The following is a 236,436-nucleotide window of genomic DNA, read 5'->3' as shown; positions in this document are numbered from 1 at the left end:
AAGTTAAGGCAGGTCAGAAAATTTTTATGGAACAAGAAAGTATGTCAGAGGAAGATAGGAAACATATAAGTAAAAGAAAGAAAAGGGGCGAAAAAGAGAGAAAAGGAAAAGGGAGGAAAGGAAATTTCAAAGGGAAAAGGAAATAATGAGAAAGGAAAGGAAATAGCAAAAGGATATCCCTCATTAAAAGACTTAACAATAAGTTCAGCAAGTTCTGACTCCAGTGACTCAGAGCTTGATAAAGATGAGGAAGCTGACCTAGAAGAAGAGGCAGCTCGGTATGAGAGGGATAGGTACGAAAAAAGGGAGGTCGGTTGGCAAAGGAGTAAAGTGCCAACTGCTCCACCTCTTAATCCTGAGTATACAGTAAAAAAGGAATCCACAAAAGCTGGCAAACAAGGTACCTCATTGTGCCCAGAGGTTTGGAAGGAAGCTGAACTGACTTTCCCTGTATTCTTAGATGGCCAGGGACAACGGTATCATGAGCCAATAGATTTTAAAACTATTAAGCAGCTGGCTGAGTCAGTCCGTACCTATGGGGTGAGTGCAGCTTTTGTAGTTGCACAGGTCGAGGTGCTTGCTAGATATTGCCTCACCCCGGGGGACTGGAATAATATTGCTCGGGCTTGTTTGTCATCCGGACAGTGTTTAGATTGGAAGTCCTTGTCCTATGAATATGCAAACAGTCAGGCAGCAGCAAATTTAGCCACAGGACAAGATCCTCAGAGACATTGGAATGCAGACATGCTTCTAGGTTTAGGACGTTTTGCTTTAGATCAAACAAATTATCCTGAAGCAGTCTATGCTCAAACAAATGAGGTAGCTACCAAAGCATGGAAGGCATTGCCGAACAAAGGTGCAGTCTCAGGCAATCTTACGAAAATCTTGCAGGGTCCCACAGAATCATTTTCAGACTTTGCAGCACACCTCATTGAAGCAGCCACTAGAATTTTTGGAGATCCTGATATAGCTATGCCTTTAGTAAAACAGCTAGTGTATGAGCAATGCACTAAGGAGTGTAGAGCAGCTATTACACCCTATAAACATAAAGGTTTAGAAGTTTGGATGAAGGTTTGCAGAGAACTAGGGGGCCCGTTAACCAATGCAGGCCTGGCGGCAGCTGTGGTACAATTGGGTAGATCTAATAATGATACTTGTTATAAATGTGGCCAGAGAGGACATTTTAGAAGACAATGCCCCGAAAATGAGAAAAGGACTCCATTAGATAAACCTAGACAGCCAGGAATATGCCATAAATGTAGAAAAGGAAAACATTGGGCTAATGAGTGCAGATCAGTAAAGGACATAGAAGGCCGACAATTACAAGCAGGATATACTAAGGACATAGAAGGCCGACCATTACAAGCAAGATATAATGGCACTAGGCCAAAAAACGGACAGCGGGGCCCACGTCCCCAGGGCCCTCAAATATATGGGGCTCTTCAGAAAGACCAGACGAGACTTTGGCCGTCTCTCCGTCATCCGAGAGACCACGGAGAGCCACTACTGGCTCCGCAGGATTGGACCTCCATTCCACCACCAGAGTCGTATTAACCCCACAGATGGGGGTACAACCCATAGATACAGATTTTAAAGGCCCCCTTCCCAAAGATACTGTAGGACTATTGGATACTGTAGGACTATTGCTTGGCCGTTCATCTTCTGCTTTAAAAGGATTACAAATTACCCCTGGAGTGATTGATCCAGATTATACGGGGGTTGTGAAAATCTTAGTGGCCTCCCCCAGTGGTATTTCAGCTATCTTTCCAGGAGACAGAATTGCTAAATTATTACTATTGCCAAGTTTGCATAAACATTTTCCAGCAAATAATAAAATAAGAGGAGAGAGTGGACTAGGTTCTACAGGTTCTCGGTTCACTTTCTTATCAATAGAATTAGGAGATCGCCCCATGTTAACTTTGGAGGTTGAAAGACGATCCTTTCTGGGGTTGCTAGACACAGGTGCAGATCGCAGTATTGTCTCCACTCATGATTGGCTGCCAAAATGGCCTTTGCAAACATCATCTCAAAGCCTCCATGGTCTAGGTTATAAGACTGCTCCCCTTATAAGTGCTAAGGAATTAACTTGGAAACATGAGGAAGGTAAGTCAGGGAAATTTTTTCCTTATGTTGTGGATATTCCTGTGACCCTATGGGGTAGAGATGTCTTAACCCAAATGGATCTTATATTAACTAATGAGTATTCCCCACAGGCCCGAGAAATTATGTCTAATATGGGCTACATCCCAGGAAAAGGGTTAGGAAAGTCATTACAAGGCAGGACTAGGTTAGTGCCCACAAAGTTCAAACAAGAGAGAAAGGGATTGGATTTTTCCTAGGGGCCGTTGAGGGTGGTATACCCATTACTTGGAAAACAGAGGAGCCTGTATGGATTCCTCAATGGCCTCTTTCCTCTGAAAAATTAGTAGCTGCCAGAGAATTAGTAGAGGAACAATTGAAATTAGGACATATTCAACCTTCCCAGTCACCTTGGAATACACCCATATTCGTGATTAAGAAAAAATCAGGCAAATGGAGGCTCCTGCAGGATCTTCGAGCCATTAATAATCAAATGCAGATTATGGGCCCCATACAGAAGGGTCTGCCCCTACTTTCTAGTTTGCCCAAAGAGTGGCCTATTATAATCATTGATATTAAAGATTGTTTTTTCTCTATTCCCCTTGCATTGTGTGATAGTGAGCGCTTTGCCTTTACTCTTCCTTCTGTAAATAATGAAGAGCCTGATAAACGGTATCAATGGATAGTTTTACCTCAAGGGATGGCAAACAGTCCTACTATGTGTCAACTTTTTGTAGGAGAAGCTCTACAACCTGTCCGTGATGCATTCCCAAAGTTAAGGATAGTACATTATGTAGATGATGTCCTTCTTGCCTCAAAGAATAAAGAAAGTTTAGATGACGCCTATATTAAGCTAGTAAAAGAATTAGAAATGAAACAATTATTTATAGCTCCTGATAAAGTTCAAAAGGGAAATTTAGGAGAGTTCTTGGGTGCTCGAATTACTCCACATTTTATTACACCTCAAAAGATAGAATTACGTAAAGATCATTTAAAAACATTAAATGATTTTCAGAAATTGCTAGGTGATATAAATTGGATTCGTCCATATATGAAGCTATCAAATTTTGAATTAATCCCTCTTTTTGATATATTGAAGGGCGATCCACAGCTTTCGTCACCTCGTGCTCTCACCCCTGAGGCCCGAGTAGCATTAGAAAAGGTAGAAAGGTGTTTAGAAAAGGCCAAACTGTATAGATGGAAAGAGGGAGAGGACATCCTCTTAGGCATTTTGAAGACATTCCGTCAACCAACAGGAGTGTTGTGGCAGTCAGGTCCTCTATTGTGGATTTATCCTCATGTATCTCCCAATAAAACCCTTGAATATTATCCCATTGCTGTAGCTCAATTAGCGATTTTGGGCATTAAATCGTGTATTCAACATTTTGGAGCACCCCCTCAGAAAATCATTACACCTTATAATGCTAATCAAATACAGATTCTAAGTTCTTTGATAGATGATTGGGCTCTATTACGCTGTAGTTTTGATGGGGAATTAGGTAATCATTATCCCAAAGATCCTTTGCTACAATTTTTTAGTGAACATCCAGTGATTTTCCCAAATTCACAGCATCTAAACCCATATCAGGTGCATTGGATATTTATACAGATGGTTCTAAAACAGGTGTTGGTGCCTATGTAGTTAATTCTCAAAAACCCGTTCTTTTTCAATACAATCCTGGCACCCCACAACTTAATGTAAAATTGTGTTGGAAGTATTCAAAGCTTTTAAGGAATCTTTTAATCTAGTCTCTGATTCGGCTTATGTAGTAAATGCAGTGCATGCATTAGAAATTGCAGACCCATTAGACCTACCAGCCCTGTGTGCACCATCTTATTAGAGTTACAAAAATTGATTTGGAAAAGAACACATAAATTCTTTATTCAACATATATGAGCTCACTCTACCTTACCAGGGCCTATGGCAGAAAGAAATGCCTTAGTGGATGCTAGCACTCACATGGAATTTATTTTTCATGCCACCCCACTGGAGCTTGCAAAAGATTTTCATCGATTGTATCATGTTCCTGCTGCTACACTTAAGCAGAAATTTGATATCTCTCGAGCCTCAGCATGAGATGTGGTGTTACAATGTCCACAGTGTGTACAATTTCACCACCCTCCTCATGTTGGTATTAACGCTCGAAGATTGCTTCCTCTAAAACTGTGGCAAATGGATGTTACTCATGTCTCAGCATTTGGAACATTAAAATATGTTCATGTTTCAATTGACACCTGTTCAGGTGTCATTTTCGCCTCCCCCATGTCCGGTGAGAAATCCTGCAATGTGGTTGGCCATTGCCTAGAAGCCTGGGCAGCTTGGGGAAGGCCAGATAGTTTAAAAACTGATAATGGCCCCGCATATACATCAAAATCATTCCAAACCTTTTGCAAAATAATGCAGGTTAGTCACTCTACTGGCCTTCCCTACAATCCACAGGGCCAAGGCATTGTGGAAAGAGCACATCGAACCTTAAAAGAACTCTTACAAAAACAAAAAGGGGGAATCGCCCATGGCCAGCCACCCAAAGAACAATTATCTTTAGCTCTCTTTACTTTAAATTTTTTAATTCTGGACGAACATGGTCGTTCGGCTGCAGATAGGCATGCCATGACCTCGCCTATCCTTAAACAGGATGTCAAATGGAAAGATGTCCTAACTGGAAAATGGTATGGCCCAGATCCCGTTATTTCGAGATCCAGGGGAGCTGTTTGTGTTTTTCCACAAAGTCAAGAACACCCGATTTGGGTACCAGAGAGGCTGACGCGAAAATTACTCCCCCAGACAGAGATATAGATTGTAATAGTTCCGGAAGGACATGTTTGTTAGCAGAATGTTGGCAGGGTATATTGCTATGGTTGTGAAATTTCTCACCTTTGTGCCTATAGTAGATTTTGAAATGTTTGCCACCTATGCCCATTAGGTGCCCTTTGTATAAAGTTGTATAAGCTAATTTCTCTCAGTCTCTTGAACAGATTCACCTCTTATCTGAGTAGGAAGTTGGTCGGCTAAAGCGGAGCAGTTGTCCAGAAAGCTGCTCCTCCAGATTGCCAAACTCAACAGCACTCGACTTGACCCTCTCACTTTGGGGGACTTCACCTCCTGGATCACCAATGGCCTTCTCATAGTTTAAGTAGTGGGCAGGAATTTTGGCCTGGGGAGCAGTGGTCCCCCTGGGTTGTGTCTTTTGTGTCTGGCAAACGAGAGCACGCTCAGTATAAGGCAGTGGTGTACCAAGCATTGATGGCAATTAAAGAGGTCATCTCCCCTGAAGTTTAGTTCCTCTTTTGTAGAGTTCACCCTAGGTCATTTAGCAGTTACTGTCACACAGCACTGCGGTATCCAGAGACGGGCAACTTTCCTTATGCACAGACCAACCTAAGACACGGGGCCCAGTGGCGATAGGGTAATCCTAGGACGGGTAAGGCTGTGACATGAAAGGATCGACCTAAGACAGGAGCCATAGCCGATGGACAGACTTGCACAGACCTAGTCCAGCATCATATTATTAAACAAAAAAGGGGGAGATGTAGGCAGCTGCACGCCCAAAAGATGGCGCTGACCTCTGGTACACCAGCGCCGTAAACAACATCATTGCGCAGGCACCAGCCTGAATCTGGCGCCAACCCCTCCCGAGCGGGTGTTACATATCAAAGGGGCCGACAGACTGACAAATCCCAGGAGGACATGTAGCTCTCCCCAGTGCTGGGGTGTAGATGGGCGGTCCTCCCGGGGGTTACGGGAGTTCCTGAGTAGCATGGAAGTGTTAAGGAATGAATTTATGAAATTCCTAGGCAAATGGATGGATCTGGAGGGCATCATTCTGAGTGAGGTAACATATTCACAAAGGAACTCACACAATATGTACTCACTGATAAGTGGATATTAGCCCAAAAACTTAGAATACCCAAGATATAAGATACAATTTGTTAAACGCATGAAACTCAAGAAGAACGAAGACCAAAGTGTGGACACTGTGCCCCTTCTTGGAATTGGGAACAAAACACCCATGGAAAGAGTTACAGAGATAAAGTTTGGAGCTATGAAGAAAGGATGGACCATCTCAAGACTGCCATATCCAGGGATCCATCCCATAATCAGCTTCCAAACACTGACACCATTGCATACACTAGCAAGATTTTGCTGAAAGGTCCCATATATAGCTGTCTCTTGTGAGACAATGCCGGGGCCTAGCAAACACAGAAGTGGATACTCACAGTCAGCTATTGGATGGGTCACAGGGCTCCCAATGGAGGAGCTAGAGAAAGTACCCAAGGAGCTAAAGGGAACTGCAACACCATAGGTGGATCATTATTATGAACTAACCAGTACCCCAGAGCTCTTGTCTCTAGCTGAATTTGTATCAAAAGATGGCCTAGTAGGCCATCACTGGAAAGAGAGGCCCATTGGACTTGCCAACTTTATATGCCCCAGTACAGGGGAATGCCAGGGCCAAGGGGTGGGGGTGGGTGGGTGGGGGACTTAGGGGGGGGAGTGTATTGGGGACTTTTTGGATAGCATTGGAAATGTAATTGAGGAAATTACCTAATAAAAAAAATTAATTAAAAAAAATAAATTGGCAGCCAAACTTTGTAATATGATAGTAATGCTTCTAATATTGATTCTAAAGATGATAAATTGTTTTGAAGTTGGGTTTTGCTTTCCCAAAGTTGTAGTTATGGTCTAATATTGCAAAAGAAACTTAGTAATTCTAAAATCTGTCTTCATGGCAGGAGGAACTAAGCTCAGAGCAGCCTCTGCAGGATTTGTGTGACTTTCTTTTGTCTTGCAAAGTTGCCTAAGGAAGTTCTCCTTGCCTCTCCTTGCCTGTCCTTGCCTGTCCTTGCCTCTCCTTGCCTCTCCCTTGCCTCTCCTTGCCTCTCCTTGCCTCTCCTTGCCTCTCCTTGCCTCTGGGGGAATTTTCTTTTAGCTAAAAGAGCACCTTTGCAGATCTAGCCAGATGCTGTTTTAATAAAGTTCAAATTCAAAGTGTATAAAGGGTCAATCAGACTGTAAAATTTAAAAAGGCATTACAATCTGGATTGCCTACTTTTTATATAGTTATTATAGATCTAAAAGTTTGTTTTTTCCTTTGCATCTTAATAATTGTAAAGGATTTGCTTCTAGTAAGTTTGTAATCACTGGAAAATTTTGCCTCTAGGAATGGCTAAATATAGGTCGACATTATGTAAGAAATTTTTATCATTTCTGCTTCTATACGAGAAGCTAAGAGTTTGAATCTTTTAGTGTATCTTGTTTTCTAAGTGGAAAGTATTTTATTAGCTAATGCCTCTCAAGGGAAGTTTACTTTAATTCTTTGCTCTCACACAAGAAGCTTTTAAGTTCTGGGGAGTGGCTGTTGCTCCAGAAAACATTCAGAGGCCATATCTTTTTATTACTTAGGGTTTTAGTTTACTACTGAAGGCTTTGCAGAAAATAAAGAAAACTTTTATCATTTTTATCAATTATAATCAATAGTACTTAAATATTAGCTGCCTGTTTTAGTTAATGGTTATTAAATGTGCCCACAGCAATTCTTCAGCAGGCTGCATTGTGACTAAGGGTGTGAAAACCTTAGCTGTCATTAAGCTGATCCTAAGTAGAGCTGCTTTATTCTTACGGTAAACATTTATCTGGTTCCTGTAAATCTTTTGAAGTCATTCCTTTGTTTCCTGTCAGGTAACTTCTAGGTACTTTGCCTGCTGTGACTTCCTACCCCCTTTATTTTCTGTATTCTTTGGCAAGAGAAAACATTATTCTTATTTTCCTGGCCAGCAGGCTTCTGACTGCGGGGGGGGGGGGGGGGGGGGGTATTGGGGCCTTTGGGCACACAGCTTTCCCTGAGTGTGGTGATGCGGGAGGCCACGAGATAGCAGGCAGTTTTGTAGTGAACTCAGGGGAAGGCCTTGCTCATCATTGCCCCCCATGAGCCTCAGCCTGTCCCTGCCAGGGTAGCCATATTTTTCCCGCTAAGACTCAGGGTGCTCTGCCACCCTTGCTTAGATTTCCTAGCCTACAACAGATTGGGCCACCTTCGGCCTCTTCCACCTGAGAAGAATGCTAAGGTGGCGGTGGCCTTGGCGGTGGCAGTGGCAGTGTCAGCTAGCGGAAGGTGGAGCCAATAAAGTCATGCACCGACTCTGCTTCAGAGATGCAGGCACAGTAGCAGGTCAAAATCCAGAGTCCTTTTCAGAGTGGTTCCGCAAGCCATGGTGGCCGTCAGCAAAGACTCAGCTCAGGTGAGGCTGAGAATGATGGGGGCAAACGCCCCCCCCCAGGGGCCCAGTGGTGTGGGACCCAGGGTGGCGGAGCCGTGACAAGGCAGGTGGGCGGGGCCGAGGTGGCTTGGTTTCAGCATCCTATTAAAACTACTGTGATGCTAATAAAGAATTATAGGCTATATTCGTGTTTTTTGGAATACCTATAACAAAAATTGTGTCTTAGGAACCTGACAAAGTGTCTGTTCCTTGTTCCAAACAGCAATTAATTTGGTTACTAGAGAATATTAATAACTGATCTATTGCATACCATCATTTTAAATAAAATTGACAATAAATACCCCAAAGATAAGCTAAAATATTGTTTTAAATGCATGCTATTATATCTTCTATAAATTCATGCATGCATGCATCCCAATTATTGTGTTTAAAAACAACCCTTCTATGGGAAATAAGTTGAAGTGAATTAGATCACATGTATTCTTTTGAGTTTCCTCCTGTTTCAGCACAGATAATTGTGTGCTGTGGATGGTGTTTAAAAAGCTGAACAATCAAACCTTAATTTGTATATTATTAGTCAATATTATATCTCAGAGCTCACAATTGCTTAAGATTGTTCGTCCCTCGGATGCTATTAATTCTCAAATTTGCAATTACGCATATACAACTCATAAGAAAAAATGCTGTCCTTTTAAGAAGGCTGTTTTTGGACATTTAATGAATTGTTGTAGATTGCTTGGACATCTTAAAGCAATGCCATGCTGGATTTATATCTCATGCAGTCTATAGGTCCTACATATAAGATAGATTGTATATATAATCTCGTTCTTTATATATTCAAAACAGTTATGGTTTAAGATAATATTTTAGTATTCTTGGAAATTGTGCATGTCAAATTCTTTGCTCTTAGTGTCCTCAGTTACTACTTGTTTCCACATAATACTGTTAAATCTTGAGGACTTATACTTAATAAATTGCTGCAAATAAATGCTCCTATTTCTGATTTAATAAATAAATAAATAAATCATACACATGTGACTATTAATAACTGTTCAAGCTTTCTAGTTACAACCGCTCTTTAAGAAAATCAATTGAAAGTGCAATTAGTCACTGCCCATGTTACATTAATACTGACTATAACAGTCAAGTATTTGAGCTGTTTTGTCAACATATTATTAATACTCAAGGACAAGGTACTGTGGAACTTTAAAACTCTAGATTTTTAAAAGACAAAGAAGGGGGAAAATATATCCCCATGCATATTATTTAATGTATCCCCATGCATATTACTTAAATCATACTTTTATTTTAGAATTTTGAAATTTAGATGTCAAAGAATTTTAATAAATGCCTTATAGTATCTTAAAAGGATCTACTTATTGGCATATGGCTTGATCCTGAACAGCTACTTTATTAGGAAAGGAAAAGACATAGGTTCTCTCCACAGAATGCTGCAGAAGCATGATGGCAAATTCATGTGACAATCTGGCAGGTGAGTTGGCTCAGTGCCCTGACTGTAGTGACAAGGAAGCTGAATTGGGTACATGTTTTCAACCCATCCTTGCTTGCCAGTTTTCCAGTTTGGAAAAGTGAAGCTGCCTTGCTTCAAGCTTTTTAACTTTATGGTAAAAAGAACATCAGAGACTGTGTATTCTGACTTAAAAAGATTAGTCATATAATAGAGTTATAATGATTCTTCTATTTTCTTCAACGTGACCAGTTATTCTAACTCAATCTTAGACTGGTCAAGTAATAATTGCAATATTAGAGATTCCTATTGAAGATAGCTAAAAATCTTAATTACCTAGCAAAGTTAATTTGGAGCACAGCGTCCACTTCCAGAGAATCTCTGGCCTTTCTATTAGTTCTCAAAGCCAGCTCCCCCACACAGGGAGGCCAGAGCCTAAGCTTGATCGTTGCTAAATTGCAACTGAATGGAGTACCTGGTCTTCACCAAAGAAGCTTTTATAGTAATGCTTTTCACTGCCCCACCTTTATTTTTTAAGCAGGCCAGTGTACGCCCTTCAGCCTGACTGCGGCAGGTGTACAGCTTTACCTCCAACAGCGCAGGTCGCAGTTATTAATCTCCATCAAGAAGCATTCTAAGTACATATTGTGGCTTTGGTCTGAATTGGGAGTATGGTGTGCTATGAGGACCGGTTAGTCAAAGACAGGCAACCAGTTTACAGAATCATACCAATCTAAGACAGGGGTACATGCCAACAGGTAGTGGATGTTAATAATACACCACAGAGCCATGTGGTGTAAAATGAAAACAAACAAGCTGCATGTACTCTCCTATGACAGATAAGGATGTTTCGAGAAGATCTGAGATCCTAAGGCAGACACAGCCACCAGCCTCCATAACTCCATAACAACTTCATAACTCCAAAACTCCCAGGCAAGACTATAGAGCATAAATAAATTTTATGCCTCATTCCAGTTTTTTTTAATATTATTATTTAAAGGGGGGAGGAAATATACCCTTCTTCAGCCTAGGCAGGCCGGTTCAGACCATTCTCCACTGAGGCAGGACCACCTGCTGTGCTGCTTCTCATCCCTCTCCTTTGATGTGACACTGCCTGCCACCTGCCTGAGGACTAACCAGTTCTCCAAGATTTTCCAGAGATATCAGCAAACTGTGAATTTGGAGTTTCTGCTAGAAGGCTGTTCTGACAACATCACAAGAAACTTGGTGTGACTGGGGACGGGCTTTCCTCTTTATAAAGTGCAGACTATTGTTAAACACTTGAGCCTTGATCAGAATCCTGTCTTGGTTCCATCTCTCTCTCACCTCTGCCTAGTTTCCCTTTCTTTCAGCTCCAGGTTGCCTCCCAGGCTCAAACCCAGACAGCAGAACCGCAGGCCAGCCCCAACAAATACAGGGGTGAAGAGACTTGATGGAAGGAGAAAGGTGATTGTCCAGGACCTCTTTCCACTTCAAGGTAGCAAAGTCTCAAAGATCTGTGGTGCCATTCAGCTAGAAACCACAACTCTACCTTGCCAGGGGTGCCTCTAATTATGAGTTACTGGAGGCATGGAGAGTTGGAAAAGACTTAGGAAGGAGACCTTGAATATAGAAAAGTGGATATTCTCAACTATGACAGATGGCTAGTGTAGGGAAGGCCTGTCCAGCCACTACAGAGTTTCATGTCTTTTGATATAACCCTTTATTTCTCCTCTGTTTATAGGCTCCAGGACCTAGGTATGAATGGGGGGGCTTTGGTACCTGGAATCCGAGACGTGCTAGCAATGGCCAGAACAACCTTAGTACAAAGCTTCTTCCAGGTCTCTGAATCCAGAGACAATGACTTTGTAACCTGCGAAGCCTCTGGTAAGATCTAGATCCTTGCTTTACTCTTGAATCTGCATTATCAGCCTCCTTAGACCCCTAATCCTACTGAGACTGTGCTTCCCAGGTTTTTCTGTCATTTTAAACTTAATTATGAAAATTCTGACATGTGTTGGCTCATTTTGTCAACTTGTAACACAATCTAGAGTTATCTGAAAGGTGGAAATCTCAATTAAGAAAATGATTGCATAAGATGCACCCATAGACCATTTTCTTTATTTTTTTACACTAATTTATTTATTCACTTTACATCCCAATCTCAGCCTCAGCTCCTCATAGTCCTCCCTCCCTGGCTCACATGGCCCCTTAGCCCACTCCCCACTCCCTTGTCCTATCAGATGGGGGAGTTCGCTCAACAGGAACCAACCCATCCTGGCACCTCAAGTCACTGCATGACTAGATATATATTCTTCCACTGAGGTCAGACAGGACAGCCCAGTTAGGAGAGCCAGATCCACAAGTAGGGAGCAGAGTCATGGTAAGCCAGCAGTCCCGTTGTTGGTGCATCTGTATGAAGACCAAGATGTACATCTGTGCAGGGAGGCTAGAGCCAGTACTTGTATGCTCTTTGGTTGGTGGTTCAGTCTCTGGATGCCCCCAAGGGTCCAGGTTAATTGACTTTGCTGGTCTTTATGTAGAGTCCATATCCCCTCCAGGTACCTCAATCCTTCCCCCAACTCTTCCACAAGACCCTGAGATGGTCTTGAATCTCCATTATCAGCCTCCTTAGGCTGTGAGTCTTTGGGTGGAACTTCTCAGAGGACAGTTATGTTAGACTCCTGCCTGAAAGTATAGCAGAGTATCATTAAGAGTGTTAGGGATTAGCTCTTGCCCATGGGATGGTTCTCAAGTTGGTCCAGTCATTGGTTGGCCATTCCCTCTGTCTCTGTGACATCTTTATCCCTGAACTTTTTGTAGACAGGATAAATTTTAGGTGAAAGGATTTGTGGGTAGGTTGTGGTTCTTATCCCTCCAGTAGGAGTCCTGCCTACCTATGAAATAGCCACTTAGGCTCCCTATGCTCCAATGTTAGGAGTCTCAGCTAGTGTCACCCTCATAAACTTCCTGGAACCTCCTCCACCCCAGGTCTCTGGAAGCTCCTAGAGATGCCTGCCCCACATCATGCTATCCCATCTACCTCTGTTTTCTGTTCACTCTCCCAGCCCTCATTCCCACCCTGATCCCTCCATCCATCCACCACCAATCACAATTTTGTTTCCCCTTCTGAGTGAGATTGAAGCATCCTCTCTTGGGCCCACCTTGTTACTTGGCTTCTTAGGGTCTGTGGATTATAGTATCTGTATCCTGTACTTTATGGCTAGTGTCCACGGATAAGTGAGTATATGTCATGCATGTCCTTTTGAGTCTGGGTTACCTTACTGAGCATGATATCTTCTAGTTCCATCCATCTGCCTACAAATTTTAAGATGTCCTTGTTTCTAATAACTGAGTAGTATTCCATGATGATAATAAACCACATTTTCTTTTTCCATTCTTTGGTTGAAGGGCATCTGAGTTGTTTCTAGTTTCTAACTGTAACAAATAAAAAGCATCTATGGATACAGTTCAGCTAGTGTCCTTGCCGGATGGTGGAGCATCATTTCAGTATTTACCCAGAAGTGATACAGCCGGATATTTAGGTAGAACTATTCTGAGAAACTGCCAAGTTGATTTCCACAATAGCTATTTGCACTCCCACTAGCAGTGGAAGAGTGTGTTCCCCTTTCTTCTCATCATTGCTAGCATGTGGTGTCTCTTGAGTTTTGGATTTTAGCCTTTCTGATGGGTATAAGATGGAATCTCAGAGTTGTTTGATTTGCATTTCCCTGATGATGAAGGTCATCAATCATTTCTTTAAGTGTTTCTTAGCCATCCAAGATACCTCTGTTAAGAATTCTGTTTAAGTGGCCGGGCATGGTGGCACACACCTTTAATCCCAGCACTTGTGTGGCAGAGCCAGGCGGGTTTCTGAGTTCGAGGCCAGCCTGGTCTGCAAAGTGAGTTCCAGGACAGCCAGGTCTACACACAGAAACCCTGTTTCGAAAAATCAAAAAAGGAAAAAAAAAAAAAAGGAATTCTGTTTAGATCTGTACTCCAATTTTTTATTTGGGTTATTAGGTTGATGTCTAACTTCCTAGGTTCCATATATATTTTAGATATTTTAAAACTCTCAGATGTAGATTTGGTGAGATTTTTTCCTATTGTGATACTTTTCAATTTCATGAGGTCCCATTTATGAAATGTTGATTGTAGTGCCTGAGCCATTGGTATTCTGTTCAGGAAATTGGCTCCTCAACCAATGTACCCAAAGCTATTCTCCACTTTCCTCTATTATATTTATCTTATCTGATTTTATGTTGAGGTCTTTGAGCCACCTGGACATGAATTTTATTCAGAGCAATAAACATGGATCTATTTGCATTCTTCTACATGCAGACATCCAGGTAGACCAGCAATACTTGTTGAATATACTTTCCTTTTCTCCATTGGATGGTCTTGGCTTCTTTGTCAAAAATTAAATGTCAATAGTTGTGAGGGTTTATTTCAGGGACTTTGATTCTTTTGATCAACCTGTCAGTTTCTATACAAAATATCATGGAGTTTTTTTTTTTTTTATCTCTATTGCTCTGTAGTACAGCTTGAAATTAGGGATGGTGATACCCCCAGATATATTTTATTATACAGGATTGTTTTAGGTATCCTGGGTTTTTTGTTTTTCCATATGAAGTTGCTAATTGCTTTTTCAAGGTCTGTAAAGAATTTTGTTAGAATATTTATGGGAATTTCATTGAATTTGTGGACTGCTTTTGGTAAGATGATCATTTTATTATGTTAATTCTATGGATCTATGAGAATGGGAGATCTTTCCAACTTCTGATGTCTTCAATTTCTTTCTACAGAGACTTGAAGTTCTTGTCATACATGCCTTTCAATTGTTTAGTTACAGTTACATCAAAGACGGCAGTGAACTTCTGCTGTAGGGCACAGAGGGAATAATCTCTGTCTCTGGGAGAGTTTTCCTCCCACCTGATGCAGTTCTTAGGCTGAGGCAAATCTGCCTGATTATTAAATCTAAACCCTTTTATTTCTCTCACCTAAAAAGCAGCTCCTGGAAGCTGCGGCCGACTTCCTATTACGTTCCTAGATCCTGATATCACTGCTGCACGTAAGCGAATCCAGTGCGCGGGTTTAGTGCTGTTTCAGCTTAGCCCATACCACACCTTAGCAACCTTTTGCCTGTTGCTTCTCCGGTACGAATTTTCTTTAATTCTTTTCTTCTTCCATGGAGCTTCAAACCAGCAGTGTTTCTTCCAGTGTCCTCTGCCTTACCCAGGCCCTGCATGGATGTCAAATTGTTGAGGCCGGCCTGCGGCTCTCATGTATGGGTTCGAGCCTGGGAGACAACCTGGAGCTGAAAGAAAGGGAAACTAGGCGGATGTGTGAGAGAGAGATGGAACCAAGACAAGATTCTGATCAGGGCTCAAATGTTTAATAATAGTCTGCATTTATAAAGAGGGAAGCCAGTCCCCAGTCACACCAAGTTTACTGTGATGTTGCAGACCAGCCTTTTAGCAGAAACTTGCCAAATTCACAGTTTGCTGATATCTCAGGAAAATCTTGGAGAAAAGGTTAGGCCTCAGGCAGGTGGCAGGCAGTGTCACATCAAAGGAGAGGGATGAGAAGCAGCACAGCAGGTGGTCCCGCCTCAGTGGTGAATGGTCTGAACCAGCCTGCCTAGAATGAAGAAGGGTACACTGTACTGAGTGTTATTGAGTCTTGCATGGTGAGGTTTCTCCACTCTCACCTTTCAGCCTTACTTCCCCACTCTGACTCTTGATGCCATTTATATATTCTTTGACATGATTAGTACCACCAACCTCATGGTACTTCATGACCTTAGTCTTGGCTATTTTAACGTCAATGTGACACAAGCTAAAGTCATCTGAGAGGAGTGTGCCTCAGTGGAGAAATTGCCTCTACAAGACCAGGCTGGAGGCAAGCTTACAGGTCATTTTCTTAATTAGTGATTGATGTGAGAGGGCTCAGCCTATTGTGTGTGGGGCCATCCATAGACTCATGATCCTGTATTCTATAAGAAAGTGGGCTGTATAAGCCATTCAGGAGCAGTAAGCAGAAGACCTCTATGGCCTCTGCATCAGTGTTGCCCCCAGGTTCCTTCGCTGTTTGAGTTCCTGTTTGGCTTCTCTCAACGGTCTGTGATTAAGGATATGGAAGCCAAATAAACCCTATCCTTCCCAAGTTCTGTATGGTGTTTCATCACAGCAATAGTAACCCTAAGTAAGAACCCCTCCATGGGGACTTTCCATGTCCTGATGGTTTCCTTGGATGCCAGATTCCTTCCCACCTTGGGATTTGTACCTCAGACTACTGTTCTATCTTGTTAACATTGTCCTTCCAAACCACACCCCTCACCATCCGCCCCCCTGCATCCATCGCTCTTTTCTCAATATCTCCTGACAACTCTACAAGGTTTTGATACAGCAATTCTTTATCCTGGTAAACTGGAGGCTCAGAATGTCTGCAGCTGTTTCTGTTTCTCTGTGCACTCTCCCTAACCCCTTTCAAAGCTTTTGAAGTTCCTGAAGCCTCTGGGTGTGCTGTACTTACTGGTGCAAAAATGGAGGGTTTTGACTAGTAATAGCGCCTCCTCCTTTTCCTCTTCTTCTTTCTTTTTATGGGTGCATAAGACTCTTCGTCATCCGAAGATGTTGGTGGCGCTAAAAATAATAGATCGACCGCTGGAAATAGAGTAGAAATAGGTTCAAAATAGGAAATAAGTTGTGGCACAAAGCTCTGGGACCCTGTTGGGTATTTCTTGCAAGGATCAAGTTGACCTTACTAGGTGAGTGACTTCAAACACATGCCCTACCTTTCTTATATCAACATTGTCTGGGAAAAAATTCTATTGGTTTTTATTTTGTTGGTTGCAACTTTTGGACGTTCCCTTTGGGTCTCCTCTTACATCAGAAACAAAGCTTTTCTTGCTGTCTGTGCTGTGACCAGCAACCGTGTCCCCACTCTGTTCAGCTCCCCTGCTTTCCCCAGTGGGGCAAATACAACCCTTCCCCACAGTTCCACAAGGGAAGCCATGAACCAGATGATCTGGTAAGATTCAACTATATCTTACTGGGCATGTCCCTAAGCAATGTCCCATTGTATACACTTCCCAATGAAATTTTTATGGGATTCAAGTGAGGCCAAATTTCAAGGGAAGAGTACAACTGAATAAACTTAGGCACAAAATGGGAAGGAATGCAGGGAACCACATATTAGATGGTTAGGTCACATCTGGTGGCCAGTGCAACCCAGTTGGCAGAATCAGTAACAAGGTAGAAGGGTTTTATGGGTTACTAGGCACCAAGTACAGAGTCACCATTTTACTCAGGAAATAGGGAAGAGGGTGGGCAAGGCTGTGGATAAGAGACAGAATTAGGGTGTTCAGACAATGTGGCCTATGAGGTGGGCTCCTGCATCTCTGTGGACACAGGAATCAGAAAGAGGAGTCCTCCTTGAGTTTACACAAGGCAGAATCAATGCATCCAAAGTAGAATACAGGACAGTATGTCAGACAGACAAACATCCATCCATCCATCCATCCATCCATCCATACATACATACATACTTCTCAATAAAGGAAAACCTGAGCCCACTGCAGGGGTTTCACAGAAGACTTTGGGGAATATACTCTCCATTGATTCATACTCTAGACAAGAGAAGACAGGTGAGAAATATACTAAGCATGAAGTACACAAAAGTCCCAGAGAGCTCAGAGGAAAGTTGTGACACACAGGAAGACAAAGCAAGGAGATCTGATGAGACAAGGCAGGAAAATGAGGTTCAGACTCAGGTAGGAGGACAAAGCCAGAAAGGACACTGGAAAGAAAATACAAGTGGCCATGCCTTTTAAATCCTGGGAACATATGTGCACACTCTGAACTAGGGATATCTGAAGAGGAGGTCATAGATGGACCAGAGTTCTAGATTCACTGTCAAGTACTAGGCCAGAGTTTCCAATGCAGGTGTCAACATGTTCTGTGACCCATTCACCCTACAGGTCAGTTTAGTGTGAAAACACAAGCTGGAAATGAGCTCACATATATCCTTCCCTCTATGCTTTTCCCCTTCTGATACCTTCCCCATATGACAGTATAGACTGAGAATGCAGTTACCTACCAGGAGCAACACTGTTCGACACTTTTCTGAACTCCCACTCCTGTACCTCCATCGCTTCTGCAAGAAAATAAACAGAGTGGCTCACTCACTTCTGCCTGCAGAAGATATAGCCACATTGGTTCACACCAGATTAGCTTCAACTTTCCACTGGCTCCTTGACTCATCATGTTAGAGAGGGTGCTGCAGTGAGGCCAGACCACTCACTCTGCCATCCACCCATAGAGTGCCCTTTATAGAGAGACTTAACAGGCAAGAGAGGACCATAGAGGTGCTGTGATAAATCCTGCAGGACCAGCTGGAAGAGGATTTCCTTCTTCGGCATTATTGGGCCCACACTTCATGACCTTTGTATTCAGGTTCATATCAGTGACTATAGAGAGTTGTACTCCACTGATAGTTCTATCCTAAATCAACAATCAGAAGTGAACGCCAGATGTCAAACAAGCAGTGCACAAGGAGATCTCCTAATTACAGTCAAAGGATTGGAGCTTTGGCAACATCAGAGGCAGGGAGAATGCTTTAATTTTTAAATTTATTTCAGCTGTATTGCCTGCATATGAGTGCCTGTGTACCATATGCATGCAGTGCAAATCAAGACCAGAGGAGGGCATCAGATACACTGGAACTGGATTTATGGATGGATGTAAGAAGCAATGTGGGGTGCTGAGATTAGAATCTCAGTCCTCTGGTAGAGCAGTCACTGCTCTTGCTTAAAAAGCTATTCCCCCAACTCCCCTGCCTCATCTTTAATTGCCAGTGGGGTTTGCTGTTCTTTGCTTCTATACATTACCATTACAGCTGGAAGGAGAATCAAACAAACCTACATCTCACTGATGCCTTTCCCACTGCCTCAGCCTGGCAAACAGAATGTACAACCCGACTGCTTCATGAGCCCCTTTCCTGTTGATCTCCACAGGGCATTCTCTTACTTACCAGGAAAATTCTCTGTACTATCCACAGCGTTTTGTTCCTTTTCCATATCCGTCTCTCCCACCTCGGCTATACCTGAAGAAAATCAGAACAGAGTGTGCCACATGAAGTCACACTGGCTTGAAATTAAGCCCAGTTCTGCTTGGGATTTTCCATGGAGCGTCTATGGCAGAACCAGTATCTCTCATTTAATTTTCAGCCCTTCTTCCCAAAAGGGACCTGGAGTGAGGTTTCTCAGAAATGAAACCCTAAGATATTTCCTGAACAAGGGAGGGATTTCAGATACTTACAACTCCCTATCAGGGTGGAAGCCATCTGCAATCATAAAAAAGAAAGTATTGTCAGGATTGGCTCATATTATATATGTTACAATGGCCTGGCTTTCTCTGGATGATTTAGAGAACAATAGACATATATCGTATGGTGCTGCAAATGACACAGGTAAAGATGGAAAGAGTCTTTCCAACAGTGAACTTTCCAGCCCATTTATACTGCAGGCACAAATCCTTGATAGATCATGAAAAGTCATTTTTGAGGGAACTGCCTCTGTGGTTCAATTTTACTGAATATGGTGATGGCAATCACACCAGAGAGCTGGAGATCCACTGGTAAAACAGACAAATAAACAAACAATTCTCTGAATTCCACAGAGAAAACCAATTTTCAAAAAGCAACACAATTGGAATACAATTAGACCTGCATTTCTATAGAAGACGAACAAAGGCATTCTTACGGTTTGTCTTGATTCTGGAACACGGATACCATGTGGGAAATCTAGGATAAAACAGAGTATCTGTCAGGTTGTTAATAACTAGTGATTATAAAAGCCTCAGGGAACATTCTCAATTTGCACATGAGTATATGGAGATAGCTTGGACTGCTTTGAGTCCATTCTCCACTGTAGAAGGATGTTCAAAAGAGGGGGAAAACCAGAACAAAAAGATACCTAGGATCCTTGTTCCTTAACTAAAACCCCTTTAAACAATACAAAAGAAATCCAGCTGATCCACACTTTGTGTTATTTCCATGTAAGTTTTCAGAGCTGATTAGTTGGTGTTTTAAAACCAAACAGGAGACCCATACATACATACATTTTACACACACACACACACACACACACACACACACACACGCACACGCACACGCACACGCACACGCACACGCACATGCACACACGAATGGTGTTCAGAAGATATGAATTCTGGAGGCAGTATGAGGATGGTAAGAAAGATAAAAAAGAAATAGGACATGATTTAATTTTAAAAAAAGTTTTAAAGCTCAGTGTGTGTAATTGTTTACACAAGATCTGTGCCACTAGCAGGTGGTTTTCAGAATTGCCCAGGGCTTTTCAACTAAAGCTTTCCTTGGTGATTGGCAAGCAAGTTTGGAAAATCTTATTTCTCACAGTGCTATTATCAAGTGTACTATAGTACTTCAGTAATTTTATTTTTATGTTTCAAGTCAGCTTCTAAAACAAGTCCAAAACCTACTGATATAGCCACCTTAGGGTCCTTCATGATTGCTTTTAACTTCAAAGGACTGTGTAAAAAGACCAGACACAGCAGGGAGTCTTCGGACTTTTCACATGAATGCTTTCAAGCATCTGTGGCAACATCTTAGTTTACATATGCAGTTAACTGGACAACAGACACAACTCTTCATGGATGGGCAGCACCTCTGAACTACATGCTGCACTCTCAGCCATGATGCTATTGTCTTCAGGTCTTCTTAAATGAAGGAAGCAAGGGCATTCCACAGCATGAACAGACTCATGTTTTCACTTTCTCTCTGTATACAATTTTGAGAGCCAGGAATTCTTAGGTTGTTTTCTGAAGCAAGGATGATAACAATATCCAGGCACAAATGCCAAGGAGAACAATGAGATAATAAACTATAAATTTCAATTAAAGTGTGAACTATGTCTCCCATAAACCATAACACCACACAGAATCTCATACACTCAAAATCACAAACCACTGAAGCACACAACCCCCAGCATTCTCTGTGTACACAGTCTCACGGAAACCTATGCAGAAACTTGACTATAAAAGTATATCTAGAAGAACCTTAAAAAAACAAAACAAAACAAAACAAAAACCCAAAAAACAACATGTTGACTTGCTTCCAGAAATAACAAGTTGGTTGGCCCATCAAAGAGAAGCCAGTAAGAGATGCCAGACCTATCTTAGCAGTTACATTTTCTTTCTCAGCAAGAGTTAAATAATACTTACAGCTTTGGTATTCTTCCCAGGACCCCTGAAATTACAGAAAAAAAAAAGACATTATGAGGACCACTCCATGTGACTTGTAGGCACATGTCTTTATTTCTCTTCCTTGGTACTGAAAAGGCATGGTTCTGCCAACATTAATAGATGGCAGAAGAGATAAGATATATCTGTGACAAACCCACATCTTTTCGTGAATGATGCATCTTTAAGTCCCGTTCAGTCATCAACTGCAAAGTAGTCAATTCAAGAAAGTACATCATTTCCAAGACGGATGGGTGCTAGCATCCATCCTGGACCTGACTGTGCCATTCAGAAAAGCTCTTTCCCCATAAGGCTTTTATTGGTAAGGGACTATGCTATCATTCCAGAAAACAGAGCATAGTATGCATAACAATGCTACCATATTTTGAGAGCCAAACTCAAATGAAATAGGAAATTCAGACAGCAACATTTCTATTTTAGTCAAAGAAAAGTCACCTTACCTCATCATGGTATTCGAACTCTTCTTTTCTACAAAATATTTCTTTAATGTCAGGTGCACTCTGACTTTCTAGGAAGACAGAATAACTGTTAACCGCTGGTGGCTTTGGGCCATGGCTTGCTTAGAGAACACTGCTTAACTTATACAACAGGATGTCTGCGCTGTAAAGGCTAGATTGAGTGGCTACTGGAGCATCCTCAGTGATTGCACTGAGTCAGTGAAGAGCAAGGAAGAGAAGGAAAATGGAACACTTGCACTATGATGAGAGCAAAAGATGACAGCAAGAAAGTCTTCCAATGTTTCAAGTCTCTTACTCATATCAATCACTTTTAGACCAGAGCATTGGTCTTCTAAGACCAAGAAATATGAGTTTAAACTTATGCTAGGTTGCATCTAGTACGAACTCTCGAGGATAATCTCTCAAGGATCAGATAATCCAGGGCACCCAATGGAATATGGCTTATAGAGTAGCAGCGGTGAACATAGAAAGTAAAGACTATGAAAATGTCTCCCCTCTGCAGTACATCTGTGTACCCCAGAATGCTGTCAACCATTGAGGCTCACAGCAAACCAGAAGGTGAGTACTCAAGTACAATGAACTACATGGCATTTAACCTTCAGTGGTGTCATGCTCCACTCCTCAGCTCAGTGCATGGACTACAAAGGGACAGTCATATAATCATGGAAAGGACTGCCTCAGAAATTGTGTTGGAGCAGGACCGAGGTGGGGTTATTACATAACTTTTCTCTGGAACAGACATTATTTTTAGAGTGGACCAATAGAGCTACATAATTTCTGTCCTTGGACAAGAAAAGAATTTTCCCAAGTAATCTGCTGCTGAAAGTATGGACTGACAATGTTTTTCTGGTGGTTTCTCAGAGGCAAACATTCCATAGAATGAAATCACAATGAAATGAATATTGTAGATGATCTACATGCTTCCCACATTCTTCTGACAATCTAAAACCCACACTCATGGAGGACAATGTACATACACACACATACACACCCACGCACACATGCACACATGCACATACACACACACACACACACACACACACAATGAGAGAGAGAGAGAGAGAGAGAGAGAGAGAGAGAGAGAGAGAGAGAGAGAGACTCTTCTAAGTACAACCAAGACATGAAGCTTTATGTCTTTCCCATTGATATTGAAGCTCTGTTCAGATAGGAAGGTAGTGCTTAGAATTCTATATTCTCTGGTGTATTGAAGCTACCCCCCAACAGAGCAACAGAGTTCCAGAACGAAGTCTATGATACCCTTGTTACTATACAGTTAAAACTTATTCGAAAACCCTGGACACACTTCGTGAAATAGCATAATTATTCTAAATTAATTCAGAAAGTCACTAAAAAAGTAAGATTTCAAACAATAATTTCAAAGTAGACAAAAACCATTCATTTTATAGCAATGTCTTGTTTACAAAAGATGTGTGGAAAGGCTAAATCAAAAATTATAAGTTTAAATGTACACAAAAATGTTCATAGAAAAGAGTATACTTTTGAGTTACTCTATACAGGGAATAGAGTATCTCAGAAGCCATATAAGCAACCAAGTGCTAGGAGCTGGAGAGATGACTCAGAGGTTACGAACAACTGTTGCTTTTGCAGGTTAGCTGGTTTTGAGTCCCAGAATCCTGATGGTGGCTCATGTTCATCTGCAACTTTAGTTCTAGAGGATCTGACCTGTCCTCTGAGCCCTGTCTGCACAAGGCACTCACAAGGTGCATACACATAAACATAGGTAGGCAAAGGATTTATAAACCAAAGAAAACTAAAGCTAAAATATGTTTAAAGTCCAGTGTCTGTGAGTCCATGTGTACGTGGGCATGTAAGTATCCTCAGCTTGTGGCATATCCATGCCTTTGAGTGAGTACCTGCCTAGGCCCATTTTCCTGGAGACCACAAGAGAGTATCCACTAGTCTGCTGTGTTGTTCACTTCTCTGATTTCTTCCCTTCAGCAGGGTCTCTCACTGAAGCTCAAGTTACGCTGGCAGAGATGTGCTCTTGTCCCTACCACAGACAGTGCTATGTTTATAAGCACAGACATATACGTCTGGTCTTTCTATGTGTGTCTTATTGATTCAGACTCAGGTCCCATTGCTTTCATATCAAATGTTCTTCTTTCAGAACATTATCTGCATACAGAATGATGGTGTCATATTTCTAATGTCAAACACCACATATCCAGGGTGTTTGTAAATAGAGAAATATTTTGATTTTTAACATTCTACATACATTTTATGGAATTAAAAAATGAATCATTATCCATTTTATTTATTTATAATAAACATGTTTCTGGATGCTATAGTATTTCTAGGACATCTAGTATACTTTTGAGTTCTTTGGATTAGTTTTTGTTTTTCTTTTCTTACTGTCCTTTCAAGGCAGGATTTTTCTGTGTAGCTGTCCTGGAACTTGGTCTGTAAACCAGGCTGGCCTTGGACTCAGAGATACACCTGCATCTGCCTCCCAAGTGCAGTGTGTGCCACTACACCGGGCCATTCTACTCTCCTCTTCTCTTCTCTTCTCTTCTCTTCTCTTCTCTTCTCTTCTCTTCTCTTCTCTTCTCTTCTCTTCTCTTCTCTTCTCTTCTCTTCTCCTCTTCTCTTCTCTTCTCTTCTCTTCCTCTCTCTCTCTCACTCCCCCCTCTCCTTTCTCTATCTCTGCCTCTGTCCCTGTCTCTCTGTCTCTCTCCAGATGCTAAGGAAGTCAAAGATCCCATGTATTGCCAGGCACAGAGCTCAGAGTTAAGGTGGTACTGATCAGGAGGAAGATGTTAGAGAAGGACAAGAGAAAGAGGTTATAAGGTATTAGGAGAGTGAAGAGGGTGGGCTGAAGGAGAGGCCTGGGTCTTTATGGAGCACACTGCTTAGAAGCAGGAGCCCCCGAGATTACAGTGAAGACAGAATCTATTCAAATTACACAGATGACCAAAGCTAGCAGTACCCAATGAGAATGCAGGAGAACCAGGTATACCTCCTTAAACCTACTGAAGATGTTTGGAGGAAACAGACTTCTTATTCTAAGAGTGAAATATACAAGTACACTAAAGCATAGAAGATAGACAGGCAATGTCCAGATAGATCCTAGGAGGGCTGAAATCATGTTCCTAAGCCCTAGTACATGGATACTACTAGTTCATGGGAACTATCAAGTCCACCCTCCTCATCTTATACATTGATCTCAGAATGCATGAAAAAAAATGCCCAATGCTGGGCCAAGTCAAGGTTCTTCCCCACCCACTAGATCAGTGGTTATAAGACAGGGCCAGCTCTCTAATCTCCATTGTCTTAGTCATGTTACATGCCAGTTAGTGCAGGATGAGGAGAAGAGACTACAAATGAACTAAAAATCACACATTTGACCTCTGTTTCCCAGGCCAAGCTCAAAAGTCTTTCTGCCACTTTAGCCCTGCCATTCTCTGGGTGCCCTTGAAACAGGTCTAAACATTGACCTGTGGCTATAACGTGACACCACTTTGGGCTCCTCTCTCTTTATAGATGCTCCACATTCTCAAGCTAAGGCGCAAAATAAACCTTTCATCTCTAGGTTGTTTTTCTCAAAGTATTTTTTAAAGGGGGTGGAAAATAATTTAGGTATCATCTCCATAGACAGCTACTGCTCATCCTTATGCCTCCGAAAGAGGAAAATCAGAGAAACTTTCCGTTTTCCTTGTCCTTACGATTTCTTTTCCACTCTCTCATTCTCTCAAACACAGAGTGTAACATGACCACTGCTGGGACGCTCTCTCACTCAATCTGACCACCAAGGATTTTTATATAATTCACCTTTACTCTTCAGAGCTAATCCACATGGATCACTCACACGTGGGGGCAAGCAGTACCGAGAGTTGCTCACCTCGTCCTGCCTACATCAGGTGAAGCACACTGGCTTATCCAACATGTGCCTCGGCTTTCCTCTAGTTCATGTTATTCAATGAGAGCTGAAGTGAGCTTTAGGTACATTTGTACATTTTAGGGTTGCATTTCTACTGATGAGATAGATACATTAGCATTTTCACGTATAAAAATGTGCTAAATCTGTTCAGTTTTACATAAGGTACACAGGATATTCAACTACTACAGATAACTGAAGCAAATCCTCAGTATTTACAGTACCTGTTTTAATAGTTGGTTGGGTTTCTTTGGATGTACCTTTATGGGCTGAAGGTTTCTCCGGAGCCTGGGAGGGACTTGAGTCCTTCCTATAAATTTTTCTAAAGAATGAAGAAACTGGGAACACATTCACAACAGGGAGAGTTAGGTTAGCTTTATGGCAGCAAAACAGAAAATTAATCATGCTTCTGTGTTTATAAAAATGACCTCATTCCCTGTTTCCAGTTAATCATCAGCGTCAGGATGGCGCTTCAGGAAGGTCACTGCATTTTGTGACTAAGCACTACACAGACACCTTAGGCAATATCTACACTTGTGTGGCTATGACAATACAGCAAGAGCAGCAGGACTTGAGTGTGTTATGGGCATGGAACAAGATGGGAGCCATATCCATCTGAGAAACACAAGTATGCAACGTTGCTTGTATAATTGTTCTTTTCTCCATGCTTTCTCTCAAACAATGTAAGTTTCAGAAGGATTTCCCATGAGGATTTCAGGTTTCAAAGATAACTCTACATGGTAAACCATAAGGAAATGCTCATGTATAGCAGAAATGCTCTTTGTTTGTTAAATATCAGATGTTTGTCAGAAATGAGGTTTGTTAAATACCAGAGGAATTAAGCTAGACTCTGGTGACTGAATTCAGAGTGAGTATTCCACTGGATCCAGGTCGGGGAACATGACTGTTGTTGAGTTTTCATTTTCTACTTAATCATGGCATTTATAAGTCATGGAGAACATATGGTATTGCATTAAGAGAGCTGGGAAATATAGAATATTGTACAACATCTTATTTTTCATCCTTAGCTACTATACTATATTCTTTTCATTGGGATCAAATTCTGACAGAAGCAGCTTGAGAGAGAGAGAGAGAGAGAGAGAGAGAGAGAGAGAGAGAGAGAGAGAGAGAGAGATGGTCTCTACCTTTCAATCACTGACTCAAAATTGGAGTTTTATCCAAAAGGAGTGGAGAACCCTGGCTTAGTACAAATATGTGGCATTCCTTCTACTTCTTCTGCCTATCACATGCCTGGCAGTGAATGATTTGGATCAACAGGAATTATAGATTCTTGTATATTTCTCAGAAATACTTAGACTCCAAATTATTTTAAATCAAGTTGTCACATGAGATGTTTTGGCAAAAACAAAATTTCTCTTCTATTGACTAAACCTTGATGTCTGCAACATGACAAGGCATGAAAGGTGAACTGGCATTTGGATGACATGTATGCATGTTGCTTTCTAGATGACAAACATCCTCAGCCACTACATGAACAACCCAGATAAAGTGAAGCTGGAAGGACAGTGTGGGACATGAAGTGGTACATTAAGTTTATGCCATACCTTCTCTATTCTGACTCTTCAAATTCCAGTTTCTAAAACCTCCTTTTCCAGGGAGCATTTGCCTCAAGCCCACTCTTTATATGTACATTTTTAAGTTCCAGAATGCCTTTGATACAAGATTAGGCTTAAAATACCAATGTATAAAAGGATGAGTTTGAATTTATGATTCTCTTTACTCTAGTTCAGCAGATCTGGGTTCACACAGTGTGCCCCCATGGGCACATATTATAGTCCGTGGGATCAAAACTAGGACCTTTCACATACAAGGAATACACTAAAACAACTGGACTATACATCCTGCTCACTTTAGCTCTCTATGACAAATTCTTTTCAAGTCAAAGGCCTGACTGTGAAGGTACTTTAACACATCCAGCATCCCAGCCAAACGCTGCCTATATAAGTCAGAGTTGCCTACATAACTCAGAGTTGCCTATAATGTTGCACTGAGTGCTCAGACTTAACAGGCAGCATGAAGACTGACCACCAGTGATAGAAGTAATATTGGAACTCAAAATTGAGCTTACATTTAAAGAAGTATATATAACAAAAGACTTATCCAGAACTGCCCAATAACCAAGGGCTGACTGGAGTTCTTAGTAGACATTGCCCATAAATTGTCCATGACATTGCTCTTTGAGATCGTGGTAATGTTGTCTAGTCTGTTAAGCCTTTTCACCAGTTCTAACTGTGATGAGACATTTCTATTGTAAGTCCAGTTATCAAACACACTCATTCTATTTATTTTAATGTAGTGTCTTCCTACACGCAAACTCTCTGATCTGATCAAGCATGTGGACTTTCTCATCTTCTATACTTGTGAATGTCTTCAGGGAGATAAAGAGCACTGCCCAGTCTTCTGCTGACTGTTGGTGCTTCTCAGTGCATGGGATCTCACTAGGTGGGGTTACTGGAGACAGATGCTAGGAAGCTGGAACACTCGCACAGGGATTGCTGAACCCTTAATGAAGTATTCCTTAAGCTCTATGGCTACAGAGGCTGATGAATTACCTCTACACTTTGGGTTATGATTCTCCTGAGAACTGCACAAAGAAATAAATCTGCTGCCCATCGGTATGGCGAGGTTAAAACACATTTTTGTAGGTAAAATGTGTATCTTCCTTTTTGAATTGACACATTTGTCACTGGGACGTGGATTGTGTAACGGGGATAACTGTCTTGGGGAAAAACCTATGCAGTCACTGCCTGGTGCACAACACCCACCCCCCTCCTAAACTAAAGGCATTAGAGTTGAAAGCAGTTACTATAGACACAGGGCCGTGACTGGGTACTTCAGGTATCACTTTCCCCCCTTTTAACTCCCAATTTTCACTCCCACTAGAAATCTTATATCACTGTAGTGTACCAGACAAAAGACAGCTAGTATTTCTACAATTCTTATCTAAAATGTGTCCTGAGAAAGAAATTCCATAATACATACATTTAAATCGTTTGGATTCCACCTGTAATTAAAAGGAAAGAAAACACTTTGAGGCTCATGACAAAACATGCTAAGTTTTGTCTGCATAGTTCTTTGGTTTACACTTGTGACACAGCACAGTGTAAAGTACATAGGAAAAAGACATAAAAAGGGCTTGCATGATACTTTATGTGATGATGTCACAGAAAAGCCAGGCTATGCACTTAGTGGCAGAAACTATTATGTTGCACACTTATGTTGACTCGAGGTAAGATCAGACCACCTTTGGTTGGCAGACCAACTTAATAATCCCTTTTGTGAGATTAATTCCTCTATGGGGGCTCCAATTAGTTGCAATGAATGATCATGTTTTAAATGTATTACACCCTCAGCATTCAAATATCCATTGCATGAAGCTTCCCACTACATAGTTTTGGGGAATGACTCAAACTCATTCTAGATGACAGACTCAAGAAACAAGCAGGAGCAGACCCTTAAGGACACATTCTTATAGATGGTATGCTTGATAACTTTTGAATAAATATTATATACCATTTGTCTAATGAGGAACTTTTTATTCAGATAAAAAGGTTTCTGTCCACAAACTATGTTTCCCAACACTGGAAGTTTTATGCTCTATTCAGGCAGGAACAAGCTCATACAACTCTCTGTCTTCTTCTTCCCTAAGCTAAAGATCACCAAAGTAACTTTTCTATCTTATAGAAAAGAAAGGGCTTCTTACCTTTGTCACGAACTCTGATATATGGTCTTCGCTAACTGGTGAAGCTGCAGTGACATTCTCTGCTAAGAGGAGGGGGACAGACATTGACAGTCAGCTCATTGTACTACTTACTACTACTACTTAGGCAGCATCTTTGCTTGGTGAGGATAAAAGTACAAGGACTTAGCACATGTGACTAGACCTAATGAACAGGATGGCTGGGCTGCTGCTGAACTGCTTTCCCTTGAAGGTAAATTAAAGTAAAGAAAGACATGGAGAGGTATTAGTAACAGAACTGTTCCATTTCCAGAGAGGAGGGACCCAAATCAGCATAAAATAACGGGTCTTTGCTGTGTAAGATGAAACACAAGTCTTCACATGTATTCCATTTGGAGGGACCACTGTGCCTCAGTTTGCCTGTTGAGGTCAGAGGACAAACTGTGGGTTCCTAAATCTGTACATGGAAAAGCTAACCCCTACATGTCAAAATGCTCAGGAAACATTTTGGAAGATGAGTGGAATGATTCTAAGAGATGGCGGGATAGGATAGATGCTGCTAGATAGTGTCTTCTAGACATGAAAGGGATGATAAACACATGAGATCCCATACAGTCGTTCAAACAGGGCCTGCATCATGCCAGCATCTATTGACTGACCACCTTGGATCAAGAACTATGGCTAATCAGTGATGAGAGAGAGAGAGAGAGAGAGACAGAGAGAGAGAGAGAGAGAGAGAGAGAGAGAATATGGAATATGAATCAGTTTTCTCTAGGGGTGAACCCCCCTCATAGCTTGATTTCAAATTAGCAGCACTAAACATGTATACTTAAGAGCAACATTAAATAAACTAAAGTGTTTATGTAGCAATAATATTTATCATAGAAGAGGTCATATATTTGAAGGGGAACTTGGGATATGTTGGACTGGGGAGGGGGGGTAGAATTATATAAATAAAGTAGTCGCATTAAATTCTCTAAGTGTAAATTAAAACAATCTTGCTTTTCCATGTCTCCCCACTTCCTTCCTTCAATCAAGGTGTAGATGCTGGACCCAGAATTTCCCATTTTTGGCCCTGACTCTGCTGGGGTAACAGGTGTGTACAGAAGTGTCCCACCCTTTGTCTGTGTGTGTGTGTGTGTGTGTGTGTGTGTGTGTGTGTGTGTGTGTGCTGGGGATTCAAACTAGTAGTTCACAGCTAGTGTTCACAGCAAGTGTTCTTACCCATGGGGCCATGTGCACAGTCTGTAGTTTTCTGTACACAACTATTTTAAAGTGGAGGCTTGTATTACAAGAAATTATCCCTCAAAGTAAAGAATGATACAATCTTGGAAAGTGTGACTAAAAAGAGGTAAATTGTAATAATTTGTCATATATGGTGCACATTTTATAGAAGTAGATGGCAAAATTGATAATCTATATGTCATTTATGCGTTTATAAATATGCAGTTTTCTGGCCTTTATAACATTTCTTCTTTGTGATGTATATATCTGCAACCACCCCACCCCGTTTTTGGAAAGTTGTAATGTGACTCTGCCACAAACTTCCATTTACATAACTTCCCTATGTAAATGATCTGTAAGCTTATATTACACTGAAAAATAAAATATTACTTCCTTACGGTGTTTCCTTCTTGGTATTTTATAACAACTGCAAAAATTATTTAGATAGGGCACAACACAATGGAAATGTACTGCTATTCACTGAACTTGAAATCCTGGGTGTTTGGTAGTATCACAGTAGTCTGGGGGAAACTGTGTACAAGCAACACAATGGCAAGTAAAGCAGAGCACCCCAGGCACCATGAGCAGTGTGCACCGGTAAGTGGAAAAGCACACGAACCTCTCCTTTCCCCATCCTTACAGATATTGTCCCCACACTCTCATCTCCAAACACAGGTATAACCTGACCATTTCTGGGATCTTTGCCACTTGATTAAGATGAGGCATTCTGGTACCTGGTTTGACTTTAACCCTCAATCATGGGTCACTGGACATATACCAGGTCACTCTTTAGAAAGATCTGCTACAATCAATTTACATCACTCTCATAGGAAAGAAAGCACTAGAGGGCAGTTTACCAAATCCTGTCTCTACAGGGGAATTCCTCCCGACTCAGGGAAGATGTGCTTCAGCTTTGCACTGTTTCATGCTATTGAATGAGAGACCCAAAACTGAATGCATTTTGAAATTCTGTGGTTGTATTTCAATCAAAGATATAGATATATGGCATTGTTTCCATGGGAAAAATAGCCTTAAACTTTTCTATAAATTGACACATGAGATAAAAAAGTTATCAACCACTATAGACAATTACAATTCCCACAGTACCTTTATCATTCTTTACATTTGTTTTAGGTGACGGAATATTGCAGACTTGTGGTCCACAAACCTCTAGAGGACCCATAGCTTGCTTCTCTTCAACTCTTTTTAATAGTGCAGAAACTAGGAATACATGAAAAAGAGGAAGTTTTGTCACCTTTTGGTAGAAAACTCAAGCAAACTAACAACTACTGAGTATTTGTGCCTTTGATCTGACTGCTTGTTCCAGGTGCAGTCATCAGAGTGAGATTGGTGCTTCAGGAGGATCACTGCATGTCATGTACAAGGAGTTAGGCATTGAATGGACATCACAGGAATCCCAGATAAAGCCTAAATATAGATGGATATGAAAACACAGAAGGAAGAGCCACACGACTGAGCATGCTGTCATGAGTGTCCTGCCCAATGGGTATAACTCTAACCCTTCTGAGAGCCACAAGCACACAGCCACACTCATGCAATGCCTTCAGCCACCAACTCTTCACTACAACACAAAGACTTCCTCCTTAGGTGGTTGAGAAGGACTTCCCATGAGACTCACTAGGCTAGAACAGATCAATCTCTTTAGTGTATACTGTAGGAAAAGCACAGGCATTGCTGGAGTGCCCTGTGATGTCTGTGACATGTCAGAAGACCTCAGCTGCATAGGAGTAACTGTACCTGGAGTCAGGAATGCATTTATTCCAGAACATTGTACAACACTTGTTTACTCTTCATTCTTATCGACTAAATGTCATGGGCAATGTATGTTATTCCCTTAGTGGAATGTAGAGTGGTAACAAGCTGTGAGACCCTCTGACTTTTCACCCAAGCTTACAATGATAGCTGCATTCATGCATCAGTGACCACCTTCCCTGACAGATACAACTGAAGGTACACATAGTCTACCTTTCAACTCAAAAGAAGTTGTGGGATTCCTGGATCAGTAAACAGGGCCTTCCCCCACCATCCTCACACTGTCAACTGGCTCTCAGAAACTGAGTCTGATCACTGAGGAACAGAATCCCACTGATGACTCAGACACCAAGTCAATGCAACCCAGTTCTCACATGAAGCTGTGCAAAGAAAAAGGGGGAGCTTCTTTTTATCTGGTCACATCTAGATATACCCTCAACTGGAAGAGACTGGAAAGGCAGCTTGTTGTCATTGTAGGTTGCAAATGTCCCCTCATGCAGTGTTGGGCTCCCATTGTCAGAATCTGTGGTCTGCCTAGAAGTGTGTGGGCTTTTCCTACCTCTCATGCTTGTGGATGTATGTCTGTGGGCAGATGGAGAGCAATGCCCTGGCTCTGCCCTCTGAGGTAGTCATGGCAGAGTCTGGGCTCTCTGTGATTTGGACCTACTGAAGGAAGATGCTGGGAATATGTACTATAGGCATCACGAAGTCCTTGTTCCACAAAGTGTCTGTTGATCTGCATGGAGAGCCTCATCATTCACCTCACAGAGTAACACCATAAAGAAATGAATGCACCACATGTCATGAACTTTCAATTCGTGTTTTGTAGGTTAAATGTGTATCCTATTATGGTAATTCAATAGATTCTCACTAGAGATTGGAGTGGATAATCTGGATGACTATCTTGGACAAAAACAGATTTAGATGCAACCTGATATACACCATTGTAAACTAACTACAGAGATCCTAGATGGATCCAGTGAATCTACACAAATGGCTTTAGCCTAATTTTTTTTTTTTTAACTTAGGAAACTACCATTTTTAAAACCAAAATCCAAGTTGTTCTCATGAGGTAACTTAGATCATAGTGTTGCATTCACATATAAGTTTACCCAAACTTGACACAATTTGTTTCTAAAATATGTCTTAAGAGACTTGGCAATACATACTGCGTCTGCGGTTTTTATTTTCCACCTGAAATTTAAAGGAGAGAAAAAGAGTATGCAGTGCAGGTCATGCCAGTTTCTGTTTGCATGGGTCTTTGAAAAGTATATCAACATGTTCTTAATGCCAATCAACATAGGTAAGTATCTTTAAATGAAAGATTATGTATTAGTATATTCTGTGATGGTATCACAGAAGACCAGAATTTCTTAGTTGTGCCACTTCCCACTTTTCCTATTTCAAAGGCCATATTAACTACCACTAACTGTTTGTCCTCTGCCCAGTGTTCTGAAAGTCACACTGCAACATGCTTGAGCAGCTTTAGAAGTCAGCTGTGGAATTAATCCCTTCTGTAATATGGTCTCAATTATTTATAATAATAATGCTTGTGGTAAGTCTTACCACTTAGCATCCCCACCTGGACATATGAAGCTTCCTCCACACTGACTTTTGTGGGACATACTGCATATAAGTCAAGGGAACCTGACATGCTTGTCAACTTCTACATGAAATTTATACATTTCCCAAAAGAGGAACATTTTTCTCCAAAGTAAAAAGTCCCATCATACAGACTGTGACACTTGACACTGGGTGCTTTGGTGCTCTTTGTTTAGCTCAAGATCGGGACCAGGCTACTACAATCCCACTTTTCCCTTGCTTAAGCTAAGTCTCTCAAGACCCAAGAAAACCCTGCTCAATGTTGTTCTTAAAATGGGCTTTTGACTGAAGAATAAGATCACTAAAGTAACATTTCTCTCTTAAAGAAAGGCCTTCTTACCGACTCCATAGTCTCTGATGTATTTTTGGGGGCATCTTGTGCATGTATATTGTCAGTATTCTCCAGTATGTCTAAGAGGACAGAAAGTGACAGTCAGCTCATGGAACTGCTTACAACTTACACAGCATCCTTGCTTGCTGTGGGGAAAAGTGTGGGCAAATGCAGGTGATTAGACCTAATGAGCAAGTTGCTTGGGTTGCTGCTAGCTTGTCTTCCCTTGAAGGCACATTAAAGAAAGACCTAGAGAGATATGAGTAACAGAAATGCTACATTTCAAGTCGGGGGAACCCAAAGTAACATAATAATCCATCTTTGATTGTGTATTATTCAATTACGTTTTCACACATATTTTGTTTGGTGGGACACTTTTGCATTTCAGAGAACAACTTGTAGATCCCTTTCTCTTCATTTGTCATATATGTTCTGGAGATTTCAATTTCAGGTCATTGGGCATGGTGGAGGCATCCATTTTCTTGGAAAGGATGACTCTTCTTCCTAAGTGTAGCCTAGGATACTCACAGTACCCTGGGCATCTCTGACCATCCATTCAGACCATGTAGATTCAGAGACAGGGGGAGTCTACAGACTTGGGCTGTCCTTTTAGCTCTCATCTAGAACCCTTACCCCATCTCACTTCTCAGTTTTAGATCCAAGTAGTAGCCAGATCCATTTGCTTTTTGAACTAGTCTGAAACAGAATTGTTACCACATGTCTCTGTATCCACAAATTCCTCAAGATCCATGTATAAGTTGGATCTGCTATTTCTCTTGGTAAATCTGACTCTATTCCCTTTGTCCCTGCTGCCTTCCCCTCAGACTCAGGCCAGGGATAGCGATGGTATATGCATTCTGACTTACTGAAGCTAAGCCAGAGCCTTCACCCAAGTGTATAAAAATAGAAAAACTAAAAGTATCCCTATTGTAAGGTGATGTTTCATGTAAGTATAGATTTCAAAAATCCCAACAGAAATATTATCAATAAAGTGCTAGAATTATAAATTCAACTTTAAAAATCAGAACACTTTCTCTATACCAATACAAAGCAAGCTGAAAGAGAGATCAAGGAAACATTCATATTCATGGTAGCCTCCAAAATTAAATATTTAGAAGTAAATTTAAAATGGGAAGTCAAAGATCTCTACAGCGAAAACGTTATAGCCCTGAAGGATACACTAGAAAGTGGAATCCCCATTATGCTCTTGGATTGGTAGAATTAACAATGATCATCCTACCAAAGAAATTCCAATAGTCAATGCAATGAAATTCAAAATTCATGTGACATTCTTCACAAAAATACAAAAGTCCTAAAATCTCATGTGGAAGCACAAAAAGATCCAGAGTAGCCAAAGCAATCCTGTGCAAGTGACCATGTTGGAGCGATTAACATCAAAGATATTATCCTATATTGCACTTTTAGTAACAAAGATAGCATAGTCATGGAACAAAATAGATATGTATATCAATAACACAGACAACTCATGCACACAATTAAAACTTTTCATATTTGGTCATTATTCTAACTAAACATATCCAGCATCTACAACTAATGGTGAGGGGAAAGCAGAGAAAGTGGGGAAAGCACAAGTTCAGTCATGAAATTAGAGCTTTGTCTATTACTCTGCCCCAAATCAACTCTAAATGGATCAAAGGCCTAAAAGTGAAAGCTTAAAAGCTGGAACAGTCAAACAAACACAGAGGCAGCAGCACCCAAAGGCTTTCTGAATACGACTTCATTTACTCAGTAATTAAGGCCGAAATGGACAAATATAACGTATAAAACAACAAAAAGGGCTGTATAACAACAACAAAAATCAACCCTGAAGATGAAAATTGAAGAGAAAGTCTTTGCCCGCTGCATCTCTGACACAGCATTCATATCCAGAATATCTAAAAAAACTATAAAAAGAAAGGGCTTAGTATAAAAATGATCTAATGAAAAGATATGACAAAGATGATAAGGCCATGAAATCTCAACTGTATAGTTGCTTAAACAGGACCAGCATCAAGACCAACTCTATTGATATGCCACTGTATAGCAAGAGCTACAGGTAATCAGTGTTTAGAGAGAATCAGTTTTCTCCAGGAGTGGGCCCCTCACAGATTTTCTAATTCCAAACTAACTGCACTAAACACACACACACACACACACACACACACACACACACATCTAAGAGTAACATTAAATGGATTTATCCTTATGTAACAACAGTTATAAACGAAGAGGTAATATATTTGAAGGGAGAATATGGGATGAGTTGGACTGGAGAGAAGGAGGAATAGAATGATGTAAAGTGGACCCAGCATACTCAGCACCAGTGTGTTCTTCTACTTTGTCCCTTTTGTACTTTCTTACCTGGACTATAGCTCTGAATGCATCCCTGGAGACCTGCAGCCACCTGGGACAACCAGGCTAAATCCTCATGCATGAATTCCCTGACCACTGGGTTCCCCCGCAAGCTCATCAGCCATAAGGTCTGCCCCATCCGCTCTGTGATCCATAGACCTATTCATATCCCTACCTGCAATCTCCGAGGCTTGTAGCCATCAGGAACCATAAGTTCTGACTATATCCCTGTAGGCCCGCTGTCACTCAGACAATCAGAGGCTTGATGCCATCAGAGATGACCAGCTCTGTCAACGTCCTAGGAGGCCTAGTGCCATCTCGGCCAACCAGCTCTATCTGCTACCCCAGAAGCCTAATGGCGTCAGGATCTATTAGGCCTAACAAAACAAAGGATAACAAAACTAAAGGTCAGCTTAAGAACAACAACAACAACAACAACAAAAATAAACATAAAACAAACATGAACCAACAGCAACAAAAAAACCAAAAACCATACAGGAGAGATGGCTCAGTGGTGAAGAGTACTGACTGCTCTTCTGAAGGTCCTGAGTTCAAATACCAGCAACCACATGGTGGCTCACAATCATGAACAATAAGATCTGACACCCTCTTCTGCAGTGTCTGAAGACAGTTGCTGTGTACCTACAAATAATAAATAAATAAATCTTTAAACAAAACAAAACAAAACAAAACAAAAAGAAACAAAACACAACAAAACAAAACAGGGCAATATGGCACCACTAAAACCCTACAATGCTACTAAGTAAGCTATGAATATCCTAACACACTTGTAACACAAGAAAAATCTAATCCAATGAAGATGGTAGAGGAAGAGAAAGTGGGGAGAAGCCTCGAAGATGTTGGCACAGGGGAAAAATTCCTGAATAGAACAGCAATGGCTTGTGCTGTAAGATCAAGAATTGACAAATGGGACCTCATGAAACTGCAAAGCTTCTGTAAGACAAAAGACACCGTCAATAAGACAAAAAGGCCACCAACAGATTGGGAAAGGATCTTTACCTATCCTAAATCAGACAGAGGACTAATATCCAATATCTATAAAGAACTCAAGAAGGTGGACTCCAGAAAATCAAATAACCCCATTAAAAAATGGGGCTCAGAGCTAAACAAAGAATTCTCACCTGAGGAATACCGAATGGCAGAGAAGCACCTGAAAAAATGTTCAACATCCTTAATCATCAGGGAAATGCAAATCAAAACAACCCTGAGATTCCACCTCACACCAGTCAGAATGGCTAAGATGAAAAATTCAGGTGACAGCAGATGCTGGCGAGGATGTGGAGAAAGAGGAACACTCCTCCGTTGTTGGTGAGATTGCAAGCTTGTACAACTACTCTAGGAATCAGTCTGGCAGTTTCTCAGAAAATTGGACATGGTACTACCAGAGGATCCTGCAATACCACTCCTGGGCATATATCCAAAAGATGTTCCAACTAGTAAGAAAGAAACATGCTCCACTTTGTTCATAGCAGCCTTATTTATAATAGTCAGAAGCTGGAAAGAACCCAGATGCCCCTCAACAGAGGAATGGATACAAAAAATGTGGTACATTTACACAATGGAGAACTACTCAGCTATTAAAAAGAATGAATTTATGAAATTCCTAGGCAAATGGTTGGACCTGGAGGGCATTATCCTGAGTGAGGTAACCCAATCAAAAAAGAACTCAAATGATATGTACTCACTGATAAATGGATATTAGCCCAGAAACTTAGAATACCCAAGATATAAGTTATAATTTGCAAAACACGTGAAACTCAAGAAGAACAAAACCAAGTATGGACAATTTGCCCCTTCTTAGAATTGGGAACAAAACACCCATGGAAGGAGTTACAGAGACAAAGTTTGGAGCTGAGACAAAAGGATGGACCATCTAGAGACTGCCATATCCAGGGATCCATCCCATAATCAGCCTCCAAAAGCTGACACCATTGCATACACTAGCAAGATTGTGCTGATAGGACCCTGATATAGTGGTCTCTAGTGAGACTATGCCGGGGAATAGCAAACACATAAGTGGAAGCTCACAGTCAGCTATTGGATGGATCACAGGACCCCAATGGAGGAGCTAGAGTTCAAAGCCAGCCTGGTCTACAAAGTGAGTTCCAGGACAGCCAGGGCTATACTGAGAAACCCTGTCTCGAAACAAACAAACAAACAAACAAACAAACAAAAACAAAAACACACAAAAAAAGAAATAAAAAAGAAAAAAATCAATTTAAAATTTTATTTATTTATTTTATTGGTTATTTTATTAATTTACCCCTACCCAGCTTCTATAGGGGAGCTCCCCTATCCATCCACACACTCCTGCCTCAGCAGCCTAGCATTCCCCTATGATGGGGCATCAAGCCTCCATAGGACCAAAGGCCTCCTCTCACATTGATGCCAGATAAGGCAATCCTCTGCTACGTGTGCAGCTGGAGACATGGGTCCCTCCATGTGTACTCTTTGGTTGGTGGTTTAGTCCCTGGGAGATTTGGGGGGGTCTGGTTGGCTAATATTGTTGTTCTGCCTATAGAGTTGCAAACCACTTCAGCTCCTTCAGTTTGTCCCCTAACTCCTCCACTGGGGTCTCTGTGGTCAGTCTGTTGGTTGGCTGCATGCATCAACATCTGTATTGGTCAGGCTTTGGAAGAGCCTCTCAGGAGACAGCTATATCATGCTCCAGTAAAGCACAATATTTCATCACACATTTTACATTTTATGGAAGTACACTGAAAAATGGGTGAACTATCTGTGTTCTGAGTGCTTATGAACATACAGTATTCTGTGATTATGACATTTCTGATTTGTAAAGTATATTTGAAAGCCTTTTTTAAAAAATATTTTTATTACATATTTTCCTCAATTACATTTCCAATGCTATCCCAAAAGTCCCCCATAGCGCCCCCCACTTCCCTACCCACCCATTCCCATTCTTTTGGCCCTGGCATTCCCCTATATTGGGGCATATAAAGTTTGCAAGTCCAATGGGCCTCTATTTGAAAGCCTTTTAAATGATACAATTCAAAATATGAACAGAAGCCTTTTTGCAAGGACATGTGACTTTTCCTAGATAAAGCTCAAAGGTAGACAAATCTTAGAGGGTTCTGCCTTTCTATGCAAGATGAAGTCACATACAAAAAGTGTGTACATGAAAGGCTCCACAGGGTCAAGTTAGGAGCAGACATTGCACTAATTGGTGTCAAAGGCTCAGGTGATTCAAAAGGGTCCAAATAGATGACCACAGATCCGTGACTTATCTTTGTTCCTCTCCATAGTTTGGGAAATCGTTTTTCAGGCTTCTTTGACATTTTTGTTTATTTAGATGTTCTCTTATTGTGTTCTATCACACTGTTTATAAAACATCTAACTGATTTTAGACTCAATTCCTCCCTCTTGTTTCTCATATTCGAGTGCCTCAGGTGTTCCACAGCAGCCTTACACTTCTGTCTACCAGGAAATGCAATGAGTCAAGTGACCTATTAAGATTCAACCATCTTTCTGGGCATGTACTCTCCAAGATGTTTTCTGTTCTGTCCTCTTCCCTTTTGGTAGTTTTCTGACTCTGATGAAATTATTAAGGAAGAGAAAAATGTGGAAAAAAAGACCAGGCACAGGGGAACTCAACATGGTGACTCCTTTGAGCCACGTTTCATTGTTACCAGGTAGAAACAATATCCATACTTTCATACGTTTCTAAGGACAGGGTCTAGAGACAAGGTGGCACCCAGAGGAAGGGACTAGAGAAAGGAGATGGATGATTATGGGGTAGATGCTAGGGACACTTTGCTCAGAAATAAGAGCTCTCAAGTTTATTGTGAGGAGACACAATGCATTAACACCAGAGAGACTGCCTATAAAGAGGAGCTACGCCTAGTTGTACAATAATGGAATGCAGGAAAATCAGACACACTTGTGAAGACAAAGGCCTTGAACCTAGTGAAGAGGGAAGACACTGGAAAAAACCACACTCCTCAAGTTATAAATTCATGTCCCTTCAAAGGGAAGCAGGCCAGATGATCACATTAGAAGATCACAAATATGGCCAACACAGAGGACAGATGCAGCCTATAGTAAGATGGGTTCCAGAGGAGGTGAACCCCATTGCTCATGGAATATGGACAGTTCTTTAAGGGAATTCCTTAAGCTACCCTCTGCATCTAGGAGCCTGAACCAAATATTCATTTAAAAAGAGCCAATGCTGGGGCCAGAGAGCAGGTCTCTCCTCACTTGATAGATTAGAGACTCAGATATGTTGAATACTTCAATCATCTCAAATGGCAGTCCAGGTTGAGGAGCATATGTTGGAAATGAGCACATCTTAACACTAGGTCTCACTTAACAGGACATTGCAGATATAGTACTTCTGTCAGTGTAAACAGCCATTTTGGCAATCTAACAACTATACTATGTTGGTACCACATGAAGCGAGAGTTAGCAGTGAACAGAAGATCATATATGGGCTGCTATAAGTCCTGAAGGATGACAGGAAGAGGCACTGGGTCTACACTGCCAGATTATTACCTACAGAATTCTGTGAGTGCAGGTAAAAAACATTGTCCCCCATCAGATAGACTGCCTCTATCCAGGTTATATACACACAATATATCACGGACATTGTCGTGGTTAATCTCAGCTCTCAAATAGATGATATTCAGATACTGGACATGAAAGTGTTAGATTATAGCATTTAGTCTAGCTGAGGTGGGAAGCCAAATAAACTGTGTGACATTATTACTTAGGAAAGAATCAAGACTATATAAAAGGAAGAAAGTGAGCTGAAAACAGGCATTCATTATTTTGGTTTTTTTGTTTCTTTCTCTTGGACTGGGTTGTACTGTGACTCTGTCATAAATATCAGTGTCTGGGTATAGCTTTACCCTGTTTATGGTCTATAAGATTAAATTTCATTGAAAAACAAAGCCATTCCTCTTTAGGTTGTTTTATATACAGTATCTTGCTACAACTGGGAAAAATAGGTGAGGCAGACATTAAAGTGTAGCTATTGTAAGCAAAAGCTTGGATGTTAGGCAGTGACACTGGCTGAAAAGAGCAAGTGTCTTGGGAAAAACCATATTCAAATAACAAAATGCACTTCCTGACCTCAAAAGCAGCCATTTCCCTTCCCTTTACTGATATCTTTCCCACATTCTTACTCTCTTCAAGTCCAATGTGTAACATGACCATTCCTAGGATCCTAGCCACTCACATCACACCAGAAATTCTGGTACTTCACTTGAAATCTACCCTTAATCATGAGATATTCAAGAATTACTACATCAAGGAACTGAGAAAGTATGAGAGGGTGGTTCACAAATTCCTGTCTATACCACGGGACGCCCCAATGACTCACATAAGGTAAGCCTCAGCTTCAGACTGGTTCATGCCATTGAATTAGAGTGCGAGGTGACATTAAATGCATTTAAAATTCTGGGGATATATTTACACTTAATATTACATATATATTTATATATACACTTATATATGATACATATATAAATGAACATTATTCATTTGTGTATATATTCATGTGTAAATATAGTATTAACTTATCTATAGATTTACATGTTAAACAAAATAATTTTTAGCTACTAAATATATTTGGACAAAATTATAAAATTCCCACAGTACCTTTTGCTTTTATTTCAGTTGTTCTTGTAGATGTAGCCTTAGAGACTGAAGGTCTCTGCGTGTCCTGAGGGACTACAGTTGTCTTATGACAAATTCCTCTTAAGATAGAAAAAACTGAGAATGCAGTTATAATAGGGAATCATGTCAGCTTCGTGGCAGAAAACTCAAGCAAACTAACGACAACTGAGTATTTGTGCCTTTGATCTGACTGCTTGCTCCTGGTGCAGTCATCAGAGTTAGACTGGTGTTTCAGGAGGATCACTGCATGTTATGTACAAGGAGTTAGGCATTGAATGGACATTACAGGAATCCCAGATAAAGCCTAAATATAGATGGATATGAAAACACAGAAGGAAGAGCCACACGAATGAGCATGCTGTGTGAGTGTGCTATCCCATGGGCATCACTCTAACCCTTCTTAGAGCCACAAGCACACAGCCACACTCATGCATTGCCTTCAGCCACCAACTCTTCACTACAACACAAAGACTTCCTCCTTAGTTGGTTGAGAAGGACTTCCCATGAGACTCACTAGGCTAGAACAGATCAATCTCTTTAGTGTATACTGTAGGAAAAGCACAGGCATTGCTGGAGTGCCCTGTGATGTCTGTGACATGCCAGAACCTCAGCTGCATAGGAGTAACTGTACCTGGAGTCAGGAATGCATTTATTCCAGAACATTGTACAACACTTGTTTACTCTTTACTGTTATCGACTACATCTCATGGGCAATGTATGGTATTGCCTTAGTTGGATGTAGAGAGGTAACAAGCTATGAGACCCTCTGACTTTTCACCCAAGCTCACAATGATAGCTGCATTCATGCATCAGTGACCATCTTCTCTGACAGATACAACTGAAGGTACACATGTTCTACCTTTCTACCCAAAAGACGTTGTGGGATTCCTGGATCACTAAACAGGGCCTTCCCCCACCATCCTCACACTGTCAACTAGCTATCAGAAACTGAAACTGATCACTGAGGAACAGAATTGGGAGGGTACCAAAGCCTGCAGAGTCCCACTGATGACTCAGACTCCAAGTCAGTGCAACCCAGTTCTCACATGAAGCTGTGCAAAAAAAAAAGGAGAGCTTCTTTTTATCTGGTCACACCTAGATAAACCCTCAACTGGAAGAGACTGGAAAGGCAGCTTGGTGTCAATGTAGCTGACAAATGTCCCCTCATGCAGTGTTGGGCTCCAATTGTCAGAATCTGTGGTCTGCCTAGAAGTGTGTGAGCTTTTCTACCTCTCACGATTGTGGATGTATGTCTGCAGGCCTTGGTCAGCAATGCCCTGGCTCTGCCCACTGAGGTAGTCATGGCAGAGTCTGGGCTCTCTGTAATTTGGACCTACTGAAGGAAGATGCTGGAAATATGTAATATAGGCATCACTAAGTCCTTGTTCCACAAAGTGTCTGTTGATCTGCGTAGAGAGCCTCATCGTTCACCTCACAGAGTAACACCATAAAGAAATGAATGCACCACATGTCATGAACTTTCAACTCATATTTTTAGGTTAAACTCTATACTCTAACTTGTTACTTCAATACTTTGTCAATGGAGATTGAACAGTGTAATTACGGTACTTATCTTGAGGGAAAACAGATTTAGACACTGCCTGGTATATCACATCTTAAACAACTTAGAGATATCATACTTAAATCCAGTTAGGGTAGACATACACCTCCAGATTTTCTTTTAAGTTAAGGTAATACTTAAGAAAAAAATGAACACTAACAAACAAACAAAACAAACAAAGAAATCAAACAAACAATTGAATACAAGTTCTTCCTAGTAGGTGAGCTAGAGCACCACTGTACACTTGACAAAAGGATATCCGGTGTTTATGCAATTCCTTTCTAAAATGTATCTTAAGAGATTCTATAATACATACTGTGTCTACGGTTTTTAGTCTCCTCCTGAAATTTAAAGGAAACAGTATGAGGCAAAGGCCATGCTGAATTCTATTTGCATGGGTCTTTGGAATGCATGTCAACATGGTACGATGTCAAGGAAAATGGGCAAAAGTCCTATATATTAGTATGTTTTATGATGGTGTCACAGAACAGCTGGGGCTTATAGATTGTGGCACTTCCCACCACTTTTGTTGGTTTGAAGGCCAGAGTAAACAACCAGTTTGGTCTCTTCTGAGTATTTCCTAAGCCACACTGCAGCATGCATAAGCACCTTTATAACCTGATTGTGAGATTAACCCTTTCTACACCAGGGCCTGCCTCAATGGTTTACACCAATACTCATGTCTTAGCACTCCACACCCATACACTGGAAACTTCCCTCACAGTGATCTCTGAGGAACACACAGAGACTTCATTCAAATTATAGGAACCAGAAGCAGTTGTCAACTTCTGAGTTAAAATTGTACATTGATGTAAAGAGGAACTTCTATCTCCAGGAGAAATGGCTCCCTCATACAAACTGTGCTAAAAGACACTGCAGGCTTCTATGTTCAGTTGTATTAGGAATAAGCTGGTACAATTCCATTTCCTGTTCTTCCTAAGCAAACCCTTTAATACCCATGATACACATTTCTTTTGTTAATCAACATAATTATAACATACGGGGATAGTGAAAGCCTTCTATATTAGATGGGGAAAAGGTCATCTTACCTTCACCATCCCTACTGGTGTCTCTTCCTGTCCCCTTGTTGAAGGTACAGTTTCAGCTTTTTCAGGTAACACTGAAAGGAGAGGAAGTAACTGTCAATTTGTGGTTCTGTTTTTAATTACCCTAAGAGACTTTGCTTGATGTGTATAGATGTCTATGAGGCTGGTATGTGTGGCTCAGTCGAATTATTAGGCAGAGGTTGCTTGCTGCTCATTTCAGAACTGTGAATTATATTGTTGAAAACAAAGTGTTGCAAAGAGAAGCACGGAGGACCAATGAGGAGCAGAGCATTTGGATTTCTTGACAACAAAATCTGATTCAATGAGGAAGAAGGATCTCATTGTGTTAAGAATAAAGAAATCTTTCAAAATGTGCATTGCATTTTTCTGGTTATAGGAGCCATGGTTGTGCCTCTGTGCACATGGCATTTAGAGGAGATCTTCAGGGTCTGGTGTCTCTGTCCACCATGTGAGTTCTGAGGACTAACTGCAGGTAGAGCAAAATGAACTTCATGTCTCAAATTCAGGGATATCACTGCACAGGGCTCCGAATAAGAAAAGAAGTCCTTATCTTTGGGGGAGGGGCGTTTTGAGACAGGTTTTCTCTGTGTAGCCTTGGCACTTTGTGTTGCACCTCACTCTTGTAGAGTCAGCTTGCCGCAGACTCAGAGATCCAGTCCTGCCTCCTGAGTGCTGAGAGTCAAGGTGTGCACCCTCACTGCTCAGCTTGGGAACATAATCTTTTCAATAGGCATAGTGCACTCACCTCATCACACAGTGTGCTGCTTCACAAAGACACATGATTTCAAGAATACAGTACATGTGTACTGTCCCTGCACCTCCCGCTTCCTTCTCACATCCCACTTCTCATTTGTCCTCCTTATTGACCAAGGAAACCTTTACTTTGTTCATATACACATGTAACTTTATTTTTACATAAAAACCCTAGACCTTCAAATGAAACAAAAGGACCTTGTCCTTGTCTTTATCAATGTAAGACATTTAATATGACAATTATATGCACTTAGATCTATTTCCTGAAAATGACATAATCCCATATTCCTCAATGGTTTATGTGGTGTCTGAATTTAAGGTGTCTATTGCTGTGACAAAGCACTATGATCATAAACAACTTGTGGAGGGAAGAGGTTATCTCAGGATACAACTCTCTCTTTACACTCAGTTCCTGAGGTAAGTCAGGATAGGAAGTAAACAGAGCAAGACCCTGGAACCAGGAGCAGACACAAAGATTATGAAGGAGTGCTGTTTACTGGCTTGCTCACTGTAGCTCACTCAGCCTGCTTCTTTTAGCACCCAGAACCACCAACTTAGATTTGGCACTGCCCACAGTGATCTGGGTTCTCTCACATCAATCATCCATGAAGTAAATGCACCACGGGCTTGCCTACAAGTTAATCTGGTGGAATTGTTGTCTGAATGAACATTCCCTCTTCCCAACTCACTCTGGCTGTGACAAGTTTAAAAAAAAAAAACTATCCAGAACACTTAGCTTTAGAGGGAAGGGGATTCCCCACACCGCATTGTAACTTTTGAAGTTATAATATAGTTACATTTTTCTCTTCTCTTTGGGAACAGATATTTAAATTAAGCAAAATACCAGTAACCTGAAAATTCAAGATGCTAGGAATGCAACCTTTAATGAAATAAACATTTTACATAGAATATCTGATGTCTTTTTTTTTAAAATAAAGTTAGGCCTCTTTATCATCTCTATAGAAAATGATGTCACATCTCACTGTGGATACAGAAATCGAGTGGAGGGCTCTTTTTTTTTTTTAATTTTTTTACACCTTTTCCTCAATTAAAAACCTTTTCTGTGAATACTTCTGCAAATACTAGGCTTTTTGTTGTCTGGCAGCCTGATTTATCAAGTGAAGGGTTAAATATAGTAACTGAAACAAAACATATATTATAAGCAGGGAACTATATGAGAAAGCTACAATTGATTACAACTTTTGGGATTAGAATCCCATGGATGTTACAATATGTTTGAAATTCTTGACCTTATTACAACAGAAATGAACATTGGTTATGAGATTGTTATAATTGTATATAATGAACTTAACATAAACTTGTCATGTGTGTGTGTGTGTGTGTGTGTGTATGTGCCTGTCAAGTGGAACAATAAGACATAAAGGTTAGAAGAGGGCATGGAATAACGTGACCTATCAATCCCCTTTCTTTAAAACAGGCTCTCTCACAGCATCTGGAGCTAGGCTGACAGGCAGCAAACATCAGAAATGCCTCTGCTGGCGCGGGACCTGAGACTGCATTAGTTAGGGAAGCAGAAACCGGCCTGAGTAGGGCCACAGGCCTCATCTGGCCAGATCAGCGCCGGGGTAGCTGGAGCGCAGGGTTGCCTGACACCCGCCAGCTACCCACGACCCCCGCCGCAGGATTTTGGGACTGCTGGTGAGTGGAACACAGCTTCTGCTCCAGTCCAATCACGCGGGACCTGAGACTGCCCTGGTTGGGGAGAGAGAAATCCGGCCTACATAGGGCCACAAGCCTCTTCCGGTCAGAAAAGCACCAGGGCAGCTGGGGCGCAGGGTCGGCTGACACTCGCCAGCTACCCACAACACCCGCCACAGGATCTTAAGACTTCTGGTGAGTGGAGCACAGCTTCGGCTCCAATCCAATTGCGCGCGGGACCTGAGACTGCATTAGTTAGGGAAGCAGAAACCGGCCTGAGTAGGACCACAGGCCTCTTCTTGCTGGACCAGCACCAGGGTACCGTCAGCTACCCACGACCCCCGCCGCAAGATTTAGAGACTGCTGGTGAGTGGAACACAGCTTCTGCTCCAATCTTTAAACAGTGACAACGATAACAACTAACCCCAGAGATTACCAGATGGCGAAAGGTAAACGTAATAATCTTACTAACAGAAACCAAGACCACTCACCATCATCAGAACCCAGCACCCCCACTTCGCCCAGTCCAGGGCACCCCAACACACCGGAAAAGCTAGACACGGATCTAAAAGCATATCTCATGATGATGGTAGAGGACTTCAAGAAGGACTTTAATAACACACTTAAAGAAATGCAGGAGAACACTGCTAAACAGGCAGAAGACACTAAAGAGGAAGCACAAAAATCCCTTAAAGAATTGCAGGAGAACACTGCTAAAGAGTTACAAATCCTTAAAGAAAAACAGGATAACATAATCAAACAGGTAGAAGTCCTTACAGAAAAACAGGAAAACACATCCAAACAGATGATGGAAATGAACAAAACCATACTAGACCTAAAAAGGGAAGTAGACACAATAAAGAAAACCCAAAATGAGGCAACACTGGAGATAGAAACCCTAGGAAAGAAATCTGGAACCATAGATACCAGCATCAGCAACAGAATACAAGAGATGGAAGAGAGAATCTCAGGTGCAGAAGATTCCATAGAGAACATCGGCACAACAATCAAGGAAAATGTAAAATGCAAAAAGATCCTAACTCAAAACATCCAAGAAATACAGGACACAATGAGAAGACCAAACCTACGGATAATAGGAGTGGATGAGAATGAAGATTTTCAACTCAAAGGACCAGCAAACATCTTCAACAAAATTATAGAAGAAAACTTCCCAAATCTAAAGAAAGAGATGCCCATGAACATGCAAGAAGCCTACAGAACTCCAAATAGACTGGACCAGAAAAGAAATACCTCCCGACACATAATAATCAGAACAACAAATGCTCTAAATAAAGATAGAATACTAAAAGCAGTAAGACAAAAAGGCCAAGTAACATATAGAGGCAAGCCTATCAGAATTACACCAGATTTTTCACCAGAGACTATGAAAGCCAGAAGATCCTGGACGGATGTTATACAGACACTAAAAGAACACAAATTCCAGCCCAGGCTACTATACCCAGCCAAACTCTCAATTAACATAGATGGAGAAACCAAAGTATTCCACGACAAAACCAAACTCACACATTATCTCTCCACGAATCCAGCCCTTCAAAGGATAATAACAGAAAAAAACCAATACAAGGACAGGAACCACGCCCTAGAAACAACAAGAAGGTAATCCCTCAACAAACCTAAAAGAAGACAGCCACAAGAACAGAATGCCAACTTTAACAACAAAAATAACAGGAAACAACAATTACTTTTCCTTAATATCTCTTAATATCAATGGACTCAACTCCCCGATAAAAAGACATAGACTAACAAACTGGCTACACAAACAAGACCCAACATTTTGCTGCTTACAGGAAACTCATCTCAGAGAAAAGGATAGACACTACCTCAGAATGAAAGGCTGGAAAACAATTTTCCAAGCAAATGGCATGAAGAAACAAGCTGGAGTAGCCATTCTAATATCTGATAAGATTGACTTCCAACCCAAAGTCATTAAAAAAGACAGGGAGGGACACTTCATACTCATCAAAGGTAAAATCCTCCAAGAGGAACTATCAATCCTGAATATCTATGCTCCAAATACAAAGGCAGCCACATTCATTAAAGAAACTTTAGTAAATCTCAAAGCACACATTGCACCTCATACAATAATAGTGGGAGACTTCAACACACCACTTTCACCAATGGACAGATCATGGAAACAGAAACTAAACAGGGACACAGAGAAACTAAGAGAAATTATGAATCAAATGGATCTGGCAGATATCTACAGAACATTCTATCCTAAAACAAAAGGATATACCTTCTTCTCAGCACCTCATGGTACCTTCTCCAAAATTGACCACATAATTGGTCACAAAACAGGCCTCAACAGATACAAAAATATTGAAATTGTCCCATGCATCCTATCAGATCACCATGGACTAAGGCTGATCTTCAATAACAAAATAAACAATAGAAAGCCAACCTTCACGTGGAAACTGAACAACAGTCTTCTCAATGATACCTTGGTCAAGGAAGGAATAAAGAAAGAAATTAAGGACTTTTTAGAGTTCAATGAAAATGAAGCCACAACATACCCAAACTTATGGGACGCAATGAAAGCATTTCTAAGAGGAAAACTCATAGCTCTGAGTGCCTCCAAAAGGAAACTAGAGAGAGCACACATTAGCAGCTTGACAACACACCTAAAAGCACTAGAACAAAAGGAAGCAAATTCACCCAAGAGGAGTAGACGGCAGGAAATAATCAAACTCAGGGGTGAAATCAACCAAGTGGAAACAAGAAAAACTATTCAAAGAATCAACCAATCAAGGAGCTGGTTCTTTGAGAAAATCAACAAGATAGATAAACCCTTAGCCAGACTCACTAGAGGGCACAGGGAAAGCATCCTAATTAACAAAATCAGAAATGAAAAAGGAGACATAACAACAGATCCTGAAGACATCCAAAACACCATCAGATCCTTCTACCAAAGGCTATATTCAACAAAACTAGAGAACCTGGATGAAATGGAGAAGTTCCTAGACAGATACCAGGTACCAAAGTTGAATCAAGATCAGGTTAATGATCTAAACAGCCCTATATCCCCCAAAGAAATAGAAGCAGTCATTAATAGTCTCCCAACTAAAAGAAGCACAGGACCAGATGGGTTTAGTGCAGAGTTCTATCAGACCTTCAAAGAAGATCTAATCCCAGTTCTTCACAAACTATTCCACAAAACAGAAACAGAAGGTACTCTACCCAACTCATTCTATGAAGCCACAATTACTCTGATACCTAAACCACAAAAAGACCCAACAAAGATAGAAAACTTCAGACCAATATCCCTTATGAATATTGATGCAAAAATCCTCAATAAAGTTCTTGCTAACCGAATCCAAGAACACATCAAAACAATCATCCATCCTGACCAAGTAGGTTTCATCCCAGGGATGCAGGGATGGTTCAATATACGGAAATCCATCAACCTAATCCAGTATATAAACAAACTCAAAGACAAAAACCACATGGTCATCTCGTTAGATGCAGAAAAAGCATTTGACAAGATCCAACACCCATTCATGATAAAAGTCTTGGAAAGATCAGGAATTCAAGGCCCATACCTAAACATGATAAAAGCAATCTACAGCAAACCAGTAGCCAACATCAAAGTAAATAGTGAGAAGCTTGAAGCAATCCCTCTAAAATCAGGGACTACACAAGGCTGACCACTTTCTCCATACCTATTCAACATTGTACTTGAAGTCCTAGCCAGAGCAATTCGACAACAAAAGGAGATCAAAGGGATACAAATTGGAAAAGATGAAGTCAAAATATCACTTTTTGCAGATGATATGATAGTATATATAAGTGACCCTAAAAATTCCACCAGAGAACTCCTAAGCCTGATAAACAGCTTCGGTGAAGTAGCTGGATATAAAATTAACTCAAACAAATCAATGGCCTTTCTCTACACAAAGAATAAACAGGCTGAGAAAGAAATTAGGGAAACAACACCCTTCTCAATAGTCACAAATAATATAAAATATCTTGGCATGACTCTAACTAAGGAAGTGAAAGATCTGTATAATAAAAACTTCAAGTCTCTGAAGAAAGAAATTATAGAAGATCTCAGAAGATGGAAAGATCTCCCATGCTCATGGATTGGCAGGATCAACATTGTAAAAATGGCTATCTTGCCAAAAGCAATCTACAGATTCAATGCAATCCCCATCAAAATTCCAAATCAATTCTTCAACGAATTAGAAAGTGCAATCTGCAAATTCATCTGGAATAACAAAAAACCTAGGATAGCAAAAACTCTTCTCAAGGATAAAAGAACCTCTGGTGGAATCACCATGCCGGACCTAAAGCTCTACTACAGAGCAATAGTGATAAAAACTGCATGGTACTGGTATAGTGACAGACAAATAGACCAATGGAATAGAATTGAAGACCCAGAAATGAACCCACACACCTATGGTCACTTGATCTTCGACAAGGGAGCTAAAAACATCCAGTGGAAGAAAGACAGCATTTTCAACAAATGGTGCTGGCACAACTGGTTGTTAACATGTAGAAGAATGCGAATCGATCCATTCCTATCTCCTTGTACTAAGGTCAAGTCTAAGTGGATCAAGGAACTTCACATAAAACCAGAGACACTGAAACTTATAGAGGAGAAAGTGGGGAAAAGCCTTGAAGATATGGGCACAGGGGAAAAATTCCTGAATAGAACAGTAATGGCTTGTGCTGTAAGATCGAGAATTGACAAGTGGGACCTCATGAAACTACAAAGCTTCTGCAAGGCTAAAGACACCATCAATAAGACAAAAAAACCACCAACAGATTGGGAAAGGATCTTCACCTATCCTAAATCAGATAAGGGACTAATATCCAATATATATAAAGAACTCAAGAAGGTGGACTCCAGAAAGTCAAATAACCCCATTAAAAAATGGGGCTCAGAACTGAACAAAGAATTCTCACCTGAGGAATACCGAATGGCAGAGAAGCACCTGAAAAAATGTTCAACATCCTTAATCATCAGGGAAATGCAAATTAAAACAACCCTGAGATTCCACCTCACACCAGTCAGAATGGCTAAGATCAAAAATTCAGGTGACAGCAGATGCTGGCGAGGATGTGGAGAAAGAGGAACACTCCTCCATTGTTGGTGGGATTGCAAGCTTGTACAACCACTCTGGAAATCAGTCTGGCGGTTCCTCAGAAAATTGGACATAGTACTACCGGAGGATCCAGCAATACCTCTCCTGGGCATATATCCAGAAGATGTCCCAACCGGTAAAAAGGACACATGCTCCACTATGTTCATAGCAGCCCTATTTATAAAAGCCAGAAGCTGGAAAGAACCCAGATGTCCCTCAACAGAGGAATGGATACAGAAATTATGGTACATTTACACAATGGAGTACTACTCAGCTATTAAAAAGAATGAATTTATGAAATTCCTAGCCAAATGGATGGACCTGGAGGGCATCATCTTGAGTGAAGCAACACAATCACAAAAGAACTCACACAATATTTATTCATTGATAAGTGGATATTAGCCCAAAACTTAGGATACCCAAGATATAAGATACAATTTGATAAACGCATGAAACTCAAGAAGAATGAAGACCAAAATGTGGACAATATACCCCTTCTTAGAATTGGGAACAAAACACCCATGGAAGGAGTTACAGAGACAAAGTTTGGAGCTGTGATGAAAGGATGGACCATCTAGAGACTGCCGTATCCAGGGATCCATCCCATAATCAGCTTCTAAACGCTGACACCATTGCATACACTAGCAAGATTTTGCTGAAAGGACCCAAATATAGCTGTCTCTTGTGAAACTATGCCGGGGCCTAGCAAACACAGGAGTGGATGCTCACAGTCAGCTATTGGATGTATCACAGGGCTCCCAATGGAGAAGCTAGAGAAAGTTCCCAAGGAGCTGAAGGGATCTACAACACTATAATTGGAACAACATGATGAACTAACCAGTACCCCGGAGCTCTTGTCTCTAGCTGCATATGTATCGAAAGATGGCCTAGTCGGCCATCACTGGAAAGAGAGGCCCATTGGACTTGCAAACTTTATATGCCCCAATATAGGGGAATGCCAGGGCCAAAAGAATGGGAATGGGTGGGTAGGGAAGTGGGGGGCGCTATGGGGGACTTTTGGGATAGCATTGGAAATGTAATTGAGGAAAATATGTAATAAAAATATTAAAAATCAAAAAAAAAAAGAAATGCCTCTGCCTAGTCCCCCAGCAGTTTAGGATTACAAATATGAATAGCTCTGACCAGCTTTTTTATGTGTGTGAGGAGTTTCCAACTGAGCTCTCCTGCTTTCCCAGCAATTGCTCTTCCCCACAGAGCCCTTAACTTACCCTGAAGCTAATCTTATAAAGCTATTAGAAAGGGTGTGCTGATTTTGCTTGCAAATCTTTTAAATGGAATCACTATATATGGCTTGTAAATATGTAAATGATAGTTTAATATTTTGATGATACTGTGTATAAATTTTGTGGAAATAAAATGTAAGATATAAATTACAATTTATATATGCACATTTATCTTCAGTTTATATTGTTCCTAGGCCATGCAGTACACATATAAGCTTTGTAGAGTTGACAAAAATTTCAAAAGAAAGTCCAAATATAACACATTTAAATGGGGATTTTTCCCCCACAAGGTCAATGTGAAGAACATATACTTTAATTTGACTTCATTTACAGCAGGCTAGAATGGCGGATATATCTCAGTGGGATTTCTGTCCTCCCATGGAAAAGAGGGGTTTTGTACATGAGATGCTGCCTTGACCACAGTTACTGGTGGAGACAGAGTGAAGCACTGAAACAAATTTGGGACCAGATACTGCTCCAATTTGGTTCAAAGCACTGGCGATTTCAATAAGGACTAATGTGCCTGCCCCCTGTCAGTCACTCCCTGGCCTTCTTCCTTACTATCCATATAGTTTGGAACAACTTTTTCTGGGTTTCTTTTTCTTCTAATGTGTATAGTCTTGCTCTGTGTATGAGACTTCTGGATGGCATATTGAGCTCAACTCTGTCTTTGCTGTTGACAATAGCCGTACCATAACTAATCACCAGGATCCCCTTAGCTTTGTCCACCAGATAAGGGATAAATTGGTAAGAGGTGAAAGCCTTTATTTCTGGGTATACTGTCCCTAAGAAGGTTTCTATCCTCTATTTTCTTCGTGGTCTCATCTGCCCAGTGAGTTTGGTGAGAAAGACGTAACACAGAAAGAAAAGATCTCTCCGTGTGAGGGTGTGGGCATGCCAGAGGGTTAAGCTATATTCTATGGACAATGTATTCTTTTATGCAGTATCAAGAACAAGGTAATTTGTGGGAAGACACCTCCAAGACTCTATGGATAGTCTAGTACAGATTGTAGAACCACTATGGCACTTGGAACATGGAGAAGCATCTGTAGAAGGATAAAGGCAAGGAACTGTATGGAGGACAATTGAGGTGTATGAGGTTAGAGGGGAGGGGGCATGGGGCTCTGTAGGACCTACTACATACAAGCAGGAGGCCCTGTGTTTGCAGTGACTAACACAGTGCATTAACCCTACTAATACTGCCTATCCCAGTGGAGCCAAACACACCTAAATGATGAGAGGATGCAGGAGAAGCTGACATACTTGTGATGAGCAAAGGCCTTGAGCATAATGAAGAAGCTTCAGGGAAGACACTTGCAGAAAACAAATTTCTGAGATTATGAACTTATTCCCCTAAAAATGGCAAGATGGGTAAGCCTGCAACAAGGGAAAGACACAAATATTGACAGCATGGAGGACAGACACAGCCCTATTACCAGAGAGGTGCTAAGAGAACTGATGTCCAAACACCTATGCTATGGTTCATTAGTCTTGGGAATAGGTGTAATTTACTAGAACTCCAAAGCCCATGTTCTGAATCTTGGAGGCAAGAGTTGTCCATCTGAATGACAGCTCATCAGCTGTCAACTAATGAGATCTGAGTCCTCCAGGCATGGCCTTGGGGTTTATTTTGATTAGATTAACTCAGGTTGGGAAGACCTGTTTCCTATAGGTACAATCATTTTCTTGGATGGAATCCTGGGCCATATAAGAGGAAGAAAAGTCAACAAAGGACATTCACTCATTTTCCTTTGCCTCTAAGGTTTGGCTGCAATATCACTCTCCCTTATTTTCTGCATCCATCTGCTACTTCCTAATTATGGGCTCCAAACTCAATTTTCATGGCAAAGTCAACTTTCTGTTGCTAAAGATGTGTCTTAACTAGGGGTTCTATTGCTATGAAGGGACACCACAACCATGGCAACTCTTATAAGCAAAACACGTCATTGGGGCTGGCTTACACAGTGGGTTTTTTTTTTTTTTTTTAAGAGTACTTTATCACTACTTCTGGGAAAGTCAGCCCAACAAAATTTCCAAGGAGAGTTATAATAAAGTATTGGAGAGATCAGGAATTCAAGGCCCATACCTAAGCATAATAAAAGCAATTTACTGCAAACCAACAGCCAATATCAAATTAAATGGAGACATATTTAAAGCAATCCCACTGAAATCGGGGACAAGACAAGGATGCCCACTCTCCCTATATCTATTCAATATAGTACTCAAAGTGTTAGCTAGAACAATAAGACAACAAAAAGATCAAGGGGATACAAATTGGCAAAGAAGAAATAAAGGTATCACTATTTGCAGATGATATGATATGATATATAAGGGATCCCAAATACTCTACCAGAGAAATTCTCCAGCTGATAAACAGCTTCAGCAAAGTGGCCAGATATAAAATTAACTCAAATAAATCAGTAGCCTTCCTTTATACAAATAATAAACAGGCTGAGAAAGAAATTAGGGAAACAAGTCCCTTCACAATAGCCACAAATAATATAAAATATTTTGGGGTAACTCTAACGAAGCAAGTGAAAGACCTGTATGACAATAACTTCAAGTCTCTCAAGAAAGAAATTGAAAAAGATCTCAGAAAATGGAGAGATCTCCCAAGCTCATAGATTGGCAGGATTAACATAGTAGAAATGGCCATCCCACCAAAGTCAATCTATAAGTTCAATGCAGTCCCCATCAAAATCCCAACACAATTCTTCAAAGACATGGAAAGAGCAATTCTCAAATTCATCTGGATAGGCAAAAAAAAAAAAAAAAAAAAGAATAATGAAAACAAATCTTAACAATAAAAGAACAGCTGGTAGAATCACCATCCCTGACCTCAAGCTTTACTACAGAGCAAAAGTGATAAAAACTGCATAGTATTGGTACAGAGACAAACATGTTGATCAATGGAATAGAATTGAAGACCCAGAAATAAAACCACACACTTACAGACACTTGATCTTTGACAAAGAAGCCAAAAATATACAATGGAAAAAAGAAAGCATCTTCAATAAATGGTTCTGGTTTAACTGTCTGTCTGTCTGTCTGTCTGTCTAAAAATGAAAATAGACCCATGCACAAAGCTCAAGTCCAGGTGGATCAAGGACCTCAAAATAAAACCAGATATACTGTATCTAATAGAACAGAAAGTGGGAAAGACCCTTGAACTCTTGGAATAGGGGGAAATTTCATAAACAGAACTCCAATGGCTCATGATCTAAGATTAAGAATTGATAAATAGCAAGATGACCCCTGTTGTTAAATTAGGCAAGGCTGAAAGAAGCTGAGGAGAAGGGTGATCCTGTAGGAGGATGAGCAGTCTTAATTAATCTGGACTCCTGAGATCTCTCAAACCCTGGACCACCAAACAGACAGCATACTCCAGCTGATATGAGGCCACCAACACACATACATACAATAGAGGACTTCCGGGTCTGTGTTCATTCAGAGATGATATACCTAACCCTCAAGAGGCTGGAGACCCCATGGAGTTTAGAGATCGGGTGGAGTGGGAGTGGGGACATCCACATGGAGGCACAGGGGTGGGGTGGGGAGGAAGTATGGGATGTGGAACAGTCGGAGGGTGGACAGGGAATAAACTATGGAGTGTAAAAATAATTAATTAAAAAAAAACCAAACTAACAAGAGTCCCACACTTGGGTGTTAGGCATGGCAGAGGAAGGAAGGTCTAAGTGTTCCAGGAAATACAGCCTCTAAATAACAGAGCCAGAAGCACAGCGCACTCAACCTTGCCACTGTTAACTAATATACATTTCAAAGAGAAAATGCCCAGAAACTTCACATATTTCTCTGTCCTTAATGATCTTTCCCACTCCCTTTGTCTCCCAAACACAAGTTGTAAGGTGACTACTCCTAGGGCTGTCCCTCAGTGGACCTGACGAGGAATGCCTTTATCTAATTCAAAATTCATCCTCATTCTTGAGGCTTTCCACATCTGTGTCATCCATGCCTGGAACAGACTGGCTGACATGCAGCTCAGTCATTCACATCTACTGCAGGAGAAGCCAGGAGTAGTCGTACAAGGTAAGTCTCAGCTTTCCTCTGGTTTGCCATTAGTTAATGAAAAGCAAAGATGACAGTTAACTGCATCTTTAAATTCCGTGTTTGTATTTCTACTGATGAGCTAGATAAATTAACAATATTCACATATTAAAAACTACAGCAAAACTTTTACAAAGAGTTATGTAATTAAACAGAAGTCGTGAATTCCCACAGTACCTTTTGTTGTAACGGGTGCTGTTTTTTTGGAGGTGCCAGGGAGGACTTCAGGTCTTCTCAGTTTAATGGGGGCCACAACTCGCCTTCGAGAAAATTTCTTTAAGATTGCAGAAACTGGGAATACATTCATAGGAAGAGTTATGCCAGCTTCATGGTGAACAAACAGAGGAAACTGAGAAGAATTGAGTGTACATTTGATCATATTTCTCTTTAGGTAAGTCACTGTAATTAGAATGGCGCTGCAGGAAGATCACTGAATTTAGTGTACAATGTACTGTACATCACATAACTATGTAGATAAAGTCTACTATGTACCACATGATGTTGTAGGTAAAGTCTAAACTAATTCAGGTGCATCAACAGAGAAAGAGGCACAACCTGATTACATGTTGTTGGTATAGTGCTGGATAGGCAGCATTCAAATCCCATTTAGAGCATCACAACACAGAGACATACATTCCTGCATTCCCTCTGTGATCACATCGTTGTGCCAGTAAACTTGAAGTTTCATAAAGACCCACAGGAACCTTTCTGGTGTACAAGATAAGCATATAGTGCTAAATCACAGTGAAAAGCACACGACTGCACATGTGCTCTGTGGTGGTGTGGAAGGTGAGGATAGTCCCACTAGACAGCAAGGATGAATCCTGAGCAGGAAGTGACTGACTTATGACAGTGCCAGTGGCTGTTTGCTGGAAGTGACTGTGACATCCACAGTGCCAGTGGCTGTGTGCTTTACAAATTTTTGCCTATCCAGATTATTTGACAGCTTATGCAGAATACATTATATCACTGTAGTTTGGAAGGTAAGGAGAATACATCTCCTCTGGTTTTTCAATGCCTGGGCACTGTGTAAGTTTTAGCCATGATGCTCTGGCCATACTCCCTGACAGAAATAAACAAAGAAATAGATACTCTGCCTTTGATTTCTGACTCAAGATATGAATTTCCAAGTTGTAGAAAGGCTCTGAACCAGCAAATAAAATAGATCCTTTCTCCAGTGTCTTCTGCCTGTCAGGTTCCTCTCAGCCAGTGACCATCAAATACCCACACCAAGAGGCAATTTATGCTTGCATGTCTTCTGTGATGCCTCAGACTCCAAGTCATTCTAAATCAAGTTGTCACGTGAAGGTTGGACAAAGAAAGCTGGTCAAACTTGTATAAACGCTCAACATGAGTTGACATGAGATGTGTACGTGGCTACACAAGGAATGAATGTCCATTGGGTCTGCTTATTGTTTCTTCAACAAATTTTTAATAAAATATTTTCTTAATGGAGAACTCCATAAAATCTATTTTGTTCCTATTTATTCCCACCCTACATCCCAACTCCTCCTGGTTCCATTTCTATCTCTCCACTCCTTACCTACTTCAAGTCCTTTTCATTTTATTTTAATAACCTACCAATTTCAGTTAGTGCAAATCATATATTCATGGGCATGTGTCTATCCAGGAATTTGATCATCCAACCAAGGGGAAGATTAGTTTCTACAAACTCTCCTTCCATCAAGAGACCTTTTGGGGCCATGTTGTTGTTGTTGTTATCATTAGACATTGCTATTGATGATGATGACAACGATGATGAAGAAAAAGGCCTCTAGGCTAGGCAGGCTTAAAATTCATTATGAAAAAAGGAAGATGGAGGCACTGCTGATGTGACTGCTATGTCACACGTGTGTCACTGGGTGGCAGAGAAGAGAGAAGCTATGTCTATACTCAGTGTTTTGACTTATGAACATGTGAATGATTAGTAGTCTAACATTCACTGAAAACGTGAGCCTGAGACAAGCATCCTTCTAGTGCCAGCACCACTGCTCAGGCCCAGACAGAACTCCCTGTGGGACTGTGGGCCTGGGCTGGTGTGAGCCCGAGATAGATGACCTTCAAATTGGCCACTCAGGCAGCTGGGCAAGAACAAGCTGGTGATGAGCACCAGACCAGTGCCATGAAGCCTGGACAGGGAGCTAATCTCAGTGCCATTACACACAAGTGGGACATACACTCTAGGGACCACTCATGAAATGATCCCAGACAGTGGCACTGGGCACCACTAAGAGAGCTAGTTAGTAGTGGAGAAGTGGAAGAGAACGAGAAACAGAAGGATGAGTGCACAATGAAAAGAGGCTGAACCAGAGACTTGATGGTAGTGAGGATCAGCCTGATGTGAGTAGTCAGAGATGCTACCTGGGAACATGGTGGGGTCCTGGTCCATGCTGCCACCTTGGACCTGCAGTATCAGGGATCTGTTACCACCAAAAGCCAGGCAAATGTCTCTGGTGTGGGTCACTGCCCGGGGACATGTTGATGGCTGAAGACTGTGAACCACTGCTGCGGACAGGAGCATTAGAGAGCTGGCTCTACTCATCTCCTATATAGTGGTGTGGATGAGGGAGAGATACCCTTCCTCCCTCTCCCTCCTTACCATCTATGGCAGGTGGGAGAGCTGGCCCTGGGGTCATGAAAGCAGAAGATCTATCCCTGCCCCTACATTTGCTGCAGCACTTGGGAGAGCAGATCATGTACCTTGCCTGGACAGTACAGTAGAGCTGGCCCTGCATGAGGGGCTTGCACGTAAGACAGCCTGGAACGTGTGAATGCAGGAGAGCCAGCCCTGCTCTCTTGTCTGATGGACTGTGGTGTAGAAAGAGGAGAGATGCCACCCTCCCCCCTCTCTGCTCCTCTGCCATCTATAGCAGGTGGGAAAGATGCCCAAACCCCGGGTCATGACAGTGGGAGAACTGACCATGTCCCTCACTAACTGCAACACTTGGGAGAGGGGGTTTTGTACCTTGCCTGGGCAACAGAATAGAGCTAGCTCTGGTTGCAGGGTTTTCTGGTGAGCTGTCCCTGGGTGTGGGAGAGTGAGAGAGCTGGGAGGCTGAACAGATTAGTGACCTGCCAGGCCTTCAGGATTTTTAATTGGCTCAACCCAACATCTAACCCATCAATGACCTTCTGAGGTGTGTGAAAGGTCTGGCACTATACATAGAAAACATCAGGATCTCCATGACACTTGGCAACAATAGATTATCCCAGAGGATACCCAGTATGTTCCAGTACTGGAACCTCAGATAGAGTATCAGAAGCCAGGAGCATGTATCAGATCAACAAGCCATTACAATGATTATTTTAAGCAAAGAAGTATAGACAAATGGTATACTGTGGGACACACTGACACCCTACAACTCCCACAATATTTTTTCTTTGTTGGGTGTTAGAGCACGAGTGGAGGGAAGGTACAAGGGGAGGAGGAGATAAGTAAGATTTGGGTGTATGATGTGAAGTTCATAAAGAACCAATAACAAAATTGAGAGAGAGAGAAAAAGAGAGAGAGAGAGAGAGAGAGAGAGAGAGAGAGAGAGAGAACCTTGAACTTAACTTCCCTACATCCAAAACTCTAAACCAAGGATTGCAAATTGTGCCATCATGGATTCATTATATGTAATATTTGGGATGAATCTCAGGGGTTTGGATATGATAGGTATGAACTAAGCCAATGAAGCTACCTGTTCTAACCCATAATAGATCCTCTTAACCCATCACCTTACTGGTGAAAGCGTGAGCAAGCAGACATACGAACGTGGACAAGAGGATATCTGGTGACACTCTTCTCTGATGACTATGTAAACCCATGGAGAGGAAAATAGAAAAGGAAACATGGAATTTAACTACCCATGACAAAGTATCATTGATGTTCAGAGTCTAGTTCTCCTTTAAATGTATATCGCTGGATGCTCATATAGGACCTTCACAAAGTCAAGGAAGACAATATTGTGGCTTGAAGGGGAGAGGTTCAGAAGCTCTTCTCATACCTAGTTAAGAACTTATTGATAGTTTATGGCTTTTGTCTGAGAGGGGGCAGTTTTAATTAAAGATATTGCCCCTGAAGGTCAACGCATGTGTCAATGGATGCCCCTATACATGTTTAGCATAAATTGGTCTAGAAAGGTTTTTTAAGGATATGCATTTATGAAAAATTGAAAAGGGAGAGCGAGTATGTGTAGAGAGTTATAAGGGATAAATATGATAAAACATATTGCATTTTCTTATCAAAATTAATGAAATTATATTAACAATCAAATACAAAATAAAAAATGAAATGTATTGCTGGAATAATGATCCAGCATAGATCAAGCAAATGAAGACTGAAGTTCTTAGTGGACACTGCTCCTAAACTGTGTGGCTCTTTGTGCCTATTCTGATGTTATCTAGTCTGCTAAAGCATTTCTCCAGAGCTTACTGGAGTGAGCCACGACTATGAGAATCCCACTTGGGACATAGCCACCCCCACTTTTCCATGTATAGCATTTAATTTCCAGGCTCTGTCACCTGAAAAGCAGCGTGTGTTTTTCTACATTTCAGAGCTGTGCCTGTTGGCTGTCTGCTGAGTGACACACTACCATGGGCTTCTGACCTCTGCAGCAGCCAGGGTAGAGTTTCAAAGCCCTATCAATTTGTCTTATGGCAAGGCAGATGCCAGAAGATGGAACTTTTCTTGATGGGATAATAAGTGTCTCTTGAGATGTATAGCTAAGCAGTCTCAGAATCATCTCTGAACTCTGGTTTATTCATCTATGACGGAATACAAGCCCATAGTCTGGCCTTGCATGGCCCTGATGAAGTTTGAGCACAGTCTTGTAGCTAAGCTGTATTATAATTTCTTTATTTATAAATTTTTGACTAGAAAGTGGTCTGGATAATTGGGGTCTTTTTCTTGGGAAAAAAGATGTAGACATGCCTTGGTGAACAAAGTCCCCTTTTAAAATAAAGGAATCACTATTGAACACAGAAACCACAGACACATGGCCATTATTTATGACTTAGAATGCTGCTTCCTTTAAAAAAACACAACAACAACAACAACATCATCAGTAAGCAGCTTAGATCACAGTTTTCCATCACACAAAAGACAAAGTATTACACAATTACCATCTAAAATGTGTTTTAGAGAGTGATTCCATAATACATACCACATCTTCGTTTTTTCGATGTTATCTGCAATTGAAAATGGAATATTTTAAAGCTTAGATCCTGTTAAGTAGTGCCTGCTAAAATCTTTGGTCTTTCCATTGATAATTTCTAGTTGCAGTCAATATAGAAAGGTGCAGTCAAGTGGAGATTATGTTAATGGATCCATTATTTAGTGATGTAACAGAAGAGCTGGAGCTCTGTACTTCTTGGAAAAGACCTTTCACATGTTTTTTTCATGCTTCGAAGGCAGAGTCTGGCCTCTATGGAAAATTCCCTAAACTATATCGCATACCATCTGTGAAAACTTGTATTTTCCATTAAGAAGTTTTCTCTTTCTGTGACCTATGTTAGAAATAATTTAAGTGTATGCTCCAGGGTTTGATGTGTTGAAAGAAAGCTCCATGTGCCCAGGATGTGCATATTAAGTGCTCAGCCAGTGAGATCTTTAAAACTTGAGAAGCTTTAAAAAGTCATATACCTGATCAGTGTCAGGATTCAATTGTGATACCCACTGAACCATAAGGGGACCATTAAAGTAAGTTTTCTAGATGAGAGAAAGGAAAGGCCTTCTTACCTCCGACATTTTCACTGGTCCTTTCCCCTTGTCCACTGGCAAAGTTGCACCATCAGAACATTCATCTACCACTAGGGGACAAGAAGTGAACAGTACTGCTTATTGTTTACACTGGGCTTTACTTGATGTGGGTAAAAGTGTAGGAATTTAGTTCATGTTACTAAACCTGATGAACAATATGGTTCTGCTGCTGCTGGACTGTTTGCTCATACGGCGAGTTAAACAGAGGGAAGACCTAAAGACAAACGAGGATGCAGCTGTCCATGTGGAAAAGGTCGTATTCAGATGCCATACTAAGACTTAACAGCTTTTCCTGTCATATTGTATCTGAGAAGGGTTCTGTTCAGTTCTCTCCCAGTGATCTTGTCAGTCTCATGAGCTTTGTGAGGGAGAGACATTTAGTGAATACAAAAAGACCTAGTTATCCCAGGGCTGAGGATGGGGACATGGCTGGGGTTAGGCCACACTGTCTGGACAGTGTGTTCTAGTACACAGCATCAACAATAAGGTAACAGGAAACTGGATCACAGGACAACATGGCAATTACCAAAGAGAAGAAAGTGGCTAGAGAAGGATGGGGCCAAGAAGTAATAAGAGGAAAGACTGAAAAGGGAGGGAGGTAGAAGCAGAATCCTGTGTCTCAGACACACATGGTTCACAATCTGTTGATAGACAATGTTCATTAAGCCGATAAGCATTACTGAAATTTGGTACCAAACCAATCTGCATACTGAGAGAATCCAGGAGAAGCACATATCCTGAGGGGGTTAGGCTATAAGCCTACTGAAAAACTATAGTGAACCCATTTTGAGGAAAAAGACTTCTTAGATTATCACCACATGTACGCATGGGTCAGACCATGCCAAGAGGGAGACACTCAAGAAGTGACAGCACACAGACAGGCACATCCTGTGGTCAGATAGGGGCCTGGAGAGCTGAATCCCAGGAGTCAATGTCCTTTATTTTGAGGGACATAGGTAGTAATGTAAGGGAACTCTTGAATCCACCCTGTGCATCTTGGAGGATGAACCTAGAATACCTCAGAAAGCAACAAAGATGGGTCAGAATACAGATATTTTCTCTCCCATGAAGTCGCAGGCTCCAAGATAGATGTCTACCTCTAACTTCCTTTGACTCAATCACTTAGTATGCTAGTCAAATTAAGGAGTATACGCTGTTCCAAGCTAAAGATATACATACCAAGAAGACACTACTCTGATAAAAACAAGGGACTACGGGGACAGAATTTGCTTTTTTTTGCATCATTAGGACCATAGTAGAAGTGGTCATTAGTGTGCACAGAACGCTATCCACCAGCAGAGAGATTGGCTCTACCATAGAATAAAACCACAAAATGACCATAAATGTTTGTGGGCACTTGTGACCATTAATCTCACTATTCAAGCTGACAAGATCCAGATACCCAAACACCTCTACAGGACGTTATCTTGAGGTGATAAACTGAGGTAGCAAACTGTGCCATTGTTAGTGTCACTGTTCTCTGGGCTGAGAGATCCATGACTGTCCAAGAAGGTGAGCTGGACATGAACACGCTGTTTCTTTCCTCCTGTTACACTGAATCTCTGCCTGAAACTCCTGCAACTATGGTTCTCAGCAAGTATGCACTCCATACTCAATCTACTGTGCCGAAACAGACATTCCTTTTTACTACCAACTGGGAAAGTGCCTTTGGCACAGCTTCCATGGAGAGCTACTAACCACAGTGGCAGCCAGGCTTGGCCATTTGGCAAGAACTGACATAGACTGAAAGACTGCCTTCAAATGATAGAGCCAGAAGCCAAGAATACACAACCTGACAGGGATCACCTTGATGCCATTGAAAGAAAAGAAACCCTTCTATTCCTCCTGCCATTTCCCTGTTTCTACTGTTCTTTCCCATTTCCTTAAGCCTCCCAAGCACAGGGTGTAACACATCACTCCAGGGACCCACGGCCAAGGGGTCAGACTAGAAATGCTGTGATCTAATTCCAAGTCTGTCTTCATTCTTGACAATTTTGATAATCACAGGGTCACTCTTGAGACTGTTGAGATTAAATCCATCTAGATTTCAGGTTTCTGTGAACAGGTAACAGAGAGGGTGGCTCAACTGTTCCTGTCTGCAGCAGTTGAAGTGACAGTGACACAGACAGGACTGAGCTCATTTTTCCTCTCTTTCTCATTACTTAATGAGAACAAACAGTGTGTCTTATATCCATTTTTAAATTCTGTGGTTGAATCTCAACTAATGAAATATGCAAATTAACAATATGTACATAGAAAAGTACTAATATATTCACAGTTTTACATGTATCATAACAGTATGCTCTATAACTATGAAACATGATTCAGTCTTTCATTTCCACTGTACCTTCTAGGTCGTCTTGTGGTTTGCCTTCACAATGTTTATTTATAAAGTCACATTCCTGAGCATCAACTGGGAGAAGACTGCCGCTCCGGCGCTTATTTCTCAGAAACATAAACCCTGGGAATGCATTCACAGAGACAATGATGTCAGCTTCATTGTAGAAAAACAGAGGAAATCAGCAATGGTTTTGTGTTTGTATGTTCCATGTCATGACCATTCTTCAAGCACCATCATCAGACCTACAGTGGTATTTTGGGAAGATCACAGAGTGCATTATACACACCAGCATGCATTACACTGATGGTGTAGGTAAGTCAAAACTTCATGTCAGTGTGACAATGTACAGAGAAGAGAACCAGTGCTCTCTTATGTTAGTGCTGTACGTGGTAAACAGAATCCATATCACTCTTAGGGCAATATAAACAAAGTGAAATTTATATGCTCATTCACTCCTGTGTGGTTTTCACTAGGATGTTTAATATTTGACTCCCTATGAGGCTTCATTGCAAAATATATGAGTGCAAAGTACATATGCACTATAATATGTATATATATAATATAGAATATAATTTATATAGTATATTTTGTTCATATATATAAGGAAATTTATATAGTATATTTTATTTATCTTTAGTGTAATTTATGCTCTCTCTCATTTCTGAGTTGTGTTCACTATGATGTTATACATAGTTATACATCCTATGACAATTCTCAGTTAAAAGGATATGCATATGCAAGTATATATTGATTTGTGGTGTCTGTTAAATGATAGAAGAGCCAGCTACATATGAATAAATCTAGGTAGTATGAGGTTCCAGCTGGTTACTGGTACACAAGTGTACACACACACACACACACACACACACACACACACACACACACACTCACACACAATTATACAAGCTAGCCCTCAAGGAAAAAACACTGCTATATGACAGAAGAATGAGTTGCATATGAGTACATCTAGGTAGGGTGAGGTTTTAATTGGTTACTCATTTACAAGTGTGTATCTACAGACACTCTAGAATAAGCCAGCCCTCAAAGAAGCACTTATATTATAAAATTGTCTTGTGGTGTCTGTTAAATGAAAGAAGAGTCATCTAAATATGAATGAATCTAGGTAGGGTGAGGTTTCAGTTACTTACAAATGGAAATAGAGAATGTATCTTTTTTCATGTAAGGTAAATATATTTATTTCTATCTAGCTTTCCATACATTTGTATACTTTATACATATTCCATGTGGGACAGTACAGAAAATTGTTAAAAGAGTTTGATACTCATTTTGTATATTATGAAGCAAGGAAGGATTAAGCTTTGATGACTCAAGTCTTGTGATTCCAATTCTTTTTTTTTAATGTATTTATCTTCCCTGTTTACCTAAGAAGCTATAGGAGGGCCCTAGCTTAGTAGAAATATGTGGTCGTCCTCTAAGAACCTCAACCTGACTGGTGCCTCTCAGTGAGTGATTTGTTGATCAGGTGACCACATTGAGATATTTTCTAAAACCTGCTCAGTTTCAATGTTACTCAAGACCAAGTTGTCACATGATGGTTGGGATGAATAGAAACTTCCTTTCAATTAGCCAAACCTGGACATGTCCTCAACATGAACTGACACAAACAGCAGCCTTGTGCATTGGTAATATAATAGGTGATGTGTGTTCATTCACTTTGTAGGTGACATCTTCATTGCCCATCTATGTGGCCTTTCTTAGTTTCTGCTTAGATATTGGTACTGACTCCAGTGCAGTGAGACTGCACCATTCCTGGTCATGCCTCCCTCACCAGTCTGACCTTCTCTGTTTTCTAATTTTTTGGGGGAGAAAGGTGTCTATTCTAGTATAGCATGTAATTCAGTCTACAGAAAAGAATGTTCTTGAACTTGTGTTTCTCTTTCCTTCACTTTACTAGGATAAGTATTAATAGAATTGAGCCATCTTGGGCAGGTTTTATACAGAATTAGGATACAAACTTTGGGTCCTGACATGTTAAATAGGTCCTGAGACAACTGGGCTGAAGCTCCAGTCCATATTAGTACGATAGCTCCTTTTAATCAAACCACAGCATACCAAAGTACTGAAACTGTAGTTGCATTATGCAGAAAACACTTGAAATAATATTGAGTTTCATGCTTCACTGCCAAAAATATGTATCTACTCAGTATTAACACTCAGAATGTGGAGACTGACTATCACTCAGAGATAAAACTCTTGGAGCATAGAGTGTACCTGACTGTTAAAGGTATATTCCCTTTGGGTGTGGTAGTGTAATCCCTTAATAAGTACCAGCACTCAATAGGCAAAGGCAGGTGGAGCTGTATGAGATGTGGGCCAGAAACTTACACACACACACACACACACACACACACACACACACCACACCACACCTGCCTCATGAACTAAAGTTTCCTACATTCCCTAAAGAATGAGTTAGCATGATCAATCTCTAGGTGGTGACTAGAGTTTTATTTGACCATGTGCCTAAAATGGTTTGTACTTTGTCCATGCTAATAAGGTCTATCCCTTAAGCCTTTCTCTTGACCTTATTAGAATGAACCATGGGAAACTCAGTTGGGACACATCTGCACTACATTTCTGTTCTCATGCACTGTGTTTCATTTTTAGGCCCTGTCACCTGAAAATAAGTATGTGTGCTTCTATACCTTTCAAAACTGACTGTCTGCTGCCTGGTAAATGACACAGTCTAAGACTTCTCCTCACTATAGCAGTCAGGATAGTACTTGAGATCTTTATAAATTTGATATCTTGCAGGAAAATCCTAAAAGTAGTAACTCTTTCATAGGGATTATTGTACCTTGATGAGCTCAATGACCACAGATATCTCCATAAGTTTTTTTCTTCTCCTTTTTTGTAAAAACATTCTCTCTCTGTCTCTGTCTCTGTCTCTGTCTCTGTCTCTCTCTCTTACACACACACACACACACACACACACAGGAACCAAAATTTTAATTATCAGTTACCATCTTAGATCACAGTGTTGCATCAGACAAAACACAACTACTGTTTACAACAATTCTTATTTTAGTAATTCCACAATACGTACTATGTCTGCTTCTTTTAGAAGCGACCTGCAATTGAGAAGGAAAAATACATTATATTCCACGATCATGCAGGGTAATATATGCAAATGGTTTTGATATATGTGTTGTAATTGCAGTAAGGATGAAAAATCACAGTCAAGTGATGACTATATTAATGGATACATTATTTGTGGTTGCCATAAATTATATAGAGCGTTGTACTTGTGACAAAACCTGTATCTTTCATACTTTTTCTGATTCATAGGTAGATCAAACAAACATGTCTGGCCTCTAGAGGGTCCCAAAACCTATATCACATATGAAAACTTGTATTTTCAGTAATCCATATTCTATTTCTACTGCCCAGGGTTTAGAGCTAACTTGAGTACATGACCCGACGTTTGGTGCATAAGAAACTTATGGTATCTAGCGTGTGGGTGGAGAGTGCTCAGTTCATGTATTCTTTCAAACATGAGGAGTAGGATAAACTGGAGAAACCCACTTGAAAGTGATTAGCCTCATAATTCAGGACATAACATTGCAGCACATTGTGATGTATTGAACTAAGACCAAGTTGGTACAGTTCCTCCATTCCATCCTCTTCCTAAGTAAATGCTCTCATACCTATGATGCTTCTGGCTAGTGTCATGACTCAAATGTGATACCCACTGAAACAAAAGGGAACCACTGAGATGACCTTTCTACCTTACAGGAAGGAAAGTCCATCTTACCTTAACCCTCCGCAGTGGTGACTTTTCCTCGTCCTCTTCTGAAGTTGTAGCGTCACCACATTTAGCTGACAGTAGGGGAACACAGAGTAACTGTCAGCTCATGGCACTGCTTATTTACTTGATGTGGGTAAAAGTGAGTGGACTTAGTATATGTAACTAAATAGAGGAAACGAGGTGGTTGGGATAAAGCTGGACTGTTTTCTCGGAAGGTAAGTAGAGGCAAAGAAAGGATTTGGGGAGAAATTGTTGGGAACAAGCAAAAGAAACGTGCCCCAAGCACTGTCATTTTTTTCAGAAGATAATGATTTTTCTATACCACAACACCCATTTTTAATCCTTTGTACTCCAAAACGCAAGGGCTGTTTCTAACTACAGAGTAACAAGTGGATTTGATTGGTTATACTGTAAAACCTATATTCTGTATCAGTTTACATAAGGAAAGCCTTTATCCCTAAATCCTTATTGGTAGAAAAGGTAACAATAACTAAACACAGAAGCTCTTCATTTGCAACCTCAAATACTCTGATATTCTGGCTTTGGGGTCACAGTTCAACTCACAAGTCTGTTCTGTGTCCCTGATCAATGTATAGCAGCTTGATTACAAAAAGTATTTGTCATCAGCCATTGACCTGGTTTTTGAGTTGTGATGGATCTAAGCAGACCCTATAGTAAAATGAGGAACAGAATTTGCTCTCTAGGAAATGATAATCTAAAGCAACTTAAAAGCATCTGTTACATAATGTAACAATGAAATAAATCTTTCAAAAGCTTTTTTTAATATTTCTTATATTTGGGAGGCTCAGTAACTGTCTGTCCATCCAGCAGAGGTGAACCTTTTGTACCCAGTTCTTTCAGTAAACCATATAGGTTCTGGGCTCAAATTCCTGTCTTCAGTCTTTACAGCAAGTACCTTACTGGTCCCACAAAACAAATCTTATGATAAAAATCAGAGATAACAGTTACTGAGATGACTTTTGAGCACAGGATAATCACTATTCCCTCTTCAGCCTCTGCTGGCCACCAGCAGTCCTTTACCTTTGTTCATAGAGTAAACGTCTAACCCAGATGGCGTACGGACACTGCCTTTCCTGGCATGCTTTCCTTGAGAAAGGTTCTTTTCTGTTCTCTTCCAGTGCTCTTGTCAGTCTCATGAGCTTTGTGAAGAAGAAACATTTAGAGAATAGGGAAAGACCTAAAATATACCTCGGGCCAAGACTGGAGACATGGCTAGGAGTTAGGCCACACTGTGTGGACAAATTTTGCAGCATCAGCAATAATGCAACAGTGGAAAAGGATCACAGATGCTTCCATGGTTGGCAGACATATAGACCAGAGTCAACATGGCAACCAGGAAAAATGAGAAGTGGCTGGAGAAGGATGAGGTAAGAGGTAATAAGAGGGAAGTCCGAAAAGGTGGGACTAGAAGCTGAATCCTGTATCTCTGACTCAGGGTTCAGAAGCAGATAGGCAATATGCAGATACAGTCTATAAAAGAAGGCCAAAACCAACTGTGAAATGGGAGAATACAAAAAAAGTAAACATACTTCTGAGGAGCCTAGGATGTGAACCTACAAAAAAAGTTATAGTGAAACTACTAAGAGGACAGACATCCCTTAGATTTTAATCTCATCTCCCCAGAAAAGATGGGACAGGTCAGACCATGTTAAGAATGAAAGACTTGAGTAGTGACAGCAGAGAGGAAAGAAATATCCTATGGCAAGACGGGTTCCTGAAGAAATGATCTGCAAGAGTCAGCATCTTTTATCCTGAGGGACATGGGCAGTATGTTAGGAGAACACTTAAACCCAGCCTCTGCATCTTGGAGGCGAAACCAAGGATGCCACTTGAAACCCTAAGAACAGGCCAGTTGTATACCTTTTCTCCTGCATTAAGTCAAAGGGTCCTAGATGAATGTCGGCCTCTAATCTCCCTTGACTCAGTCACTTTATATGCTAGTCAAATTGAGGAGTTTAGGCTGCTACAAGCTAAAGACATACATTAGGTCTTTGTCAGGGCACTGCTAGTGTTTCAGGGAGGTTATGGCAGAGAACATTATTAGCTATTTGGCAGTCTAATTTGTAGCTGTCCTTTAAAGTGGGGCTAAATGGTCACATGGGTACCATGAATGAATTACTACTACAAAAAAAATACCCAAAAGACCACAGGAACAGGATCTAAATCCTACATCTTCGGGATCACAATGAAGGTCTTTATCTATAGGTCATTTGAGTGCACAGGAGAGGATTATATCTCACCATCAATACTGGTTTACCCTAAGCTAAAAACCCAAAGAGACCTTAAGAGTTTGTATGTGGTGACATTTTATCTTAGTTGGATCTTATCTGAATCTTCTCTCAGTTGGATAAGATGGAGATCTCCTGGTTATGCCTGTGGAACTTTATCTTGTGGTGATAAACTGAGGCAGCAAACTGGGCCACTGTTAGTGCCACCATTCTTCGGGCTGAGATCCATGACTGTCCAAGAAGGTGAGCTGGATATGAGCACTCTGTTTCTTTCCTCCTGTTACACTGAATCTCTGCCTGAAACTCCTGCAACTATGGTTCTCAGCAAGTATGCACTCCATACTCAATCTACTGTGCTGAAACAGACATTCCTTTTTACTACCAACTGGGAAAGTGCCTTTGGCACAGCTTCCATGGAGAGCTATTAACCACAGGGGCAGCCAGGCTCGGTCATTTGGCAAGAACTGACATAGGCTGAAAAGTGCTAAGTGTGAAAGACTGCCTTCAAATCACAGAGCCAGAAGCCAAGAATACACAACCTGGCAGTGGTCACCTTGATGCCATTGAAAGAAAAAGTATCCCACAGAAACCTCCTACCCTTCCTGCCATTTCCCTGTTTCTACTGGTCTTTCCCATTCTGTTAAGCCTCCCAAGCATAGGGTGTAACAAATCACTCCAGGGACCCACTGCCAAGGGGTCAGACCAGAAATGCTGTGATCCAATTCCTAGTCTATCTTCATTCTTGACACTTTTGATAATCACAGGGTCACTCTTGAGATGGGTGACATTCAATCCATCCACATTTCAGGTGTCTGTGAACAGGTAATAGAGAGGGTGGCTCAACTGTTCCTGTCTGCAGCAGATGAAGTGACAGTGACACAGACAGGACTGAGCTCATTTTTCCTCTCTCCTTACATAATGAGAACAAGTGGCACATTTGAAATCCGTTTTTAAATTCTGTGGTTGAATTTAACCTAGTGAAGTATGCAAATTAACATCATGTACAGAAGAAAATGTATCTAAGCTGGTCATCTTTGTTTTTCTTGTATCATACCTTATGATCTACAACAACTAGATATAATGTAATAAAATTATTCTATTTCCTCTGTACCTTTTGTTTCATTTTGTTGTTTTTGTATAGATGATGACGTTGGGGCTTGATGTTCTTCAGCCTCCATGGGAACAACAGGATCTTGGTGATGGATATTTCTTATGATTCTAAATACTTGGAATGCATCAACAACAAAGACAAGTTATGTTAGCTTCATGGCAAAAACAAACAAACATACAATCAGTAACCAAACCGAAAACCCAGCAAAAACCCATTAATGAGTTTATGTTTTTACGTTCTGTCTCGTGACCATTCCTCAGGCACCATCATCAGAGTTACAGTGGAGCTTTTGAAAGATCACTCAGTCACTGTGCAAACCAGCATGCATTACACTGATGGTTAGGTAAGTCATAACTTCATGTCAGTGTGACAATGTACAGAGAAAAGCACCAGGTCTCTGTTATGTTTACTACAATGCTATATATTTGATACCGTATTAATCTTAGTTCAAAACAAAATTGTATATGGATATACAATTACACATACACACACACACAAACACACACACACAGGGCTAGCCCTCAAGGAAAAGCACATAGAATTGCTTTGTAGTGTCTATTAAATGACAGAAGACTTATCTACATATGAATGCATCTAGGGAGCATGAGGTTTCAGTTGGTTTCACATGGGCAACAGAGAACTTATTTAATGTCCCTATTTACCTAAGAAGCTATATGTGGTCTTTCTCTAAGAACTTCAACCTGACTGGTGCCTCTCAGTGAGTGATTTGTTGATCAGATGAACCCATTGAGATATTTTTCTAAAAACTGCTCACTTTCAAAGTTACTCAAGACCAAGTTGTCACATGATGGTTAGGCTGAATAGAAATTTCCTTTCAGTTAGCCAAGCCTGGACATGTCCTCAACATGAACTGACAAGAACAGCAGCCTGGGGCATTGGTAATATAATAGGCAGTGTGTGTTCACATCACGTTGTAGGTGACATCCTCAGTGCACATCTGTATGGCCTTTCTTAGTTTCTGCTTAGATATTGGTACTGACTCCAGGGCAGTGAGAGGGCACCATACCTGGTCATGCCTCTGTCACCAGTCTGACCTTCTCTGTTTTTTTTATTTTTTTTTTCCGGAAAGGTGTCTATTCTAGTCTAGCATGTAATTCACTCTACAGAAAAGAATGAACTTGAACTTGTGTTTCTCCTTCCTTCACTTCCCTAGGATAAGTATTAATAGGATGAAGCTATCCTGAGAACATTTTATATAGAACTAGGATACAGACTTTGGGTCCTGGACATTCTAAGCATGTTCTGACACTGACACAACTGGGCTAGTTCATATTCTCACACTAGTTTCCCTTAATCAAACCACAGTGTAGCAAAGTGCTAACACTATAGATAAACTATGCAGAAAACACTTGAAATAATGATATTGAGTCATGTGTTTCGCTGCTGAATATATCTTCTCAGTATTCACACTTAAAATGTGGAGACTGACCAGTACTGAGAGGAAAGTCTCTTGGAGCATAGAATGTACCTCAACTTCTGTATGTGTATTCCATGGAAGTGATAGTTTACTCCTGTAGTCAGCGGCAGATGGAACTATGTGAGTTCCAGGCCATAAAAAGAGAGAGAGAGAGAGAGAGAGAGAGAGAGAGAGAGAGAGAGAGAGAGTTTCAGGAGAGTCATGGATACACAGTAACCCTTCTCAAAAAGAGAAACAAACAAAGAAACAAATAAAACCAAAACAAAATAGCCTATATATTTGTTTAAAAATTAGATAGCAAAGATCAGTACCTAGGTGGTGACCAGAGTTCTTAGTGAATACTTTGCCTTAGCTGTTTTGTTCTTTGTGTTCATGCTAAATATTGTCAATCCTTTTAAGCTTTTCACCAGGTTTTACTAGAAGGAACCAAGCAAGTCTAGCACGACCTCAGTTCATATACATATAGCCAATTTCAATGTAGCACAGAATCAGTAATCTGCATAAAAAATGGGCTTTTCTTTCATCCTTGTTAATGTCTGTAGGCAGGTGAATTACACTGCCCAGGTCTTCTGAGCACTGTGGTAGTCACAGCAGTCTTTGGGATTCCTGTAGCTTTGAGTTATTACAGGCTGATGCTAGAAAACTGGAAATTCTTCACTGTTTTTATTTTGTATGCCCTCTGTTGTGTTAAATCTAATGCTGCACTGCATATCTAAAGATCTCTGTCACTTACTCTGAATCTTGGTTTATTCATCTGCCTAGAAAAATGCAAATCAAGCTACCAAATGTGACTGTGGCAAACTTTAAACACATAAGTAAATTGTCTATTCTGATTTTTTTCCAAAACTTTTACCCTGTAAATTGAGTTGAATAACTTGGATATCTGTGTAGATATGATAGGTTTAGATGCAGCCTCGTGCACAAAACACCAAACTAAAGAGATCACAGCTGGAAGCAACAGCTGTACACACAGGACTACAATTTCTCACTGAAGGCATCACTTTTTTTTTATAACAAACATCTGATCTTTCAATCAATACAAGCTGATTTGCTCACTGTGGTACAACCAGACAAAAGACAACCAGTATTAACACAATTCATATCTAACACATGTCTTCAGCGACTTCAGGATACATACTGTTCCGGCGTTTTCTGGAGCCCACCTGTAACATACAGGAAAGAAAACGCTTAAGAGACTTAGATGATGCTGAATCCTGTTTGTACAACTCTTTGGTCCACCTCTTGACAGGACATAATTGTACCAAGTCTGGCGAGCTAATCTAATCTCTTACTAATCTACTGACTCTTACTGCCTATTAGAGACTCAGGGGAAATGTTCCCTATTAGTATATTACGTGATACTGACACAGAATACCTCAAGATGCCTACTTTGTGACAAAAACTAGAGTGTTTCCCATATTTACTGACTAAATGCCACATCAGGAAACCTTATCCATTGGCTTCTACTGAAGGATAGCTGAGTTACATTACAATATGGTGAAGCTAACACCTATTTAGTGATACTAACCCCTTTTGTGAAGCACTCCAATAATTTGCATGCATCCTTATGTCTTAAGTTCTTGGCACCTGAACATGCCATGCTAGAACATTAGATGCTTCCCCTACATCCATCTTGGGGGAGCATAATCAGATTCAACCTAAACCACAGGTGCCATAAAAAGAGTAAATGCTCATATAAACATTGAAGTCTACATGAATGATATGCCTGCCACCTTCTGAGTGAAATTTACATACTGGTATCGAAGGCAGAATATTATTGTCCAGAAGACAGTCTGCCCTGCCTCAAAGTCACTACCTGATACAGTTCTATTAAATCACCGATCTGATATAATTACATTTCCTTTTCTTCCTAAATAAAATATTTAATACATGAAACATTTAATCAACTTTACTTTTTCAAGTGTGCTATAGACATAAACACATGCGGGAACCATTAAAGTAATTTTCTCTTATATAAAGGAAGAGGGCATCTTACAGTCAGTGAGGATTTTGTACGAGGATGGTCATCAGTTGAGAAGGGTGTGTCAGTACATTCTTGAGGTAAAACTAGAGGGACAGAAAGGAACTGTCAGCTCATGGCACCATTTATTTACACAAGCAATTCTGACATCGATAAAAGTGTACTGAATCAGTACATGTGATTAGATTTACTTAGGCTACTACTGGGCTGTCTTTCTTAATGGTGAGTATAGGCAAAGATTAGAAAACTAAAAAAGTTTTTTTTTCCCTTTTGCTTTTTTGAGGATGGAAATATAAAGCAACATAAGAGTCTATGTTTTAATCTGTAACTACCTAGCGCATGCATTCAGATTGGGAGGGAGCACATCTGAGGGCAACTGTTGGTATCTAGTTTCTGCCTTCCATGATTTGGGGCTCTGGGGTTAGAATCAGAATATCAAGTGCAATGACAAGCACCTATACTATCAAGACATCTCATTCTCCTCATTAAAATAAATGTCACGATGAAACCACATATGATCATCATTCCTTTAAGCATTGTGAAGCCCAAAAGGACTGAAGAATCTCTTCATCACATCTCACAAGCATATTTCAACCTCCATCAGTTGACACATTCTAATTCTGCATTCATCAGGAAGAACACAGAATTTGAGCTTTTTAACACATACATTTTACTGGGGAAGTGAACTTAGTATAAGGGACATGATGTAACTATATTGATCCATTCATCCTTTGACATTCACTGATTTACTGACTCCTGGAAAACAATAATAAGTACCCTGTGCTTTGTTTCTCCTTTTGTGCTCCTGTGCTTTGTAGCATCCAGATGAAAAAGAACAGTGATAAGGAAGAGGAGTGTCTGGATCCTGCTGGCCTTTCAAGTCCTTTAACTCAGCTCCATGTGAGAGATGCTCCAAGGGTAAAGGGGCTCTAAAAACCGGGTAGATATTCTGAGTACTTATGTGTCCCTCTCCCAGGGTGTGTGGCTCCCAAGGTCTCTGCACTTTTGAGGGTAACATTCTTATTTCCACCAGATGTCAATTAAAGATCTCCCTATTTGTAGTTGGCTTTAGGCCAGGTGTGAGGATAAGGATCCCAGTCCTAAGCATCTGTGAGCTGAGAAGAAGTGCTGGTACTTCCTTGCAATGACTAGGCTGAAATGTGACTGATGTAGCAGTATCTGTCCTGTGATAAAGTGACCGTGGATTTGATGTCATAAAGTAGATAATGCCCAGGACTTCTGCAGAATTGAGACACCCTGACATGTCACTGGAAACCTACCATCTTGGTTAATTAGCTTTTCACAAATATGAACCTCCTTATATTTAGGTTTTGCCCAATTCATCAACAAAGCCATAGCTCTCTGAAGGAGTGTCAGGATAAATAAACCACATCACATGTGAAAACAGCAGTAAGAGTTAATACAGCTTTTCAGCACCATGTTTCTACACGCACAGAAGAACCATTACCTCTGCATACTATTCTTTTTGTTCACCATATAGGAACACTATGCTCACGGATTACTGTAAATAGTTACTGACTCTCTAGTTAGTTCACCAGTCTAATTCATCTGATTCTCTACTTCATTTGTTGAAATAGTGATCAGTCATTCAGAACAAAATAATCAACTTATTGGGTGATACCTCACTCCAAAGAGATGTGGGTCACAATGTTACCTATTTGTGACGTCTACAATTCAGGATAAATCATAAATTATGGATTTAAATTATTCAATAGGAGTAGGTACACACTCTAAACCGTCACATATGTAGAAAAGACATACCTACATTTTAGTGAATAAATACACCTAGTAAGAAAATGACAGGTAATATTTGTTAAAAATGAAATAGGCACACATTGTAGTGGGAGATTTATCTTATAATTTATCCCCACCACTGTGAAGCCAATCCAATTTTCTGAGGGTAATAATTTCAAAACAGAGAACCTTAGTTATTTCTCGGTATGTTTATGATATAGTGTTACAGTATTTATATGCAGGAATGTCTATGAAGCACAATCTTGAGGGAGGAAATACAGACATATATAGACACATATGTACATACAAACACATTAAACTCTAAGGTCAAAATATTTTGTAGACTAAAATATAATATATAATAAAACATAATTCTAGAGCCAGGCGTGGTGGCACATACCTTTAGTCCCAGCACTCGGTAGGCTGAGGCAGGCGTATATCTGAATTTGATGCCAGCCTGGTCTACAAAGTGAGTTCCAGGATAGGCAGTGCTACACAGAGAAACCCTGTCTCAAAAATTACATAAAATAAAACATAATTCTAATAATACAGCAGTTATAAGAATTTACACAAAATATTTTGAGAAATATTAACCAGTCTAGTTGAAGCAAAAGCACTAATTGGCTAGTAATATCATACCTTTGGTACCACAACAGTTTCCCATTATACTCAGATTCGAACACTACTATCGCTCTGTAGTTATAGTCGTGTTGTACTATGAGGAAATCTCAAAGTATACTGGCACTCAGCACTCAGGCCTGAACATAACTAGGTACGGGTCAGCCATAAGTCACAGAGTCTGCATAGTGAACTCATAATCATACCATGACACCCAACATCTGCTACTTAGGCAAGTCTGCTCATACAAGTTCAGGACTACAGTGTGGGTTATTATAAATACCAATGTTCTTGAGCTAAGAACGATCAACTACAAAGTTATTTTTCTCTCATCTGCTTACATGGTTCTAAAGAACCCTGTTTAAATGCCTACTTCACAAAGGTCTTTTCCGATCTCTTTCTCACACATCAAAATGTGAGCTGTCAGCTACTGCTCCAGTGCCATTTTTGCCTGGCTGCTGCCTTGCTACCTTATATGATGGCCATGGATTCTAACTCCCTGAAACTTTAAACTCTAAGTTAAATATTTTCTTTAACAAGTTGACATGGTCATGGTGTTTTATCACAAAAAAATAGAAAACTAACTAAGACAGCCCCTAACCATGTTTGTCTATCTGTCCTTAATAGTTCAATGAAAGACATAATTAATGTAAAAAATTAAATGGAGGTTTTTATCCCACTTTTGATCATTTACCTCCCAAATAAAGACACAAAACTTTTTATAAACCTCAAAAGCACTAGAGCTGGGCAGATATTCACCCTTTATGTGAGTCAGTCTTTCCAGTCAATGACCCTCAGGGACAACTTGCCATGTTTCTCATGGCCCACTCCTTTTCAAATGTCTGGCCCTCATTGCCATGTTCTCACTTTCCACCTACCCCTTGCATCTTCTTCCTTCCTCTTCTCTTTTCTCTCCTGGTATTCTCAGCCTCAGACCCTGAGCCCTGCACCTGAAGCCTTGCCTTCCTCTCTTCTGCCCAGCTACAAGCTGTCAACATGTTTATTTAACCAAAGCTTTAAATTAAGGAGCAAGTTTACATAGAAAACTTGGTATATGTGATGATTTCCTCATGACCAAGGATCTCCTCATTGCGGGCAGCCAGATCTTGGGGATCAGCATTTATCACTACAATGCATAGCAACAGACCAAACATCAACATACAATTAATACTGAAAAGCAGAATAGAAAGATTAATACATTCTTTTTAAAATTTTTTTATTCTTTTATTTTTTTAGCTTCAACCAAACTGGACAGGTTTCCAAGAAGGTTGCCCGGGCTTCTCTTCTTTATTCCCACTGAGCACCACAAGATGGCACCCTATGAAAGCCTGTTGATGTTGGATGTGGTAGTACCTTGGGAAGAGGAACAAAGGTCTATTGACTCCTCCACCAAGACCATCCTCAGAATCCTATGAGGTTTAGTTTTTAACAAAGTCAAGAAGTATCTAGAGCTGGGCAGTGCTGGTCAAGTCATTTCCTCCTTTTGAGAATCAACCTCTCCTGAAAAGTGTTATGATAGATTGTACATTTCTTGCCAGAAAATTAGTCCTCCTTCTGGTTTGCACAAAGGTTCTAGCTTGTTCCTTCTCCCGGCATGAGATTCTTGGCATCCTCTGGCTAAGCTGTTCAGTGCCAAAGGGAGTAACCCAAGCATCTCTTCATAATATTTCACACATGCCAGGATGGTTAGAGAAGTAGATGCTTTGCGCACTTGGAACCATTGCCGTGAGCCCTTACACTTCCTCCTTCCTCTATAGTTTCCAGGGGTGGCAGAATAGAATAGTCACAATGAAATGATAGAATTTACCACTCATCATTAATTCTTCACATATAAACTAAGATCTGCAAGTGAAACTCAGTTCTAAGGATAGAAATGTCCCCTCAGTGGGAGGCTTGGCTAAGTGTTTAGGACTTCTGCTTTATGTCCAACCCCTGCTCCTTAAAAATATGTGATACCTAAAATGGCATGAGAAATGAGAGGTGGGAAGAAAGGGTTCTGGAAACCCCCAAAGATTTAATAATGGTAGGGACATATGGCTATTAAATCTACCTACACCTGGGGTTGGTGCCTAAGATGACAAAGGAAGGGGATTTCCTTTGGAAGTTACCCTTGACTAGATAGATTAATGCCTCCCAAAGGTTTTATGGATAACTGTACTGACAAGAGTAAAAGTATTCTCAATAAAACTACTTATTTTCTTCCCTTTGAAGAAAGTCCTAAAGCAGAAGTCCTAAACACTTAGCCAAGCCTCCCACTGAGGGGACATTTCTATCCTTATTCTATCCCATTAAAATAATGGTTCCCTATAAATTGGAATTTTCTCTGGAATATCATGGCAGGGATAAAGAAATGGCTGAGGCCCTTATTCTAGCCAGAGGGGTATGCTATTTTCTGAGACTTCACTCTCCATCTCATTTTTACAAGCCCAAGCTTTGGATGAGTGTTTCATCTCCACAGATAGAAGTTATCAACTTTCCTTTTTGCCTCTCATTTCTCTCTTGACCAGCCACATCTTCCTGAGCAGAATTTTAGAAATAGGTGGATATGAAACCTTCAGACTGAATTTAAAGGAGAATGTAAAGGAAATGGGAGCATAAGGATTTAATAATATAGTAAATTCTTGGGACAAGTATTAGACTGTGGTGAATCTACAGGTGGGTACAAATCAAGGGGGGATTATTTCTTTTTTAAACATTAGATGAATTATGAAATATTTTGCTAATGAAGACGTCTCAGCAGTGAGGCTTAAAAAGAAAGGATTTTTTTGTCTTATGTTGTGAGGAATAAGAAGGAATTCTAACTTCTGGTGAGTGGAAAACAGCTTCTGCTCCAATCCAATTGCACGCGGGACCAGAGACTGCATTAGTTAGGGAAGCAGAAAAACGGCCTGAGTAGGACCACAGGCCTCTTCCGGCTGGACCAGCACCGGGGTACCGCCAGCTTCCCACGACCCCTGCCGCAGGATTTTGAGACTGCTGGTGAGTGGAACACAGCTTCTGCTCCAATCTTTAAACAGTGACAACGATAACAACTAACCCCAGAGATTACCAGATGGCGAAAGGTAAACGTAATAATCTTACTAACAGAAACCAAGACCACTCACCATCATCAAAACCCAGCACCCCCACTTCGCCCAGTCCAGGGCACCCCAACACACCGGAAAAGCTAGACACGGATTTAAAAGCATATCTCATGATGATGGTAGAGGACATCAAGAAGGACTTTAATAACTCACTTAAAGAATTACAGGAGAACATGGCTAAAGAGTTACAAGTCCTTAAAGAAAAACAGGATAACACAATCAAACAGGTAGAAGTCCTTAAAGAAAAACAGGATAACACAATCAAACAGGTAGAAGTCCTTAAAGAAAAACAGGAAAACACATCCAAACAGATGATGGAAATGAACAAAACCATACTAGACCTAAAAAGGGAAGTAGACACAATAAAGAAAACCCAAAATGAGGCAACACTGGAGATAGAAACCCTAGGAAAGAAATCTGGAACCATAGATACCAGCATCAGCAACAGAATACAAGAGATGGAAGAGAGAATCTCAGGTGCAGAAGATTCCATAGAGAACATCGGCACAACAATCAAGGAAAATGTAAAATGCAAAAAGATCCTAACTCAAAACATCCAAGAAATACAGGACACAATGAGAAGACCAAACCTACGGATAATAGGAGTGGATGAGAATGAAGATTTTCAACTCAAAGGACCAGCAAACATCTTCAACAAAATTATAGAAGAAAACTTCCCAAATCTAAAGAAAGAGATGCCCATGAACATACAAGAAGCCTACAGAACTCCAAATAGACTGGACCAGAAAAGAAATACCTCCCGACACATAATAATCAGAACAACAAATGCTCTAAATAAAGATAGAATACTAAAAGCAGTAAGAGAAAAAGGCCAAGTAACATATAAAGGCAAGCCTATCAGAAATACACCAGATTTTTCACCAGAGACTATGAAAGCCAGAAGATCCTGGACGGATGTTATACAGACACTAAAAGAACACAAATTCCAGCCCAGGCTACTATACCCAGCCAAACTCTCAATTAACATAGATGGAGAAACCAAAGTATTCCACGACAAAACCAAATTCACACATTATCTCTCCACGAATCCAGCCCTTCAAAGGATAATAACAGAAAAAAAACCAATACAAGGACAGGAACCACGCCCTAGAAACAAAAAGAAGGTAATCCCTCAACAAACCTAAAAGAAGACAGCCACAAGAACAGAATGCCAACTTTAACAACAAAAATAACAGGAAACAACAATTACTTTTCCTTAATATCTCTTAATATCAATGGACTCAACTCCCCGATAAAAAGACATAGACTAACAAACTGGCTACACAAACAAGACCCAACATTTTGCTGCTTACAGGAAACTCATCTCAGAGAAAAAGATAGACACTACCTCAGAATGAAAGGCTGGAAAACAAATTTCCAAGCAAATGGTATGAAGAAACAAGCTGGAGTAGCCATTCTAATATCTGATAAGATTGACTTCCAACCCAAAGTCATTAAAAAAGACAGGGAGGGACACTTCATACTCATCAAAGGTAAAATCCTCCAAGAGGAACTATCAATCCTGAATATCTATGCTCCAAATACAAAGGCAGCCTCATTCATTAAAGAAACTTTAGTAAATCTCAAAGCACACATTGCACCTCATACAATAATAGTGGGAGACTTCAACACACCACTTTCACCAATGGACAGATCATGGAAACAGAAACTAAACAGGGACACAGAGAAACTAAGAGAAATTATGAATCAAATGGATCTGGCAGATATCTACAGAACATTCTATCCTAAAACAAAAGGATATACCTTCTTCTCAGCACCTCATGGCACCTTCTCCAAAATTGACCACATAATTGGTCACAAAACAGGCCTCAACAGATACAAAAATATTGAAATTGTCCCATGCATCCTATCAGATCACCATGGATTAAAGCTGATCTTCAATAACAAAATAAATAATAGAAAGCCAACCTTCACGTGGAAACTGAACAACACTCTTCTCAATGATACCTTGGTCAAGGAAGGAATAAAGAAAGAAATTAAGGACTTTTTAGAGTTCAATGAAAATGAAGCCACAACATACCCAACCTTATGGGATGCAATGAAAGCATTTTTAAGAGGAAAACTCATAGCTCTGAGTGCCTCCAAAAGGAAACTAGAGAGAACACACATTAGCAGCTTGACAACACACCTAAAAGCACTAGAACAAAAGGAAGCAAATTCACCCAAGAGGAGTAGACGGCAGGAAATATTCAAACTCAGGGGTGAAATCAACCAAGTGGAAACAAGAAAAACTATTCAAAGAATCAACCAATTAAGGAGCTGGTTCTTTGAGAAAATCAACAAGATAGATAAACCCTTAGCCAGACTCACTAGAGGGCACAGGGAAAGCATCTTAATTAACAAAATCAGAAATGAAAAAGGAGACATAACAACAGATCCTGAAGACATCCAAAACACCATCAGATCCTTCTACCAAAGGCTATACTCAACAAAACTGGAGAACCTGGATGAAATGGAGAAGTTCCTAGACAGATACCAGGTACCAAAGTTGAATCAAGATCAGGTTAATGATCTAAACAGCCCTATATCCCCCAAAGAAATAGAAGCAGTCATTAATAGTCTCCCAACTAAAAAAAGCCCAGGACCAGATGGGTTTAGTGCAGAGTTCTATCAGACCTTCAAAGAAGATCTAATCCCAGTTCTTCACAAACTATTCCACAAAATAGAAACAGAAGGTACTCTACACAACTCCTTCTATGAAGCCGCAATTACTCTGATACCTAAACCACAAAAAGACCCAACAAAGATAGAAAACTTCAGACCAATATCCCTTATGAATATTGATGCAAAAATCCTCAATAAAGTTCTTGCTAACCGAATCCAAGAACACATCAAAACAATCATCCATCCCGACCAAGTAGGTTTCATCCCAGGGATGCAGGGAAGGTTCAATATATGAAAATCCATCAACGTAATCCAGTATATAAACAAACTCAAAGACAAAAACCACATGGTCATCTCGTTAGATGCGGAAATAGCATTTGACAAGATCCAACACCCATTCATGATAAAAGTCTTGGAAAGATCAGGAATTCAAGGCCCATACCTAAACATGATAAAAGCAATCTACAGCAAACCAGTAGCCAACATCAAAGTAAATGGTCAGAAGCTTGAAGCAATCCCTCTAAAATCAGGGACTAGACAAGGCTGTCCACTTTCTCCATACCTATTCAACATTGTACTTGAAGTCCTAGCCAGAGCAATTCGACAACAAAAGGAGATCAAAGGGATACAAATTGGAAAAGATGAAGTCAAAATATCACTTTTTGCAGATGATATGATAGTATATATAAGTGACCCTAAAAATTCCACCAGAGAACTCCTAAGCCTGATAAACAGCTTCGGTGAAGTAGCTGGATATAAAATTAACTCAAACAAATCAATGGCCTTTCTCTACACAAAGAATAAACAGGCTGAGAAAGAAATTAGGGAAACAACACCCTTTTCAATAGTCACAAATAATATAAAATATCTTGGCATGACTCTAACTAAGGAAGTGAAAGATCTGTATAATAAAAACTTCAAGTCTCTGAAGAAAGAAATTATAGAAGATCTCAGAAGATGGAAAGATCTCCCATGCTCATGGATTGGCAGGATCAACATTGTAAAAATGGCTATCTTGCCAAAAGCAATCTACAGATTCAATGCAATCCCCATCAAAATTCCAAATCAATTCTTCAACGAATTAGAAAGTGCAATCTGCAAATTCATCTGGAATAACAAAAAACCTAGGATAGCAAAAACTCTTCTCAAGGATAAAAGAACCTCTGGTGGAATCACCATGCCGGACCTAAAGCTCTACTACAGAGCAATTGTGATAAAAACTGCATGGTACTGGTATAGTGACAGACAAATAGACCAATGGAATAGAATTGAAGACCCAGAAATGAACCCACACACCTACGGTCACTTGATCTTCGACAAGGGAGCTAAAAACATCCAGTGGAAGAAAGACAGCATTTTCAACAAATGGTGCTGGCACAACTGGTTGTTAACATGTAGAAGAATGCGAATTGATCCATTCCTATCTCCTTGTACTAAGGTCAAGTCTAAGTGGATCAAGGAACTTCACATAAAACCAGAGACACTGAAACTTATAGAGGAGAAAGTGGGGAAAAGCCTTGAAGATATGGGCACAGGGGAAAAATTCCTGAATAGAACAGTAATGGCTTGTGCTGTAAGACCGAGAATTGACAAGTGGGACCTCATGAAACTACAAAGCTTCTGCAAGGCTAAAGACACCATCAATAAGACAAAAAAACCACCAACAGATTAGGAAAGGATCCTCACCTATCCTAAATCAGATAAGGGACTAATATCCAATATATATAAAGAACTCAAGAAGGTGGACTCCAGAAAGTCAAATAACCCCATTAAAAATGGGGCTCAGAACTGAACAAAGAATTCTCACCTGAGGAATACTGAATGGCAGAGAAACACCTGAAAAAATGTTCAACATCCTTAATCATCAGGGAAATGCAAATCAAAACAACCCTGAGATTCCACCTCACACCAGTCAGAATGGCTAAGATCAAAAATTCAGGTGACAGCAGATGCTGGCGAGGATGTGGAGAAAGAGGAACACTCCTCCATTGTTGGTGGGATTGCAAGCTTGTACAACCACTCTGGAAATGAGTCTGGCGGTTCCTCATAAAATTGGACATAGTACTACCGGAGGATCCAGCAATACCTCTCCTGGGCATATATCCAGAAGATGTCCCAACCGGTAAAAAGGACACATGCTCCACTATGTTCATAGCAGCCCTATTTATAATAGCCAGAAGCTGGAAAGAACCCAGATGTCCCTCAACAGAGGAATGGATACAGAAATTATGGTACATTTACACAATGGAGTACTACTCAGCTATTAAAAAGAATGAATTTATGAAATTCCTAGCCAAATGGATGGACCTGGAGGGCATCATCTTGAGTAAAGTAACACAATCACAAAAGAACTCACACAATATGTATTCACTGATAAGTGGATATTAGCCCAAAACTTAGGATACCCAAGATATAAGATACAATTTGCTAAACGCATGAAACTCAAGAAGAATGAAGACCAAAGTGTGGACACTGTGCCCCTTCTTAGAATTGGGAACAAAACACCCAGGGAAGGAGTTACAGAGACAAAGTTCGTAGCTGTGATGAAAGGATGGACCATTTAGAGACTGCCGTATCCAGGGATCCATCCCATAATCAGCTTCTAAACGCTGACACCATTGCATACACTAGCAAGATTTTGCTGAAAGGACCCAAATATAGCTGTCTCTTGTGAGACGATGCCGGGGCCTAGCAAACACAGGAGTGGATGTTCACAGTCAGCTATTGGATGTATCACAGGGCTCCCAATGGAGAAGCTAGAGAAAGTACCCAAGGAGCTAAAGGGATCTGCAACCCTATTGTTGGAACAACATGATGTACTAACCAGAACCCCGGAGCTCTTGTCTCTAGCTGCATATGTATCGAAAGATGGCCTAGTCGGCCATCAATGGAAAGAGAGGCCCATTGGACTTGCAAACTTTATATGCCCCAATATAGGGGAATGCCAGGGCCAAAAGAATGGGAATGGGTGGGTAGGGAAGTGGGGGGCGCTATGGGGGACTTTTGGGATAGCATTGGAAATGTAATTGAGGAAAATATGTAATAAAAATATTTAAAAAAAAAGAAGGAATTCTAAGGGAAGTAATACCCAGGCCATACAGAATTGCAATTCAAGGTGCAGTTTGGTTTATCCACCAACAGAAGAGAGCAGGGGGATTGGATGGAGAAAACACTGTCAACTTAGCCAGCATGTTGCACCTCTCATCGCGATGTTCCACAAGGAGCAGTGGTTTCTTCACTGTTGTTCCATCTTTCAGGACTTTCCTCAGTGGAGCCAAAGCTTATTCCTCCAATAGCACCCAATATGAATCTGTTATATTTGATTTGATGTGGTTATTCAGCAGTGACAAAAGAATTTACTGGAAGGACTCTGAGAATTAAAGGGGATACAAATAGGAAGGAAAAAAAGGCAGATTACTAGATTCAAGGATTCCACCAGCTAAGTACAAACATTCTCAGCAGAGTAGCAGGATATAAAAATCACCAGACAAAAAAGCATCTTTTCTCTATATCAGTTGTAAACTCAGTGGAAACAAAGTTGGGGGAAATCCCACTCATTATAGAGTTTTTAAATTGTTGTGAATAAAGTTTGGAGCTGAGACAGAAGGAAGGATCATCCATAGACTGCCTCACCCAGAGATCCATACCATAATAATGTTAGCAGACACTAACACTATTGCATATACAAGCAAGAATTTGCTGACCAGACCCTGTTACAGCTGTCTCTTGTGAGGCTATGCCAGTGCCTGTCAAATACAAAAGTGGATTCTCACAGTCATCTACTGGATGGAACCCAGGGCCCCCAATGGAGGAGCTAGAGAAAGTACCCAAGGAACTGAAGTTGGTAGCAGGAGCGGGGAGCAGGGTGGGGGGAGTGTATAGGGGACTTTTGGGATAGAATTTGAAATGTAAATGAAGAAAATATCTAATAAAAAATTGTTTAAAAAATTGTTGTGAATGAGCTTACCCATGGAGGTAAAAGATCTCTACAATGAAAATGTAAGAAACTGATAAAAGAAATTGAGGAATACACGAGAAGATAGAACTACCTCTTATACATAAATAGGCAGAATATTGTGTATATTGCTATGTAACTGAAAGCAATCTACATATTTAAAGTAATCCTCATCAAAATGGCAATGACATTCCTCACAGAACAAGAAAAGGAAATCTACATCGCTATATGACCTGATTAGAGGTTTTTAAAATCTTGTTTGTGTATTTATTAGATAATTTCTTTGTTTAAATGTCAAATGTTATCACCTTTCCTGGTCTTGTTCACCAACCCACCCACTCCTGCTTCCTGGACCTGGCAGTCCCTTACTGAGGCACAGAGCACACAGGACCAAGGGCCTCTCCTCCCATTGAAGACCGACTAGGCTATCCTCTGCTACATATGTGGCTGGAGCCATGGGTCCCTCCATGTGTACTCTTTGGTTGGTGGTTTAGTTCCTGGGATCTCTGCGGGGGACTGGTTGGTTCATATTGTTGTTCCTCCTATGGGGCTGCAAACCCCTTCAGCTCTATGGGTCCTTTCTCTAGCTCCTCCATTGGGGACACTGTGCTCAGTCTACTGGTTGGCTGAGAGCATCTACCTCTGTATTTGTCAGGTACTGGCAGAGCCTCTCAGGACACAGCTCCTGTCAGCAAGCACTTATTAGCATCCACAATATTGTCTGGGTTTGGTGACTGGATGTGAGATGAATCTCCAGGTGGGGCAGTCTCTGGATGGCCTTTCCTTTAGTGTCTGCTCACAATTTGTCTCTGTATCTCTTCCCATGGGTATAAGGAAAGGAATTTTTTTATGGTAAGAAAAGGAAATCTTAAGCCTCATATGGAAGCACAATGCTCTTAATAACTTATGCAGTCCTTAGTAGAGACAACAGTGTGGGATGTGACACATATTCCAACTCAAATTGTATTACATAGTTATTGTAAAAACAAAACAAAACAAAACAATACAGGATGGTACTGTAACAAAGCCTGTTAGGCTAGAATAGATGACTCAGAAATAAAGCCATTTAGTTACAGTCATCTTGTTTTGGAAAAAGCTGTCCAAAATATAAATTGGAGACAAAACAGTCTCTTTTACAAATAGTTCTGGGGAAATGATTTACATATAAAAGAACACAACTAGATTTCTATTTCTCACCCTCCACAAGAATCAATTCAAATCAACTAAAGACATTGAAGTCTTTGACCAGGAACTTTGCAATTGTTAGAAGAAAATCTAAGTAAAGCACTTGAAGATAAAGGCACAGGCAAGCATTTTCAGAAACAGACTCTAATACAACAAGAAATAGTTCTAAAAATTGACAAATGAGAGATTGCATGAATTGAAAAAATCAAGAGACATCTACTGAATGAGAAATCCCTCCTATAAGACAGGTCATTAATATCTAGGATATATAAGGACCTGAAAAAATGAAACACATAAAAAACAGAGCACTCCAATAAGTAAATGGGACAGCAAGCTGAATGGGCCATTCCCAGTGAAGAAATACAACAGGATAATGAGTAATTGGGAAAGTGTTCAGTATCATCAGGGAGACACAAAAACAGTTTTGGAATTCCATTTCATCCTTGTCAGAATGGCTATGATCAAAAAACCAAAGGAGAACAAATACAAGAGAGGATGTGGGGAACCCTTATTCATTGCTGGCAGGAAAGCAAACCCGTGCAGCCACTATGGAAATAAGTATGGAGACTCCTCAGAAATCAATTAGCAAGACCATATCAACCTCCTATGTAACTCTTACATATATATTTGAAGGAAGTTAAGTCAACATAGCACAGAAATACCTACATGTCATGTTTATTGTTACAATACTTATACTTGACTAAAAAAGATCTAGCCTAGATCTCCATCAACAATAAAATGGATAAAGTAAACATGATACATAGCCAGAATGTTATGAACCTGTAAATAAGAAGTGGAATTATGACATTTGTTATGGAAATAGATGCAACTGAAATCATTATGTGTAGTGGAATAACTTGAACTTAGAAAGTCAGATGCCATACTTTTCTTTTCATATGTATTCATTATCTGGGAGTAGCAGAGATATTAGCATATATATATATATATATATATATATATATATATATATATATATATAGTAGGGAAACTCTACCTTACTAGAAGTATGAAAGACCCCCCCTCTCTCCCTCCATCTCTCTCTCTCTCTCTCTCTCTCTCTCTCTCTCTCTGTCACACACACACACACACACACATACACACACCTTGTACATAGCTCCTATGCAGGTTGTCAAATCTTCCCTTTTACAGCTGGGAGATTATGTTGTCAACATGATAGAAGAATTGTTTGAGATCATTTTAAAGCAATCTCAATATTGTATTCCAGCTAAAAGAAATCATGTACTCTGCTAATGGTAAACAGTGCTATCTGGTGAGCCCCTAGACACAGGCATGGCAAAATGGTAACTTTTCTTTTTTTTCACAGTGCCACTGGCAAATCTGCTCTGATGATTTAGTTTACTTTGAATGGCTCATTTTGAAGAAAACATACAGCCCCATGTCTATGTCAATGGTCAGGGGGTCCAGTAGGAAGGGGAAATGGATACTTTACATGTTTTCCTTCTTCCTTTTCTAAAAGGGAAACTACCAAACTGATAAAAAAAATTAAAAAAAACATACAACCTCTGGTTGCATTACATTGGAACCATGCAAGGAAATACTATGAGAATTTCAGAGCCAGATGTGGTACAGGAGCACAGCACAGATATGAAGAGCACTAACTCCAATTAAAACCGGGCTGGCTTCATTTCAGGGTTCAGTGCTTTTATCCATGTGAATGAAACAACTTTGGTAACTTCTCTATACTTTGTTTCCTCCTCAGTAAAAATAAGCCATACTGAAGCCTATCTACTAGGGTTGGCACAAGGATCACATATGTTACTCACACACAAAGGATCCAGAGCAATTCCTACAAATGAGCACTCAGTACAACTTTAATACTATTGTTATTACTAATAAATGCTAACATTAATACTAACACTAATACTAATGCTGCCTAACTCGCACTTAGCAAATGTAAGTACATTTAGACTCCAAAACTTGTGTGGTCCACTTGAGTTAGAAATTAGTCAGCATAGACCTCAGCTGCACTAAGGGAAAAAACATGAGATTATTATCTGTAATGGGATGGATAATCTCACTCCTTCCATCCCTCTCTTCATTTTTCCAGTCCTTCTTCTTCTTCCCTCTCCTCCTCCTCTGTTCTTTCCTTGTCTTACATAGTCCCTTCAGTTTCAACCTGTCATCTCTGTTTTTCTTAATCTTCTATATTTACTATTATTCTCTCCAGTCTCCTCTACCAGTTTGAAGTGCATGGTTGAACTCATAATGTCTGGTAGAAGTTTAATATGATTTTCCCCTATTGTCAGCATTTGAGAGGAAAAGAGAGTTCTTAAAGCTACTGGGAAATATTTTAATAGCTGGGTGTCTGTAGTCTCAGCTACTCAAAGGGAAAGACTAGAGGAACATTGCCTGAGCACAGGGTCATTTCAAGACCAAGTGTGGGTAAGACCTATCACAAAAACTAAGAATGCATCTAAGATGAAACTCAGGGTCTCACCCTTTAGTTTGATTCAAGTGTCTTTCCTACTTCCATACTCTTCAATGAAACACTTTTTCTGTGTCTTTTATGGAATAAAGAAGAGTTCTTGGTCATTAGCTCCACAGAGGTGAGGGGCTACACTTTTATACACAACACTGTATCCTTCCTGCTCAGCATAGGCCCCATTGTACAGAAAGTACCTGGCACATAGTTATTGCTCTCAAGAACTGACATAGAAATCTGAGACTTGAACTCTGAATTTTCCTACTTATTAGAGGCATATCCTAAGGAAAATTATCTAGGAAGTACTCCAAATTAAGACTTCCTATGTAATGTGTATAACATAATATAGCATGATGTAATAATATAGTATAAACTCAATAAAATGAAGACAATAATACCTGTACTAAAAGAACTAGAATACTTTCTCATCAAAGTAGTTTGTGACTGTATTGCCCGCGCTTTTGTTCCCCCTGGTAAGAACACGCTCAGGGCAACCGGAATCTTCTGCGGCACAAGCTTTATTGCTTACCCCTTCAGGAGCCAGTGGAGAAGAGAGCCAGAGAGAGAGAGAGAGAGAGAGAGAGAGAGAGAGAGAGATTCCCCGAATGGCGGAAACCCGTCCCTTTTATGGAGGACTGTCCTCCGCCTCGGACGTGTCGCTCCCTGATTGGCTGCAGCCCATCGGCCGGAGTTGTCGTCAGGGGGAAGGCAGAGCACATGGGGTGGGAAACTACCCCGGCGCATGCACAGATGGTTTGATTACACGGGTGCCAGTGCCATCAGCGCCATCTTGTAATGGCGAATGTGAGGGCGGCTCCTTACATGACTGTATAAATAGAATTGTTAAGTATGGGACCACATGGGAAGTCCCAAGAAGTTTAAATATAATTTTTAAAACTACCCTAGGTACAAACAGAAATCCCTTTTAGAAGTAGGAGATAGCAAATTGGTCCCTTGCAAGTAAGCAGAATACTAAGAGTGTAAGAGTTAAGCTAAGAGGTCCTATTCCCTTTTCCTTCCCTCCCTCCCCTCCCATTTTCTTTCTTCTTGCTTTAAATAATAGTGTTGTTAGTTAGTGACAAAGTGAATGGGCAGAGTGAATATACAGAGGTGTACAGATGACTGATTAACCATCCATCTCAGTAAAGGTATTTCTAACGGTATCCGTAGTCAGGACCTGTGGCTGCTAAGCACATGCTCCACCATTGACCTCTAGCCCCAGATCACCAAAAACAGCTCTAGAATGAATTATCTCTAGAGAAGTGATTGTATATCTGCTTATATCTTTCAAAAAATCCAGAGGTTTTAAATTTTTTTGATTATTGGTGTACTATGTGCCAGTCTGCTTTGTAAGGCTATAATATCTCACACAGTAAATTATAAGAGAAAAAAAAAAGAAATTATTTAGGGAGTCTTCGACTGCAGGCATCCAAGGGCACCAGCATTGATGGGCTGCATCTGTTAAGAGCCTTCTTGCTGAAATATGGGAGAAGTACCCAGGAAATGAGGTAGGAAGAAAAGGAAGGGATGGGGGAGGAAAGATACAGGGCTGACCACACCTTTCCTAACAAAATCATTCTTCAGTTAATAGACTTGATTTGGCTATGGAGGGGGTACTCCCACGACCAAAGTATCTCTTAAAGATTCCAACTCAATATTATCAAACTAGCAATTAAGACTCAACATGAGCTTTCGAAGGGAGTTAAACCACAGCAGCTTAGTGTATTATTTTATGCTTTATGTTTTCTCTAAACCAGAGGAGCCCAATTTAACAAATTATCACTATTCCAAGAAATAATCAGACCTGGGCATTTCTTGCTTATTACTACATTACTATTGTAACAATAAATCCTTATTTGTATATGTATTTTTATATAATAATATTGCTAAAGAAAATAGTTTTAGAAAAACCTATTTGAACAATATTTTTACCTCAATGTATTAAAATACAAAATCTCTTATTTGCTTTTAATTTAAAAGGTTTCCCCATATACTTAATGATTTAAGCTTCAGTGAAATTCTCTTTCAACTATTAAGTCCTGATTACTTTTTTTACATTTGAATGAATAAACTGTTTCCTGATAAATCATTTTTTCCTGGCTTGCAGTTCTTTTTATTATCTATCATCTATCTATCTATCTATCTATCTATCTATCTATCTATCTATCTATCTATCTATCTACCTATGTACATATAGTTATATATTTCAACTATTTTTATCTTCATTTAGCTTTTTCTTTTCCTTTACCTTAGAAGTTGAACATATTTAACAAGTTAGCACATTAAATGCCCAATGATTAGCTGTCCTGTTAATAGATCATGTTAGAGGTTACCACTTTATCTATTGGCTACAAGAATATGAATATTCCTGGAAAGGGAACAAGAAAAGTCTAAATACCCGAGACTGTGGGAAATTTGTGAGAAAGTAAGGTTAGGAGAAGAGGAAACGGGAGAATGAGAAACATGACATGACATGACATCATGTGTGCCACAGCTGACCCTGAGCACAGCACGCAGACACTTTCTTGGTCAATTATTCACATGGGAAATTCCCCTGACTGGTGATGATTCTCCTGGTTTGCTGATGATTCCACAACTATTAATTTCAAGATCTTCAGAGATTTCCAGAGTCCTCTGACTTTCAAGGAGCTGCATCTGATTCACTGTTTCTGTATTAGTCCCATTACAGTATAGATATTTGGGGATCTTTTAATCTGGGAGCTTACAAGATGCAGAGCAATTTTTTTTTTGCTAGATAAACCTAAAAAATATCAGGGTGGTGATGCAGAGAATGTGCAAGAACAGTCTGGGGATAAAGCTCAGTTGGGAGAGTACTTGCTTACCATGCACAAGGTCCTAGTGTCTATCACTGCCTGAATCCAGCACAATGGGACATGGCTGTAATCCCAGAGCTAGGAGGTAGAGACAGAAGATTCAAACGTCGAAGGTCATTTCTTGCTACTTGGTGAGTTCTAGGATGGACTGGGCTACATATGATCCTGTCTCAAAACGACAAAAATAAATAAGTGTTTGTAGTCTTTCTCCTTTTTGTTTTCAAATATAGGGAATGAAAAAGGAGTATAATATTTGCATCCCAGACTCCATCCTGGCAAAGAATTATGTTATCTTTTTTAAATTTGTGGCACAGTTAGCTTTGTATCCCAGGCTGGCTCAGAATTCACTGTGTGGTCAAGACTTGCTTACAGCAATCCCCGTCTGTCTCACAAATACCCAAATCACAGTATGCTACCACACAATGAGTTCTGTTAACTTAGGTAACTTTGCCTCCCTGAGCCTCAGTGTACTCATTAGATAAAGTAGGAATTAGTATAAGGTGGAAGTAATTTCCAACCAACATAGAATTATAGATTTTAAGTTCTAAAAATGTTTTTACAATGTGCTACAATTTATTGGTATATATATGTGTGTGTTTGTGTGTGTGTGTGTGTTGTAAGGCTTGAATTATTTCTACCAGCTCCGGTTTTCCTAGTTAAAAGAAAAAGGGTAGTCTCAAAAGTAATTATAGTGGAAATAATTAACATTTTTAAAGTCTCAATACATTGGTTTACTTTGGATTTACTATGCGTCTTTATAATTCTCAGGGAAATACAGTTTATAGAAATAAATATGAATATAAATATATTTTCAGTGAAAAGCAATTTAAAGATAAAGACAAAAAAAAAAAGAGAGAAAATTCCTTTCCCTAGAGCTTATAGCCAATGAGCACCAGAAACAAAGCTACTTTGAGTGAAGAAGAAATACCACTCTTTGGACTTTGAATATCTGATAGGCAAAACAGAATATAACATCTCAAACATGATTTCATACTGTCTACACACTGAAAGAATATTCAAATACTTAATATATGTTCAGTTTCATATTGTTTTCAAATTATTACCTTTTTTCTTTTTCTCTTCTGGTGGTTTGAATCAGAATGGTCCCCATGGGCTCATATTTGAATGCTTAGATATCAGGGAGTGGCAGTATTCAAAAGGATTAGAAGGATTAAGAGATGTGGCTTTGTTGGAGGAAGTGTGTCAGAAGGGGTGGGCTTGAAGGTTTCCCAAAAGTCCAGGCCAATTCCAAAATCTGTGTCTGTCTGTCTGTCTCTGTTTCTGCCTATGGATCAGATCAGGATATGGCTCTTAGCAGCCTGTGTGCCACCATGCATCATGCCATGATGATAATGGACTAACCTCTGAGACCCAAAGCAAGCCCCCAATTAATTGCTTCCTTTCATAAGAGCTGCCTTGGTCATGGTGTCTCTACGGCAAAAGAAGATTGAATAAGATATTTCTCAATATGTGGCTACAAAACAAAAGAAGTAAAATTAGCATATGTAGCTGAAACTATATTTCTATTGGGCAGTGTTTCTAAAGGTTTCTAAAGGAGTGTAGCCTTGGAGTAGAGAACATGTTGAAAATGTAATGATTACAGGTAGTGAGAGCAGAGAGATTATCCCACCGATTTTTAAATGTTCAATTTGTTCTCATAGGAAGACGGCTTCTTCAAAAAGTCTGAACCCAAATCTGGCTGGCTGACTTTTCTGCAGATGACAAGACAGATCTGGGAAATGCTTTCTCCTCAAGCAACACTACTGACCAGAGAGAACCTTGACTCCCACGAGAATGGTTATCAGCACTTGGCATTTCCATTTACACACATGAAACTTGACTTTCCAGAGTTGCAGATATTTTGGTTCAACTTTAATGAATAAATTACTAATATTTGTTTCTGTACATGTTTCATGATTTCAGTTTTGAGTCTGTCACTCAATACAAGGGACAGGTATTGAAGGAAGGACAGATGATGACCTGGAAGGGTCCTTTTTGTACCTCTACCATGAGGTAGAGACTTTTCCATAAGGGTGTGCTCATTATCTAAAAGGCTGGGTTACTAAGCTAAACCTTACAGAGGCTAAAATCTTCTTCCTACCTTTTCCTAGCTTTTTACAGTTTCTTATTGATGCCCTCTCCTGAATCTTTACTCTTTGGCCTTTAATTTGGGGTTCATGGATAGGACAGTCAGATAAGCAATGTTGGGGCTAAAAGGAAGGCCTCAAGTCATAGTCCTCTCTGACCTTCTCTTGCCTTCTTTCTCTCTCCAATCCACATTTTCTCCCATGGCAAGACGCAAAAAGTAGAATTCATTTTCCCCAAGTCAAGTCATAGTCAACAATCAGGTTATATGTCATCAGTCTGCCTTTCTAATAGTCAAGAAGGGATCACTGTTCTTTCTGCTCCTATAGCAAGAAATTGGAGAGGTTTGAACAAAAGCAGCTAAATGAAGGAATATCAAGCCATTATTAAACTCGATTTGTTCGTGTGAGTCAGAGAGAGAGAGACAGAGACAGAGAGAGAGACAGAGAGACAGAGAAAAACACACAGAGAAAGCTATCTTTTGTTAAGACCCTGTTCCCATTTTTAGATCAAATTTGATGGCAATATATATAAATCCTCTATTTTCGTCTAGATCACTTGCATTATGTTTCCCTTGAGATTACTGGTAGCTCCTGTGAAGAAAGATCCCCTCTTTCTAAGGCCAGGTATATCTTTACAAGGAATCTCAATTATGAACAGTACCTTGGAGGTGATTCCTCACTGAAGGGAAGAAGACACCGGCAAGTCAGTAATGAACTTAACTTCTGGTCTTTCTGTCTCCACATCATCAGGGCTAGGATTACAGATATGTTATTGCCACATTCAGTTTGTGTGGTGCTGGAGGTCGAGCCTCCAGGCTTTGTACATAGCAATGCCACCATATCCTAAATAGCATGGTCTTCTATTTTATTGCCACCTTTAAAGTGGAGAAGTGGGAAGGAATAAGCAAGAAGACCAGGTAGGAAGTTAATTAGAATCTTACTGAGGTGAGTCAGACCCAGTAATGACTTTTGAGCTCTGATGCCCACAGTGAGTCAGTCACTTGTTAGAAATGTTCCACAACACCCCGAAACAGTGCCACCAGATAGGGGACCAAATGTTCAGACACGAGACTGTAGTTGGGGGAATTTCACCTTCAAACCTTGAAACTGTGTGTTTCAAGACACACTTCTCACGGTGTAGCTCAGCAGGATCCTATCAGCACAGTCTTCCTGCCTCAGTCTTCTGAGTGCTGAGAGGAGAGGTGTGTGCCACCAAGGTCAAGATATTTTATGCAAGATTTCTTTGCTTTTGTTTTGAGTCAGAGTCTCAAATCAGGAGCCTGGCTTGCTATAAAAGGACTGTTTGGCCTCCAGGGGCTCCCTCTGACCCTTTCTGCTTTCTCTCTGAGGACCTTGCCTCTGGCCTCTCTGTCTCCCCCCTCCTTCACCCCCCCCACACCCCCATGATTCCTGGCCAGCTTCTTCTCTTTTTCCTCTCTTTCTTCTCTTTCTTTCCTCTCTTTCCTCTCTTTCCTCTTTGCTCTCTTTTCTCTCTTCTCTCTTCTCTCCTCCTCCTCCTCCTCCTCCTCCTCCTCCTCGTTCTTCTCTCTCTCTCTCTCTCTCTCTCTCTCTCTCTCTCTCTCTCTCTCTCTCTCTCTCTCTCTCTCCTTCTCAACCCTTTCTTTCCATTCCCAAAAGCTTCATTTTATACTACACCTGTTTTATGGCTGGTATCTGGAGGGGGTGTCTCAGCATGGGCACTACACTGCATTTTACAAAATATATCATTACCTGTGATAGAATGTGCAGATTTATGACCCTAGAGAGCTTTACACACTAAGATCACACGCAGTTATAGGTACAAATATATCCTCGAAGAAAATGTACATATGTAACTCATATACTTTTATTAAACTATCATTTTTGCAGCCCTGGTGATCAAAAGCCTTGTACATACTTTACCCCTGGGTTATGCTGCTAGACTACCTATTTATTGATGAAGGGATGTGTCTGTGTAGGGAGCCACATGTAATTGTCATGGGTATCCAAAAAGGCTCTGCCTTCAGAATTTAACAGCAACAATTTAACATGTACACGTATTTATTATTATTAGTAGTAGTAGTAGTAGTAGTAGTAGTAGTAGTGCTGGTGATAAAACCCAGGGCTATATCCATGCTAAGTTCTATTTATTCCTGCTAATTAATAGTTGGTGAATTCATTGATTTATGGTGGTGATTCTCAAACATTATTATGGGTAGGGATCACCTGAGGACAATGTTAAGATAACCATTTGGACTCTCTAGGTCTGAGGATGGCTCAGGATTCTCCATGTCTCACATGTTTTCAGTCAAAACTGATTCATACACCACACTCATGTTCAACTATTGGTGAATGGATATTACATTGTCACACTGACATGGTCTATAAGCATAAGGACGCAATCCCAGATGTAAGTGAAACCAGCGTTTTTTTACTGTTCATGATAAGATTCTATTCATCTATATTCTCTCTCCTCCACTTTGCTTTGTCTACAGGCACTTAGATCTTACGGAACTGAACTACATAACCTTAACACGGTGCCAGAGATCCGAACTCAGCTCTCTCGTGCTGGTGTACTTGGTCTTTTTACCGACTAAACTATCTCCGCAGCTCTGAAAAATTAACTCTCAAAAATCAGTCCTCGGGTACTTCACGGTAACATGGGGTGGTGTTATAAATCTGAGTCAGTGCTTCTCAAATCTACTTACTTTATTCTCTGCTCCATTCTCAGTCAAACGTCCTGTTAGAGAAAGGCATTATCTGTCTCTGAACAGCAGATTCCAACAGCAGCAACAGCCGTTAAATACTTCTATAATAAGCAACAGTCTGACTGAGGCCTGAGCTCTCCAGAGAGGGAACATCCATCTCCAGGAAGAGCTTGTGCCATATGTTCTAAAAGCGACCCCAAAATCTATCAGTAAGGAGCCAACTGACTGAAAAGGAGAGGAAGGCACTTGGTGGTAAAGGACAATATTTTATCCGTTGACCAGGAGGAACCAAGAGTCTACCGGTATGATGTATATGCATGTCTGGCTTGCTTTGCCCTTCTGAAGCTTCTCGAGCCCTGTACTCCACAATTAGATGAATATTGAGTCCTGCAGTATAGTTGACAGCCTTTGTTAGACCCTCTGCAGAAGCATGGCGACCTTTTGTGGTCTGTGAGAGAGGGCAAGCATACTGGGCCACGTGCACAATCCCCAGCTATCAAGCATGAAGGGTCAAGGATGCTTCAGCGTGCTGTTATCTGCTACCACAGGACGGGAGTCTCTCATATGCCTAAGTGGCCTGTGCACCTCTGCAGGTTTACAGAGGCAGGGGATTTGGAGTCCTGCTCCTGGAGCTCCGACCTATGGACCCCTTGTGGGCGAGGGTGATGGGCGTGGCCGGGGCGGTGCTTGCCAGGAAATGGCGGTGGTCAAAGTAAACAGTGCCAAGCGAGGCCTGGGGGCGGAGCTGAAGCAGCGCTTGAGGGCCTGGAGCGCGGAGGAAAGGCTGCGCCAGTCTCACCTCCTCAGGCAGAAGGTGGGAGAAGACTGCCGGAAGTTAACCTCTGGGGAGGGCGGGCTCGCGTGTCTGCGCATGCGCACCTCCACGGGGCGCATGCGCATTGTTAGGGGCGCGCGCTCCGCTGGCAGGGGCGGCTCTGGCTGGCCAGGGAGCTTCTGAGGGAGCTGAGCTTCCAGGCAGGTTGGCTCTTTCAAACAGAGCTATTTTGTTATTTCCAGGAAAGGCATTGTAGCCATTAGGAACTGTAGAGACTGTCGAATCACTCTCTGGTTTAATTGAAATCCATTCGCGTGTGTTGAACACCTAGTAAACCATTTTTTTTTAATGTGTTGGGTAATAGAGATGACAAACATGATTGTCGCCCCTAAGGGATCGGAGGATCTAGCAGAGGAAAGAGACAAATGGAACCATTGTAGGGCTGGGGCTATGGCTCAGTGATACAACTGTTCAAAAATACGCTGTATTTAATTTGTCCATACTTAGAACATACATTGAATTTGTGTCTGTTTTTCTAGGAGTTTTAAATCGCCTGTACCTTTATTTTGGCAAAACTCGACTGTGAGTTTTATCTATGGGGAGGTAACTGCTCATGCTGTGACTTGCTGCGTTCACTGCACAGCATTACACCTTGGGTTGCTGCTTCCGAGTTGGGGTTGTTTCTGGGACTTATTTTCTTGTTTTGTCTCTTTTCTTACTTCGTTTTCCTCAGCTTCCTTAAGAGTATATCCTCAACGGAATTATTTTAAAGAAAATACCTATATGATTGGCACTATTTGTAGTTGAAATGTATTGGTGTTTTGCTTGCACGTATGTAAGTCTATTATGTGTGTGTGCCTGATGTCTTAGGTTAGAAGTGGGCACCAGATCCTTTGGAACTAGACAGAGTTCAGGAAGGATGTAAGTCCCTATGTGGGTGCTAGAAATCGAACCCAGGTTGTCTGCAAGAGCAACAAGTGATCTTAAACTGCTGAGCCATCTCTCTAGCCACAATTTTTAAATATATTGTATATTAAAATATCTTCAACTCCAATTTGGTCCATATTAGTCAAAATTTAATTATCTTATTGCCATTCTGCTCAATACCTATGGGTTCCAATCTAGAGACCAATGTTTTTATTTATGCATTATATCTTGTGATTTAGTTATTTTTCTATTGCTATGAAGAGACACCATAACCATAGCAACTTATAAAAGGAAACATTTCATTTGGGCTCGCTTACAGGTTCAGAAGGCTGCTCTGTGATCATCTTGGTGGGAAGCATGGAGGCAGGCAGGCAGGCATGGTGCTGAGCACTTACATCTTATCCACAAGGTGGAGGTAGTGAGAGTCCTGGGCCTGTCTTAGGCTGTGGGCTTTTGGAACCTCAAAGCTCACTTTGATGGTTTCTGTGACTACAGAGGTGAGAAGAATGTCTTCAACATGAAGCTAGAAGGAATTCTGGCTCAACATGACTTGGTAGCTGGTGTTGGTTCAGACTTCTAGAGTCTTACACTTATTTTAGGCATATTTAAACACATCGCATTTTGGGAGAAAGTCTCCTCATTATAATTAACTTCATTCAAATTCAAAAGAGTTTGTAAATAATTATGGCTTAAGCCATACAAGGGACAAATGTAGAGATGAATTCTATAGATTGACTCCATGTGACAAGTTAAGGTCTCGGTGTAGTCTCTGTCATACAGATAGTGCTAAGGTCACCAGGTTATTAACCACCTCTGCTCTCATTTGTAAAGTACACATGACATCTCCCATAAGGATGGGCTCTACTGACTGAGAAGCAATGCTCAAGAGAGAGGTGTGGTTTGGCCATACAGACAGTTCAGAGGTCACCAGGCTATTAACTAAATTCATTCCCTGCCTTCTGGATGTAAAACAGGTTATATATCTTTCCCTTTGAAGAAACAAATGTGTGAACCTATCATGTTCATTCTCAGTCAAACTGTTACATCTTGATGACTGGTTTTCCTTTGTATCTTTCAGAAATTCTTTTTAATTAGTTAATAAAAACTCCAGATTAATCTTTTGTGTCTCTTAACTACTTTTCTTATTTATTTCTTAATCTTTCTCCCTCATAGGGCCTCCTAGATTGTTTTCATTTGGGCAATCACAGTTTTAATGTCTAATGAGTAATCCTTAGGTCTCTTACTGATTCCTTTTCCTAGCAGTCTATTAATGTTTTATAGATTCAGTTATTGTTTTCAGTTTGTCTGTAAAGACTAATTAGAATTTAAAACATCATCTCCATCTTTTGAATTACCTGTTTGCACTAAATCATTTTTCCATTCTATTTTTTATGTTTAAAAAATCCTTCTATTTTGAATTTTGTTTGGTTTTTCAAAATAGTTGAAAATCATTGATTGGCTATGCATATTTCTGTCTTGTGGGGGTAGTGAGCCTCAACTGAGGATCTTGTACATCATAATGGATGAAACCCCTGGCCCTAGGCATTCATAAATATGCATTTATGAATGAAAGTGTGTTAGCTACAAGCTTTCCTCTGTTTTTGCAGATAATGTTTGGAATTCTAAGGGAAGAATGGAATCTGCCCACCTCCTGTGTCCATGTTTTAGTGCTGCTGTGTCTATAAATACTGGCTCATCTTCCCTCTGTCTTATAGGAATTATTATCTTCATCCTCCCTTCCTAACAGATAGCATGTAAATGGACTTGAGGAAGAAAGGCAAATGCATGTGCATAGTCTCACACTGAATTTTAGCTGTGTGTCTTATTGCTTATTTAGCTCTTGTTTTTCTACACTCTGCTGTAAAGAGACTAAGAAAAATGCTTTCTTATATAGTAAGCAGTGTCAAAAGCCTCAGACCTGCCCCAAATCCGGGTTTCCATTTGCTTCATTTATGCCAACAGCTTCTGACAGCTTCGCAGGGTGGACTTCCTTCCCTGGGCTCGCTTTGCTATGCTTTGCTTAACTTCTCTCTTCCCTTGGTATTAGATGTAACTTTGCTTTCTTCCCTTCAATCTTTCTGTCAGCTATATTTGTAAGCTGCCCTTGCGTTATCCTTCTTTCCTTAGCATGAAGGACAGGGGGGAACAGAAAAGGAGTGGACACAGAAAGGGAGTAAGGGGCCGACTTGTGAGTCTGGGTAAGTGCTTAGGACTTCATGAGCACAGCTTAGCTCCCACTGTCTGATGAGCGATTCCACTAAATGTGGATTCTTGCACTAGGAGCCCTTTGCCCCCATTTTGATGAACTCTGTGAGCACCTAATTGAATGGAATGGCACTGGTTGAGCTAAGAAACCGTTACCAGCGTGTCCTCTGTGGGAGCTTGAGGATGGATTCAGAACCGCCCTTTAGGATGCATAGGCAGTGACTGACTCAGGACTCACCATATAGACTGAAGTGTTGATGTGTGTCCCTACAGGTGTAGCAAAGATTCTGCAGAGCTCAGTAAGGTTAGGTCTCAGTGGGACTTAAATGGGGGAAATCAATGGGAGAAATGTCCAATGATCCAAGGACTGGAAATTTTATGAGATCCAAATTTCATACAAAAAAATAACCCCCAAACCCTCCAGTAAGTCCCTGAGATGTACTGTCGGGAACCGGAAACTGGGTTCTTATCTGGGATCTGAAGATAGACAGCTTTTCATTCCATGACTTCTTAAGGAAGTTCCATAGGATCAAGAATAGGCATAGTGGAGAGATAAAGGAGTCAAGTGTGCAAATCTTGAGTCTTGAAATAAAAGCCAGGTATCAGGATGCAGTGTCAGATCACTGCGTCACTCCTCAAAGAAGGCCGAGACAGAAGGGAGAAATTGGTAAGAGAAGTTACTAGTTTACAAAGAATACAGTCTTAAAAATTGAAATTGCCATCATTTCCCACTTAGGTGATTGTCCACAGTCAGTATCAAAATTCCAAAAGAATTTCCATCTTTCTGAGCATGCAAGATGAAGTTGAGACAGAAGAAATTATCAAGGACATTTTCAAACAAGGCAAAATCTGCTTCATCCCTCGGTACCAATTCCAGAGCAATCACATGGACATGGTGAGATTAACGTCACCTGAAGAAATCGCTTTACTTCCCAAGACATCTTGGAATATTCATCAGCCTGGTAAGGGAGATGTTCAGGAGGAGGCCTTATCCACTGGTAAGGTGTCTTTTCTCACATCCAAACACTTACCTTGGTGCATCCTCTTTCATCTGATCTCGGAAATTAGAATGGTCATACTTGGCTAGCTTGGGAGAACTGATATCTTTGTATGTTTTGATGTTTTCACTGGATTTGTTTTTCTTCTTATAAAAATCTTTTCTCCCTCACCCCTTTTGTGTATTTTGTGAGACAGGGTATCACTCTGTAGGCGAGGCTGGTTTCAAACTCTCAAAGTCCTACCTCCCCAGTGCTGCGCTCATGGGCATACACCACTTCTCCAGCTTCTACCAGATATCTTTATCAATTTTTTGGTCGATTTCCTGTATGTGTAGGAAGCTAAGGCCCAGTGCCTGAAAGGACTCACCGTGTAGCTGGGAAGGCAGAAATTTTATGTTAATAAAAGTATCTCAACTTGTACTCTACGTTAAATATAAGAGTCAAATAAAAAAAGACATTCAATCAGTTCAGGGGTTGGTCTTGCAAATGTGCACCCCCAGCATGGATTTCTTCATCATCAACCTCTTATCTCCACCCATACCATGTTTGTGCAGCAGTTGTGGCCTTTGCTCCTGTGATATAACACAAGTTGCAGTGGAGTAGAGTATGAGGCATTAGATTCTTTCAGCTGTGGTATGAGGCAGCGAACCCTCCCCCCACCCCAAGCCCCCAACCTGCACTGTTGTTTGCAGAAATGTCTGCTGAGCAGGCACACTTTCTGTTATCTCTTCACATCGCACTCAGTGCGCGGTTTTCCTTGCATCAGCAGTTTAGAAAGTGGCAAGTTTAGTGCTAAATCCTAAATCAAGCCTCACAGTGTTGGGGCAAGCCAGTGGGAGCGCAGATCATCTCTGCTGCAGCCTTTGCTGTCTACTGGTCTTCCTGGTTTGCCTTTGGTATCTCACCTTAGAAAAAGGTGAACTTGTAGCCAGAGTTGCAGTTACAGTTTCTCAAGCAAAAATTTCCTGTAAGGTATTCTTGTCTTAGGTTTACAGGATACTAAACCAGCTGGTAAGTGATAATAGAGGGGCTGTCTCTTTACTGAATTTATCCTTAAAGTGAGGGCTGCTTAGACAGTTTGATTAGCTGGGAGTTTTTCCATTGAGAATGTATAATCTGGTTCAACCACTAACAACTTGGCATAAGCACAAGGGGATAACATTGGTCCAGAAACTGAAGACTACACAGACAAGGCAGCTTCAGTGTCTCTGGATTAGTGTCCTTAGAAGTCAATCTGTCTTTGTTGAGACTCTTTTTGTGTCTACGTTACTTTTGTGTTCACTGTGGCTCATGGCAGCTTGGACCCTTCGAGCTAGAATTCCCAGCAGAAAAGAGCAAGTCTGGTTTTCTAATAGTCCCAATAAAATTCTGGTCCTAACTCTAATTGCCTGAAGTGGTCATCCCTGAGTTAATCACTATGGAGAGACACAAAATTAGTTTATTGACTCAAGCCTGCGTTGTATATAACCGTTCCTGACTGGTTTTCTGTTGTTGGGGAAAAGGACCTTTAGCTACCTTTTCAGCCTTCCTCAACCACTGTTGCTTTCTTTACTAGGACTGTGTGGTTCCTGTAGAATTATAGCAGACAGTAGGCATGGGTTTATCAAGATCTCTCACAATGTCTTTATACATATATTTAATGAAAACTTTATTATAGAGAACTTGCAAATAAGAATACCACAGAGTCATGATATGTATGAGAACAGGCCAAAGAAAATTAAATTGTGTCACAAATTTGAAAGTGGTTTTTTTCCCCCTTTGGTTGAGACGGGATCTCAGCACAAAGCCCAGGCTAGTCTTAATCTCACAATCCATATGTCTCAGCCTCGAAGGCTTATAGACCTACATAACCATCTGGCTGGTAAATATTTATTAAGCACTTAGTTCAGTGGTTCTCAATCTTCCTAATGCTGTGTGACCCTTTAATACAGTTCCTCATGTTGTGGTGACCCATAAAATTATTTTGTTTCTACTACTTCATAACTGTAATTTGGCTACTGCCATGAATTCTAGCATGATATCTAATATGCAGGATATCTGTTAGGGAACCCATGTAGAAGGGTCATTTACCCCCACAGGGATGGAGAAGTCACTGAGTGTCTGTGAGAAGTGTGATGGAGACCTGCTTCCCACTGGGGTAGAGTTAACTAGCTGTGGTTCTCATAGAGGTGGGCTTCTACTAGCACAATGGAAGCCCTCTCCTATGAGTTGTCCTGCATTAAACATCAAGATGTTCCACCATTCCTTGATTTCACATCCATAAATTTATTCTTTTATATATTTGCTTGTAGCTAGCATGTACCCATAAAATTATCCTTGCCTCTCTTTATTAACCATCCAATTATCAGGTATTACTGGCTATTTCTTTGCTATATATTTGTGTGCATTGCATGTGTGTAGTCTATGTATGTGTGTGCACAGCTGTATGTAGAAGCCAAAGGAGGATGTTGGGTGCCCTGCTCTATCACCCTCTACCTTATGGCTTTGAACAAGGGTCTCTCACTGAGTCCAGAGCTAGGCTGGCAGTGACAAAGCCCCAATGTATCCTTCTCTTTGTTCCACATTATAATGCTGGGTTACATACACAACTGCACCTGGATGAACCTCATGCTTAAGCAGCAATTCAGATATTTCCCCAATCCCGCTTTGTACAATTTTTATCACCTGCTTCTGATCCCAGTGACCTTTTATCCCCAGTTGACTGGTCACACTGACTATTCCCCTAGAATGACTTTCAAACTTGTTTCCTGATCATATTGGTTTCCCTCAGATGCCTTTTTATACAGCTCACACATCTGTTAGGTTTTTTTCCTGGATACTGTAATGATCTCTGTCTCTGGCCAACAGTACTCAGTAATGATCTGTTGTGGACAAAAGCTGGGACTTTGGCTAACTCTAAAGTCCAGGCCATTGAATGAGCCACTGTTTCCCCTTGCTTTCTGCTCCTCCCCAGTGTGGTTCCTCTCCTTCTCCCACAGTGCTCAGCTGGAAGATAGCATTTCATCGATGTTGTCGCTGAGGGAATCAGGACTGATCTCTATAGTTTTCCTCCATTCTAACTATGACCTCTGTTCCTGAGCTCTTGTGAAGTCCAGATATCTCACCTGGAGGTGGAGCTCATGAAGCCTACCCATAGGCTATTGCCGAGATTCGGTGAGATGATGTCAGTGCTCTGTGAAGGTACCCTTGCTTCTGTGCCTTCTATTTTGCTAGAGTTGTGTTATAATGTACACAGCCTTCTGTGAAAACGAGGCTTGCTGTTTTCTAGGCTAGAATGTGTCATGCGTTTCTTCAGGCTAGGTAATCTCGGTTCAATTCCTTACGAATTTGGCAAATGACTAAAAAGCTGAAAGTCCCCAAGAGTTCCGTTTTGTAGTGAGAGCAAAGTCGGATGATATACAGTTAAATACTACACAGTGTGTTGTCAGAAGGTATCAGCGAATGCTGCCATCATCACTGAGTACTGAATATTTTCCCTGGCTGCTCCCAACACCCTAGTTTTTTCTTCTGTGATTCTTAAATCCTTGGCACTTAGCATTATTCCCCATGTTTTAGTAATTCTCCTTCGGAGAATATTTCTTTTTGTTCTAATAGACTTAGTCTCTATAGGGGCCAAGATTTTAGTCTAAGATACTGTATCCCTGGTACCTTCTATCATTTGGTTTATAGTATGTGTAGTCATCCAAGCAGGAAGGAAGACAGGCTAAGGAGAGAGACCAGGTGCCTTTTCCTTCAGTTATCAGATTATCGAAGCAAAAATCTCACGCCAAGAGATGGAAAAAGCTGAAGGCTGGTGCCACCCAGGGGAGGAATTTGTCTCCCACGGAGAGATTTCACACAATTCTGATACCTTTCCAGACAACCTGGCAGGAGAAACTGGAGTGGGAACAGTGATGGACAGTGACCACCCAGGGAGTGGGACTGCTTATTTACATACAACCCTTGCCTGCTATTTTTCACAGTGCCTGCCTGCTATTGAAATGTAAACCTTGGGGCTGGCAAGATGGCTCAGTAGGTAAAGGTTCCTCTTCACCAAGCTGAGGACTTGAGTTTGATCCTGGAACCCAAATGGTAGGAGAAAACAGACTCCAGCAACTTGACTTCTGATTTCCTACATGTTTGGTAACATGTGATTCCTTCCCCAGTAACTTACAGAATAACCAACCAAATGAGTAAATAGAGGCATCCTCAAAGAGTAAACATCGTGGCCAGACCAGCAGAGTTTTGGCTGGGGTGGCATTCATTGAACCTCTTTATTGATTCCTCCTTCTAATGTGGCCACATTGGATTAATCTCCTCTCTCTGCCTTGTACTATTGTCTGTTTAATTTGCCTTTTGAGGGCAGTGGCTGAGCCTGGCTTGTTTTACTTGCTAGGGCCTAGGCTCTGACCCTAATAACTTTGGCAACATGTTGATTCATACTGGAAAGTTCTCAAAGTAAATCTGAATTTATTATAAGTTCAGACAATACTAATATAGATGAATACATGATCAGTCCTTTATACATGAAGAAAACCTGAATCTAAAACCTTACAAACAATACATGGGAATTTTTTTTAAAGATTTATTTATTTATTATATGTAAGTACACTGTAGCTGTCCTCAGATACCCCAGAATAGGGCATTAGATTTTGTTACAGATGGTTGTGAGCCACCATGTTGTTGCTGGGATTTGAACTCGGGACCTTCAGAAGAGCAATCGGCGCTCTTAACCACTGAGCCATTATTTTATAGATGCTGTGATTTTTTTTGTTTATGTAAAATGTCAACATTATCTCTGGCTTTGGTCAGGGCCTTCCTGCATGATGGTCCTGGAATTTTCCTTCTCTCAGGGCTGGTTTGGGAAAGTCATTAAGAGAATCATGGGATGCTGCCTGGCTGCTGATGTTGCCACACTTGCAGTGGAGACTGAGGATTGGCTTGGAGGCCTTGTGTACTTGTGATGGGTATTGTGTTAAAGGTTGGTAAGAAGCAGAAATTGTAGTTTTGTTAATGGAGTATTTAGGATCAAAAGATTGGGTTCTAGAAGCACAACAAGCCAGGCTTGCCCCCTCCCCCCCATCCCCAGTTCCTTCATGTGAAAAGCAGAAAAGAGGTTCCTCACTGACTGGCACCAGGCTTTAACCTTTCCCTCCTTGCAGCATGATATTACTAGGAAATTCTACTTCCCTGTCAGTAAGTGCTTCTGTATCCTAATAGCCACTGGATGATCACAACTGTCTCGCTTTAGACTATGTCACTCCTCCCAGACGGCAGATCTTGACCTACTGCACCATGGTTCTTTCTGTGCCCTAGGGTACATTGAGATCGTTGTTATGCCTCAGGCCAGATGAAATTAATACTTCTGCTATATCTCCTCTTTTGTAGGCTGAAAAAATGTGTTAATTATTAGACTGAAAGCCAGGGATGTCCATAATCCTGGGGACCAGGCCATACTGTCTCAGCTACTTGCAGAAACTCTCTTAATGCCCCTGTTGATTTTTAAATTCTGTCTAAAAGAAGTTAGTGTTTTCTTTTTGTTTTTGTTTTGTTTTTTTGTTCGTTTGTTTTTTGAGACAGGGTTTCTCTGTGTAGCCCTGGCTGTCCTGAAACTCACTCTGTAGACCAGGCTGGCCTTGATCTCAGAAATCCACCTGCCTCTGCCTCCCGAGTGCTGTTTCTTAAAGAATGCAATATAGCTTATAATATAGCTCAGTCAGATCTGTGTTTACTAAATTCCAATAAAATACAGCGAGTTTGCTTCTGTATGAGTCCCTCTCCCTTTTGTATCATATAAATTATGTCTCTCTATACTATGCATCCAACAGTACAGTATGATTATTGCTTTAAATATTTATATGTTTTAGGAAAGAGTTAAGAGAGGAAAGGAAGCTAGGTTGATGGGACATGCCTGCAACTGCCTGCTTTTCTAGCATTCTGGAAACTACGGCAGGAGGATCCTCGTGAGTTTGTGGCCAGCCTGAGTTACATAGTGAGACTATATGTCTCCTCTAAAACAACACACACACAAAAATTCTTTTTTTTTTTTTGAATACGTAGATGAAGAAAAAGAAAGGCTAAGGTGGACAGATTTAGGATTTCATGTTTATATTTTTCTAACTTTTAGATACTTTTCAGTTTCTTTTTTTTTTTTTCATTTTATTTACTTTAGTGAGTTGTTTTGTTTTTTAAGGTGGAGTCTCTTATAGTCCATGCTGGCCTGGAATTACCAAGTAGCTGAAGATGGCCTTGACCTTGTGAGCTCCTGATTCTTTATTTCTGATCCTAGCAAGAACTTTGATTTTAGGTATCTACAACTATTCCTTGTTTATGCTATACTGGAGATCGAACTCAGGTCTTCAAGGCATGCTAGGCAAGCCCTTGTCTAACTGGATCCCAGCTCAATACTTTCTTTTAAAAAAGGATATTATTTGTTGTCATAAAGTACTAACCATATATGATGTTTATTGAATGATCTCGTCTTGTAGACTCACAGTTAGGTTTTATTCCTAACATAGTATAATAGGAAAGTAACCTTGTCCAGTGATGCTAACTCTAAAGAACTTTGAAACATCTGTGCTTTGTTCAGTAGATTTATTTTCTTAACTTCCTGCAGTGGTCAGTGTGCTGACAGGCTAAGGATGCAGAGGGCCAGGGGTCCAGTGAGTAGGTGGGATGGGGAGTATCGGTGTTGACAAGGGTGATTGGTTGAGGAGGAAAGGGCTGCTCAGGGACTGGCTGGGTGAAATATTTAGGCTCTGAACACTCAGAGCTAGGGCCAGGGAGATATAAAAACTTCTTCTGTGGACAGAGATGTGGAAGGGCACAGAGGGAATTCCAGTGCTTCTTCCCCTCCCCAGAGACCTTCGTTTCCCTTTCCATCCCTCTCTCCTACTATCTGCCTTCCCTGTGTCTCCCCCAACTTTTTCCTTCATCTCCTTATTGTCTACCCTTTTCCTACTCTGTTTTAATCATGCAAGCAGTCAGTATTGTTGCCCTTGTTTAGCTTGCTATTAGACTGTAATATCTTTCTGATTCCTTATTCTTTTATTTTCATTCCTCCCTGTCTATTAGTACAAATGTAAAAATAGTTAATATTTTAATATAAAATGTTTTGGACTCATTGTTATGTCTTTTATCTTAATGGTATTAAATGCTTCATTGATCCAAGCATTATTTAAAGTTATTAACTGTTATTAAACATCCTAACCATTTTCTTATCTGTTGCCCTCGGGAAGAAGTTCCCAACCTGTGGGTCAAGACTTCTTTGGGGATTAAATGACTCTTTCACAGGGGCCACCTAAGAACACTGGAAAACACAGATATTTACATTATAATTCATAACAGTAGCAAAATTACAGTTATGAAGTTGCAACAAAAATAATTTTATGACTATGGGTCATCACAACATGAGCAAATGTATTAAAGGGTCACAACATTAAGAAGGTTGAACACATACTTTAGAACTTTTGATATTTATTAAAACTTTCTTTGTAGGGTAATGTATGTGATTATTACAGTTTTGTTGGTAATGACATTTCATTCTAACAGGAACAGAAATCTTGTGGAATCCAGTTTGAAGGAGGGGGCTTATTTATTACTTATTTTTATTCAATGGGAATAGAATTTCAGTGGCATGTGATTGTTGACATTGGCCTCTCAGTTTAAGAGGAGAGTGTGGGCTACCGTTTTCTTGGCATTTCTTTTCTACTTGTGAAATGGCTTCTGCAGATCCTGCCATCACATTTGGATAAGCAAGAAGGGAAATGGAGCTGATGGCAGTGGTTGAATGTTAGCTGTCCCTACTGCAAGAAACTTCTGGAAACTCTTACCTCTCATTGGCTGTAATGGTAACAAAACCTATATATATATATAAGGGAAATCTGGAATTTTCCTTTACTTATTTATATCTATGCAGATTATAGAGTGGTTCTGGGCCAGTGTGGAGTGGGTCAGTTCCTGTTAGAGTTCTGTAGACTTGCAAAATACTCTGTGGGTTTTTTTGTGTTTTGTTTGTTTGCTTGCTTGTTGTCTAAGGGACAAAGTAAGCTCTGTTGATGTATATTCAGATGAATTTCCTTCCTGGGCTTGTAAATGACATCACCTAATCCGGCAGCAGCCACAGGAGGAAGAAGACAAAGCTCTGTTCTGGCTCCGTCTGTGGCTTCCTTCTCAGGGGATCTCCCCTCCACTGAAGTCAGGATGCTTGACTTCATCGATGAAAATAGCAATAGGATGAACAACTCGAAACAGAGTTGGAATTTATTAAGAAAAAATTTAATATACATTTAAACACTAGTACTGAAAGAGTGGGGTGGAGTGGGAGAAGAGGAGAGGGAGACAGAGACAGATTTGCTTTGGACAAAGACAGTGTATGCCCAGGATAGCCATGGGCATCCCAATGGAGAGTTGCCCCTAAATGACTCAGCATAGCTGTGTGAACATTCTGGTGTATTTGAAATTTACATTTTTCTGGGTCTGGAGAACTGGCTTGGCAGTTAAGAGAAGGTAATATTATTGTAGAAGATCTGAGCTCAGTTTCCAGTATCTGACTGCATCAGGCAGCTCTGGCTCCAGAGGATCTGACTCCCTCTTCTGGCCTACCTGGGCATCTGTGCTCATGTGCACATGCCTACACATAACTAAAATTAATAAAATAAAATTTTACATTCTCAGTTTTTAAAGAGTTTTGAAGAGTTAGTAAGAATGTTTTGGTATATTTGTTCTTCTGTCAGAAACTTTTTTATTTTTATTGTAAAGATTAGGTATATCGAGTAGGATTACTGGATAATAATATAGAAACAAGTAGAAAGAGTCAACAGAATTCTTAGCATAGTATCTTCCATGTGCCCATGTGCCTCTCACCTTATTCTGCACACTTCCTTTAGTGTATTGTTAAGTGATTTTAGCCAGCGTACACTTGTTATTACTAAAGGTGGGGTTTCCTTCTTATAGAGTGTGTATATACTTCTTTTGTAGTGTATACACACACAAACACACACACACACACACACAAACACACACACACACACAAACACACACACATATTCAGGGAGAGAGAGAAAAACAGAGAGAGAGAGTGAGACAGAGAGAGAATGTTAGTTTTGTTTGTTTTTGTTTTTGTTTTTCTTTTTCCTAGATAGCTCTGATTAGTTTGCAAGTCACCATTCTTTTTACCCTAGGCTCCCCAGAGCTGTGATTAAACACATGCTAACATAGCTGATTACTCCATTATATTATAAAGTGTTTTTCCCCTATTGTATAGAGAAACATACCAGCATAGTCGTAAGTTTTTAAATAGAATCAGGAATCTCTGAAAGAATTTCAGAATTATACAACATTTCTTAAATTTCATGAAAACAAACATTGAAGCTCTGGTTTGTTGGTTTTTGTTTTTGTTTTTGTTTTACTGTTTAATTCATTTTTATTATTTTTATTAGATATTTTCTTTATATACATTTCAAATGCTATCCCGAAAGTTCCCTATACCCCCCCTTGCTCCCCTAGCCACCCACTCCTTCTTCTTTGCCCTGCCATGACCCTGTACTGGGCATATAAAGTTTGCAAGACCAATGGGCCTCTCTTCCCTGTGATGGCTGACTAGGCCATCTTCTGCTACATATGCAGCTAGAGATATGAGCTCTGGGGGTACTGGTTAGTTCAAATTGTTGTTCCACCTATAGAGTTGCAGACCCCTTCAGCTCCTTGGGTGTTTTCTTTAGCTTCTCCATAGGGGCCCTGTGTTCCATCTTATAGATGGCTGTGAACATCCACTTCTGTATTTGCCAGGCACTGGCAGAGCCTCATACGAGACAGCTATAACAGGTCCCTTCAGCAAAATCTTTCTGGCATATGCAATAGCGTCTGGGTTTGGTGGCTGATTCTATAAGATGGAACACTCTGCCAGAGCCCCAGTTCTTCTCTTCCTCTCCTATAGTAGTTGTTTCTCTTTATTATTGTAAAGAAGCATGTAGTATAAAGTCCACATTTACCTTTCTAAAACACCCAGTCCATCAGTGCTAAGTACATTCTGTTGTGCAACAACACTCTTAAGATTTCCATTTGGGGACCTGAAACTGTGCAGTGAGAGATGACACCCTTGCCCCAGCCCCGAGGCAACCACAGTTCTTCCTTCCTTTCTGCACTTGATGTTAGCCAAAAGACTGAGAAGTGATCTTTCCTTTCTGAATTTGACTGCTTTACATATGCATAAGTGGGGTTGTGCAGAACTTACCTTTCTTTGGTTCTCTGCTTATTTCTTGATTATGTCACACAGAAAGAGTTAACCTTAAAGTTCTAAGAATCTTTAACTTAGATTTGAAATACATCTGAGAAATTGAAGTTTTTTCTTTCTCTCTTTTTCTCTCCCTTTCTTTCTTTCCCTCTTTCTCTCTTTCTATCCTTCCCTTACTCCCTCCCTCCCTTCCTTTCCTCTTTCTTTCCTTTTTTTTTTTTTAAGGTTACATACATAACCAGAGGAGACTCAAGATAGAGAAAAAGCATAAGAAAATCTTTCACTTCTTCCCACTTTTATTTTCCTGTTTGGACAATAAAATACATGACTACCATTCATTTGACTATGAATGGTAGTGAGTCTCCCTCAAACTCAGTGCCAAAATAACACAAAGGAATGCCATTTGGATTAAGATAATACCATTTCTGAACTTTTTTTTCCTGAAAATAATTTGATCTCCCCCTAACTTAATATTTTTTTAAATCTTCTAAGATAGGATGAACTGAAGGACTGATTTTTCTCTGTTTTTAAACCCTAAGGGAGATGCCCAAGGCAAGGGCTGGCACTCTTCACTGTGAAAGAGCAGGTAGTAAGGATCTGGGGCTTAGTGGCTGATACGCATGTTCAGGGACTGGCTATTCCATTTTAGTGGCTAAAGTGTGGCTGGGTTCCAGTGGCTATGGGTTGTAAACCAGTGTAGTTGAAGAATCTGAGGAGATGGCTGTGGAGATGCCTCAGTGGGAAAGAGTGCTTGCTTCCCAAGCCTGAGGTCCCAAGTATAACCTCCCAGCACCCAAGCAAAAAGCCAGGGATGCCATTCCAGTGCTGTGGGAATGTGGAGACCAAAGGATCCCTCGTCTTTACTCTACCTCAGAAGAATCAAGCAGAGAGTGAGAGAACATTAGATGTCCTTCTCGGGCATACCCATAGGCACACAAAATGTGCCTGAAGGGGTGAATACGCATGCACATTACATACATACATACATACATACATACATACATACATACATATGTATATGCATTTACTAAAAGAAAATAGCTGTACTCTGTTTTTGCCCCACACCCACACAGAATTGGTTCACCTCTTCCCACTTTGGCTCTTGCAACCAGCTTTGTATCTTTCATACATAGTTACGATTGCTGTTCATAGGGATAGCAGAGATGGTCATGCTTTCTAATCAAATAATGTTGGATTATTGTTACTTGTTATCTTAATATCTATATCATATTTTCAGATAAAGTGTTAGCCAAGATATAATTACATTTTTAAGTGCTTAAGAAAATAACGTGCTTTGAAGGTTGTCTCCTGAAGACTAGAATTTTAGAGCATTAATACACACATATATATTACATGCATGCACACTATACATACATACATACATGCATACATACATACATATGTATGTATACATATGTATGTATACATATGTATACATACATACACACACACAGAGACATTTACTAAAAGGAAATAGCTGTGTTCTGTTTTGTGTTAACTTTCCTTGGGAAGGTGTGAAACAGCAATAACTTAACCCAGATGTAGCCCTAACAACAAATCCACCCTCGACCAACATGGTAAACCATGAGTTTGTTTATAGGAACGTGGGTAAGGGGTTACTTTCAGAAGAGTGGGTAGCCCCCAAACGCAACAGCTGCATCACTGCGCAGTCCTACCCCACCACAGATGATGGTGTGCAGACTCTGTCACAGAGTTCCACTTTCAGTTAACCTCCTCTCTTGTTATATACTGCAGCATCTCCTAAGATCACTCACAGCCGATTTGTGGGAAGGAGTAATGGCCAGAATCCCAGATGAGGATCCTGTAGTCTTCCTTCTACTCCTTCTATGAGGGAAGGGGGGAATAGCTCTGTTACAATTACTGTAAATTTGCTTTCATTATATATTTGTTCTTATTTTGCTACCATGGTTATGGGCCAAAGTCATCTCTACTCCATTACACCATTGGGACAGTCATTTTTGTCCAGATAAAACTAACAAAAAGGTCAGTATTGTATGATGATAAAGATGAGACATAAAGTAAAAACTAAAAACAACCCATCTCCATGCCCAGAACTAACTACTCACCATGTTCAAACTAAGACTCACCATGTTCAAACATTGCTGGATCTGTTTGTTAGCATCTACTGGACTCAGTCTTTTTCACTTAACAATTGCTACAAGCCCGTAAAAGGTGGCACATTACAGACTAAAGGGTGAGCTGGAGGGTTAACACTTTGTACTTTACTGCAGTGCCCCTACTCCTGCCCAGCAGCCCTTCCAGCTGCCATCCTGCTGGCACCATAGACATACTCTTTCTACTCCCACGCCCTAAGATGTTGGATGGCCAGTGTTCCCTAGCAGTTACTACTTACAAGCTGCCAGTCCTTTTACTGGCCCCTTTATTGAGTTTCTTTTTGCAGTTTGTGTGCCATCTGTGCACATGGTGGCCCAAGCCTGACTAGTATAGGTACTGTATTCCATATGACTGAGCTTGCTTCCATGGCAGATTTAGTATATATTCTTTGTCTGCCTTATCCTCCAGCAAGAGGCTCTCATCCTTCCCAGCCCTGGAGTCTCCACATCACTGGCTATATGACTTTGTCAAATTACATTCTGTCTTTGAATCTTGATTTTCCCATTTGGAGAAAGCAGATGATAATGTGTCTTGTGGGGTGTGTGTTGCAGGTGATGTAAGGATGTGTCTATGAAGGGGGCAGTATAACTAACAGTGAGCATCAAGTATCAGTGGCATTGGTCCTGATTTTCTTATAGACACTTCTCAGAGGATCCTCTGTAGAAGGAAAGGTGCTTTGTAGCCACAAGGAGTAACATCTTTCTAGAGCCACCATTTCAGAGAGCCTGCATGGCTCATGCTCTGCTCCTGGCTGGAGCATCTCTTGTAGATGGCTCCTGTGTGTACATTTCTATCAGACAGCAGGTGGTGGTAGAGAGTTAGGCTTGCTCTTGAATGGGGTTTGTGCAAAAGAAAAGTCTAAATAACTCTGTAAAGTTGGTATTTGTCCCATCTTAAGAAGAGGCTGGGTTTCAAGGAGAGCTTCAGTTGCTTAGAAGTTTCTAACAACTCTTGGTTGATGTGGGGTTTACACCCAGTGATCTGTGTGGAGGCCAGGGCACTTGACTGGTTGCGAGTCTTCTAGGCTCTTGCCTTCACACAGAAGGTTGATATTTAAGTGAATTTCACATTCCTGCCTCTGTGTACCATGTGATAAAAAGTCACAAGTAGTAATGTGAAGGTGTACTGTCCCCTTTTCACACAGGCCCTTCTATTCTCGTTATTCATCTCAGAGGCTGTCACTTTTCTATGTATTCTTCCTGGGGCAGCCTCACAGGAAGGTACAGGCATTACAGAGAGAAGGGTGACTGTTTTCACAGGCCATCTTAGTTTGACTTTTGGCCTTGGGAATTTTTAAGCTGCTATGCTAGGGTAGAAGCTATTGTGCAGAAACACTCAGCACTTATACCATATGCACTTCTAGTTTCTTCTGTGTTTCAGCTCTGCCCAGAAGAACCTAAATCCTCGTCTCCATTGACTGTAGAAGAAGGTTAGGGCACAGAGAGACATCAGGGTTTACATGAGAGAAGTGATTTGGCAGAAACACAGAAATTCTTCCCCTGTAAGGGACATATAACAGACAAACACACAAAAGTGGGTGAAGGCAGGTGCTCGCTGGCCTTAAGTCATGGTCTCCATCTCTACCACTAAACATATATGGCCCTGATCTAATTATTTCTTCAGGGATGCAAAACCCTGCAAATCTCAGTGGGTACTCTCTGGATCCCAATCCATGTCTGTAACTACTTACCTCGTTTAAACACAGTGTTTATGGGATTAAATAAAGCCTTGCATTCATAATGTACTTAGGCTTTCATGGAAGGCATAGATAGACTCTCATGCTGTGATCCACATGGTATTAGCAGAATGTCCCCTTATACCCAGGAGTACATTTTACCTGGTGTTGTATGGTTGGGCTACTGCCCTGGTGATGAATATTGATTCTGTATTTTAATACAAGCTTTGGTGCCCATGTCAAAGCAAGAATGTTAACAATGCCAAAGTGAGCAATCAGGTGCCATCCTGTCTTCAGATGTATATGATTCTACACTAAGATTCCCAAAGGCTGGTACATGTTGAGACAGAGTGAAAATGCCTTTGTGGTGTAAATATTTTTAATTACCTGCTTTCATTAGGTGATTTAGTTGATTAGTTCTTTCTGGGTTATGGGTTTCTCTTTTTTCTTAATTTTTATTACATTTGTGTGTGTGTGTGTGTGTGTGTGTGTGTGTGTGTGTGTTGTATGGAGTCAGAGGACAATTTTGGGGAGAGTCAGTTTTCTCTACCATGTGGCTTGATGGCAAGCACCTAAACCATCTTGCTAGACCAGAATATTTTTTTTCAAAACCATTTATACCTGAAATCAGAAGTGGACTGTGTCTTATTGCAACCCATAATTGGTTTTGTTTATTATCTCATGTGTGTTTCATTGTTTTCCCCTTGAGGAGCAAGCATTATATGTCAGTCTGCTCAACAACAGCCAGTATGAGTTCAAAGTATTGGTTTCTGAGTTTATCACAAGAGCTGTCATGAGGTACTGGCACTGTGTTTTGTTTGGGATTTCCAATTCTTTGTGTCCTGAAAGCATGGTTGATGGACATGTCTGAGTCTCTGCAGTCACTTGTATGACTTCAAGAGTAGGCATACAGCCGTTAAGTTGACATTTCATGTTACTACGTTAGGGACACTTTCCATCATAATGTGTTTGTTTTTAGGTGAAGGTGGTTTTGATTGACGTTTCATACTTGATAAGTGATAGTGCTAAGATTTCAACCTGGTAGCCAGTCTAGAGGCCTGCACAGCCCATCTCTCAGAAAAATGGTGGGGACGGAGTGAAGTTCTTCTACAAAAAGCCTCACTTGCATTAAGAATTCTACAAAGTTTAGAGTTTATGTGATTATGGAGAGTTGGTATGCTGCAGATTTATAACTAAATTATTGCCCAGTGAAATCCTTTTGTAACAATGTATTAACAAACTACTAGCTTGCACCAACCCAAAGGCTAGGAGTGCCCCCAGATACCACCTGAAGCCTATTACTAATTCCCCAGTTTTTCTGTCACTGAAATATTTTAGAAAGAGCTGAGCTATAAGGAATCCTAGAAGAAAGGAAGGAAGGATTCCCACTGCTTATTGGACTCCAGGGCAAGAGCTGCTTACTGCATCGTGATTTGACAAAAGAACTGCATGGCAGCTTAAGTAAGGCTTGTTATATGACCATTGCTATATCAGATGAGGTGGCCTTGGGATTGGAACACAGATACCCAGGCAGACAGTCACAAGTGGGCTTGTGAGACATGGATCCATTGATGTAACTGATGTCACAGGAATACAAGGGAAATGATGTGGAGGGTAATGCCCCAGAGACTAGGGGAGGTTTTGCATAGACAAGGAAAGACATCTTGGATGTTATCATTAAAGGTGATATACTTACTCAATGCACTTTTTGGATATTTTTCTTTTCTTTTGCTTGCTTGCTTCCTTCCTTCCTTCCTTCCTTCCTTCCTTTCTTTCTTTTGTAATTGTTGATGGTTTTTGAGACAGGCTCTCATGTAACCCTGGATGGCCTTGAACTCTATGGAGCCAATGATGACTTTGCATTCCTGATTCTCCTGCTAAAATTACAGGCTGGAATTCCATATATGGTTTACCATGTCTGTTTTCAGGCAGTGCTGAAGATTAAACATAGGAGTTTTCACAGTGGGTAAACATTCTGTACCTGAGCTCTATTCCCAGTCCTGTTAAGTGCTTTTGAACAAGGGAGAGCCAGGAAGAAGCCTGCATTTTAGGAAGTGGAATAATCAGCTGAACTTTCTGGAGGAATGGTACAATCAGAACCACAAGATGAGAATCCTGGCCCTAGAGCAGAGGGGTGACTGCACTAAGTCATATTTTCGAATCTCCTAAAGGAGAGTGTATTGAAGATGTGATCAAGAAATGCAAAATAAAGAGAATTAAAGGGAGGAGAAGAATGCTAAGAATGGTGCCTGTTGAACCCAGAGCAGGGGCTGTGTGTATTTCTTGGGCTCCATCACTTATTATCAGGGTCAGGGCAGAGATGGTCCAGTGGCTGATCAGGCTCCATAGTGGAGACCTCTGTCCCTGGAGTCTGTGTTCAGGGTGTTGTCAGAGACATCGCTGTTATCATACTGAAAATGATGTTCCCAAGGGTGAGCTAGATCTTCAGAACTAAGGTGAATATAAGCATGCATAAAGTCCCCTTTTATCTTCTCTAAAAGCCTATTTCCTAGGGTTCCTTTTGCTGGTGAAGAGTCCACAGCTCTGCTTGCTCCGATCTTGTGTGTGTCCCTACAGCTCTGCTTGCTCCCATCCTGTGTGTGTCCCTACAGCTCTGCTTGCTCCCATCACATGTTTGTCCCTTACTGTAACAGTTATCTTCTTGCCACCTCTAAGGGATGTTGTTCTTACCCTGTTCACCTTTGACCTCTGTTCTTATTTCAGAAACTCCTTCTATATCACATGACAGGATGGCAACTGTAGCCTCTGGATCAAGTCTGGTCCTCTACCTATTCCTGTAAATAAGCATAGCTAGTTATTCATGTATATATTATTGCTTATGGCTGCTTTCACAGTACAAAACTGACCTATGGTTCACAGTGTCTCATAGCATAAATTATTTGTCCTTGGCTCTTTATAGAAAAAAAATTCAACACACCTAACTCTGGCTCTTCACCTACACTTTCCTTGCTCTCTCTTTGGCTGAAGCCTGAGGCAGGAGGAATACATGCATCAGTCAGTTCTAAGGGAAGACTGAAGTAAGAAGCTCTGCTCAATTTCACTGGGAGTTCTAGAGGAACTTCATTCCTTTCTCCATCAGTTCAAAAATAGTGCCTCATATTTCTTAATTCAAAGAGAACGTCTCATAATAAATGCAATTATCTTGGACTGTACATAGCAGTGGAGCTCATAAGCATGATCTGATTTAATGTTTGTGACAGCAGGTGAACAAGCAGATTTGCAGGTGGTAATGTGGAAAGCACAGACTGGAAGGCTACTCACCCTGATCCCACAGCTAGGAAATAGCATGGGCCTTGCCCCTTACCAGCTGCCTTCAGAGGAGGCTGCTCTTTCAGAGCAATACCAAGTAATGGGAAGAAGAAAGACTGTAAACAAATGTAGGGTATAAGGCTGGTGCAGTTTTCCAAAGGATAGCTTTGCAGTTTTGAATGCAAGAGAATTGTGGAACTACACCTTCCCCAGCAAGAACAAATAAACAATAAAGTGTGGCTGTGCAGAAGAACTGACTGACACGGAGAGACCTCTGCCTGAAGGCCTTGTTGCCATCCTGATGAGTGGAGCTAGTTAGCTCTCCTTGTTACATTTCATTCCAGCCAGGCTTGGGAGACAAGAGTGGAAGGATTAACTGAAATCAGGATTATGTTGGGCACTATGCTAATGTCTTCTGTTAATGAGCCATTGCTGATTGTAAATCATGTAGGAAGAATATGGGTGAAGAAGGAAGGCTTTTCTGTTCTTCCTACTGAATTTTGCTTTTGTGGTTCATTAGGGTGTGTCTAGGGCCATGCTCTAGTCTATGTGGCATGGGAAGCTTGTTGAGCCCATACCTGATTTACTTGTCCCACTGATTTCTTCACTGGGGAAAGGTGACATTCAGAAGTACTGTTACGGAAATGTCAAGAGTCCCAGATAGGTAAGTAGGTAGGGTAGATAAGGTTGTGCATGTGTATATGTGTGTGTGTGTGTGTGTGTGTGTGTGTGTGTGTGTGTGCTCACACATGTATCAGGCAGTACAAGAGGAGAAAAGGGAAGAAAAGATGGGGGCAAGCCACAGAAAGAACTTCAGGGATAACAGCAGATGGGTGAAGCCAGTAAGGAATGCAGTATACATCAGAAAAGCACTAAGATTCAAACAGCAGAAGTGGGAACATACTAGAAAGGACTTTCTAAGTCCTAAGTACGGGAACTGGGGCCACAGTCAAGTGCACAAATAGTAGAAGGGATTTGGGTGGAAGCAGTTCTATAGGCAGGGACTCAAAGGCCAGCATCCCAGGTAGAATGCCAGGACCTCTGCAGGGCAGTTTCAGGTCCCTGAGTTACCCAATGGCCCAAAGGCCATTCTCACTTCTGCTTAATAGCTATAGAGTTTCATGTTTAACTAGTGGCCATGCGAGGATAGACTTACTCATAATGTCACTTCTTTAATCCAAATATATTTACCTTAAAGTTATTGAAGTTGGAGGTGCCATGCCAGGATTGATCTGTCTGAAGATAATGTATTCATCTTTCAGGGTTTCTGTGCTCTAGCAGTCTATTAAAATTCAAGCATGAAGGATGGCTTGGAAAAATATATGGCCTGCAAGGAAAATTGCTGGCCAGTCGAGTGGACAGAGACATATACACTCAGCTCTACAAGACAGACTCTAGGGAGAAGCAGCCCAAGCCCAGGGAGGAGCAGGAGCAGCAGCAAACTTGATCCCAGCGTGAGGGCTGAGAATGGCTTTCCTTGACTCTTTCTCTCCTCTGCTCTCTTCCTCCACCAGCAGGAATGTGATGGCTCCAGAATTCTGCCTTTTTTTCTGTATGAGTTGGCGCTGGTAAATATCCCGGCTGTTCTGTTGCCGTACGTTTTGTTGCTTTGCTTGTATAGTTTATTTTTTATTATGTTAACTAGTAACCCATATGAGATGTTACCTCTTAAAATTTTAGGTCTAGAGTATACTTATTTTTGCCATAAACACAGTGTCATAACAGACCGCTGGAACTTTTCCATCTTGCTTGGATGAGATGCTGACTTATCAAATAGTATATTCCCCTGCTCCCTGACAAATAGCATTCTACTTCCTGTTTATAAAGGTTTTCCTCTTCTAGATACCTAATATGAGCGGAGTTATACAGTGTGTGTGTTTATATGATTTTATTTCCATCTAGCACAGTGTCTTCTTGGTTCATCCCTGTCCACTATTACAAAATTGTCTTCAATTTTGTGGCAGATTAATACATTACCATATGCATGTGCCATGGTTTTGGTTATTTGTTTGTTTTGATCAGTTGTTACTCTGGTGGACATTTCAGCTGTTCTACATTTGGGCTATTGGGTACACTTCAACATGAAGATGGAAGTGTAAAGATCTGCTGAGATCCTGATTTCAGTGCTTTTGGATAAACACCTAGGAGTAAGGTTTCTAGATCTTATGGTAGTTCTACTTTTAATTTATTGAGAACTCCATGTACCATTGTCCTTGCATTTGTTCTTCCACTGCTGGAGAAAAGTGCACACCTGTCATCTCTTATTCCTTGCCACAGTCTTTCTGCCCCATATGAGACTGCCGCTTGCCCCTTCCCTGCTCACTATCCTGCTACCCTTCTTTTGGCTTCCAGGACGTAACTTGACTCTTGACACATTCTTAAAAAGCCCATGTCAAGTCAAAATACGCCATGACCAGGACTTCTCACCCAGCTAAATTTACTTATTCTCTACTGGAGTCTCTAGAGCCTTTGCTTCTGTAGCTTTGGGACAATTGATAGAGATGTCATCTTAGCCTGATGTTACATGTTATTTTAACTGAACTGTCAGCTCTGAAGGCAAGGACTCTGTGTCCTCTCTGAAGATTTTACAAAACACCTATTCACATGTGGAGAGGCAGAAATCATAGTACATATGTGTGTTACAGTTTAGAAGACAGGAACTTTAAGTTAGTAGCTCTGGAAAGGTAAAGAAGACCCTTGGCAGCAAGGTCCAAATGCACAGGACACTGTCCAATACTATAGAGATAAATTAATGGGACAGGGATAGAAAGGAAAGATCAATGACATCGCCTTCTTATTTTTTTAAACAAGCTGGTCTTGGAATAGACAGGCAGGCTTAGTGGGTTGGGTATGACTGCACCTGAGCTCTTCAGTGTGGGATGTCAGCAGGCAAGGTGAACATGTACATGGCAGGAACAGGAAATGGGGTTCACCTCCTAGGAAGTCATCAGCTGCTTGATGCCAGCACTACTCTATCAGAACATCCTACTTCTAGCATCCTGAGCTAAGAGTCCTTGGCTTCCAGCCATGGTCTGCCATGCTAGCAGTGCCATCAGTGTGCTTAGCCCACACCGAAGCTTTAAGTCTGAGCCTTCCCTTGCCTGTCAGTGGGAGGGAATGGAAGAGGAGTGGGCCTTGTGGATTGCATGATACTCTTAACAGCTGTGGTATAGCTCCATCCTTTCTGTCTTCCCTGGCCTTCTCACATCTCTCCATCTGTCATGATCCCACGGTACTGGCTCCCAAACCAGAAAGGTGTGGAGAATCAGCTACATGCTACAGTTAAAGGAAGGTCTGAGGTCTGCCCACAGAGAGTCCTCTCACTGATGTGGACAAGGCTAGGAACCTGCCATTTCTATAGAGGCACACCAAAGGACTGCAGAAGGATGGATGCAGGACTAACAACATTGCTGAAGAATTATTTCCTTTGTCTAACTTGTTTTTATTTTTTCATTATTTCACAAGGATTATATCCTCTTTTTAAAAATGGGATAATGATTGATGTTAATAGAAATAACATGCTATCCTGAAGCAGTCTTGTAGTAACCATTGATACTCCAAGTACATTTCTGTTTTCCACACGTGGACATGACCTCATCTTCCTTCCTGGCCTCGGGTTTGACAAAGATGGCAACTGGCTGGGGCAGGGTAAGTGATACTATGACACCTACCTGAAGTGCTGCATACAGCATCAGGAAGTGAAGCCCTACACCATGGCTTTAGCTTTTAAAGAGCAGATCTGTCCCCAGATCCCAGTGGATGAGCATGACATGAAGGTAGATGAAGTCCTTTATGAAAATTCCCCAGCATCTTAAGTTACAACACGGTGGCTACACTTACTGCTCTGTCCATTCCTAGGCAAATGGATGGACCTGGAGGGCATCATCCTGAGTGAAGTAACCCAATCACAAAAGAACTCACACAATATGTACTCACTGATAAGTGGATATTAGCCCAGAAACTTAGAATACCCAAGATATAAGATACAATTTGCAAAACACATGAAACTCAAGAAGAACAAAGACCAAAGTGTGGACACTTTGCCCCTTCTTAGAATTGGGAACAAAACACCCATGGAAGGAGTTACAGAGACAAAGTTTTGAGCTGAGATGAAAGGATGGACCATCTAGAGACTGCCATATCTGGGGATCCATCCCATAATTAGCTTCTAAAGGCTGATACCATTGCATACACTAGCAAGATTTTGCTGAAAGGACTAAGATATAGCTGTCTCTTTTGAGACTATGCCAGGGCCTAGCAAACACAGAAGTGGATGCTCACAGTCAGCTATTGGATGGATCACAGGGCCCCCAATGGAGGAGCTAGAGAAAGTAACCAAGGAGCTAAAGGGATCTGCATTCCTATAGGTGGAACAACAATATGAACTAACCAGTACCCCTCCCCCCCGGAGCTTGTGTCTCTAGCTACATATGAATCAGAAGATGGCCTAGTAGGCCATCAGTGGAAAGAATGGCCCATTGGTCCTGCAAACTTTATATGCCTCAGTACAGGGGAACGCCAGGGCAAAGAAGTGGGAGTGGGTGGGTGGGGGAGTGGGTGGGGGAGTTTGTGAGGGACTTTTATGATATCATTGGAAATGTAAATGAAATAAATACCCAATTTTAAAAAATAAATAAATTCAATGGATGAATATGAAAAAAAAAAAGACTACTGAATTGTTCTGAAGATCTGGGTTGATGTGCCCATGGAAGCTCACTGCAGAATAAATGCACTGCTGTATTGCCTAAATATTTGCTGTCCTTCAAATCTGGCATGAGATGAGATGAACCTCGTTTCCAATATATATGTGTATATGTGTATATATTGGAATCTATATACTAATTAGAGCCAGTCGACTGTAGAGATTACTTATCAGTGCTTTTTATTATTGCTTATTACTTATCTCCTCAAGCTCTCTTCCGTGCTTGTAAGAACTACACACATAAAACATCCCCTGCCTGCTTAACAGCCTTTACTGCACTTCTGTTGATAACAAAATAAGGCCCAAAGGGTGTTTTCCAACCAGGTTGCAATTATCACACCATCAACTCTAGACCAGTAAGACCAGCTACATTCACATTTAGTATGCTTGGTAAGAACTCTAAGAACTCAATTTTCTATAATAGAATAGGAATAGAACAAAAGAGAGATCAAAGAGGCACCGCAATATTCCAGAAAGTGAATAGTAACTTTATTGGTATGAGGTTCATATGGGAATCAGGATAAAATGTGAATTGTCTCAGGTGTGACCTGAAAGTCTGCATCTTGAACAAGATCCCAAATGCTGCTGCACAGTTGGTTTGCATCTGAGTAGCAAGATCCAAACCCAAATGGTAGTTTAAATTTAAGTAAGCGCTGTGTGGTGGTGGCACACGCCTTTAATCCCAGCACTTGGGAGGCAGGGGCAGGTGGATTTCTGAGTTCAAGGCCAGCCTGGTCTACAGGCTGAGTTCCAGGACAGCCAGGGCTACACAGAGAAACCCTGTCTTCAAAAACCAAAATTTATGTAATCAATATACGAGAAGCCCCAGCTAACATCAAAACAAATGGAGAGAAACTTAAAGTAATTCCACTAAAATTAGGCACAAGACGAGGCTGTTCACTCTCCCAATGTCTTCAATATACTCCTTGAAGCCCCAGGTAGAGAAATAAGACAACTAAAACAGATCAAGAGAATACAAATTGGTAAAGAAGTCAAAGAATTGCTAATTGTAGATGATATGATAGTATACATAAATGACTCCAAAAATTCTACCAGGGAACTCCTATAGCTGATAAACACCTTGAGCAAAGTGGCAGGATGCAACTAAAATGTTCAGGAGCTCTCCTTTGTACAAATAAAAGAAAACAAGTTAAGAAAGAAATCAAAGAAACAACACTTTTTAATAGCCACAAATAATATAAAATGTTTTGGTGTAGCTCTAACTAACCAAGTAAAAGACCTTTATGACAAGATACTGGTGAGCAAGAGGAACAAGGGAAACATTCTTCCATTGCTAGTAGGAGTTCAAACATATGCAACCATTCTAGAAATCAAGTTGGAGGTTTCTCAGAAGACTGGGATTAGTTCTACCTCAAGACCCAGCTATACTGTCACTCCTGGACATATATTCACACGGTGCTCCCCTATCCAACAAGGGCATTTGCTGAACTATGTTCATAACAGCTTTATTTGAAATAACCAGAAACTGGACACAACCTAGATGTTTCTCAACTAAAATTGGATACAGAAAATGGGGCATATCTACACAATGGAATACTACTCAGCTGTTAAAAACAAAGACATCGTGAATTTCTCATGCAAGTGGATAGAACTACCATCATGCTCAGTGAGGTAACCCAGACTCAAAAGGACATGCATGTTATGTACTCAGTTATAAGTGGATATTAGCCACAACTACAGGATAGCCGTGTACTAAACACAGACCCTAAGAAGCTAAATAACAAGGAAGGCATGAAGGGGGATCTTTGAATTTCATTCAGAAGGCAGATAAAATAATCAGTGGAGGTGGATGGAAGGAGGGAACTGTGTGGGAGTGGGGATATGGAGGGGAGCAGGGTGTAGGATTAGGTGTAGGCAGAGCCAAGAAAGTGATGGCTGAGAAAGTGAGCAGAAATAGGTAGTAAGATGTCCATTTCTGGCACCAGTCAAGGAGGCATGGGCAGCACTTTCACCAGAAGTGGTGTTCTCAGAGGATAGCCGGGATCTCTAGAAGAGTTAGTTACCGTGGGAGCTGACTAGGTGTCAGAAGAGAATCTACTAGTCCCAGAGCCTAGCTGGATCAAGCTTGCATTTTTAAAATTAGGTGCAACAGTACATCTCAAGGAGGTGTCAGAGACCAGAGATGTGGTTTGGGGGAGGCTCCAGGAAGTCTATGAAGGTGACCCTAGTTGAGACTCCTAGCAGTGGAGCATAGGGAGTCTGAAGTGGCTACCTCCTGTAGCCAGATTGGACTCCCAGTGAAGCGATAAAGACACCAATCTATCCACAAAATATTCAACCTAACATTTGTTCTACCAACAAGAAATACAGGGACAAAGATGGAGCAGAGACTGAAGGAATATCCAACCAATAACTGGAACAACTTGAGACCCTCCCCATAGGCAAACACCAGTCCCTGAAACTATTTTTTTTATAATTTTCCTTGCTTACATTTCCAATGCTATCCCAAAAGTCCCCCATACCCACCCACCCCACTCCCCTACCCACCCACTCCCCCTTTTTTGCCCTGGCGTTCCCCTGTACTGGGGCATGTAAAGTGTGCAAGTCCAATGGGCCTCTCTTTCCAGTGATGGCCGACTAGGCCATCTTTTGATGCATATGCAGCTAGAGACAAGAGCTCCGGGGTACTGGTTAGTTCATATTGTTGTTCCACCTATAGGGTTGCAGTTCCCTTTAGCTCCTTGGGTATTTTCTCTAGCTCCTCCATTAGGGGCCCTGTGATCCATCCAATAGCTGACTGTGAGCATCCACTTCTGTGTTCGCTAGGCCCCAGCATAGTCTCACAAGAGACATCTATATCTGGGTCCTTTCGGCAAAATCTTGCTATCCCTGACACTATTAACGATACTTTGTAATATTTGTAGACAGGACTCTAGCAAATCTGTTCTCTGAGAGGCTCTACCAAGCAGCTGACTAAAGCAGAGATCCATAGCCAAATATTAGACAGAGCTCAGGAAGTCTTGTGGGAACGATCTTGGAAAGTTGGGGAAAGAATTGAGAGACCCAGAGGGGATACAGACTCGACAAGAAAACCAACAGAGTCAACTAACCTGGACACATGGGGGGTCCCCAAGACTGAACCACCAACCAAAGAGCAAGCTCAGGCTTGACTTAGGACCCTGCACATATATAGCATATGTGCAACTTTGTCTCCATGTGACCACCCCAAGAATTGGATTGAGGGTTGTCCCTGACTGTTGCCTGATGTGGATCCTGTTCTCCTAACTGGTCTACGTTGGTTGGCCTCAGTGGGAGAGGATATACCTAGTCCTGCAGTGACTTGATGTGCCAGGGTGGGTTGGTACAGCAAAGGGTGGGGGAACTCTCCTTTCTCAGAGTAGAAGGGGGGTTTGCAGAGAGGAGCTGTATGAAGGGAGGACTGGTAGCAGGGTTTCTGTGATCAGGATGTGAAGTGATTAAATGGATTAATGGGACAAAGATAATCATATTCAATTCTCAACATATTAAAAAAGTAAATTAAAACACCGCTTGCTCTTTTGCTTCTCTTGCACTTAGCCTTCAATCAAGGTCTCGTCACTGAAGCTGGACCAAGGTTTGGAGGCAACTAGACGCACATTCTCCTTTCTCTAAAACTACCTATGCTGGGATATGCATGCACATGACTATTCCTGGTATTTTGATGTCCCCTAGGGTTCCAAAACAAATTACTAATGAGTGTACAGCAAATGTTTCCCCATGCTGAGCCTCTGTGCACCTTGTAGCTTACTTTGCACAACCATTTCAGGTGAACATTCGTGTTCCTTTACATTATTGCTTAAATTGAGAACATGACAGGTTTCACAACTGTGAATAAAAAGGAATAAAATCAATTTAAACTTTTATTTATTTATTTTATTGATTATTTTATTTATTTAACCCTAACCCATGCTTCTATGAGGTTGCTCCCCCATCCACCCACCCATTCCTGCCTCAGCAGCCTAGAATTCCCCTATGCTGGGGCATCAAGCCTCCACAGGACCAAGGGCCTCCTCTCACATTGATGCCAGATAAGGCAATCCTGTGCGACATGTGCAGCTGGAGACATAGGTCCCTCCATGTATTCTCTTTGGTTGGAGATTTGGGGGGTCTGGTTGGCTAATAGTGTTGTTCTGCCTATGGAGTTGCAAACCACTTCAGCTCCTTCAGTCTGTCCCCTAACTCCTCAACTGTGGTCTCTGTGCTCAGTCTGTTGGTTGGCTGCATGCATCAACATCTGTATTGGCCAGGCTCTGGAAGAGCCTCTCAGGAGACAGCTATATCATGCTCCAGTAAAACACAATATTTCATCACAGGTTTTACATTTTATGGAAGTACATTGCAAAAGGGGTGATATACCTGTGTTTTGAGTGTTTATAAACATACAGTATTCTGAACATTATGGCATTTCTGATTTGTAAAGTATATTTGAAAGCCTTTTAAATGTTACAATTCAAAATATGAACAGAGGTCTTTTTTGCAAGGACATGTGACTTTTTCTAGATAAGGCTCAAAGGTAGACAAATCTTAGAGGGTTCTGCCTTTCTGTGCAAGATGAAGTCACATACAAAAAGTGTGTACATGGAAGGGTCCACGGGGTCAAGTTAGGAGCAGACATTGCACTAATTGGTGTCAAAGGCTCAGGTGATTCAAAAGGGTCCAAATAGATGAGCACAGATCCGTGACGTATCTTTGTTACTCTCCATAGTTTGGGGAATCGTTTTTCAGGCTTCTTTGACATTTTTGTTTATTTAGATGTTCTCTTATTGTGTTTCTATTACACTGTTTATAAAACATCTAACTGATTTTAGACTCAATTCCTCCCTCTTGTTTCTCATATTCGAGTGCCTCAGGTGTTCCACAGCAGCCTTACACTTCTGTCTACCAGGAAATGCAATGAGTCAAGTGACCTATTAAGATTCAACCATCTTTCTGGGCATGTACTCTCCAAGATGTTTTCTGTTCTGTCCTCTTCCCTTTTGGTAGTTTTCTGACTCTGATGAAATTATTAAGGAAGAGAAAAATGTGGAAAAAAAGACCAGGCACAGGGAAACTCAACATGGTGACTCCTTTGAGCCACGTTTCATTGTTACCAGGTAGAAACAATATCCATACTTTGATACGTTTCTAAGGACAGGGTCTAGAGACAAGGTGGCACCCAGAGGAAGGGACTAGAGAAAGGAGATGGATGATTATGGGGTAGATGCTAGGGATACTTTGCTCAGAAATAAGAGCTCTCAAGTTTATTGTGAGGAGACACAATGCATTAACACCAGAGAGACTGCCTATAAAGAGGAGCTACGCCTAGTTGTACAATGATGGAATGCAGAAAAATCAGACACATTTGTGAAGACAAAGGCCTTGAACCTAGTGAAGAGGGAAGACACTGGAAAAAACCACACTCCTCAAGTTATAAATTCATGTCCCTTCAAAGGGAAGCAGGCCAGATGATCACATTAGAAGACCACAAATATGGCCAACACAGAGGACAGATGCAGCCTATAGTAAGATGGGTTCCAGAGGAGGTGAACCCCATTGCTCATGGAATATGGACAGTTCTTTAAGGGAATTCCTTAAGCTACCCTCTGCATCTAGGAGCCTGAACCAAATATTCATTTAAAAAGAGCCAATGCTGGGGCCAGAGAGCAGGTCTCTCCTCACTTGATAGATTAGAGACTCAGATATGTTGAATACTTCAATCATCCCAAATGGCAGTCCAGGTTGAGGAGCATATGTTGGAAATGAGCACATCTTAACACTAGGCCTTTACTTAAGAGGACATTGCAGATATAGTACGTCTGGCAATCTAACAACTCTACTATGTTGGTACCACACGAAGCAAGAGTTAGCAGTGAACAGAAGATCATATATGGGCTGCTATAATTCCTGAAGGATGACAGGAAGGGGCTCTGTTCCTCCAGTATCACTGGGGGGTCTACACTGCTAGATTATTACCTACAGGATTCTGTGAGTACAGGGAAAAGCATTGTCCCTCATCAGACAGACTGCCTCTCTCCAGGTTATACACAAACTGAAGACAATTTACAAACATTGTCCGGGTGAATTTCAGCTGTCATATGATATTCAGATACTAGACGTGAAAGTATTAGATTATAGCATTTAGTTTAGCTGAGCTGGGACGCCAAATAAACTGTGTGACATTATTGCTTAGGAAAGAATCAAGACTATATAAAAAGAAGAAAGTAAGCTGAAAACAGGCATTCATTTTTCTGTTTTTTTGTTTGTTTTGGACTGGGTTGTAGTGTGACTCTGTCACAAATATCTGTCTCTGTGTATAGCTTTACCCTGTTTATGGTCTATAAGCTTAAATTTCATTGAAAAAGCCATTCCTTCTTTAGTATGTTTTGTTTACAATATAATGCCACAACTGGGAAAAATAGGTGAGGCAGACATTAAAGTGTAGCTACTGTAAGCAAAAGTTTGGACATTAGGCAGTGTCACTGGCTGAAAAGAGCAAGTGTCTTGGGAAAGACCATAGTCAAATGACAAAGTGCACTTCCTGACCTTCAAAGCTGCCATCTCCCTTACCGTTTCTGATATCTATTCCATGTTCTTACTCTCTTCAAGTCCAATGTGTAATATGACAATTCCTAGGATTCTAGCTACTCATATCAGACCTGAATTTCTGGTTATCCACTTGACTTCTACCCTCAATCATGAGATATTCAAGAATTACTACATCAAGGAACTGAGAGAGAAAGTATGAGAGGGTGGTTCACCCATTCCTGTCTATACCAGGGGACGCCCCAATGTCTCACATAAGATAAGCCTCAGCTTCAGACTGGTTCATGCCATTGAATTAGAGTGCAAGGTGACATTAAATGACCTTAAAATTCTGGGGTTATATTTACACTGAAGTTGTTATATATATTTATATACACACACATATATATGATACATATATGAATGAACATTATTCATTTGTATATATATTCATGTGTAAATATAGTATTAACTTATCTATAGATTTACATGCTAAACAAAATAATTTTTAGCTACTATACATATTTGGACAAAATTATAGAATTCCCACAGTACCTTTTGTTTTTATTTCAGTTGTTTTTGTAGATGTAGCCTTAGAGACTGAGTGTATTTGCGTGTCCTGAGGGACTAAAGTTGTCTTATGACAAATTCCTCTTAAGATAGAAAAAACTGAGAATGCAGTTATAATAGGGAATCATGTCAGCTTCTTGGCAGAAAACTCAAGCAAACTAACGACAACTGAGTATTTGTGCCTTTGATCTGACTGCTTGCTCCAGGTGCAGTCATCAGAGTGAGACTGGTGCTTCAGGAGGATAACTGCATGTCATGTACAAGGAGTTAGGCATTGAATGGACATCACAGGAATCCCAGATAAAGCCTAAATATAGATGGATATGAAAACACAGAAGGAAGAGCCACACGACTGAGCATGCTGTGTGAGTGTGCTATCCAATGGGCATCACTCTAACTCTTCTTAGAGCCACAAGCACACAGTGACACCATGCATTGCCTTCAGCCACCAACTCTTCACTACAACACAAAGACTTCCTCCTTAGTTGGTTGAGAAGGACTTCCCATGAGACTCACTAGGCTAGAACAGATCAATCTCCTTAGTGTATACTGTAGGAAAAGCACAGGCATTACTGGGGAACCCAGAGGTCAGGGAATTCATGCATGAAGATTTCACCTGGTTGTCCCATGTGGCTGCAGGCCTCCAGGGATGCAGTCAGAGCTATAGTCCAGGTAAGAAAGTACAAAAGGGACAAAGTGGAACTTGCTGTTGCTGAGTTTGCTGGGTCCATTTTACATCATTCTATTCCTCCTTCTCCCCAGCCCAACTCATCCCATATTCTCCCTTCAAATATATTACCTCTTCTTTTATAACTGTTGTTACATAAGGATAAATCCATTTAATGTTGCTCTTAGATGTGTGTGTGTGTGTGTGTGTGTGTGTGTGTGTGTGTAGTGCTGTTAGTTTGGAATTAGATCATCTGTGAGGGGCCCACTCCTGGAGAAAACTGATCTCTCTAAACATTGATTACCTGTAGCTCTTGTTATACAGTGGCATATCAATAGAGGTGGTCTTGATGCTGGTCCTGTTTAAGCAACTATACAGTTGAGATTTCATGGCCTTATCATCTTTGTCATATCTTTTCATTAGATCATTTTTATACTAAGCCCTTTCTTTTTATAGTTTTTTGGATATTCTGGATATGAATGCTGTGTCAGAGATGCATCGGGCAAAGACTTTCTCTTCTATTTTCATCTTCAGGGTTGATTTTTGTTGTTGTTATACCGCCCTTTTTGTTGTTTTATACGTTATATTTGTCCATTTCGGCCTTAATTACTGAGTAAATGAAGTCGTATTCAGAAAGCCTTTGGGTGCTGCTGCCTCTGTGTTTGTTTGACTGTTCCAGCTTTTAAGCTTCCACTTTTAGGCCTTTGATCCATTTAGAGTTGATTTGGGGCAGAGTAATAGACAAAGCTCTAATTTCATGACTGAACTTGTGCTTTCCCCACTTTCCCTGCTTTCCCCTCACCATTAGTTGTAGATGCTGGATATGTTTAGTTAGAATAATGACCAAGTATGAAAAGTTTTAATTGTGTGCATGAGTTGTCTGTGTTATTGATATACATATCTATTTTGTGCCATGACTATGCTATCTTTGTTACTAAAACTGCAATATATCATAATATCTGGGATGTTAATCGCTCCAACATGGTCACTTGCACAGGATTGCTTTGGCTACTCTGGATCTTTTTGTGCTTCCACATGAGATTTTAGGACTTTTGTATTTTTGTGAAGAATGTCACATGAATTTTGAATTTCATTGCATTGACTATTGGAGTTATTTTGTTAGGATTATCCTTGTTAATTCTACCAATCAAATAGAATAATGGGGATTCCAGTTTCTAGTGTCTCCTTCAGGGATATAAAGTTTTTGCTGTAGAGATTTTTCATTTCCCTTTTTAAATTTACTTCTAAATATTTAACTTTGGAGGATACCATGAATACGAATGTTTCCTTGATCTCTTTTTCAGCTTGCTTTGTATTGGTATATAGAAAGGTTTCAGTTTTTTAAGTTGAATTTGTATTCTAACATTTACTGAAAATGTTGCTTATTTCTGTTGGGGTGTTGGAAATCTATACTTACATAAAACATCACCTTACAATAGGGATACTTTTAGTTTTTCTATTTTTATACACTTGGGTGAAGGCTCTGGCTTAGCTTCAGTAAGTCAGAATGCATATACCATCGCTATCCCTGGCCTGAGTCTGAGGGGAAGGCAGCAGGGACAAAGGGAATAGAGTCAGATTTACCAAGAGAAATAGCAGATCCAACTTATACATGGATCTTGAGGAATTTGTGGATACAGAGACATGTGGTAACAATTCTGTTTCAGACTAGTTCAAAAAGCAAATGGATCTGGCTACTACTTGGATCTAAAACTGAGAAGTGAGATGGGGTAAGGGTTCTAGATGAGAGCTAAAAGGACAGCCCAAGTCTGTAGACTCCCCCTGTCTCTGACTCTACATGGTCTGAATGGATGGTCAGAGATGCCCAGGGTACTGTGAGTATCCTAGGCTACACTTAGGAAGAAGAGTCATCCTTTCCAAGAAAATGGATGCCTCCACCATGCCCAATGACCTGAAATTGAAATCTCCAGAACATATATGACAAATGAAGAGATAGGGATCTACAAGTTGTTCTCTGAAATGCAAAAGTGTCCCACCAAACAAAATATGTGTGAAAACGTAATTGAATAATACACAATCAAAGATGGATTATTATGTTACTTTGGGTTCCCCCGACTTGAAATGTAGCATTTCTGTTACTCATATCTCTCTAGGTCTTTCTTTAATGTGCCTTCAAGGGAAGACAAGCTAGCAGCAACCCAAGCAACTTGCTCATTAGGTCTAATCACCTGCATTTGCCCACACTTTTCCCCACAGCAAGCAAGGATGCTGTGTAAGTTGTAAGCAGTTCCATGAGCTGACTAAATTAGGCTAAAGCCATTTGTGTAGACATATTGGATCCATCTATGATCTCTGTAGTTAGTTTGGAATGGTGTATAACAGGTTGCATCTAAACCTGTTTTTGTCCAAGATAGTCATCCAGATTATCCACTCCAATCTCTAGTGAGAAGCTATTGAATTACCATAATAGGATACACATTTTACCTACAAAATATGAGTTGAAAGTTCACCACATGTTGTGCATTATTATTTATGGTTTATTATTATCTCTAGTGAAGAATAAACCAGGGCACAGCGTTTGGATTCTATCCCTACACCTTTGCTGTAAACTATTTCAAAAGTGTACAGATTTTTTTTTAATGCTGTCCTCATCCTAGCTCAGGCAAATTCCTCCAGCAACCTAAGACGTAATATATCCTCAACTTGACAAGTCACACGATTTTCAAAGAGCCACCGGTATTCTTACTAATTTATCGATGCAATATCTTCTAAAACCTTAGGTCAATAGAATTGCTATTCAAAGTGTAAAGTCTGTAAAGCCGCAGCCTATTATTTATGGCAGGCTTGGCGATGCAAATTTGAGATCAATTTGAACTATAGTAGGAGTATAAGGCTAGCCTGGGGTACAGCTAGGAGACCGAGTCCAAAAAGGAAAACGCACCCCAACCAGGATGTGCTGAACCAGAAACTAGGCATGCGCGGCCCATACATTCTTCAAGTGATTATAAACTTTCTTTCCTTTCAAAGATGGGAGTTCCATGCACCACAGGCTGGCCTGGAATTCACTAAGGTCCTACCCCTCCACCTTTCAGAGGCAAAGGTTGAGCACCTCCTCCAGGCACGCCCATTTCGGTCTCAGACATGGCGGTCAGCTGGACAGGGCGGGCCACGGCCGGCTTTCCAGCCTCCCTTCCTAGGCCTGCCGCGTCGCGCGTCCTCAGCTCGGGGCTCCGGTTAGCGGGCCACGCGCGATGGGGCCCCGCAGCCCTGCGGCCGCGTTGCTGGTGCTGCTGTGTGTCGGGTGCGCGCCGACCCCCGGGCGCGGGCAGTACGAGCGCTACAGCTTCCGCAGCTTCCCGCGGGACGAGCTGATGCCGCTGGAGTCGGCCTACCGCCACGCGCTCGACCAGTACAGCGGCGAGCACTGGGCCGAGAGCGTGGGCTACCTGGAGGTGAGCCTGCGGCTGCACCGTCTGCTGCGCGACAGCGAGGCCTTCTGCCACCGCAACTGCAGTGTGGCCACGCCCACACCCGCACCCGCAGGCCCCGCCAGCCACACCGAACTGCGCCTCTTTGGCAGCGTGCTGCGCCGCGCGCAATGCCTCAAGCGCTGCAAGCAGGGCCTGCCCGCCTTCCGCCAATCGCAGCCCAGCCGCTCGGTGCTGGCGGACTTTCAGCAGCGCGAGCCCTACAAGTTTCTGCAGTTCGCCTACTTCAAGGTAAGGGCGCTCGCCCCACCCCGAACCCCGCCCCGCGAAACCACGCCCACTCCACCGAGCCGCTCCCAGTCTAGCTCAGGTCGCAGCCCCTGAGCCCCGCCCACCGAACCCCTTCTGGCTGAATTAAGATCCCTGGCCCTTAAATCCAGCCTAGCTGACCCCAGCTCCCAAACCACTTCTGCCCTATCCTAATCCCCGCAGCAAGCCTGCAGTCCAATTGAGCCCCGCCCACCCAGACACTGCCCATCATATCTCTTCTGTGGCCAAGACCATGCCCCTCTGCACAATGACCTTCCCTCACTATTTGTCCTACTGAACAGGGTCCAATCTTGCCCCACCCACCCTTGTGAGCACCCACCCGCAGCATCCCATATTGGGCCTCCCCTGGGCCACTTCTCTAGGTCTAGCCCCACCAAGCCCAAGGCTCAACCTGCCACTCAATCTCGAGCATCATTCCTGTATCCTTTGATTTTTTTTTTCTCATTTATATTTATATGTGCGTGCATGCTGTGTAATCTGTATGCCTGTGTCTGTGTGTATACCATGTCATACGTGTGTGGATGCCTATGGAGGCCAGAAGAGGGCAGCAGATCCCTTTGGAGCTGAAATTAAAGCTGATTGTGAGCCACCCAGTGTAACCTGAGTACAGGGAACAGAGAGAACTTTGGGTCCTCTGCAAGAGCAGGAAGTGCCCTTATCCACTGAGCTATGGCTCCAGTCCCCTTCACCCAGGTTCTGCCACACAGCTCTGCTAAAGCTCTCCAAATCCTGCCCTTCCTCCTTCATCTTGAGCATGAAAATGGTTTCCTCTCACTCTCTCTTTTTTTCCTCATGTAACCTGGGCTGGCTTCAGACCTGCTATATAGTGGAGGCTGATGTGAATTCTTTATCCTCCTGCCTGCATACCTCCTGCATGCCCCACCCCTCCCAGCTCCTGTGAAAATTGTTTGCAGCCTATGCTGAGGTAGCAAATATGCCCCAGGGCCCCAGCAGAGTAGCTGGAACTGGAAGGAGGGCTTTGTAAATCTTTGGGGACAGACTCCTCTGCTCAGGGAAGTGTGTGCAGATCCCAGGCTCATCTCTGCTCCCTCTCTCTGTCTCTCTCTCTGTTTCTCTCTGTCTCTCTCTCTCTGTCATCTAGAATTTAAGACAGATCATTTACTGACTCCTCTTTATGGCTGCTTAAATTCTGCCTGTGATTGCTTGCTAAAAATAGCCACAAATTGCAGCTCCTGCCCTCTAAGTCCTTGCTCTGGGAGGTTTGAATTCCCAGTTGCTGGACAGAAGAGTGTCAGCTTGTTGGGCCTTAATGGGGCTGAGGCAGAGAGAGAACTCTCAAAACCCAATTTCTACTTTTCTGGTTAAGAAAAAAAAATTTTTTGCTTTTATTAATTTAATCAATGTGTGGGCACACAGTGTGCACTAGTGAAGGTCAGAGGACAGTTTGTGAAGTCTGTTGTCTCCTAGCATTTGGGCTCCAGACATAGATCTTAGCTTGGTGGCAAGCACTTTTCTGGCACTGAGCCATCTTGCTGGCCCTCCTCTTCCTCAGTGCTCTTCCTCTGTGCCTCGAACAAGTCTCAGGTCATTGGCTGCCTGCAAAGCCTTCCCTTCTCTCCAACTGCCAGCTCAGGCTTTCCCCACAAGTCCCACCAGCCAGAGGCCACCTCTCCGGGCATCAGCCTTGACACCTGCCCTCTCCAGCCTCCCTGCCTTGCCACATGAAAGCCACCATTGTATCCAGATGACTTGGCTCAAGTTTAGGGACATTCTGGGACAGATTGACGCCTCTTTAATACCTCGTTCTCAAGAATTTGATGTGGATCACATGCTTATCTCTGTCTGTCTGTCTGTCTTTCTGTCTGTCTCTCACTCTGTGTGGGTGTGTGGTGTGTATATGTGTCTCTCTCTTTAAACCTAGTCACCATCCCTGTCTTAGAGCGCTCCTTTGGGAAGGCTGAAGGGGGCCTTGGATGCGTGAGTGATTGAGGCTCTTCTGACTGCCAGATTGTGCCAGGATTCTGTCAAAATGAGGGGTCTCAGGCTGCCATCCTCTCGGGGGGGGCTGGTGCATCACACCTGTCTGCCTGTGTTGGTTACTTCTCTCCTTACTGTGACCCAGTGCCCAGAGCTAACTTAAGGAAGGAAGAAGGCTCACAGTTTGCAGGTACCGTCGGTCATGGAGAGCAGGTCAAGGCAGCTGGAGCATGGGGTGGCTGGTCACAGTGCACCCCAGCCCCACACTCCCAGTCAGGAAGCAGAGAGAGATGGATGCTGGTGCTCAGTTAGATTTCTCTTTGTTAAGCAGTCTGGGAAGCCAGCGGGCAGAGAATCCCGACTGAAACTTTAGATAATTCCTCTCACGTATGCTGAGTGACTTGTGTCCTGGGTGGTTCTGCATCTAGACTCCATCAAGTCGGGAATGGGGATTTATTATCACACTGCTTTGTAAGGTCCCCCACCCCCAGCACGCCTGTCCTGTTTGAGATTGTCTGTGTTCCTGCTATTTCTAGTCAGGTGGCCAGCGCTAAATCCAGGGTCATGGCCCCTGAAGCTCCTACAGCAGCAACATGGGTGAACTGACTGTCACCAGCCTGCTTCCTGGAAACAGTGCCCGCTGATAGAAGATGCTCCACAACTATCTGTGGGGGAGATGAGTCAGAGGGACCAGAGTCCCTGAGAATGGAGGCAGAGGGTCCTGAGAGAGTTCTGCAAGCATTAATGTGTTGGCCAAGGTCCCGCCAGAAAAGATAACATGAGGAAGATTTATTAAGACAGTTGTTTATAGAAGCGTGCAGGGGTACACACGGGATCTTCTAATCCCTAGCACTAGGGCCACTCAGGGGTACCCAGCCCTTGGCCAGAAGGGGCAGAGGAGTAAGTTGGCAGGAGTGACCACATGGAGCAGGCCATCTTGACAGGATTTGTGACCTTCAGTTTGGGAATAGTCAGGGGTTGCTGTAGGACCATAGCCTCCTTTTAGCTCCCCACTGGGCTCTTCATGGCTAACCCCTGAGCCAGCCAGAGGGCCTGGGGTTTGCTGGAAACACCACCCTCCTGGGGCTTAGATGGTGCAGGCAGTGAGGGCAGGCAGGAAAGGCACTCGGGGCTGACCCAGGTCTTGAGAGGCCTTGAAAAGTCATTGCTCTCGTAACTGGAAATGTCATCTAAGTAAAGAGAGAATCAAAGGGCTCCGTGAAGAGGCTGGTGCCCTAGTTCAGCTGGTAGAGTAATTGCCTGGCATGCAGCAGGCTTTGGGCCCCATCAGTGCATAAGACTGGCTCTATTCACGCATGCCTGTGATCCCAACACTTGGGGAGATGAAGGCAGGAGGGTCAGAGATTCAAGGTCACTATCGGCCTTGAGGCTAGCCCAAGCTACGCAACAGTGGGTTAGCAAAAGAAGGAAGGAGAGGGAGGGAAGGAAGGGAGAGAGGGAGAGAAGTTGCTGAAATGAAATTCCAGTTACAAAGCTCAGTGTCTGACTGGAAACTGTGCACTTAGGCCAATGACCTCCCGAAGGCCATCGCTGCGGCTCACACCTATCTCCTGAAGCATCCGGATGACGAGATGATGAAGAGAAACATGGAGTATTATAAGAGCTTGCCTGGAGCCGAGGACCACATTAAAGACTTGGAAACCAAGTCGTACGAGGTACACCACTCTGGCTTTACCCTACAGTTGGTGTGGGACTCTGGGAGCAACTGATGCCTTTTTTTTTTTTTTTTAGTTATATTCTACTTAGTGTATGTGTGCGTGTGTGTGTGTGTGTGTGTGTGTGTGTGTGTGTAGGTGTGACATACCCCTTTTGTGGCAGCCAGAGGACAATTTGTAGTTCTCCTTTGTGACGGTGTGGGTCTAGGGGATTGGATTCACGTTGTCATGCTTGGTGGCAGGTGCTCTCACCCACTGAGCTATCATCCTGGCCAATGTGCTGACATCTAAAGGATGTTGTGATGTTTTCAGTGATATTTGCTGAATTATGACAATAGGAAATGGGGGAAACAAAATTTCCATGAAGGAAAGTCAGCAAATTGGGCATGGTGACTTTTGCCTGTAATCTCAGCACTTGGGAGGCCCGAGGCATTGATGATCGCCGCGGGTTCAAAGCCAGGCTGGGCCACATGCACCTCCAAGCCCTTTTAGCTAACTGTTGATGAACTATATACAATTCAGCAATCTGTGACAACTTCATGTGTCATGTGATACAAGGAGCGTGGTGAGGAATTATGTTATCACCCAGCCTGAGTGACACATTTCTTCCTGTCCCTCTGCAGTGAGGCCACTGCCACCCCGGGCCCCTGACTCAGGGAGTCACTTTTTCTCTCATCTGAATTTGATTTTATTGTCAAATACCTGCTCTATTTGGAGTTGAACTGAAGAGGAAATGTGGTCATTTGGGCTGGGGGGTGTAGCTCAGTGGTAGAGGGTTTGCATACCTGCACAGCGCCCTGGGTTCATTCCCCAGCATTGTATAAAACTGGGCATGATGGTGCATACCCGTGAGTCCAGCACACAGCAATTCAGCTGGTAAGAGGGCTTAGAGGGTTGATGGGTTTTGCTGCCTAACCTGAGGAGTGTCTTGAGTTTGTAGGAGGGATCTGTCTCCTCTAAGACACCATCTGAGCTCTACAAGTCTACATGTGCGGCTCATGCCTGTGTGCACACACAAGTGCTCACGTGCGCGCGTGTGCATACACACACACACACACACACACACACACACACACACACACGAATGTAAAAGCAAAAGTCCAGAAAGGAGGTCAAGCTCAACTTTGGCTACACAGAGAATCTGAGGTCAGCTTGGGCTATCCTGAGACTCTGGTTTAAAAAAAAAAGTGTGTCTGTTGTGAACATTGTAGGCCAATCCAGATCCACAGGCAGCCGCTTGGTTTGCGGCTAGTCAAGGGTCATCCAGGAGCGAGGAAGCACCGCTTGGGCAGAGTCGTGGTTCTTTTGGGGAGACAAGCATGTCTCGGGTTTGCCAGGACGGGGCGTCACCGCATCTTCTTGCTCTGCAGAGCCTGTTTGTCCGTGCGGTGCGGGCCTACAACGGGGAGAACTGGAGAACGTCCATTTCCGACATGGAGCTCGCCCTTCCTGACTTTCTCAAGGCCTTCTATGAGTGCCTGGCTGCCTGCGAGGGGTCGAGGGAGATCAAGGACTTCAAGGACTTCTACCTGTCCATAGCAGGTCAGTGGTAGGCGGGGCCTATGCGCCCAAGGCTTGGATTGGCTTCTAAGGACCTCTCCCACCACCCCCCCTTTTTTTAAGAAAGGAAAGAAACATTTTTCTTGTTGACAGGATCTCACTGAATAGACCAGGCTGGCCTGCCTGTGTAGACCAGGCTGGTCTCAAACTCACAGAAATTCCCCTGCCTGCTGGGTGCTGGGATTAAAGGCATGGGCTACACCCAGTTTAGATTTGGGTTTGATAAGGTGGACTTCTTGTGCCTTGTGGTCTTGCTTACTTTTTTCTTTATTGGTATCTGAATGGAATAGTTCCTCTCTCTTGTTTCCTATCCCTGATGGTTCCACTGTGATTTAAATCTACTGAATCTTTTGTTTCTAGCATTCCTGCCTCTCCAACTCTATGTCCTTGTCACTCATCCATCTTGCTGCCTTTCTGCCAACTTTCTTTCTCTCTGTCCTTTTTCTTGAGACAGGTTCTCGGTGTAGCCTGGCTGCCACAGACTCACTCTGTAGACCAGGCTGGCCCTGGACACAGAGATCCGCCTGCCTCTGCCTCCCGAGGCTTGGGACCACTCCTCTGCTTGCTAACTTTCTCATCAACACCTGATTTACTTTCTCCGCCCTGTTCACTCGCTGGCTTGCCTCTTCAGTTGCTGGCCATTTTTAGGAAGATGTGTCTGAATGCTTTGTTCAGCATTTTAACTGTCCTGTTAGCTTGGAATCATAAGTTGGGAGTCAGAGTCTCTTGGGGGCTTCTCGCCCAGCCTTGCTTTCCCCTGTTCTTTGTGTCATGCTCTCTGTCACTCCATTTGGGTTTCTTCTCAGAGAGCGCCCTGAACCTTAAGGCTCAGTATCCATTACTACATGCAGAGGAGAAAGCAAACTGCCTGCTTTATTGTGTCCAATGCTGGTCTTTTCTCTAAACTTTAAACAAAATTCTACATTTTTTTAAAAAAAAATCGATTTATTTATTTTGTATATGTGAATACACTGTTGCTGTCTTCAGATCCCATTACTGATGGTTGTGAGCCACCATGTGGTTGCTGGGAATTGAACTCAGGACCTCTGGAAGAGCAGTCAGTGCTCTTAACCATTGAGCCATCTCTCCAGCCCTACAATGTTTTTCTAATTATTTATTTTCCATTTACTTATTTGTGTATACATTCATGTCTGTGTGTGTGTGTGTGTATGTATGTGTGTCTCTGTGTGTGTGTATGTATGTGTGTGTGTGTGTATGTGTGTGTGTATGTATTGTGTGTGTGTGTGTGTGTGTGTGTGTGTGTGTAGGTCAGAGGACGCCTTGTGGGAATCAGTTTCTTCTTTCCACCACGTAGGCATCAGACTCAGGAGCTCAGGTTTGCCTGCGAGCACCTTTACCCACGTTGAGCTACTTTTTTCATTTATTTATTTGTTTATTTATTTTGTGTGTGCATGCGCTTGTGCACATGTGCCATGGTGTGGTATGCGTGTAGAGGTCAGAGGACAACTTACAGGGCCGGTTCTCTCTTTGCCACGTGGGTCCCAGGGACCAAACTCAGGCCATCCAGTCTTGGGCAGGTGCTCTTACCCAGCGAACCATCTTACTGACCTGTAAACCCAGTGTTTTGTTTTGTTTTTTAAATTTTAATAAAGTAAATTATTTTTTAAAAATTTTATTTATTTATTTTATGTATATGAGTACACTGTAGCTGTCTTCAGACACAACAGAAGAGGGCATCTGATCCCATTACAAATGGTTGTGAGCCACCATGTGGTTGCTGGGAATTGAACTCAGGACCTCAGGAAGAGCAGTCAGTGGTCTTAACCGCTGAGCCATCCATCTCTCCAGCTCCCAACCCAGTTCTAAAGAAAGGCCCCTGGCTGCCACTACCATCAGAACAGCACGCCACTGGTGCCACCAACAGTGCTTCTAAGACATTTAAGCCAATTGCTGTGTAAATAGTTGTCCTTTGGGCTGAGCATGGTGGAGTTCACCTTTAATCTCAGCAGTAGGATTCTGTGACTTCCAGGACAATTGGAGCTACATAATGAGACCTTTTCTCAAACAGCAACAACAAAAACAAGATTTCCTTCCTTGGTTTCTGACAGTTACATTGGGAGGGTCCGGTTTTGGCCGGAACAACTAGAAGTGGCTTTAGAATGTCCCACGCAGACATGTGTGATAGCTGATATTCTCTTGTCAGAGGTGCTGTTCATTTTATTTTATGTTTTCATGGCAATGCTGGGGGTTGAACCTAGGGCCTCACATACGCTTCATAAATGTTTCACCACAGTTAAGGCTCCGTCCCTGCCCGGTGCTGATAATTTGTAAGCATTTAGTTAAAGGGTTTTCTGCTTCTGCTGCGTCAGGATTCATCTATCGACTCACGAGTTAGATGTTAACAGGGGGACCCTGAGGACATCACGGTCCCTGCGTGCGTTCCTCAGTTCCAGCGTCACCCTAGAGAAGTCTTGCTGATATCATGTCCTTTTTTCTATAAAAGTCACTTGTACATAAGTATCCCCCCGATTTTACATTCTCTTCTGGTTTTCGTTTTCCCCATTTCGCATATCCAAATTCACAATAGGACTTATGTTACCTGGGCTTGGGGGCGTAGCTCCGTGGATAAAGTGCCTACCTGGTCCTGGGTTCAGTTTCCAGCTCTACACTGCCTGGTCATGTGGTGCACCCCTGTTACCCCAGCCCTTGGCATCACAGGGTAGAGTCAGGAGGATGAGGAGGTTGGGTCATCCTCGGCTACACAGGAGTTCAAAGACAGCCTGAGCTACATGAGATGATGGCTCAACTTTGTTTTCTACCAACTTGACAATTAAATTTGTTGTTATTTTTGTGGTGCTGAGGATCAAACCCAGGGCCTAATGTATGTCAGGCAAGCCCTCTCCCATTGAGCTAGACCTCTAACCTTCAGTTTAAATTGTTTGAAAAAATGACAGTATTTATGACATCTTAGCAGTGTAAGATGGCTAGTCATATTAATTTATATTAATATTTTTTGGTCATAAAACATTTTAAATTATATTTTTATTTATTTTGTGTGTATATGGTGGTGGTAGTGGGGTGGGTAGTGCCATGGCTCACTTGTAGCCGGAGGAAAACTTGTGGATATTGGTTCTCTTTGTCTATGATGTGGGTTCTGAGTGTTGATTCATGCTACAGAAAACCCTTCCTGTACACTGTATGCTTGCTGAAGATGCCAGTGACCAGGCCACATGTCTGGTGCTTATAGAAGGCAAAAGAACGTGATGGATCCCCTGAAACTGGAGTTACAGTTGTGAGTCACTCTGTGGTGCTGGGATCTGAACCTGGGACCTCTAGAAGAACAGCTGGTGTTCACCAGGGAGCCATCCCTGCAGCCATGAGCTCTTTATTTTAAATGTCGCATTTCCCCCTTTACCTCCATGTGTGTGGAAGGCAGGACTAGAGTGAAGACGAGGCTGAGGCTGAATTGGTGATGCTTAGAGTGTACTAGGCCTTGGTTTTCATTGAGAGAGAGAATGAGAGAGGGTGAGAGAGGGGGGTGACAGAGAGAGAGAAAGAGAGAGAGACAGACAGAGAGAGAAGGAGGGAGAGAGACAGAGACAGAGACAGAAAGGGGAAGGTAGGGAGAGAGGGATTGAGGAGGGACACAGAGAGACAGGCAGACCGACTGTTCTAAGAATTTATATCTGTTTTTCAGATCACTATGTGGAAGTTCTGGAGTGTAAGATTCAGTGTGAGGACACCCTCACCCCAGTCATAGGAGGCTATCCTGTGGAGAAATTTGTGGCGACCATGTACCACTATTTACAGTTTGCGTATTACAAGTGTAAGTAACCCTGTGCAGAATATCCCTGCTTAGCTGTGGCGGCTGAGAAGGCCACCAAGGTCACACATGTGCTATGCACGAAGAGGCCTCTTCTGATTCAAGCAGAGACCCTGAGCTCTGAGCCCGGCTGCTGACCTTGAACTCTGGGTTTTGCCTGCTGTTCTCTGGGAGATTTTTCGCTTTCCAGGGTTGGAGATAAATAGTGTAGGTAAAACTTAGCCCCTTCCCCAGCCATACAGGCTGTGTGCAGGAAGAGCCTTAAACTTGTCATCATAAAAAACAGCCGCTAGGTGGCACCATTGAATCATCTTCGACCTGGTCAGTCCTGCCAGAGTTTTGTTAAATAAGGGTCTCTGTTTTGTAGATTAGAAGTGGCTCTGGAAGGTACCAGGATAAATACCTTGTCTCACTTTTTCTTTGCCTGACTCCCCTGCCCCCCAAGACAAATGCCACCCTGCAGAACGCCCATGCTGTGGTGATGTAGGGGGTCCAGTTCTAAACAGGGTGGCTGGTGCAGGAAACCCGTTCGCAGGGGATGGCAAAACTAGGTCACCTTTGACTCTTCCAGTCCTGAGGGCCTGTCATGATTTATCTTGTTGGTTTCTGTGGGGTGGAGTCTTTTATTTATGTTGTTTGCTTGTTTATGTATTTAGAAACTCAGTCTCATGTAGCCAAGGCTAGCCTCAAACTTACTATATATGACCTTAATTATTGATCTCCCTGCCTCCTCCTCCCAAACTCTGGGACTGTGTCAGCACTATTTTATTATTAACATATATTATTTATATTTTTTATATATTTTAAATTAGTTATTATTAACACACACATATTAAATTATGTATGGTTTATGAAGAACTAGGGATTGAATCCAGGACTCCTTGTATGTTAAGCAAGCACTCTACCAACTGAGCCACATCCCCAGCCTTTGTTTCTGTCTTCCAAGTTTGATTCACTTAGAGGAGGGCCTGCCCTCTCTGGGAATTGTGGTCCTAGCCAGATGGGACCCAGGAGCTGCAGCCTCCAGCAGGAAGCCTGTGGCTAAGGAGCCTCTGTCCTCCTCAGGCCCAGTGTAGCCCAGGCCTTGAGTCCCATCAACTCCTGTGACTTGCCCTGACTGTCTGAAGCCAGCAGAATGAACACAGCCTGAGGGTGATCTGTGCTCTCTACTGTCCTTCAGGCTGTCCTGGGACCTAGGCTGTGCCCTGCCCACTTTCTGAGGTCTTTGACAGGAGGAAGGTCAAGCTTCCATGCGGAGTGACAGTCAGGAGCTGCAGGGCATGGCTCTCACCTGCCTGGCCTCTTCTCTCTGGTTGCAGTGAATGATCTGAAGAACGCAGCCCCATGTGCCGTCAGCTACCTGCTCTTTGACCAGAGTGACAGGATCATGCAACAGAACCTGGTGTACTATCAGTACCACCGGGACAAGTGGGGCCTCTCGGACGAGCACTTCCAGCCCAGACCCGTGAGTGTCCGCTCTGGGTCCTGCTCACTCACTAGTCCCCCTTCCCGCACTGGGTCCTGCTCACTTGTCCCCCTTCCCGCACTGGTCCCTGCTTACTCATCCCTCTTCCTCACCTGCAGGAGGCTGGTTTCACCCTTCAGAGAGAATCAGCTCTGAAATGAAGGAACTCCACTGTTTCTGGTTACTGTTAGTCCCCCTGCCCCTCCCGAGTCAGGCCCTGACTCTGTAGCCCTGACTGACCCAGAAGTCACTGAGTAGACTAGGCTGGCCTTGAACTCAGAGAGACACCCCTCACCTGGCTTCTGCCTCTTGCATGCTGGGTTCACAGGCATATGCCATCACACACTGCTTAATTTTTTTCTTATATTTTGACTTATTTGCCGTGTGTATGTACTTGGGCCTGCACGTGCAGCAGCCTGCAGTGGAGGCAGAGGATGACGTGTGAATCAACTCTCTCCTACCATGTGGGTCCCAGGGATTGAACTCAAGTGGTCAGGCTTGATAGCAAGCACCTTTATGCAAGGAGCCATTCTCCAGGCCCGAGGCGTTTTAACTCCTTGTTCGAGTCCATGTATGTTTCTTCCCCCTTCCCTTTCTCCCTCTTGCTCTGGTTCTGCTCTCTCCAGCTCGTTCATTCCAGCCCATAGGTTTTTGGGTTTTTTTAAAATTTGTTTCTCATTACAGATGGTTGTGAGCCACCATGTGGTTGCTGGGATTTGAACTCATGACCTCGAGAAGAGCAGTCAGTGCTCTTAACCTCTGAGCCATCTCTCCAGCCCCTGGTCTGTGTATTTACTTATGCATTTATTGTTGCAAAAATAGGGTTGGACTTCACATGCTGGTTTTGTAACTTACTTTGTGTCCCCAGCCCCCCTTTTCATGGCGTTAGAAGCCAAGAGCTGCTTACAAGCTATGGCAAGCACTCCATCACCTTCAGCCCTTGGTCTTTAGAGATAGGGTTTTGCTATCTAGCTCAGGCTGGTCTCAAAGTTGCAATCCTGCTGCCTCTGCCTCCCAAGGGCTGGGGCTATAGACTTTTATGAATGAAATATCACTTAATTCTTTCGATAAATAGATAAATGTGAGGCTTTATACCTACTATTGGGGCTAATTATATGTGACTTTCAAAACCTCTTTGCCGCTGTTGGGTATGGCGGCATGTGACTATTACTCTAGCACCCTGGATGTAGAGGCGAGAGGATTATTATTAGGTTTGGGGCTAGCCTGGGCTACAAAGCAATACCTTGTCCCAATAAAGCAGAAACAAATATATTTTTTTCTATTCAAGTTTTTGTATGCTGTCCTAGGATTTCATAAATTAATCTTCCATATCTCAGTCCCTTGCTAAAGCACACATGCACACACTTCCTCAGTTGCTATGGTTTTTGTTTGTTTGTTTATGCTATGAGAATGAAACCCATGACTCATGTTCATTGGTCACATGCTCTGACACTAACCTACATTTCCAGTTTTTTTATTTTATTTTTTTATTTTTGACAGCATCTCATGTAGTCCAGGCTAGCCTTGAACTTCTCCTGCTTCCACCTTCCAAGGTCCAGGATTTCAGGCATGCACCACCACACTTGGCTTAGGCTGTGTTGGAGATGGGTCCCGGGGTTTCGAGCACGCCAAGCAAGCATGGTACCAACTGAGCTTTAGCCCAGAATACGCCCTCCCCGCCCCCCTCAAGGACCATGTTAGCATTTATATATCATAGAATCTGCCTTCGTATCTGCATACTTCAGTGGCTGTTGGGTATGTTCACACTCACACAGTCTTTCCTAGTGCATGCTTGTTAACCCTTTCAGGCCTTGAATGAAATCCAGTACCCTGTGCTGCTTGCTGTTGACTCACATGAGAAGTCTGGTCACCCGACAGTACTCTCTGTGTCTGAACAGGAAGCAGTTCAGTTCTTTAATGTGACGACGCTCCAGAAGGAACTGTACGACTTCGCTCAGGAACACCTAATGGATGAAGATGTGGTAAGCTCTCACGCTCTGCACAGTGTGTGTGAGAGAAAACATGACTTGGGTCTCTGCTAGAGTCACCTCAAGGCTGGGTCCCCCCTCCAATGGGAAACAGAAGCGGCCCTTGTGGACACAGCTGCTGTTGGGGTTTTAATGGAAGCCAGTGTTCTGGTGTGGAAAAGCACAGATCTGGAAGCCCAGGCTGGACTGATGCTTCTCCTATGGGGAAAATGTGTTTGGAGTATGCATTAGATTGAGAGAGAGAGAGAGAGAGAGAGAGAGAGAGAGAGAGAGAGAGAGAGAGAGAGAGAGAGAGAGAGAGAGAGAGATTGAGAACGGGGTGGATTGGGGGGTGCTTGTCCCAGGACAGCCCTGTGCAGTCAGTCTCTGCTTCCCCCTTTTTGTGGGTTCCAGGGATTGAATTCAGGCCACCAGACTTACAGGGCAACCACTTTACCCACTGACCCCTCCACCATGTTTTTACAGTGGAGTCTCTTACAGAAACTAGAGTTTATTTATTCGGCTAGACTGACTGCAGCGAGCTCTCAGGAGCCTCCTTTCTCTGTCCTCTTCCCCAGGGTTGAGGTGACAGGTGTGTGCTACTGTGCTTTGGTGCTGTGCGCACACACACACACATACACACACACACACACACAGGTCCTCAAGCTTGAGTGCCAGACACTTTCCCATGGACCTGTCTCCCCAGCTCCCCTCCCCCCCTTTTTTTGGAGATAAGATCTTGGCTTGTAGCCCAGGTTAGCCTTACCTGCCCTCTTTCCTGCTCCAAGGCTAAAGCAATAGAATGCTAGGTGTGTCTCACCATGCCCTTTCTTTGGTTTGATTTATATTTTTATTTGGTTATTTGTTTGTTGTTTTCTTATTTGTGTGGGGAAGGGGCTATAGTACCACCACGGAGGTCAGAAGACAGCTTGCAGGAGTTGGTCCTTTCCTTCTACCTTGTGGGTGGCAGGGCTTGAACTCAGGTCATTTGGCTCCATAGCAAACTCCTTCACCAACTGAGCCCCTCTCAAAGGTCCCCACACTGCCATTTTTGAGAAGTGTAGTGAATTTTATTCGTTCTTCATTTTGAAGACACTTATAAATCCCATCCCGTTTTCCTACCAGGTTATTATAATTTTATGGGTGTAAACTATATCCTTGCTTCCAGGAGCGCATTCTCCTCTGCAAGCTGGTTTTCTGACTCGATCTCCCTTAGCCAACCTTAGCCCTTTTTGTTTGTATGTTTGATGTGTTTTGTCATTTAGACACTGTCTCATGTAGCACAGGCTGGCCTCCAGCTTGCACTGTAGCTGAACTGAAGTTCTGGCCATCGTGCTGGGACCTTTCAAGTGTAGCATTACAAACACGCACCACCACACCAGGTTTATTCTGATGGCGGGAGTCAGTTTAGGACTTGGCGTATGCTTGTCACGTGCCCCTACCTACTGTATGGTAGATTCATCTTCAGGGCCAGCTCCTTTCCTGACCCGTCCTGCATGAAGCCAAGCCACGGGAAAGCCATCGGTAGAAAACCCTTCTTATTTACTTAGAGAGATGAGATTTGAAGGAACTGGGAAATACTTTGGTTTTTTTTTTGGTTTTGGTTTTGGGTTTTTTGTTTTTTTGAGACAGGGTCTCTCTGTGTAGCCCTGGCTGTCCTGGAACTCACTTTGTAGACCAGGCAGGCCTCGAACTCAGAAATCCGCCTGCCTCTGCCTCCTGAGTGCTGGGATTAAAGGCGTGCACCACCACACCCGGCAGGAAATGCTTTGTAAGAAAGCTGGGGGCACTCAATGTGTTTGGAGGCATACGGAATCTGGGAGCTCTAACCCATTGCATCCTGGGGGAGCCCAGAGGATGAGAAGTTCTGAAAGACACTGGGCCAGAGCGGAGGCGCTAAGCCGCACCTCCCAACAGCTCTGCTCCACCTCTGACTCTTCTTATGGCTCTGAGTAAGACATGGTCAGGGAAGTGTTTACCATGCCGGTCCACATGGCCACTAAGGAAGAAAGTGACAGCCTTTTATGAAATAGGAGCAAACGTAACTGTGAACACCACTGGGTATGAAAGTTCTGTGCAAGTGAGAAAGTGGGGCCTCGGGGTATACTTCAGTGGTATAGCATTTACCTGACATGCACAAAGCCCTGGGTTCAATCCCCAGGGCTGCGAAACTAATGAGTTAATAAGGGATGCATAGGCCTGCACCTTAGGTTGTGGTCTCACTGAAGAGAGTCCCAGGGATGCTGCTGTCAGAGCTGGTCCCCAACATAGCAACATTCCTACATGGCTGTGGTGGCTTGGGAAGTGTGGGGGGCTGCTCATGGTGGAGAGCATTTCTGAGGCAGAACCAAGGGGCCAGGAGGAAGATGGAGAGGGGCCCAGTGCAGAGAACCCTGCGGAGCCCTTCAGGGTGGTAGTTAGACCACCTACGTGACACTGGTCATCTGTGAGGTGGCAGGCTGCTTGACGCTGTGGTCACATGGGGTAGGAGATAAGGCTCCATTTTCAGGGAGAGAAACAACAGCTCCTCTGGGTTCTAAGCCAGTGGGGGAACTTGCATGGGCCTGAGCAGACAGCCATTGGTGGCCTCTGGGAAACTCTCTTCCTGTCTCTTCTGCCTCTCATGCCCTGTGGCCTCCCTAACTGAGGTGTCTGCCATCTCTTACAGGGAGAGGTTGTGGAGTATGTGGACGACTTGTTGGAGATGGAAGAGTCTGCCTAGTCCACAGGGGCTAAGGAACCTCTGTTCCGCGTTCCTCTTTCTTCAAGTGCCTGGGTTGTTGATACCTCACAGCCTCTCTTCTTAAAGTAAGAAGGAAGCCACCATCTTTCCCTACCAAGGTCAAGCCTGACTTCCCCTGTTCACACTCAGTATTCACGCTTGTCTTCATGGTTACATGTCTTCATGTCTGTCTTTCCCTTCACACATGTGTTCCCTTCATCTAGTCTGCCCTCCTCACGGTCACGTTCGTCTCCCCTCTGATCCCATGTGTCTCCTCCATGTTCAGAAAGACAGTCTTCTGTGGTCTGCTTTCTCATCCCTGAAGAAAAATCAGTATTATTTTTTAAGTAAGAAAAACACTAAAGGATGATAAATATATTTGGAGAATTTCTTTGGTCTCTCCGTCCTTCCAGACGTTCCTCTCCTTTATGCCACTCGTTAAGGACAAAAGGTGGCAGAAGATAAAGGCTGAGTTCAGGGCCTCAGGGTCACCTTCACTTGCTTCGCTCGGCCTGACCTGAGCCCCTCCTTGCTCACAACACCCGAAGGTGGCCTCTGCTCAGTTCCTTGGAGTCCTCAGAATACACCAGGGGTTACAATGTCATTTAATTCAAACAGTACCCAGTTATAAGTCTCAGGGTTAGAAATGATACAGGCCAGTGGTGGATTTAGCTTTCTTTATTCTCCTAAGGACTGTGGGGCTCCTGTTCCACATTAGGCATTTGACTGACAGCAGAGGTCCCATGCAGAGTCACCAAAGGAAAAGCTGCTCCTGTTAGTTCCTGGTCTGGGAGCTGCAACAGAATATGTGACACAAGCGACTGAGGAAGGGTTTGTCTGACTCTCAGTAAGAGGGCAGACTCCACCATGAGATGAAGTCAGCGGGAGGTCACAGTGGAGGCATGGGATCAGGGAGGTGGGAGGTCACGGTGGTGGGAGGTCACAGTGGGTGGGGGAGAGGTCACGGTGGTGGAGGTTGGGGGGGAGAGGTCACAGGCGGGGCGGAGTTCACGGTGGTGGGATGTCACAGTGAGGGTGGGAGGTCACGGAGATGGGAGGTCACCATGGTGAGAAGTGGTGCAGGGTGGGTTTGGGAGGGGAGGTCATGGTGGCAGGAGTCACAGCAGCTTAAGTTCATGGTGGAGGGAGGTCGCAGCCACTGGAGCATCTATCTGTAGGCAGGAAGTAGAATGCTGGTGATAGGCTCACTTCCTCTCTTTTCCCTCTGGGATCCAGCCTCTAGACAGGCCTAGCTGCATTTACCATGGGCTTTCCCAACTCAGGTAAGGTAACCTAGCAACTCTGTCTCAGGCCTGGAGTCTCGAGTCTTGGGTGATTCTGGGTGTTGACCTTTGATGTTAGCCACTGCCCTGTCCTCACAGCTTGGAGTCTGCAAGAAGAGGGATGCTCATGTGTTTGTAGAACCTCGGTGTCCTAGGTGGAGGATGCTGACTGGAGAACAAGGAAACAGGGAGGAGCAGGGGTTGGAATGAGGTTGACTGTTGCGATTGGGTTGACTGATAAGGTGAGATTGGCCTTGGGACATCAAGTCTCAGGGTGTAGCGATTGTCGATCTAGGACGCTGCAGGGAGACCTGTAGGAGAGGCATGGACCCGGGCAGGACCTAGGAGGGAAGGCTGGGCAGGCATGTGGGCCGGAGACAGATGCCCGACAGTCTGTGGAAAAGCCTTTGGGTTGTGCTGAAGGGTGCCAGCATTCGGGTTGCACGGTGGCATGTCTGCAGGCCCCACAGTGGTCATTCACTGCCCTGCCACAGGAAACCTGAGCAGAGGGTGTTGGGGGTAGGCTGCTGCAGGGTCTCCCAGAGCAATGGCTGTATCCATCCTAAGTGGTTAGATTATATGTGGATTTTGAAAGCGCCATCCCGGGAGTTGATAATGGGGCGTGCATGTTGAACGTAAGAAGAGAAAGCTCAAAGACAGCAGCAGAGTGTGGGCCTGAACGATAGGAAGAATGACGCTCTCATTTACCAACATCGGTGAGAGGCTAATACTGTCAGCGAAACGGGGTTTAGAATGGCCCAGGAGACAATCCTCTAGGCATGCCCGTGAGGGAAGGAGTTTCGATGGGTAAACGGAGGTAGAAAGACCCACCCTAACTGTGCTTGGCCCCTCTCCTGGGCTGGGGCCCAGGACTGAAAAACGAGAAAGTGAGCTGGGCACGGGTGTTCATCTCTCTGCTCCCGAGGCGACTGAATGTGACCAGCTGGTACCTCGCCCCGCTTCTTCCCACAGTGGAATGTCTTCCTGAACCGTACCCTGAAATAAACCCTTCTTCCCTAAACTGCTTCTTGTCAGTATTTGGTCACAGCCACAGGGAAGTGACTAATGGCACCAGTGGGCGGGGAAGGGATCTGGCACAGAGCTAGTTAGTGGCCTGAGGTTGGTCTGAGAAGCTCAGGATGCAGATAAAATTTGGAATCCTCAGAGGGCAGAGCCTGAGGTGGGGATCCAAGTATACACTGTTTTCTTCTTCACCTACTGGCTGGACTGGGGCGTGGCCGGGGCAGGAAGGAGGCTGGGCTGGGGCGTGGCCGGGGCAGGAAGGAGGATGGGCTGGGGCGTGGCCGGGGCAGGAAGGAGGCTGGGCTGGGGCGTGGTCGGGCTGAGGCTAGCTGCTTCCCCAGAATTCCAGAGAATGTCCTAGCTCCTGAATTTGCCTTAAGGCCCTTGTCTTCAGAGTTAGGGTAAATAATATGGTTACTGTTTGAGTTGGGGCCTTTAAAAGTTGGGTACCCAATTCAGCAGTGTGTTCCAGTATGTTCGAGGCTGACGATGCCGTGGTTTGAAATGCTACAGTTTGTTTAATCAGCAACAGCTTGGTCTGTCCTTTTGAAAAAACAAAAAACAAAACAAACACAAGATTTCTTTAAAGCAGTGTAAGTTTATGGGAATTTCCATGTCTGCGCTGAGATGGTCTATTTATCCTTTGTCGTACCCCTCCCCCCCACGCCCCCACCCCCACCCCCCACCCCCCCACCCCCGCCCAGCATGGAGCAAGGGCTATCTGTGAGTGACCCCATCACAGTGGCCCATCTGATCAACTCTAGGAAATTCCAGAAGTTTGAATGTCACACCCTAAGGGCTATCTATCACTTGTAGCCACTCAGGCTCAACCTATAATCTGGTTTTGTATTTTGAGATCTGGAGCCTCGATTTATAGCCTGGTCTGGTCTTGAACTCAAGATAATCCTCCTGTTTCCGTCTCCCAAGTGCTGGGATGATGGGTGTGAACCCCATACCAGCCTTAGACTTGACTTCCAGAGAGGAGAGATACCAAGGAAAAGTTAGTGTGCACACATGCATGTGAGGTTGACCAACAGCCTACCAGGTTCAAGATTACCTCTTGTTGTTTTGACACGGGGTCTCACTATGTAGCCCTGCCTAGTTTAGAACTTCCTACTTAGACCAGGCTGGCCTCAAAGCCACCCAGATCCACGTGCCCTGTCTGCTGAGTGCAGGGATTAAAGGGGTGAGCCAACACACAGTTTCTTTTTTCTTCTTCTTCTTTTCGTTCAAGCTGAAGATGACCTTGAACCCCTGATCCTCCTGCCTTTGATCTCTCCAGTGCTGGGGTTGCAGGTATGAGCCATCACCCTTGAAGTAAAGGGAACCTTGGGATGCACAGCAGGCAAGGGGTGTGTGTGTGCATGCATGCAGTATTGGGGATTGAACCAAGGGCCTTGGGCATGCTAAGCATACACTGAACTCATAAGCTCTGTCCCCAGCCCAGAGCACTGGGTTCAGTACCTGAGTATCTGTCTGAGTTCAAGGCATTCTAGTGGCCACTAACTGGGGCTCCAGTCACTTTGGGAATCCAGGAGAGCTGCTGGGAACATTACCCACAAAGCCTGCCCTAGGAAGGAAACGGTGCTCTTAGGAGCCCTTATTAAGGGAATGTTAAGTACAAAAAAATTTTATTGAATGCAACCCAGTGGCAAACAGAAAAAGATCTGTTCGATTGTCAGTGGGCAAGGGCTTATTATAGCCACTGGGGGAATGAACGGTGGCGGGTTTCTGCCAACTTTTATGGAAATAACTATTTTTTTTTAAGTTTTAAATGTGAGCTGCAAACCAAAGCTACTTCAGTTTTTTTTTTTAAATCAATACTTAAACTGTGGGGAGAAGATGGATTGGTGCCAGAGAAAACATTCTCACTTAATAGTGTTTGAACATGGATGGCAGCACAGTTGGTAGCGAGGCTGTGAGAAGGAACCATAACTAATCGTTCATCGCAGCTGTCTGAGCTCTTGATCATCTGCCATCCCCCAAACAGCGACTTCTTTTTTCTGGTGACTCCAGACTTGAATGACCTAGTGTGGGGAGTAGAAGCTATGTACACGGGGTGGGGTAGGGATAACCTTAAGTGAGCCCCAGTCAGAAGGTTTATGTATTGCCCTTCCTGTCTGCAGCCAGGGGCAGCACCAGTCCCCGGCTGCCTTGGTAGCATGTTCCTGCAAGAACAGACACCAGGGTAGCTCAGGCTTGCATGAGCTGACCAACTAATACCCACTCAGGGCAGTGTGGGCTGACCCACTCATACCCACTCACTCAGGGCAGTGTGGGCTGACCCACTCATATCCACTCAGGGCAGCGTGGGCTGACCCACTCAAATCCAGCCAGGCAGCAATGCTGTGAGGGTGCTTTTTGGTTTTTGTGCAAGTGCTTTTGAAAAATCTCTCAGTAACAGGTCAACAGCTCTCTCCTAGTGCCTCAAAGCATCTGCCACAGATTCCTGGCTTGGGTCATGGGTGGCTTTGGTTCAGTGCCTTCTTGGAGCTAGTATGCAAGATATCAGTGCCTCAGTTTACAAGGTGAAGGTAGCCATAAGTTGTGGTGGTTCATGCCTGCAAGCAGGAGCCTGAGCAAGGAAGATCACGAGTTCAAGGCCAACACAGGGGGTTCTAGGCCAGGCTGGGCTAAATAGCAGGATTGTATCTTAGAAGCAAAAGGAACAGAGGGAGGACTGGGAAGCAGTTCGGCTGGCACGGTGCTTGGCGTGCAAACACCGGGACCTGAGTTTGATGCCAGCGGCGTGTGAGAGGCAAACAGATGTAGTGGTGTGTGGTTATACTCCCGGCACCGGGAAGGTGGGAACAGGCATGTTTGTGGGATTCATTGGCCGGCCGGCTGGCCTCCCTAGATCCCAGAGAAAGACGTTGTCTCAAGTACCACAGCTCCTGAGGGATGGCACTTAAGGCTGACCTCTACCAGTACAAGTATGTACACACAAAGGAAAGGGATTAGTAAATATGGCTGGTAAATGCAAAATAGAGTTTTGTTTCCCACAGTAACGGTGAGCAGCAGCCGGAAATGGTATTTCTGGCCCTGCCTATCCCTTGAGTTAGGGCTGTATGTTCAGTCTCTGTCTTGGATTAAATTAGAACTTGGAAAATAGTTGGGAAAGGAACCTTTTTTTTTTCTTGAAGGTAGTTTAAGTGTTTTATTTTGGTTATTTCCCACTGTTTCTCCTCCATTCACTGAGCTCAGGGGTCGGAGCCACACCCAGTCATTCCAGGATGCTACTGCAATGGACTCTGCTCTCTCAAGTCCTGAGACTTCTGACATTCACTTTCTAAGGCAGAATCCTCACAGCAAGACCCCTGGGTCCCTCCCTCCCAAAGCTGAGTTGGCTTCTGGACTTCTGGGCTGGCTGGGATTGGGGGAAGCCTAGGAGACTTCTAAAGGAGATCCAGGGCCCCAGAAGGAAAAACATTTCCAGTAGATTTCAAAGAAGGACCCAGAGCATTTTTGGGTGTGAGTTCTGATGGCAGCTGCTGCATGCATGTCACTAAAAGGCAGGGGAGGGGACAGGAATGAAAAGGAGCCAGCAGAAAGAACAAGGAGCTAGCCAGTCTGAAACAAGGGACACTTGGCAAGGTGGTACATGGCCATATTGCCAGCACACTGGGAGGCCATCCAGGAGGGCTGCAGTCTGAGCTAGCCTTGGGCTATTTGGCAAGCCAAATCAACTGAAGGGAGCAAAACCCAACTAAAACAAGACAAAAACAATTATAAGGAAGTCTACAAGGAATTCTAAACCCTTCCCTACATCTGCTAGGGCGACTGTGGTTCTGTGCACAGTGTTGGCATGTTTTGTACCATCGGAACCATCCTGGAAGCCGTAGAAGGAAGCCAAATTGAAAATGGTATGTACTTTAAAAGATGGGTTGTGGAATCCAGTTTGCAAGTGTTTTACTGGTAAATTTGGGGGTCTGCATTCACGGACTCTTGGTCTCTCTTCTCTTGTTATGTCCTTGCCTGTTTTGGTATTATCGTAATACTGGTTTCTAGAATGAGTTTGGCGATATTCCTTCCATTTCTAGCTCATGCAACAGTTTGAGGAGGCATTCATTCAGCCTATCTATCTATCTATCTATCTATCTATCTATCTATCTATCTATTTATTGAGACGGGTTTCTTTGCATAGTCTGTTTGTTGTTTGTTTGTTTGTTTGTTTATTGAGACAGGGTTTCTCTGTGTAGCTCTGGCTGTCCTGGGACTCTCTTTGTAGACCAGGCTGGGTTTGAATTCACAGGGATCCATCTGCCTCTGCCTCCCGAGTGCTGGATCAAAGGTGTGTGATCACCAACAATCATGTTAGTTTCTTCTTCAAGGTTTGGTAGACTTCAGAGGTGAGTCTGTCTGGCCCTGGGTTTTCTTTCCTGGGAGACATTTTACTACAGCTCTTTTCTCCTTGCTCAATATAGATCAATCTTGTCTGAATCCTTTTATTTAACTTTGGTTGATCACGTATGTCCAGGAACTTATTCACGTCCTCTTGATCTCTCAGCACTTTGGAATATAGATTTCCAGAGGATCCCCAATAATCCCCTGGATTTGGCTGAGAGCTGTCATAGTCTCCTGGTTCCATCTCTTGATTTTATTAGTTTGGGGGTTCATCTTAGTTAGGGTTTTACTGCTCTGAACAGACATGACCAAGGCAACTCTTTTTTTTTTTTTTTTTTTTGGTTTTTCGAGACAGGGTTTCTCTGTATAGCCCTGGCTGTCCTGGAACTCACTTTGTAGACCAGGCTGGCCTCGAACTCAGAAATCCGCCTGCCTCTGCCTCCCAAGTGCTGGGATTAAAGGCGTGCGCCACCACGCCCGGCTAAGGCAACTCTTATAAAGGACAACATTTAACTGAGACTGACTTATAGGTTCAGAGGTTCAGTCCATTATCACCAAGGTGGGTGGTAGCATGGCAGCATCCAGGCAGGCATGGTACAGGAGGAGCTGAGAGTTCTACATCTTCATCTGAAGGCTGCTAGCAGAATACTGTCCTCCAGGGAGTTAGGACAAGGCTATTAAAGCCCACACTCACAGTGACACACTTACTCCAACAAGGCCACACCTACTCTAACAGGGTCACACCTCCTAATAGTGCCACTCCCTGGACCAAGCATACACAAACCATCACAGGGTTCCTCTTTATTTTGACAACTTTTGCTTAGGATTTGTGGAACTCATTTATGTTCTGCAATAACCAGCCAGGTGGTAGTGGCCTCAACAAAAACAAAAAACAAAACAAAACTAAAAACAAAAAAAAAACCCACAAATAAACAAACAACAAGAAAAAACCCAAACCACCACCACCAACAAAGAAATAGCCAACTCTTGGGTTCTTTATATCCGTCTTCTGGCTCTGTCTCATGGGTTTCTGCCCTGGGCTTTACTATGTCTATCTACTGATTTGGAGTTTGGCTTAGTCATTAACAAAGTACTGAGGTGCAGGGGCCTGGAAAGGTGGCTCAGAGGTTAAGAGTGCTGCCTGCTCTTCCAGAGAACCTGAGTTCAAGTCCCAACACCCACATAGCAGCTCACCCCTGTATGTAATTCCAGTTCTAAGGTATCTCATACAGACATACCTGCAGGCAAAACACCAAAGCACATAAAACAGAAATAAGTAAAAATTTAAAAATATTGAGATACATTATTAAATTATTTGGGACTTATTTTATTTTGAAAAAATATTTTTTACTCTTATTTATGTGTGGGGGGTCCATGATGAGGCCACAGGGGGTCTTGGGTTGTGAGGGGCCAGTGTGGGTGCTGGCAAGCAAATTCCTGTCCTCCGCAGGTGCAGTGAGTGCTTTCAGTAGCTAAGCGCTTCTTTAGTTCCTCTTTAATTTAAAAAAAATATTTAAAAAGAATTATGTTACTTTTATATGTCTATGAGTTCTGCCTGTATGTATATCTGTACAGGTCATAGCATGGTGTCAGACCCCCTAGAATTGGAGTTTCAGAAGGTTGTCAGTGGCTGGGCATGCTGGGAACAGAACCTGTGCCCTCGGAAAAGGCAGCTAGTGCTCTTAACCGCTAAGATAGCGCTGCAGCTGTGATTAAAAGGCATTTTTCTATAGGTTTATTTATATGTGACTGTTTTGCTTGCAGTCTGTGAGCCACATGCGTGCCTGTTACGGAGGTCAGAAGAGGGTGTAGGACCCCCTGTGAGCTGCCTCGTGGTGCAGGGAATAAAACCTGTGTCTCCACGAACAAGTCTTCTTAACTGCTTTGGGCCGTCTCTCTAGCCCCCAGCCCTGACTTATTTTTTAATAGAATCATTCGTAGTTGTAAACATTTTTTCTTTGCCGTAACCAAAAATAGAGCTTTTACTATCATATGCATTCAGTTTATGTCTCCCTTTCCTCGGTGACCTATTATTAGTCATTCAAGTGTGCTGTTCAACCCCTATGCTTGAATAATCCCTTTTGCTACTTTTGTTTATTTGTTTTGTTTTGTTCCCCTGTGGTTGCATAAGCTATAAGAATGGTTAGTATCATTACAGTTCCTGTGTTTGGACTTACTTGGTGGCCTGGGAGTGTTTGAGTGTCAGGTAAAGTCATACATCTGGATTCCTGCAGCACGTGGGCAGGCCTGTGTGAGGGGGACAGGAGGGACTGAGCAAGGATGTGTTCTCAGCTTGACAAGGGGCGGCTGGATCTCATGGGACCTGGAGCATGAGTTACACAAGATGGTTCCCATTTCCGCGAGGGAGGCGGCCCTGTTTGATCTCCTTGGCACTGGCCCAGTGAGGGAGTAGGCGGGTCTCGCTATCAGTGAGGGTACACCAGGTACTTTACTAGTGTTTCAGCATCTGAGAGATCTTCACTTGCCCGGTGTCTCTGCAACACAGGAGACTTGAGTGTCTCAGTCTCTTGGTGCCTGGAGGTATCAGGGGATGTTGGGATGTTACTAAAGGAGATGACATTGATGCTGATAGTTTCTGTTTGAGTACATTATCCCTCCCAGCTAGACGGTGGCTGCTGCTGCTTCTTCTTCTTCTTCTTCTTCTTCTTCTTCTTCTTCTTCTTCTTCTTCTTCTTCTTCTTCTTCTTCTTCTTCTTCTTCTTCTTCTTCTCCTCCTCCTCCTCCTCCTTCTCCTTCCTTCTTCTTCCTTCTTCTTCCTTCTTCCTTCTTCTTCCTTCTTCTTCCTTCTTCCTCCTCCTCCTCCTTCTTCTCCTCCTCCTTCTCTTCTTCTTCTTCTTCCTTCCTTCCTTCCTTCCTTCCTTCCTTCCTTCCTTCCTCCTCCTCCCCTTCCTCCTCCTCCTCCCCCTCCTCCTCCTCCTCCTCCTCCTCCTCCTTCTTCTTCTTCTTCTTCTTCTTCTTCTTTTCTTCTTCTTCTTCTTCTCCTTCTCCTCCTCCTCCTCCTCTTCCTCCTCCTTTCTTTCTCTCTCTCTCCCTCTCTCCCTCTCCCTGTCTCCCTGTCTCCTTCTCCCCCTCTCCCCCTCTCCCCTTCTCCCTCTCTCCCTCTCCCCCTCTCTCCCTCTCCCCCCTCCCCCCTCTCCCTCTCTCCTCCTCTCCCTCTCTCCATTCCTATGGTACCTATGGTATAGACTATCTGGGCTCTTCTTGTTGCCAACAGGACACAGGTGCTAAAGACTGCAGAGAGAGGTCTTTATCCCCAACTGCTCCAGGTCCTAGCTGGACCATGGTTGCATCTTACCCCAGGCCAGAGCTCCCCAATTGCTGAGGCTGTCACCAAGTACCCTGCCAGCTCCCTACCAACGTTGGTCCTTCTGTCAGCTTGCAAATCTGCAGAGCTCTGTCTAGCCCTCCTTAATTATTCCTTTGAAAGTCTAACTGCTGAGAGGAGGGATCACTGGGTGCCATCTTTCAGACCTGATCATGCACACTCATTACTAGGGCACCATGCTCCCTGCAGGTTCTGGCTTAGCAGAGCTGGAGAAGGCCCAAATTCTATACTTCTAGCATGTTCTCCAGATTCCTTTATGATTGGCATGAGGAGGATGGAAGGAGGAGAGAAGGGGGTGGGGGAGAGAGCTCTGTACCCCTCCCCCACACACACAAATCCTGCAGCAGGAGGTTAAGGAAGCTGAGGTCAGGGTTAGAGAGAACCACAGTGTACGCAACAAGCACTAAGATATTGTCTTCAGGATTACTAATGAATACTTTTTTAAAAGTCCTAGTGGTGCAGGGGAGGTGGCTGGGGGTGTGTGTGAGATGCTTAGTATGAGACCTGGGGTTGACCCCCAGAACTCATATCAGGCCAGGCACAGGAGTGGACATCTGTAACCCGAGTGCTCCGACAGAGAGATATGTGTCAGAGGCAGGAGAGCTAGCCTGGTGTATGCAGGCATGACAACAGGACACCCTGTGGCAGAAAACGTGGAAGGTGAGGATCAACGCCTGAGGTTGCCCTCTGACCACCCCCACACAGTCACAGATACACACACAGCACATGTGTGCACTCACAAGTTTAAGAAGAGGTCCAGTAATGTAGAAATTCAATACATTTATCAAGTGTTGGGGGAAATAACTTTATTTTAGATATATCAGAAGCTTTGTATTAATGAAAACCCCCTCCTCTCCATTTTCATAAGCATTACCATTCTGAAAGCTTTTGCAATGACAGCTTAGGTTCCTGGTGAGCCAGTGACCGTGTATGCCCTTCTGACGAGCACTCTCATGCTCTTCCATATTAATTAAGATGACAGCAAATTGGTAAAATGTATGAGCTAGTGCACTGCACTGACTTTACAGTCCGAGTCTACAGAAGGATGCATCGACACGTGTTAATAATTTATAATAAACTTATTAAGACATTTGTATTAATACCATCTACTTACGTGTTGGTATAAATTCAGTGTCCTGGGTTTAATTAGTTACTTACACCATCCCTGCATAGAGACAAAGGTTATTTTACATAACTAGTCATAAAAATAGAAATGCTATCTCACAAGAGATTCAAATCTGATTTAAAATTGTACAGTCTCTGTGTTTACTCCGTCGAGTTCTTCTTTGGCTACATACAGAAAGCATCTTCTTTCTTCCCTCTCTCTTCCCTCTGGAGCAGACGTGTCCTCTCTGGTCCCCTTGGGCCTTCATGTGACCCAGTTACGGTCCATGGGATTTTGTATTGTATTATACTGTTCCATAGCTATTGACAATAACCTGTTGCTTTCTAAAACATGAATCGGGCAGGTGACAGCACAGAAAATATATTGTGAGATCTTTTTTCTTCCTTTGGTAAAAGACCATCACCAACTTTTTTGTTTTAGGGTTAGGGTTATACCACACCCAGTGATTGAACCCCAGGACCTGATACCTGCTAGACTGTCCACCTGTGTTTCAACTGTAAAACTACCAACAAAAATGTGGGTCAGGATTTCTGGTGCCATACAAAAACAGACACTCCCGTGGTGCCTCAGAAAAAAATGGGCTGGCCCTGTCATTTTCACACCTTCAAGAATGTAATTCAGATAGAAACCCATAGTGTGCTTACTTCTGAGCTAACACCCTGGAGACAGCCAGAGGTGACACTTTACATGATGCTGTGGGATGCCGAGCTCAAGCGAGACAGGGCGTGGGCAGTTCTCACCTCCCTGTCTCCCTCCAGGCCTTCCTGGGTTCCAAGATCACCACAAATGACAGAGGCCAACGAACATCAATGCCCATCAGAACTACCTGAAGACTGAGCTCAGGGCTGGCCCAGCCACGTCTTCCACAACTCCCCAGGTGATGTGTCCCTGGTCAGAGGACCATCTGTCTAGAAACACTGTTGAGACGCCACTCAGTGGTCACTATGGTAAGCAATGGCTGGGATGGATCAGCCCAGGGCCATCATATTCATGTTTATTCGCTCTCCACCAAGCAGGACCCATATTTGATAAAGCAGTCTTTGGGCTTCTTCAAACGTTTCCCCGCTTCTATATCATTCCTTCTTCCTGGAGTTCAGAGAAACAGTTAATCCTGAGAGAAGAAACCAAGAACTGGGTTTCACTGCCAGCCCTGGAGTGTGGAGTTTGTGATTCTCTCTCTAAAGACAAAACGAAAGGTGATTTTTAAAAGAGCTACACCCCAACCTTCTATTGGAATGGGGTCAATGCAGAGGTCTGGGATTCGGGCAATGAATTCCAGGGCAGCTGATGAGGAGACCTTGACACGTGTGATGACGTCACCAACCCTTTAGGCACCCCCAGAGATACTTCACGGCATATAGAAGAAATATTTGAACTCTAGAGGGTGAAGCCTTTTCGCCTCAGATCCCCGGAATTATCAGTGTGATCAGTCACAGTTAATCTTCCTCCGAGCCGCTCTGTGAGAGCCCGTGCTGACAGAGGCTAGACCTTCTCCATCTCAATCTGCTGGTGGTAGTGTCTAGCCTGCCGCTGTCCAACGTTCAGCTTGTATACAGAGCTCTTGTGCTGGCACCGACGGTAGCCCCACACGGCTCCCGCGACTACTAGGAGTAGCAGTAGACACAGGACGGTGACCACGGTGGCGATCACCGGGCCTTTCCTGAAGCTGGGACACTCATCCCCTACACACGGTGCTGAGGTTGGAAGAAACTTCTCCTCACTTGCACCAGGCCCAGGGCCCTCCTGTCCTAAGAAGTCCTCAGACAGCAGATATGGGAAGCTATCCTGAACCTCAGGGGCTGTCACCTCTGCTGGAGGCTGGGTGGCCTCCACATCAGTCGAGGGCGTGCGTTTATGTGTCGGCTGGAGGGTTGTCGTTACTGTCTCTTGGGTGGAGCTGACCAGTTCATAGGGTGAGGTGACCATGGGTGACAGCTGTGTGGTGACTCTCCGGGGTATGGTTGATTGAGAATTGGTCGAATCAACATCCCTGGTATGGGAACTCTCAGTCTCAGACACATTGATGGGTCCTGGAACCAGAGCTTCTACGTCGAGCATTTGAGATGGACTGATCGAGCTGTGCATCACAGATTCACTAGGTGTGACGGTGACATTCTCGGGCTCCTTAACTTTTCCAATAGGCTGATCAGGAGTCATGAGGCCACTTTCATCCGGTCCCACTGACCCATCCCCCTTGTCCTCATCATCCTCCTGCCCAGCCTCTCCCTTCCTCCAAGCCCCATCTGTCACAGGGTAGCCATCTAACCAGGAATCGTCGCTGCTGCTCACCCCTGGGTCCTCTGCCTTGCTGTCATTCCTATCCACAAATGGCTCTGAGGGGCTGTAGGTGGTGGCATAGACCAGCCTCGTTTCAGACTCCTCTGGAGCCGGTTTCTCTTCACTGTAATTGTCTCTGGCATTGAGTGGCTCTTTGGTCTCATCTCCCTCATCCTTTCCCAGCTCTGGCTTGTGGAAAGTCTCGGCCGGAAACCAGAGGGAGTACTTCCGGTGTAGGCGGGATCGTGGCCAGTCAGTGCGCACACTGCTCCCAGCGCCTGGTGAGCCTGTGGTTGGCACAAAAGCTTTTTCCTGGGCTATGTTTTCTTTAGAGACAGAAGTGAAAACCAGACGATCTTGTTTTGGTGTCTCGTCAGAGGCGTCTTCCTGAGCCTTTTCCTTTTCTCCCTCTGCCCGGGAGTCTTCCATGAGTTCCCTGAATGACACGGATCTGTCATCAGGGAAATTTTCTTCATAGTCAATGTGGGCCTCGGCCTCATCTGGGGGGAAAGAGGAGAAACTTCATTAGATCTAAAGACATGGAGTCAGTGTGAAAAACCCGAAGGGGAGCAGACCATGGAGACTGGAAGAGAATTAACAACTGCTGTCACTTGGGAATCATAGTCACCCCTGAAGAATGTACACTCAGACTTTATAACTAAAACAAGAGCTTGAAATATTTGAAAAACCAAGCATATGTCTATATACTAGAAAACAACTTTTTCCACCAACCAAGCAACATACATGAGCTGGTCTGAGGCCCCGACACATATACCGCAGAGGACTTCGTGGTCTAGCTTTGGTGGGAAAAGATGCGCGGAACCCTTGAGAGACTTGAGGCCCCAGGGAGTGGGGAGGCCTGGGGCGTGGGACGGGGCGGGGGCGGGGGCATCCTCTTGGAGATGGGGGGAGGAGGAATGGGATGAGGAACTGTGGGAGAGCGGACCAGGAGGAGGGTAACAACTGGACTGTAAAAAAGTAAGGTAATAATAATTTTAAAAAGAATAAAGGGAGATTATAAGATACAGGAAATCAAAAACTTCCTCTCATGAGTCATCACCCACACTGGGGTGGGATTTATGGTGGTGCAGCTGGTCTTACATCATTCATGTTCCTATAAATGACTCCAATAAACTCCAATTAAAAAAAGAAAAGCAAACAACTTTTTAAAAAAGATTTTCAGAAAACTAACAGTTTTAAGGCTACCACTTAGAATAGCATACAAAAAAAAAATGAGGTACGATAGTGCATGCCAGTAATTCCAACAATTGATAATGAGGCAGGAGGGCTGTGAGTTTAAGTCTAAGCCATGTAGTGAGACCCTGTCTCAAAAGTGGAGGGTCAGGGAGCAGGGGATGTAGCTCGGCTGGGAGAGTGCTTGCTAGCATGCATAGCCTAGTTCACTGTGACAAATACTGTGACCTTGGTCAGCTCACACTTAAAGGTCACAATCCATCATTTTGGGAAATCATGTCAGGAACCTGGAGGCAGGGGCTGAAGGAGAGACCATGGAGGAACGCTGCCTCGCAGCGAGCTCTCAGGCCATGCTCAGCCAGCTCCCCCGTCTCCATCTCCCTGACTCCAGCTCCTGAGACAGGGTATCACTGTGCAGCCTCGGCTGACCTAGAACTCACTATGTAGACCAGGCTTGCCTCAAACTCATATTTACCTACCCCTGTCTTCTGAGATCAGCTAACTTTCTTACACAGTACAAAGCCGTGGTGTGCTGGGCTCTCCCAGACAGCTACCAATCAAGACAGCGACCCACAGGCCAACCTGCAAGGCAATTCCATCTTACCAGGTGATTGCAGCCAAGTACAAACAGCAACCGGTACAGTGTACAAGACAATGGGTTTGAGCCCAGCGCCACGTCAGGCAGACGTGCACACCCATTATCCCAACACTCAAGAGGCAGAGGCAGGAGGATCAGAAACTCAAGGTCATCCTAAGCTACATAAAGAGTTCTAGGCCAGTCTGGAATATATGGAACTCTGTCTCTCCACACACACATACTATAAATAAAATGTAAAAATATTGAATAAATAAAATAAAAAATGGGTCAGAGCCGTATATGTCTAACCTCATCAATGGGAGCTGGGGACAGGGAGATTCCCCAAGACTTGCTGGCCAGCTAGACTAAAAAAAAAAAAAAAAAAAAAAATAGAGGACTCCAGATTCAGGGAGAGACTCTGCCTCAAACAAAACAAAACAAAAAGGTGGAAGGAGGCAGGAGATGGAGTCACCTTCAAGCATGAGGATATAAGTTCAAATCCCCAGAGCCTACAGGTGGGTATCATAAGCCTGTGATGTTCCAGTGCTCCTACAAAGGGAGAGACAGACAGGAGACTCCCCAGAAGCTCAAAGACCAGCAAGCCTCATGTATTGTTGTAGGAAAATAATGAGACATGAAAGGCAGGGACCATGGTCCAAGGATGTCATGTCATTCTGGGTCCTGCTGTGGTCCAACTCCTTTACTCAGTAAACTTCACTGAGGTTGACCAGTTGTCCTGAAATCAACAAGTTGGTTTTACCCTGCTGAATAAAATGCTGGGTTTTATTTCTAAACTGTACTTTAAAACACAACACACAAGATCAGATGACAAAACCTTTCTGTAAATGTTACGAGAAACAGATCAGTTGTCTTGGATCCAGGTAGAGATATTCAAAGGTGTCGGGTGAAGTCTTGGGCCAGGAATTAAGACGTTAGGTTTTCCAGTATTGGCATTTACTGATGTACCACGATGGAAAGATTACTGATGGACATATTCTCTGCTCTTCCTTTTGTCTTTTTTTTTTTAAGGCAGGGTAGCTCTGGTTGGAACTCTGTAGTCCAGGCTGGCCTTAAACTCTGAGATCTACTTGTTTCTGACTCCCTATGGTCCCTCAGGGTGGTCTTAAACTTAGCAAGTGGCTGAGGCTGACCTTAAACTTCTCTCCAGAGCCTCTTAACCTCCCCCCTTCCTTGTGTGCTGAGGCTACGTCACTAGACACCTGGGCCAGCTCTAAATTGTTTATGCATGCGTGTGTATCATGTGTATACTGCTCACAGAAGCCAGAAGAGGGCATCAGATCCTTTGGAACTGGAGTTAGAGGTGGGCGTGAGCGTCCATGTAAGTCCTGGGAATTGAACCTGGGTCCTCTGGAAGAGCAGTCAGTGCTCTTAACCACTGAGTTCCCTGATTATGGATTAAGCAGTAGGGATTGGGTGAGAGGATGGTTTACTATACAGAAAAAGCTACAACACTGGCCATGGGTTGCTCGAAGAAGGAATCCAGACATTGAATCTCTAAGGTAGGATAAGAAGACCTACCACAGGTATTTGAAAAATACTTGATTTTTTTTTTAAGAGACAGGGTCTTGCTATGTTGCCCAGGCTACTCTATAATTCATAGTCTCCTAAATTGCTGGGATTACAGATACTCATCCTCATGTCTGGCTCACAGAGGCATCTTTGAAGGAATAAAAGAGTAAATTGTTCTGGCATGGGGAAGGAGGAGAGTCTGAAGTAGCTCGCACCCTAACTGCTCTCCAAAGCAGCTTCATAACCACTCAGAATAGAAGACCTATTTCCCGAAGCACAGCCCCCAAACACAAGGGGGCGCTGGCCCTCTGCCAACTGATGAGGAACGAATGGCTTGTCCCAAGTCCTCTGAAAAGACACCATTGTTGAGTGTGTGCGCGCGCACACACACACATACACACACAGAGTCACAGACACACTCACAATGCACACAGGCACACACACATACAGAGTCACAGGCACACTCACACAGGCGCACGTGCGCGCGCACGCCCACACACACACACACACACACACACACACACACATTGTGTCAGTTTCATAGAGTGCCCAGGAGACCACTTCTGGCAGATTCTTCAGAAAAAAAGCAAGATCAAATCTTATTGCAAAGAAGATTCACAATGCCATGGGTTACTTTATTCTATGTCTCTTACATTTCAAACCTGGGACAAATGGCTGAGATGCCTGTTTAACATATCAAAGCAGACCTGGCTGCCAGCTTCTCCCTGCACCTGTTACAGGGTCCTCCTGGCTGGCATACCCACCCTCTACCTTGAACTCTCCAGGACAGGGAGCTGGGCTGTTCTTCCCTAGGTAGTCCAACCATTTTAGTTAATTGCCCTCTGCATCTTTGGGCTTCCTGGATGCTGCACCTGGCTCCCCTCTCTCTGTTCTTCCTTCCCCTCACTCCTCTCCTCACATGGCTCTGTTCATATCCACTCTGGACTCTCCCAGCTATCCCTGCTTCTGGCTATTCTTTCCCACATAATCTACAATAAACCTCCTCCACCATACCGAGGGGGCAGTCATGTTCTTTTTCTTTGATTTCTTTTTTCATTTAGTGTCCAATTTGCTTTTAATATAATAATAATAATAATAATGATGATGATAAGGTGAGCAGATGGCTCAGCAGGTCAGATTCTTGCTGTCAAACCTGATGTCTTGAGTTCTACCTCTGGGGTCCACATGGTGGAAGTGGCTGCCACAGTGGTCCCCTGACTTCCACCCATATGCTGTGGTGCACATACACATGTGGTACACACACAGGTAAAAAGTAGATGTCTCTAAAGGCTGTGAGCAGCATCAGTCTGGATGAATATGAATGTAAATATTGAGAAGGCATCTCAGCACCAGAGCAATCAACTAAACAATACTAAGTTCACTCTCATGGCCCCGAGGGTTTTTCTGTTGATTTTGTGTTTTGAGGCAGGATTTTTCTATGTAGCCCTGGCTGGCCTGAACCTCATTATGTAGATCAGGCTGGCCTTAAACTCAGAGATCCACCTGCCTCTGCCTCCATAGCTCTGGGATCAAAGTCATGAGCCATTACACCCAGGCAGAAGCCAGTTTTTATAAAGCTTTATTTGGTCTGAAGTTTATGAGCCAGTGCGTGGAAAAACCACTGTTCAACTCCTTCTTCTATGTGACTTATCCTGCATTCTTTTGGTTTTTTTATGTTTTTTTCAAGACAGGGTTTCTCTGTGTAGCCCAGGCTTTTCTGGAACTCACCCTGTAGAAGGCTGGCCTTGAATTCATGTATCTGCCTGCCTCTGCCTCCCCAGTGCTGGGATTAAAGGTGTGCACCACCATATCTGGCTTATCCTATATATTTTTTTATATTTATTTATTCATTTTATGTATTTGAGTACACAATCACTGCCTTCAGACATACCAGAAGAGGTCACTGGATCTCATAACATGGTGTGCCACCATGTGGTTGCTGGGAACTCATGACCTCTGGAAGAGAAGTCAGTGCTCTTTGCTGAGCCATCTCTCCAGCCCTTATCCTATATTCTTAAGTATGTTGTAAAGTGAAGTCGCATCGTCGTGAGGGACAGGAGATTAACCATGATTGAACTGACACTCTCCAGAGTAGGAGACACTGGTCCTCATTCTAGCTGCCTGGAAGCCAGTCTTCTGCTAGCAGCCTTCAGGTGAAGATGGAGAACTCTTGGCTCCTCCTGCACCATGCCTGCCTGGATGCTGCCATGTTCCCGCCTTGGTGATAATGGACTGAATCTCCGAACCTGTAAGCCAGGCCCAATTAAATGTTGTTCTTACAAGAGTTGCCTTGGTCATGGTGGCTGTTCACAGCAGTAAAACCCTAACTAAGACACTCAAACACATTTAAAAAAAAAAAAAGGTAGATAGCACATGAGGAATGTCACCCTAACTTGTCCTCTGGTCCCCAAGCACACACGTCTCCATCCATGCACAAATATACATGCATACACAGAGAAGCACAGAAGACCAGGTAACTACTGCGCTGGCTTACTTAGCCTGGAGGATATGGTGCTGGCATCTCTCACCCTCCTTCTCTCCCTCATCAGAACCCCCACCCTCAGCTCCAGGAGCCACCTTGTATACACATCTGCAGTACTGCTGGGGAGGTGGTCAGGGGCTGATGTCCAGAAGCATCCAGTGCTCCAGGGTTCTCCTGCTGCCACCACCCTCCATCCTTGTCACGTTTTTGGGAAACCTACACCTAGGTTCTCTTTGCCCTCCTTACACAGCCTTTAAAAATAGTCATTAAAAAAAAAAAAGACATGCAGACATGCCAGAAATAACCAGTGGCTCAATGAACCTCTGAACAAATATGGTCATATTGACGAGGGAATTCTAAATTCAGCTTTGGGCTCATGTTTGAGTCAAGGAGGAGAATGAAGCCCAAAAGGAAGAGGAAAACAGAGACTGAAGTTGATTTAAGAAACCAAAAGAACGCTGTCCGAAGTAAGAGCGGGGGTGGGATGGGGGGGGTGACTCAAGGAGAAGACAGTTTGGGAGCGAGCTTCTGACCCTGCCTGCTAGGAGTTTTGAGGTTCCTGGCAGAGGTACCCCTATTCAATGATGACACAGAAATGTCACAGGCCTCCTTTAAACCCAAGCTCTGTGAGTTTTCCTCCTATCTATGTGACACAAGCAAGTCAAGAAAGCTTTGTGGGTCCCAATTTTCCCCTCTGCACACTGGAGCTAGCCATTAGTGTATTCACACTTACAATGAGGTGAAATATGTAAAATGCCCTTTGTGGAAAGGTGCAGGGGCAAGTTGGGGTGATGGCGTTGTTCTGATTTTGAATATTTTTATTTTATGTTTGTGAATGTTTTGTCTGTGTGGATGGAGTTAGACAGTTGTGAGCTTCCATGTCGGTGCTGGGAATTGAACCAGGGTCCTCCAGGATCCCGTGCTGTTAACCATCGAGCCACAGCTCCAATCTTAGTGTTCTGGTTTGTGATGTGAGTGTGATAGTGTGTTCACACATATGTCCACCTGGGATAACGCAGATAATTTTATATTTTAAATGGGTGGCTTGTTGTAGTAAGTGAAGCTTTAAACAAAGGTTTAGAAAGAAACCATCACAAACCCCAGTGCAGAGATGGCCTGGAACAGATATTTGCTTGGTAAGAGCTATTCACTCCCTGCCTTGCAGAGGGAGTGTCTTGTGGCTATGGCTGATCAGACCAGAGGAATTAAAAAGAAAGGCAAGAGAGAGCCAGACATGGTGGCAGACATTTGGAACCCCGGAACGTGAGAGGTGCAGGCTGGAGTGTCTGGAGTGCAAGGACTTCCTCAGCTGCCTAATGAGTTCGAGGCCAGTTTGTGCAACAGGAGAGATTATCCCCCAAACAAGCAAAAGCTCTTGGGAAACATGACAGAGAAAAGTCAAGCTTGTTCATGGGTAATAGTTCCTGCTGCCAGGCCTGGGGAGTCCTACAAGCCACTCCTGCAAGCCGTCCTCTGACCTCCACAGTGTACCATGGCACCCACACTCACACAAAATCAACAAGTAATATGCAGTAAGTGCAAAAAACAAGCTTAAACAAAGGAAATAAATACACAAAATAAATGAATGAATAAATAAATACACATAGATACACACACCTACATGGGTACACACACGGATACACACACCTATACACACACATACCTGTACACACACACCTGTACACACACACACATACCTGAACATACACACCTGTACACACACACACACACACTTAATCAAACCATTTACTAGTCACTGGGTGCCTCATGGAGCCCGGGGAAGCAGAGGATGAGGGGGTAGCAGGGAAGCCAGAACACTGGCATTTGTGGAGGATGTGCACAGAAGTGCACAGTGGATTTAGTGACTGTAGAAATCAAGGAAGTGAAAGCTGAGAAACACGCTCACAGGAGATGTTGCTGTGACTCTTGTATTCCGTGGGTTTGGTGAGTGGGGACAGACCAGGCCAGGGGTAACAAAGGGGGTAAGGATGGGACCAGAGGGCACATCCTTCCCACTCCCAGACCCCCACACTCACAGACATCCTCCTGCCTCTGCCTCCTGAGTTCTGACATTAAAGATGTGTACCCCCATTGATATATTTTAATCTCCATGAAAACCAGAGAAGACAGAACAGTGGCCCTGGCAAGCAGAGAAGGCTGTCCAAGGAGTGGCAAGGGCTGGTTTTGCTTAGTTGATTAAAAAAATTAATTCATTAATTTTCTGTGTATGAGGGGATGGTGACAGCACTTGAGTAGAGGTCAGAGGACATGTGGGTGTCAGTTCTGGCCTTCTACCATGTGTATTATGGGGATTGAACTCGGGTCCTCAGGCTTGGTGGTTTTACCCCAAGAGCCATCTCATCAGCCCTAAGTCTTTAAGCCCTGGCTGTCCTGGAACTCACTCTGTAGACCAGGCTGGCCTTGCACTCAGAAATCCTCCTGTCTCTGCCTCCTGAGTGCTGGGATTAAAGGTGTGCACCACCACTGCCTGGCCAGCCCTAAGTCTTCTTTGCCCCCCCCCCCCCTTTCTCTTCTTCCTCTTGCTCTGGCCCCACTCACTCTGGGCCCTGCTGTCTTGTCATTTAAAAAACAAATTGATTGTTTAAGATATTTAAATGACAGAAGGGTTTGAGGAGAGCTGAGGACAGAACACTTCTCTCAGCATTCCAGAGTCTTCATTTGCTGTCCTAAAAGAAAGAACACTATTTACCTCCTAGACTTAGCTTAGGGGTTCCTAGGGGAAGGGGGGAGGGTCCTACAAGCCCTGACCACCACACTAACTGGTCTGCTGTGTTCTCCCTCAGTTGCTGGGGTTTTGTAGCATTGGCTTTAGAGGCCCGGTCTGGATCTAGCTCTGCAGTCTTCCATTCTCCTGTCCAAATCCACACATGTTGGTTTCCGTTCCTGGGTTGGCAGCTTTGTCTGGCGTGCCTCTCTGCTGTGCTCAGTATCTAGTTATAACCGGTCGTTGCTCTAATTACAGAAAACCCTCGATGCTCTGCTCTGTAAGCACGGGTACCACAGATCTCCTTGCTGTGTCTGGTTCTGACGGTGCCAAACCCATATCCTTCTTTGGGTCATTTTTCTTGCCACTGGCACAGTGAGACTGGTCCCCACCCTGGTCACACAAACCTCCGGTTGACTCCTAAAGTGTTTCTGTGGTTCTCATGGCTCACAGCCCCTCGTCTCTCCATTCTTGCTTTGTGTCCTCTGTTGTCACCTATCCTTAGGATGGAGGGGTCCTGTGGCCCCCGCCCCTGGCTCCAGAAGACGACATACATCCTGTGTGGCCAGAGCGGGAAAGGATGGTCATGGCAAGAAAGGCTGAAGCAGAAAACCTGGGAACTAAAACCTGTAGCCCTCACCTCCATGGCAAGCGCTAAGACTCCAAAAGGTCACTGGAAACTTCTGCCCCAAGTTCCATATGTGTGTTGAGTTTTTGTTTTAAGACTGAGGTCTACAGAGTGAGTTCCAGGACAGCCAGGGCTACACAGAGAAACCATCTCAAAAAAAAAAAAAAAAAAAAAAAAAAAAGACTTTTTCTTGTAGCCCAGACTGGCCTCTAACTTGCTGGGTAGCAGAGGTGACCTTGAAGTGACCTTGAAGATGAAGCCTCCTGTTTCCATCTCCCAAGTGCTGGGGTGGGCGGTGTATGCTACCATGCACAGTTTCTATCTCATGTTGCCCAGGCTAGCCCAGAATTTACCAAGCAGCCTAAGAACAGCCTTGGACTCCCGCCTGCAGAGACCATGGGTGTGTGTCACCACACATAGTTGGTGTGGCCCTGAGGAGCTAACCCATGGCCTCACATGTGCTTGGAAAGCACAACACTGCCAGTTGAGTGACACCCCAGTCTTACTTTGTATCTTTTCATGTGACTCAGGCTGGCCTTGAACTTGCTATTCAGTTCAGGATGCCTTCACCTCCTGCTCTTGTCCCCAGCTCCCAAGGGCTGGGGTTACAGGCATGTGTCACCATGACCTTGGTGAAGGATTTCTGCAGACACCACACACACACACACACACACACACACACACACACGCTTCTTACTAGGACACAGATACCGTACATGCTAAGTCTTCAGCGTAAGGAAAACAGTAGCCTTCTGTCCACCCAGCCAAGTGTAGAAACCAGAATCCTCTCTGACTCCTCGCTGCAGTGAGAAAATAAACACCTTCCAGAACACACAAAACCTGCATTTAGTTCTCCTCCTCCTCCTCCTCCCTGGGCCAGTAAACCACCCATTTGGTAGATGGGTGTGGCTCGCTGGAAGGTGCGACTTCAGCGCCTCTGGAAAATATTAAGAGTCTGGGTGAGGATGGGCGCCAGACGGTTGATACAGCAGCACCTGTCTGCTTCTGTAATATTAGTTACTGGGAACTAACAAGGAGAAGAGAGCGGCCCTAGGCACATCTGTCATCATTTCACAGGCAACTTTCAAATCTATGCTAACAACTATTGCATTTATAATGGGAATCGATTTTATTTCACTTCATTTATTTTTATGTACTTATCTATCTAATATCTATCTATCTATCTAATACCAAAAGTTTGTAATCGCTCATAGAATTTGCAGGTGGTCTATGGCTAAACCACCCTCTGAAAAGTTATAAAATAAATGTAAAGAATAACAAAAGCAACACTCATCAAAGCATGCTCTGCATTGAGACGAGATTTAGCCACACGCTGGGACAGAATCCTTATTTTTAACAGTTCTGTTTAAGGGTTGGGGTGTAGCTCACTTGGTAGGGTTCTTGCTTAGCATTCATGAGGCCCTGGGTCCTAGCCCCAGACCTGGATAAACTCCTGTCTTTCAATTCTTTAGCTGTCAGAGAAAGAACCTGATCAAGCCCGTTGACTGAACCAAGACTGTGTCTCAGGAAAAAAAGAAATTAAGGGCTGAGCATGGCGGTACACACCTTTAAACCCAGCACTCTGGAGGCAGATGGATCCCTGTGAGGTTGAGGCCAGCCTGGTCTACATAATGAGTTCCAGGACAGCCAGGGCTACCCAGAGAAACCCTGCCAGCTCTTCCCCCCTCCAAAAAGAAAAGAAAGAGAGAGAGAGAGAGAGAGAGAGAGAGAGAGAGAGAGAGAGAGAGAGAAAGAAAGAAAGAAAGAAAGAAAGAAAGAAAGAAAGAAAGAAAGAAAGAAAGAAAGAAAGAAAGAAAGCAAAGAAAGCAAAGAAAGCAAAGAAAGCAAAGAAAGCAAAAGGAACCAGGGCCAGGAAATGGCTCAGTGGGGAAAGTGCTCACGGCATTGAGGTCAGAGTCGGAGCCCAGCACCCAGAAGGTGGAGGGAAAGAGCGCTACATGCTGTCCCGTGACTTCCACTTACATGCCACGGCGTGTATGCACTCCATGTGTACACATTAATAATAATGAAAAAGTAGACAAAACAAAAATATGGCTTTAATGTGTGTGTATTTGTGTTGCTAGAGACCAAACATGGAGCCTCACACATGACAGACAAGCACTTTATAAATGAGCATTACCTGCCAAGCTGGGAAAAATATAACATATTAATAATCATAAATGTCCCATAAGAAAAGTGATGGTATGTAAGTAAATGTCTTCCTTCCTTCCCTCCTTCCTCCTTCCTTCCTTCTTTTACTCCTTCCTTTCTTTCTTCCTTTCTGTTAGCTTGTTTTTGTTTGAGACAGGATTTCCTTGAGTAGCCCAGGCTGTCCTGGAACCCTCTCTGTATATAGACCAGGCTGGCCTCAAACTCAGAGATCCGCCTGGCTCGGCCTCTCAAATGCTGAGACTAAAGGAGTGCGCCACCCTGCTTGACTGTAAATGACCATTTCTAAGCAGTTAGAAACCCTGACCAATCATTTCTGCCGACAGACGATCAACATACGGAAAGTTTAATGCTTGACTGACACGTCATGACTGCACTACCATTCATGAAATGAACATTTGGGCTGAATTCACAGATGGCAGTCCTGAAGGCTGTGGAACATGAGCTACCTGACACTTCTGGCAGGAGGGTGTGAGGGTTGAGGTCGATCCGGCTTCACGGGGTCCATAATTATAGAAGAGACAACCCTCCAGTCTTGTCTGTGAGAGAGTCTCCAGCTTAGGTAAACTGGGGTGGGGAGACCCACACTGAATGTGGGAGGTGCCACTCTGCAGACTGGAGAAGGCGAGCTGAGCACTCTGCTGCTTCCTGGCTGTGCCTGTCACTGATGCTTCTGTTTCTGACACTGCACCTTCGGCACAGAGACGGACTGTGTCCCTTTAAAGCCCGTAGTCCCCATAGAACCATGGTCACCACCTACTCCCTTAGGGTGCTCCTTGTCAGAGATTTGGTCACAGTAATGAGAAAACTAAACACCAGAGGGTCAGCTGATCAGCCTGGTCTACAAAACACCCGGGGAGCAACCCCTAGCACTGCGCAGGCACATTGCATGGCAGAGTTCCGCTCATAGGAGCCAGTGACCAGACACAGCCTGAGAACCCAGTGGCACAGATGACAGGCAGCTAGCTCATGGGTACAGTTCCTGACAGCCACAAAATGAAAACAAGCCAAATGTCCCCTCTGGCAGCCTGGCATACAGGGCTGTATCACACTATGGATTGTCATTAACAGCAGAGACATACAACAGACAAAACTTAGACGATGTGGATGGGATTGCAGGGTCCAAAAAGTGTTCTAGTCACCGTCATGATCTACAGGACATCTGAGGACAAACTGTCCTAAATACAATACTGTAGCGGGGCTGAGGAGATGTCTCAATGGCTACAGTGCTTCCTGTACTGGGTGAGGACCAGAGTTTGACTCCCCAGAAATGCCTGTGAATGCTGACATGGTATGACAGTATGTCTCTAATTTAATTTATGATCCAGAAGGTGGAGATAGAGCAAGCTGGCTAGCAAGACTATCTCTGCTTATATTGGCAAGCTCTGGGTTGACAGATACGCATGCAGTCAAAGCACCCATAACACATAAAATAATATAATACAAATTATTTCAAAAGTAACTCAGACCCAGGCACTGGTGGTGCACACCTTTAGTCCCAGCACTTGGGAGGCAGAGGCAGGTGGCTCTCTGAGTTTGAGGCCAGCCTGGTCTACAGAATGAGTTCCAAGACAGCCTGGGCTAAACAGAGAAACCTTGTCTTAAAAAAACAACAACAAAACAAACAAATAACAACAACAACAATAATAAACGAAAAAGAAAGAAAAGAAAAAAACACTTTAGCTTAAGATCAAGTCTCTCCTCAGAGAAGAGAGAGTGCTTGTTAACCTTTCACCTCCAGCAGGCAGATGAAGAGGGCGGTTGTTCTCACACCACATGTGCAATGCCCCAAGCACGTATACTCCCAGGCTTTCGATGCCTGCAGGTGGAAAGAGGTGGAATGGCCGCTGTCTACGTGCCCTGTGTGAGCTGCAGGTAGACAAGTGGCACTTACCTTTCCCGCAGGCTTGCACCAGTCCGTACCACTCCCCACAGCTGTTGCACAGCAAGGTGAAGGCCGTTTCCCGATGGCCTGTGACGGACCCTGGTGCACACAGGTACAGCAGCTCATCCCCCATCTCCAAGCCAGTGCGACCCTGGAGGATGGTGTGTGGGAATGACGGTGGGTCTCCACACGGTCTCTCTGAGGAGAAGCAGCAACAGTCAGAGTCTCCAAAGTGTAATGGTTAATCTCCCTTGTCAGCCTAACAGAACTAGGATCCACAATGGAAATGTATCTCTGTGCCCGTCTATACGGGATATATGTGGGGCTTCCTAGACTGGGTTAACTGAGGTTGAAGGACCTTAATGTAGGGTCACATTTCATGAGCTCTGGTCCAGGACTACACACAAAGGAGAATTTAGTGGGGCATCGTGGTGCATACCTTTAATCCCAGCACTAGGGAGGCAGAAGCAGGAGAATCTCTGTGAGTGTGAGGCAAGTCTGGTCTGCATAGCAAGTTCCAAGATAGTCAGGAGTATAGGAGAGAGAAAAGGACAGAGACAGAGATAGAGAAAGACAGACAGAGACATAGAGACTCGGAGAGATACAGAGAGACACACAGACACAGAGATAGAGAGAGACCGAGAGACACAGACAGAGGGAGAGCTGACTGGGGGATGCAGGAGCCTCCAGCCATCTTCACCATGTATGGACTGCACCCTCAGACTGTGAGCCAAAAGAAAGCCACCCTTCCCCAAGCTGCTGTCGCCAGTATTCCACCCCAGCATCAGGCCGAGTTCGGATACACAAGTGATACAGAACATTTCCAGCCTACGAGAAAAAAACCTTGCAGAGTGAACCCACCTACCCCGACACCTTGTCCCGAATGTCACCTATACCCAAATCAGGATCCCAGGAACAAGTTCTCTAGCTCGTTGCCTGGCAGAATGCCTGACACGGAGGAGGCACCAAAAAAAAAAAAAAAAAGCCTATTAAGTGACTCATCATGGTACCGAGTTATAGTTTGTATTTTAAAATTGCCAGACACTGAGACCCCTCTGCGGTCTCCTTGGTGACTCACACGTACAAGCCTCGCACAGGTCCTTTGGCCTTGTTTGGATGAAGGAATCAGTGTGTGGTCAAGAGACCTACCTACATGCAGAAGTGCTCGTTAGATGTATGCTCACATAAATACATTTATAGCATCTATCTGATAGCTAATGGAAACATGGCCACAAGTGCAGCCATGTAAATACATGTAAAATACATACAGATGGAAATATTCACTCTATACATATATAAATGCACATACACAAAGCTCCATATATGCAAGAGTTGGAATGATAAAAAATGGAACATATGCAGGATGAAATTTTAATTTGTTTATTTTTTCATGTGTGCGTGTGGTGCGCATGCATGTTTGCATGCACATGTGTGCATTTAGGACATTCGCCCCTCTCTCCCATCTTACTCACCGAGGCAGAGGTTCTCAGGCAGATCGATTGCTCTCCCTTCTGGCTATCTCACTACCTAGCTCGCTCTGGCGACTCCCTGTCTCTGCCTTCTGAGGCTGGGACTGAAGGCATGCCACTACGTCCACCCAGGAGGCCACCATGTCCACTTGGCAGGCCACCATGTCCACCCAGCATTTATGTAGATCCTGGGGATTTGAATGCTGGCCCTCATGCTTAAATGCCTTAGCAAGCAGCCAAGGCATTTCCCACAAAAGAAATTTTATGTAGCCATAGAGGAAAGAGTGCCATGACATTTTCATGATGGCGGGCACAACTGGAAGTCATCACGCTAAGCAAAAGAAACCAGGCCCCGAAAGACAAATCCCACTTGTCTTTGTGTCATATGTGGAGCTGAGATTCAAAATGACATAAAATGCATATAAAACATCTGCTTATTTCTTCAAAGATTGAAATTACATATATTTGTTTCATGTGTCTACACATGTGCATGCGAGTGGGCACTTATCACAGAGCATGAGTGGAAACCAGAGGAGTTTGGGGCAGAGTATTTCTCCTTCTGCCCTGTGGGTCCCAGGGATCAAACTCAGGTTGTCAAACTTGGTGGCAAACTCCTTTACCTGCTGAGCCCTCTCACTGACCCAACATCTGTATAATTTAACCCAAATGGGATTCAATTGTGCCTATTTCTGAGAACTCTGTTTTGGTTTGGTTTGGTTTGGTTTGGTTTGGTTTGGTTTGGTTTAGTTTAGTTTTAGCTAACTCTATATCTGTGGAAAAGTATTTTAGATTTGCACAAAATTGAAATGAAGATACACTGAATTCCTATATACCTACTTCCCTCCCACCTCAGGCTGTGTCCTCCCTCAGCAATGCCCCATATAGTTACATTCCTAACACAGAAACATCACCCCCACCCCCGGCAAAGTCTATACGATGTCCCTCACAGTCAGCTCTTGGAACTGTACATCCTATGGGTTTGGACAATTGCTACAAGGCATGTGTCCTCTGTCACAGTATCCTAAAGAGCACTTTCTGGTCTTAAAAGGCCTCTTTGATGTACTTCCTTCCTCCCCAACATGGGCAACCGCTGGATCATGTGACTAGAGTAACAACATGGGGTCTCAGAGGTGACTCAGTAGATAAATAAGAACCTGAGTTCAAGTCTTACAAACTCACTTACAAAAGCTGGGTGGGGTGGCTCATTCTTGCAATCCCAGCTCTGGGGAGACAGAGACAGATAGACACCCAGGATGGGGGATGGGGCTCCCTGGCCAGCAAGCCAGCTTAGCTTACTTGGTGAGTTCCAGAAAAAAAGGAGAGTCCCTGAGCCAAAAACAATGTCAGTAACACCTGAGGTTATCTCCTGGTCTTCCAGCACACACAAAACTGCACATATAACTCCCACCACCATCATACACAAACAACATCAATTTAGTAAGATTGTCGAACTGTCTTTCAAGGTAGCAGAGCCATTTTTCATTGCTAACAGGAATGTTGTAGTTAATGCTCTTGCATGGATTTGAAGGTGCCAGAGTTTTGGATTTTGGCTATTTTGATAGAAATGAAGTTGTGATGGTCATTTTTTGTCAGCTTGACACAAGCTAGACTCTCCTGGGAAGAGTCTCATTGAGGAATTGCCTCCACTGTGGTGACTGTCTGAATTAAGTTAATTGGTGTGGGAAGACCCAGCCCACTGTGGGTGGTATCATTCCCTAGGCAGCGGCTTCTGAACTGTATAAGAAAGTGAGATGCACACAGAAGAGCAAGTGAGCGGGTGGGCTGTATGCATTCACTCTCTCTCTGCTCCTAAGTATGGGTGTGGTCACTCGCTGTTTGAAGTCCCTGTGTTCATAGACTGTAATCTGATACTGTGAGCTAAAACAACCCCTTTTCTCCCCAATTTGCTTTTTCATCAGGGTATACATCACAGCAACGGAACTTAAGACAGACCAGTGATGGTCTGTGTTCTCATGTGCAATTCCCTAAGGACACACAACATTGAACATCTCTTCCTACACTTGCTTGCTGCCTGTCTATTTCTTTGGTGAGGTATTTGCTCAGTTCTTTTGTCCATTTTTAAAACAGAGTACTTTTTAGTTACTGCTGAGCTTTGAGAGTTCTTTGTCTGCTTCCCATGGCAATCCTTGTCTCCCGCAGACCTGTCCGTTTCTCGTTTGTTGGTACTCACTAGCTCACCTTTCTCGTGCTCAATGTCTCCACGCTTATACATTCAGGACTCTCTTGCCTAGGAATGGTGCCACGCAAAGTGGGCAGTGTCTTCCCACATCAATTAATTTAAGACAACTTCTACAGCCATGACTACAGCCAGCCCAATGTTAATAATCCCTCATTGACTCCCTTCGCAAGCAATTCTAGGTTCTGTCAAATTGATGAAGTCAACTCTATACACATCATAATTTGTATTCTGCAACTTTGCTATGATCAATTTCAAGACACTTCTGTCAATTGTTTTAGGTTTGGGGGTTGGAGAGATGGCTCAGTGCATAGGAGCACTTGGCCAAAAGTCTGGTGACCTGGAATCTAGCCCCAGAACTCACACAGTAGAAGGAGAGAACCAAGTCTCACAAGTCATCCTCTGAGCTCCTATGTACCAGAGCATGTGCATGCCTGATTACCCACTAAGCAAATGAATAAAAAAAGGTTATAATATTGTTTGGAGTTTTCCACCTATACAGTTATTTTATCTGTAGACAAAGACAACTTTAGCTTTTCTTTACTGCTCTGTCCACCTTTTATTTTATTTTATTTAAAAAGATTGATTTTTATCATTTTTAACTGTGTTTACTTGTGTGTGTGTGTGTGTGTACAAGCATGCTGTCTATATGCGAATGTGTGGGCCCATGTGCTCATGTATGCACATACACAGTTCAGAGCAGGATACCAAGTGTCCTCCTCTCTGACTCTCCACCCGGTAGCTTTAAGATATGGTTTCTTACTAAACCTGAAGTTTAGTAGGCTGCTTGGTCATAAAGTTCCCAGGATCCCCCAACCCCAACCTTGTCTCCATCCCTGGTTCTGGGGCCATAGGCGTGTACAGCATTTGCCTTGTATGATGGGGATCTGAACCCAGGTCTTCTTACTTGCGGAGTAAGTGTACCTATCCACTAAGCCATCTTCCCAATTCCTGTAAATTTGGGGTGGGGTGGAGCACTACATAGCCCAGTCTGACCTCAAATTTGTGATTCCCCTGCCTCTGCCTCTCTGGAGTGGGAGGTTCCAAGCATGCCACCACACGTGGCTTGTGTAATTCTTTTATAGCTTGTTAGATTGGATTTGCTAATGTTTTCTTGTCTGTGTTCATGAGATAAATTGGTCTGTAGTCCTCTTTTCTTGGAATGCCTTGTCTGGTTTTGGTTTGGAGGTAATAATGGCCTCATGGAATGAATTAGGAAGTATTCCTTCTGCTTTTAAGTTCTGGAAAATTTCATAGAGAATCAGCATAATTTCTTCCTTAAATGCCCAGGCCCATCTGTGCCTGATGCTCTCTGTCCCAGAGTTATTATTTATTTTGTTCTTTAACAGAGAGAGACTAATTGAGATCGCTCCTGTCTTAACAGGGTTACTAGACTGTTCTTTCAATGGACTGATTTATTTCATCTAGGTTTCAAAGCTGAAGGTGCAGCTACTTAGATCTTTTAAATATATATATATATATATATAATCACATGTATTTATGTGTCTGGGTTTGGGTTTGTGCATATGAGTGCAGAGAATGGGAAAGGGCACCAGAAGCCCTAGGGCTGGAGTTACGGCTGGTTGGACCCACCCAGCCTGTGCGCTGGGGAACCAAACTGTCTGCTAGACTCGTGGGCCACCTGATACAGGTGCTGAGATCTGAAACTAGGTCCTCTGCCAAAGCAGCAGCTGGCTCACCTGCTGAGCCATTGCTCCAGCCCTAGTTATATACTCATATTATGTTTACAATTCTTTTAATATCCATGAGATCTGTAGTGGCTCTCCTTTTCCTCTCCCCCTGTCCCCAGGAGCAGGGGAAGTCTCACTGTGCATCTCTGGCTGACTTGAAACTTATTATGTATGTGTACTGGCTAGTTTTGTGTCAACTTGACACAGCTGGAGTTATCACAGAGAAAGGAGCTTGAGTTGAGGAAATGCCTCCATGAGATACAACTGTAAGGCATTTTCTCAATTAGTGATCAAGGGGGAAAGGCCCCTTGTGGGTGGGACCATCTCTGGGCTGGTAGTCTTGGTTCTATAAGAGAGCAGGCTGAGCAAGCCAGGGGAAGCAAGCTAGTAAAGAACATTCCTCCATGGCCTCTGCATCAGCTCCTGCTTCCTGACCTGCTTGAGTTCCAGTTCTGACTTCCTTGGTGATGAACAGCAGTATGGAATTGTAAGCTGGATAAACCCTTTCCTCCCCAACTTGCTTCTTGGTCATGATGTTTGTGCAGGAATAGAAACCCTGACTAAGACAGTATGCAAGGCTGCCCTTGAACTCATAGAGACCTCCCTGCCTCTGTCTCCTGAGTGCTGGCATTAAAGACAAGTGCCTCCACACCCAGGTGGTTTTTCATTTCTTTCAAAAAATATTTTTTTATTATCTGTGTATGAATGTGTGTGTGTGCATGTGTGTGTAGGTGTGAGTGCCCACGGAGCCCAAAAAAGAATGTCAGCACCCCTGGATCTGGAGTTAAGAGAGTCGTGAACCACCCAATGTAATGTGGACACTGGGAATCCGAAGCCGGTCCTCTACAAGAGTAGTAAGTGCTTGGCACTCTGTGTGTGTGTGTGTGTGTGTGTGTGTGTGTGTGTGTGTGTGTGCGTGTGTGCATGTGTCCATGTGGACAAGGGTATTGGCCTCACAGTCCTGATTAGATTTTACTGTCAAATTGACTCAACCTAGAGCCATCTGGGAAGAGGGAACCTCAATTACTGTGATCAGTCAGGTCTGTGGATGCCCACTCTGGGCGGTACCATCTCTACGCAGGTGGATTAGGCTATATAAGAAAGCTAGCTAAGCCAGAGCCAGTGAGTGAGCCAGTAATCAGCCTTCCTCCGCGGTTTCTGCTTCAGTTCTTGCTTGAGCTTCTGCCCTGACTTCCCTCAATGATGGCCTGTGACCTGGAAGTGTAAGCAAAATAATCCCTTTCCTCCTCGAGTTGCTTTTGGTCTGGGTGCTTTATTTCCCATCCAAGTACTAACCAGGCCCGACTCTGCTTAGCTTCTGAAATCAGATGACATCGGGTGTGTTCAGGGTGGTACGACCATAGACAGAGCACTTTGTCTCAATAGAAAAGTCCAGGACCTATGTTACTCTTGGCTTCTCAACTTGCTTTCTTTTCTATTCTGTTTGTTTGTTTGTCTGAGTTATAGGGAACTGAACCAGGGCCTCACACTGGTGAGGCAAGCAGCCTACCACCGAGCTAAGCACCCAGCTCTCTCTTAGCTTAACATGGGTCTCCATGTGGGGAGCAAGCTCGGGGGCTTGTGCTCACCTACATTCTACCTCCAGCGAGTAGAACAATCACGAGATGCTCAAAACCCACATTCTAGACAAGAGCTGGTCAATGGCTTCCCATCTCCTCTTTAAAAATCCAATACAGTTTTCCTCCCCCGCAGATAACTCTTCTCAATGTCTCCAGTCTTATCTCAGATTGTCCCTCCTGCTTGGGACAGTTCTCAAATGCACCAAGATCTCCCTTGCTACTGTTCAACATGGCTACCCAGCTCGGAGTCTTCTAAACCAGTGGTCCTCAAGCTATGGGTCAGGACCCCTTTAGAGATGAATGACCCTTTTACTGGGGTTGCCTAAGGCCATCAGAAAGTGGAGATGTTTGCACTACAATTTATAAAAGTAGCAAAACTACAGTTATGAAAACTAGAGCAAACGAAAATCATTTTATGGTTGGGGTCACCACAGCGTGGGGTATTAAAGGGTCACAGCGTTAGGAAGGTTGATGGCCACTGCACCACCCACAAAGGCCAGAAGACTAGAAAATCCACAGCAGACAAGGAACAGTGCACACACAGAGAGAAGGAGCCCTTGACGTGGTAAAGAGGAAGAGTGGGGAAGACTCACCTCTATTTCCTTTGCTTCTGGGACATGGAGTCACTAGACTATCTTTGAGCCTAAATCTGAACACAGAACACTCAAAATGTTGAAGGAGCACAGTCCTGACCACATCCTCTAAAATACCCACATAGTTAGAGGTTAAAAGATAGGCTGAGCCGGGGCTAGAGAGATGCCTCAGTCGGGGAAATTTCCCAAAGCCATTCCTGAGGCAGGGGGACTCCTCCAAGGCAGACCTGAGAACTGGTTCCTTTCAGAAATTCCCATCTGTCTTGTCTTGGGGACAGCGAGGATCCAGCTCTTCTTGAAGGCATAACAAAACTGCCCATCCCTGCCTGTCTTTATGGGAAGCAAAGGTGACTGTCATGTAAGGGGTGACAACGCCTGCAAGAAAGGAACATTGAGGCCAGCTCTGTCTCAGGAGCAGAGACAGCAGCAAAGTGTTGGCTTGGAGTGTGGCAGACAGAGTGGAAGGGAAGCCTGACGCCTCCAAGTCCCAGGCTGCCCACCCAACGGAGAAGCTCCCAAAGGAGAGGCGGTGCGTGGGGGGGAAGAGGGGACACGGGTACAACGATGGGAGAGGGAGGATGGGAACGGGACGACCCAAATGGAAGAGGCGTATTTCATCAGCATCCCGTCAGTTAAAAATAACTGCACTTATTAGTCAAAGTGAGATCACCACAGGACTGGAAATTCACTGTCTGAAACAAAAACACCCGAAGGAAAAAGCCGCATCTACACATCGGGGGATGAGCTCGGCTTTAAAGAAGTGTGGGAGGGGCTGCGCGCATGCAAGCCAGGCCCCATCTTCTCTCTGGGCATTTTAGCAGATGCCTGTCTGCCAGTCTTGAAGTAAGCACCCTTCATTTTCCTGGCCTTGCCAGAAGGGCGCAGCACCAGTGACTCGGCCATGATGCTCACCCAGAGAGAGGGTAGAAGGAGGGTATGCTGTGGGGCATCCAATTGAGCCTCACCCATGCTAAGTAGGACCGCAAATCCTCCGAGCTGAGCCTCCACCCCCTTGGGTCCTCTCCGCTGAGCCTTATTAACTGCATGTGCTAAGAAACCTCAGGAGAGCTCACCCAGCAGCACTTGACAGTATGGAGGAATCCCTCTGGCCAGCCAGTGCTTGCTTTGGCCAAGGAGGTGTTCCTTCCCTCTGTAACCTATGTCAACGCGGTAGTCCCCACAAGGGAAGAACAGCCTCTCCATCGCCAAGCTTGGAGGACTGTGAGGAATGGCTTACACGGTCCATCTAAGGCAGGACCGCAGGACAGGTTACGATGGGAGATAGCAGCATTCCTCAGCAGACACTCTGAGGTTGGGTGGGCTTTCTACCCTGTCAGTCAAGCACCTGAGAGTAACACCTATAAAGTGACCACTAGGCTTGACTTGAGTGGAGTCGTTTCTTGTCCTGTCATTGGGGTCCTCTCTGAGGTGAGATGTCTCTTCACATTAAACTAGGAGAAACTCACTGCATGGGACACACACACACACACACACACACACAACCGTTTGTAAATTCTCCTCACCTGCATTTGAGAGGAGGCTGTAGAAACGGTACCCTTTAACCCTAAGAGACTTTGCCCTGCATTTCCTACGAGCAGTGATGCTCTTCTACCACAGCAGCAGTAATGATCAAAATCAGGGCATTCCGACATTGGTGCCATGCTGCTCAGTTCACAAGCCGCATTCAAATACCATCAGATAGAGTTGTTTTATTTCTATCTAGTCCAGGATACAATCCAAGATTGCCTTTCATTACCAAGTCTCTTTTCCTATTTTAAACTAGGACAGTTGCTTAGGCTGCCTTTGTTTTTTCAACTCTCTGCTTTGTAATTTATTTTAGTGATTGTGTGTGTGTGTGTGTGTGTGTGTATGTGTGTGTGGTGCCTTGTGTATAGTGTTGTGTGTGTAGGTGTGTGTAGTGTCTGTGTGTGTGTGTATGTGTGTGTGGTGCCTTGTGTATAGTGTTGTGTGTGTAGGTGTGTGTAGTGTCTGTGTGTGATAGGATGTCTGTATGTGTGATGTATATGTGTATGTAGTGTCTATTTGTACTGTATATGTAGTGTTGTGTGTGTGGGTATCTGTGTGTGTCTCTGGGTATCCGTGTGCGCACAGGTGTGCATGCCCACACACACTTGTGTGGAGGCCTAAGGAGGATGCCAGGTGCCCCACTCCATCACCGCTGGCCTTACCCTCTCCAGGTTTCATTTTCCTTTGAACCTGAATCTCACCATTGCAGCTCCCTAGGAGCAAGGCTGCCTCCAAACCACAAGCAGGCTGTAGATTTATAAATGAGTCTAGCTAGGATTGGTATAGGAGTCACAAAAAATTGTAGGGCTACCAAGTTGTCATTCTAAGTCACTCTGCTCTGGAGTGGCACTTAACGTCATAAAAGCTACAGAGGACCTGACTCCTTGAGCTCACAAGAGGAACCAGGTTCTGTTCTGTTTCCCTCAGGGGTCAGCACTGCCAATGTCTGGGATCCAAACAGCCATTTGAATTCATTTATAGAATGAATTTAGATAGATAGATAGATAGATAGATAGATAGATAGATAGATAGATAGAGGGGGAGACACAGACAGATCTTGCTCGCTCTAGATATTTGTAAAAACAAGGCTACATCTCTTGGTTCTTTGGTTGGACCGATGGAGAGATGGTTCTGATGGCTTTCCATAGAACCTAGCCAATGGAGACCCTTTCGTAGAAAGAGAGCTCACACTGGAAGACAGGCTGGCCACTGGTGAATGTGCGGCAAGCATCTGCTAGCACTCATGTTTACTGATTTTCTGCCGTCTTTCATGGACGAGGTGATTTGCTGCTTCCAGAAGCAGCCCAAGGATTTGTGCTTTTAACAATGTGGTCTGGTGTCTCTAATGCTGGGAGGAATCTGGGGCTGGGCAGATGGCTCAGTGGTAAGAACACTTGCTGGTGACTTTGATACCCAGGATCCACATGGCAGAAGACAGGAACTCTGAATTGCACGAGCCCTGACGTGCACACACACACTCACACACAGAGTGACACATGTGTCCCCAGATGTGTACACATACAAGCAAATAAAAAACATTTTAAGAGAAGTCTGGGAAGCCATGAGTTTGAAAAGGTACCTCCCAACCTAGATGGCATATAAAACTCACCAGGGAGGTTTTCTGAAGCTCAGTGCTGGGGCCTGGGAGCTCACCCTTGTATCCCACACTTGGGAGGTGGAGGCAGGAGGATCAGATGTCCCTCTTGGCTACATGGTCATTTCTAGTCTAGCCTGCACTAGACTCGACCCTGTCTCAAAACAAACACCCTCAGTGCCCAGAGCATGCAGATTAATCCTGCAGGACCAGCACCCACGTGCCAGTATTTGAAAAACTTCTCAGTGAGGAGCCAGGCAAAACTTGTTTCTGAGACCAACTAGTAAGTCTGGCATTTTCTCCATCACATGAACAGTCCCATTCAGCAGCACGTGTCTCTGATAATGAAGACCTACCCACCACAGTACCCTAACAGCACCCACAGCACCCACAGCACCCACAGCACACCACAGCACACACAGCACATCACAGAACCCCACAGCACACCACAGCACACACAGCACCCACAGCACCCACAGCACACCACAGCACACACAGCACATCACAGAACCCCACAGCACATCACAGCACATCACAGAACCCCACAGCACACCACAGCACACACAGCACATCACAGAACCCCACAGCACACCACAGCACACCACAGCACACACAGCACACCACAGCACACACAGCACACCACAGCACACACAGCACACCACAGCACACACAGCACACCACAGCACACCACAGCACACACAGCACACCACAGCACACACAGCACACCACAGCACACCACAGCACACCACAGCACACACAGCACACCACAGCACACCACAGCACACACAGCACACCACAGCACATCACAGCACCCACAGCACACACAGCACACCACAGCACAGCACACACAGCACACACAGCACACACAGCACACACAGCACACACAGCACACACAGCACACCACAGCACATCACAGAACCCCACAGCACATCACAGCACATCACAGAACCCCACAGCACACACAGCACACACAGCACACACAGCACACACAGCACACCACAGCACACCACAGCACATCACAGAACCCCACAGCACACACAGCACACCACAGCACACCACAGCACATCACAGCACCCACAGCACACACAGCACACACAGCACACACAGCACACACAGCACACCACAGCACACCAGAGCACACACAGCACACCACAGCACACCACAGCACATCACAGCACCCACAGCACACACAGCACACACAGCACACACAGCACACACAGCACACCACAGCACACCACAGCACACCACAGCACACACAGCACACCACAGCACACCACAGCACATCACAGCACCCACAGCACACACAGCACACCACAGCACAGCACACACAGCACACACAGCACACACAGCACACACAGCACACACAGCACAGCACAGCACACACAGCACACCACAGCACACCACAGCACATCACAGCACACACAGCACACACAGCACACACAGCACACCACAGCACACCACAGCACACACAGCACACCACAGCACACACAGCACACACAGCACACCACAGCACACCACAGCACACCACAGCACACACAGCACACCACAGCACATCACAGCACACACAGCACACACAGCACACCACAGCACAGCACACACAGCACACACAGCACACACAGCACACCACAGCACATCACAGCACATCACAGAACCGCACAGCACATCACAGCACACACAGCACACACAGCACACACAGCACACCACAGCACATCACAGCACACCACAGCACACACAGCACACCACAGCACACACAGCACACACAGCACACCACAGCACACACAGCACACACAGCACACAGCACACACAGCACACACAGCACACCACAGCACATCACAGCACACCACAGCACACACAGCACACCACAGCACACACAGCACACCACAGCACATCACAGCACACACAGCACACACAGCACACCACAGCACATCACAGCACATCACAGCATATCACAGCACATCACAGCACACACAGCACACACAGCACACACAGCACACACAGCACACACAGCACACCACAGCACATCACAGCACCCACAGCACACACAGCACACCACAGCACACACAGCACACCACAGCACACACAGCACACCACAGCACACCACAGCACACACAGCACACACAGCACACACAGCACACTACAGCACACACAGCACACACAGCACACACAGCACACCACAGCACATCACAGCACCCACAGCACACACAGCACACACAGCACACCACAGCACACACAGCACACCACAGCACACACAGCACACCACAGCACACCACAGCACACACAGCACACACAGCACACACAGCACACTACAGCACACACAGCACACACAGCACACACAGCACACCACAGCACATCACAGCACATCACAGCATATCACAGAACCCCACAGCACACCACAGCACACACAGCACACACAGCACACACAGCACACACAGCACACACAGCACACACAGCACACACAGCACACCACAGCACACACAGCACACCACAGCACATCACAGCACATCACAGCACACCACAGCACACACAGCACACCACAGCACACACAGCACACACAGCACACACAGCACACACAGCACACTACAGCACACACAGCACACACAGCACACACAGCACACACAGCACACTACAGCACACACAGCACACACAGCACACACAGCACACACAGCACACCACAGCACACACAGCACACCACAGCACACACAGCACACCACAGCACATCACAGCACATCACAGAACCCCACAGCACACCACAGCACACACAGCACACACAGCACACACAGCACACACAGCACACACAGCACACACAGCACACACAGCACACCACAGCACACACAGCACACCACAGCACATCACAGCACATCACAGCACACCACAGCACACACAGCACACCACAGCACATCACAGCACATCACAGAACCCCACAGCACACCACAGCACACACAGCACACACAGCACACACAGCACACACAGCACACACAGCACACACAGCACACACAGCACACCACAGCACACACAGCACACGACAGCACATCACAGCACATCACAGCACACCACAGCACACACAGCACACCACAGCACATCACAGCACATCACAGCACACACAGCACACACAGCACACACAGCACACACAGCACATCACAGCACACCACAGCACACACAGCACACACAGAACACACAGCACACCACAGCACACACAGCACACCACAGCACACACAGCACAGCACACACAGCACACCACAGCACACACAGCACACCACAGCACACCACAGCACACACAGCACACCACAGCACACACAGCACACCACAGCACACCACAGCACACACAGCACACCACAGCACACCACAGCACACCACAGCACACCACAGCACACACAGCACACTACAGCACATCACAGAACCCCACAGCACACCACAGCACACCACAGCACACCACAGCACACCACAGCACACCACAGCACACCACAGCACACACAGCACACCACAGCACACCACAGCACACCACAGCACACACAGCACACCACAGCACATCACAGCACACCACAGCACACACAGCACACCACAGCACACCACAGCACACCACAGCACACCACAGCACACCACAGCACCCACAGCACACCACAGCACACCACAGTACACCACAGCACCCACAGCACACACAGCACACACAGCACACACAGCACACCACAGCACACACAGCACAGCACACACAGCACACCACAGCACACACAGCACACCACAGCACACACAGCACACACAGCACACCACAGCACACACAGCACACACAGCACACCACAGCACACCACAGCACACACAGCACACCACAGCACACCACAGCACAGCACACACAGCACACCACAGCACACACAGCACACCACAGCACACCACAGCACACACAGCACACCACAGCACATCACAGCACACCACAGCACACACAGCACAGCACACACAGCACACCACAGCACACACAGCACACCACAGCACACCACAGCACACACAGCACACACAGCACACCACAGCACACACAGCACACACAGCACACCACAGCACACACAGCACACCACAGCACACCACAGCACACACAGCACATCACAGAACCCCACAGCACATCACAGCACATCACAGAACCCCACAGCACACCACAGCACACACAGCACATCACAGAACCCCACAGCACACCACAGCACACCACAGCACACACAGCACACCACAGCACACACAGCACACCACAGCACACACAGCACACCACAGCACACACAGCACACCACAGCACACCACAGCACACACAGCACACCACAGCACACACAGCACACCACAGCACACCACAGCACAGCACACACAGCACACACAGCACACACAGCACACACAGCACACCACAGCACATCACAGAACCCCACAGCACATCACAGCACATCACAGAACCCCACAGCACACACAGCACACACAGCACACACAGCACACACAGCACACCACAGCACACCACAGCACATCACAGAACCCCACAGCACACACAGCACACCACAGCACACCACAGCACATCACAGCACCCACAGCACACACAGCACACACAGCACACACAGCACACCACAGCACACCACAGCACACACAGCACACCACAGCACACCACAGCACATCACAGCACCCACAGCACACACAGCACACACAGCACACACAGCACACACAGCACACCACAGCACACCACAGCACATCACAGCACACCACAGCACACACAGCACACCACAGCACACCACAGCACACACAGCACCCACAGCACACACAGCACACACAGCACACCACAGCACACACAGCACCCACAGCACACACAGCACACCACAGCACAGCACACACAGCACACACAGCACACACAGCACAGCACAGCACACACAGCACACCACAGCACACCACAGCACATCACAGCACACACAGCACACACAGCACACACAGCACACCACAGCACATCACAGCACATCACAGCACACCACAGCACACACAGCACACCACAGCACACACAGCACACACAGCACACACAGCACACACAGCACACTACAGCACACACAGCACACACAGCACACACAGCACACACAGCACACTACAGCACACACAGCACACACAGCACACACAGCACACCACAGCACACACAGCACACCACAGCACACACAGCACACCACAGCACATCACAGCACATCACAGAACCCCACAGCACACCACAGCACACACAGCACACACAGCACATCACAGCACACACAGCACACACAGCACACCACAGCACACACAGCACACACAGCACACACAGCACACACAGCACACACAGCACACACAGCACATCACAGCACATCACAGCACACACAGCACACACAGCACACACAGCACACACAGCACACACAGCACACACAGCACACCACAGCACACACAGCACACCACAGCACATCACAGCACATCACAGCACACCACAGCACACCACAGCACACACAGCACACCACAGCACATCACAGCACATCACAGAACCCCACAGCACACCACAGCACACACAGCACACACAGCACACACAGCACACACAGCACACACAGCACACACAGCACACCACAGCACACACAGCACACGACAGCACATCACAGCACATCACAGCACACCACAGCACACACAGCACACCACAGCACATCACAGCACATCACAGCACACACAGCACACACAGCACACACAGCACACACAGCACACACAGCACATCACAGCACACCACAGCACACACAGCACACACAGCACACACAGCACACCACAGCACACACAGCACACCACAGCACACATAGCACAGCACACACAGCACACCACAGCACACACAGCACACCACAGCACACCACAGCACACACAGCACACCACAGCACACACAGCACACCACAGCACACCACAGCACACACAGCACACCACAGCACACCACAGCACACCACAGCACACCACAGCACACACAGCACACTACAGCACATCACAGAACCCCACAGCACACCACAGCACACCACAGCACACCACAGCACACCACAGCACACCACAGCACACACAGCACACCACAGCACACCACAGCACACCACAGCACACACAGCACACCACAGCACATCACAGCACACCACAGCACACACAGCACACCACAGCACACCACAGCACACCACAGCACACCACAGCACACCACAGCACACACAGCACACCACAGCACACACAGCACACCACAGCACCCACAGCACACACAGCACACACAGCACACACAGCACACCACAGCACACACAGCACAGCACACACAGCACACCACAGCACACACAGCACACCACAGCACACACAGCACACACAGCACACCACAGCACACACAGCACACACAGCACACCACAGCACACCACAGCACACACAGCACACCACAGCACACCACAGCACAGCACACACAGCACACCACAGCACACACAGCACACCACAGCACACCACAGCACACACAGCACACCACAGCACATCACAGCACACCACAGCACACACAGCACAGCACACACAGCACACCACAGCACACACAGCACACCACAGCACACCACAGCACACACAGCACACACAGCACACCACAGCACACACAGCACACACAGCACACCACAGCACACACAGCACACCACAGCACACCACAGCACACACAGCTCACCACAGCACACACAGCACACCACAGCACACCACAGCACACACAGCACACACAGCACACCACAGCACACACAGCACACCACAGCACACACAGCACACACAGCACACCACAGCACACACAGCACCCACAGCACACCACAGCACACACAGCACACACAGCACACCACAGCACACACAGCACCCACAGCACACCACAGCACACCACAGCACACACAGCACCCACAGCACACCACAGCACACACAGCACACACAGCACACACAGCACACCACAGCACACACAGCACACCACAGCACATCACAGCACCCACAGCACACCACAGCACACACAGCACCCACAGCACACCACAGCACACACAGCACACACAGCACACCACAGCACACACAGCACACACAGCACACCACAGCACACACAGCACCCACAGCACACCACAGCACACACAGCACACACAGCACACCACAGCACACACAGCACACACAGCACACCACAGCACACCACAGCACACACAGCACCCACAGCACACCACAGCACACACAGCACACACAGCACACCACAGCACACCACAGCACACACAGCACACACAGCACACACAGCACACACAGCACATCACAGCACACACAGCACACCACAGCACATCACAGCACACCACAGCACACCACAGCACACCACAGCACACACAGCACACACAGCACACACAGCACACACAGCACACCACAGCACACCACAGCACACACAGCACACCACAGCACACACAGCACACCACAGCACACACAGCACAGCACACACAGCACACACAGCACACCACAGCACACCACAGCACACCACAGCACACACAGCACACACAGCACATCACAGCACACACAGCACACACAGCACACCACAGCACACCACAGCACATCACAGCACACCACAGCACACCACAGCACACACAGCACACACAGCACACACAGCACATCACAGCACACCACAGCACACCACAGCACACACAGCACACACAGCACACACAGCACACACAGCACACACAGCACACACAGCACATCACAGCACACCACAGCACACACAGCACACACAGCACACACAGCACATCACAGCACACCACAGCACACACAGCACACACAGCACACACAGCACATCACAGCACACCACAGCACACACAGCTCCTGAGAAGCCTCCCACCAATTTTCTCTGCACCACCTGGCCAATTTTTTCCAACACGAAGTTGACTTTTTCTCCCCCACAGGCAGTTTCCTACATCCTATACATCTCTTTTTTTCAGAAGAGGGATTTTTGAAGATTTATTTATGGGCTTGGAGGAGCTGGGTTCAATTCCCAGCACCCACATGACAGCTCACAACTGTCTGTAACTCCTGTTCCTGGGGATCCGACATATAGACCTACATTCTGTCAAACACCAGAAATAAAATGCATATAAAAATAAGAACTAAGAAAGAAAAAATTTAAAAGGTGTATCTAATTATTCTATGTGTATGAGTGTTTTGAGTGCATGTATGTATATATCGGCACCTTGTCTTGAGCCTTCCTGTGGGTGCTGAATCCTCTGTGAGAGCGACCAGTGCCCTTAACCTCTGAGCCAATTCTCCAGCTCGGATATGGGATTGTGTTCTGTGTGCCCTCAGTAGGAAGAGAGACAGAAGCCTAAGCAGCGATCCTTGAGGAGCTGTAGCAGACACACCAGGGCTCTGCTCTCATTCCCTAGAAACCTGGACCTTTCTAGCACAGGGTACCTGATGGGCGCCTTCACCTCTTTGTACTCATACAAACAACATCCTAGAAGTCACATTTCCTGACACATCCCTTGACCAATGATCGACAGCTATCATGGCCCCTTTGCCCCCATCAGAAAATCACGACTCTGCACGGTGACGATTAGTTTTCATTATCAGCTCAGCTGGATTTATCATGTAGGAGATGCAGCTCCAGGTGTGACTGTGAAGGTGCTTACAAGGGCTGTTTAACATGTCTCCAGAGTGGCTGGTGCCACCCCACGACCTCTGGGGGAAGAAGGGTCTGAAGGACAATGGCCTTCGTCCCTTGGATTCCCAGGTACAGACCCAATGCCCACAGCAGTCTTAAGCTTCTGCAGCCAGCAGCCTAAGGGACTCTCCCCTCAAACCGGGAGCCTGAGTAAACACCTGCTCCTCTCTGTCACCTTTTGTCACAACAATGAGTCATTAACCGGTACATGCACACCATCTCCAGAGGCTCTCTGAAACACGGGCTCAAAGTTATCTTCTCTGCCACACCTCTGTGAACTCTGCTCAATATGTACCAATGCCTGGCCACCTTCACCCTCCTGTTCAGGTTCTCCCTAATTAGAGCCCTTCTAAACTTTTATATTTTATTTATTAACTCTTACTATTTTTTTTTCCAAGACAGGTTTCTCTATGTAGCTTTGGCTATCCTGGAACTCATTCTGTAGACCAGGCTAGCCTCAAAGTCACAGATATCTGCCTGCTTCTGCTTCCTGAGTGCTGGGATTAAAGATGTGTGCCATCATCATCTGGCTTATTTATTTTATTTTTAAAAATTATGTGTGTGCATGTGCACCTGTGAATGCTAGTGCCCACAAAATCCAGAAGAGTTTATTGGATGTTATAGGAGGTTGTCAGCTGCCCAACATGGGTGCTGAGCACCAGAGGTCCTCTGGAAGGGCAGTGAGTGATCTTAGCTGCTGAGACAGCCCTCCACCCGCCCTGGGAAGACTCAAGAAAGCAAGTTCAGAGAAGTGTCACCTCAGAGTGTTTGTCTAGATGGCCTACCCATGATAACAGCTGCCACTCACAGCCTCCAGGACCCTTACAGACACTGACCTTCGTCCTTAATACAAAGAGCATTGTACTTAGTACCAGGAACTGGGTGGCTGTCAATTCTCACGTCCACAGCTCTGGAGACTGGCTGTTCACCACTCCCTTTGCTACACACAGTCGTCCTGAAACAGACAGAGGAGGAGCCTGGGTTAGGAGAACGTCTTTGGGTTGAAAAGAACTATTTTTTTCCTTCAGCTGAGTCAGCAGATATTTAGGTGAATCACGACCTTTGGGCAAAAGCATCCAAAAAGAAACATTCTCCACAGACAAAGGTCATGTTTTGGGGAGACATGTGATGCTGGAGTTAACTGGAAGGCATCAGTTCAGCTCTCAGAGGCACTACCTTTTGATCCCTCCCTTCTGCATTCTTTTTTTTTTCCTTGACTATGGAACAATTCCTCAAAGGAATCACTCGAGTTTCTCTTTACATTCTGTGTAATTTCTGCATGGGCTTGTGCATCTGAAGATCAGAGGACAGCATGGATCAGGTCTCGCCCTCTACCACGCAGGTTCCTGGTCCTCAGGCTTGGCAGTGAGCTCTTAATCTTTGGAAAGACACCTACAACTCCCCCGGAACACAAAGCTCAGCTTCAACAGAATCACTTCTCTCTGAATAGCCAGGGTCAGCCAGTCAGCCCTGTCCTATTGCTCAGCCTCTTGCTTCTCTGAGCACCTGCTGGAGGGACAGCTGCCTTCCGGAGAAGGGGGGGGGGTCTTCTAAGTGATGCCTGCTCTTAGGTTCTTCCCTTCCTTTGGAAACTCAGAGTGCAATCATAGGAGTGAAACACATCACTAGGACACAGTTCTTTTTATTCAGGAAGCCTCTCCAAGAGCCATTGCTCCTTGATAAAGTTTTGAAGCTTGTAATCTCCTTCTAACGCCTTTTATGGGCTTTAGGTTCAGACTCAGGAGTATAGAAGACTTAAAGACTGGCTGGGAGGAGAGCTGGGAGGAGTGGCTTACGGTTGGAAGGAGGAGGGTGCAGTCATTTTGCTAAATCACCTTGTCCGACATGTCTCAGAGGTCTATAAAAAGCCACGGCAAAACCTGGGACCCTGGTGCCTGCAATCATGAGCCAAGGAGGAAACTGGGGTAAGACAGAAACTGAGGTGGGACTTCAAGGAGAAAAGCATCTGGGCTGCCTTCCACAGAGAGGGATTGGAGCTAATTGTTGAACCACCAGAAGACAAGCTAGCATAGAAGGGAGTAGTCTGGTATCCTTAGGCAAGTTACTCAGATCCCTCCAGATGTCAAGCTAACTTGTAAGATGGAGGTGCTACAGCAAAGGGTATAGCTCATTGATAAATCTGTGCTTGGCGTGTGTGAGGCACCAGAACAAAATGGTGGCTAGGGTGGGGCCACTAAGTCCACCAAGCTGGAGCAGGCAGGTTGCATAATCTGGGTGGGATGGGAGCATCTGAGAACACAGAGGGTTCACAGTGGGTCTGCCCTCTGTATCACCCAGGCATCTGTATAGAGACACAAAACCAGCACCCCTCAGGCCGGATGCTGCATGGAGATAGTCTCCACCACAGATCCTCTGAGTGGGTGCTAAAGAAGTGGTAATCACTACAACACGAGACCTCTCAAGTGCCAGACCATCTCTCCAATCCTGCTTTCTTTTCTTTTAAAATTCTAATTGCAACATATAGTCTCATCTCCCTCACCAATTTCTCTACGTTGTCTTTATTCTCTCTCCCTCTTTCATTTACTCTGCATATCTCCTTCTGAGAGAGACTCCACTTTCTTACTTCTCTCTTTGGCTCTTTTCAATCAGCTGTTAGCTCGATCCATTAACTTTAGGGTTTTTAAAAAAATTATAAAATATTTCCATTTGACTCTTTTTATAGTTTCTCATGCTGTTAAATTTCCCCTTGCCTTTTATATCTGTGAAAAATTTTAAGGATTGTCATCTTTTTGAAAAAAAGGATTTATTTTCATTTTATGTATATGGGTGTTTTGCCTGTATGTATGTGTGTCTGTGCACGCTGTGTGTGCCTGGTGTCAAAGGAGGTCAGAAGAGCATATAGGATCCCCTGGAATCTGAAGTTACAGATGGTTGTAAGCTGCTTTTTCATGCTGGGAATTAAACCCAGGTACTCGACAGAAGTAGCCAGTGCTCTTAATGGCTGTGCCATTTCTCCAGCCCCAAGGATTATCATCTGAAAGTCACTATCAACTGATGCTGAGACATAGAATTTCTTTTAGCTTTATGTCTCCTGAATTTTACTTATCCTTAGTCTCCTAGTGTGACTGGTTCTTTCATATTGTGTGAGAAATACTATGCTAACAAAAATTGTTTGTTGAAATAAGTCCAGGCCTAGAGTGGAACTGTCTTCCTTAAAAGTAAAATTTTATGGATTCTTCCAGACACCTGGAAGCCTGAAATGCTGTTATCATCTTTGAAATCTAAAGAACAGATGCCAACACTATTGGGACATTTCCCCCAGCTAATCGTAAGACTTACTTCTCTAAAGCATTCTGTGGATTAGGAACTCAGCACACAGTGGGGCTGCCTGTCGTCTGCTCTGTAGTGTCCAGAGCAGTGTTTTTCAACCTTCCTAATGCTGCGACCCTTTAATATAGCTCTTCATGATGTGGTGACCCGCAGCCATAAAATTCTTTTCGTTGCTACTCCGTAACTGTCATTTTGCCAGTTATGAATTGTGATGTAAATATCTGTGATTTCTGTTCGGATAGTCTTACTCTGGTCGAACGGCCTTTTCATAGGGGTTGAGAACCAGAAGTTGAGAATCACTATGTGGGACCATGAAAGGCAACCTGTTTTCTGGTCAAACCCCAGAGACCCAGCAGATTAATTTGCAAGGGACAGAAGGCCTGTTTGCCATGCTCCCAGACATAGGCTCCTGACACGAGGACCCAGCTCCATCATTCTGTGGCCATCAGTCACATAGGCTATAGTCAGGCATGCTCCTCCCCACAGTTACCCTGCAACAGCAAGTTAGCCCAGCCCACTATAGAAGGGTTGCCCTCTACTTCTCTACTCTCTCTCTCTCTCTCTCTCTCTCTCTCTCTCTCTCTCTCTCTCTCCCCCTATTTTATACAATAAAGCTCTAAAACCATGGACCATCTCTGCTCATCGAAACCCGCTGTGCTAGAGTGATGGAATAGGCCTTCCCTTAAAGAGCAGCGTCTAATCTCCCACAGGAAGGCCTCCCAGTGTTTCCAGCCACCAGACTGGACCAAGGACTCTCGACCTCTCGGGAACCTATCAGCGCCTTCCCCCAACCCCCTTTTGTCCTTTCAGCCCGGGGCCACTGCCACCCTAGGGCCCCCACCCATTCTCAGCTCTTCTGAGTTGTCTAGTGATGTCCTGTGATGCCCAAGAGCTAGACCATGTTGTCCCTGGACTCCGTGAGGCCCAGGGACCCCAGACTGCTCCCTCTCCACCCCCAACCCCCAGGACTGGTTTCCGTGGCCTCCCACAACCAGGCGCCCACTCAGGCAGCATGGAGAGTGCGTGGCATTCTCCTGCGTCTGCCCACCCAGTCTCTCTGAGCTCTGGCAGGACAAGGGTCTCTTCCACTCCCTTTATTTCCCCACGTCCGGTGCCCACCCCACTGATCTAGACCCTGAGCTGGCATGATTCATAGGCTGAAGATAACTCAACATCTGGGGGCCGGAAGCAGCTGGGTCTTTTCACTAACAGTTAACATTGTTGTATGTTGTCTAGAACTGGTTAGACTGTTTGGCAAGGGCCCTGTGTGAAGCCCTAGCCTTCCTCAGTGAGTAGGCATCTCATCTGTATCTGTACCTTTGCACAGCTGTAGGCAAACCACTTAAGAGAGACAACTCAAGGGAGTTTGTTTGGTCCCATGGTTTCAGAGAGTTCAGTCCACACAGCTGGAGAGGTAGGGGGGTGGTAACCACCTAGTCTTGGTGCCAGAGGCTGATCACATGACTGAAGACCAGGATACAAAAGGTGACAGGAATCAGGCTGTTCTAGTAACCTCAGAGGCCAGGCCCCCCCAGTTTTCCACTCGATCACCTTGACCCCACACAGCCCTCCCTACAAATAGTGCCTCCAGTCTGAGACAAGCATTCAAAACAAGAGCTCATGGGGGTGTTTTAGATTCAAACTCTAGTTACCTCTAAGTAATTATAAAGCTACAAAGGTAAACGACTCCGGAAGCCAGAACATGCTGGAAGGGTCAGGCAAGATGGGAGCAGAGGCCAGAGAACTGACCAGAAACTGAATGATCAGCTAGTCTGGAGGACACAGAGAAGCAGAAACAGAGACCCTGGTTTGACAAGGCTGAAGGGAGGAGAGAACTGACTTTGAAAAGCTGCTCTCTGAGCTGGACAGCGGTGGTGCACACCTGTAGTACAAACACTTGCGAGGCAGGGACAGGTAGAGTTTGAGGCTACCCTGGTCTACAGAGGGAGTTACAGGACAGCCAAGGCTATACATAGAGAAACCCTGTCTCAAAAAACAAAAAACAAAACAAAACAAAAACAAAAAAAGAAAGATTTAAAAGAAAAGTTGTCCTCTGATTTCCATGTGTGTGTGTGTGTCATCAAAAGCTGATATGTACATGCACACATACACACAAATAAATAATAAATTGAACATGCTAGAAGCCACAGTCCACTCCACATAGCCTGTCCTACTGTCCCTGCAGGCCAATTGCTGAACCCCGTATACACCTAGGTAGGGCAGCTGAGGTGGTTGGAGACTCACCCGAGGGTGCCATCCGCCAGCCAGCCTGTTGTGCACACTGCGGAGGCACAGTCCCGGACCACTCTCTTCAGCTCTGCAGCAGACACCAGGTGGGCACCCCTGCTCCTGCAGGAGAGCCGAGCTGCCTCCAGGTCCAGGCCCTGAGAGCCATTCTGAGAGCCCAGCACGAAGAGCTTCCCTGTGCAGGATGAGAGCGATAGGTGGGTGAGGTCGGAGGCACTGGGAAGGAAGTGTGATGGTTGTCAGCCGACACTGGTGCATACCAGCCCTGGGACCTGTGGCCCAAGAGGGCTTCAAACCCGTGAGCTCCAATCATCCTCCTGTCTTGTCTCCCGTCTGTCTTGAAGAAGAGTGGGACACCGAGTCTCACCAGTTCTAGTCTACTATAAACAAGTCAACAAACAAAAATATAACTGGAGTGCGGAGATAGACTGGTTGGTTAGGTGTTTGCCTTGGAGACTTAAGGGCCCCAAGTTTGATCTGCAGAAACCCCAGAAAAATAAAGCCAGGTGTTGACTTGTAATTACAGCCTTGAAAAGGTGGTACCAGATAGCTTATAGGCTCACTGGCCGTCCAGCCTGGCCTACCTGAGGAGTTTCAGGCCAGTGAGAGACCCGTGTCTCAAGAGTCACAGTGGGCAGCAGCTGAGGAAAACAGCTGAAGTTGCTCTCTGGCTTCCACAGGCATATACACATATGTACTTTCTCTGTCTCTGTCTCTGTCTCTGTCTCTGTCCCTCTCTCTCTCTCTCTCTCTCTCTCTCTCTCTCTCTCTCTCTCACACACACACACACACACACACACACACACACACACACCAACCAGATGGTCTGGCATGAATGTGAATTAGCCAGGTGTGGTGACACATGTCTTTAATCCTAGCACTGGGGAGGCCAAGGCAGGCTGATCTTTGAGTTCTACAAGTCAGCCTGGTCTACAGTGAGACCTTGCTGGTGTGTATATAGTGTGTGTATGTGTGTGGGGTGTGTGTGTGTGTGTGTGTGTGTATGTGTGTTGTGCTGTGTGTGTTGTCTATGTGTCCGTATCTGTGTGTGTCTGTATACATACATACATATATGTGTGTGTGTGTGTGTGTGTGTGATGCATGTGGTGTGTCTGGGGGGGAGGGGGTATGGGTGTGGCTATGCTTCATTTAATCCTTCCTCCAAAACAGATGTGTCAAGGCTCTTCATCCTGGGTCCCTTGTGCTGGTGTCTTACAGTGCCCAGGATTCTGAGGCTGCCCTCACTGCTCCCTTCTGCCTCCTTTGCCCTGGGGTGTCCCTGATATAGCAGGTACTTTACTCCTCCTGGTCCCTTTTCGTAGGACACTACAGGGACTCCCCACAACCAAATCACTTATGTCTGCTAGCTTCTGCTCTGCTGTGAAAGACAAGGACATCACCTGTTGCACCCTGACTCTCTGAAGCCTGTCTATGGGTGTGTGTCCACTAAAGAGCTTGGGGTACAGTGTGTGTGTGTGTGTGTGTGTGTGTGTGTGTGTGTGTGTGTGACCATGAGTAGAGGGAGAGGTGGGAGCTCAGCCTGAAGCTCCTGAGAGGAGCTTCCAGGGGAAAAAACAAAACATGACCATCAGCAGCGCCCCCCACAGGCATGCCTGGAAGCCCGACTCAGTTCTAGATTGTTGTGCCCCCCCCCCCAGTTTAGATCAGTGGTTCTCAACCTGGGGGTCTTGACCACCTTGGGGCAGAATGACCCTTTCAACAGGGGTGGACTAAGACCATTGGAAAACGCAGAGATTTACATTATGATTCATAACAGTAGCAATATTACAGTTAGGAAGTAGCAATGAAAATAACTTTATGGTTGGGGTCACCAAAACATGGAGGAACTGTATTAAAGGGGCGCAGCATCAGACAAGTTGAGAAACACTCATTTAGATGCAGTGAGTTTCCCCCCCCATGATGTTTTCACTAATGCTTTGATTTCCATACAACATATTTTGATGGTAGCCATCCCCCTTCCCCACCCCCCTCTCAGCTCCTCCCTGACCCTCCCCCACCTCCTGCCCATTCAGCTTCCTGTTTGTATTGGCTGACTGGCAAAGGGCCTGACCTGGCTGTTGTGCCAGGTGTCACTTCCTTGAAGAAACTGGCTTTCCCTCTCCTAGCAATAGTCAAATGCCAGTATTTCCTCAGCAAGGGGCTGAAACTTTTGTGCCTACCTCCTCTCTCCAATCCGAGATTTTGTCTGGCATGAGTTTGTATCGACCTTGTGCATAGGGTCAGAACTGCTTTGAGTTCATGAGTATCTGATCTGTTGTGTTTGGGAAACACTGTTGCCTTGAAGTCTGCCCCACCCCACCTTACTCCTTCAGTCTTGTCTGCCTTGTCTGCCACAGAGATCCCTGAGCCTTAACGACTATTTTTCTTTCAAAAACAAAAGAAAGGTGGGGGCAGTGGTGGCACACGCCTTCAATACCAGCACTTGGGAGGCAGAGGCAGGTGGATCTCTGAGTTCAAGGCCAGCCTGGTCTACAGAGCAAATTCCAGGACAGCCAGAGCTACATAGCAAAATACTGCCTTGAAAAATAAACAAACAAAACAAAAACTAAAGAAGAAGAAAAGCCAAAAGAACAACCAAAATCTTTGCAAAATTGACCCAATTTTGAATATTCCTTTATTTCCTCAAGACATTAAATCACGTTAGGGCTGATCACAATTCCGGGCTGCTAACCCCAGTGACCTGACTTCTAAACCCCTAAACCCATCTTGGTCACTGCCCGAGAGAACCAACTCCCACCTTTGTCCCCCGCCCCCCACGTGCTTTCACGTTCCCTCCATACAAAATAAAATTTAAGAATGTAGTAACATTTCTAAAAAAAATATTTTCAATCTCCCCACAAGAAAAACTCAAACCCAAAGACTTCACTACCAAAGCAAACAAACTAGAAAATAAAAGGATATTTTACAGAGCCCCCAAATCCTTTTAGACGAGAGAGAGAGAGAGGGACGAAGCAGACCCTGATCCCAATGCCTGCCACCAAATCCCAGTGTCTCCACTCCGCAGCATCATTATTTTAAATCTCCTCAATGACTGAAGCTGCCGGTTGCGTTCACCAAGCTGATCACAGCACTCCTGTGGTGTTTTGTTTCTTTTTTTTTTTTTTTTTTTGGTTTTTTGAGACAGGGTTTCTCTGTGTAGCTCTGGCTGTCCTGGAACTCACTTTGTAGACCAAGCTGGCCTCGAACTCAGAAATCCACCTGCCTCTGCCTCCCCAGTGCTGGGATTAAAGGCGTTCGGTCGTTTCTTTATTTGATTGGTTGGTTTAGTTTGGTTTGAGTTTTTTTTTCCAGACAGGGTTTCTCTGTGGAGCCCTGGCTGTCCTGAAACTCACTCTGTAGACCAGGCTGGCCTCAAACTGAGAGATCCACCTGCCTCTGCCTCCCCAGTGCCTTGAAAGGTGTGCACCAACATGCCTAGGTACCTCTGGGCATTTTTAAGGTTCCCTGATAGAAGAACCCATTTCTCTTCATCCATCGTTCTGCCTTTGTCAGCAAGGACATTACCTGGTATGCAGTAGTTACTCTGTCGACTTGAACTGTATATATGAGTCTTCTGGATTCATTACCCGCAGTTCATTTGAATTTAGCTAATACGAAGGTTTCCCCCTCCCCCTATTTCAAAAATCAAAAAGTAAGTTTTAGGAGATAACTCAGTCGGGTAAAGCACTTGCTGCTCTAACCTGAAGATTTCAGTTCAGTCCCCAGCTCCCACAGGGGCAGGCAAAATGGCTCAGGAGGTAAGGGAGCCTGCCTCCTCCTAAACCTGACAACCTGAGTTCGATCCTTGAACCCCAGTAAATGTAGAAAGAGAGAAAAGACTCCCAAAAGTTGTCTTTGACCTCCACTTGTGAATGTGGCAGGTGCCCACTCCCCAGTAACATAAACTCTGAGTATGGCTACCCATGCCTGGAATCCCAGCACTGGGGAGGTGGAGACAGGGGAATGCCTAGGACTTGATGACAGGTTGGTTCCAGGTTCATTGAGAAACCCTGTCTCAAAAACCAAGGTGGGGAGGCCAGGACTGCTCGGTGTCGAAGAGCACAAACTGCTTTTGCAGAGGATCAGAGTTTGGGTCCCGGCACCCACGCAGGGTGGCTTACAACCCTTGGAACTCCACCCCTGGGGAATCCGACATCACCAGTCTCAAAAGGCACCTACACACACACACACACACACACACACACACACACACTATAATTACAAATAATAAAAAAAAAAAATTTTAACACTCCACCCCCCCCCCCCCGCCATGAAACTAGAAGGGATTAAGGAAGACACTTGGCGCCAACTGCTGGACCCCACAAGAAGTGTCCATGCACAACCTGTACACACACACGGAAAACAAAGTAAAATGCAGAAATACAGTGGTCCCTTACTTTGTGTATGTGAGACATGTTGGATTAGTCACACATTTACTAAATGTTTTTGTTTAAATTTTAATTTTTTAAAATTTATTTTATGTATGTGAGTACACTGTAGCTGTCTTCAGACACACCAAAGGAGGGCATCAGATCCCATTACAGATGGTTGTGAGCTACTGTGTAGTTATCGGGAATTGAGCTCAGGACCTCTGGAAGAGCAGTCAGGGCTTTAACCTCTAAGCCATCTCTCCAGCCCCTAAATTTTAATTTTTTAAGAGACTGAGGGTTTTTTGTTGTTGTTCAAATATCTTCAAATATCTATAATAACGATTCTCAGCTAAACAGTCAATCCCCGTCCTCCCTGCATAGACTCAGATAAGTGGGTGTGTGGAGGGCCAGTAAGCACAGACCCAGGGAGGAAGGAATCTGTTCACAGTATGCTCTACAACTCTTCCATGGCTCCGCTATACAATGGAGGGCTTAGTATGTGGAGTTTCCTTAAAATGAAGTGTGCTCATAATTCTCCATAGGTCGATCGGAGAGAGGAAAAAGGAAGGCGTGTTGGGCGGGGGTGGGGGGTGATGGGAACAGGAAATGTTTCCAGTAAGAACAAACACGTGCTGGGCTCCTCAGTCTCTCCTTGCTCGATGACAATCCTGCCTTCTCTTTTCTCTGCCCCTCCCCAAGCCAGATAGGCACAAAACTTTGGTCTTCATCCATGTGGCATTCCGCTTAAGCGTTCATAATGGGGTGAAACTCGATAAAACATCATGGAAAGAGATTCTGGTCGAAGAAATTAAAATTGGAACAAAAGTAGACATTGTTCAAAAGTTAGGACTAACCCCAACCCTTCTACGTGCATTCTTTTGCATTCTTTAAAATCAGTTGAATTTTCATAACTCAACATCAGGCCGGAAATCCCAAAGCATTACCAATGGACATACTGCAAAGGGGTTCCGTGGGGCAGTAATGGAATGTTCTAGAATTAGATGTGCAAACATTGTACAACTAAATAAAACCGCAGGTCTACAATTTGAAATGGTAATTTTTATGAGGCATATCTAGATTTCTAAAAACGATATTTATTTATTTATTTATTTATTTATTTATTTATTTATTTTGATTTTAAAATATTGGAGCCGAGGCTATGGCTCAGTGGCGGGGATATTTCTACAGCACTGCCACATAAATTAATTGGTAACTAATTAGGAGTCGTAACAACCTTTAGAGTTAAAAAATATTCTCTCTTAATGCTTAAAGCCATGACCAAGTCTAGCATGACACATACAAACCTGGCCCCCGTCGTGTATGTGGAGTGACAGTGTCCCCTCACCGTTTTCTCATGCACCAGGGGTTTCTTTCCCTGACCTTCAGCTTCATCTCTTATGCTTTACCAAATTAAAATAACGATATTTCAATCTACGCAAAGCTTCCTAAATCAGCCTAGGGCTTTTCTCCCCTATTGGTCGAGGTTGTCCTAAGGGTGGGCTTTCTAGAAACTCAGCTCTGAGGCTGAGGACAGCAGGCTCCCTTCACTTCCTCCCGTTCAGAGGGGTTTTGTTCCGACGTCTAAACACAGCTGAATTCGCTTTTCAAACGGAAATTGTATTGACACAGGGCTCTAATCCCACCAGTTTCAGGCAAGTATCAAAAGCTGAATTCAAGGGCCAGCGGGATGGCTCAGTGGTAAGGGTGCTTGCTGCCAAGCCTGATGACCAGAATTCCATCCCAGGGACCCGCACAGTGCACCCGGAAGGAGTGAATCCAAGTTGTCTTCTGACTTCCACATTCATAGGATGGCAAGCATGCATGTAAACACCCCTTCCCCGAATTTGTAAAATTAAAACTGAATTCGGATTTTAAAAACAAAGCAAAGCACAAACACAGAGTGAATACTAAATGTTTAAAAATGTTAAAGCTAAGCTCGGGTTCAATAAGACAAAGTGGGTCAGCATCATCTGGCCGCTGCCTGGTTTTCCATCCCCTGTCCCAAGGCATCCACCCCTACCTGGCAGCTCGGCTCCCGCCCGTGCTGTTTGTTTTTAAACCGTATGTTCCATGTCCCCCCAAACCCCCAAGCGCCTCAGCTGGAGCTGTGTCCTCTACCCGAGACACCCTGCTTCTCTGTTGGCCTAGGGCATTGATCCCCACAAGATCTTCCTGGACAACTCGCAGATTTTCTAACATCATCCTCGGGGAGGGGCACCCACTTAATAGACGTTGAGAAAAAGAGGAATATAATAAATCAGTCCCAGTAGGGGAAGTTCGAGGGCAGCCTAGACGTGACTCTGGAGCTCTCTCGGGGGGAAAGGGGGGCAGGGGGTGGTGGGGAGCGCGGGGAAGGGCCGGGGCCGGTGATGCTGGGGCGCAGGGTGGCCAGTCCCTGGCAACATCTCCGGCCCGATTGGCCTCAGGGCTGCGGACACTCACCCTCGGCGCGCACGGGGGGCGGCTGCAGAGCCAGCAGGAGCAGCGCGGCGCAGAGCGCAGGCAGGCTGCCGGGCGCCGGCCATAGTGGCCCCGCGCTCATGGTGGAGGCGTCCGCGGGCTGAGCGCGGCCAGAGAAGTCCGGGGGATGCTGGTACCGCGGCCGGGGATGCTACGGGAGTCGCAGCCGGAGCGCTGGGACCCGCGAACTCCCGGGGGTCTCGGTGGCGCCACCCAGGCGGCTGCTGTCCGGCTCCGCCTTCGCGCCGGGCACCTGGGAGCTGTGGTGCCAAAAGGGGCTGCGCCCGGGGCCTGGAGGGCGGGCAGTGGGTACCCCCGAGGGGAGGACCGTCGTCACGCAGGGTTGACTGGGCGCAGGCTTATAGACAGAACCTTCTTTAAACGAACCGTTTTTTTAAATGAAGAAGGGAAGCTGCCGATTTGCTAGCCTCGGTCCTCAGGGCAGCGAACTCCTCCATCCTATTAGGAAAAGGCCATCTTGGGGCTGGAGATGTGGCTCAGTTGGCAGAGGGCTTGCCTGGCAGGCACTTGGAGCCTGAGTTCTATTCTCCAGCCCCGCAGAGAACCGGGCGTGGTGGTAATAGCTGATAATCTCAACACACTAGGAGGATGGCAGAGGTTAGAGGGAGCGCATCTAATTTAAGTATTTCCTTCAAAGGCATTTCCTTCATCACCTCAGAGTTCCTAAACATCATTATCACTCAGATCTTGGTGACCTCCAGAGCGCTTAGAATTTCCAGGTCTGGAGAGTGGTTTGTCTGAGCAGCTTCACTCTTAAGTGTCTTAAGACGCTTATCAGCCCCAAGGTTGGTCCCACCTGGGACAGAAGATCCCTTCCAGTTCACAGGGTCCTGCCTCTCCAGCAGCGGCTCACTGGAGAGCACATAGCCCCAGCTCTCTTGCCTGGCCTGGTGGTCAATGTCCCTGTAATCCTGGCATTCTGGAGTCTAAGGCAGGGGAATTGCTACCAGTTCCAGGCCAGCATGGGCTACATAGCAAGACCCTGACTCAATTACTCAATCAATAGAGAATAATAGCATTGTTAAGATTAGTACAGCAGTGGTTCTGTGCAGTTTGTAAATCCCCTTCATGTTAATGTACGCAGCCAGTAAATGGGTGCCATGTGCCCTTAACATGGCTGCCCTGTGTTTGATGTAACAGTCCCATAGTTTGTCCTTTTGAAAAGTCCTGTTTAGGTGAACCAAATGCTGAAGGGTGAGCAGGAGTTTGGTGCTAAACCGTGAGTAACTGTCTGCAGTTAGTGAGCTATGGGAGAAACTGGCTTCTCACAGTATGGTCTGGGATTTGAACCACATCAGGCATAAGACAGACATCATTTTCCAGCTCACATTATTTTCATGAGCCAAAGCTAATCTGGAACTCACTATTTAGCCCAGGTTAACCTCACACTCACATCCCTCCCACCAACACCCCCACAGATAGTGAGTGCTACCGTAGCCCAAGGCTTCACACAACTTGTGTGTGTGTGTGTGTGTGTGTGTGTGTGTGTGTGTGTGTGTGTGTGTGTGAAACTCAGGACATAAGATTAGAAGGCAAGTGCCTTTAACAACCAAACCATCTTGCTAGCCCCCACATAACTTTCAGATTACACTAAAAGGACAGCATCTCTCCTCCAAAGCAACCAGCATGAATTAATTCCTTTAGGTGGTTAAGTTTCCCATTTCAAATGTAGGTATTTGAGGTAGGTGTTGATGGAGTGAGGGCTGAGAATCATTCCCATGTAAGTATAAGTGAATTTACCTAGATCCTTTCAGTTTAGCGGTTGTCAAGACAACCTAGGGGTGAGATCTCACATGTCTGGGCTGGAGGAGACACTGAAAGTTGCCTGCAAGAACACCAGGAGACCCATCTGACGGCAGTGCCTGCTAACATCATAGAAGTCATTTTGCAACTCACTACCTAACCCTGATGGCATTTTAAACATTATCTTTGCTCAGGTCTGTCTTGGCCTGTCCTCCTCCGGGGAAATGGTATGTTCTAGAGGTATAATTTGTGCAAGCACAGGGGAAAACTGTCCAGCTGTCTCCCATGAGTGTATGTTTGCCTCCTTTCCTGGAAAACACTGTGGTGTCTGTACAGAAGAAACAAAAACAGACATCCACAGAAAGATTTGTTCAGAACTGCTCATAGTTCCCTCATGTGCGCCAATCGGGGGCAGCTTGGGCATCATCAGTGGATGAACAGCGTGACACATGGTGACATGTTCTAGTGGAATAGAATACCAGCAAGCAAGGAGAAGATCAAGGCAGGTTGCAGAGGACTGGACACTTACCCAGCATACATGGAACCCCAGGTTCAACCTCAATGTGGGCATCTGTGGGGTGTGGGTGCGAGCCTTCAATCCCAGCATCTTCAGATGGTGAGGCAGGAGGTTCAAGGGTCAGAAGTTCAAGTCATTCTTAGCTATATCAAGTGCAGCCTGAGCCTACAAAATGTATCATAAAAACAGGCCAGCAAGAAGTCCCAAACAGGGCTGGTGAGATGGCTCAGCAGTTAAGAGCACTGACTGCTGTTCCAAAGGTCCTGATCCAGTTCCCAGCAACTACATGATGGCTCACAACCATCCGTACAGCTACAGTGTACCCATATACATATAAATAGATAGATGGATGGATAGATAGATAGATAGATAGATAGATAGATAGACAGACAGACAGACAGACAGATAGATAGATAAAAGTCCCAAACGTAGAAGGCACTTGCCCAGTAGTCTTTGACCTGATTCAATCTCTGCAGCCTGCACAGGGGAAGGAGAAAGCCAATTCCTTTAGGTGGTGATCTGACCTCCACATTCAAATTGGGGCAAACACACCACACATCCACAAATAAACCAATGTTTAAAAAAAATACACGCACCAAAATAAATAAATAAAACCAAATATGGAAAAAAGAAGCCAAAAGCAAAAACGTCCGTCCATATGATTCCATTTTAATGAAATTTGATTCAAAAAGTGAAAAAACAAAACAAAACCAGCCAGGTATGGGGTAGCTCACCTTTAATATGGGTGTTTGGGAGGCAGAGACAGGAAGAACTCTTAGGGGTTCAAAGCCAGCCTGGTCTACATAGTGAGCTCTAGGATAGCCATGGCTACATAGTGGGAGCCTGTTTTAAAAATGCATACATACGATTTATCTTTGCCTGCTTGCATTTACTTGCCAGCATATCTTTTGGAACCTACTTCTACAGAAGATCATCTGAAACAACTAGCCTCACGGGACTGAACTACTAATAGATTCTTGGACTCCCAATTCACAGCTAACCAGACTACAGACTCTCTTCCGGCCTGACCAGCACCGGGGTAGCTAGAGTGCAGGGTCGGCTGACACCCGCCAGCTACCCACGACACCCGCCACAGGATTTTGAGACTTCTGGTGAGTAGAACACAGCTTCTGCTCCAGTCCAATCACACGGGACCTGAGACTGCTTTGGTTGGGGAGGCAGAAAAACGGCCTGAGTAGGGCCACAAGCCTCTTCCAGTCAGAACAGCACCGGGGTACCTAGAGCACAGGGTCAGCTGACACTCGCCAACTACCCACAACACCCGCCACAGGATCTGAAGACTTCTGGTGAGTGGAACACAGCTTCTGCTCCAATCCAATTGCACGTGGGACCTGAGACTGCATTAGTTAGGGAAGCAGAAAACCAGCCTGAGTAGGGCCACAGGCCTCTTCCGGCATGACCAGCACCGGGGTACCTAGAGCACAGGGTCGGCTGACACCCTCCAGCTACCCACAACCCCCGCCACAGGATTTTGAGACTTCGGGTGAGTGGAACACAGAGTCTGCTCCAATCTTTAAACAGTGACAACGATAACAACTAACCCCAGAGATTACCAGATGGCAAAAGGTAAACGTAATAATCTTACTAACAGAAACCAAGACCACTCACCATCATCAGAACCCAGCACTCCCACTTCGCCCAGTCCAGGGCACCCCAACACACCGGAAAAGCTAGACACGGATCTAAAAGCATATCTCATGATGATGGTAGAGGACATCAAGAAGGACTTTAATAACTCACTTAAAGAATTACAGGAGAACATGGCTAAAGAGTTACAAGTCCTTAAAGAAAAACAGGATAACACAATCAAACAGGTAGAAGTCCTTAAAGAAAAACAGGATAACACAATCAAACAGGTAGAAGTCCTTAAAGAAAAACAGGAAAACACATCCAAACAGATGATGGAAATGAACAAAACCATACTAGACCTAAAAAGGGAAGTAGACACAATAAAGAAAACCCCAAATGAGGCAACACTGGAGATAGAAACCCTAGGAAAGAAATCTGGAACCATAGATACGAGCATCAGCAACAGAATAAAAGAGATGGAAGAGAGAATCTCAGGTGCAGAAGATTCCATAGAGAACATCGGCACAACAATCAAGGAAAATGTAAAACGCAAAAAGATCCTAACTCAAAACATCCAAGAAATACAGGACACAATGAGAAGACCAAACCTACGGATAATAGGAGTGGATGAGAATGAAGATTTTCAACGCAAAGGACCAGCAAACATCTTCAACAAAATTATAGAAGAAAACTTCCAAAATCTAAAGAAAGAGATGCCCATGAACATACAAGAAGCCTACAGAACTCCAAATAGACTGGACCAGAAAAGAAATACCTCCCGACACATAATAATCAGAACAACAAATGCTCTAAATAAAGATAGAATACTAAAAGCAGTAAGAGAAAAAGGCCAAGTAACATATAAAGGCAAGCCTATCAGAATTACACCAGATTTTTCACCAGAGACTATGAAAGCCAGAAGATCCTGGACGGATGTTATACAAACACTAAAAGAACACAAATTCCAGCCCAGGATACTATACCCAGCCAAACTCTCAATTAACATAGATGGAGAAACCAAAGTATTCCACGACAAAACCAAATTCACACATTATCTCTCCACGAATCCAGCCCTTCAAAGGATAATAACAGGAAAAAACCAATACAAGGACGGGAACCACGCCCTAGAAACAACAAGAAGGTAATCCCTCAACAAACCTAAAAGAAGACAGCCACAAGAACAGAATGCCAACTTTAACAACAAAAATAACAGGAAACAACAATTACTTTTCCTTAATATCTCTTAATATCAATGGACTCAACTCCCCGATAAAAAGACATAGACTAACAAACTGGCTACACAAACAAGACCCAACATTTTGCTGCTTACAGGAAACTCATCTCAGAGAAAAAGATAGACACTACCTCAGAATGAAAGGCTGGAAAACAATTTTCCAAGCAAATGGTATGAAGAAACAAGCTGGAGTAGCCATTCTAATATCTAATAAGATTGACTTCCAACCCAAAGTCATCAAAAAAGACAGGGAGGGGCACTTCATACTCATCAAAGGTAAAATCCTCCAAGAGGAACTATCAATCCTGAATATCTATGCTCCAAATACAAAGGCAGCCACATTCATTAAAGAAACTTTAGTAAATCTCAAAGCACACATTGCACCTCATACAATAATAGTGGGAGACTTCAACACACCACTTTCACCAATGGACAGATCATGGAAAAAGAAACTAAACAGGGACACAGTGAAACTAACAGAAGTTATGAACCAAATGGATCTGGCAGATATCTACAGAACATTCTATCCTAAAACAAAAGGATATACCTTCTTCTCAGCACCTCATGGTAATTTCTCCAAAATTGACCACATAATTGGTTACAAAACAGGCCTCAACAGATACAAAAATATTGAAATTGTCCCATGCATCCTATCAGATCACCATGGACTAAGGCTGATCTTCAATAACAAAATAAATAATAGAAAATGAACATTCACGTGGAAACTGAACAACACTCTTCTCAATGATACCTTGGTCAAGGAAGGAATAAAGAAAGAAATTAAGGACTTTTTAGAGTTCAATGAAAATGAAGCCACAACATACCCAAACTTATGGGACGCAATGAAAGCATTTCTAAGAGGAAAACTCATAGCTCTGAGGGCCTCCAAAAAGAAACTAGAGAGAGCACACATTAGCAGCTTGACAACACACCTAAAAGCACTAGAACAAAAGGAAGCAAATTCACCCAAGAGGAGTAGACGGCAGGAAATAATCAAACTCAGGGGTGAAATCAACCAAGTGGAAACAAGAAGAACTATTCAAAGAATCAACCAATCAAGGAGCTGGTTCTTTGAGAAAATCAACAAGATAGATAAACCCTTAGCCAGACTCACTAGAGGGCACAGGGAAAGCATCCTAATTAACAAAATCAGAAATGAAAAAGGAGACATAACAACAGATCCTGAAGACATCCAAAACACCATCAGATCCTTCTACCAAAGGCTGTACTCAACAAAACTGGAGAACCTGGATGAAATGGTGAAGTTCCTAGACAGATACCAGGTACCAAAGTTGAATCAAGATCAGGTTAATGATCTAAACAGCCCTATATCCCCCAAAGAAATAGAAGCAGTCATTAATAGTCTCCCAACCAAAAAAAGCCCAGGACCAGATGGGTTTAGTGCAGAGTTCTATCAGACCTTCAAAGAAGATCTAATCCCAGTTCTTCACAAACTATTCCACAAAATAGAAACAGAAGGTACTCTACCCAACTCATTCTATGAAGCCACAATTACTCTGATACCTAAACCACAAAAAGACCCAACAAAGATAGAAAACTTCAGACCAATATCCCTTATGAATATTGATGCAAAAATCCTCAATAAAGTTCTTGCTAACCGAATCCAAGAACACATCAAAACAATCATCCATCCTGACCAAGTAGGTTTCATCCCAGGGATGCAGGGATGGTTCAATATACGGAAATCCATCAACGTAATCCAGTATATAAACAAACTCAAAGACAAAAACCACATGGTCATCTCCTTAGATGCGGAAAAAGCATTTGACAAGATCCAACACCCATTCATGATAAAAGTCTTGGAAAGATCAGGAATTCAAGGCCCATACCTAAACATGATAAAAGCAATCTACAGCAAACCAGTAGCCAACATCAAAGTAAATGGTGAGAAGCTTGAAGCAATCCCTCTAAAATCAGGGACTAGACAAGACTGTCCACTTTCTCCATACCTATTCAACATTGTACTTGAAGTCCTAGCCAGAGCAATTGGACAACAAAAGGAGATCAAAGGGATACAAATTGGAAAAGATGAAGTCAAAATATCACTTTTTGCAGATGATATGATAGTATACATAAGTGACCCTAAAAATTCCACCAGAGAACTCCTAAGCCTGATAAACAGCTTCGGTGAAGTAGCTGGATATAAAATTAACTCAAACAAATCAATGGCCTTTCTCTACACAAAGAATAAACAGGCTGAGAAAGAAATTAGGGAAACAACACCCTTCTCAATAGTCACAAATAATATAAAATATCTTGGCGTGACTCTAACTAAGGAAGTGAAAGATCTGTATAATAAAAACTTCAAGTCTCTGAAGAAAGAAAGTATAGAAGATCTCAGAAGATGGAAAGATCTCCCATGCTCATGGATTGGCAGGATCAACATTGTCAAAATGGCTATCTTGCCAAAAGCAATCTACAGATTCAATGCAATCCCCATCAAAATTCCAAATAAATTCTTCAACGAATTAGAAAGGGCAATCTGCAAATTCATCTGGAATAACAAAAAACCTAGGATAGCAAAAACTCTTCTCAAGGATAAAAGAACCTCTGGTGGAATCACCATGCCGGACCTAAAGCTTTACTACAGAGCAATTGTGATAAAAACTGCGTGGTACTGGTATAGTGACAGACAAAGAGACCAATGGAATAGAATTGAAGACCCAGAAATGAACCCACACACCTACGGTCACTTGATCTTCCACAAGGGAGCTAAAAACATCCAGTGGAAGAAAGACAGCATTTTCAACAAATGGTGCTGGCACAACTGGTTGTTAACATGTAGAAGAATGGGAATCGATCCATTCCTATCTCCTTGTACTAAGGTCAAGTCTAAGTGGATCAAGGAACTTCACATAAAACCAGAGACACTGAAACTTATAGAGGAGAAAGTGGGGAAAAGCCTTGAAGATATGGGCACAGGGGAAAAATTCCTGAATAGAACAGCAATGGCTTGTGCTGTAAGATCGAGAATTGACAAGTGGGACCTCATGAAACTGCAAAGCTTCTGCAAGGCAAAAGACACCATCAATAAGACAAAAAAACCACCAACAGATTGGGAAAGGATCTTTACCTATCCTAAATCAGATAAGGGACTAATATCCAATATATATAAAGAACTCAAGAAGGTGGACTCCAGAAAGTCAAATAACCCCATTAAAAAATGGGGCTCAGAACTGAACAAAGAATTCTCACCTGAGGAATACCGAATGGCAGAGAAGCACCTGAAAAAATGTTCAACATCCTTAATCATCAGGGAAATGCAAATCAAAACAACCCTGAGATTCCACCTCACACCAGTCAGAATGGCTAAGATCAAAAATTCAGGTGACAGCAGATGCTGGCGAGGATGTGGAGAAAGAGGAACACTCCTCCATTGTTGGTGGGATTGCAAGCTTGTACAACCACTCTGGAAATCAGTCTGGCGGTTCCTCAGAAAATTGGACATAGTACTACCGGAGGATCCAGCAATACCTCTCCTGGGCATATATCCAGAAGATGTCCCAACCGGTAAAAAGGACACATGCTCCACTATGTTCATAGCAGCCCTATTTATAATAGCCAGAAGCTGGAAAGAACCCAGATGTCCCTCAACAGAGGAATGGATACAGAAATTATGGTACATTTACACAATGGAGTACTACTCAGCTATTAAAAAGAATGAATTTATGAAATTCCTAGCTAAATGGATGGACCTGGAGGGCATCATCTTGAGTGAGGTAACACAATCACAAAGGAACTCACACAATATGTATTCACTGATAAGTGGATATTAGCCCAAATCTTAGGATACCCAAGATATAAGATACAATTTGCTAAACGCATGAAACTCAAGAAGAATGAAGACCAAAGTGTGGACACTGTGCCCCTTCTTAGAATTGGGAACAAAACACCCAGGGAAGGAGTTACAGAGACAAAGTTCGTAGCTGTGATGAAAGGATGGACCATCTAGAGAGTGCCGTATCCAGGGATCCATCCCATAATCAGCTTCTAAACGCTGACACCATTGCATACACTAGCAAGATTTTGCTGAAAGGCCACAAATATAGCTGTCTCTTGTGTGACGATGCCGGGGCCTAGCAAACACAGGAGTGGATGCTCACAGTCAGCTATTGGATGTATCACAGGGCTCCCATTGGAGAAGCTAGGGAAAGTACCCAAGGAGCTTAAGGGATCTGCAACCCTATAGTTGGAACAACATGATGAACTAACCAGTACCCCGGAGCTCTTGTCTCTAGCTGCATATGTATCGAAAGATGGCCTAGTCGGCCATCACTGGAAAGAGAGGCCCATTGGACTTGCAAACTTTATATGCCCCAATATAGGGGAATGCCAGGGCCAAAAGAATGGGAATGGGTGGGTAGGGAAGTGGGGGGCGCTATGGGGGACTTTTGGGATAGCATTGGAAATGTAATTGAGGAAAATATGTAATAAAAAATATTAAAAAAAAATAAAACTCTCTAGATAGCTCAAAAAATACATACATACATATGTATATACATGCATACATGCATGCATACATACATACATGCATGCATACATACATACATTCATGCATACATAATACACACACATAAATACATACATACATACATTTTTTTTTTAAAGGAAAAAGAAGTCAGAGATGAAAAGGCCTGTTGTACTGAGTAGCTACTTCCTGCGATGGCTCCATCACCTCCAGAGGGAGGAAGGATCCTAAGATTCAAGGACTTAGGAAGCCCCAATCTTCAGAAACTTAAACAAACTAGGGAAACTTGCAAAAGTTCCAGGGTCTTGCTCCAAGGTTCTATAAGTAGCAAGCAGTTGCTAAGGGAGAGAAGACTCCCTGGTGGAGCTGCCTGCAGGTTGAGCCAGAGCCTCAAGGTTGTCACTCAAGCTGAGGCAGGCCTTTCAGGGTACAGCTAAGCTTGGGTGACATATGCCTCAGAGAATAACCCAAATAAACTGAGCTGGCTCACCCAGCTAGACTTGGGTTGGACCTTTTCTTTAATCTGTCGATAGTGTCCAATATGGGGTGACTAGACGTCTGTTCCTGTCTCCCCAGGAAAGCCTCAACACTACCAGCCACACAGGGTTGCCCAAAGGGACAGGAACACAAGTCTGAAGTATGGCCCCTCTCCAGAGAACCATAATGATCAGGTGAGTGTGGACATTTTTCAAAGCCCACAGTACTATATGTTGGAAGCATATAATGTTCATTGAATAGTTTTACTCCACAAGCAATTGATTAAATACTTTAAAAATAATAAATTCACACTGGATCGTGGTGGTGCATGCCTTGAAGGAATCTCTAAGGTTGAGGCTAGCCTGGTCTAGAGTTCCAGGCCAGCTTGTTCTACAGAGTAAGTTCAGGACAGCCAGGGCTACACAGAGAAACCCTGTAATAATAAAGATAATAAAAATAATAAACATAACAATAATAAAAAATTTAAGTTACTTTTCTGAGGGGCAAAAACATTTAACGAAAAGACCAGATACTGAGATGTGGGTGGGGTTAAGAGATGCTGAAGTTCCGGGGTGGAGTGACTGGGACTGGGAGGGGAGGTTGGGATGTTACCAAGTCAGGCAAGAAACAGAGCCATAGTCTGGGAAATTACTTGATGGGGAAAGAGCATGTGTGAACAGGAGAACCCAGGTTCAGTTCCTCAGCACCCACAAAACATCTGGGCACAGCACTTGTAGTCGAGCGCTGTTGGGGCAGAGAGGCAGATCCTGGGCATGTGCACTGAGCACCAGTTGCGCTGGACTCTCAGGTTTCACGGAGAGACACTATTCTAGTTTGCTTTTCTTTTTTGATGAGATAAAACATTGATCAAAAGAAACCTGGAAGCAAGTCACGGTGGCAGGGACATGACCCAGAAGGTCACGTCACACCAACAACTGCCCTGGTGGGGGTGGGGCTGGTTGTGGCTTTTTTTTTTTTTTTTTTTTTTTTTTTTTTTTTTTTTGCCGGTAGGGGGTTTTGCCTGTTTCTTTTTTTTTTTTTTGGTTTTTACGAGACAGGGTTTCTCTGTATAGCCCTGGCTGTCCTGGAGCTCACTTTGTAGACCAGGCTGGCCTCGAACTCAGAAATCCGCCTGCCTCTGCCTCCCGAGTGCTGGGATTAAAGGCGTGCTTCTTTACCAACGTGATGCAATATCCAGTTATCTGGTAAGAGGAACCTCAGTTGAGGAGATGCAGGCATGCCAGTGGGGTATTTTTTGTTTTTGTTTTTTTTGTTTTTTCGAGATAGGGTTTCTCTGTGTAGCCCTGGCTGTCCTGGAACTCACTCTGTAGACCAGGCTGGCCTCGAACTCAGAAATCCGCCTGCCTCTGCCTCCCGAGTGCTGGGATTAAGGCGTGCGCCACCACGGCCAGGCTGCCAGTGGAGTATTTCATGATCAATGAGTGATGTGGGAGGGCCCAGCTGACTATGGGCAGTGCCACCCATGGACAGGGGTCCTGACAGGTACGAGAGGAGAAAGCCAGGAGAGCAGGCGAGCAAATATGTATGCACTCATTTCTCTCTGCTTTAAACTATTGTCTAAGTTAGCTTTCTATTGCTGTAATAAATACTGTGGCCAAAGGCGACTTGGGGAGTGTCTTAGGGTTTTATTGCTGTGAACTGACACTATGACCATGACAATGCTTATAAAGGAAAACATTTAATTGGGGCTGGCTTACAGGTTCAGACGTTTAGTCCCCCATCATCATGGTGGGAAGCATGATGGTGAGCAGGCAGACGTGGTGCAGGAGGAGCTGAGAGTTCTACAGTTGGATCCCAGGCAGCAGGAAGATAGCATGACACCGGGCCTAACTTGGGCTTTGAAACCCCAAAGTCCACCCTCAGTGACACACCTCCTCCAGCAAGGCCACTCCCACTCCAATAAGACCACACCCACTCCAACAAGGCCACACCCACTCCAACAAGGCCACACCCACTCCAACAAGACCACACCACACTACCTAATAATGCGCTTCCCTAAGAGCCTGTGGGGGCCATTTTCATTGAAACCACCACAGGGAGGAAAGGGTTTATTTATCTTAGAGTATACAGTCCACGATGCAGGGAAATCAGGGCAAGAGCACAAGTCAGGAACCTGGAGGCAGGCACTGGTGTAGGCATGGAGGAATGGTGCTTACCACACAACAGCTAACTTAAGACAAGCCTCCCTGATGTAGGCAATCTCTCACTGAGACTCGCTTCCTAAGTGATTCTAGGTTGTATCAGGATCACAGTCTGAAGCCATCTCGTGAGATGGCTGCTTGCACACGGCCTGGGTTCCTCGCTGCTAACTCCTTTCTGAAACATTTCTGGAGCAGTGGGTGCCCCTTTCGTTGACCCTGACATCAGCCGGGGTGTGACTGACACCTGCCTCTAGCTACAGGCGCGTACTCACAGAGACAGTGAGTATGTTAGCTGGAGGCAAGCTGCTTCTGAGGAAGTGGGAATGAGCTGTTTACCGGGGTTAACAGCCACACTGGGAGCACCAGAGAGTGTTTTGACTTCTCTCAGCCATGACACCAGGACAGTAGCGTCACTCAGAATAGGATACTGGACAAGTTTGAATATAAGTAATACTTTCCCAAATTCTTCTGGCTTTTGCTCTGGGAAACAGGAAGGAATGCGGAGAAGGAGCAGATGTCCTGGCTCATATTTCTTAGTTATGCACAGGCTCTCAGTATCCTGTCCAGTTTACTATTGAGCCAGTGTTTTCTTTGCTCTGAGGAACTTCCTATGGCTGGTGAGATGGCTCATCAGCTAGGGGTGCTTTCCCCAATCCTGATGACCTGAGTTCAATTCTCAGGTAATGCCCATGTGCACACACACACACCTAATTTAAAATTTTTAAAACGTCTGGTGTTGGTATACAACTGTAACCCCTATCACTCTGAAGGTAGAGGCAGGTGGAGCTCTGTGAATTCAAAGCTAGCCTGGTCTACATAGAGATTCCAGTGCAGCCAGAGTGTCATGGCAAGACTTTATCGAAAACTAACAACAACAGTTTCAAAACCCCTAAAATGTAGAAAAGTTTAAAAATAAATACGGACGGTATAATTAACACAACCCAGATTAGCTCCCGGGCTTCTATTCTTCACCATGCTGTGTCTCCCGGAACACCCGCCGTCGCCGCCTTCGGTTTCTATCTTCTGTCCGTCTCTTCAGGAAACTACAGCCGCAGCCCACCATCTGCTGAGTCCTTGCTCCAGGATGCCTTGGTTTCCACGGAAGCCTTTTCTGTACTGTTTCCTCCTTCCTGTGTGCTTTGTTTTAAGAGACAAGTTCTTGCCATGTAACCCAGGAGAGCCACAAACTTGCTGTTCCCAGAGCCTTAGCCTCCTGAGTGCTAGCATTCGAAGTGTACGTCACCGTCTTACGTCACCGTCAGCTTCCCCCTGAGCCCCGTTTTCTTTTGTTCTGTCACAGTACCCTTTCCTGATCTATTTCTTTGAGCCTTGCTGTTGTTCTTTATTAAAGATAAAGCTGGCTTCTCTGAAACTCTCGAGTTCAAGAGATCTTCCTCTCTGTGTCTCCAATAAGCCAGGTCCACAGGTCCCTGCTTCCTGTTTTGTTCCATGTTCCTGAATACAAGTCCCTAGCTCTACGAGACTAGAATGGTTAGTTTGGGGGGATTATTATTTCTTTTAAAGATTTATTTCATGTGAGTACACTGTTGCTGTCTTCAGACACACCAGAAGAGGGCATTGGATTCCATTACAGATGGTTGCGAGCCACCATGTGGCTGCTGGGAATTGAATTCAGGACCTCTGGAAGAGCAATCAGTGCTCTTAACCACTGAACCATCTGTCCAGGCCCCTGGGGGCGGGGCGCGGGTTTGTTTTTTGTTTTTTTTTTTAAGATGGGGTCTCACTATGTGTCAGTGGCTGGCTCAGAACTCACTAGGTAGACCAGGCTGGCCTCAAACTCACAGACATCCCCCTGCCTCTGTTTCTTGAGTCCTGGGATTAAAAGCATGTGCCACCAGGCCAGTGCTCATGAGGCCACCGAGGGATGTGTTTGGGGGGCAATGGTACAAACTGCCACTCAAACCCTGAGAGCTCTCCATTTTAAACGCAGATGTTTTTAAAACTTACATGAAGGAGTGTGGGCTTTTACTACCCTAGTCTTAGCTGCCCGGAAGCCAGTCTTCCACTAGCAGTCTCCAGATGAAGATGTAGAACTCTCGGGTCCTCCTGCACCATGCCTGCCTGGATGATGTCATGTTCTCACCTTGATGATAATGGACTGAACCTCTGGTCCTGTAAGCCAGCCTCAATTAAGTGTTGTCCTTATGAGAGTTGCCTTGGTCATGGTGTCTGTTCAGAGCAGTAAAACCCTAACTAAGACAGAGGCTAAGCCCTCTCTCACCACCAGCAGGTCTGTCATCATCATCTTTTTGCCATGAGAGTTCCCAGAATTACTTCTTCACTATGGCCATCAATGCGTTCACCACGATGGTCTGGTGAATCACTCTCTTTCACAAGTGTGTCCCAGAAGTGATGCAGAGAAGGAATTACAGTTCTGGAGCTTACACAGATCTCTGTGTCCTATTTGCAGTACCCTGAGGCTTCCCATTTAATAGCAACAAAGTCGGAGCAAAATACAGCTCTCACACTTTGTTATCTGTGCCTCAGATAACAAAGATAAAAGGGAACAAGAGACAATCTGTTCTGGAGCCATTTGAATGAACATGACCCAGGAACTCAGACTTAGGTTATCCCAAATTCCATGTTTCAATGTAGAGTCAGTTCTATAGTTTTACAGAACCAAGAACCTTGTAAATCAAGGCAAGTTTAAAATGCATTAGAGTCCATGGGTGTGACCGTTTGAATGAGAATGGCTCCCATAGGCTCATGTGTTTGAGTGCTTGGTCCTCAGTTGGTGGAATTGTTTGGGAAGGATTAGGAGGTGTGGCCTTGTTGAGGAGGTGTGTCACTGGGGGTGGCTTTGAGGTATTAAAAGCCCACACTATTCCCAGTTAGTTCTCTGCCTCCTGTTTATAGATCATATGTAAGCTCTTGGCTACTACTGCAGTGCCATGTCTGCCTGCTGTCTGCTGCCTGCCTGCCTGCAGCAGTGTTTCCACTGGCAGAAAGCCCAGCTGCTAAATTCAGAGTCTGGCATTACCAAAAAGCCCTGAGCTTCCTCTTCTCTATTTTTGGGGTCCTGGACCCCCAGGATCTGAGGAACATCATGTAGCCCTTAGAAAAATGACAGGTCCACTCCCTTTCTCTGCTGCCTGCTTGCCTGCCTGCAGAAACCCATTCAGCAAGTCCCCGAGATTCCTGCAATCCCTCCTCATGCTGATGAGGTATCTCAGCTTCTTAACCCAATGGCCTTTGCCCACCCTGAATATCCCTACCCCCTCCCCAAAGTGTTATATAAGCATTGCTCATCCTGAATAAAGCTGAGCTGCCTCTCTGAAGTTGATCCTAGAGAAGTCAGTCCTCCCCATTGGGCTCACCGTCCCCTACTCTGCTCCCTTCGTTGACCCTGGAGAAGAGCGAATCACTTCCCACCATGTTGGTTGTGAACGCTACTGTCCTCTGAGTCTGTGTGCCTCAGATGAAATGCTTCTTTTACAGGTTTCCTTGGTCAGGGTATAGAAGCTTTGCTATGGGCCTCGGATGCCATCTGGTGACATGCCAACCTCTCCACACCACTGCAGGTTTCTTGTTTGGTTGGTTGATTTGGGATTTGTTTGTTTATGGCAGGGTTTCTCTGTGTAGCCCTGGCTATCCTAGAACTCCCTCTGTAGACTAGGCTGGCCTCCAACTCAACAGAGATCCACCTGCCTCTGCCTCCTGACAGCTGGGATTAAAGGTGTGTGACACCATGCCCAGCCATCACTGTAGTTTTAACCAACCAGTGAGTCTTTGCAGATACCTACTTTCCATAAATTCTGGTCACAGCAAGAGCTCTATGGATTTTGTATCATCATCCCCATCTCCACCACCACCACCACCACCACCACCATCATCATCTCCCTACTTAACGCACTTGATGTGAGATGTAATGCTTAAATAGTTTCATCAGAATCAAGACGTCTGGTGAAACAGAAGTGCCTGCCTGAGCGGCCTCGACTCAGATGCTCTGTTCCACTGAACTTCTAAGGATGAGGTTTCCCAGCCAAAATACCCGCCCTCACCACCCTCACTGCCCTCACCGCCCTCACCGGGGAGAGCCGCAGGGTTTCTGTTTATCCGGGAAAGCAGGCTTCAGTGTTCTGCCAGCCTGGGATATTATTCAAACAAGCCAACCACTCCTTGTCAGTGCTACCAGGCATCACCCCACCCTCCGGTTACCACAAAGCCAGCCTCTAAAGGCCTGTCCTCATTCACCATACTCAGTAGCTAAGGATAGCCTGCAGGTGATCAGGACAGTGTGAGGTCTTCACCTGTTGAGCTACCTCAGTTTCCTTTGTCAGCTCGGGCTTCACAGTCCTTAGAACCTCACACCTCTCCCCCCAGCACCAAAAGCCACCATTCCTGAGAGGCAGGTCAGAAAGACACAGGCAGGAAGCTGGAGACAAACCAGGAGGATAGACCAGGGCCTTGACCCCGGCCTCCACCCTGCCACCGGGAGCCACCGGGAGCCACCGAGAGCGCACAGTACGAGGTGACCACTGCCTACCTGCTCGGAACACGAGACTGGGTTTGCAAACAGGCTGGCCTCCAACTCACAGAGATCCTCCTGCCTCTGCCTCTCGAGTGCTGGGATTAAAGGTGTGCTCTACCACAGCCCGGCTCTGTTTCTGTTTTAATTTATTTTATTCTTCTTTTCATTGCTACTATTGGTATTTCATGGAGGGAGGGGGGCTCACAGTGAAAGTGAGAGAAGTCTTTTGAGTTTGGTTCATGGAATCTTGGTGCTGAACTCAGGTCCTCTGCTGTCGGAGTTTGCTTTGTCATGTTGTGCTAAACACCATGACCTTGAGCAACTCGGGGTGGACTGGTTGAAGTCCGCACTCACGTGGGGAGGACAGGACAAGAGCTCAAGGCAGGAGCCTGCAGGGCACATCATCGGGGGATTGCTGGCTTGCTCCCAGGCTCACATCCAGCTACCTTTCTTCTTTTTCTTTTAATTTTTGCTTTATTTCATTTTATGTATGTGGGTGTTTTGCTGGCATGTATGCAGTGCCCAAAAGTGCCAGAAGAGGGCGACAGATTGGGAATGGAGTCATAGATGGGAGTGAGCTTCCTTGTGGGTGTGGAGAACAGAACCTAACTCCTCTAGAGCAGTCTAATAGACTTCTGCATCCCGGAAGTTCCATCTGCTTACTTTTTATATAGCCACGCCCCCTGCCTAGGGATGGCACCACCCACAATGGGCTGGGCCCTCCTCTATCAATCAGCAATGAAAAAAGTGCCCCACAGACATTGCTACCAGCCAGTGTGGTGGACGCAGTTCCTCGAGGACTCGAAAGTCCATCTTCCGAGATGACATTAGGTTTGTGTAAAGTGAGACCAAACTGAAGCAGCAGCCTTTCTTTCCTGCCAAGCCATCCTCCTGGCTCCAAATTCACCTTTGTTTGTTTTTTGGTTGGTTTTGTGTTTTGTTTTGTATTGCTTATCATCTCTCTGCATTTTCCCCTTGCCCGTGTCCTGTGTTTAGATTCATCATCAAATTCTTCCTCCGTTTTGGGGCTCTATTCCCCTTGGCTTCCTGCCATAACTCTGCATGCACCCAACAGGGATAAACATCCCAAGTTGTTACACTTACAAATGAGAACTAAAGAGTAATCAGACCCTGCCATACTGGATTATCCTCAGAGCAAAACCGCTACCATCTTCAGGATCCCCTGGGCCGGATCCCCCAAGATCCCAGCTGTTGCCCCTCCCTCCTGGAAGGAGATGACACGGAGTGTCATGGGACCCTCACTTAAGTGTCCAGGCGCTCTGCCCAACCAGCTGTGTGCTGTTCTGCTCTGCACACAACCTTGGATTTCTGGGCGGGGCTAGAGGAGGTCTGTGGGGAAGGATGCTGGAAGGAGCTCCACTACACAGCCATAGCAGAGCCATCTGCTGAGTGCAATCCTCCATTGCGGCCCTGTTAAGGCCACCTATGCTCCCGCCTGTGACCCTCACCCCTAGCTCTATAAGAAGGCCTGATTCACTTGGTTGTTTCCCAAGAGTGGACTTCAGTGGAACCACACTTTGGGACCATAGGAAGAGGGATGTCTAGAGCTTGCCGTGGGAAGGGACTTCAGCAGCAGCTCATTCCTGAGTCCCATTGTTTACATTCAAAAGATTGTGCTTTGAACTGGGTATAGTGGTGCATGGATGTAACCCAACGACGCAGGCACTGGTAAATCAGAATTACAAGTTTGAGGCCAGCTTATGGGACTTGGTAAGACTCTATCTCAAAGTCAAACATGCAAGAGATGCCGTAATTCAGTGGCGGAGTGCCTGCCTGTTTCAGGAGACCTTGCTTTCAATCCCCAGTGCTACAGAAGGGGAGAGGGGGCTGGAGAGAGACGCCCAGCAGCTTAGCGTTACTTGTTGCTCTTCCAGAGGGACTGGAATTCACTTCCCAGCACCCAGGTCGGGCAGCTCACAACCGCCTGTAACTCCAGCTCCGGGGAATCGGATATTCTTTCCTGGCCTCCATGATCACCCAAACACACGTGGTTATTATACGCACACATATGCAGAAATACAAACAAAAATAAATTTAAAAAAATTTTTTAAACAGGGAGGAAGGGAAAGAGAAAGGAAAGATTATTCCATACTGTGGGGATGGGGTCTTACAATCTCCATATTGTTTGGAAGGTTTACACTGCTCCTATCCTGATACCTGGTGTGTAATGACTGGTGAAGGTTTGCTGAATGAGGGAACACAGAGCTCAGTAACTTGGCTCCTGAATAGGGCATCTAGGCCACAGATCCATCTGTCTCACCTGGCTTGCTACTCTGAATGTTCTTGACGACGGAGAACACATCCCTTCTGGGTTGCTTGATTTTGTTTAAGTTGCATGACAAGGCGATGGCTTTCCTTTCACTGGCATATTCTCATCACAAGGGGTCACACAGCAGCGTTCTCTCTGACCTGTCAGGTACTTTGACCACCTCCTCCCTCCAGTCTCTTCCTTTTCTTTTCTCCCTTCTGCCTCCCCTGTTGGTCTCCTCCCTTCCCCTCCCCTTCCCACTTTCATATCATATATGCGTGTGTATGTCTATATAGTTATACATAGATGTATAGATATGGTTTTACACAGCTAAAAAGAATTCTACAACTCATGAATGAGGGAAATATGGTATTTGTCTAAACCTGGATTACTGTTTTTACTATGATGGTCTCCTGTTCTATCCAGTTTTCAGTATACAGCACCATTTGATTTTTTTTAATATAAATACATTTATTTTTGTGTGTACCACATGCATGCAGTTGCCAAAGAAGGCCACCAGAGGGCATCAGGTTCCCCAGAGCTGGAGTCACAGGTGGTTCTGAGCCACTGTAATTGAGCATTGGGAACTAAACTCTCAAAGAGCATCAAGTGGCTCTTGTTCTCCCTCCAGCCTCATCATTCTCTGTAGATGAATAAAATTCCAGTGTGAAAATTGATGAATCCATTGTTCACTTGACACAATCTAGATCGACCTAGAAAACAAACCTCTGGATGTGTCCATGAGAGAATCACTAGGTTAGGTTAATTGAGAAGACCCATCCCTTACTGTGGGTAGTACTATTCCGTGTCTGAGGTCTTGGACCAAAAGGTGGGCAACCACGAGGAGCTGAGCACCATGTACAAAGCCAGGGGTGGTGGTGCCCATCTTTAATCCCATCCCTGGGTACAGAGACAGGAAGATTTCTGGAGTTCACTGTTGGACTGAACCGGTACACCTGAGGTTCAGTGAGAGACCCTGGAGGGACATACCCAGCATCCACTTCCAGCATTCATATGCATCCATGTGTGCACACAGGACAACATACACACGCAAACAACACACAGCACACATACACCACACACACACACACACACACACACCACTCACACACCACACACACTACACACATACACAGAGACACACCCCCACTCACACACTACACACTCCACTCACACACAGGCACACACACACACACCCACAGCATCCCCCAAACCTCTACACACAACACACACACACACACACAACACACATACAACACACACACACCCCACTCACACACCACACACATACACTACACACACACCATGCATATCACACATATATAGGCACATGCACACACACCACATATACACCACACACATACACCACTCACACACCACACACACACACACATACACACACACAGTAGGAAGCCAACTGAAGCCAGCTTTCAGTTCTCATAACTCCTAACTGGCATCCGAATCAGCCCATCACCTGCCTCTCCTTTGCCCACTGTGCCCTCTACCTCCAGAATGAACCAAAATCAACCTTTCTCTCCTAAGTTGCTTTTATCTACTTGGTCATAACAATGAGAAAAGTGATGAACACACAGAGTGTGCCCTGCCTTCCTCATTCGTGAACCCTTCATCTGCTGTTCAGCTCCTAGGCTGATCATATAACTTAGGCTCAGTGCTATGGCAAGTGTGGATATTCAGGGGTCTCTGCAGTAAGTTCTCTAAGACACCATCACGTGTACACTCTGGAGTGGTATAGCTGGATAGCTCTGGCTTCAGAATTTGTAAATGTCTGTCTATCTATGTGTATTTTCTTACTTTGTGTGTGTGCACATACACATATCTGTGAATCCAGTGTCTTTCTCAGTCACTCTCCACCTTATATTTTGAGACAGGGTCTCTCGCTGGCCAGCCAGCTCCAGGAATCCTCCTGTTTCTACCTCTCCAGAACTGGAATTGCTTGCACGTTGTCCCTGTGGCTGGCTTTTCACACGGGTGATGGGGATTTGAACTCGGGTCCTTCCGACTGCCTAGCACTTTACCTACTGAACCGTCTCCCCTGTCCCTCAGTGTCTGCTTTATAGGGCAGGCCCTATTGTGGCTACCGGCAGGACTGGGCACATCTTGCACACTGGGTTAGGTTTTGCTAAGTGGCAGGATGGTTCCTTGTGCCTGCAGAGCCATGTTATAGCAGCCAATATAGAATTTCAAACCTGTTTGATGGGCTGCTGCCTTACAAATCATCTTGCTACCAGCCTGCAGCTACCGAAGGCACTGAAAAAACCCAGAGCACAATGTGGCATTTACTTGTGGGCTGCCTTGGAGGCCCCGGAGGCTGTGGGCTGGGTCCCGGGTAAACACAGGCTGCACTGAAGAGCCATTGTGGACACTGGGCTTCTTTCAAGTTGCTCTGGGGTCTGAAGCCGATTTGCAGCTGGACCCAACTCATTGCCAAGACAGCTCCCTGCCTCCCAACCCTCAATTTACCTCCCCTGCTTCTTTTAAAAATTAACTAAAAGAAACCATGCAGGGAGAAGCTGTTAGCCTGCAGGCTGCCAATGGCAGGAGACTTTTGTTTATGCACAGGGTTAACACCTAATCTGCAGAGCGGGGATGAGTCCTCGGAGAGGGGTGCTGAACACTGGACCCCAAAGCCAGTCTGGACTTGGAAGGAAGGCAGTTCAGGGCTGCCAAGGAGAAGGCCTGGCGCGCTCAGGAGTCTTACTTCTGGGTGGGTTTTATCCCCGGCGGCTGCTGTGATGGCATTTCAGGGACCCTGGGAAGTTTCCAGTCTCCCAGGAAGCCCCTGCAGGCTCCAGATGGTCTTCTTCCTTTCTGGTTGAAATGCAGATTGTCCTGAGTGGGACAGCTCTGGTAAAATATCATATTTAAAGCCTGTGGTTAATCCTGGCTTTTGTGATGTATACTCGGGTTCCTTGGCGCCTCCTTTAACAGTTCTGGACCTTGGTTGTGTTCCTCTAACACACAGCACAGTGTTGCCTGGGTGGAAGCTTTGTTTGTTTAAACACAGGATCCTGCAGGCAGGAGAGATGGCTCCGCGTTAAAAGTATGTAGAGCTTTTGCAGGGCACCAGAGCTCAGTTCCCACCTTTTAACTCCAGATCCAAATCCAGGGGCTCTGATGCTTCTGGCTCTAGTGGGCACCTACGCTCACAGGAATCCCCATCCTTCACATACACATAACAACAACAACAACAAAGGACTTTAGAGATCACAAATTAACCAGTGAGACATATCCTTGCTTTAAGAAACAACTAAGCCGACCTTCTCCATTGACCCCTCTGTAAGGGTCGGTAACGGGGACAGCCCTTTTAGGGACTATTTACTCAAGACTGATCCCAGATAGTCCACGGATTAGTGGTCTTATTGTGCCCATTGGTATACATCTGTTTGTCAGTCTTCGTGCCCAAATCTTTGTTTCTAGGAATGGTTGTCCTTATATGGAACACAGTAAACCCTCCTCTAAAGCCCTGCAGAGTTAAAACCATTCGTCCAGGATCTGTGCTGATTCGGGCTTTATAGTGAAGCTTTAGCAAAAGCTAAAGCTTTCCCTGCCTTTATCATTTTGCTTCCTTCGGTCCTCCATCCCTCCCTTCCAGTCCCTCACTCCCGCCCCTGTTGCTGGCCAAGTACTGAGCTTGAACCCAGGACACGTGTTAGGTGAACAAATCCGTGTGCTCTGGCACACGGGTCCTTCCCGTTTCTTTGAGAAGACACTGTCAAGGGGTCCAAGATTGGCCAGGATTGAGTGCACGTCACCAGTTTATCAAGGGTTAATCATCCCTTTGTATGCTGTTTCTGGTTCTCTTGCACAAAGCCAGTGAAGGCAGAGGTGACTTCTAAGGAAATGTTCCTTATCCTGTTGGGGCCACAGGTCTCTTCCCTCACGTACAGCTCTTTCCTGAATTTAGAGTGCCTCCTATTGGACAGACTGGAATCTCGAATTCCACATGTTACAGCTTGAATCTGAAATATCTCCTCCTTTCTACACACAGACTCATAGTTCGAATGCTTGTCCTCAGGGTCTATTTTGGGGATGCTCTGGGCCTTTGGGAGGGAGGAGTAGCTGGGAGGATCTGTTGAGGGACAGGCTCCTGTAAGCCACACCTGCCCCTGGTTTCTCCCTGTGCTCTGCTTCCTGGTTTGCTATGGTGTGAATGCCTTTGCCACACACCCCCCATTGTGCTATGCAGTGGGCTAGCCTGCCCTCCCTGCCTAGGTAGACGGAAATCTCCAGAGCAAAGAGCCAAAGCAGGCCTTTCTCTCATGCAGAGACTAAATCCACTTACTACCAAGATAACAGATCAATAACAATTAGCTTAATCATCTAAGACTAACAGGATAAGCATACCTGTCTAAGTATAAAAGTGGGTCTGGAGAGGTAGCTCCATGCTTAAGAGCATGCACTGCTCTTGAACAGGACCCATGTTCAGTTCCCAGTCCTACATTCAGGTTGCTCCCAACTGCCTATAAATCCAGTTTAGGGGATCCAACACTGCCTTCTGACCCTTGAGGACATCTCAACACACACATACACACAACAACAACAATACATTTTTTAATCAAAAAGAACTATGCAAGTTTTCTCGGTGGTTGTTGTGTGGCAGATTTTCCCTGGGAGACACGGAATACACCTCTATGCACCCTAGAAAGGGAACCATGACAGATGGGGCGTGATAGGCAGTCTGGTCCCTGGTTGAGCTCAGACTTAAAACCCTGGTGACCCCACAGGGGCTAGCCAGCAAGGGATGGTAGGAGGTTTGCCATGCTCCTGGGTCCCCATGTAGCTACAGCCCCCCCCCCCCAACTCTGTAGAGAGGTCTGTGGCCATCAGTCACATAGGAGCAGCACCCGAAGCCCTCCCGCATGCAAATAAGGTATCCCCAAGCTCTCAGACCAAGCCAATGGGAAGTACCTGCTGTCAGACCCTGACCCACCCCAAAACACAGTGCAATCTGATTTGGCAGCCCAACTTTAGGGCTGAGTCGTAGTTGGAATCTAGAAAGGGCTGCAGAACACCGGATAGTACCATAAGCATGCAGGCTCTGAGGACCCCGCCAGGCGCTTGACCAAAGCCTAATCAAGCCCTGCAGAGGAAATTGCCTGCATTTGGCTACCTCTCAGACTGCCTGCTGTCTGTTACTCCCTGAGGCTGCACCCCTGCACCCCTGGACCCCATCCCCGTTTACTTCCATGCTGCCTATTAAAAAGGTGGCCAAGCTGGTATTTGTTTATTGGAAGAGGTAGCAATAAATAGCCTTGGGAGAAGGATTCGAAGCCCACTGGTTTTCATACCATTGTGATTCAATGCTACATCTTTTCCTGTCTACCGACTTTTAAGGCAGCCCTGCCGGACTCTGCCGGAGCAAATGAAAGGATTGCTTTGTAGCTGCGTGGACAGCTTTGGAACTTTATCTTCATTTGCACGAAAAAACACAAACAAAACAAATTCTAACTCCACATTCCGCACAAGTGTGCAACGCGTGCCTCTGGAAGCAGAGAGGAAAGGGTGGCAAGAAGGACCCTGTTATCGGTGGAAAAGCTCCCTGCCGCAGTCAACAGGACACAGTCTAGACTACTTAGGTGCTGGTGTGGACAGAACACTGGTGGGGGGCAAGGGGGGAAGGAAGCAGAGGGGTAGTAGGGTGTATTCAGTGCTATAGGGGGAATAGTATGAACAGAGAATTAAAAATAACCCCCAGAGCTGGAGAGATGGCTTAGTTGGCAAAGTGCTTGCTGGGCAACTGGGGTTCAATGCCAGCATCCACATAAAAAGGTGGGCCTAGGCCTGGAGGAATGGTTCAAAAGTTAACGTTGGACTGCTGTCCCAAAAGACCCAAGGTTGGTCCCCAGTACCCACGTCCGGCTTCTCAGAGCTTCCTGTACTCCCAGCTCCAGGGAATCTGACACCTCTGGCCTCCAGGACCTGCACATTCACTTACACATACCCACACATGTACATATACTGAAAAATAATTTTAAAAACCTGGGCCTAGGGCTGGAAAGATGGCTCAGTGGTTAAGAGCACTGACTGCTCTTCCAGAGGTCCTGAGTTCAATTCACAGCAACCACATGGTGGCTCACAACCATCGGTAATGAGATCTGATGACCTCTTCTGGTGTGTCTGAAGACAGCAACAGTGTACTCACATACATAAAATAAAAAAACCTTTAACCTGTGCCTAGGGCTAGAGAAATCAAGAGGAACAGATCCTCGAGGTTCACTGGCCAACCAGTCAACTTGGTCCCCAGTACCCACGTCCGGCTTCTCAGAGCTTCCTGTACTCCCAGCTCCAGGGAATCTGACA

General features: G+C 44.0%; 3 protein-coding genes, 1 non-coding gene and 1 pseudogene across 13 annotated transcripts; 3 read left to right on the top strand and 2 right to left on the bottom strand.

Moving 5' to 3' along the window:
* Positions 1 to 15,131: 15,131 nt before the first annotated feature.
* LOC147002154 (uncharacterized) lies at positions 15,132 to 100,208 on the bottom strand. 5 transcript variants are annotated; one of them, XM_085828143.1, is made up of 28 exons: positions 99,394 to 100,208; positions 94,629 to 94,784; positions 76,137 to 76,207; positions 75,279 to 75,303; positions 72,703 to 72,816; positions 69,349 to 69,413; positions 68,641 to 68,665; positions 65,580 to 65,693; positions 63,212 to 63,282; positions 62,637 to 62,661; positions 57,667 to 57,780; positions 44,646 to 44,716; positions 43,913 to 43,937; positions 42,018 to 42,131; positions 34,038 to 34,108; positions 33,265 to 33,289; positions 31,430 to 31,543; positions 29,123 to 29,184; positions 28,402 to 28,423; positions 25,623 to 25,736; positions 21,486 to 21,553; positions 21,007 to 21,031; positions 19,509 to 19,549; positions 19,066 to 19,090; positions 18,779 to 18,850; positions 17,846 to 17,902; positions 16,280 to 16,410; positions 15,132 to 15,385 (listed from the first exon to the last, which is right to left on the bottom strand). In XM_085828143.1, the coding sequence occupies exons 5-27, from the start codon at positions 72,767 to 72,769 to the stop codon at positions 16,304 to 16,306; spliced, it is 1,494 nt and encodes a 497-aa protein (XP_085684269.1). In that variant the 5' UTR covers positions 72,770 to 72,816; positions 75,279 to 75,303; positions 76,137 to 76,207; positions 94,629 to 94,784; positions 99,394 to 100,208; the 3' UTR covers positions 15,132 to 15,385; positions 16,280 to 16,303. The 5 variants fall into 5 exon arrangements, with proteins under 5 accessions (XP_085684269.1, XP_085684268.1, XP_085684267.1 ...); XM_085828142.1 differs by lacking the exon at positions 94,629 to 94,784; XM_085828141.1 differs by lacking the exons at positions 94,629 to 94,784; positions 99,394 to 100,208 and adding an exon at positions 87,401 to 87,481.
* LOC147002155 (small nucleolar RNA SNORA17) lies at positions 59,298 to 59,429 on the top strand. The gene has a single exon (XR_015044588.1). It is a non-coding gene; the product is annotated as a small nucleolar RNA SNORA17 (small nucleolar RNA).
* A 96-nt stretch (positions 100,209 to 100,304) lies between the features above and the next one.
* On the top strand, positions 100,305 to 126,049 carry LOC147002153 (5-formyltetrahydrofolate cyclo-ligase-like; annotated as a pseudogene). The gene is made up of 3 exons (XR_015044506.1): positions 100,305 to 100,372; positions 104,037 to 104,305; positions 125,155 to 126,049. The product of XR_015044506.1 is annotated as a 5-formyltetrahydrofolate cyclo-ligase-like (transcript).
* A 3,686-nt stretch (positions 126,050 to 129,735) lies between these two features.
* Positions 129,736 to 164,874, top strand: LOC115031895 (cartilage-associated protein-like). 5 transcript variants are annotated; one of them, XR_015044505.1, is made up of 8 exons: positions 135,030 to 137,712; positions 141,216 to 141,365; positions 142,736 to 142,907; positions 146,584 to 146,712; positions 148,029 to 148,174; positions 150,073 to 150,156; positions 152,810 to 152,949; positions 164,744 to 164,816. XR_015044505.1 is itself a non-coding variant. In XM_085828135.1 (7 exons), the coding sequence occupies exons 1-7, from the start codon at positions 137,245 to 137,247 to the stop codon at positions 164,813 to 164,815; spliced, it is 1,221 nt and encodes a 406-aa protein (XP_085684261.1). In that variant the 5' UTR covers positions 135,029 to 137,244; the 3' UTR covers positions 164,816 to 164,874. The 5 variants fall into 5 exon arrangements, 4 of the variants coding, with proteins under 4 accessions (XP_085684263.1, XP_085684264.1, XP_085684261.1 ...); XM_085828135.1 differs by lacking the exon at positions 152,810 to 152,949 and having other exon boundaries at positions 135,029 to 137,712; positions 164,744 to 164,874; XM_085828136.1 differs by lacking the exon at positions 164,744 to 164,816 and having other exon boundaries at positions 152,810 to 153,233.
* A 545-nt stretch (positions 164,875 to 165,419) lies between these two features.
* Positions 165,420 to 211,363, bottom strand: Susd5 (sushi domain containing 5). Its single transcript, XM_021173074.2, has 5 exons — positions 211,104 to 211,363; positions 204,289 to 204,466; positions 199,590 to 199,708; positions 179,462 to 179,650; positions 165,420 to 166,762 (listed from the first exon to the last, which is right to left on the bottom strand). The coding sequence occupies exons 1-5, from the start codon at positions 211,201 to 211,203 to the stop codon at positions 165,468 to 165,470; spliced, it is 1,881 nt and encodes a 626-aa protein (XP_021028733.1). The 5' UTR covers positions 211,204 to 211,363; the 3' UTR covers positions 165,420 to 165,467.
* Between the last annotated feature and the right edge of the window lie 25,073 nt (positions 211,364 to 236,436).

This window comes from Mus caroli, unplaced genomic scaffold (genome assembly GCF_978045245.1).
Source record: "Mus caroli unplaced genomic scaffold, Mus_caroli_1 scaffold_11, whole genome shotgun sequence".
NCBI lineage: Eukaryota > Metazoa > Chordata > Mammalia > Rodentia > Muridae > Mus > Mus caroli.
Note: the sequence above shows the minus strand (reverse complement) of the source record. Positions and strands in the feature narration are given on the sequence as shown.

Coding starts and splice junctions, on each gene's coding strand:
- Susd5 (XM_021173074.2), bottom strand. CDS start 211,203: ATGAGCGCGGGGCCACTATGGCCGGCGCCCGGCAGCCTGCCTGCGCTC. Junction 179,651..199,589: donor TCTTTGTATTAAGGACGAAG/GTCAGTGTCTGT, acceptor GCTTCTCCTCAG/AGAGACCGTGTGGAGACCCA. Junction 166,763..179,461: donor GGTGCAAGCCTGCGGGAAAG/GTAAGTGCCACT, acceptor CTTTCCCCCCAG/ATGAGGCCGAGGCCCACATT.
- LOC147002154 (XM_085828139.1), bottom strand. CDS start 78,540: ATGGGAAACTGTTGTGGTACCAAAG. Junction 65,694..68,640: donor TTCTAAAAGAAGCAGACATA/GTACGTATTGTG, acceptor ATGCATTCCCAG/GGTTTATGTTTCTGAGAAAT. Junction 25,737..28,401: donor GGAATCCAAACGATTTAAAT/GTATGTATTATG, acceptor ATGTGTTCCCAG/TTTCTTCATTCTTTAGAAAA.
- LOC115031895 (XM_085828135.1), top strand. CDS start 137,245: ATGGGGCCCCGCAGCCCTGCGGCCGCGTTGCTGGTGCTGCTGTGTGTC. Junction 137,713..141,215: donor TGCAGTTCGCCTACTTCAAG/GTAAGGGCGCTC, acceptor CTGTGCACTTAG/GCCAATGACCTCCCGAAGGC. Junction 146,713..148,028: donor ACAGTTTGCGTATTACAAGT/GTAAGTAACCCT, acceptor CTCTGGTTGCAG/TGAATGATCTGAAGAACGCA.